Below are 288,358 nucleotides of genomic sequence, written 5' to 3' on the forward strand. Positions count from 1 at the left end.
CTCAACTCCTAACTGGACTTCAAGGGCCAAATTATTTCCTAGTGTAACTCTTTGGCTTAATTTGGCCCAGTTTCAGCCAAATTGGTGTAGGCAAACTTTCAAAATGGTAGTCCTAATTACAGGAGGTACCATATGTAATTTCATAGGTTCTATGCCTCCGTCCTGGTTAAGGGGAGAGCATCTGCTGCTCTTCCACCAGCACTTTGAAGGAGATGGCGCTCCGAAGCACAAGCAGGGAGAGGGTGGGGTGGAGTCACAGCTTCATGCATGCTCTGTGTGCGAAAGCACGATGCACCTCACAAGGCGATACGGTCATGTGCAAACCTTCTTGAGGGGCTTGTTTCAAGTCCCCGCTATACCCCATTCAGAGATGAAAGGCATACATATCATAGCATGAGTTATAAAGCTTTAACCCACCATATTTTTCCTTTTAAATTTGCCAGTCCCTGCTTTAATCTGTGGGATGTCAGCTAAGACGGCAATCATCAAACCTGCTGCCCCTGAACCTGAGGGACCCCCAAGAAAACCATCGATAACTCCGAGACAGATGGTTTCCTGACTCTCTGGAGATGTCAGTTCTGCTGTACTCTCTGCACAGGGCTGTGCCTAACTGAAAACCAAGTCACTGATGATTTAGGAAACCATTCGTATCCCCAGAGGAGGCATATCTTGCAGCAGAGACAGCGCAGCCGAAGTTGCTGAGTTCTAGTTAATGGCCTCGTTCTATCTAATGTGTCTGCTCTTGCAGATATCACTTACAGATGAACTGTGTGTTTTCTGTCTCCACATTTTTCTACATGGAAAATATTTGAATTAGCTTAGTACATAAACACACTGTCTAGGAAGAGGTTCGTGGGAGGCGGAGGAAACAGAGTGAGACAGATAGGGTAGCGGGTCGACTGTCTATTATTCTGCTTTTTAACCCTGCAAGCAAAGTGAGCAGTAAATTTCCTGGTGGACATTTTATAAGGGTCACTTTATAAAGATGAGATTGCAAAATCTCCCTCTTGGTTTTCTTTTTCCAATTATCAGAGTCACCTATTACCTAATCCTAGAGGAGCTATGACTTTAATTTATCATGCATTTTTGCCTTCAGAATATGCAGTCAAAACAGCTTTCAAAGAACAATTTACAGATAGTCACTTTAGATGGTGTGGACCTCCTTTTTTTTTAATCCAAGATTCATGGCACTACCTGACCTAACCCTACTGCACAGTCCCTGCTTGCTGTGGGAAGGCTGGTAACATCAAGAAATGCTGTTACCAGTAAATTAAAGGACACGTGCTAGCACATGGTTGTTAGGTCTAAGTTGCAAGTAATACCACATCATTTCCTCCTGTTATTGGCATGATACTTACTGATTGAAAATTTCATCTGTCCTCCTGGACAATTTTTGCCATGGAATTTGAGTAAAGCCCTTGAGATTTCAGTATTCTTTAGAAATTAGAACTGTGACAGAAAAGACTTCTGCTTGTTTTTTATGGATATCACCTGATAATTTGGGTTTCAGTGGATACAAATAATCTTGGATTTATTTGTGTTATTGTGATATCTAGAGTCCTATAAATATGGTCCAGGACAATGTGTGATACATACCAAATAGTCAAAAACAACTGAAAAGTAGCTAGGAATTAATCTGAAATTGAAAAAAAAATGAAAACAAAAAAAAAAAAAAAAAAAAGGAAGACATGAACAAACAGCCTATGGTGAGTAAGCTAGATGGTAATGCTCATAGTATGGTTGTGGTTAGGTTGAATAGTAGCAGAACTACTGTAATTCTCCTTCCATTCCAGTAATGTGGTTGCTAGTCACCATGATCCTGTTAAACCTGCAAAAATTGAACATGAAAAGGCCTCTACGTTGTCATTAAACACCTCCAGGATGCAGCTTTGCCACATATCCTCAATGTGCATGTGAGTGTTGGGAGGTTGAAGGAATGGTGGAAACGTGGCTAACATCTGTTTGGGGTAAAAAAGCATAAGCAACCCAAACACCTAGCATAGAATTGGTGTGATGAGTTTGCCAGCAGTACAGATCTGCTTTAAATGTCAGGTAGACCTTGTGCGAGCTAAAAGATATCTCAGGCATGTCCTTGGTGGTACCTAAAAGCAAGCCCTGGAAAAGTGTAACCTATTTGCGATATTGAAAATGTACACCACAGACAGAAATAAAGCCATAATTCAAATGGTCTCCATTCTAAGAATAATAAATGTTGTCACACTACTCAATAATTAAGCCCTGTTTGCCTGATCATGGTTTTATTCATTATTATAATCCATTATTTATACAGTGTTCTTGGTGGATGGTGCTTCTCAGGAAAATTCCCTGTAAAGTCAAAAACTCATCAGATAGGGGAATTTCAAATGGACACAACATGAAAACAATACAGTTGGTTATGGAACTTGTTTCTGAGATAAAAAAACCAACATCCTGTAGCACTGTAAACTTTGTTTTCACATTTGATGAATTTTTGATACTCTAGAAGATAGGGCAGTTTTGCACTGAGGTTAGCCACGTTAAGTAGCTTCAGCCTGAATGTGTGCATCTGTCTTAAGTGACCATGTGTAATCTTTGTTAGACTTAAGAACAAACTCTGGAAAAAATGTTATTGCCAAGCGTGTGCTCGTGCTGAAGGCTGAAAGAAGAGGTGAGGAACCAAATAGGAGAGTTCCAGGCTCCCTCTCGAGGACGTTTTTGTTAACTGCAAACCTTTCAGCTGTACTGCTCCTATGGTATTTGCATGTGTAAAGTAAGGAGCAAAATCGCAATGTTGCTGGCATAAGCCTAGGACAAAGGCTCCTCCCTATAAGAATTAGATATGAAATAAATATATGGAGGGAAGCTGGCAATTCTGGCAGTTTGTTAGGAAATACTGCCATACTTTCCTCTTGGCAAAAGTGTTTTGAACAGAAGAATGACATGCACAATGTGAGTTTTCCTTACTTCCTAGTAAAGGTGCAAGAAAATGTGTGCGTGGACAAAGAAAATAAGTCAAAGCAACATTTTGGGCATAAAAAGTGAGAAAGGGTAATTGTCACAGGGCAACTATGGCTCTGGTACCTGAGGATCTATTTGCACAGAGCCACTGACAGCTGAATTAGATGATGACGAAGACAAGCAATACTGAATTATAGCACCCTTTATTACATACAATAATAAAACGATACTGCAGCTCTTATTGTTAGTGCTAGTAATATTGCTACAATCACATGCAAGCAGCACTCAACTCAGAACAGCTGCAGACACAGACCACAGCAACTCCTTTGCACACTAAGAGAGCTGTTACTGCGGAGCCACCACCTTTCCAACCACCAGCGTCTGAGCACAGCAGCCCAGGGAAGTCAGGCTCCCGCGCAGCACCCCAGCAGTCACCGGAGCGCACCCATGCTGATGATGGTGGGAAACCGTCACTGATCCAGACCCAGGTCTGCACACACAACTTCTCCTCCTTCGGCATGTGGAGAAGGTAGGGTCCCTTCTCCTTTTCTGTAATCTGTGGTCAGATCCACTCCTCTGCAGTTTTTTGGTCCAGCTTCCTGAAACACGGTTGGCCGTGGCTCATTTGGATAATTACTGGCCTAGGTGCTCCATGGGTCACCTAGTCAGATAGTTCCTCAGTTAATTGGAGACACTCATCAGTCTCCAACATATCTTGCCTTTTTACTGTTAGTTTAGACCCATCACCTTCAAGCTCACAAGTTAGTTTACTTTTTTTGTTACACCAATTGCCTTAAAGCTATAGATTACACACTTGTCTCTGGTAGACTTCAGGTGTTAAGTGAAGGCCATGCAGATTTTCTGAGAAGTTCTTCTGCCCTTTAAAGACCATATTTATACATATTATTAGTATTTATAAAGCAACATGGTGGACTTTCTATAGGAGCATACTATTAAATGTTATATCTGGTTTTTAGATTTACACACTCCTGCTCATATATAATGCTGCAACAAAGTGCTTCTACCCTGACATGCCAAGTTCCTGCTTAGTTCTGTATACAGGTATGACTCTCATTATAATAGCTACTAAGCCACCAAATCAGACATTATATTCCTTGCTTGGAACCCCTTCAACTTGTGTTCTGAGCCCTACAATGGACATTTCCTTCCAACATCAGCAGAGGAAAAGATAGAAGCCACTCCATCCACTGTTGTGTGGTGGCTAAGTCTCTTTTATGGGAGATGACGTCTGTGGGTCTGAGCTGTCTCAGAAGGAAGAGGAGTTAAACTCAGGTCTCCTGTTTCCTGGGAAATGTTGTAACTACGAGATTATTATGAAAGCACCAAGCACTGACACTAGCTTTCCCTTAAAACCACTGAGCCATATTTCTTTCCATGGAGCATTTGTAAGTGCCTACAAGCAGGGCTCTGGGTCCCAAGTTAATAGAGGCACATAACTGCAGCCTTGAATTGGATACCTAAGCTCTGAAGAAGTAAAGGATTTTAAATATATGCCTGTAACAACTTTTCCTGTTCAATGCATCAAAAGTGTTAAATGAGCTGCTGGGTTGCCAAACTGTGTAAAAAACCCAGGAATTTAACTACAGATTTTGGGCTTCTTTCTGGGAACCTAGCAGTTTTCTGGAGGTATTATATTAGCCCTGCACGTGCCTACGTCTTTTACTGGACAGGCTTGAAATGACTATTATAGTAGGCCTGAAGCAGGGGAGGGAATGAATGGGAAAAGCCTAAACATATGCTGCTTCCTTCCATAGAGGGGGGCACAGAGAAAGAGAAATAATAGCTTCATTTTTAATAGCTTCCTTTAATAATTTCATTTTGAATAACTGCATTTAACCTAATCCATGTACACTATCTTTATCTTATTTACAATTTTGATTTCTTAATGTTGCAATATCAATATTCCAGGTAACATAGACCCATAAAAATAATGCTGACAGAGTAAGAAGATGCAAGTACATATGAAAATCTTGCAGTTCTTCAGAGGCAGAATGAAAGAGAGGTAACTGAGAAATAATGAATTACCACATGCTTTATCAGAACACTACCAATTACTTCACTACCCAGACAACCTGCTGGTCAAGAGTTAGCAACCACAGCATCTGAAGGGATTTGGATAGGGGGTTTTAATCAGTAAAGTAAATGAGCAGGTGACACAAATTATAGGTTTATAGTTAGGAGGTAAACAGCTGAAAATGGGTTTCATCAGTATAAAGGTGGCATCCTTTTCATTTATCTAGGACTCTGGGAGTACTGAAAGGCTTTCATTTTTGTGGAAATTTGATGACATGTTTTAGTTTGTGTGTGACAGTAACAGAAAAAGCACTGTAGCTAAAGGCTAAGTAAACAGATAATGGAGTTGGATCTAATGCTGAGGTGAGAGCTTCATTGCTGCTAGCAATGAACTATCCTATGTAAAGCATGTGATATGTTCACTTCTCTGATTTCCATTCCCTAACTTTCTAGTGCTAACTGCAGAAATCCTGTTTTGTAATTTCCAAGTATAGAACTGTAGCTGTAAATTTAAATATGCTCTAATGCCCAAACTGAAACTCTCTCTGAGCAAAAAATTCTGTTATCCAGCTATTGTTACAGTTGGAGTCGCTGTTAATCTCCCTGTCTTCTCTTATAGGTTATTACTAATAGGCGCACTAGTCTCTGGCATATGGACCAAAAATAAGCCAGGTAATGTTGCTGTAAATTGCCTTCCTATACTGATTTCTAGGCCTTTTTGTAGGTGATATTCTGCTGAATCAATGTCTTCCTCTGTGTGTGCTTCAGAGGAGTCTGAAGCTGTTGTAGGAGCCATAGCTGTATGTTTTTTCTGAGAAACTCCAAACACTAAAGAGGTATCTCTTGCTAATCACACATTGACACTGCCTAGGTTTATGTACCATTATAGAAAAAAAATGTTTCTATCTGTCTTCACTCTGGTAACAAGCACTGATAACTTAATATGGATTTTATTATTGCTTTTATTTCCTTAAGCAAAAAAATGCTATACTTTATAACACGTAAGATCTTTTAGGTACTACTGAGATATTAACGCTTTCTCTGGGAAGAGATAGCTTCACCAAAACTGCTGTCTTCACTAACTTTTGCCTTATGAAACAGTGCTAATCCTAGAACAGCAGATGTAGAGAGCTGGTGCTAGGACTTGCTGCCCTCTGCCCTCCTGGGTGCTCTAGAAACACATTAGCAACTACCGGAGATCAGGGTGAAAAGATGTATTTTAGGAGGTCTTGCCCAGCTTGAAGCAATTACAAAGCTTCTGCACTGAAGCTAAATCATACTGGTAGCTTGAAATATGGGCAGAAAGAGGTTGTACTCATCAGCATCTCTGCCTGATGCTGCCAAGTATGACTAGCTCTGATAACAGCCACAGCTCTGGTTAATTTAAGGGTATAGTGGTAACCTTTCTAGGGCAAGAGAACCTGTTGGCCCTTGAAATGCACCCTTGCTATTAAAGTTCTGACTGGAATTAGGTTGTGATACCATAAAAACATCTGTTTGAAACAACTAATCTCAGTTTAGTAGGGAAATGCAGTAAAAGGGATAGAAACCACTGGAGCCTTTTGTGCACATAGAACCGTTTGTACCTGCTTTCTGCCTTGTGAAAGATTTGGCAGCTGTAGGCAGCTTCATGCTGCTGCGATAGCCTGGGACTCTAGCTTCTCTTCCTGCAATCCTCAATGCTCCTGTGAGGCTCTGTCCTGGCATGAGCCCTCTGACTGTTGGTATTTGGGTGGGTGAGCAGGGGAGGCTGGCAGGTAGCTGATGTGGCTGCTCCTCACCTGGAACTGGGTTTGTGGTTCTCTTTGTGAGCAGGATTTTGTTTCATGGGGGCTTCTTTGTTCTGTCTGATTCCAAATAAGATGTTTAGCTTGAGGCAGCCAAGTAGTATGATGTTAATCCTGTTCCAAAATCCTCTTTCATTCACAGGCTGCTTTGGGTGGCATCGCCACCTGACAAGTTATTATTGGTATACTAATTTAGGCTGAACTTTCTTTTGAAAGTAATGCTAGATAAAAGAGGAACTTTAAGACTTTTTGAAGAGAGGTGCTGGAGTATAGCTGTCATGATATGTTGAGTTTATAAAACAATCTGGAAAGTAACAAGTTTCTATTTATATGGTACCCTTAATCCACTATTGACTAGTCTTTCAACAACTTCAATACAGGCTCCATGAGTTCAGAGTGCTTGGGGAACTTCTTGCGCATAACACTGAGTGCAGAATATTTTGAGGACAAATACTTGTCTTTTTCTGTTGTTGGTAAGTTGATAAAGAAGAACTTGGAGAGGAAATTACACAAGGTAAAGTGTTTAAAATCCTCTGAGGTTCTCTAATATTAGGATCCACTGGATTATATTAAGATCACAGAGTGAAAGTAGGTTGTACCTCATTATAAATAACCAAATACTACCTTTACTTTTGTACAACTTATTCTCTAGCCTTATAGAGATAACATAGCAACAAGTAATGCAGACTGTCTTTGAACTCAAATTGAAATGCATTGCACAGGAAAACATGGTGGCTGTTTGCCATGTCCATGCTGGTGGATTCTGCTCCTGGTAAAAATGATGCTTAATAACAGAGCATGTAATTCTGAAAATTCACAAGCTGAAGCTGGCCCTGGTTCTTATACTAGCTCTAAGAGACCTAGTATGAGCATAGTCTTACTGAAGATAAGAAAAACTAGTTGGGCTGTCTGGCTATGGGCTCAGTAGGCACAAAGTGGTGCATTCAAGTGAAGAGCATCACAAAGTGCCCTAGAAGAATGGAGTGAGATATCTTTTGGGCTAAATGCATTATCGGCTGTAAGGTACATAATGCAAACTCAGCCCTGAAATAGCTCTTTGTCTGAGATATTGTCTAACTACATGTAGGCCATAACACTACATCAGTCTTAACAGAACATTAATAAACTCTTTGTCTTCTCCTATTCAATTTGGGCTGTTGTCTTCAAGCATCTTCAGCTACACAGAGACTCTGCAAGTCGGATAGGTACAGCTTAAAAGAAAAAAGCAATTACTTTTGGCTTAAAAAAGGATCATTTGGTAGCTTATGAAGTCAAGCTAACCTTTGCCTGCCAGCCCTTGTAGGACTCCTGAAGAGTTTCTGTTGGCCAAGCAGGCATCAGTCAGGGGAAATGTTGGCCTGTATCATTCATGGCCAGAACAGATCCCTGGTGTTGCTAAATTGTTAACTCTGACAACATCGACTCTGATGACACAACTGCTGACTCTTCTATGCTTACTGTTTTCCTCACCACCACCCTGCCTTGAGGATTTCACACCTTTCTATTTTGAAGGGGTTTTTTTTCCTCCTGAATCCCTGAGCTGCTAATGAATGCTGTCTCAATCTATCCGTAATTCTACCTTTCTTATCTTTCTACAGGCTTTCTTGCAGATCTTTCTCACCACTTTGTAATTCTCTCTAAAGTCTGAGCTCAGGTTATGCTGCAGGGCCACATCAGAGCTGGGCTTTAGATCCTTGGAACAAGGCAGCAGAACCCAAGGGGCAAGAAAAGATTGAGGGATTTACAGAGAGCAGGCATTACACTCATTAATATTGTTCTTAACTAATTACCCATAGATCAGTTTGGCATAGCCTGGGAGATAGATGAGGACATGGCATCACAGTGTGGCTATACAGTAACTTACAGCTATTGGGGTAATACTGAATTTCGTGCCTCTGCACTAAGCTGCCATTCTGAGTTAGAGGTAAGTCTAATATGCTATTTTGACTACAGTGCAACGCTGCTGTATATTACTTTTATGCAAAAGACTATGACTCCTTTAGTTAATACCTGTGAATAACTTGGTAATGTGTTGAGCATCTATTAGCAGAAAGCCATTTAATTCTCAAATGTATCCGGGGGCTCGAGAACATTCCTTGGTATTGGCATTTGAGTCAAAGCGCAGCTGAGCATATGAATAAGCATATCACACACATGCCCTTGAAAGGCAACTGCTTTCTCGTGTGTAAGAACAGGGAATTATGACTGCGAGCTTTGGCTGTATTTAGTGTGTGAGAGACATTAGTTTATAAACTAAGATGCTTTGGCTGCTTTTGTTGCTTGCTTGCTGCTACCACATCACAAAGCACAAGATCAAAATGACCCCTAAAATATAGTTATTCTCTCTGGCTCTTGAGTTCTATGAAAGATTGAAGCAGCTCTCAAAGGTATTTGTGTTTCTATGTAGATACACATCTAGCTATATATAGCCTATGTAGTTAACCAAACAGAAACCAATGATGCTTCAATATGGATTGCTTTTCCATGTAGAGACTGGTAGGTGGGTGGATTTTGTAGATTACTTAGGTCATAAGGATAGGGAGTATCCACTTGAAGAAAGATCAGTCTAACAAACAAGTGTTCCCTGTGTCCATGCAGAAAGATGTTTTCACGGTAACTGTACAAATCAAAGCATCTCAAACTCCTGACATGAAAAATGCTGCAACACACCTGAAAAGTGCAAGTTGCCATTATGGCCCATGGAGTCCTAGAGAGTTAGTATGTGAAAAAAACTACATGGAGGTAAGTACTGGGAAAGCTTCTCTGGAAGGAAGTTAGGTGCTAGAAATGTCTGGGAGACAGAATTCAAAGCCACACTATGAACAACTCACTGGTGAATGTATAGCATGTATCATAAAGTCTGTGCTAGTGATGCATTCATAAAGCCTATTGAATAGTGCTAATAGCCAATGACATTGTGAGATACTAGTCAATAATTTACACTAATGGATTAAACTCAGTGTTGCCTCAGCTTTTCTTTGAGAGAAGAATGGAACTGGAAGCTTCCTTCAAAAATATAACCACTGAATTTGATGGGGAGAAATTCAGAGAGAAAGTTATTTTTGAAGAGGACATGGAAGTCTAGAACAAATTCCTGTCCTCAAATCAAAGTAGGACTGGGAAGATATGCTAGGAGTAAAAAAGCTGAGATCAAGCAGACCATAGATAATGCACCATGCATGTTGTCTTGACATGTTATGCCATAATTTTTGACTTGAATAAAAATGTTTTTAATCCTCTCTTTGGAAAGTGCTAGGATCTCCTCAATAATCTTATACTGTTACGAAAGTACTGAAAGACTTCTAACGTGTTGAAGACAAGTAAACAAGTGCCACCAACAAACTACTTATAGTGGCTTTTCCCATTCAGGTTTCTGTCAGGAGGGAGGTTCCACAAATAGCACAAGATTTCATTCAAGATGAACCTGAGGACTGGGCTCTTGCCTTCCCAGAGGTAAAACTACTGCTTTTCTTCTAGTAAAAGCTAGTGCTACTTTTGGTGCTACTGTCCTTCTATTCTAAGTCCATGCAGTGTATTTCAAAAAACACTTCAGTATGAAGAGAACTTCTGTACCAAGTGGTTTTAACACAGAAATTTTATACATTAGAAATCCAGACAGCCACATCTCCAAGGAAGAAATAGACTGATATCTCAAATATCTTCCAAGTGAAGTTTTCCTAGGACAAGATCCTGTGAGACAAGAACCGTCTCTAAAGTCCTCAGGACCCAGGGATGAACTATATATAAAGCTTTTTTTTTCCTTTGATCTTAACTGCACTGCTGTGTTGCAAATATAACTTCCTGACCATAATTAATTATCTACATAAAGAATGGGGTGTCTAAGTTTCTTCAGTGCCACATTAGTGTGGTACTCTTTCATGTGGAGAGGTTTTTTCCCTTGCAAGAGGGTCACCAGGTGAATGCTGAAGGGGTGTCACACTAGCTGTATTTAGAGTAATGCAATAAAACTACTCAGAACTTACAAGCTAATGAAATCATTCAATACAGTAAAGGAGGAGTTATTTTGAACAGTATATTTAAATTGTTGGTGAATTTCTGATTAGGCAAAAGCAGGAGAATCCTCAATATGGCAAATAGTTTTTCATCAACCAGAAGAAAAAAAGGCCCTGCTGGTGACTGATGCTTGGAATGCTGGCTACGGACTCAACACCACAGGCACCAGGATACTGCTGCGAATACCATACAGTGCTGCACAAATTCAGCTGTTCAAGGTTGGTACGGTCATTCAGACCTGGTAAGCTGTTGGGCTGTATGGGTCTAACCAGATCTATTCCTGCAGGCTCAGGGAATTACCTTTTCTGCAGTGAGATCAAGTACATTTTACAAACAGCGATGGATGATCCTGGTGGTGGACACTGCTGTAGCATGTCCTGTAGGTGAGAAATTTGGTAATCTAGTCCAATGCTGAAATGTACAAAGACAACTTTGAGCTATAGTCATGAACTTACAGCTTTTATATCTTGTCCTTAAGATGGTGTGGACTACACTAACAAAACAATCACCTGGACTGTTCCAAAATACATTCAACCCCTCTCTACTGGAGCAACTAGCTTTAAGGATGTGCTTGTTGAAGCTGGTGTGGATCTACGCAAACTCTCTGCGAAGGAAATGGTTTCCAGGAAATACTCATTATCTAATGACTTAGACACAATTACAATCAAGATACCAATAGGTGCAGAAGGTGGCTATTACAAGGTTAGTCACTTGAGTTAGACTGCAGGCCAAATATTCTGTTTCTCTCTGGGGAGGAAGAATTCTTCACCCTGTTCCTTTTAAATGAAAACTGAGGGAGAAGGGGAAAAGGAAAAGTTATATTAAAAATCCCAGAGGTCTGACCAAATAGAGTTCTTGGAAGCATCACTTTATGCAGAAATTCTTTTCTTACGAGCAGAGATGGACAGAACCAGATATACAGAATATACAGAACTGTTAACTTGTCTCCTTCCTCAAGTTAACTCAGTAAGAGCTACCAGCTTTTAGTCCTGATGTTACAGCCCTTGGAGACAGACCTAGACAAACTATAAAATGGGCATGGGTTCTGTTGTATGTTATACAACCATATAGGAGAATGAGAACAGCCTACTTGTACAATCTGTACCCATCCCAGTACCATGTGGCCTTGTGGACATCTAAATTTAGCCTCCTGGAGTAAACGAGATCCTGAACAAATGTTACAACTGAACTTTGAAGGAAACAGCAGAAGAAGCCCTTTTACGGATTAAACAACCCTCTGCTGCTTTGAAAGGCAAGGACAGGATGGGGTGGAGAGGCAGATTTTCAGAAGAAAGTCTCCTGGGTATCCTGAGATAATCTAAACTCAGAAAAGAGCTGATAATAGGGATACCGCAAGTGCTACTTAAGAGTTCAAGATTGCTCACAAGTGTTGCTTTTTGCAAATCTCTTTCCCAATATAAAAGCAGGGCCACAGAACTGAAGGAGACAATTGTTCTGAGCTGTAACTCTAGCTGACCTTGGGAAGCTACAATACAACTCGTACTTAATGTAAAATCATGGTATACTAAAGGGTGTTGATTTGAAATTCTAGACTTCTGTGAGCAGTGGACAGCATGGGGCAAAATACAGTATCAACCTGTTTTTGGAACATCAGTGGGAAGATAACAAATGGGGACTAACCAAACATACTATCGTCAAGGAAATGGAAACACCATTTGAACATGTGGAACTCACTGTAACCAACAGTAAGTATCTTAACACTGAACTTACTGAAGGTATTGGTAAGAGCTTAATGTTAATCTGTTTCTTTCCAGACACAAATCTGAGTGCAAGACTAATGAATGTGACTGTGGGAATGTTCCTTCCTGATGTGGAGCTTGTGAACTTAACCTTTGAGGGGGCAACTGTAACGGTACTAGAAGCTATTCGGCATGGATATCTAACACATGAAAATACATATGCTAATGGAAGCAAAACTTATGCAATAGAAGTCCCATTTGATGCAGCAAGCATTAAGAAAGAGGTGTGTACTAAGATACTGCGATATATAGTATAGAACTGACTATATCACTTGATGAGTTTATTTCTAAATGTGATCTCTCTAGTACACAAGAGAAGACATTAGAACATACACCCTGAATGTCACCCTTGAGTTCATAATCTATCCAACAAGTGAGACTTTTGCCATCCCAGTCATAACAGTGTCTGCCATTGAAGACGCAGGTAAGCAAGTAAAATTTGGACAAAACTATATACCAGTTTGGCTGCAATTAACCTGGTGGTGAACTCGGCCCTTACCTGGGCTAACTTCAGCCTGGAGTGCTCTCTGTCCTAAATAGCTGTTTTAAACTCTGATGGAGCTAGCACACTGGCTAACTCTTAACTCTATTACAGTACTGCCTAGTGCAAGAGGATTTTGTGATGAGAGGAATCTCTATCTAATAATCACTCGTGGGAATGTGGACCAAAACTGGCTGCCCTTCATCTCCAACCAGCACCTGACGCTAGAGGCTGCGCGAAAGTACAGCTATAGCCTGAGTGACAATGGCACTCACTTGGCAATCTGTGTCCCTTTCCTTTCTCCCCATGTGGACTATGAAGTAAGGATGCCAGTACATATTAAGCAATTAAAAGACATGCTCTAGCAATAAGATATGAACAAGCTTTCCTATGTCCTTGTAGTTGAAGTAAAACTTTCCTTTGGCATAGGCTTGAAAGTATTAATGGAGAACTATTTTCTGTCCTTCGAAAGAACACTTTAATTTCCCTTTGTTAATGCAGGTGAAAGCAGTCAAGAAAAAAACATTTCACAGGCACTTTAAGGTTGAGCTACCCTTAACTGCAATTGCACATGCAATGGAGTTTGTATTACAAAACCACTGGAAAAGGTTGATGAGGCTGTCTCTAGATTACAAAATCTCTCCTGTAGATTTGATTTTGATCGAGCATCTTTACTCTTCACTTGTGATAATTTGCCCTTACTTTTGAGCAGTTCTAGTTGAACACTGTGTCTTCATTCTCTCGTTTAACCTGTGATCACCTCTAGGATATTCATCCCTCTGGAATAATGGCTTCACTCCACTTAACCTTGAAGGATGGCATCACCCTGGCTAACAGGAGAAACTTCTCAATTTCCTGCAGATTTTCACCTTCAGAGCTAATGCGTAATAATGTTGACTGTCACTAATGTGTTTCTGGATTATTGTTTGTACTTTTCCTTGAACCTCATTACTAAGTCACACAGATAAGCACACTTTTAAGAGTCTGAATAATTAAATGTTCTTAGAATTTACACTGATATGTTACCATATCTGCTTGTCAACTTTCATATAAACTAATACAGTACAAGGCAAGTCAAACTACAGATGGAAGTAACTCGCTGCCATCATCTGCCACTCTGTTTTAGGAGGGATTTTTTGGGGGTGGAGGGGAGAAAGAGAGGAAGGGATCAGCTTATAAACATGTAATTCCAAAACTACTCATATGGATTGAATGTTTTGAATACTTTGGCTAGAAAAATCTCTTTAGGAAAAGGTGAGACTCAAAGTGAGGAAAAGGGTCATTGCTTTCATTCAGTGTAGTGCATGCTTTAGTGTCAGTTAGCTTGGGGAAGCTGGTATTCATAACTGTTAGTGCAGAAGAGTCCTGTTCAACTTCTAATACTCATAAGCTGGCAAAACTTTGCTAACAAATACAAGTAAAACCTTTTTAATTGTGCTGGGCTACAGATTCTAGGTATGAGTCCTGACTTGCATGGAAAAAGCATTTTTCTTTTTCAGAGTGCCTGCCCAATGGAACCGTGGTTATTACTGCAGTGAAATTTGTAGGGATTGCAGATGTGGACACCAGTCTGTTTGTCTTGAGAGACAGACAGTGCAAACCCATTCTAGTGACAGAGAAGACTGCAGCCTTCAAGTTCAATGTAAACACTTGTGGAACAAGTAGAAAGGTAAAGGCTCAGTGACATGAAGTTTGCTGTGTATTGGAGTAAGGTTGTTAGTGGAACTGGCAGTAGTTCAGAGCTGAGCGGAAGCTGCAAGAAGGTCATAGCTGCCCTTGTGAGAAGTGGCATATCTGCATCCCTTTTCCTTCTGTGGCTACTAAATTCAGCTGGGCAGAAGTTCTCATTTAGTGAAAGCAGTCTTCAAGGTCAGCAGTATTTGCTGAAATCAGCCTGCAGTTTGACATCTCTGAATTGTCTATTGCTAGACTTTAACATGAGTTTGTGCTGTTGGCATGTATCTATATGTCTTGTAGAAGCTGGTTAGGTGTCATTAATTAATACTTGACCCAAGACTGGAGTGTGTTTCCTGTTCCTGCCACCTACATATTACATGAATGAAAAACAGAGGCAAAATAACAAAGGATCAGATCATGCTCAAGTTCAGGTCACGCCAAATGCAGCTTGCTTTTGTGAGTGTTGCATCTTGTGGCAGACTCTGATCCTGTTAATAGACACAACTGCTCACTTTTCTCAGTTACAGTGCAATTCTTTCTGGGGTATTATTCAAGGTATCGTTAGTTGATAAGCTATTTCTTCTTACTACAATATAACTGTTAGCTGTAGTCAGCTTTAGTTCAGTAAAAATGGGGCTATTGGCCAATAATCTCTGGCTATTCCCAAGTGTGTTGTCCTCAATGTAATCTACCAATCAAGTGAAGGGTGTGGATATTGTCAAAACCAAGCTCAGTTCTGATGTAGTTGTCTTCTTCATAACAATATCTGTATCTTTCAGTTCAACAGCACAACCATGACATATGAAAATGATGTACTCTATTTCAGATCTGGCAATGATACGCCAGTATACCAGTAAGTATCATTCACTAGGAGGAGGTCATCCAAGGTATTTTAGGTCTAAAATCTACTGTTATGTCTTCTGCCCTTAGATTAAAGTGTGTATGCTGGTACACAATCAAGCAGACTGTTGATGTCCAGTATGAATCTAAAAACAACCCAGCACCCAGTATTAAGCCAGGATTTGGCTCTCTTGCTCTGTCATTGAAGCTTTTCAAAGGTAATACTTATGGTCAGATTTTAAGGACTCTAAGAAGGGTTTTTACTCCAAGATGCAATGCAAACTGTCTGCTGTCTACAAAAGGTCTACAGTTGATCAGATCTTTGTGCCACTGATACAAAAAAAGCCCCATAAAAGAGGAATGTTTGGTTGGTTCACCCCTCCCTGCTTAGACTAGACATGCTAAATGGTATGCACAGTGGATTTGAGGTCAGCCTTTCTCCCCCACCAGTCCCCAAAATCTTACTAAGCAGAGGAGTTAACACTGATGAAAATAACTATAGCCTGTGTCAGAAGGAAGCTATGTGCAATACTTCTGTAAAATGGAGCTGACACTGGCAGAAAGGGCTAACAAGCCTGAACCATACCTTCACCTTGAGGGAAGTGGTCCTGCTGCACTTTTTCAGTACCTTTCCAGAGACAGTTTTGAATGAACATCTCCTCCTCCTTCTGCAGAAGGAACAGATTCTCCTCTGGATCCTCCAAGCCTAAGAATATACTTTAAATTTTTGCTTTCCTTACCAGTTCTTATTCTTCCACCATCCTAACCCCATCAGTTGACATCCATATGCTCTACCAGATTTTGTATTACTGTATTTAAGTAAATGGTGGTGGAAAGAAGAGTGAAGCAAAGACTTGGTGAATGCTTACACTGGGTGAGGGGGGGGTGGAGGGGGGGAACAAACCAAAAAACAAACCTACCCTCTAATGTCAATACTCTCTCTTGTAGAGAAGTCCTTTTCTGATCCCTACAAGGAATCAGAATATCCTGTGGTAAAATACTTGAGGGAAGCACTGTATTTTCAAGTTGAATTGCTACAATCTGAAGATGTGAGACTAGAACTAAACTTAGAAGATTGTTGGGCTACAAATTCCCAAAGCAGTGACAGCCATCCCCAGTGGCCTATCCTTATAAATGGGTAAGGAGAACTCTCATCTTGTGTTTGGTAACTGTTCAGCACGAGGCCTATTTTCCTGGCTGGAAGGGGAAGAGGATATGAAAGGATTATTTTGTCCTGACTCTATAATTGCTCCTAAGTTGTAAAGCGCACTGATGGTATCTGCATGCTGGGTATGCCTTCTGGTGGCAGCAAGTCCCCAGTGTGGCCAGAAGTACTTCCAGCTAGAAAGAACAAGGAGCAGCAACAGCTGTGGCCAAAGACAGGGATCACAAATGGCGGGGAGGATCTATCCCTATCACTATAGTATTAGGAAACAAAGCTCCTGTACATTTCACTTCCTTGTGTTGTTTAAAGAACTTATTGAAATGATGAGCATCTAAAGTAAAACTTTCTCCCTCCCCAAAAGGTGTGAAAATAGTGAAGATTCTCACAGAACCATTTTCCACCAAGTTAGCTATAGCCCCAGAGTAAAATTTCCTCAGCACCTTAAGAGATTTGAAGTGAGGATGTTCACTTTTGTTCAAGGCACAACTCTGCTACAAGAGCAGGTGAGATGTCTCTGCAATTTGTCGTGTGCTTTCCGAAGTGGGATGTGCATCCCCAAAGTTGGACTGCTGCAGGCAGCAAATGCTGTCAAAAGCCTGTGCTGACCACTGACTTGGAGGTATTAGCCTTCTTCATGAAGGCATAGTGCTCTATGGGGAGCAAATACAGACTAGCTATTCAGTAGTGCTCAGTTCTTCTCCTCTGTGGTCAGTATGTGTATCAGAAGTTTGCCAGATATGACTGCCTTGCATTATAAAATAAATATTTTTGTTTTGTAGCTGTATTTCCACTGCAGTGTGGTGATCTGCAGCACTATGCAACAGTCTTCAGACTCTCTTTGTCCAAGGAGATGCAGTCCTGGGAAACACAGACTTGGTAAGAAAATGGGCACTTCTCAAGTCGCCCTTGAAGTTTTACTCAGCAGCATGGTATGTGCTGTCAGGAGCTTTGTCAGATGACAGACTCCTATTCAACGCAAATGAGGACATTAACTGCTGAAATGTCTCACTAGACCGCAGTGCAGAAGCTCATCTGTATGGGCAAGCATCGTCTGGAGCAGTACTTTTTAAGAAGGAAAAGGTGACTGGAAGAGGTTAGTGTCACTCTTAAGTTACATTGGTGAAGGACTGAGTGTACTGCTATTGTGACAACAGGCTCATGTAAATCTGTCTCTTCTCCCTGTAGGTTAATACGTGGACTTTGGACAAAGACTGAACAAGAACTGTTAGTTTTAAGAAACTGCGTTTAGGTGGTCTAAGCAAGTGCAGTCTGCCCAGAGAATGCTTACAACTAAGGACATCTTGAAAATATCTACTGGGGAAATAAATTGACAGTGTTTACCAAGAAAAGAGTCAGCTAACCAATATGGATATATCTCTGTCTTTATTTAATCAACTTACTGTGTTGCTTTGTGCTCCTCTAAAGTGTAGAAGTCTCAATCCATGACTCGTGTCTGAAACTATTGTGGCTAGTCATCTTGTAGTTAGAAATGTCTGTTTTAAGGTAGGGGCAGGAAGGCAATGGAAGGAGTGAAATCTGTTGTAAATCATTGGAACCAGATAAGTCTCATGCCTTCCCCCCCCCCCCCCCACCCTGTTTTCCCCAGCTTCAGTATGAATAAAGTGTTTCAGGGAGCTTAATGTCAGTAAGAGAAAGCACTTTTCAAAGCAAGACAGGGAAGAACATACTTAATCCTACAGCAGATACTGACAGAAAACCTGTAAGCTGTGGTTCTCACTGTGGTGTTGTGGATTTGGAAGGTAAAGCTGTTTCCCCTGGGGTGGGGGGTGGAAATCAGTCACAGGTAGCATCAGTGACTTTGCTTAGTTGACTAAGCTGTCAGCCTAAAGGAAAAAGGCTTTTAGTGGTGACTTGCTACACTAATAGACAGACCCTATCCATAAAGTGTTAAAGGATGCTTCCTTCCTCGTAAAAGTGATGCCTAGGAGTGCCTGTCATACTATTGGAGTGTTTCGGCTTTTATGGGAGGGAACGCTCTGGCTTTGGTTTCCTCTTTGCATCTGAACAGTGATGTGAAAACAGTTCAGATTCAATATTGTATTTTCCTGTTTTAAGGAAAGCTATTGCTTAGCATGAATCATTATCCCTTAGGGCTAAAGATATGATAATGGGTGTACAGTGCTGTCTGCTTTTTAACTTTATATTAAACAATTATACAACAGGGGATTTCTGTGAAGAATAAGTTGAGCAAAAATATTTCGTGGATCTAATTCCACTTTGAAAAACATGGTGTCTATAAGATTGTACCTCTGTTGCTATAATACATGTACAGAGATCCCACTAAATAGTTTGTGCTGTAATCACATGCTCATGTTTGTAAGTCTTGTCTTCCAGTTGCCTGCTAAACAGTAGATCTCCCTTATTGTCTTTTCTAGAAAAACTTGTTCAGTTTTGCATGGCCTGTAATATCTGTGCTTTAATCCCATAATTACTGCTTGAAAAAACACCTTTATCTTGCCTTTTCTTACTGAGGTAAGAATCTGTATCTGTTTAACTTTGTTTCCTTAAATCCAACCCTGTCCACCTCTTCAGTGTATCAGCATATGTCAGGACCTTCCCCACGTGTCCTGGGGCAATGAAGTGCATGTGTACGTGTGTGTGTGTGTGTGTGTGTGTGTGTGTGTGTGTGTAGTAGCATGGATGTAGTCAGACTGCCAACCAGCCTAGCTACAGGGCAAGAAAACGATCTCTCACCCTGTTTCCCTTAGCAGTATATGCCTAGCCTAAGGATAGGTGTGACCTTGTATGTGGGCCTCATGATGGAGGAAATATTAAGTCCACAGCTGTGCCTCCAGAATGAGTTTTCCAAAAGAGAAGGCTATTGTGCTAAGAGTCTTATTTTATTACTCCAGTAGCAGGTGTAGATTAAAGCCATGGAGCTATGGTATCAAGGGATGACATGCAAGTATGTCAACATGGGAATAAAAGAAAAGTGCAAAACACAAGCTCTGACAGGCCAATGTGCCTAGTGCTTTCTTCTATGTTAACCCCGATGGGTGAAATGCTAGGTATGCCTCTGTGCCCACAATCTATTGAGAATTCAAAGGGCACACCTATACTATGCTGCCATGGTTTTGCCCCTAACAGAACACAAGTGGAAGCACTTTAAGTGGTATGGTGATTTCCCCATATGCCTTACATTGTGCTGTGACTGTCTGCTAAGAAATGAAACCTATATGCAGCATTTTCCTCCAGGTAGGTGAGCTCCAACAGCACAGGCTACCTGGGGTAGACTGATCTGCCTTCTTCCCTCCTAAAGTTGGACAGAAAAAAATCCAGTAATCTAGAGGCTGGTGTGAGAATGGGAGCATGAGGTTAGACAACCTACTTGTTATTAACTCATCTTCTGTTGTAGGTGTTTTGTTCCTTTCTCCAAACAGACTCATAGACAGAGTAGCTTATGAACAGAAATGTGCTATTTACCATCTTGTATCTAAGGCATTTTCACTTCTTTCATGAGATTAGCCAATATTTTGAGATCCTTTGTTTGCTGACAGGGATTTAAGAGCTGTTGAAAGGAAGATGGTGCCCAAGTAAATTTTATTTGACTTACTCTTTTACTCTTCTGCTTTTCTAGAAGCTCTGTTCAGTGTCATTTTGCAAAGTGTGAAAGGGCCATCCTATCTACTAACACTTCTTTTTAATGTTTTGGAAAATTAAGGGAGATTCTGCTTCATGACTGGACTAGGATTTACATGAACCCTCTTGCCAGACTTTCCACCTACCAGCAAGACACACAAATCCCATTTAAATATCAGTAAAATATCAGTAAAATCTTTTAAAGGAGACATAACAGCAGTATTTCTCTCTCCACCTCAGAGGTGTCTGTTTATACTAAAATTCAGGAACTGCCTTCCTGGTTTTATATATAAAAAGGGGTAAAAATCCTCTTCAAGTGTTGATTCAACACCTCTCTGCCTTTTAAGTGGATATTTTATGACCACATGTTTTTACCCCTGGTATTTGGGATGTTATTTTTATACCCCTGTTAACACAAGTTGAAAGGAGATCAATCTTCTTTGTTTATGCTTAATGTCTTCTGCAACTTCAACAGGTGAATGATAAAACTCTAAGGGGAAAAAGGAAGTCTGGTGTGATTTGTTTTTATAGGAAAATAGAAACAATAATAGTGTACTGCAGACAGTTACCACCCTTTATTTCAAGTGGAAGTAAGTCAATGCTACAAATAGCCTCATTATTTCTGATCACTGATTGAAACAGTTAACTTTTGTTATAATCTACATTCAGCAACATGGCTAATACTTTAAAAGTGTATGCTACTTTGGTCTTTTAAAACAGCAAAAATTTTCTTTCAGCTGAACACTGAAAAACTAAGAACATGGGTGTTTATTTTCTGGCCTAAATTACTTTTTCATTTTGGCCTAGTGTTTTGCTTTTTGTTTTAAACCTTCACGTTTGTGGTAGGAGAGTAAGCACCATGCACCTACATGGTCCAGCAAGGGGAGATCTTCGTTCCTGGGAAGTCTAGGTTCAAGTTCTGGCTTCTATCACAAATCTATTTAATAGCCTTCAGCTAGTCATTTCCATCCAGATTTGGCTTTCCTTTAAGTATGTGAACCCAGAAAAACCTACAGAAAGCTAGGGTGATCAGATTCTGAAACTTTAAGAACTCATCTGTCTTAAAATCAATGCTTTTTAAAGCATGGCTGAATGAGTCTCCTTACTAAAGAGTAGCGTGATACAAGCAAACCTAGGCTGATGTTGCTGTGTAACAGAAGCAAAGTCAAAGGCTTAATGAAGGAGGGGGCCCGGATGGACCTAACTCCTCTAGCTTGCCAAAAACAAGCTGGCATATTGGGAGCTAGGACTCCTCCCCATGACTCACTCTCCATCTGTAAAATATAGCAGCATCATTTGTTGTTGGATGACAAATATGTTAAGGCATAAGAGGAAGTCAGATACTGGCCCCTCAGAAGTTGGGTCTATCCATACATACGTGTGTGTGTATATACATATAACATATCTCAAACTACTGCCCTGCAGAGTTGGAGGGAAGGCCTCTGACCTCTATAGGTAGCACAGCTCTGCAAACCTTCCTTCTCACGGGTAAGCAGCTCCCCCAAGGAATCCAGTGAGGCCTGTTAGTGGGAGGCTATCTTCCCCCCAAAGCACACCTACGTGCAGCCCAAATGTGTAACCATAAAACTTCTTGGCACCTACATGGTGCTTCTCAGTTTAGAATTTCAAAGCACTTTATGTGGGCTGGGCTCCCCCCTGCTTCATGAGGGGGTGAGTTCTGCAGCTCCATAGACATACAGCGAGGGGTGACCAGAAGAGCTTCTTCCAAGTATGATCTTTTAACCACTGAAGAATATTCCCTTGGAGGCAGAATAGAACAGAATTTGAATGGGGAATAGTACTTGGCCACTTCACTGTCTTCAGTGTGTCCATCTAGGCTCTTGTACCCATTTTACAGTGTGTACAGTGAAGCTGTCCCCTGCCTGAATTCAAATGGAAGGCCTGTCCTGGAGATGGGAATTGCACAGGTCTCCCAAATCCTGGGCTAATGCCCTAATTACTGGACTTCCTCTCTTCCAGAGAGTTGTTCTCCCCCAAAGAAAGTAGCATCGTGTATTTCCAGCTGCATCAGAACAGCCTTTGGCCTCTGTGAGGTATAAGAAGAAACTGAGTCTCTTCTACTACAAGAGCAGCAACAATTCCCTTCAGCAGCACCAGCTCACTGGCTTTCATCACCAAAGGAATTAACTTGTATAAAATCCATTACATGTAGCTGTCTGCTCTTCCCTGCCTAAATCTGTTGTAATAAAAAGGGTAGGATGGAAGCAGGGAAAAGTCACAGGTCAGAACCATGAGGGAAACTTTCCAAGGGCTCTGCAGCTCAGAGGTGCATCCTGTACCTGCTCGGTGATTTATCTAGAACGAAGACAGCACTGCTCTGAACCAGAAGAGCAACTCAGCAATGCAGCTACTGACTTCCAGGCTTCTGACTAACCTGGTGCCCCTCCTTTGTTTTTTCTGGGAAGGTTGTGTGTCGCCCTCCACCTTCTCTTATGCTGGAGGGCTGCTTTTGCCTTCAACCTGCAGGCGGTTTCACTACATTGCGCTTCTGTGTCTTTGGATAGGAACAGCATGTGCATAGTCTACACTGTTTCTCTCTGGCTTAATACAAAAGCATGCTTGTAATGTCTGGGAGCACTTGTTAAAAGGCAAAATACCTACACCTAGTGTGCAGCAACTGACTTTGGGAGCATAACATGGGATAATGGTCTGATCAGTAAACTGAAAATGAAGGAGCAGTAGCTCAACCAAATGGCCAGGCTTCTGCACAGCTTTTTTCCTGTAATTCTAAAACATTTCAGTGCATTTCTGCAGAAGATCTTGTAAAGTTCTGCTCTGTTCTCCCTACTGTCTTCCTCCCTCCTCAGTGTTGTATTTAAGCACTTACTTGCTGTACTTTCCATAACTATCAGCACTCCTAACATGTGATTTGAAGTATCAATTTCTTGCATGAGAAAATTATGAATGTAGTAGAAGACCACGCTTTGCTTCACTCACATTAAGAGAAAGCACAGATACTAAAGAAAGGAAAACAACCAATTTAACTGAGATGCTAACCTGGAAAAGGTAGTAATGTGATTTGGGAGAGGTCGTAGAGCCAAGAGAGTTCATGTCATTGCCTTGGACTGTCCCCGGTTCTCTCTCCTGAATCTCTCTCTTTGGGATAGTAAATAATTCCATCCCTTAGACAGAATAGAATTTAATTCTTTATTGCTGGGATTTCCATGATTGTTGGGCTACTCTTAGCTTTATCTATGTGGAATCTTCACGTGTTAAGAAAAGATACCTACCTATGAAAGATGTCCTATATTTCTGTGACTTATGCAACTGTTTTAGACTTTCTGTGAGGTTCCACTCTTCAGTCTTTGTTCTATTATAATGTTGCTATTGGACTTGAACATGGCTTTATGGACCTATACACTCAAAATAAATGCTCTGAATTCTGTTAGTAGAATTCAGTTAAATCTATTACTTGACCATTGTAGACTGCATTTTACCATGGGATATAAAATGGAAATATAAATATTAAATGTTTGATTATTTCTGATTTTGTTTGTCATGAATATGACAACAGTGATGGGGTTTGTTTGGCTCTTTTTTTGTTTCGATTTGCTTGGGGTTTGGGTTTTTTTGGTGTTTGTTTGTTTATTTTTGCTTTTGGTTTGTTTGGTTTGTTTTTGTTTTGCATTTCCAAGCACAGACAATAGCTGCTGCCTAAGTGCTGTACTTGTTATTGGAGATGGGCCTTCCTGAAGAATTCACATGCCTTTCTCAGTAGGCTAGAAATGGCACTAATGTAGGAAGAAGTTTTATTTCCACAGGAGTGGGGGGTGGGGGGGGAAGCATGTTTATAGATGTTTATAGTAAAAAGTGGATAAGAATAGTAATAAAGAAACAAAAGCAACCATCTAACCAATCAAAAACTATGAGCTCTCCAAGGATTGATCGATTGATCTATCTATATTATAATATGTGTGTGTGTGTGCATGTATACATATATGTATATATTTCAAGTTGCTAGCACCACAGCTTATAAGCAGCTGCTAGTAATGCTATTTAGAACAAACTAGCCCTTATATTCTTGCATATGCTCTTGTGGCTAGATCTTCTGCCATGGAGAAGGAGACTTGAAACCTCAGTCTTTTTCACAGCAAGTAAATATCTTAAAGTTCTGGGGATAAAGGAAAGGGAAAAGAGGGGACATCTTGATCATGTTCTATTGTGTTTAGATAAAACAGTATTTATCAGCAACAGGACTTGTACCAACACAATTCAGCCCATCTTATCCAGTGCTACACTGATGCCAAGGGGAAGAATTACACAGGGTGAGATTTAGAGAGATGCTGCATGTCTAGCAGAGTAATAACTTGTTTCTTTCAGGGATGGGAGGACTAAAGATGGCGAAAGTCTGGGTCACAGGCAGGAATGTGTCTTGTGCCTCAGTACTTCTCCCCCTTTCTCCCTGCAACATGCAGGTGCAAGGAGAGATCCCCTGAAAGGGTGAGGTGGTCACAGGACTCTTTCAATACCAATAAATTAAATGGTGCTAGTGAACAAAGTATTCAAGTAAACTAACCCTGTCTTAAATGCAGGTCTTGCTCCAGCTTCTCCCAAGCAATTCTACAGCCCAGGTAGGGATTTAGTAAGACTAAGGCCTGTTCCCTAAGGGCATCTTGGATGCAGGTACCTTGTGTTGGAGTTCAAAGATATAAAGCCGTACCAATGGCCACTGGGTTTTCAGGACTAGAGAGCAGGATCTGGCACAGTATAGTTTACTAGTACAGAAACAGTAAAGTGGTCCTTCTGAAACTCTAAGCCTTTGGAGTTAGTTAGAGGTGCTGCTCCACCTTGGACTCAAAGGGACAGGAAGAGTGAATCTGCAGGAAACCAACAAGCTTGTGAGGGCTTTGACTGCTGTTTTCTCTGTGGTGGTGGGAGAAGCTGAATCTGAGCCACTGCTCAGGTCTGCAAGGTACCTGCTGCTGGGGCATTTCTGCATACAGCCCTACTAAGCTCTAGGGTTACTCAGCTGGGTCCTGGACAACAGCCTCCTGAGGGCATTAGCTAATATGATCTTCATTTGTATATGGGTAAACTGAGGTAGCAATGCTAGATGACCAGCCAAGGCCATATATAAACTAACACTAGAAGGGGATCCTTCAGCCTCCCTGTTCCTCTGCTTGAATCACAAGCCTATGGGCTTCCTTACCTGAAGAACCAAAAAGTGAAGTCATTGCTTTCAGTTTCAGGTATGGAAGATGTAAAGAACAAGGTTAAAAGCCTTCCCAAGCATAGACAGTATCTATCAAACTAATATATTTGTGTATGATGATGCTCTGTAACCAACATCATCCAAGAATGATGGAATCATCTTCACATGCGTCTGGTGATTTGCCAGCCCTAGTGAGCAGGCGCTCCTTTATAGCTGTCAACTGCAGTGAAAGTCTTCCCTAAAAGAGCGTACACAGGATCAGATTTTCAGGTCTGATTCTGCAGCAAGGTCCCATGACCACATTATTATTTCAATTCCTTGAAATGCATGAGGACTGCATCCAAATCAATCCAGGCAGACTTTGGTATCTGTGAGGCTCTGCATCTGCTCAAATCCAGATCAGTTGTACAAGCTTATAGTAACAAATCTACACTCTTGCTGAAACACTAAAGATTGTGAGAAATCTAATATGGGTTAAAACAAAACAGAAGCATATGGGAATGTACTTAAATGTAGGTGCTTCTTGGACTGAGAGAACTACCTGCATAAATTTGAACTTAGCTGCTTTTTTCAGACACTGATGAATTTCACACTGATTGCTGCAATATGCACATATTGTGTGAGAAGAGCATTGAGTCAGCTTAGGCTGAGCCTTGGAGAAAAAAATTGTACAAAGACCATTACATTTCATTCCAAACAAACAAATAGAGCAAGTGAACAGAAAGAGGAAAAGGAAAAAGAGAAAGATGCAAAAAAGTTTTAGCTTTGCAGTGCTCTGCTACAGAATGTATCCGTAAACAAACCATCTGCCCAACACCAATGTGCTGATCTATCCATCCTGGTGAGAGACGCCTGTTACCTCCTGACTGCTGATCCCTGTGCCTTACAGCTCTCCGTGGAGGAAAGGTTACGCTACCTTAATCGGCTCCACACAACCCAGCCCTGCACTGCAGCAATGCACCACCGCCTCTCCGGGTTTTGCTCCCCTCCGTGCATTGCTGGCCTCAGCGAGCAGAGTCTTTCGGCAGAGAGCCAAGTCTTCCAAATCAATCTGCAGAAAGATTTACAAAGCAACCCATTTTTGTGTAGTGCAGTGAGACCTGTGTGACATCTATCACATGAAAGTCAAAGTAATTAAAGATTTGGATTATTTCCTGGTTTGTTGGGGTTTTAAGTATTTTCTTTTTCTTTTTTAAAGAACTGTTGTTCACTGTTACAAGCAGCTGATCTGACAGCTTTTAATAAGGAGACCTTATAGTTACTAGAGACCTTCTTGTTTTCAATACACTTTGAAGGTAAACTTTGCATCTTTCTGACACCTGACCATTTCAGGTCAACCAAAGAGAAGGAAGAGAAGAAACAGTACTAAGTCCAGTCTCATTTATTCTAGCAATCTGATGTGAAAATGTCTAAAATGTGAAAATTTGCATACATGGAAGGAAGGGGGGGTTATACATTAAATACAGAAATATGATGTTTCTGCATATATTAAGAAAGAAGATAGACTTTAGCAGCAAGTATCTATACAAAATGTCAGTCTGTTTATATTTAATTTCCAATACTCAGTGGTCATTAATTATTAGATTATACTTATCTATCAGATATATAAAGCAAGATACAGAGCATGTGAGTGATATTTATTTGATTATGAGTAAAAATGTTCTTAATATTACTTAGTTTCTTGATTTTTAGATACAGTAGAAATGTGGATAAATAGACAAAGCTTGGACTAACTATACGTGTTCTTCCTTGTCCTAATGTTAAAGTGCCTACAGATCAATACATTTAGTATTCCTATAGTGGTGGTGTTATATTTTTTTTTTAAATTCACTTTAAAATCTATGGGTTTACCATTGTCCTTATAAAACAGAATACCAGTCAGAACAGTGATACGTACATCCTAGTAGGATCGGTTGGCTTTTTTTGACTTTTGGTTCAGACTAGGTTTAATATTTCTTAGAAGCTCATTATTAAAAAGCAAGACATAAAAAAGCAGAAAGCAAGACTTCCAGCTCGGCAACCTGCAGCTCGGGTTTAGGCAGTCCTACATCACCTTCCAGCGCTCCATCCCTTGTACGACAGCCACCCTCGCGCTCCCTCCCTCGCGCTCCGTCCTCCTCCCCTACACCACACCATGGTCTTCTTGCGAGGGAGAAGTTTCGCTGGATTTTTTTGTAAAGGCAGAATCCCAGCTTTCCCAGGGCGGGTTCCTCAAGCTGGGGGCCTATGCCCGCTTCACGCTGTTGAGAAGATCAGTCAGTTCGCTGATGTACTTGATGGTGTATTTCAGGGTCTGTATTTTGGTGAGAGGCTGGCCTCTCTGGCTGTAGACAGGAGGCAGGTAGTTGCGCAGAGTGTGCAAAGCCTCCGCCAGGGTCCTCATCCTCAGCTTCTCCCTCTCGCTGGCTTTCCTCCTGCGCTGGGCTGACATGCGAACCTTGGTGCCCTTGGGGAGCCGGGCCTGCCCGGGGCTCGGCAGGTAGGCGGTGGGGAAGTCCTCCAGGCTGTATCCCACCAGGCTGCTGCTGCTGCTGCCGCTGCGGTAAGGGGTCTCGATCGCCGCCGGGCAAGGGGAAGGAGAGTAGGACTCGAAGGAAGGAGCTGGGGATAAGCTGTGAGGAGACGAGACCTGGTTCAGCTCAAAAGCCCCGGCATTGTTTTTCCAGTCCCAGGGAGATAAGCAGACGGGATGCTCCGAACCCAAACCATCTTCCATGTTTATCAAAGTCTCGTGCAATTTGTCCATTGCGGAGGAGCGCCTGGGAGACGCAATTCCCTCTGCCGGCCGGCAAAGGCTGAAGCCTCCGGCCGCAGGGACCTTTTTATGATGGCGGGAGGAAAGTGACAAAGTGGGAACGCGGCTTTGGTGAGAGGAGTTCAAAGGAGAGCCACAAGTGCGAGGATGGAAAATGAACTCCTGATGTGCTAGTTTCTCCTCAGCGATAATTATCAACCTTCAGCTAAAAAGCCTTTAAGCTAACAGGCAACAGTGAGAAAGGAGGAAAAAAAGATTATCTTCTTGTAACTAAACCAATTAAGGCTGCACATCTACATTTAACGCTGCGCTGGGGGGATAAGCAGGGGAGAGAAAAAAGAAAACTGTCAATTTTTAAAAAGAATTTACAGACATAGAATTTAAAGCTAACGTGCATTTACACAAATGCTGAGTTAAAACAAGAGCTCCCTTTTCTGTGTAACTCAAAGTAATGGCACTCCTGCAGTGATGAACTGATCTGCACTGGCTGCTGAGGAGGTATTCTCTCATTATCTGTGTCTTAAAAATGAAAATCAGAGGTGGTTTGCCTGCATTTCTGTGTGCTCTAGCTCAGGGGCTTTCCCTCCTCATTCGGTTATAACTTCTCTTTGGATCTCTTTGGTTTTCAACAGGAGAAAGGAAAAAACATCCATCCCCTGTGGTCTGTATGTTCATTTGCCATTTTAAATCATAAATTGAAAATCAGAAAATCAAAGTTGAAGTCCTATATGAGAAAGATGTAGAAAAAATACTAACATTTAAAAAAATTGGCTAAGAAATAACATAAACAGCATATAAACTTTGGGCCCAGACAAGTGTTTTACACCAAAATTGATTCAAAGTTGTAGTAAATAGATCAGACAAATGAGAGAGGACTAAAAGCTATTTATGTAAAATTCTATACCTCTAGGAATCCTCTCTTCTACCAAAAAGAAAAAGCCTTTTTCAGCACCTACTGAAAGCAACAGTGAAGTTATATCTTAGGCCATTCAAGTGAAAACATAGGTCCTATAAATTAATAGCATTAATAAGGAGCACTTCTCGTCTCTAGGTCTCAGCACGGTTTGCAGATGATTAATGATTCCTGTTCCTCTGGGGATATGGATGAGCAGAGGCAGAAGTAACTTGCCCAGAATCACAGCAGAGGTCATTAGGAAAGCCAGGAAAATTTTCCAGAGCTACCGAGCTCTGCAGCCATTGAGCAGCGCAGCTGCCAGCCCCGACTTCACATCAGTCTGTTAGGGAAGTAAAATACCAGAGATAATGAAAAGAGGGGGAGAGAGAGTGTTAATCTGGAGGAAAGGAATAAAATTAGGATTTGTTTCAGGGATTCCTTCTGTGTAACAATTTCTATGTGCACTATCACCCAATCTGAAAAAGACGGGGAGACACCTCTGAATGTCATATAGCCAAGGAGAGCTGAAACTTTCTGCAATGCACCACTTCTTTGTGCCTGTGAAATCCTAACTACAATCATTAAGGGGAAAAAAATGTGCATTCAAATTAGGGGCCAATCCAGTATTCCCTGAAGTCCTTAGGAAGACTCTCATGGATTTCTGAGTTTTAGATCAATATGTTGGGAAGCAGCTTGTGGGAGAATTACTGTCTTTATGCTGAGGTGAATAAGTGAGAACCACAAGGCAAAGGTGAAGGGTTTCAGCAGTCTAACCATGCCCAAGGCAGGTTGAACATATATATCTTCTGTAGAAATTCAGAGCACACCTTGCCACAGTCAGGATTTCTTTGGGTTTTATAGTTAGCTTATTGTATTCTGAACTCCCATTTACTCTTTCTTTAAGGAAAACGAGCTGAAATAATCATAAGAATCACAAATGCCTGCTACAAATTAAAATTAAGACAATGTGAACAAGTATTTTCTGTGACTTCCAGAGAATTGCATAAGCATCAAGCAATGATCACAAGGTCACGTTAGACACAAGGTCCAACTTAGCATAAATAGGTGACTCATTTTTGTCCCAGTTCAAATCTCTCTCCCACTCTTTTCTTCCTCTTTTTATCCGAATATGTGTGTTTCATAGCGTCTTTTCTGTTCACATCTGCCCCACTCTTATTTTATGTCTTTCCCTTTCTTCGTAAACACAACAATTAAAAGTCCACAAAAGGAGAAAAATCTGAAGGGGGAAGGGCAGGAACTGCTGCCAGGGCCTGCCAAGAGGAAGGAGCTTCTGAATATATATATCTTTTAGTTAAATACATATATAAACTGTTCTGCTCAATAGTTGTGATTTTGGAATCAAGTGTTAAACCCTTAAATATAGCCAAATTTAGAAGCAAAAATTTTATAAGTCACTTGTTCACTGACTATAAAAAATGCATATTGACAGTGAATTTGCTCTCAGTCTATGAGTAAATCGTAGAAAATACTGCTCGGAAACCGAAAGGGAAAAGGTTTTATGCATGTTCAAGATGCCATTACTGTAAATGGCAAGTGGACATTTTCAGCTTTTATCTCTGTATGCCTATATATAGGGATCGGGATGAGATTAGGCAGGAAAAAGTAATGCAAATCATAGTGATAGCTATTTACTGTTATTTTCTTATATCTTAAAGTCAAGCATTTAAAGCTACCAAAGCAGGATATTCGAGCATCTAGACAATTGATCTGATTGCATGAAAAATCTCTGCCTCGTATAAGCCTATGCTCTTATAAAGGGACCCGGGCAAGAAAAAATTACAGGCTTGTCTATATTAATAAATAATACAGGGCTAGTGCTTGTGCTTGAAAACTGACTTGCAGCTATGCAACCAATTTCACTGTTAACATGCTTCTTGGCAGTACTTTAGTTTGGATCAACTGGTTGCCTGACTGTGGTTCAGAGGACAGCATAGGCCACCCAGGCTTGGGGTGAGGAAAGGGCTTGCCCATAGGGAAGTCAGCTAGGCCATACCCTTCATCTTCAGAGACAGAGAATGGGCCACGGCCTTGTTTAGTCTGCAGGTAGAGATTTAGCCAGAGGTTCACTTCTGAGAAACAGCCTCCCATTTTTACCCACATCACCTAGGTTCTCAAAATTTACTCAAGTTGTGTGCCTCAGTTTTGGTCAAATCAGGAAGCTACATGAGGTCTCTCTCTGTGATTGCGGTATGATCCATAACCTCTTTAAGTCAATAGAGTCTCACAGAGCCAATAAAGTTATTTAGCTGGGGGGGGGGGGTTAGTTAGTTAATTTTGGATAGCTGTTAAATTTCTACTTGTGAACATGAGAATCCTCAGTTAGGAAAATATCTCCCAAAGTACAGAGAAATACAATAGGGAAGAATTACTGGAAATTGTACAGCAGCTCATATTGTCATTTTACAGTAGGGCGTTAAAAAGTACCATAGGGAGGAAGTCATGGCTGAAGTCTGGATCTTAGGTTTATTTTTTTATACACTACAACTATGTGATACTCTTTCACTAAAGAGCTAAACATGTCTAATATTTCCAGTAGCACCTTCCTAGAATGCAAATAAACACAAAAATGATTGCAATCTATATTTTATTCCATCTCTCACAAATTTTGGGGAGTCTCTTTTTGTCTGTCAGTAATATCAATGCATTGAAGAGTAGTGAGATACAAGGCTAACACCAATGAAATACTCACTGACACTTACAAAATGATAAGGCATTTTCTGCTTGACTGGTAATTTGGGTTTCCATTTCAGTAATACATTCTGCAATACAAAGGGTAACATCTTAATATTCATCTCCTTTAAAATGAAGGTTCCTTGTTCATATTTCTGAATTTATTGCAGAAAGGGAGAGAAGCAAAAATACGCATGGATGGAGCAAAAACTTTTTTATTTAAAAAAAAAAGAGGCATAAAATAGAAAATCTTTAGAGCTTTCATAGATGTCTGATGTAGGATTTAAATTTAAAATAAGTTGTCCAGGTAATCACTGTCATCCATGAATACAATATAGTTACTTATATATACCTATTTACATTTACATTTTTTTCTCTAAATATTCTAGAGCGTATTTTCAGCAAGGTTTGAGATTAGTAGGAGGAACAGACACGAAACAATAAAAAGATCAGATAGAAAAAATGGTATAAGCAAGCTGAGACTGAATAAACATGGACAAATGCATTTCTACAACACTAATTCCTTAATAGATCTCATTTAGAATGGGGACAAAAGTCCAGTCTTATTTTATTGACAAGAAGCAGATCGTACAAATATCCTTGTAGATCACTTAGAGGACAAGGTCTTGTTTTGTAATTTGTACCATGAAAAAGATATCTACATCCCAAAAGCTTTTAAAGTCACTCTACCTCTCATTTAGCAAGAGGTCTCCCAAGTGCTAGCTGCTCCACCTCACACCCGCTGCGGAGGTGGGTGTTGCAATACCTGCTTTATGGAGGAGCGGACAAGTGAGGCAGTCGCCCGTACGTACAAATGTCGAGCCAGCAGCTGCAGATCTTACTAACTTCAGAAGCCGCAGCAGGTGTTCAACACTTCCGAAAAGTAGTTTTGAACTCCTCGCTTTATGCCCAAACTAGCAATAAGGGAAGAAAAGCAGCTGCCACGGTTTGTTATCCAGAGTCACCTTAGCCACCAGGCTACACTTCTCTGCTTTGAAATGCTTCCCCCTCATTTGGGTAGATGCTTTTTCTTTTTTTTTTTTTATGAGTAGACTTTGTTGCTTTTTTCCCTACTTGTAGAAGAGGGTCTGATGTGGGTCCAATCTCAGTTGAAATAAATAAAACTTCTAGGTAAGCAAGCTGGGCTGTGTCAGCAAATATAGAATTTTTTTTCTTTTCTTTCCTTTTTTTTTTCTTTTGAGGTCAGTGTGTCAAAGAGTATGGATGAACAGCTAGTAAACTGTTTCAGATTCCCAGAGGAAAAGAAAGCAGTAAGAGAACCAGGACTCATCCTGAGTCCAGAGCTGTGAAGAAAAGCCGGCAACCCTTACTGCAATCAATGAAAACCATGTGTGAATTGGATCCCTAATTGTTATTACCACCTTTGGCCAGACAACACCAAATATTGTAACCAGGATGAGAGAAAAAGCTGTTATTCGTTTGTAGCGGGAACAGAAATAGGCCAATTCTAGTGCAGTTAAAAATCCTGCCTTAAACCTGTAAGGTTCTTAGGGCCAGAACTCCAAAATAACAAATTAAAACTCTGCTCACGGGAAAGAAGCTTCAAGCAAGTATCATTGATTTCACTGGGGCTTTACATAGTCACAAGCATCTCTCTAGATTTCCATTTACAGGATCAGGACCTATATATTTGCTTTACGTCCTCAAATGTAGTAGGTATTTGATCCTCCAAATAGTGGCAGTCGCTACTGACTCATAAGGGACATCACTCCGCAATTCATTTATAACATCTGATCTCCAAGCAACTGGCTCCCTAGATGAAAAGACCTATGTGTGGAATTTACACCTATCCACCTTTTAAGTAGGCAGTTTATTACCTAGTGTTCTTCAGCTGATATTTAGGAATGTCTTTTTAATACCCCTGTTAACAGAAGTTGAAAGGAGGGTAGCCTGTGTGGTTGGTCTTTAATGTCTACTGGCTACTTCAGCCAGAACGAAAGGGCAAAGTTGGAGGAGGGAGTCTAGTGTGGCTTATTTTGCTCAGAAAATGAAAAGTAGCAGATACTATCACAACAATATCAACTTTTTAGAAAGGAGAATTTCATTATCTGATAGTGAAGCTTCTTTATATCAGTTTTTAGATTTATTTTTGAAAATTTTGGTCTCCTGTAATTAAGCTGATATATTTTAATTTGGGGGGGGGGGGTAGGTGGAAGCCTGTTGCAAATATTTTATGATCATCAGAAATGACTCCTTTTCTAACCAAAGGCATAAGTTCAAGTTTAATAAATGGTAAAATACAATACAGTTTATTTCCAAGTCTTTCTTATACTCCCTTCATGAACACCTCAATGACTGCTTTTGCCATGCGTGATGGTGGTTTCACAGGGCATTCACACAGCACCTAAGCGTCCCAGACAAAGTTCAAGGTTGATACTGCTGTTTTCCTGCCATTACAGTGATCTTTTGTGCCCTGTGCAAAAAACGGTTCCTTTTGCAGCATGATGATTTTCAAAAACTGGCTAAATCTTACAAGAAACTCCAGTAGACAGGAAAATTGCATTAAAAGCTCAGTTGTGATTATTTTTAGTCACGCTGCACATCTGAAGCTGAATGTTTGCAAAGGGGGCTATTTTTCAATTGCTCTGATTACATTTCAGCTCAGTCTGTTCCTTTTCACTCAGCTAACTTCCTCAGCAGAGTCTGCTCATTTCTTCTTCCCTCCATGTCCCAGCACTGATGTGCAGAATTGCTGCATGCCACTAATAGAAGCTGTGTTTCATTCCAGTGTTAAATGAAGTTACCCTCTAGGCACAGCTTGCAGCTCAGTTTAATAATTATACAATGGATCAATATTCTAGAGTAAGAGACAATGTACAAATGTTAGATTGCAAATGTTATTTAGCTGTTACATATTTTACATTTTGAAATACAGTACTGTATGTCTGTCCCAAGCTATTTTTCACAAACGTGCTTAACTGGTGGGTGAGGACCATTAATTTTAAACAACAAGCACAAATTCTTCAGCAAGTTGCTAAATCTTAATTTTAATCATATTAAATTCCACAAAAAACAAGTCTATCCTTCAGTCTACTGAATGAGCAGCAGAAATGGCATATTAAGTATATTTTTCTGCATATGTCTGAATGCTTCCATGAATTTTGCCTAACAAATTAAACTCAATGTTATAACCATCCTGTGAATGTATCTTAATGAAATTGTTCCTCTTTGTATACAGCTAAACTTTGCACACTCAGCAGTTTTCACACTATATCAAATTGGAGGAAGTAATTAATACACCGGGGAGCAGCACTGCCATTCAGGGGCACCTGGACAGCCTGGAGAAATGAGGTGACAGGAAGCTCAACAAGAGCAAATGCAGACTCCTGCACTGGACGGGATAACCCTGTGCAACAGTGCAGGCTCATGGGGACAGGCGAGGAAGCAGCTTTGCAGAAAATGGCCAGAACTCTGGTGGCCAGCAAGTCGTGCATGAACCGTATGCCCTCATAGCAAAGCAGGCCAGTTGCGTCTTGGGCTGTGCTAGCAAGAGATTTGATCCATTAGATTTTTCATCCTCTCATTTTTTGCTTTGTGCTTCTTGATACTGAAAGTAGAATGTTATGTCTTTTTTAATATCCCCTGCCCATATAAATCATACATCTTTGTTCATCTGCTCAGTGCATGGGTAAAGTTACTGTAAGAAGCAGGAAGCAATTATCCACTTGAAATAGGCTTTGGGGGAAGTCCGAAGCACAAGTTATAGAATAAATAGTTATGGTAGTTACAGATAGGGCCTCGGTTAGTCCTAAAGTTGCAAGAAGCCATTTGCTTAAAGCCACTGTTGTTCAGAAAAGTCGTATAGAATCTTCATTTCTATTTTAAAAACACATGAGAAAATAAAAAAACTAAACTCTTACAAGAAAGCTTACATATAGGCCAGTGAATTAAGCTTAGTAATCTATTAGGTCAAATAAAGAAAAGATAAAATGAAGAGAAGGTAAAATGGAGAACTAGTGGGGAAAAAGGGATTACTAGATTAAATTCTTAGCTTGCCTTCACTCTGAGAGCCCATTTGACTGCCTGCTGCTTGTTTCCCCTTCACTATGATGAGACACAGACATCTGTTTTGCACCCTGCCTAAGTTCCTGCTTAGTTAATGGTAATTGGGATGTGTAAAATTGGTGCATGCATGAATAAGCAGGTAGATTTTACAAAAGCAGGTATGCAGATCTTGAGGGCAGCTGGTCCTGGCTAAAATTCTCCTCCCTTAGGGCCCAGTTTGCTGTAAACCAGAGAGGAAAATAAAGCACTGGCAGTACAAACAGACATGAAATTGGGACACAAAGGTTCTGTTCTCAGCCCTGCTACTGACCTGCACAGTTTTGAAAAGCCCCTGTCTTCTGCTCCTGCTCCTCCAAATCTCTCCCTGCCTCAGAGACTGACTGTGCCAGGGTAGGGATTATCTTTCTGCAGAGACCTGCTACAACTTAAAGTTGTGACAACTTAAGTGGACAGCATTAAGCTTGTGTCTACACTGTCCTATTACAAATTACTGTTTAAAATGGAGATGATATTAGGTAACAGATCTAGACTCTCCTGACAATATTGTTTTAAAATACTTGAGCCCCTAGAGAAGCAATTTTCTAAAGTAAATACTAACTGGCAAACGGACGTAATCAGGAAAAAGAAAAAAAAAGAATCTTTAATTTCCCTGACATTGACCTGACCTGTCAGGTGCTGATGCACATTCATCAGTCTCTTGCTGTTATCTGGTATCTGACATTCTGTGATGAGTTGAAAGCAGAGTAACACAGATGGATAGCGCTCTCTTTTGAAGAACAAAATGTACCAGTAACTGAATTTTCAAGTACATTCAACTTGAAGTTAACTCCTAGAATGTACCAGTGCCTTTTAAAGACGAGAGGGGAAGAAAAAGAGGTAAAAAGAGCTATTGGGGATTCCATCTTAATGTGTATATATATATGAAGTAAGCTAACATTTACATAGTCCCTGCTACTTTCAGTGTACTTCAGACGACGGCTAATCAGTACTCATCACACAGCTTTAAAAAGGCTGAGTATTCCTGGGGGCAGCAACATCCTTCCAGCTACAACAACGACAAGCCTCGTCTGCCTTCAGAGGAAAAGCTCAGTTCATAGAAGCAGCAGTTGCTTGTGGCACAGAAAGGAATTTCATGCAGGCAATTTTTTAATTAGTTAATCCAGTCCACCTATAGAGATGAGAACGAGACAAGGCACACGGACCTGGAATCACCCACTGCGATGCGGCAGAGAGTAGAGCTGGCTGCAGTAAGCTTTGGACAATCATGAAAGATCCAAGCTCCTGTTTCAAATATTCAGCTATGTTCCTTCTGAATCCTGACTTTCTACCTATTTTATAGTAAACATTAAGAGCCTCTTTTATATATCTTAGGTTATGTGCTTGGTTTTGCTCACATGTGCTCATGATGCTGGTAAAGGCCTAACTCTTTTCAAGGCTCCTCTTCCAGCTCAGAGATAGCTCGCTTGCCCATAAATTACCCTAATTGCTTTAAAGTAACAAAGCAAAAATGCAAATAATGTTTAAGAAACAACTCTATGGCTGTCACAGTCTTTTCCTGAGTTTGCTACATGCCAAAATTCTTGAAATGACCTATACTCAGAAGTGCCATTTTACCAGTAAATTCAAAACCATACAATAAGCCAATTGTTACAGTTCAGTGGACATCAGACTGCATTTCTTTAAAATCTTTCATGAGGACTTTCCCTAGCTTAGAAGAAAAATCTAAAAAAATCAGTTCAAACATGGAATGGTATTTTCTGGCCACAAAATATATAACTATTTTGCTAGAGTACCTCTTCAGAGTAACTCCCAGAGCTGTTAGTGCTCCTAGATATTCCACCTGGTAAAACGTGCATGTAGGTGTCTGGCCAGAGGTGCTAGCAGTGGAGGGAAAAGATCAAAGGCCTATAAATGTGTCAAACTTTCAAATGCAAATCACCTGCCACAATGCGGCTGAGAACAAATCCTTCATTATCACCATTCTGTGAAAGGCTTAAATTAGCCTGAATTGGCTGAAAAGAACAAGAAAAAGAAAGCCATTTATCTTCCTGTGAGTTTTATTACCTTTTAGATTTATTTGGCTAATGGTCCAATAGCCCACTCATCAGAATAGTTCCATAACAAATTCTTCAAATGATCCATAAATAAAATGTGATCACATAATGTTGCTATTAAAATTAAACCTAGATCTGTGACAATGGGTTATTACAAGTCAAAAAGTCCTCACAATAAGCCATTATTTAATTGTCAAACTATGAACTATTATGATTTATGTACTAGCAATTGTCAACTGGCTTCTTAGGTATGGAGTTGGATTACATTTAGGAAGACTTTTTAACGTGCACTTCCTAAACTGTATGTTTTCTAGATAGATGCAGCACCCATCCCTACTTTAGACTGTCATTATTCTGAACATATAAGAACATTCTTAATGGAGAGAAGTTAATATGTCTGAGCTTTTTTTTTGTAGGTGGTTTTAGTAATATGACTAAAAGCCAAGGGATGCTGTATAAATATTTGATTGATTTAATTAATTAGAAGAGAAGAGTTAAAAAATTATATATTGCCATGTGCCTAATCCTTATTTATACGGGGAAATTCTAGCACTCTGCTTTGTTGAACAAACAGCTTGTTAAGCACGCTTTATTGGGATCTTTCAAAGCGGATATGCCTTGATTGGAAAGCTCTTGGACAGGATGGCTGAGGGGTAGTCCAAAGAGAGCTGATGGAAGTCTCCTCAGCAAGCATCTTCAGGAAGTTATCTTTGGTGGAGGTCAAGCAAGACTCCTCGAAACACCTATGCTGGTAACTTTTATCCGCACCGGAGACGCTGTGTATCTGACTGGCTATTCAGCTGGGCAAAGGCTTTGATACATCCCCACACTGACACAGTCCTTCACCCATGCTCACCAGTTTGGGTTGTACTCTAAATTATATGATTGATTAAACACAATATATAAACTAGGGTCTTTCCTCAGGAAAGAAGTTACAAGGTTATAAGAGTTCACACAAGAAGGTTATGCAGATACCTACATACATGCCACACCAGGAGGAGTCCTCAGCTTTGAAAACTAGTCCCTGCTCACTGTCCCATGCTGAGCCACAAAGCACTTCTGATTCTTGAGTGTCTGTGGTAAGAATGGCCTCGCAGTTTGAGGAGGTTTGTGGTAGGGATTTATTGATAATCATTTACTCTGTATCTCCAGTTCATGGCCTTCCAGCACAAAAGTTTTTTTTTTCCTATCGTGCACTGGAAGAAAAAAAAAAACAACCTATCTTATTCATTACCTGACATTTTACAAGATACAGAGAAATTCTTGCAAAATACATGTCACTGTTGTTTGAAAGAATATAACTCTGTTGAAGGAATTTTTCAATTCTATTTACAAATTCAAATACCATCAATGCAAGACCCATTTTATATGGTTATCTTCTTCAGACTATCAGTATGGGAAGAGGAGTGTCATCTTTTTAAGAACTTAGTGGTGGGCTACAGATAATGGAACAAGCAAAGAAATAGCTTTCTTTTATGAAAGCTAATAGGTTGTTAAATGGAAATTAATCAATTATTATGGGATACCTTACAGCTCATAGTTCCAAACAACTAACACCAGAGATTGTAACACAACAGGTGCTGATAGAGTGGTGCTGGACAAGATTTTGTGGAAAATAAAGCCAATCTTGGCTTTTACAGCTGGGGGGGGGGGGGGGGGGAGGGAAGGAAGAAAGAAAATGTCATTGTGAATCCTGCTCTCTTTCTATAGTATATCTCAAAACCTGTTTTATGATTATCTTACTGTTTTTCTGTGGTATCGCTTAAAGGAACATTCATAAAACAGGACAGCCAAATAACATATACTACGAACTTTTATGATTAGTGTACTAACAACTACGACAGTTCAAATTTCTTGATAGTAATACTGGGAGAAAATATAAACATACTATTAACTGAAAAAAAGTACTTGCTTAGATATCATAGACAAAAGTTACATGGCTACAATTTTTCCCAAATATCTATCTTGCAAATTCTAAGCAGTGTGTGAGCAATAAGGATTGGGATTTTTAGGAAGATGGCCAAAGAAAACTCAAGAAAACAGAGTGATATCCTCTTCGACAAGCATGGTATATCAATAGACATGAAAACAAAGGTATACTTGTTCTTGGAGATGCACGAGTACAGTCCCATCACCTTCACTTGGACTTGAGGGTAGAAATATATAGTAATCGCATGCATCTCATGATGTTCAAAATAAATGGAGAGAGAATGCACACTACTATCTGAACATACGCTGTAAAAGCTAGTATTTTCACTTTAGAAAGGTAACAGGAAGGCAGGATAGACTTTAAAAATTATGGTAGAATTCAGACAGAGGGAGGACAGCAGTTTTGCATAGGTTTTTATAAACACAGATATCGTTGCTGAACTACACACATTGGAATATCTCAGGGACTTGTTTCAAAGCTTATAACACAAGTGCTTATGAATCCTCACGTGCCCTACACCATCCCATTACAGTGAACTTCTCTATAATATCAACAGCACCTTCTTCAGGTCTTTGATAACTCCTCATAGCAAAAGCACCTTTACATCCTTATATCTCATACATGCTCCATCTTTTTTGATCTGCCAGTTAGGCAAAAGATAGCACATGTTCAGCTTACAGATGTATGTGTAAACTGATGATAGCTGGCTGTCACCAAACAGAACTACTGGCAATTGACTCAGGAAGGTATTAACAAAGTCTCTCTCTCTCTCTTCCCTGGCCAATTGATTATGAGAAATTTATATCCTTCAAATCCACCAAATTTGGTTGAAATTGGCCAGCTGTTAAAAAATATCAATAAAGGAGAAAGTGAAGGAAGTTGCATAGCACAATCAAACAAAACATCTTCCCTAAGGATCCATGCTAATAACTGAGTGATGTCACTACTTTCCTAGAAGACAGATGATTTGAACCCACCCAGGCCAAGGAGGGCATTGAACCAGATCTCTCCTTTCCAACTGAAATTCTTCAGTTATTAGGAACTTCTGTGAAAAAAGACACCCCACCCTCATCATTCTGGTCTCTCTCCTTAACGGCATAAAAGAGGGCTGATTAATTCTACTAAATAATAGTTCTGGTTGCCCATCTCAGAAATCTCCCAGATTTCCATATACTCAGATAGATGTAGACACCCTGTAGCAGTGAGCCAGCTTGCTGGAGAAAGGTGGAAGTACTTATCTCCTAGACTGCAGAACTACAAATGCAACTTAGTTACAGAAAAATACAATTAATGAAACTGGCGTAGTGCTGGCTCTCTAGACAGTAGGTGTAGGTCATACCAGGACATCAGCCCTGTAACTATGTACAGTAAAACAGGTTGTCAAATCTTGCCTGGTAAGACACTCAACAATTACAAAAAATAGCAACAGGTTAGTTAGCCTTGATGAAAGCTCTTGTGAAGTCCACTTTAAGTAAGCATGCGTGTAGTTAAAATTACTGGAGTCTTTTGTTGCATTAAATTACATGCTTTGGGGAATCTGAACCTGAGCACAAGGATCTTTTCCTCCCAGTTGTGGGTCAGGCAGCACATTGAGCTCACCTGAACAAAAGATGCAAAAGGCATGTCTACCACATATCACAACAGGCTGAACTACAGAGGAACTAAAGGCTAAAGCTGTTCTGAGACCTGGCATTCGTATTGTCCTGGGCGGCAGCCTGGTTTCAATCTGAAGAGGCCACAAACCTCATTTATCTTTGCAGCAGACATGGACAACCCCTTGGCAGTCTGTAGGGTTTGGGCTATCTTGTCTGTCTGTTATTTGTTATGTAATATCACTTCCAGGGCAGCAGTGGGACATTGGAATGGATGAAGAGACAGCATGGAAAGGCTCATCTATTAAGTTTGCCTACAAATTCATTCAAATCTGATCACACTCACAGTTCCTCCCACCATCTCATAGAGCATATGAAGAGTTTGCCACAGAGCCAACCTTCAAGAATGTTCGTGGCAGGACAACTAATTTGGCTTCAAGCTTGGCCTGGGAGTTGCTCCTGCAGAGCGAATTGCATTTTAAAATAACATAAATGCTAATATACAGCTACTTCTACAAGAAATTGGCGTTAAAAATATCAAGCTAACTTTTTTTCATTCACTGCATTTTAGTCAAACATTTAATTCATTTTAAAATATCTATCAAATGGAGTTTTACTATATCTAACTACTGCTATGGAGCAAAATTTTCTAAAGGAAAAAGGTTGCTTTTTTCTTCCAACTGTTCTCATAGTCTTTGATATGATAAAATATTCCGAAGCCCTCCAAAGTGTCATCCCCTTACCCCAATCTGCCTTGGTTTCAGGAACTTTTAAAGTTTTATATGCAACTGATCTTATTAAGTAAAATTAAAAAGCTTGGTAGTGGCAGTAGCTACGGTGCAGGATGTGAGAGCAAGAGAACAACACGAACAGTGGTTCTATCACCCTTTTTAATTTTGTTTTCTTGGAACAGTTAAAGCATTTTGTTTCCTGAAGGAAAAAGCGTTAAATCTAGCACTGATTTTACTGTTTTGCCAGTAGCACTTAGGTTTGCAACAACTCCAGTAATATTCTCACTGCAATTCCCTTTTATCTACTGATGTAATATGGCAGGGTTTTACACCTTTTTAGACATGAAAAGACTTTATCTTGTCTCAAATAACAGCTGCCATTCGTCGCTTGCTCCACCACGTTTTCCAAGTTTCTTTCTCAATTTAATAGCACACCACCACCCTGAGCAAGTCCTCAAGGTTCCACTAAATAATCCCCTCCTCAAAGGGGGAAATTTTTCCTGTTATCTCTCAGAAAAGTTTTTGCCTAGCTCATCAGTTCTGTTAATAAAGTAAAAATGGAAAATGCAATAAAAATGAGTGTCACTCATAAATATTTCCATAACTTCCATTGGAAAAAGTAACGGAAAAGTACATGTAGCTTGATAGAGGAACAACTATAGGAATTGCTGAAGATTTTTGCACTACATTTTTTGTAGCAATTTATAGTAATTTATGTATATATTCCATGTAAACAATATTTGGCTGTCTGGTAGATTTCCCCATGGACTTAAAACAGGGAGTGAGCTGCAAGCACTATGTGATGAGTGGCAGATAAATATTTCCCTTTGTTAAGCTATGCTATTTAAATTACCTACATTAATTAGATGTGGCTCACATGTTTAAAATTGTTTGTTTTTATGTGTAACAATATTTATACCGGTAAAGACAGCCCACGCTTCTGGTCAGTATCTTTGCAGAAATCATTTAAGCTAGAGGGATGCTGTCATCAGGATGAGCAATAGATCAGTCAAAGTACTTGGGCTGGTAGAGTAGTTCAATTGAAAAAACTTTCAGAAAAAGTAGTCCAAGAGTGATAGGGTTTCAATGGCAGGACCTTCATGGTCAAGGATGCCTCTTTTACTTGTCTTGTCTCCCTAGCACGTACAGTTTCATTACTTCATCAATACAAAACATTTTGATATAGCTTGTTTGGGCTGACCAAGACAGACAACAAAGAGAAATATATTCAAAGCTCAGGCATCACATTCACTTATACTTACTATCAATTTAACATAATCTTGTAGGAATATTTCCTGCAGAGGAAAGTTTTATGTTATGCCTACTCAATTTATGTAAATGTTTTCTTAGTGAGCGCGAGTGGTTGCAAAGCAGTCAGCTTTAGCACTGTAAAAGAGATCCACAGAAGAAAAAGTGCCTCTAGTTGTTAGATGGAGTATATACATGCAAGATGAGAAATCAAAATTTTTAATGCTGTAATTTTCCTGCTGCAGTGAATCACAAGCATAACTGTCATCCCCAAAGATAAATGTTCTTGTGTTGATTTGCTGCAATGAGCAGCTAGACTGTAAATGAGAGAACAGCATACTATAATATATAGAAGCAGCAATAGATCTGAAAACAACTGAAGTACTGGCAAAAACTTACACAAAAAAAGATGCACTGCAAGTGAGAGAGCATTGACGTTTTTCTGATTTACATGCCTGAACTGTAGTTACGAAATCAGATGCCGTTTTTAGTGATAACAGAAACATACTGTTTTTTTTTCCCACAGAAGTTCTTAATATCGTATGGATACATTTCATATTTCTGCTTTCCATCATGCAGACTTGTCATAATTCTGATACAGTATTTTAGGAGAAATACCCATTCATGCAGTAATTCCAGGCAGACCTGGAAACCACCCGGCCCCCAAATCCTCCAAACTCTAAAATAAACCCTGTAACACAGAAACCTATGCACGATGGTTGACATCTCATGATCTGTCCAATAAAAAACTGATCCCCATACGCTGAGAGAGAACAAAAGTGAGAGCATTCACATGATGTTGGTATTTTTATTTGTGAAAATTCAAACTATTGACTTTCATATTCAAAATCAGAAGCAAGAAAATAAAAGAATCACATATAAAAAAACTCAGTGGCTTTTTACACAAAATAGTCTGACCTGTCTACTATTGACCATTACATACACCTTTACATCCATGCCTTTAGAGCTCCCAGGTGACTGTTACTCTCATTCTTAGTAATTCTAATCTTTTAAGTATCCTTTACATCAGTTGGATGGCTAGAGTCTAAACGCTCCAGGAAAGAGCAATCATCCCAGATTTTTTCTATTTAGTTGTTTTCCTACATTGAATATATTTATTCTCAAAATTGAAAACACATTTCCAATATTTTCCAATAAAGTACATCAAAATACTTTATAGGTATTACTTTCCTAATTTTCACAACATATTCCTTATTTGGAAGGCAATCATAAATCCTTTTTCTCCCTTTGAGGAATGTAAGAAACTACTATTTTGCCTGATTATAAATTAGATTATCTATAGATTAACATATTTCAGCAAGATTGGCTTTCTTCTTGGCTGCTGTACATAAAAGGTTATGAACACCTAATGCAGGCAAAGATGAATTTCCTAGTATGCAGTTGAAAACAATTTTTTTCTGTGAACAGAGATTGCTTCTGCATTAAAAAGGAAGAGCACCTTCAAAAATGTGACTGTGTTCGAGTTTCCCCTTTAAAAACAATCATTTACAATACATGATATTTTTCAAATATATATATATATTTTGCAATATCGTTACTAGGTTTCAATATGCTATAATTTTACCTTCATTCTATTATAGGTATAAGTGAGTGTTAGATGGGACTTTGTATCTTCTGTAAGTACAAAAATGCCAAGAACCATAAACATTTGGTTAAAATATTAATCAAATTTACTTAAGAACTAGAGATGACAGCTACCAAAACAAAATATCCTTAGATGGCATATTCCATTCTTTGTAAGATGCATGCACACAAACAGCAATTTATTACCGGGCATGACAGATATATAAAATTAGCTGGACTGTAAACATATCTGTCAAGTGTCTCTATCTGGCCATTTAGAGATAATCCACACAACGAGCATTCCAGGATTTTAAAACTAACAAAATTGTTAGTGGAACAGAATGGAAAAAATTCAACTGGTAAGAGCTGTATCACTTTGTCTTTTTAAGTCTGTTTTATAAGCAGAAGGACTAATAGCTGTACTCAAAATACACCTGGCTGGGAGAAAACAAGACTTTGTATTTCACAAATAACCCCTCTACTTCCTTGTGTACTACATCCTGATGCTTATGAATCAAGTCCAAAATGTATTTAAATCCAGAATAACTAGTACTTGCCTGTAATCAGCTATTTGGTACTTTTGCTAATATTTTAGTTTCAAACTTCAGTACCACTATGGAGTATTTCACACTTCATATAACTGTACCTACTTCAAATCATCACAGTATAGTACAGAAACTTTGAAAAAGAACTATATGAGTTGAAGGTTCAGAGTTAATTGTTACCATAATCTATTTTATGGAACACCTAACTGCTTTTGAGTCTTCCTTTTAGTCTTTCAGACAGGGGAAGGGGACTGTCTGCCAACACGTAAGTCAGAACATCACTTTTGGCTTGCTGCAGAGTACAGAAACCTGACTTCTCAAATGGTTGTTCTGGACTTGAGAAACAATTAACTTCCACGACAGGAGAAGGTTTTGGAGATACTTGCACTGACAAATTATTACCAGTTATTTTAAAATTGGTCTTTTTTTCCTCTCCTTTAATTGCAATTGCTGAGTCACTGTTCATTCTTTTGGTAGTGACAGTGTTACTCTTTTTCTTTGTAACTTTTTTTCTGAAGTGACCTGGATTCAGTTGCCTTTTCTGCTGCTCATAAATCAGATTTTTATTCATGTTCCCATCATCACTGTCTTCACTAGAAGAGCATTTGTTCTGGCACACACTCCTTTTAAACAAAGCTTTCCAAGTAGCCTGAGTACAGGTTTCTGTAACATGACAGCCAGTTACAACATTTGCTGGCAGTTGAGACAGTGGAAGTATTTCACACCCAGGTTGTAATGGCTTTACTGTTTGACTGCTTAGAGCTAGAAATGTTGAACTGTCTGCTTTATGGTGTGTTTGCACTATTTGAGGCAGGCTGTTGGCATTTTTGTACTGATCTTGATAAATGCGTACACTGGACTCCCTCACACAGTTTTCTGATAGCACATTTTTAGTTTCCTGCACTGTTCTGTTTAACTGACATGAGGAAGAAACATCATCTTTGTCAGGATTCAATACGCTTTTTGTTTTTTTTAAGCATTTCAAAGGCTTCAGTTCCATTATGTCTTCAGACAATGAAGGTTTTGATTGAACAGAAGTCTTCATAAGTATTCGCTCACTTAAAGACAACTTTTGAAGTTGTCCCATAGTATCATCTGAAAACAAGTCATCTGCACTATCTGAATGATCTTGATCAGACTGCATAGCACCAGAATGTTCTGAGCTATTTATTACTGTTTTATGGTGTAATGGATATGAATGTTGCATACACGTAGCCAGGTCAGCTACTGGGTCAAAGGTATTGCCACCACAGGCTGGTGAAGTGCTGAAGGAGGTTCCTTCCCAGTCAGTACTGCTCAATTGTAGATCAGTTGTTACAGAGGTAGTACAGGAGGAGGATGCCTCTGAAATTTTAGTAAGTTGTGCTGGCAATACAGAAGAGTCAGCTAATGTACTCTGTAAGAGCAAGTAAGTTGATGCAGTTGGAGAAAGGACAGATGCTGATACTGGCATTTGAACAGTTGTAATGCAGGGAGCTGCAGCTAACACTGGATCTTTTGATTCAACACTTCTCTGATATATCTGATCCTCAGGGAGAATTTTTATATCTGACATGGAGTCCTGCACTGGAAGAATTTCACGTGTAGATTTTACATTCATTTGAGACAGAAGATCAGTAACTTCACCATAAACATTTGATAATTCCTTTTCTTTTGGTCTGTTTTTCCTGCCTGAAAGGATAAAGAAGACATATCAAAGTAGGATGGGCTCTTCTCAAAGTGAAAAACAAGCATTAACCACGATTCAGATTTTCTAGTGCTAAAGTATAAAATGCTAAGATAAAAGCAACTGTGCTCAAAGAACAGCTGAGCCAACAGCAAAAGCAACTGTGCCATGCTGCAAGATAGCATATCCTGATCTTCACAGGACATGATATCACTCAACAGCAGGAGAGATGCTTGTTATTTTTGCTTCCGGTACTCTGGCAAGGCCCATATGTTCGTAAGATATAAGCTTTTGGACTTACTTTTCTGTTTCTTCTCCAAAATTTCTGACTTTTCCATCTGATAAAGGGCAACAACATCAGGATAAGCAGCCTGAAACAAAGACTCCTCCTCTACTGTGACTACAAATGACTCCACAGGCTGATCTTCTGCATCAACATAATGTTCTAAAAAATTAATGAAGATGCGTTAGACAAATACATATACAAACATTTCAACAGGAAAGAATAAAAAACAAAGAACAAAAGATTTACGTATCTTCCTATACCCAAATAAAAAGGCTAACAGTATAAGATTGGAGATATAGCTGCAGTAAAGGTTTTTTCTGTCAGTCTCCTGCACAAAGACAGACAAGCTGAAGGCAGCAAAAGCATATCAGCATGGAAAATTTCTAGCTGGTAAACAGCCACAGCATAGGGTACGTCCTAGAAAGAGATATGAAACATTTGGAATCCAGCGCTTCTATGCAATACCTGAGCAGTGCAGCATAGCTGTAACCATCTTAGGCTTATAAAGGTCTGTCAGGAACAGTACTTTAAAAATGAAGTACTTTGCTTTCTAAGTTTGTTTTGATTTTGAGCATTGCTTTTATTTTCAGGATATCTGAAATCTGATGCATGCTCTCCATGCTTTTTTTTTTTTTTTTTAAAAAGAACAGTTTCCAATGTCACCCACTGCTCATTCACTCATAAGGCGGCCTAACTTTTTCTTCTTTAAAGTGTATTTTTTTTCTTGTTCTATTAATTGGGTTTTTTCATAATGTACGTAGAAGCCAGACCAACCTGGTTTTTGCCATTGAATTTCAAAACAAGGAGTCCCATTTTTAACACGTGTCTTGACTATCCTGTAAGAACAAAAAGCAGACCATTAAATGATTTTGTTTGAACAGGAAATGAAAAATCTATTCTAATGTATTCTAATTTGTAACAGTCCATCAGAAGAAAAAATCCTATCCTTGTAACAGTGAATTCAGTGCACAATTTAAAAAACATACTACTACTTCGCATAAGTTATACAGCAAAGTTTTGGGTCTAGGTTTGGACTATTGAAACATTTTTGTTATACTGCTCAGAGCAGCACAGTTAGAAATCAACCAGCTATTCTCTAACAGCCAGCTGTAATGCAAATTCCCACAAGCATGTCTGATGTCTTCAGCTATATCACAGAGAAGGCTTCTGCCATAGACAGTAATCTTCCCAACGACCAGATAAGGTATTTCATTTCTTTGCCTGAGAGCATGAAGGAACATAAACATTGCTTGAAGAGGGACACAGTCTTCATGAAAGATTTTTCTAAAAAATTGTCTACACAAGATAATAGGTTCCTACATGGGATGAGGCTGCTGCTGAATCATTTTTAAATCCTTGTTAATAAAAGAACTCTTCTAGAGAATGATTAGTCTTTTAAACTCCTAAAACACTGAAGAAAGATAAAATGGAGGAGTTCCATTAATCCAGTCATCAAGGTAAATACTGGCAATTTATCTAGCCAAACCATTTAAACAGCTGCCCCTCAACAACTCTTTGTCCAGTCACCCTTTTGAAAGAGAATGCTAAATAGAACAACTTCCCTGCAAGGAATAATTTAACATGCTCTGATACACCAACCCAAGAGATTACCACATTGCCACTTTCTTCTTCTGTGTTCCCAAACAAAGGCCTATAAAATCTTGAATGGCATCAAGAGAGGAAGAGAGAACAATTATTAACCTTCCTGCAATACAAGGAATCAGGGAAAACAAATGAAATTTTCAGATACCAGATTCAAAATAATTTAAGAGTTTGCTTTCACATAGTAAAGCTGGGGAACCCATTGGCAGTGGACACCGTAGATAATAAAAGTTTACATACGTTTAAGAGGAGATTAGACCACTTCTGAACATACGTTGAGGGCTGTTAGAATAAAAAGGTACTAACTCTGGCTCAGGAGACACCCAAGTAACAGAAACCTGGATGCTGGAAAAATATTCAGGGGTAAGAAGTTACATGTTTGTCTTCCTGTTTTTGCTGGATGTCCATTCCTGGTGACAGCATACACAACTAGTTTGGTTATTTCTATATTCATAAATGCAGCAGTCTTGAATTAAAATGTTGTTCTGAGAAGAAGGGGGAGCAGAATACAACTGTAAACCAATGAGTTCGTTAGCCATAGTATGAAAAAGTCAGGTCTGATAAGAAATCTGAGTATTCTAGACCATGACTGTGAAGCTACAGATGCTCATTTCCAGGTGTGGGGGTCTTATCCTGAATCACTGAAGTCAACTAAACTTCCAATAACAACTTGAGAAATGCTAAGTCTTATGCGCAGTCCCAAGGAAGCATATGATAGAAAGGAAGCATATGATAGACAGGAAGTCCTATTAGGACTGAAGGAAACTATTAGCAGCAGAAGCCAGCGTACTAAGTTCAAGAACTCATACTACATTACCGTATTGCCTGTAGTTGTTTTGAATCAGTGTATCCAGATTTTCTCTGGATCATATCATAATGTGTCAATAGTGCCAACAGTTTCTTACAAGCATAATGTTTGGTCCATTCCATCTTCTCAGAAGCAAATCTCTGTTAATATTAAAAAAAACCCCCAACCTTTAATACTTTTTTACTGTGTTAGAAATCATATTTTGACAGCTATATATTAAGGACACAGTACTAAATACTTAAAATAGCTCAAACATTTTATACATTATCGTAATTCCTATTGATGTTTCACTGTCAAATGAGGGAACAATCATCTATAACAGAGCAGATTCATCAGCTCTCAATAGCAAGTGACAGGAGTAATTGTATGGCGGCAGCAGGTGAAATAAGGTTACTGAACAACTTATCAGATTCAGAGCTGCTACACAAGGAACAGTGAAAATTATGGACTTTGCACATGAAGGAAGGATGAACACAGATTTTCACTGCAGCTCACTATGTTGCGCATTAGTCCATTATGTTATACATAATCCTCTCCAACAATGTTACCAACCCCTGAAAATGAAACAATATAAAAGCTGCCTTTGCCAGTAAAAATATATGTCTTAGAAAGCAACTCTAATTTTGTTGCTCTGCATCTGTGATCTCACCAATCACTTTTGAAACCAAGGACCAATTTCAAACAGATTTCTATCTCAAAAGATTTTAAGAGCAAGATTTACAAAAACCAGCAATAGAAAAGAATACAGATCCTCATTAGTTCTCCCAGTGAGGAAGAGATGGGTTAACTGATAAATGAAACAACATATAAATGTTATTAACTGTATATGTTGACCAGCCAGTCTGCCCAGATCAGAACTGGTCACAAAATGTGCAGCTATTTGCACAGATGGTATTTGGGGGGTTTAGGATGAGCTACGGGTGGGTCAAGGAACATATAAGGCAACATGATATTTTTATGCTGAAAATCACAGGAAACATGAAAGACCAAGATTTTTGCAGTGGCATGTGATTAGACAAATGCGTAGCACCAGAGAATAGAAAACTGGTCTTCAATTTTTACGCTGCTCAGGAAACAATTTGTTGATAAATGACAAGCTTCAGTGAAGATCTACTGCATTTAATGACAAAATTTCTTTCCTGTAGAGTCCAGAAAAATACTATTATCTCCAAAACCATTAAGGTGCATCTGATCCATGTAAACAAAGAGTAACATGTATTTGACAAATGGAAATTGAAAGATGCAGTAATCTGTTCGAAAGGTTTCAGTTGTCTTATGATGACAATCATAAGGTGACAATGCAGAGACTGAGAGTTTTAAATGAGACGGGATGAAGGGGAGCCAGGTAGAAGGAAGTGATTTATCTGAAATACCATTGTGGGATAAAGCTGACAGTGATGCTAGCAACATCATGACACAGAGTTTTAATTCCTCTGGTCTTGTGGGGAAAATGGTAGAAATAAACTAAAAGGTAGCAAAAAAATCTAAGGGTTTGATGTTTAACAAATTCATAAACAATCATTTTTCAGCTTGGATGGTTCTAGCTTCTCTACATCAGCCATATATTGACTGAAAGCTCTCATAAGACTTGTGTCAGTATGTGAACACATGCACGTATGCACACAAAGGTGTGATATGGGTATGATACTCTTCTTTTATAGGTGGAGAAATAAGCTAGGCCAGTTTTGAGCTTTGTACCCTTTGAATCAAAGGGCTTCTGAACTTGGAAGCTGGCAGTGTTGTGTTCGTTATTGCAGGTCTGCTGCCTGTTGTTGGGAAAACAGGCAGTATTTAGGTTAAAAGACACTTCTGTTTGTTATATAAAGATGCCAGTTTTCTCAATGATACAAAAAAAAAAAAAAAAAAAAAAAAAAAAAAAACCAAACCAACACAAAACCAGTGGAAAGTAAAAAAAGTCTTCAATTTTGTCTTGCTACAATGAAAAATGCAACGATGGCAAGTGACCTCTTTTCTGAGGTCTTCTTTGCTTCCTCTTTTCTACGTATCTATTTACATCAACTAATTTTTCAAAGTCTTTAATTTCAGGCTTCCAAAAGACGAGGCACGTTAAAAAGTTCTGTTCTTTAATTCTTATTCTTATTTCCAGTAAAATTACCAGTGAAGATCAACATTATCACAGGTGCCTTCCTTACTAATAAACATTATATATATATATATTTTTATATCCTGATATATAATGATATAAAAATATATATTAAAAAAACAAAAAAACCAAACACCTTAGAGCTGAACATCCAATATTTTGTTCTATACCTGAAATGACAATAAATTAGGCCTTTGGCATTCCATTATCTTGTTCAATTTGTTCTTGTTTACAAGAAATTCTTGGATAACCTTGAGATAAAAACAGAAGAAGGAGAGGCAGTTTAGAAGAAACCTAAAAACTAAAATTTCAATTGATTTAAAAATTACTCTTTAGATAAGCTTGTTTGTTACCTCAGAGAACGGAAAGCCCTCACAACTGTTAGCTCTTCTGCAAGTAAAACAAATGGATTAAGGAACTGCATACAAACAGGAAAAGAATGCAAAATTTAAATGCTCACCCTGCATGTGAAAGCAGGGAAGAGCAATTCATTTTCAAGGCATTCCTACTTTCTGATATTGTCCTCCACTGCACTTGCTTGTTTCTCTCGCTCTAACTGATGCCATTCACAAGGGCAGCAGTATTTGGAGTCATGGGGTTTGCAGTACCTAATGCTTTCACAGAAATTACATCCATTGCGCTCATGTTCCTTATAAGATCCTATAGAAGAAGATGCACAAAGCGTGAGGAGAAAGGAGGTTTTCAACACCACACAAATATAAAGCTCAGAACACATTAATCTGGCATGAATGGTAGCTGTTAACAGATCTGAATGCATTAGCTGTATATACCAACAGTAAAAACAGACAAATACAAGCTTTCTCCTGCCCCCCTCCTTTATTTTTTAAGCTTTCTTCCAGCAGTTTCAGACATTATGCTGAAAAAGGTATTACCTGACAAGCTACAGCAGCAGTTTGTGACATCTTGGCAAACATATATAAGCAATGGATATTTGAAACAAGTTTTTCTGTTTAGGAGTGTTGGGTTTGAACGACTGCACTGCTTGAAAGTGATATCAAGATAAGCCTCCTTGAGATTAATTATTTTTTAAGAAACAGATACAGCAAAACCCAGCAATATAAAAGCACTTCTGCTAATGCATTCAGTCTTCTTGATGCAAAAGCCATTCAGGCAAATAAGTTGCTTCCGCTTTCTTTACTGATACTATTAAAAATATCTGAATCATACAACAGCATTTTGACAACATTCTATCTGCTATTAACAGGTTTCACATCTGGGAAAAAAAAAGCCCCATGCACCGGAAACCTCTGTATAAATTCACCCCCCCCCAAAATGTTGAAAATCTGAATACAATCCAGAAGCTGAATGTCAGAAAAACAGTTTTTAACGCCAGTCATAAAAACAAAACAGAACAAACAAACCACATCAGAATAAAAAGCAAACAAATGACTAGGCTAAAAATAAAATTTAGCCCTTTTCATACTGACCTGGATGATGGCATTCAGAACAGTGAGTTATCTTTTTAACTACCAAAGGTGGATTAATATTATTATACTGAAATTGTTCTCTCCATTGCTCAAACCTAAAATGAATATATATTAAAGTGATTAAAACATCCTTTCAACTTTTCTACTTAAAATAAAACATTGAAAAATATTCCCATTATACTCCTTAAGAATCTGCCTAAGAAGCAAGTTTTCTATTTTTTGAAAAAAAATTTTTTAAAGTACATTATATGATTGTTGGGGCTTTTAGTATTGACATAAACATTAGGATAACATAGTAAATATTTAGTATCTCTTGTTCTGATCCATAGCCCAATTAAATTGGCAAGCATTTTTCATCAGTCCTTTTAATTCCATTCCAGTATAACTGCATACAGTTGCTGACTCAGGAGCTTGGAGTTAGATAATGTTTAAAGCAATTAAGAGGCTTGTCTAGCAAACACAGTTCATCTAGCAAGAAAGTAGTAAGGAATCTGTCTCAAATGAAAAATAATAGAGGACAGTTGACTTAGAGTTGAAGCATGCAGCAACAACTTTTTGAATAAAATCAAAGTCCTTCAGCATACAAAGCAAACTAAATTTACCTTTGCAGTAAGTTTTGACCTTGCAAAGTCTCAATTAACTTTAAAGCTTGTTCTTTCCCAACTCCTGGAATACCCTTTTGAGACAGAAATATGAAACACAATGAGTCTTACTTATTTAATGAAAAACTGAATGCATACACTTTTTCATAAAACTGATTTTCATTAAAGAAAGATGATACAGATGTTGAGCTAAACTGAAAAAAAATTTGATCAAGTTCTAAAGTCAGAGAAGGTGACAGATTACAGCTATGCTACCAGTGTGACACATAAACTGCATAAAACAGTTTAACACCCAATGGCAAACCAAATAATGGAAAGAACAGACAAGGTAGCAGAAAGCAATAATAAAAGAGTGGGATTTTTTTTTAAATGATGCACTATCAAAGGAAGAGAGAGGGAAAAAATAAATAAAAATAAACCAGACTGCATTGTTATCTATTACAGTAAGTTTCTTATTACAAAACTGTATAAAGATTTTTGTAACAGAAGAAAGTGTTTCAGGGAAAAAAAAGAATTGGAGCTACTTGTTCTATCTTCCAGCATGCATCAGCTGTTTAAAAGGATAGTTTTGTCAAAACTGAAAAACCTAAATTTAAGAGTAACCAAATATCCACTGCTCCTATTAAGGCTTGCAACAGTTGCTCGAGGTCACAGTATGATGAACTGTATGGAAATCAAATTTAATTCAATTTCCCTTCCATTTCAAATAGCCATTGAAATAACTTCTGCTCAAAGTCTCGAAAAAAAAACCAACAAAAAACAAAAAACTACCCTCAGAGAGCTTTCAGAAAAAAAATTGAAAGAAATTGTTATTCTTGAGTAGTCAAATACTGATAACCTCTTTCAACTCCTTTAGTAGAAAGCAGATCATTTTATATTCTCACCGTCTTCCAAGGAAATACCAGAACGAACATCACCAGTTGCCCAATTACAGAAACCAATGAGCTTCCCTCTCACCTGATTCATTAGGAAAACTCTCCAGTAAGCAACTCTTTCTTCTTTACAAATCATGTGTTTACAAATGATAGAACTAAGAAGATGTATATCCAAACTGCACCAAGAACTGATGTTACGAATAACTACAGTTCAAAACAAATATATCCAGACTCCATCCAGAACTGTGCTACTAACAGCTACACTTCGAAATCATCACTGCTAACTATTCCAAACAGCATATAGATTTTTTTTTCTCCTTTTCCTTGGCAGCTCTGCCATGGAAGTACTATACATCCTAGTGAGTATGAAGTATCCCAGTAAACATCTAAGTTCTTCTCACATAGTTGCTCAATGTATTCAGCATCACCTAAGTATTTGTCTTCACCTCCAATATGTGAAGTCTAGAATACTACTTACACAGCTTAGTTTTAGAAAGATTAATGTCTGCAAACTATTTTGTTTATCATTTTGGCCTTTGCAAACAAAAATTACAGTGACTTATTAAGCAGCTTCTTCAATTGGACCTCAGTAATCAAGCATTGTGTATGGTTTTGTCAGCAAGCATACATCTCTCTCAATACACTGTCTTGAAAACAAGTATCTAATAAAAAATGTTGCTTACCTTCGGAAGATAATCACAACCCAGAAGAACTGCTAGCCCAATCAAAGACTCTCTGTCACAACCAAGCTTCTTCTTAATAGAGGACATTGTGTAACAGTCAAGCTGCGGTTCCTGCAACAGGTATGTATTACATATTGTTTTGTTTCTGTAACACTAGGGAAGGAACAGCCCAGCGAATCATAATCACCTTGCTCACCCACCACAATTCACCCTCCTCTGCAAGGAATGGGTCTGTCCTATAAAAGGAAGAAAGGTCTGATAGCAAAAAACAGAAAGCAACTAAAATTTATAATATCATGCATGGGTGAACAGAAGTGAAGCAATACCATATGGGTAACTACAGCTCTGGAATTTCAAGTTATTAGTATGGAGATCAACTATTGAAAAGTAATTAAACACTAAGCAAAGGGCTGTTTTGTTTATTCTTTAATATCTGTAGAAAAACTGTGGTAAAACTAACATTATTCACTATTAGTTACTGTATAAGTAATTTCAGGAACTGCAAATTTAAAAAAAACATATAATAATTTTAATATGTTACTTGAGTAAAAAGACTAAAATGTTACCAGGCATATTAGATTTATGAGCTGAAGGAACACCTTGAGCTTTTAAGGTAGAGGGACTCAAATCCAACGTGAAATCAAGATTAATATGAATTGAAAGATCTGAATCTGAAAAAAAAAAAAATCTAATTTTCTGGATAGGACACCCCTGACAGACACACTCGTGTTAGTGGGGTTTTTTTTTGTTTTTGTTTTTTTTTTTTTTTTTACATTGACTTAGGTACATAATAAAATTCACCTGAAAAATTGAGTCATTGAGTCCACCTTCATTCTTGGTAATAAGTGACAAGTATATTTAACGGAAACAAAAACCCAAAAAGAACAAAAAACAGACCAACATAAAATCCAAAGATGGTAGCATCAAAGCAAATGATCTTCCACTAACTTAAAAAAAAAAAAAAAACAACAACAAAAAAGACACACACACACACACCCCTAGCTGTTTGTAGCTCTTTTTTGTTCTAATAATCCCCTGTTACGGAAGTACTTTCTCAACAAGTTTTTCAGATTAACATTATTTAAAATGCCAAAGCTGATACCATTTTTCCCCCATTTTGTCAGATTCACTAGGGAGAACAAACAACCCTTTTAATTGCAGAGAAAGAACAAATTAAAGAGATTTGCTTTACCTTCTTCCACTTCTGGAAAGCTACATTCCTAACAAATGAACATTTTCAGCTCAAGGTCATGAACTGATCTGTTGTTTAAATGATCACAACAGTTGATTATTATGCAGATGTACAGTCCCTGCTCCATTCATGCTCAATTTGAGTACTAACTGTAAGCATATTCATAATAAGATAAACACGTAAGATGCAAGTATGTGACCAGCGGTATGAGAACCAAATGAAGTACACTACCTTAGCATTCATGGCAAAGTTCCTATAAACTGTTTGAGCTCCATATAAAAAGGCATCTCCATCATTAGTAATACACCCATCAACATGTCCATTTGCATTTAGGTAAGCACACATTGCTTCTGCTTCCCCAGCTGCTTGAACCCACGGGACACCTAAGCACTCCAACAGTTCAAGACACTGAAAGAAAGAATCCAATAGGAAATATAATATTCAATTAGACCCACTTATTAGCAAGCGTTTTTTCAGACACAAGTGTATACACTGACTCTGGAAAACAGCTACTGTTGTACCTATAGAACATTACATCAATATAAGTACTGCTTTATAAGAAAGTAATAGTCAGATATAGGAATAGGCAAAAGAAATCTGCAACTAGAAATCTTATGAGTAAGAGCAAAGTATTACGTACAGGAATTGAACACAGCATAATTAATGGTTATTCCTTCACAAAAATCTGTGCTTTAAATAGACTTTCGGGATGTTTTAAAAAGGAGAGTAACAAAAGAAAATATTTATCTTTGCAGAGCAACATTGTTTACTCAAGTACTAAAACCAGGCTAGCACAGAGATCTATCAACAGACTGCCAGACTCCCTAAGAACATCAAGCATTAAAGTACAGCATTTTAAGAATGGTGGGTGTAGTACAGCTAAATCTGATTATAAGACATACTGAGATCTCATACATACTTCTTGCAAATTGTTTCTCTAGTGCTAGATCCAAAATTGTCAGAAATAATAGAAGTCTCCTATTTTCTTTATCTGGCTACAGATCATACCTCTATAGAAGAATAAAGGGAAAAGATATTGAATTCAGAGCACTTAGTTAATTAGCAGCAGTTTTCTGGCACTCTTAGGGTTCACAGAGTTTCTGTATATTGCAAACAATGTTAGCACCAACTCTAACCTCCTCTTACCCTGTTATTTTTTTTTAAATGCTAACTTTGCCCCTTCAAATATTATGGCTTTAAATTTAATAATGAAACATGTTCAATCTGCTCAAGCAGATGTCTTAAGGCAGTTGATCATAATGAAGTACAGGGCCTTTTAATGCATAATCATTGGTCTTCATCCACCAGAGCTCAGTAAAGGCAGCAAGAGTAATTACACAGTGAAAACGTGTCTACTTTCAAATGACTTTCTGATGCGTTTACTTTCACAGATTGTCCCTGCCAAAAGTCAAAATAGATCACCACGTGACAGAAAGTGGAGACTGCATTTTAGCTTTGGTTATGCTGCATTCAATGCACAGTCAGAGGTATTACTGGAAAAGGCATGTGACTATACTTCTTCCATATTTAGCAATGCCATTACTGTCAGAGAAGTAAAATTAATTATCAGTGTATATATCATCTAGGAGAAAGTACAAATACTAATGTTATCAAAGAATGAGGAATCTGAATTTCTGTAACGAGCACTCATTTGCGACTGTGGCTCACTGCAGCATAACAGCACAGGAACACATCAAATGAGGCTTATATTAACAAGCACTGTCCCTCTACTGCAACAATAGTTAACTGATGATATAATGCCCAGTTTCAAAGGGGTGTAATAATTCCTCTAACTCAGGATACTGTTGAAATTTGTTGTGTAAAAAATTCGATTGGTGCTTTCAAATTCTTGTCTTTAATTTTGTTAAAATGTCTTCCTATCACCAAAAAAAAAAAAAAAAAGTACTGAAATGCCCCCCTTAGTCACTCACCTCTTTTAAAACGGATTTAAAATAAGACCTCCCTGTTCTTGCAGCCCTAGGTTGCTTGGAAGTTCCATAGCGCATCTCATTCCTCTTACTCATGGTGTCAGCTTTCAACTTGGGGGCCTCTCCTTCCATGACAAATACTAGTTTAATTCCCATTGATGTTAAGAAAGAGAACCGAAAAAACAGGTTTCTGCAATAAAGCAAGCATTTCCTTAAGCAGCAGAATTAAGAAAGCCCGATTTTCTTCAAATGTTTTCCTTACATCCCTCAAAACTACGCCAGAGACAATCTTAGCTTTCTCTCCACCTTTTACGATTCCCTCATCCCCAAACTAACTAACCTTTTATCTATTTCCCCATCCTCTCTTGGTGTTGATGTATTATGGATTTGTAATAGCTTTACAAAATTCACAAGAAAATACCATATTATGACAAAAAAAGATCTCTTTTAGAGTAGTAACATCAACAAATTTAAAAGGCTGAATAAAAACTTCTGCGTTCAGAGTTTGCTTCCGAACATATATCCATACTAATAGTGATTCTTTTATATTAAATTTTAATTCCAAGTCTATCAATAGGGGTACTTCAGATACCACAGCATTCACTTCAGTATAAGACAGGCTCACGGAAACCATTATCTTGATAATTTATTTCATATGCAAGGTTTGCAAGGGGAAATTTACAAGGAAACAATAATAACCATTTGGTCTATACTGGTAATACTGAAAGTAATTGGAAAACATGCTTTATCCAGTAGATCACTTATCAATCTTTCGAAAACAGTAGAATAAAGCATTTGGATCTGTTCGACTCACAAGGAAAGACTGTTTACTCCAGAATTAATTTTGTATATTTATTACTCATAATATATTACTCATGATACATTATTATATCATGATATCATGATATATCTTTATTACTCATAAAAGATAAGATAAATAAATTTAAATTGTATTGAACTCCTACTTCCTGAAAGCATTTCCTTTTCTGGTAGAAATCTGTTCATTCCTTTGTCTTGCTTTGGAAAGAATGAATAAGAGATCTGGACTGATGCTTCCATTCCACTGTACCCAGGACATCAGTAAAGCAAGGACTTCGGCCATGTTAAGCTTCAACTTTAAGATAAATATCCATTTGGAATCATTGGTATGACATCTTAAGAAATGATTCTCAGAAGATGCTGATATTCCATATAAACTGATATCAAAGCCACAGAAATATCTAGCAATAGCTAGTGTTCATTTTTGAAAACTTACTGTTTTTGTAAATTCACATGTAGTTTCATTTTTGTCAGCATCATTTGCAAAAACTAGTGCTTTGAAGTTACAGCTGCTTATATTTGCTCATTATGTAAGTATTTGATTCGTTTAAATTAGAAATACACACATGCAAGGCTGTATATTCTGTAATTCATAAACCTGAAGAATCATTTAAACACATTTACTTCAACATGGGGTCTAACTAGAATTTGGATCCAAAAGCCACAGGAGGCTAAAGCACAATATGACTATTGATGTGTTCTATATCACAGCAATTTGGATCCTAATAAATTAATTGCCAAAATTCCCACAGTATCTTTGAACATGCAGTCTCAGAACTTTGGCATGAACCTGCTGATTTGTGCTCCTGCTGCTCAATACAACAGCAAAGTGCCATGCAATATACAGATTAAGGTAAGCATGGTTCTGTTTATGTCCATCTCATTCTTATCTAGGGTTGAAGCCCCAAAGCAAAGGGTAGGCTGGGCCCAGGACCTATCCTTTTTTACATCTGAGCATTCACTTGAATCCAGCCAGCCTTCACTTGAAAGCCTTTTACGTAGGTGGCACAAGCAATATAACACAATCAAAACAAGTAGTCGTATGAATTTTGGAGTCTTAACTTATGTATTCTTAACTTTGGAAGAAGTGTTAAGGCTAAATTGCACAGCGTCAACATTTTTCGCTACAATAAATTATATAGATATTTTACCTGAGATGAGGCTTGGTAACTACTCCAATCATCTTTTTAACAGTCTGTGCTTCACACACCCACAGGCTTAAATCAACAGCAAGTGTTTTTCCCCTGAGACTGCTCAAGTTGACAGGTTGTTTCACAGGCTCAAGGATCTGCCACAGATTAGTCACTCCCATTGTTCTAGCTTCTTTGCTGTCAACATGAAGGTTTCAGCTGTAAGGATCAAGTAAAATAAAATATTTTCAGAATATAAAGTATGGCATTTATTTATGAATGTTAATGTGAAAATAAACGGTCACTATTGTTTTTACTTTTAAGAGCCAAAAACACTTGCAATCAAACCTTATAAGCGTCTACCGACTCTAGTTCACAAATGCTTTTTACTGAATACCTACTCCTTTGGAGGGTACATTTTATAGCAGTTAGTCTGAACAGAAATAATAAAAACAAACCCATTAAAAAGCAGTCTTTAAGTCTCATGTGTTCCATACATATCCCCAATCCAAGTCTTGCATTTAAAAAAAAAAAAAAAAAAAAAAGCCCTCAAGAGAATTATAGAGAATTATTCCTCCATCTGAAGCTATAGGACAGACATTAAAAATATTTCTGTTCAAATGATAGTAGCCTACAGCTACTTGAAGGATATTTTATACAGATGACAGAATCAAACTCTCCTTGGTAGTCCAAGATAATGCAACAAGGGACAATGGCCATAGATTACGCCTTGGGAAATTCAAGTTGGACATTAGGAAAAAATGACACAGGGTATTGCAGCACTGTTTGCTCACAGAGGTTGTGGAATCTCCATTTTTGGAGGTTTTCGAGATTCAGCCATGATGTTATTTTGCTAGTTTGATCCACTCTGAGCAGGAAATTCCAATAGATGACCTCTGGAGGATCCTTCTAAGAAACATTTCTGTATTCATAACAAAGTGATTCCAGAAACAAGCTAGTGCATCTGATTTCACCGTTTTTAATTTTTTGTATTGCATGACTTGCGCTATAAAGCCTATTATAGATGCCAGCTAACAATGTACACCTATTAGATGGTATATCTCTTTGTCTCTTAGGTAGCTTTACTTGTGCAGCTCTGTTCACCATGCCTACCCTGTTATCAGATTTTCTTCCTTTTCTTCTCTTTCCGTTTCCATTATTCTTCTTGCTTTCACACCTCACACTTCTATAAGGCCTCTAACACATATCCTACTTTCTTTTTGAAGTTCTGTCCTGCCCCCCTGCCAATCTATTTCTACATTGAGTGTATTCTGCAAGTTATTTAAATCTGGATCCTGCTCACAGACGGACCCATTACTTTTAAGAGGAGCAGTCCGTTCATTCAGATTTTATTGAGGCTGTTTGTTCATCCCAACTCTGCAATGTTCTTAGAGAGAAGTTAACTTCCAAACCAGGGAGAGCAGACCGGATTTTTTTTCACATGCTTGCAAGTCACCGAAGACAACAGTTCTGCTATAAGAGCACTTACAAGAAATAAAAGCTAACCCTCCCCCTCCCAAACTCTCAATTTCTCCTTGGACTACAGGCTATAACCCACGCTCATTGAGCAAACAGGCCATAACCTAACTGTATTTGATAGCTCATTCTTTAATACCAGACATTTTAACTTACAAACTTTTTTACACAGCTAGCATAAGCCAGTTACTTGAAAACAACTGCCGCAGACATTCAAAGCTAGAATTTAATTCATGCAGATACCTTGGCAGTCAGTGAAAGCATAACCTGCAGAGACTGCCAAGCACATCCTTTATTTCCGACACAGACCCCTTTTAAAAGAAAGCCCATGACGCTTTTTAAACAACTCTCCCAAACATCACTATTGCAGTACCCGAGCACCTCGTGCAGCCTTGCCAAGAACCATGACCACCTGCAGCACTGCAGTCACAGCCGAGACATTTGAAAATTTCTCCACGGTTTCCTAGACAAAGCTGCTGCTGTTGTTTTTTCCTCAAAGTTTTTTTTTTCCCTCCTAGATGAAAACAAAAGTGAAAAGTTTCATGAAAGCAAAACAGGAGAACGCATGAGCGTTTTGAATTTAAGCATCTAAAATTCTCGCCTCGATCCGAACTAGAGATCCAAAACGCTGCGTATGGGGAGAAACAGCCGTTCTCCCGACCTGCCTTCCGGCAGTGAGACGAGCCCCCTCCTGGCGGTCTCCACCCGACCCCGCTAAGAGGATACCCAGAACAACTACCGCACACCTCCAAGCCTAACACCCCGACTCCGGGTTTCGGACAGGGACCCCCCGCACGCCATAACGATCACTCCTTCCCGCCCACGAGTCCGATGCTCTCTAGCCCCATATTAACAAGAATTTGCCTTCCCGCTATGAATCCCGAAATCCCCAGGACGCGGCCAGCGTTAGTCGCAAGTTTCTAGAGCCCCTACAGCACAGGAGAGAGAGGAAAAAAATCAAACAAACGCCGTACCCAGACCGCGCGCCTCAGTCCCAACGGTCGGACTTGCCGCGCACACCGCCCCAACCCGAGCTCCGCCCTCCCGCCTCTAAAATGGCGGGGGCAGAGAAGCGGCTCCCCCGGGGAAGGGGCGGGAGCGCGCAGGCGCAGTGCCGCGCGGCGGCGGGCTCTTCCGTTCCCGCCCGGCTGCGTACCGCCGGGCGCGGGGCTGCCGGGCGCCGCGCTCGGAACCTTCGGGGAGGTTTGAATCGCCGGTGGTTGTAACGGCCCCGGCTGGCGGGCGGCGCTAAGGAGGGGCAGGGCGGCGGCGCGCCCTGCTCTCTGTGCCGGGCGGGGGCGGCGCGGGCGCTGGCGCCCGGCGCTACGGTGAGTGGTGCATGCCCGTGCCTCCTGGGAGCAAGGGGTGGGCGGCTGGGAGCGAGCGAGCGTGTGGCGGCGGCAGACCTGCGCGCTTCGCGCCGGTGCTGAGGGAGCGAGGTGCCTGTCGGGGTGAGGGCAGGGCGCCCTGCTGAAGCTCTTCCTGCCCGCTTCGAGCTTGTGCCTTTGGGGGTCAGAGTGGGGGGCTGGGACAGTTTGGTAGGAGCAAATGCGGGGCGCAGTGGCAGCCCGAGCCCCGCCGAGCGTGTCCCTCGCTGCTGGGCATGGCTGCCGCGCCTGCTGTTACGGTTTGGTCGCTGGGTGTCAGTGCGCTGAAACAAAACGGCTCGGGCTTCGCCCGGTGGCAGCCGGCGTTGTGCAGGCAGAGGGAGAAGCGGCTGATCGGGAGTGCCTTCCTCCCTGGTCTTGCAGCCGTGAGGGAAGCACAGAATTGGTGTCACTTTTCTGCAGTCTGGTGTGTCAGCCGGCAAAAGCCTAGAAACCGGGAGGAGAAAAGAAAGCCTTCCTTCAGGTCGGCTGGAGAAAGCTTTGGGCTGAGCAACAAGTACGTGTAGGACTGGAGGTGTGGGTGGAGGAAACTTCTCTTTACTCCTTTCCTTAGGCAAGGTAGAGCTATGTTCTCTGTTGCTTCTTATCAAGTACCTGCTCTTTCAGCGTACAGATGGCATAGCATAGACTTTTATGCATAATCTGAGTATGTTTCAGGATCAGTGTGAATGCTGGAGATTTATATAGTTCAACTTGGACATCTGACTTGGATATCCCTTAAAAATGTGACTCTGTACTGCTGCGTAAGAAACTAGACTTCTAACTTCAGCCCTTTAAAACACATATGTTTTAAATGAAATAAATTTTGTATGCTTACTTTCTTCATTATTATAAGCTGCAAGGGGTAATTTGTAATTTATTCATTAGGATCTTTGTGTAAACAAATGTGGTGTGCTGTGATTCCCTTCCTCCAAAACAGAGGAGGAGAATCATCAATCCATTTTGTTCACAAATAGGCACGAGCTATTAAAGATTTAAGATTATAAACTGAAAAGCACAACTCTTACTTTTTTCTCCTTCCCCCACCCGATACCCTCAGTTCCTCCCATAGTTTGTCATTCATCCTGCCCTAGGTCAGCAGTTTTGTCTTCTATGTATCTGTGTTTATTTTGCTAATTGAACAAAAGCCACAGACCATGGTTGGTCTGGGTGCAGAGTGGTTAAAGTGAGTTGCAGTGGGATTTGAGCAGTCATAGCGTATAGGAGTGCTAGGTCCAACAGAAGGCTGCTAGAAAGCCAATGAAGTGATTTTTATTGTAGTAGGTTGGTTGTGTCTGCTCTGGATGAGGCTACCTGTGACCTGCCTGGGAAAGGAAGTTGTAGAACAACATTGCAATCAAAACTCCGGAAATAGATGCCATTAGTTAAGTTGGAACATCAGTGGACAACAGTGCATAAAGTATCCCTCCAGTGGATTCAGCCTCTGTTTTCCCGTACTTTGATCTTACACACTATAGTAGAAAAGTATTTATAGTAGGAATACGTCTAATATTTGTATGCTGTATTACGTGATACATATTGGGATTGCTTTTTTTTCTTTTGTGCCCTCACAACATGCATAACAACTACTCGTAATATCTTGTAGTAATCTTGTGGTTTTTTTCATCACTGGATTGGTTTTCTCCTTATTTGTTCCCAAATTTATAGCTGCAGTCTTTATTCCTAATTACATATTCTTTCATTCTATGCTAATAAAGTTCACTTTTCTGTTAAATCAGGACTTCTTTTTGTCTTGCTGAATGACAATCAAATTCTTATTTATATTATGTTCCTGACTTTGTCATGACAAGTCGCCATTAACATGATCCTACTTTATGTTGCAGTATAAACTTCAGATATTAAATACGAAGTCTGATCCTTTAAACAAAGTTCTATTAAAAGTTTCAATAGTAACTGTTGTAGACTTTCCATTAGTCCATTACATATCTTAAAATACTTTAATCTTTATCTTTGCTAGTTTGATGAATAATTTCATGTATGATACTTCCACATTTTAATGAGATTCAAATAGTTCAGACCTGCTGCTTTTTCTCTGTCTGCAATAGTAATTCCCAAACTGTTATTAAAGTCATGATAAGTGGTGCTGAAACTGTGAAATTTATTACTTCAGTTAAAATCTTTGTGAATAAATTTTTTGAGGATATATTGATGCAAAAGTTTTGGTAGTGATTAATGTAGAAAATATCATCTTGATATTTTTGAGAGGAAGTTCTAAAGCTAAAACTCAGATTCTGGATAGCTCGTTTCTTGTTTGGTTTTTTCCTCTCCTCCTTTGCATCTTTAAGTATTTCTTTTTTGCTTTAGCTTTTAAAGTTGTGTTTATTGTGAGGTCTGATTAAAAGGCTCTTTATTGCTGAAGTCAATTTCTACTACCCCCGTGTTTTTTGACAGTCAGTGTAGGTACTACCTATGCTGATGCTTGTCATAAGGACTTCTGATGATATTTCAATAAAGTTTGTTTGAACTTTCATGTACAAGTTACTCAAGAATTCTGCAGGGAAGACTCTTTTCTTATTTGACTTCAGTATAGCGCAAGAGTTTTCTTCTGAATTTTTTTTTTTTTTGTTGCATTTTCCATTTCATTACTCTCTTTGTCTTAGATGTCCAGGTGATATAACAGTGAAAGTCGTAACCCTGATCTTTAGTTTGGACCTTAGTAATTATAGGATTTAAATCTTGCCTTTTTCCTTCCTTTTAGAGAGAGAATTCAATTGTAACAGCCTGAATGGATGCCCGTCTTCATGCTTGTGTGATGAATAAATTCCAAGAGCATACAAGCAGCTCTTTCCCGATCAAAGTAATTTAAACATAAAACCGTGTTTATGTAGGAAACTGAAAGTAGCATAACAAAAAGGTATGTAACTAAATGGTGAAATGCATCTGCTCATTCCTTTGTGTTTATCATGTTAAATTGCACATTACAGGAAATTTGATATTTCCATTTTAATATTTAGTGGACATAACAGTAACTTATTTTGAAATCCCTGCTATACAAAATTATTTCAAGAAGGTCAGATGAAAATTTATTACATTTCTAACTTTGCTTTGAAGTTTCTTCATTACATTTAGTGGAAAGAAGTTTTTTTAATCTTTCTCATGTGTCAAAGAATTAATGAGGGAAGTATTTGATGCTATTTTTCATAATGCAGTCAACATCTAGAATAGAAATTAACTACCATTTGCAGTTATGTAACGCATTTTAATATTTACTGTGTCTGATATAATAAATGCTTTTGTCTGTGATGCTTGATAGTATAAGCTTTCTGACTTTTTGTCTGCTGAAATCAAATTAGTTTGAAAAAAACACATTCAGCTGGCAAAAGTGAAAGTGAAATGCTGCTCAAACTCTTTCTGCAGGTTGGCCCAAACATGCAGATCTGCAGGGTGAACTGAATTGGGGAACTGATCTCATTGAAGAAAACAGAAAAGTTGGGGGGGGAGGGGAGAATGTTTGTTTTCTGTATCAGTTTTCAGTGGAATCAGTGCCTTGAGTCAGCTTATTTTGCTACATAAAGAATTATTTGAGCTCAAGGGGATGAGACTGGAACAGAAGAGGCAGAGACAGGAGACGATGCTTCTCTCTGTTGCATTGCTAGTTTAAAGTGGCTTTTATTACTAAGGCTGTAACTTGACAATCTTTATTTCATTGAGATTCTTTAAATTAATAATCTTAAAAACTTACTGGAAATATCTGACTTTCACTTGTTGATATGTTCCATAAGGCTGTGATGTGTTAGTCTGGCATTGGTTGGCCCAGGTTAAATTTTGCATGCCCTCGGATTGCTCCCCTATAACCAACCTGTTAATGACTGCTGCTGCCACCAAGGTGCGCAGAGCCTTGTGGAGGGGCAGGTTGTCACCCTGTGCTGGGGTGACCCATCCAATTGTCAGGTCAGTGCTGTGGGAATCTGAGCCAATCAGAGTTGGGCATTGTGCACCCAGTCCCCCAGCTGACCGGGGTCTGGAAGCTCTGGCAGGGAGAGACCCATCCAAGGCCTTGTGGGAGCTGGGGCCTGGACAAGCCCTCACCTGGAGGAAGATCTAGAGGGGCTCCAGGAGTGCCTGAGGGCAGTAATGGAGAGGACCCCACAGCCCTGCCCCAGGACTGTGCACTGCACAGCTGGAACAGCTATGCTGACCCCCTGCAACTCTTCTGGTCCGATTCTCTCCTGGACCTCATCACCTCCCCTGCAGGACAGGGAGGTTGTGTAAGGAACTGTTACGTTGACCCAACTGGCTTCTCTCTTGGACTGTGCTGTCTCTCCCACAGGACAGGGAAGTCAAGTCGCTTGTTAGTGTTAAATATGTCTGTGATTAGAAGTGCTTTAGTATCCAAGCTTGTTTAGTTTTTACACTGTCAATGCAGTCTCAAACTGTGGCATGTGTTAACAACTCTGGATGTGCAAAATTGTTAATACTGTTGTTATCCCTTATTAGTAAAATAAAAGCATCTTGTTTACCTTGATCAAGTTACATGGCTTCGCAGAAGCAGGTTGGTGGTGTGCAGAAACAGCACAGGAACATGGTGAACCTAAATTTTCCTTTATTCTACTTTAATTGATTCTGCATATTCATTTTCTAGGCATTTCCTAAATACATATAATTAATATTTTCTTTTTTTCCGTACAAATCACTGATTAAAACTGCATCAGTGCTTATACGAGAGGATGGAGCCAGACTCTTCTTTTTTTCAGTGATGCCCAGTGACAAGACAAGAGTCAACAGGCACAAACCGAAACACAGGAAGTTCTATCTGAATCTAAGGAAAAGTTTCTTTACTGTGAGGGTGACTGAGCACTGGAACAGGTTGCCCAGAGAGGTTGTGAAGTCTCCATCTTTGGAGATACTCAAAAGCCGTCTGGACATGGTCCTGGGCAACGTGCTGTAGGTGACCCTGCTTGAGCAGGGTGGCTGGATGAGATGATCTCCAGAGGTCCCTTCTAACCTCAGCCATTCAATGATTCTGTTGTTTTTACAACTTCAAGCTTGAACTCCAATACTAACCAAAGGCAAGTCTAGCAAATATCATGAAGTCTAATGTTAAAAGGCAAATAGAATCACATTTAATTTCCTTGTTAATCAACAAACAATTTCATCTTGATAGAGTAATGAAGTTGTCTTTCTTTTGCTGTAATTTTAAACTTAGGCTTATATTCACTCAGATTTCAATTCTGAAAAATAAAGTGTTTGTTGCAACATTTGCTATGATCCTTAATATTTCTTTTGCAGTATTAAATAAATGTGCATCTATGTCTACCATACTTTTTTTTTTTTTTCTTCAGTACTCATGGGCAAGAGGAAAGAAGAAAGTGTTTCACAGCCTGGGTCCCACAAAAGACGGAGACAAGAATACACGGGTGAACCTAGTGATGAGTGTAGTGAAGAAGAAAAATCACAGCTGTTGGCTGATAGTAATTTTTCTTCACCATCGGTAAGCTGTTTAAAAAGTCTGTAAGAAATTAAGATACCAGAAAAAGTTGGTATAAAAACAATGGTCTCTGATTTTGGTTGACATTGCAATAAATGTTTTGCATGTAGGATTCAATGAGAACAATACAAAAAAAAAGCTAGTGGTAATGTGTCTGTGATGCAGACTTTTGTAGGAGTTCCTTCTTACCTTTGAAACAAAGAAATTTATTTCTTTTGGATTGTATAACTATAGCAGTTGATCATAGAACAACAGCATTCTGATTTTACAGAATGTATACTACTGAAGTTAAAGTGAACAAAATAAGTAATCAACCAAATAAAGGAAAAAGATTTTTTTGATAGAATTTTAACGTTTGGTTTAGAGTTGTGGTAAAAGCAGAGAAAATATTTGGAAAAGCAGTAAATTACTAAAAGAAGCACTAGCTCCTCGCTTGTTTTGTGTAGGTAATGTTTTCAAATGACTGTAATAAATTTTAATGTTTGAAACCTGTATTTTGATATAAATGAAACTTTAAAACAAAACAGAAGAATATTATTTCTTCTGCTTTTCTGTAACAGTTGAATTCTAGCTTGATGAGTAGAATTATTAAAATAGTTTTTGAGCATGCAATTACTATACTTCCTGTTGTAAGACACTGTAGCTGATCTTTGATACTTGGAGGCATTATCCCTCATTTTCTTTTTCTTGGACAGCAGATGTGCTGTGTCATTGGTTCCTCCTGAGCACAGCTTTCCTAAAAAACACTGCTTTTCTAAAGCTCTGGAGATGGAACTAAAACTTTCTGTCAAAACAATACCTCACTGGTTTTCTGGTGGGCTGTACCTTCAACTTCTAGTTTCATTTCATGTTTCTAACCTGTCCTAGAAACTGTCACAAATAGATCAATAAATAAAGAGCATCTTGAAAAGACTTCTTTGTTACTTGAGTGATATAAATAACAGTGTAGAATCTATGATCTTAATCATGCATACTTATTAATGATAAGCTAGTTATTGGGAGAACAGAAAGTTACCATTGATGAGTGATCAGCCTTGGTAACTGATTTGATCTTGTTTTATTACATAACCGTGTATCTAAAATAAACTGTATTTAATTAAAATGTGCACATAAGAACCAAATTTAATAGTTAATTCTTTAGACCGTAGGGGAAGTTGGGATAATTGAAAGTATTCAACTGAAGAACTTTATGTGCCATTCAATGTTGGGGCCTTTTCAGTTTGGATCAAATCTCAATTTTGTGGCTGGAAACAATGGAAGTAAGTATTAATTGCATCATTTCTCTCCAAGAACACTTCTGTTAATAACTTAAAGCATCTAATTTTTCTTCAAAATGAATAGCTATCTCATCTCTGTATCTTTTAGGAATGGGGATTGATTTGGACTCAGGGAGCACAGGTCTATCTCAGTAGTTCCAAGCTGTTCAGGAAGTTAGGTCTTAAATACAGAGACTTGCAAAACACAATATACATTTTTTTCATAGCTAAATCATGCATAGATTTATATTTTATTAAATGTAAAAATTGAGAGCTTAAAAACTTTCAGATATTTATTTAAATGATAATGTGAATTCGATTTCTTTTATTGTAAGAGTGTCTTCTGTATGGTCTAGGCAGGGAGAGGGAAATCTTTCCTCCTGAGTTAGAACATCTTGTTGAACCCAAATTGCTGAGGAGAAATAACAAAAGTTTGAATGTTGCTTTTGGCTCAGTGTGGTTTTTTTTTGGGGGGGGTGGGGGGAAGAACCTTGGAAATGCTTGTTTTTCCTAGAACTGGAATCATTGCTACTTTATGCATCTGTCCAGTAAAGACAGAAATTAGAATTTAAGTGCTGAATACATAAGCAATCAAACTTCTGAAAATGTGTGATTGAAACATGAGTGAACTGGATAAAGAGCTATAAGAATTTCTTTTTTAAATAACTTCAGCACTTCTCATTACAGGTGGAAAGAGTTCTGTATTGACTGCTCTTATTGTTGGACTTGGTGGAAAAGCCACTACAACTAATAGAGGTTCCTCTTTAAAAGTGTTTGTAAAAGATGGAGAGTCGTAAGTAAAACTTTTTCAGTCTTAAATTTGACTATATTTTTCAGGTTAACCGATCAATTTTTTGGTTAATTCAGAATTCAAACCACATTCCATCTTTTCTATCAGAATGTCTTAACCAGTGGGCTATAGATTACCCTGGTTAGGGATGCCTGTAGAAGGTAAGCAGCTGTTTACTGAAGAAACCAAAGGCTGGAGACGAAACAAGCAAGAGGGAACTAGATTCTACAATCTAAAGATGAGAGCAGTCAGATGGGAGGGGAAGGAGGGAGATCTGTGTTCTGCTTCCTGCTTTCACAACTATTTGCTTTCAGCTAATGATCTGTCTGGAGCATAAAAGGAGCAAACAGCCCAGTGTACAGCAGTTTGTCTGGTCATGCGTATTTGCTGATTTGATTCCAGCAACATCAGTATATCTTGATTTGACTTTTATCATGACTGACTTACATTTGTGACCTAAACAAGACTTGGAAAATTTTTGTGGAAAGTTGGAATTTCTGGTTTTGGAATTAATATCAGTTGTCTGAATTTTTCAGTTCTGCAGATATTTCAATAACATTGCAAAACCAAGGTAGAGATGCGTTTAAGCCTGAAGTGTATGGTGACTCTATTATTGTGAATCAGCACATTAATCTTGATGGAAGCAGAAATTACAGACTGAAAAGCAAATCGGGTTAGTGATAGTTTTGTTTTGCTCTCAGTTTTAAAAGCTCTTAGAATGTTTTTATTGCTTTAATTGCTTTGAAGTTAGTAAAGGATGATGTTTCTCTTATTAAGGTCAGCATTTTTGCATTTACCTTAAATTGTGACATGCTAACATATTCTTAAGCAGTTGTGTCCAGTTCTGCATGATGTGAGATCATACAGTATTTTACTTTATGTATATCCGTGTGATGAGGCTGAACATAGTTACTAGTTTTTGAATTTCTAATGAATTTCCTGATTTACCTACATTCTGACAGAAAAGGTTTTAAGAGGCAAGTAGTAATTTTTAATTAATAAATCTTTCTAAACAAGTGCAAATACAATACTGGAGATAAAAGAAATGGTGTTTCTAGCTTAACATGGAAACAGTGCCTAAAAAATTTCATTTTTACTTTAAGAGGCACTAAGTTGAATGGAAGGCTGGGATTTTGTATGTGCTTTTACTATAGACCTATTGGTATTTTTTTTTTTCTTTCTCTTTTGTGCTGTTAGGCACCTTAATTTCTTCAAAGAAAGAGGAACTCGTAGCAATACTGGATCATTTCAATATACAGGTAACTGTTGCGGTGATTGAATTCTGTGAAATTTAAGACGTTAGCTTATAACGTTACAATTTTTTAAATAAAAAGCAGTGCTTCATTTTTTTTAAATGAGAGAAGTTCAGGTCTTTCTTATTAATTCTTTCATGATCACATCCAATGGCAAAAGAAAACTTTAATTTAATTCAGCTCACTTAGTGCAGAATATGGCTCTGTCCCAATATATGTGTTAGATTTAATCTGCGAGCTTAAAGTCATATTCCTTGTTAATGAAAGTCTTAGCTTACTTGGTTTCTTTCATACCTGGTGTTTATTTTGCTTTATTTTTTTCCTGCTCATTCTCAACTTGCCAGTTTTTGATGTTGGAGAAATTTAAGGATTTTTTTGCTGCTGAACTGATTTAGGAACAATCAGGTAGTGCACATAAAGCTATGGAATCTTCAATATGTTCAGCATATCAAATAATATCAGCTTCTATTAGTAAATTCTGAATTTTATTTTGTGCAAATTTCCATAAGAATATATTGGGCAATTAATTGAATTGAATGTAATACTTTGATCAATTGTATAGAGAGAAATTAAACAACATTGGGCAAAACTGCTAATCCCAGTCTTATTAAAAGTAAACGAACAAAGCAGGCCCTGTCTTTCTAGAAGTCAATTCTCCTCCTGAAAATAGTTTCTTAGTTTGTCCTTGTGTGGTTCAAGTTTGTACTTGGTAGAGTTTAAAAAATAAGTGGAATACTTAATTTCTAGATCTTTCTCTCCTTATTACTTAAATTGCTGGGCAAGGAACAGGGAGGTGGTTTTCTTACTTTCATGGATTAAGTGAAAACACTTTTTTTTTCTTAAAATGGAAAGCAAGTATTTTACTCTTATAGGTAGATAATCCTGTGTCTGTTTTAACCCAAGAGATGAGTAAACACTTCTTACAATCTAAAAATGAAGGTGACAAGTATAAGGTAAGAAAAATCATTTGATGTTTTGATTAAGTATGGCAATATAATTTTTAAAACTAGTCATTTTTTTCAGTTTTTTTTTTTTTTTTTTAAGAAACATAACAATCAAAAAAAGTAATTGAAGTCAAAATACTTGGTTTCAAATTTTAGGAAGAGGCATTTAGAGAGAGAAAAAAAAATCCAGAATCCTTATGTTTAATTACCTGATTACAATAGCCATCCAGCTACTTCTAAAAATATTTTTTTTAAAAGTTCCTCTTCTCTAAAGAGATTGCTAAGTTAGTTCATCATTCAGAGATATTCCACCAGTTTATTGTATTTTGGATATCATTTAGTATGCATAGAGGTTGAGATGGGTGGTCTTTCTATTATTATTGTAGTTCATTTAGATAAGCTACAGAATCTGACATCTGTATCTCTGCTCCTTTTCAGTTTTTTATGAAGGCAACTCAGCTGGAACAAATGAAAGACGATTATTCATATATTATGAAAACAAAAGAAAATACATGTATTCACATAGAGCAAGGAGTAGAGGTATGTTTCAGTTTCAATAAGTATTAGTGCAGGACTGAGCACTGAATGAATAATAGTTAACATGCATAGTTTTGTTTTGGTTGGATTTCTGTGACATTAGTCTTCAAAGAATAAAGCTTCCCAAAGTTTTGTATTGCATCACAACTTTACACACTCACTCACAGTTGAACCTTTTTTTGTTGTTGTCGCTTTTTTCCTTAGCGTCTACGAGAGCTTAAGCTTCATTATTGCGAAAAAAAGGAACGTTACAAAAGCATTGGGTTTGTGAATGAAATGCGAAATCATCTTGAAGATTTGAAACACAAAATGGCATGGGCAGTGGTAAACTTGTTTCCTAATATGTTTCCTAATACAAAACCCATTTAAATTGTTATTTATCTTTTGTGAATGTTCTGATGTATGCTCATAAATGCTTATGCTTAGGTGAGTGAAATGGAAAGAGAAATACAACCAATCAAAGAGTGCATCAGAGCTGAAGAAGAACGTACAGAAAAGTTTCTTCAGAAGCTAGAGGAATGTCAGGTACGTATATATTTTAAACCATGTTTTAATTTAGTTCTGGTTCCTTGACTCAAGAATACAATATTTAAAACTGTGATTCTCCTTTTGTGTGTAAGCTGTTGATACTGGCCTTCTCAGCTTTTTCACAAGCTGCTGCAACCTAAAGAACATTGTAAATATTAGTGGTTAGCTTTTATACACTACTTTAGTCATTTAAAACTTAATAGTAACATTTGCATTCTACGCTTCCTTGGAGAATAATGTTAGGGCATTTTGTTTTGTATTGTTTAGGAGGAGTGTGTGTCTGAGTGTGGTTATTGTGTTGATACTTCTGACTCATGTAAGGGTTATTTTGTATTGACTAGGAGTTTGAGATGGCTAGTATTTCATATACCAGTGAATGGACATTTAAAACATTTCTTTTAGTTTTATTGTTGAGAGTACTTATCCAACACCTATTTCTGTAACATAGTGCATTTTTTTGAAATCTGCTACGTAGGCTTCTTTAGATATCATTGCCCATAGAAAAGATCAGTATCTGATTCCAGGAAACGTCTGGAAATTGACTCTTCTGATGGTACTAAGATTTCTGGATGCAGTAAGAAAGATTAATTTTGCTAAGCATTCAGATTCACATAAATCTGCTTTTTGCAGAGAAATACTAATTTTTTTGGTCTATTAGAACTCCCTTTCCAAAGGAAGGTATTCATTTCTCACTGAAGTGTGTGTGCATACATACATATATAAAAATAAATATATAGTTATTTGTGCTATAATTGAAGTGATTTTACTTTATTGCAAAAACATGTCTATTAAAGGACATTAAAGAACATTGTCTAGATAATGGTTTCTCATCAAAAGTGAGAGATGTCAGCAGATAGAAGAAAGCTATTATTCAAAATTATCTATAGCGTTAAGAAGTTTGGAGAAAATTTTACTTCATTGCTGCTTGTAATTCATTATCTTTTTGCTATAAAGGTAAAAGTAAATGAAGCAGAAGATAAGTACAAAGCAATACAAGACAAGTTAGTAAAGATAAGTGAAGAAGCACAAGCCCTACATCCTCAGTGTATTTCTTCAAAAGCTGATGTGCAGGCAGGGAGAAAAGCATTCAATGAGGCTGAGGTAAGCAGAAGAACTGTTGAAGATTATATTGATTTAAAGCCTTAATCCTGTTCTAATCCTTCTCTATTCATATGCATTTTTTGCATCTGTGTCTAGGATTCCTGAATGCATCATGCAGTTCAGTGCAGTTCAAAGCAGATGCAGCTTTCTGCTTGAGTTGCAAGTAGCTTCTGTTTGGGGCCATAGAGTTTATATCTTTACACAGGTATTAAGCAATGGACTGCTTAGGCCAGCATAAATGATTCAAGAATTGGAAAAGGAGCAAGTAATACAGTTAATTAAAGTTCTGTTTTTCTTAAATATAGGAAATTATTGTTCAGATACAGTTCAGTAACTATTTCCTCAAAATTGCAGTTATGTCAGTTCTTTTCTGAAATAATTCTTGTTTCTGTTGATTAAACTAATATGTCTGACTTCCTTCTTAGGCCCTTTATAATCGTTTCAGAACTGAGTTAAAACGTCTGGGAAAAGATGATGAACAGCTACGTAAACGAATTCAAGAACTGAAAAATAGGTAAATACAGATACAGTGATTCTTGTGTATATTTATTTAGGTATAGGTATTCAGGAAGTGAGCTCTTCTGGTTAATGAGGAAATTTGACAATACTTGTGCAGTAACAGAAAATACTTACTTAATCTGTAGCAGGGTCTAGTCAAATATTTAAATATCTGTGGCCCTGTTTCTTTGTCTGCCAAGACTTTGACCAGAAGGCAATGAGGTAATGGGGCAGGGAAAAAAAGCTTTTCTTTAATTTGGTGATAGTATACCTTTTTTAACTTCAGTGGTGTTATAGAACAAGTATTCCTCAACCCCAAATGTAATAGGAATGCTAAACTGGGAGAACCGTATGTGATTACAAATGAAAAAAGGGCACAGTAGGATGCAGTAGGGTTTATGTTGTGTAGATCTTGTAAATGTACTGAATCTTAAATATAGTTTTCTGATGCATAGATCTTTTTATATGATAAAATTTCTAAAACAAAGTTCTCATAAATCATCAGTTTGATTTTAAAACACTGAAGTGTGATCTGTTCTAGTGCTAATCAGGTTTCAGAGCCTGAGAAATTGGAAAGACAAAGGAAAATTGCACAGTTAAAAGAGCATTTAAAGGCATTCCATGATCAAGAAATAATGATTGCTCAACAGATGGATCAGTTTCAGCAGGCCATATACAAGTATAAGGAAGAACAAGCTACACTGAGGTAGGTAATGTTTTTGAATATATATGCATTTCCTTGCATTCCCTGAGGTATTAGGCTTCAGTGTGGGTGGTTGTTTTTTTTTTTTTTTTTTTTTTTTTTTTTTTTTTTTTTTTTTTTTTTTTTTTTTTTTTTTAGCATATTTTAGGACTTGCTAAACCTTTGGCAGGGCATGGCTGAATTTAGAAACATCTAGAAAATAAAACTCGTTTCATTAACTAATTTAAAGCTTGATATAAATCCAGACTGTCAGGTTTAATGTCCTTCTCTTTTTCTTCTTATTGCCTGTCCCTTCTCTTATCCCACAAAGAGACTATCATTTAGGTGTTTTCCGTCTTATTTAATACACTAGTATATCTGGATACAACATCACAAAATATGTAACGTGGAATAAGGAATTACGTGCGCTTAGGGATAACAATTCTGTCTGTAGCCAAATTCAAATTTAGAGACTTCAAACTGCTTACTTCAAGTGTTTAATTAGTCCCTACCTGAACTAGAAAAGCAAAGCATTCTTATGCTTTGATTTGGAAGCCTGAATTTAAAGAATGGTTCCTGGCAGTGGTTGTGGTGATATTGTCGTTATTGTCTTATGAGATTTGAGAATAGCTGCTTATTGCACTTAATTAAAAGATGTTTGAACTAATGCATCATCAGAACCAACATAGTTTCTTTTTATGTTCTGTTGAAGACCTTCCTGGAAGACATTGAAATTGAAGTATGTAAATAGGAACAAATACAACTTCTGTTTGCATAACCTGAACTTTATCTTGTGTATTTCTGTCATTTTATGTCTATATAGTATGTTGTATACACAGTGATATTCATCTCATAAATTTTTAATGTGTTTAAGTGTCTTTATCTGTAAAACTTAATTCATGTTAGAACAGTCTGTCTTGCTGTTGGGCTTTTTGGCTTAATTGGGTTTTTCACTGAATACTGTTAATATTTTGTATTTTCTGATATTTTTGGAAACCTTTCTTTTTATCTTCTTTGGCGTTCTCATCTCTGTTGCACTGTTTCCCTTTGTACTTTTCACCATGGTGAAGAAGCAAAATCTTGTAAAACCTTTGCGGAGTAGTCAGTTTCTTCTTGCTTTCCTTTGTCTCATGTTTCCTGAAGCTCTAAAATATTGTTGCAGGTCTATAGCTAGCTGTATATTGAAGTGTTGAGAAGGTCTTGACACACTGTCTTTTTAGTATTTGAAAACAGACTTTATCATAATTATTTCTATTAAATTAAGGCATCATAAGCTGTTGATACTGAAAAAAATTCTTTTCTCTTAGGAAAGAAGAACATGATGTGAAGCAAGCACTGGATGCCAAACTGAAACAGCTGAGAGAGCTGAAAGATAGTAAAACAAATACCTTGAAAAGATTTGGACCACATGTGCCGTCATTTCTTGAAGCAGTCGAAGCAGCCTACAGGCAAGGGCACTTTAAATACAAACCTGTTGGACCTTTAGGTAAGAAAGATATCTGAAAACGTTTTTTTGGAATACTTCCTCATGGGTTTTATTGCAGTGAACAGTGAACTTACAGGAAAAAAAAATTGTCATTTAAAGAGCCTGAGAGATATTTTTCTTTTCTCCTTTATTTCCTGGACTAAAGGCTTTCTCTTGGTAAGCTATCTGTTAGTTCTGTTCTTTTTATTCACATGAACTAGCTAACATCTACTGATCTTCTTCACTTTTGCAGCTGTTTGTGTTAAGGTATTTTAAGTAGTTACAATAGTAGACTTCCTGTCTGCACCTCTCTCCCTCTTCAATTGCTTTGATTTGATTTCATGGCTCATTACAGTTCTTGTTTTCTTTCAGCCCTTCAGGCTTTTCTTTATTTAGGAAAATTGGGTTTGAGGGATTTAAAATGTTCTCTGTTCCTAAATTTAGGTGACATAAAAGGCACTTTTATAGTAGTGGAAGGGCATGTAGCTAAATTGTGTATGATATCATATGGCTTCTGGGAGGAGGAGGCTGTGGGACTTGGAGCAGTTGGCATAATCTTCAAAAAATTATTCCACTTTGAGTCTGAGGAATTTTCTTTTGAGGAGATATCCAATAATTGTATGGCTGTCAAGGCCACCCCTCTAGTGGTTTATTTTGCAAAGATAATATAAAATATATTTTTAAATGGTCTGACATAAAGAGTGCTTTGAATTGAATTGTGATGTTTGAAGGAGTTTGTAAAGTCTCTCAAGGAAAAACTACATAGCTGAAGATCTTGCTGTTTGATTAGACCGTGTTAATGTTTGATTAGACCATGAGGAGACGACTAGCATGTCAAATCTGTTGTAAGCTCTTGATGCAGCCTGGTGGTTGAGACGTGATGCAGAAAGATTTTCAGGAAAGAGGCCTTTCCCCTTACCAGTAGGGAAACAGTTTATGAAGAGGATGTATGAGGTCTTCCAGTGATGCATTGTAATGCAGAGAGCATTTAAAAGATTTAAGAGACTGAGAAATAGAGTTACTAGAAAGGCAGTGTTCCTGGTGGACAAAAAGTTAACTATGAGCCAGCAATGTGTCCTTGTGGCCAAGAAGGCCAGTGGTATCCTGGGTTGCATTAGGAAGAGCACTTCCAGTTCAAGAGAGATGAAGAGCTACTGGAGAGAGTCCAGCAAAGGACTTCTATGATGATGAAGGGACTGGAGCATCTCTCATATGAAGAAAGGCTGAGAGAGCTGGGACTGTTCAGCCTGGAGAAGAAGTCTTCCCCCCTCAATCTTCTCTTCAGGAGATCTTATCAATGTGTATAAGTATCTGAAGGGAGGGTGTAGAGAGGATGGGGCCAGACTCTTCAGTGGTGCCCAGTGATAGGATAAGAGGCAACAGGCACAAACTGAAACACAGGAAGTTCTGTCTGAACATGAGGAAAAACTTCTTTATTGTGCAGGTGACTGAGCACTGGAACAGGTTGCTTAAAAAGGTTGTCGTGTCTCCTTCCTTGGAGATGCTCAAAAGCTGTCTGGACATGGTCCTGGGCAGCCTGCTCTAGGTGAGCCTGCTTGAGCAGGGGGATTGAACTAGATGATCTCCAGAGGTCCCTTGCAACCTCAACCATTCTGTGATTCTGTGACCTAAGGTGGATTCTTTTATCATTTTAGTGCACAACAGTTTAGATTCATTCTGTGATGGAAGTGTCCTGTGCATGTCATAATAGAGCTCTGTTTGTACATAGACCATTACTTACATGTAATAAGTTATATTGGGCATCAGACTACTGTGCTGTGGCTGATCATTGCTGGGTGGGATAGCACTGTCCTGCATTTTGACAGACTTTCATTCAAAGTGTCCACTGGCTGTCTTGTGGGCTTGTCAACCTTGAGATGCTTTACATGGAGCAACCTAGGCTGAACAAATCGAAATTTTCTTGCAAAACTTGGTTTCATTACTGCTATGACCAGCTCTGAAAGTGAATGCTATTTTCAGATGGTGATGGGAATAGGAGCTTCAGCATAATCTGGATGTGAATGTAAAGGGCAAAGAACTGTACATTTACTGTGGAGTGAGAATGTGCTAACATACACTACCAAAGAGAGCTGATGCAATGGAAAGCCTCGTATTTGTTTACCTCACAGCAAAGTTGTTCCTCTGCCTTCACCCTTAGAGCATTAAATTGTTAATAAGCAATCTTTGTTTTGATATGCTGCTGCTGAGCTACCATGAAATTAGTACCTTAGCCGAGTTGGTTACTGACCTCTCAAATAAAACTTGAAAGTAAGTATAGGTCTCTGAGTAAATATAGGTCTTTCTATAGGAAAAAGAAATTATATGTCTGCATTCTCAGGGCATCTTGTCTGTTGTGGGGTTGTTCTGTCTGCCCCCCCCCCCCCCCCCACACACACACACACAAATTTTAGATTTGGTTTTCTCTCTATGTAAGAAAGGACTACTTCAGGTTTTTTTGAGTGGTAAAATGACTATTGGACTTATGGAACATAGCTCCTTAAGTTTTGTCTTTTATGTTTATTTAGGTGCTTTCATTCATCTGAAAGATGCTGAACTTACTTTGGCTGTTGAATCTTGTTTAAAGGGCCTGGTTCAGGCATTTTGCTGTGATAATCATAATGATGAAAGAAATCTTCAGATACTGATGTCAAAATATTATCCACCTGGGTTTCGACCTCAAATAATTGTAAATAAATTTCAGGATAAAGTTTATGATGTTAGACACAGGTAAGTTTTTTATGTTTTGAATTTTATTGCTTAGGCACAATGGTTCAAATTATTATCAATTGGAATCTTATTTTAAAGACTCTCATGTGGACTTTATAAATGGTTGCTTTTTCTCCTTTCTTCAGAGGAGTTCATCATCCAGAATTCCCATCGGTTCTCACAGCATTGGAAATAGATGATGCAGTGGTTGCCAATTGTTTGATTGATATGAGGAGTATAGAAATGGTCCTGCTGATTAAAGTAAGACTCCCCACTCCCTACTGGCCTTTGAAGAAAGTCATTGTTTTTGTGGATGAGGCATATAAAATACCTTCTTTGATAGTCTGTAATTGACAAAAGAAGTAGGCAAGGGTTTTTGCCCCAGGAGAATAACAGTTACAGACACTATGGTGATGCAAGACCTACACTGGCTCGATTAAACCCTGATGGTAACAGTATTATAATGCGGCACGCAGCCTTAAGGCTAGTGGGAGCGTATGTGGCTATGGTCTTGAGGTTCAGTAAACTGTCAGTATCCTATTTTTGACACTGCTTTCTGCTACAGTTAAGACGGAGTAAAACGACAACCTGTAGTGGATCTGAGGTTTATTTAAGAACCAACAAGTTTAGAGATTTTATCCTGCTTTGATTATTTCACACATGCACTTGGTCCCTCCCCACAGCATTGCATTCACTAGGTCTCGACTTTGCAGCAGGAGATTGCTACTGTTCCAGCATGATCAAGTGAAAAACAGTATTGGTTCTTGCTATGCGGATGCTTGCCACTACCTGTTTCAAGCCTTATTGTCCAAGGTCACTGGGTGTCCCCCAACATTTGTCTTTGTGGAACCCTGTTTCCAGGATCTTTCCCCATATCCAGGATATTCACCTTCTTTCTCAGTCTCCAAGGACCCTGGTTTCCTAGTCTTAAATAGTCTAGATGCAGAGTACATGTGATCAGCCTCCTAACTGGTGGTTCTGTCTCTTATCTCTTTATTCTTTTGTGAATTCAGAATGTGTCAAGCTTGTTTTAGTCCAAGTGTTAGCGAAACTTAGAACCAGCCTGTAGTAGCTGTAGCTAGCAAATAGTGAGCTTGTGCTTGAGAGTTCAGAAGTTCAGTTTTGGACATTGACCCACTCATACTTGCACAAAATAAACTGAATGCTGACAGGAGGCAGATAATTTTTCACTAACCACAACAACCAAAGCCACTTTGGACACTGCAGTGTTAAAGCAGTTGAGATGAGAGAATGCAAAGAAGCATGTTTGAGAATACAGTCTGGTAAAACCAGGAATAACAATAATCAGCTATTAAGAAACATTTTAATGAGGTGATTGGAAACTGGCAGTGAGTTGAGCTTACGTATAGTTTTAGTAACCTAATTTTTTGATCACCATAAAATCCATGTTAACAGACTGTTTTCTGTCAGTATGATATTTTTATCTTGTTTTTTGATTTTCTATTACTACTGAAGATATGAGCTGCAGCAGACATGACTGGATGAACTGTTCAAAAATAAAGATAGGAAGTATATACTTTCATTTAAAGAAAACAAGGAATTCTACAAGCAGCAGAAGTAATGGTGCTTGCTTTCTTGTGGATTATCTTTTCCTCCAAAACTGCTTGTGCTAGTTTATCCTCTCTCATTCCTACTAGAAAAGAGGACTTGTGCTCTGTTTAGTCCAGAGCTAACTGACTATTTAGAAAATGTTGCTGTTACACATCCCATTCAGTTACAGCTGAGTTCTCTGTGCTTTTCTCATAGTAGCAATGCTAGTTTTGTTCTTACTCTCTCTTCAGTCTAATCTATTATCTCTACTTATTATATTTATTATATACTATATACATTCATTCTGAATGGATGACATGATTGCATAAAGATTAATTTCCTCAGACAGTGATACTTGTGACCACTTGGTCCAGCACTGGCAGTGGTTTTTAGCAGCTGATTTCCCCAAACTTTGGTTGAATGTTGTGTGATATAATCTCTAAAAGAAAATTGTGCAGTATTTCCTGTATGTGTATTCCATTTTTGATAGTTAAATATACTTAGTGCTTAGTGACCCCTTTGGCTGGTAACTTTTCCCATGACAAGTTATGAAAGACTGATCAGACTATGGAATTTACAATTTAGAGAAGTTTGTAACAGAAGAAAAGAAAACAGCAGTGTCTTGTTTGTTTGTTTTTGAGAACGTAAATATTTTCTGGGTGAGAACTTTTAGATAGTTTTCAATTGGAATCTTTAATTATGGTTGTTTTTCTATAGGTAAGATAAGGTCATTATATTTTTCAGAGTAGCTGTAAAGCTCGTGAAGTAATGCAGAGTAACCGGCCCCCAAAAAACTGCAGAGAAGCTTTCACTGCTGAAGGCGATCAAGTATTTGAAAGACGATATTACTCATCTGATTACCTCCGACCCAAGTACCTGAGCAAAGATGTTGAAGCAGAAATAAGGTTAGCATTTGTAATGCTGTATTTGTGTGTTGTTTCTTTAAAAAAAAAAAATTTTTTTTTTTTTTTTTTTGAAATAAATATTAGAAGAGAACATATGCCTGTCTGGATATACATGCATGAGAAGCACAGACCCACTCAGCCTACAGTCTTGTGTGTTGACAGGAATTTTCTGTCTCCATTTTCTTTAAGATTTACTTTTTTTTTCCCCCCCCGTTTTTTGGTGGGGTTTTTTTTTTTTTTGAGACTTTTGGAAAACTTCTTTATTTCAATGTCTTTCTGTGATAGTATAAACTTGAGTTTTTCATAGATGTTTTTCAGCTTGTGGCCTGTAAATGTTGTCCAGAGATCTGGGATTTGCTGGGCTGAATACTCCAGGAAGTCTACATATTTTACACCTACTATGAGTGCGCTATGGAAGCAAAGCTATTTCTTTAAAAATCTGAGACCTGAACAGTGGTACTGTAATTTACTGCAAAGGAAGCATATTTATTCCAACCAAATTACCCTGGCACTAATGGTAGATGTCTTTTTTTTTTACTTTTAAAAAGGAAGTTTGAAAAAACAAACAAATTGCAAAGATAGAAACCTGAGCCTTCACCAAACAAATTAATGCCATTAGAATAGCTTTATTTTGAGTCCCAGTTTGTATTACAAACACAATAAGAAAGTATTTTATTTCCATATTAATAGCTGATGGTGTAGACTGAGTGTTAAAACCTTACTTCTGTAAACCTGAAAGCTTTAAATGTCAGGCGGCTGGACTTTGTTCATGTCAGTATGTAATGAACTTCATTTGAAGATTATTTTGGTAACTTTTAAAGTGTCACAGTCATTTCATTACCAGTATTGGAATGGGAGAATGATAACGGCCAGTTTAAAGGGGAAAAAAATGTTTTTTCAGAACTTAGGCCAAAGCAATGACTTATTTGTTTGAAGCGATATATGCAATTTACAGAACAATGATTTTTGGGGATCAGACTTAATCAGTCCATTCCATTTATTTGTAACAGTTTACATTTAACACTTACCTAAAGACTTTTACTGTAATATTAGTTAAGCCTCCTTTTCCCCCCCAGCAATGAAAGACTTTATCCAAGTTTTGCTGTCTATAAATAATAATAATAAATACCTTTATTGTGCCTTTAAATTAGATTTATTGCAAAATGAAGGAATTAAATATGGACATTTCTAGGACTGAACTCCTTTTTTTTGAAGGAGAAATATAAGCTATAAAATAAATTTTTTTTCTATATATCTGATGTATTTTATCTCTGATTGGAAGTATTTTGTCCTAGTTAAAGTATGTATTTTTTTCCTCAGTGTGCAGTACTGTCTTTAGAAGTAATGGTACTAGTTTAAATGTTTGGCCTATTTGCTAAATTGCTAGTGAAAGTTACAGATGGCTAAAATATTATGAATGCTTTGCATGCTAGGACCTGAACTGAGTCCATCAAACAACTGTCTGCTGGTTATCAACTATGAGTGCTGCTATACACTTCTGGTATTTTTCTTGGTCATTAAAACCATCCAGTGTACCTGATTTTTTTTTTTTATTTTTTTTTTATTTTTATTTTTTAGACATGTCTTGGTCCTTTTGTACCTTTTAGTTTTGTCATGTGTTTCATTTTTTTATTTGTGTATATCTCTGTGCATGTATATAATATGTATATAAAAATAACACTTTTTTAAGTCACTTGGAAAAAGAACTTGAAAACAAAAAGGCACAGCTGACAACATCTCAACAACGTTTGCATTCCATTGAAAAAGAGATTAGGCAGAATGAAGATCATCTTCATCATCACCGACGACACCAAAAAGAATTGCAGGTAAAAACAGATATAGTGTTAATTCACAGAAACTGGTCAGTTGTTCCCTATTTCATTGGACTTCTGCGATATATTTTGAGTGAATGATAGTTTCTTTTATTTTTCTTTTATTTTGCTTCTGTTCTGTATGTTTTGGGGGATCTGGGGGTGGGAGGTTGTTACGTGGGGTTTTGTTTTTTCTCTGAATACCACTTTTCTTGTGCTAAGTTTTTTACAAGTAAAACTTCTACTTCTTTCTTTCTGAAATATTTGAAACGTTGCAATATTTGATATACGTTTCTTTTCCCTGCTTTTCTTCCCCTCGCCATTTCTTTCCATTGAGCCTTGCCTGTTTGTTCCTAGAATCTTGTTTCTGTTCACGATTTTTCATTTATATTCTTTATCTATTGCTAAATATTTCTCCTGTAAGTTTTGCTAACTTGAATTTCTTCATAAACCATTTTACAACTACTTAGTCTTTTTCTGCATGATTTCTAATAATAGTAAGTAGGATATATATTTATGGTGGTTAACATTCCAATTGCATGGTATAAGATGACATAGACCATATAAGGTTATATTCAGTGAATTGTAAGTTAGGACCAGCAAACAACTGGACCACTATTAAATTGCTGAAGAGTATTTGAAGAAAAAATAAACTATAGAAATGCTTTGATGTTGAATGGAAATGCAGTAACAGTTTAATGAGTTAAAGTGCATATTGCTTTCGGAACAAGTTCTGTCTTACAGAACTGGACTCCATGGTTAAGTGTGTTTTGGGAAGGATGGAAAGAAACCTCTTACGCAGGCACTAATGGAACTAAAAAGCCAAACATATTTGGTTTCTGTTATCAGTTGTTCATTGAAGTTAACTTTTCTTTTTAGATAAACTTAGTATTTGCTTTTTTCAGATAAAAATAAGAACAACAAATGCAGAAATATCAGATCTCGAGAATACAGAAGAACACCAGTCAGTGGACATCCGTACATTAGTAAGACTGGATCATCAAATTCTTTCTAATAACGATATGAAATTATTACTTTTCATGCTGACAGTATTTTTAAATAGGAAGTAAGCAAATACTATATGTACAGTAACACCTAGGAAACAAGTTACACAAATAGTGAAAAATGTTATACTTTATGAAGTGTCTACAATTATGGTAATGGTGTTTATTAGTATCTTTGGTGGGTCTTTTAGCTGCTTTTTTTCCCTCCTATCTATGCCTCATTAGCTTCCCCTCACTTCCTGGACATGCAATGTTACTTTTGCCCTTCAAACTGATAGCGCTACAGGTTGTTGCAAAAAAGCGATAATATTCCATGCATTTTCTTTCCTCATGCCAGACTTGCTGCAGACCTCTGAATGAGGAGAAGCAGTGGTGTAGGTGTGGAGGACAGAAGTAGCACTATTGCAGCATAGGCAAAGGCCCGTATGGAGCATAAGTTAGATCACATAGTGCCTCTCTGCCCTGAATCCATACTTTCTTGCCTTGTCACTTCACTATGTTCATTTATCACCCTGTGAGGATCATTACAGTATGAGCGTTCCTTCAGTGTTCTTATTTAGTGAGTTCTTAGAATGTATGGATACATAATTTAAGAACAGAAAAGCCTTTTTGATCATCTAATTTGACTTGTATGTTGGTAGCCATAGATTTTCAAGTCTTACTCTGTAGTAGGTTAAAGACTGGATGGCAAAAATCTAAATCTTCTGAGAATCATGCTGACACGTATCAACAATAACTGAAACAACTGTAGTCAGGATTAATTTCCATGCCACTTTTTCCATTATCTAATCTGGGATCAGTGAGAGATTAAGTTGCCTAGAATTCTCTAGGTATTTTTTTTTTTTGTCATTTTTGGTGTTGGCACAACCTCAAAGCCTCACTAGTTTGTATTCCTGTGTGTGTGGACACACTTATTCCAAAATTTATTTAAAAATAAAGGATCAGTAGGTTCAGATTCAGTAAGCTCTTCTAGGATTCTGTGTTCCAAATAGTCTACTTCTGTTGACTTTAAAAAATGTATATTTTCTTTGTCCATTTAGTGGAATTGAAAATGTTCTACTTCCTTGTTATTGGGGAATATCTTGGGTTTTTTTTGTTGTTCTACAAAGTTATTGGACGCTTGCTTTTTCAACATAAAAACTTTTACCATTGCTGTCTGATAATGGTCTTGTGCAACTGTTAGGTTTATATATTTACCTCTCCTTGTTCCTATCTTGGATTTTTGTTGATGTCTTTCTCAATTTTCTGCACTTTCTGACCACTACTCTGTATTAATTGCTCTTCTTGGCCACCTTTCATTGCTACTTTGATTTCACCATTGTCTTTTCTTGATTGTGAAAAAGCATCTTAGCAATACAAGTTTTCACGCCTGTCTTTTTCTCAGTTTTTTGGATGTTTCTTTTTTAGCAGAAATTATGTATGACGGTAATTGCTTAGAATTGGTGTATTTGTCTAGCGAACAGAGATGGCCCACTTACATTCAGTATGAAGATAATATAGGAAGAGTATATATTGTCACAGATCCAAAAGTTACCTTGTTCTTTGCTTAGAAAATCACTGTAGTAAAACATCATAATAGCTAAGTCCAAGCAAAATCTTCATCACTGAAGTCTTTCATCAGAACTCCCAAATTAAATCCAGTTAATTTTCAGGCAAGTAATTAGGAAATTACTCTTTTTGTTTTGTGATTTGATTTAGTGGTCTCCAGCAGGCTCTGTCAAGCTCTCCTCTTGGGCTTTATGAATAATTGTGTTGAACTATTTGTATTCTTATTAGAGAACTTAGTGTAATGTGTGTAATCTTGTACTCTTGGAAGTGATACTAAATAATAAAAATTTTGCACAATGATATGCAAATGTTCCTTTATCACTTTTATATATTTTGACAGGAAGATGAAGCTGAAGAAAACAAGAATAAGATGGAATCTGTAAAGCAGGACATGCTGCGACAAAGTAGTGAAATGGAAGAGCTGAAAAATATTCTACAGGCAGCTGAAAAAAGATTTGAAGAAATGAAGGAAAAAATTCACCAAGTAGAAGAAATTGCTGGTCCAGTTAAGGTAGCAATGACTTTATATTGTATTTTTCCTTTGTTCCCTTTGTGTGGTGAGGGAGATGGTGTTAGGAGTCAGGAGAAAAGAATGTGCTCCTCCCTGATGCCTTTAAGGCCTACGTATGAAAATGGAAATAGGCCATTCTGTCCAGGGCATGTCAATAAGCAAGACTGGAAATAAGTGGAAGGTGATGTTGATTGTAATAGCTGCTACTATTAGGTTTGAAGAGAGTTTAATTTCTTGTGTCAGGAATTGGAAGGGACTTTTTTTTTTTCCTTCTGCTAAGGCCTAACTAAAAATATGAATAAGTGGTCATCTTCAAAATGGCATTTGGAGTTATATATGGAATGCCTATTCTGTAAAACTGCATAATCACAGAAGGTAATAAGACATGGTTTTGATCATTCAAAACTATGGAAGACACCTGGGAACCCCACGGAATTAACAAGACTTAAGATAAAGGGCAGAGTGGTGATATGCAAAATTTAGTATTGGGAAGTGGAAGGTTGTCTCACGTTGCCACAAATAACTAGTGTGTTTGAAAGTGGAAGTAACGGAGTTGAGCAGACAAACAGTATTCTAAAATAGTGGAAGTAAGAAATAAAAAATTCGAACTATCACTCATTATTACTCAGCATCTCTTGTATGACTCATTCACACTGTAGATTGATATGTAGTCAGCCCAGTTTAAAAAAGCAAACAAAGAGGAAGGAAACAGGTAAGGAAAATAACTGATAAATATATCCATTTTGATACTAAAGATATGTTCTCTTTCCTTATAGAATTCTTTTTAAATAGAATAGATGTATTCAGACTATTAGAACGCTATTGCTAGGTAGTAAGGGGACTAAACACCATGAAAGGTGACTCTTAAATTCCTGAAAGGGTATTTTAGACTAGATGTACTTCTATACAGTTTTTTTAATAAGCTGTTCACACACATCAAGCTGTGGCTTAAAGGTGAGATTAGAAAAAAAAGAGATCATCCATTGCTGATGAATTTAAAAAAAAAAAATTGTCATGTAATATGAAACTTTTTTTTGTGAGAAAGCTACTAGTTGACAGGGATGAAGAAAATTATCTTCTAGCTAATTCATACCATTGTACCTCTTTACTGTCTTGAAAATAGTAAATCTCTGCAGAGTTAGGATGTGACTTTCACTGCACTGACACACTATTACAGTATAGAAGTTGCTATAGTCTATATCCTGTTATGATTGTAGTAGGGCACTCGGTTTTCTTATGGAAACGTTCTGACTGGAACATAATGTATAAAATAAATGCAGTTTTCAGAGTTTTAGGAGAAAGGATCTCTTTTCGAAGATTAAAACATAATACTCTCCTCAAGATACCATATCTAATCGTTATCAATTTAATGTTGTGAAGCAATATGAACACTTATTATGTTCTTGTTAGGAATGAATGAGACTTTTTGATCCATCGCTGTTAAAGCATCTGGACTTTAGAAGGAATGATCATGCTGAACATGAACAATTAGATGGTATTAAAAACAACATAACTACCTGTGGTAGAGAGATGCTTTGGAATCTACCACAAACAGTTTACTCTTCATATCCTGATTTATTCCAAACAGGATGAATTAAACCAAGCTGACTCAGAAGTAGAAAACAGCAAACGGTGTTTGCAGCACTATGAAGACAAACAGAAAGAACACTTGGCTTGTGTAAAAAGACATAAAGAATTACTAACTGCCAAAGAAAAAGAATTAGAGGTAGTATCTCTTTTTCTCTCTCTCTTTTTTTTTTTCCTTGTTTGTTTTTCATCAGTTGAAATCAGATAATCAGGATCCTTTTAGTATTTAGATATTTGGTTGTTCTGCTTATATGACATACAGACCATATTAATACTCTGGTTTTTTAGCTTGGTCTAAGCTATATGTAAATCAAATCAAAGTTACTTTGTATATATACCTCAAGACTTCTCATTGTCTGGCCTAGCACCTTGACAGACAACTTCAGTCTTCAGGGTTTCAGCTATGATAGCTAGATAACTAGACTCTTCTGGATTTATGCGGTGAGAAGATTAGAATGACTTAATCCTAAAACTTGTATTTTAGGTTAAATTGCAAAAATTTAATATTGCTTTGGTTTTTAGACAGTAAGGTTCTTTTTCTTCTCTTGTACAGATCTCATACCTGTTCTTTCAGAGATTTATCTAATCAAGCTTTAGTCTCTCAAAAGTCTCTGTGAGTGTGATTTCAGAGTTAGTTAATAAGTCCCAGTGAAATATGGTGAATTTCGTCCTTTGTTTATCTATATTAGATAAATGTGAATACATTAGAGTTCTCAGATGGATACTGTTCTTATCACTGAAATGATTACCTGCTTCTAACTATTGTTAGTAAAATTGTTGATACCAATAATTTTGCTGTAAGGAGTGATACACAAAGAACAAAACAAAGACTTTGTTCTTGCTTGGAGAGCTTGATTTTTGCATAGCACAGAATATTCATTGCAAGGACTAACATTTTTGAAAATAAAACAATTTATTGAATTTTAAACTTTAGGAGAAAATTGCACAGGCTAGGCAAATATACTCGGAGCGCATCGAAGTCAGCAGAACTGTTAAGAGTCTTGATGCAGAAATGAATCGCTTGAGAGAGAGGATAAACTCAGAGAAAGATCGCCACGGAAACAGAGAAGAAATTATACAGTGAGTAATTTTTCTCTGCATAGTTCAAGTATGACAGAAGTAGGCAAGGAATAGTTTTCTTACTGGCTCATAATGCTGATATGTGATTTTAATACTTCAACTGTATGACAGTGTAGAAACAACTATATGACAGTGTAGAAACATGCTTTGCTGATTGCTCGGTCAACCAATACTGAAGAGTCTTGCAGGTGTTGAACTGCCCTCTAGTGATTTTTAGATGGGCTCTATACTCTGAAGTTATCAGTGATCAACTCCTCTTAATGTTTGGAGGTACCCCAATGGTGACCAGGTGGTGTGAATGGACCCCAGATGTTCTGGGATCCATTGAGCATTAGGTGCACTTCTAGTGTGAAAAACTAATGTGAAAGTTAGGCAGTTATTTGATGTTTTGACTGCAATGCATTATAAAAAGTCACACACCTTCAATACTCTTAAACGTGAGCAGCTTAATCATTAGTTCTCCTTGGTGTCAGTTTTCTTTTATAAGAAGGAAAAATAGAACTAAAGTTAGTTTTTTGACCTCTTTTCATTTGTAACCAGTGGTCTACCTTACTTGTCAAAATGCTTTTAGCTTCAAAATAAAGCTTTCATCTGAATGAAGAGTTTTGGCCATGAAAATGGTTTTCAGTAGTTAAAACAATTGCTTGCTTTTATGCGTGTTGATGGTAGACTTTCTGTTGATAAAACAGGCAGTTTTTTGATGCAAAGGAAAAATATGAGGATGCAAACAGTAAAGTAAAGAATCTAAAGAAATTTATTAAGCTGCTGGAAGAAATAATGACACAAAGATTCAAAATATATCGGCAGTTCTTAAGGTACGTCAATTTTACTGTAACTTCAGTTGTCAGATAACTTATATGTAGAAATAAGTATTTTCTAAAGAATATAAAAACACAGTTGTTTCTAGGACCTCTTGTGACCAATACCAGCAAATTAGGTTGTTAGGTCTCCATATTGTATGTGCTAAATTCAGTTCATATGATATGAATGTGCTGAATAACAGCATATTATTTTGCCTTTTCTAAAGCAACTAAATGGATTTGTTTTAATAGTAGATACTAGCACACCTTTCTCATTAAGTAGAAGCCATATAGAAACCTTATCATCACTTAAGTCTGACAGTTTTTGAAGTCTTCAGTAGAACTTCATAAAATAAGATACAGCTGTTCTACACATTCTGTGATTATAACCTAAATAAACTGTTGAATTTTGGCAGCTCTTTAGGTTTACTCGCAGAGGTACGTGGTTCTTTGCTGGTTTACTGATGTGTGAGATTGCTTTCTTTGGCCAAAAAAGTATACTGGGGTGATGTGTGAATTGTGCCCATACTTCATGATATAAATTATAGAGCAGACACAAGAGAATGATATTTTGATGGTGGTATTCACAGCAATGCCTCCCTCAACTGAGGGTTTAAAACAGGGTTCAAAACTGAGGGGGTTAGCATTGTAACAGGCCCTGAAATAGGTTAAATTTACAGATCCTTACCTTTGGAATTTCTTAAAAATGTGATAGACAGATGTTTGTCAGGCATGGTCTAAGTATATTTGAGATTCACTTTGACAGTATGTTCATGTGAATTTTTCATTAAAGAGTTTCCAAAGTAGATAATTTGCCATGAACTAAATCAGCAGGTATGAGAGAATTTGGATAAGGTCTAGTGAGTGCCCTGTTGCACTTGACTTTCCTTCATCTTTTGGATTACCTGATATTGAACAAAGCTTGGACAAAACTGAGATATGTTTCTATTGAGTCCCATGATACTTCTGAAGTGAGACAGTGCGTGATTAATTATTTTAGTTCCATATAGTTCTTGTGATTAGTTTCTCAACACAGCTTCCAGTCCTTGTCTCACTTTTCCCTTGCATAGCTGTCTAACCTTATCTTGCTCCCAGATCCAATACCATGATGTCTGATGATTTAGCATAGCCTGGACTGACAGTTGCAAAAAGAATGTGATCAGTTGAAGCTCCAGACTTCCACACCAGGAAGGTCTCAACTATCCTGACTTAATGGAGGACAGTTCTGTTTCAGTACTTGTTTTGGACAGCAAAATGTCACCACTATACTAGTGTTGAAATAATCTGGACTTCCACTGATGCTCATTAAGTCTAATTAGCTGCAGTATCGTCACGTAATTTCATGGTGGGCCAAACATTTTTCCTCTGCCTTATGCAGAAACAGTTTTAAGGTCTTTATTCAGATTCTGCAATTTGGCAGCTTCCTCTTTCGTGGAGCCTCTATTTTATTAGGAATGCACCCCTTCTTCACTCAATGAAGACTGCTTTTGGTGGCCTCCCTTCAACAGATAGGGCAGACTACCATGTAGAGTGTTTCATAAAGGTGAGCTCATTCCCTGGCCTCTGCCAAGTTCTTCTCAAAGGTCTAAAGGTGGCTTTGTTCTGAATGTTCAGTGCTTAAACCTTGAGAATGAAGCTATGGCACTTGTAACAAACTTCTCTGCAATTGTCTTAGAATATAATAGTTGGATTATATCCAACAAGTCATGAAGCCATTACTCAGAAGATTCTGTGAGATCTCATCTGCCTGTTTGGAAGGTGTCTGTGATGGATCTCACTTGAAGTACTCAAATCCTTATTGTTGGTTGGAGGCAGTCTTATTTTCCCTCTTACCTAACTTTTCTAAGTATCTATCTGCTTTAAGTTAAATATCTTGGTTCCTTTTATAGCTAGTGAAGTTCTGTAGTCACCCTGAGATTTTAATAGGTTAATTTTCTATTTTAGAATGAGATTAATTTCTTTCTCTTTACTGGCTGCTGAGGGAATATAGGTGGTGATCTTGGATTTGGACATTTAACTTGCTGTAAAGCTAGCGTTAGGAGGAATAACAGAATAATTACTGTGCTGCATCTGCAGTGCTAGTTGTGCTGCCTTTTGAGCACTGCACTAAGTTGTGACTGATCTGCTCTTCTCCAGTGCAGTCTTTCCCCTTTATCATTCTCCTCAGGAAAAATTGAGGACAGTAGTGTTGGCTCTGCTTTTTATACTTCTCAGTCTAGGGTTTTAAGGAGATGTAGATAGCTTCGCCTGACCATTATTTTCTGTTAGGGTCATATTCTGTGCAGTGGAGATGCAGAAATACTAGTGGGTAAAATTTACTTACGGAATCAGATGCTTGCCTTTTGGTGCCTATATGTACATGTCTGTGGGCACAGTAGGTTGTTTAGCTCCCATTAGTTTTAGGTTGACATAATCAGTAATGATTATAATGGATGTGCTGATTTCCTGTCTGTTGGTTCTTCTTTTGTAGATCTCCATTGACTGTAATAGATACTTAGACAGTTGTCTTGTCTCTGGACATCTAATATGGATCTTTTGATCTCAAACTGAAACTTGTTTCTAGGGCGTGAGTTTGAGTTTGAATCCCACTCTAATGACTTAAAGAACTATAGTTCCTTCTTGAAAGAGCTATTGGGGAATTATATACTAGAATGAGGGATGGGGAGACGAAGGGGTGAGAAAGGAGTATTCAACACTGTTTAATTCCTGGAGTCGAACAGAGTCCACAAATTCTTCCCTATCCTTACTGTGCAGTATGAATACTAAGGAGGAAGTAGAATCTGGTCATTTTCTGTTCAAGCTGTGGAAAAAGAGTGTAAAAAAACTTCCAGATGATTGGAGCAGAGGCTTCTAGAAACTTGTCTTGATTGAGAAATAGCAAACGTACTTCTGGGTTTCTTATTTTGTTACTTCTGTGATTCTCTTGAGTATGTTGGGTTTCTAATGTTAACTCCTCCAGAGTTTAATTGATTTTGGGGTAAGTGTTGTTAATGGTGTAGTGCTTAATAGTGGAGATCGTAATGTGGAACTGCTGATAAAAATCTGCTGTCACTTATTTGCATGTTTTAAAATTCACTGACCTAATATTTATTTGCATAATTTAACTGATTTAAGGCTCCTTTCTTTACGATGCAAGCTCTACTTTGACCATTTATTACGTATTCGAGCTTACAGTGGAAAAATACTTTTTGATCACAAGAATGAGACACTTTCAATAACAGTAAGTTGCTTTATATTTCTTTAATAATCATAGTATTTAATGAAAATAGATATTTCTTGATATCGATTGCTAGAATATGCATTGCAAAGGGTAATGAATCACTCCCCTCCCCAAAATGTGATGTGCTAGATTGTAGTGCATCATCTGAAAACAAAGAAAAACAAAATCAAACCATATCACCATCTTATGGTCAGGCTGCTAGAAAACATGGAATAAATTTGGGTTGTTGTCTTATGCAGAGGACAAAAGTTCACTAACCAGTTAGCCTAGTCAGTCTTTGACAATTATTTCAGTTCTTATTTCGGTGATAGTAGGCTTTCCTTTATTTGTGTGATTATGTAATGGGTATCGCTATTATTTTGTTAGCTATTTCCTTTTGAAGGCTGATAACTTAAGTATTGTGTATTTTCTGTGCATTTTGTAGGTTTGTATCTTATGTGCCTCCCAAAAAATTTTAGCAGGTACTTTTAGAAACACTGCAACATTTTTTTTTCTGCTCAGTTGCAGTTCTGATGCTTTATATTTTTCACCTTTGTTATGATATATTCCCAATAGGCTTTGTTTTTTGTTTTAAACTTTCCTCCTCTTTAACTAGCCAAATATTATAGTCTTCTGTCAATTCACAGTAAAACATGACTAGTCTACTAAAAGCTTAGGGCTTCAAGTTGTTAACTTTGAGATAAGCTAAATCTCATTAAGTAATACTTTGAGATTTCTTCAGATATTCAGATAAATGAATTCTATTTATGTTAACACCAGTGATGTAGTACTTTACCAAAAAGAAAGGGCCTAAAGAAATCCAAGCATAAATCTGAACCCTGCAAGATTCTTGGCCTATATTTCCTTGATAAGTTTCACATTTGGTGTTTGTGGGTTTTTATCTTAATATTCTACATCTCCTTGAATCATACTCTGGAATTTCAAGAATTCCAGAGATAGCTAGGCTGTTAATGCTAACATTTCTCTTCATTCATGGGGTATTTGCTTTTGTGTTTTGGGAATTTAGGGGAAAAATATGTAGCGACAACATAAACATTGTTTGATATGATGCTAAATAAACAGGCAAAGTATATATAACTTTAAAAAAAGAAAATGCCAGGTAATGACCAGACTTATGGGTTGAGCTGGAGTTATCAGTTTAACATAGCTAGTAGTAGTAGTCTTTGCTGTGCAAGAGTTAGTATCACACAAGAGATCTAAATTTTTTCAAGGAAGGTAAATTGAAAAAAGAAGGGAAAGTTTACAAAATAATTTAGTTTTCTTGCTTAGTTTAGATATAATGTAATTGACAGGTCAAAATGCTTAAATTTAATCTTAGGGAGTGCCACAAGGTGTCGTTATAATCCTTGGAACAAAGGACTGTTTACAGCACCTCATTTATTTTTCCAAAGAAACTGTTCCTTTGAAAATACCAGTGTGATTCAGTTACCTGCTATTCTCTAAGTGGTAGCAATTGGGATTTTACAGTAATATAACAATACTGGTTGACAGTTATTAAACAGTGTTTATAACTGTTAAAAATACTGGCTGAATCATTTGTTTAATCTGTTCTATTTGTTTTTTAGTGAGGAAGAAAGTTGCAATGCTTCTGGAAATGTTTTAAAACGGTTAGGAGACATTCTGTTTCAGTTTCATTTCAGATTCATTGCACTGAAATACATAAGTTTGTTCTCAAGTGATCTGTATCTGTAGCTGCATAATGTGTTTTTAGTTAAAATTATGACTCTGTTAATATGTCTTAAGTGGTTTTAAAAATTGCTCTATTTTACTTCAAGGTCCAGCCTGGAGAGGGAGACAAAGCTTCCCTTAATGACGTGAGATCTTTATCGGGAGGTGAACGTTCCTTCTCAACAGTTTGTTTCATTCTTTCTCTGTGGTCCATTACTGAATCTCCTTTCAGATGCTTAGATGAATTTGATGTCTACATGGTATAGTTTAAACTTACACTACACTTCCCATTCTGATTTGTATAAATTAGTGAAGTAGTTATTATTAGAATTTAAAACATTATGATAACTGTAAATAATTAATACTTATTAGGGAGCTTGTTCACTTAGTTTAGTGGATTTTTGAAGCTTGCTGTGTTTTCAAAGTTGGTACCAAGAGCTATGAGTATCTTTTAAGCTGCATGCTTTTAAACCTTAGTTAAGCACAAAATTCATGAAATACGGCTTTCTGTTACTTCATCAAGCAGTTGCTATTCTGTTTATTACATGTTGCCTATATGTATTACTGTGATAATCTTGGGCTTGGCCCATGTGTTGACTTCTACCACCTTTAGGATTGATATTTCTTTTTTTTAGTTTTATTTTTTTTCCTCCTCCCAGAGGTAGTGTAGCAGTTGAGTTCAGTGTTGCTACTCAGAAACTTGAAGGTAGACTAAGCCTTATACTTTCACTTGGTACCTTCTTTCAAAGAGAGTGAAATGCAGAATAATGACAATACCAGTGTCAGCTAAAACTGACAAACCTTATCTTTGTACACAGCTTCCCTGGATAGGCAACTAACCACTCCAATCATCTTTTTTGCTTTCCTACTTACTACTAACCAGGGTGGTATAGTTTGGGAGAAGAATTAACTCCAAGAGACAAAAATAATAGCTTAGATTCTAGATTTTTTTAAAAAAATATTGCCTTCAGTGTCTTTCCATTATCAATGATCTATTGACTGGGAATCACAGACCTAGAAAGAAAAAAGACAGTATGTATATAAGGAATTTCAAAGAGGAAAGAATGCACCTAACCTGGTCAAGCAGCCATTTTTCGCTGTTTGTTAAAAGATTGTTTTTCTGTCTATGACAATCATAGAATCTACAGAACAAACTTCCAAATCTTTAAGCCTTTTCTTATTTTTCAGTTATTTTTAAAAAAAGTTTATTCATCTGTTTAGAGAAAAGGTGGATACTCAGAGTTGTAGGTCCTGCAGAGATTTTAGCTTTCAAACTCTTTCAGGCTAGTAGATGATTATTTTGTGATGTTCCAAATGTATTGAGCTATGTGGGCAGAAGAGGAGGAATTATCAGCAGTTTATAAGTATAGATTAGAAAATGAAGGAACCACTGTTCATAAATTGAAAAATATTAGCATGTTCAGTCAAGTGTCCTAGTCCATAAATTATCAATACAGTTTGTCTTTCCAGTCATGTGCCAGGAAGTACACCCATGCTATTTCTAAGTTCTGTAGCTACTTTGGCTGTAATCCTGGAGGCGCGCCACAAGAGGACTCTCTCCGCATATTTCCAAGAGATGCACGGTTTCATGCATAGCAGTGTATGGAAGCAGAGCTTTGTTTAACCTCTGCTAATAATAGTATCCCATTCTACATGTTTTAATACAATCTTACACATTTATCTTTCAAAAAAAAAAAAAATCACTACATAATGTATTAGGTGTTATGCAACCCTTCAATGCTTTCATGTAAAATTGAGGCAGGATTTTATAGGAAACATCATTTTACTAAAATATAGTTCATTTCAGCATACTAAGTAAAAGATACTACATGGGAATATTCAAGTTGGCTGAAAGAAAAGACTGGAGTAAGTGTGTGTGATTGTTCAGATAGCAGCTTTCCATAGTGCATATATACTGAAAGGAATTTATTCCTAAACTTTTAGTCTGAATATTTCCTAGACTGTAGTTTGTAGCTTTTAGAATTTAACCCTAATATTCCCCTGGCATAGTTCTTACAAGACTTCTCTTTAGCAAAGTTTTATTGTATATGAATTAATTTTGGCAGGTTTTTCTGTTAAGATATTTTTTAATTAATTTTTTCTCAGGTAATTGTCTGACCATACAACAGTAAGTAGTGAAGTACACTGTCAGTATCACTACCTGATAAATCTTCTGTCTTTAGGACATGGTTAACAGAAGAATTGCAATGGATATGATGCTCAAGGTGGCTGACTCTCAGCGTCATCGACAGTTCATTTTGCTCACCCCACAAAGTATGAGGTAATGATGTATTATATTTCCTAGTACAAGAAGTACAAGGAAGCGGTATTGCAAGGAACATAACCTGAAAAAAGTAAATGTGAGAGGAAAGAAATTTTGCTATTTGTAGTGGTAGAATAGCAAAAAATAAGCAGTTCTATCACTGTGATTCTGGAATTTAATAGCAGGCTTTTTCACTCTTCCTTAGGAAATATCTCTTAGTATGGTAATTCAGTGGGACATGAATCAGATTATCATCTTTAGTGCATCAGCTTTTCGAGATTTTTTTTTTTTTTAACTGCTTAAAGCTGGCTCCAGAAGCTTTTAGTCTGGTAGTTACTAGAGTCATCTTCCTCACCCTCCTCCCAAAATTAACAAAAGATACTGCATTTTTTCCCCCCCTTCTCTCCCCCTCCCTTTAATACTACTGAACTTTTAAATGGCTTATGTTGTTTGAGTAGAGTTTCTTTTTAACTCACCAATCTAGAAGCTGGTAGTTTACTTCTTGTTTCCTTGTTTTGATCCAAGTAGTCCACAGTTCTTAAACTTCCATATGATTCCCTGGTAAAACCATGCCTGGCTAAGGGGACAGTCACTGTCAAACTGTGTGCATCCAGCTGTGCTCTCTAGCCAAATCTGTGGACGATAATTCACATCACCCAAGACCTTTTTTTCCTCTCAGCTGACTACACAGGAAGTTTAAGCAGTCTTTAAAATGAAGTTCACTTTATATAACTGTCTTGCATTGCTAAAATCTAAAAAAGTAGAGGAGTATTCTGTTATGTAAGTGAAAATGCTTTTGGATAAATTTCTGAAACTCTGTTCAGTAGAGATGTAGGAATTTCCTGAATGGTAACTGTTTACAAGTTTAAATATTAAAGTGTAATTTCATTTTGTTACATCCTGTTACCATGTTCCCTGATCAGTAATAATATGCAAACAATGTAACAGAAACAAAAGCACAAAGGCAGTCTCAGTGAAAGTACTGTTAGGGCAATCAATGGAAAAGCTCTAACCTAAGACCCCAGTATGTTTAGTAACTATGTTAATATGTATGATATGAGTGGTTGTGTGTATAAAGTGTGTTCCAGTTCAGGGTCTGTAAGGCAGATATGAACCATATTTGATAAATATTTCATCTGCAGTTTCACTTGAAAGCATCCTTTCCATAATTTTTGTAGTCTAATTTTTAGAAGTCACGTGATTGAAATCAGTTAGTCTTTACCTCAAGCTTTGGCTTAAGTCTTGCTCTGGTATAGTTCAGTGAGTGAAGCCAGAACTTCACCCCATATTACTGTTTAAAACTGTTTAAGAGAAAAGATGCAGTTATGTAAAGGCAAATAGGTAATGGAAAGAAATACTGAAATTTGTGCAAAGGAAACGCTATTTAAATGATGTATACTTTACTTTTAGTTCTCTACCTACAAGTACCCTTATTCGAATCCTTCGACTGCAAGATCCTGAAAGAGGCCAAACAACATTGAATTTCCGAAATAGGAATGAAGAGGAGGAAAATCAATAAGTATATCTGTGTATGAATGTAACACAGTTTTGAGGATTGTTACAGTATAAATGTGTAATGATGTATACAAGGTTATTACTTCTTGTTGCTGGATAGGAGGACCTTTCGTTAGATAACTTCAGGAAAAGAAGAGGTTCTTATTTTTTAAAACTACTGTATGTGTTTGTACAGACCAAGGATTTTAAGCACAGTGTGTAAATTTAATACACAGTTTTGATGAAAAAATCCTAAGTGTTCAACTGATTGATATTTTTAACTACCAATTATTAGATCTTTTAATCAATTGTTCTGTTTTTTCCTGAAAATATATAATGTATTTTGTATAACTCTGAAGTAATATTTTAATAAAATCTGAGAACTGACACTTGTAGTAATCCTGTAGTATCTCTACACACTTAAAAATTGGTCTTAAGATAATTTTGTCTTCCTAACTCTTGCTTTTTGTTGAACATATGTTAATTAATACATGCAGTAAATGTTTTCATTTTTCCAGTGGAACCACAGCTGCTGAACATAAATTATTACTTACAGTGTATATTTTTGTAACTAAAAAAGTGAAGAATTCATTTGCAGTATGTTCTCTCGGTAGGGAGGAAATGTCTTCCTTTCTAAAGAGTTTATAGAAAGAGTGTGAGTGTCTTTGGATGTGAGCTTACGAAAACTAGCAAATTTTGATTTTATAAACTTAGATTCTTAACTTCAATTAAACCAAGCTCTTACACAATTTGAGTTTGCAGGCATAGGTTAGATCTGTAGATATTCATCACTTTATAACCAACTAAAGTGACAAAAGTCACTTATTGAAGTAGAGATGTTCAGTATATAGGAATGGAGTAGAATAGAATTTTGAGAAATGATACAGTAAGTTTTTTACAGCATTGAAGGCTTTCTGGTTTTTATCTGAGACTAAACTACAGTAAAGGCATTAAAATTAAGTGACCTCTGCTTTATTAAAAAAAAAGAAATGCAAACATTTATTGGGGATGGAGGGAGAAAGAAAAAGTACATCTTTCAAATTGCTCCATATTAACTTTCTTCTCTCCTGTTCTTCTCCCTCCAGGAACTTGAAATTGTTGGGAGCTCTTCAAAAACAATCAATTTAAAGTTCAGCCATTAGGCATACATTTTCTTGACATTACAGGGTAACAAGAACAATTAAGATTTTTCAGAGGACAATTCTGCAATTTCTACAGTTATTTACCAGATAGCAATTCCTCAATAAAATTTCTTTACAGTTTAAGTCCTAAATTGACTTGACAGCTATTTTTTGAAAGCTTTTTTGTTTTTGTTTTAGCCACTACATGATGATATGTATTAATGTTGTTTAGCTTTTACACAAGCATGTATTAAGTTTATAGGTGTTCCTAAGATATGGAAGCTAGTGAAGAATTGAAAGAAATACACTAGCACTGCCATTAGATTTCCTACTGTACTCTATCTTTAGGAGTTGCATCTAGTGACCTTTTAAAGACATCAGATGTTTACTTCCGAAAGGCTAGAGTAACAGCCTGACAAACTCATAGCAACCTTCCTGTGTCTAAGAGGAGGTTACTGAGAAAACAGGCTTTTTACTGAAATGCATGGCAGGAGAACAAGAGACAGTGGTCGTAAACTGAAGTGGGACTCAGTTTTTTGGTGAAACTAGAATATATTTCAGAACCTTTTACAATATGAATTTATAGAATGACCTAGTATTCGTTCCTCCTAATTTTGTTCAGTATCCGAGAAAATAAAGCAAGAGTGCAGGGGCAGGGGAGAGAAGTTTTTATCTTCACTGGTGCTTTTATAGTTGTGTGGAGAAAAGAGTTTAAGCAAAAATATCGCTTTCCTATTGGAATAACACTTCAACTTTCTCCCAGGCTTTCTACAGACTGCTGTAATAAATCTTTCTTGAAATATTGGAGCAGTTAGCAGTGCTTCTTCTGATCTTTAGTTTAAATCGTATGATGTATTTATTCTAATCTATCACTGTACTTAATGAAAATGTGTGCCTGTGATTATTATAAGCAACTGTTTTCATGGTAGAGGATTATTTCTGAATAAACAATTATTGAAGCAGTTGCTTGGATACATTTATTTTTGCAGTGATTCTACTAAGGTCTCAAAGCTGTCTTGTTCTTGGTACTTTAGATAAGGAGTTTGTTTATGCGAGCTACCTAGACAGAAACAGTTGTGATCATGATGTTACATTTGTGACCATTTGAGCTGTTGGCCATTTTGGATGGCAGTGGATTGCCTAATGCTGCATTAAAGTAAATGGAGCCTATCCAGATACATAAATTTGAGGCGCAGGGAAATGTAGAATGATGTACTGCTTCTCTAATAAGCATATATAAGTGGAAGGGGCATAAAATCCCAGGAATATCCAACATCTTGCCTACAACTAGTAATTTAAGCCTGAATTGAAACTATGGACATAGTTGCACCTATGCATCTAAAGCATAGATACTCAGAAGTATATTGCTTTTTCAGAATATGTCTTTATCTTTAATTTACAGCTGAACTTGATAAATTAAGAAAGAAATATATGTCCTAAGAATGTTACCTGTCTAGTGTAAGTAAAAATCTGGTAAAAAGAGGGATTGAAATCTTTTTTTTTTTTTTTTTTTTCTTTCCCCTCCCCCCTCTATTACTATGCTGAAGACATGAAATAAGAATTAGGGGAAAAATATAAATGTTATAAATTTGTATTTTTAAAATTCTTCTTTCACCCCCAGTTGGAAGTGTCTGGCAAAATGTGTAAAACTGAGCTTCACTTTTAGATTTGAGAATACAGAGAATGACTTGTGTCATATTTTATTGTCTTATTTTTAGCTAGTAGAAATATCTAATTTCTTCATCAGGCAAAGAAGAAATATCAAACATGCAACTGTAAGATATTCTCGGACATTTTTTTTTCTTTTTTATAATCCTGCTAGCAACTGACTTTGTTTAAAGCAACTGGGAAATCTGCTATAGGAAAGATTTGTATCCACGCTTTCTGCAGTCTGCTAGCTCTCAATATTTTCCCAAGGCTGCACAAAACTTATACTTGCCACGCAATAGAGTGGAACTTGATGGATGCGCTGCATAGAGTTGAGGAGGAGGACGATGGTTCTCTCGACTGTCCTTTCTCAGTGAATTATACTTTATGGTTAGTTTATCAATAACTTTTTTTTACAACCTGCCTGTTCATATTAAACATGTGGTAGTTTAATATCACATGGTGAGAGGAAAGACCCTCATTTAAGGAGGGAAAAACATTAAAAGACCAGGCTTAGGCCAAGCAAATATATTGTATTTGACTTACAGCTAGCTTAAAAAGTTATGTAAGCACAGGTAGTAGGTATACTGTCAAACCTTAGCATCAAAATCTTAGAGGATAAACAGCTGCTCTGTTGGCAAATACAAGAACTACAACTTTTGGTTTTGTATAATATGACTCTTCTAATGAGTGAATGCAAAGAAATTTCTTCATGCTTTCATAAAAAAAAAATACATATTTCCTAGTAGTACAGTGACAGATAACTGCAAGAGATTGAAATCTTCCCCCCCCCCCCCCCCCCCCGCTATTACTGAAGACATGAAATAAGAATTAGGGGAAAAGGTCAAATATTATAAATTTATTTTGGGACATATATATATTGCAACCTCTGTGGAAGCTTTTGAAAATTCAGGCAAAGATCAATACACTTTCAATAAAACCTTTAAACTTCCAATAAAACAAGATTTTGAACATTATATATATATTTATATATACTTTTAATTAAAGGGTGCATTTTAGCAGGATTTGCTTGTTTATACTGCATTCCTCTGACATAGCTCTTTCCAGATCGAAGGGATGCAAATGAGGTAAGAATTAAGGCAAACCTAAAAGGCATGCAAATGAAGTACATTTATATCCACTGACAATACAAGCACATGTGTGGTCAGACTTAAGAACTGAGGACATCTTCCCCTCTGTCTGTCCAGTACTACTTTACAGCAGAATGGTGACATGATTTATAATAAACAGTTAACATTACTATGGGAATTCAGTGTCACTAACATTACTCAGTCTAGGAGACACAGAGCTAGCATCAGTAAAACATGAACAATAAATAATATAATTCACTGCAGCACAGGCTTCAGAGGAATAGGGTTATGAAATGACATTGCACACATCACGTTGTGGCAGTTTATTTTTGTAATATATACTTTTAAAATTCTTTAGCAAATGACATTCTCATGCACACAAGTGTTTCAAACACAAGAAGCAAGTCCATTTATAGGTAGTCCAAGCAAATTTGTGTGTGTGTGTGGAAATAGCTGCAAACTGAATGGAACATTTAAACTTCTGTGCAGTCTGTGATGCATTGTACACAAGCTCATTTTTGAATGTCACACTGCAGGAGTAATACAATGGAAGGATCACTCTTTGCAGCTTCTTTGAATTCATCCAGTGTGATCTGGTCGTCTTTGTTCTTATCCATCTTACTGAAAATCTTGTCTACTCGTTGCTCAGGCGTCAGACCATCCTCGTTCATTTTCATCATTATCACAGTGCCCACCATTTTGTAGATGGCCTTTGGAAAGAAACCAAAAAGAAAATTCAAAAAATTAAGTCATAGATTTAATCTGTGCATTGATGTGATCAAATTCTGGAATCAAATTTCAACAATCAAGTGATTGCCAGTTTCCCTGCGGATTTTTTCCTTTGGAATCTGATACCTGTTTACTTAAAATACGGAAGAACAAGGGTTTCAATTCTTCCTTCAAATACAGGCTTTTAAAATCAATTGCACTTTGCCTACTGCAATGAATTTCTGTGTTCTTCTGTTTCATACTGCAAATCTATTGTAACATGTTCTCTGGATCAACTGTTTATTTGGATTTAAGTTACCCCATTGAAATATTTTACATCAATTCTGAATAATCAACTTTAAAAGGCATCTCATTTCAGCAGCTTTCTGTGGGTACGTATGCACAAAATCTGGTATTAACCACTGTGGCTAGTATCCAACAGATGACTGAGGTAAACTTTACCCTTTAACTATACTATGGTTATCTTATTTCTTAGTGCCCATCTGTAAGAGCTAACTTAAAAGGCAGGAGGTTGTTTGTCCATGTAAATTTCTGCAGTCATTTGAAGTTAATCTCCAACAAGGTTTTCAGCCACTTGAGCTACAAAACAGTAATTTCATGGCTGGCAAAGTGATTTTCAAATGGGCTTTGTAAAGCCGTTGCTGTACAGTTCTTACAGTTAATCTGTTCATCAGAAAACATTTACCTCTTGGTATTTGAAAGCTTACATGGCCACGTGATCTTTGCAATTCTCAGATTACATATCTACTGCAATGTTAGTTTGCTTGTATTGCTTAGACATGAGTCAGTGAGATGAGTCTCTAGGTCATACCTTTTTAATGATACAATGCACTTCAAAGATACAGTGCTTCAAATCTTTAAGTGTACGTGAACAAGCAATCTATTTTTTCTAAAGAAAATGCTAATACATGTTGGTTTTGAGTGTCGTATTGACCTCACCTCTATAATTTCCAGCATTTCCACTCTTGTAATTTTACCGTCGCCATCCAAGTCGTACATGTTGAAGGCCCAGTTTAGTTTTTGCTCAAAACTGCCTCTTGAGGTGATGGACAGTGCGCAAATGAACTCTCTGAAGTCGATGGTTCCATCTCCGTTCTTGTCGAAGGTTCGGAAGGCGTGCTGGGCAAACTTCGAAGCATCGCCATACGGAAAGAACTGCAAAACAAAATAATAAATAGAACCGTGGGCAGTGTAAGGAAGCAAGCTATGTATCTGCCTGCAAAATACTGAAGTGAGGCATTTATGAAGAGCTGCTGGTGGTCTTTGTGTAAACTGAAAATACGCAATTTAATCTTTGGCAACAATTAAAGTGTAGTAACTGTATTAAACCTATTATTTCTATAAAAACTCTTTTAACAGCAAGCAATATTATGCTTATATTAAAGTATGTTATCTCCAAAAGTAACTGAACTAGATGAACCTTAAAATGAAGTTGAGTACAAATGAGAGATTGTACCTACTAACAGTGGTATATAACAACAGTGGTATAAAACATGGTTGCATTTCATGTTTTCACAGCAATTTTCCAAGGAAATTTGTTTTGTTGAAAAAGTTCTGTGTTTCAGTATTGAAAATTCAATTCAGTGATATAAATTCAACCCCATCATTAGATTATGACATCTTAAAAGATGAGCAAAGCTCCCCCTAGCTCAGGCATCACCCTGGGCATTCTTTGGCACACCGTTTCGTGGCCCATGCTCCTTGGAGCAAGCAATTCCTGACATACAGCAAATTGGGATGACCAAATTCTGCTCAGTGCTATATACAACGTTACGGAGACAGTGCTCTGGGAGCCACAGCCAAACTTCGGATCGTTCTTGTCTGCTCTACCCTGCATTTTGAACTACTTCGAGGTGGGTGCCTGAAATAAGAAATTCATTCTGAGCAGCGGTTAAATTTACAACTGTTTTTATGTGCTGCCTTCTATTCTCCAACTATGAAACACAGCAACCAAGGTAAATTTTAACAGTATTTTTTCTGCTTGGGAGTAACCAGCCCTTGGCTTAACTGCAGCCAAGCAGCTGTGTGGGTTGGGCTTTGTGTTACATAACTATTTATTAAAAAAAAAAAATCCACACATACCATGAAAAATCAGGAACATATGTTCTCTGCTGCCAATGTACATAATACAAGTACGTAAGATGAAAACTGAGATTCAGCTAAACAATACAGGGCTGTGCTGTTCGTGTTTAATGCTCATTATCAGAGAATACTGCAACGGATTGTAGCATAATAAAATATTTTCAATGATGATAACGTGTAGGTGCTGTTTTTCTTTTTTCCTCTCTAGAAATTTGTAATCTAAAGTATCTTTGAGATAGCAGTTGCTCTTTCTGTGGCCCAGATTCAAGAAAATATACTTCTTTAAAAAGGGAGTTTTAAGTTAATGCTGAAGTTTCATTACAGTAAAGGACATTTAAATGCAATTCATAATTACGTTTCCATATTTCCAGAACAATTTAATGGAGATATGGATGCTCCCAAAGTATAATGTGCACTACTGCCAATCTGAGAGACATCTGTCTTTTTTTACCCCCCCAAGTCTTGTTAAGTATTGCATTTAGTAACACATAAGTTTGAAGCAAAGACTTAAGAAGCAGCCTAAGAAATGCATCTACATTTTACACTTCCCTGTTTTCCAGTCCAGAGCTTTAACTACAAGCTCGCTCTTGCTGTAGTCAACTATGAAAGCAGTTGAACAACGTATTGAAAGATTTCATAAGGGATATTACAGCGCATGCAGAAATGAGCTGCGCTAATAGTCCGATTAAATATAGATGTAAAACATGGCAAGCCAGGGAGGGCATTTTGATCTGCCATCTCTGCTTTTCCGCTGAGGAGGCCAAATGACCATTTGGATACTGTGCTGCCTAAAAAAGTGCACAACAACTTGCAACAAATTCATGGCCAATAAAGTCATTGCCACAAAGGTCATATCAGGAGCAACTGTTGCATTGACGAAGGGTTCCCAACCTGAAAGTTTCCTTTAAACTTCTTCCTTGCTCTAATAGTGACTTCTCAGACACAATTCTGGGTAACCTTTATGTTGCTGTACAGGTATAATTGCTACACCATCTTTTCCCTGGCTCAGTAGAATTATAGCTGCTATAAAATCTTCCTCTTCCCCCTCTAAAGAAAGCAACTAAAATTAAATTTTGTCCACCTCCATCAATCACCAGCCCTGGTGTGTACTGACCCTCCAGAGGAGTACCAATCCCTGTATTATCACAGGTCTGCAGAATCCAAAACCAGAAGGGGGTCAGATATGCTCCTCTTACTTCCCAAGTATCTTTTCAGGAAAAGATGGATCATGGTCAAGAGACAGATATACCCCTTTCAGGGGTATTTTGTTCAGGTTAATACCACTATTAAAATTGCTGTGTGTTTTCCCATTTGAATTTTTATGGGTCAGCATCCAACCTCAAGTTCTACACTCTTTCTGCAATAGCTGAAGAGTCCTTTAGTATTGCCTCCTTCAGAAAATGTACTTTATATGCCTGCATTCAAGTCAACTTACATTTCTTTTTTGATAATCTGAACTGATGGCGCTGTAAGTACCTCCAGGTACTGATGTGGCTCTTTTCTGTACTTTCTACTTTTTGACCTTTTAAAGTTTCTGGACTCTGGAATACTAAGTATGATTGGGCTCAAGAACATGTACAAAGACACATGGATTCTCTGATACAATTCATGACTGAATTAACTGCAGCTACCAGATCTTGCTGAGTTGCTTTTCTAGTGAAAAATCTTAATCTTTTGTAAAATCAAACTGCCCCATAAAAGGGAAGGCTCTTTGGGCTTAGAATTCTACATTTGGCTGTATTAGAACAAAAGGATTTGAATGATATCCAAACTTTGAACATCATTTGAGGGTTATCAAAAGCCTGCTCACTGCTTTCTCTCATTTATCATCTACCTTACCCCTCCAACTGTTGTATCAACTGCAGATGTTAGTACAGATGTTATTTAGTGTGTGTGTGCATGTGTAGATATATATAAAAACATATATATATACACACACACACACACACTTCTCCAGATCACTGATGGAAAGTTAAGAAGCATCTCTTGTACTTTGTAACTCTTCAGGGATTCTACTAGCTCCTCTTTGTTATTTCTTGAGAACTTAATGGTGGCTCAAAGCCAAAAAGACAATTAGGACGGTCACCTGCATTTTAAATCTGAACTGATCACTGCCCTGTGGTGTATATGTTATGAAACAACATATTTCAAAATTGTATTGTCTTCCAAATGGTTCAGTTAAGAGCCCTCATTATTGCTGAGGATGCTGCCCAATGTTGCAGATCACTGTCACTTCGCAGCCTCTACAACAGAAAGCCAAGCAGCTAGAGGGAAATGGGCTCTTCCTTTTTGCTGTCCAGAGAACCAAAACTCATTCAGATGTTATTCCCCTATGGTCCAGACTGTGAAGTGGTGGAAACGTAGTAGGGGAGCCAAAGAATGAAAATGCAAGGAAGAAGTTCACCTACAAAAATGTCTTGGAAGTGGCAGTCATTCAGAAATATTCAAGAGCCCAAGAACCAAGGGAGGGTTTAGGAGGAGTCAGAATCTGGAGGTACCAAAGACCATTTCCAAATTATTCTTGGGTAAGCATGAACATATCATTACCTCTCTCATTACGATAACATAAGCAAGCTGTGTCTCTCTCCTGCACCAATCTTATAGCAGTAACCTCATATAAGAGAGGGAAGAAAAACATTCTCCTAATTTTTTCATCACACAAACTAATGATTTTTTTTCCCCTTTTGAGCTGAGAAAGGTAGTATCACTGTTCAGAGCTGAGCTTTGGCATTAGCAGCCTAGTCAGGTGAATGAATAGAATTGGTGTCTTTTTTTATTTTTTCCATTTGCCTCCCTCTAGGGAGCAAATACAGTAAAAGGTCCTTCAGAGACTGAAGGTGCTCTTCTCTAGACGATGCTCTCCTCTGCTCTGTGCCTCCTGATTCCTATTATTTTTATCTCAGAACAACTAAAAAAAACATTGTCAAAACTTCTTTAAAAATCTACTTGAAGGCTTCCATTGTCTGGTTTTGAAATGATTCATAAATAAGAAATGGAGTAAAAATAAAACCAATTACAGAGCAGAAGAGGTCAGCTCTGGTAAAACATTATTTTACCATTAAAATACAGAAGGCCTTAGGAAGGTGTTTTCCATAAAGGCACAGGCTGTTTCCTGATTCAAAACTAGTCTGAGCCAAGTGAACACGGAAGATGGTTATCACCGGAAGACGAACACCCGTTTCGGTGGATGGAACATGATGGTGGTTTAATCCACCTCATCTGGTGCTCTGGCATGGGCTGAGTGGGTGCTTTAAAAACAAGCAGAGAAACACTACTGGGATTTTAAGAGGCCTGAAGAAGCTGGGCAATTCAGCATGTTCTTCAGCCTCCTCTGGAAATCCTAGCCCAGGTGATTAACTTACATATCAAAGCAACCAATTCCCTTCTGCTGCACTGGTACTACTGAAAAATGCACACTTGCTGTACACATCAGCACTGTATCCTGCCTTTCCTCTCATCAAAACAATCAAGGCAAACTATACGTGTCGGGCTTTTTTGCAGCAGTTGGTTCCAAGGGTGACCAAACACTGGTCATTTCATTGTTTCTGCCTGTCTACTCTCATCTCTTTCCTAGGCCGTGCTTTTTCTGAACAGCTAGATCAAGAAATCACTTACCAGCCAAATTGCTGGTGTGAAGAAGGTGTTATCTCTACAAGTAACTAGCAACTAGAGGAAAAAAAAAAGAAAAAGGAAAAAGAAAAAGAAAAAACGAAAAGACTTCTTATTTTGTGACCAAATGCTGGAAAAGAAAATGTCTTGAAGGGTCTTACCACCCAGAATGTTTCTTGCAGGTCTTTCTGGCTATCTTGGTTTTTTTTCAAAAGGCAGTGGAATAAGGCTATTCAGTGAATAACTCTAACAAGCTGTACCTAACAAGTCTTAGGGAAAAATGACCAAACATCTGGAGCACTTGGCTGCAGAGCCATGAGGCTTCTGTTACTGTCAAAGAGATGCTGGTCACAGACAATTTTATATAACTAGTCAGATCATCTTTGGGAGGCGGTTATTAAAAAGCCCACATAAACCTGATGACTAAAGTATTAACATAAAGCAATACCAAAAATAACACTCCTCCCCAAATTCCCTGGGAACAGCAGTATAAAAAAGCAGCTCTCCCTGACACTCAGTGGAGTGGAGTGGAGAGGCCCTACGGACAGGCCTGAAAGATGTTTTCTTTTCCAGGCATTGTTTCATCATGTCTGAAATGCATTTCTATTAAAAGGGAATCTCTATTATAAAATGGAGAAAACTGGAATTATGATAGTATACAGAAAGCTGAACATGCTGCCTAAATATACCCAGGTGGCCCTTTGGTCACACTGATCTGAGGTAACAGCTTCCAGCATGGGGGTGCAGAGTTACTGCATAGAAAGGGAGAAGGCAGAATTGGAGGTTATATATGGATATTGTCCCAGGCTTGGAGAAGACAGAGGAAGCAGCTTCAGATTGCCCCATGAACTGAAACGATGTGTTCAGTTCTCATCACTGCACACACTCTTCCAAGGGCTGAAATCCCTTGGTATTTGGCCCGCAGTGCAAGGTGAGGGCAGGTGCTGGTGAGCGCAGGCAGCAGTGCGAGGAGCAGCACCATGCGTGGTGGAGTGAGGACTGGACCTGGGAACCGCTGTCAGAGTGGCAGGAGCAACAAGTGCTCTGAAGTGTGGTCGGTGGGGCCAGCAAGCAGAAATAAGTCCTGCCACCACGTGAGATGAGCTTAAATAAGACCTTGCTAGCTGGTAAGACTTGAACACCTCAAACAGAGAGTAAAAGTAAGTGTGGGGGATAGCAACGGAGAAAAATCTTTTACAGTTACACTTTAGGCAGTATTGATCTACTTTATTAGGGATTTATTTTCTCCCTTTAGTAAGTTTGCTAGCCACTCAGTTCATTTTTGTAAGTAGAGAAAATTAGTGCTTTGAGACCCAGAAAGTTTGGCTTCTGGAAGAAGCTCAGACCAAGATTTTTTTTTGTAACAACTGTCTTAAATTTGAACCCTGCCATGGCAGCGGTGGTCAAGCCCCATATTAGAGCTCACCAGAAATGAGAAGCCCTTTGAAGTGTAATTGGTCAGCAGCTACAACAGCTGCTATCCGCAGCCTCTATTGCAGAGGGACAGAATTTCAGAGTTCAGGTTTTACCACTAGCTTTGTATGTCAGTGTTACCATGTAAAGCTCAATCAGATAAACAGTCTCCCACTCTGCAGAACCACAGCTTTAACTCTGTTTGAAACTACAGTACGTGAATGCTATGGATATTTCCATCATGAGATAAAGCTGTGGTGGTATTTTGGTCCCTGAGGGGGATGTTTGTAATATTGGAGCTTGTTGCTGCTCTTCAAGAGGACAAAGCTCTGGGTTCCTGCCAACCCTTTCAGGTGGAAACACAGAGTCCATGAAACAAGAAGAAAGATAACTTTTTAATTCCCTCCTCTGGAGAAAACCATTGTAACAACAGATTTGTACTCTCCTATTTCATGCATTAAGGCAGGACACCTGGAAGAGATTTACGAGCTCAGATCATTCAGATCCTTAGGGGAAGGTCATGCCTGCTGTGGCCCCGGGGTGAATGAGGGTGTTGTAGCCTCCGACTGCCAGCACCATTTTGTGCAAAATTGAAAACTAATGTAACAAGAGCATAACCAGAGCAACACAAGAAGGTGCAACAGAAAAAGGAATGTTCCCTTTCATAAACTGTACAGTCCAGTACGTTTGTCCTTCTTTCAGAAAAGATTTAACTACCTTGAGAATACACAGCTCGAGGGCAGGCATCAGGACAGATACAGCTTTAAAGCAGGTAAAGACTCATTTTAAAGACTTCTGGAGAACACATGAACCAAGAATTGAGAAGGCACAGTGTGCCTTTCTTATTCATGTTGCGTCTCACCTTATTCTCCGGAGTAATGTAAGTGAAGTGAATGGCTGTGACCTCCTCCATGCCCACTGCTGGAGCAGAGGGGCCTGGCACACAGCATCCCTTCGAGGGCAAGGACGACGAGGGAGGGAGACCGGCAGGACTGGGCTGTGCAGCAGGAATGAGTGTGGAGTGGGAAAACCACAGTACTGCCATGATATTGGTACGGGGCATCACCTGTCAGCCCATGGAGAGAGAGGGAGAGACTTCTCCAAAGAGCAATCTGAAGCAGTCAAATTAGGTATCTGCTCTAAAGCATGCTCCAGAGAAACTTCTCTCCTGACTGAGTGTAGAGGCAGCAGAGGGATCATTAAGTTTAAATTATTTTCATGGAAAAAGTCTTCCCAGTCCTTCCAAGTAGGAAGGCTTCTAGGCCTTATCGTAATTCTCAGACTAGGCCTTTTCCTAGCTATCTTCCCTAAATGTTTGGTTGAACAAGTGTTTTCACTGCCTACCTACAAAACAAGTTTTCCAGAATCACAGCAGAGGGATAATACAATATACTTCTCCTGCTTAAAGGTCTCAGCTTGTATGTGCAAACTCTGGGCTCACTTCCCTCCACTGTCCCAGATTAACTGAACCAGCAGTTCAGGAGAATGCTGTGGCTATGACACATTATGGATCACAGATTTAGGAGTTTCTAGATGGGGAATAGCTTACATGAACTAATATTAAAGGTATCAGAAAGTAAGCAAACCTTTTTTTAACAAGTTAGTGGCTGAGAAACTCATTTAAGAGACAGAAGATTTGAATTTTAGCCTTTCCCCAGTAAATATATTTTAAAATCTTTAAATCAGATAGCTTTCACAAGTCCCTGTCCTCCCATCTGCATCTTAAATACAATGATACTAAACACAATACTTATTATTAACAAGGTGGGCAAATGCAAATACTCTTATTACTTTAGTTGGCTTTGAATTGGATCTATGGTAGTGCTAGATTTGAAAGCATTTCCTTACTATTTTTCAGTTCTGTCAAAGGTTTTCCTCAGTTACTATTCACTGCATGAGATCATTAATGAATTGGAACATACCCAGAGGCTGTTTCTCAACTGCTGACTCTCAAAGGCATTTAGACAATCAAGGCAAAATCCACAAGGGACATGGGTGACGATGGGTACTGAGCAATCTCCTACGATGGGTACTGAGCAATCTCCTACGTAGCCAGTGCTCAGGTCCTCCAGCACCTTAAGGCACTTGCATGTTTTCTAAGGATTTCCAAAGGAAGACCTTTGTCTTCCTCACTCAACTCTGCTGTCTAGACTTTGGGGTTCTGTTCCCAGAGGCAATTCCCCAAACCTTGCTACTCCTAAGTCCTTCTGAGGATGCTATCACTAACTGCCTTTTAAATGAAAGACATTTAGATGCCTAATAACCACTGAGGATTTGAGTCTCAGCACTTTCTGAAGCAGAACTTGATTGCAAAGACTTAACAGGCATTGCATAAGCACTCAAGAATTTGGCTCCATGGAAGCAGAAGTAATCCCAGAAGCCATGCAGGCTTCCATTAACATTTTAATCAACTGTTAAGCGATTTTGATCCCAGAGATGTAGATTTTCCTGTCCTGTTGTCTGCTCTCAGCCACAGAATAGCACACCAGCACAGAGGCACACATGTACATTTGGATCTCCTGCTCTCATGTGACTGACAGCACCAGAAACAGATCCAGGCACAATGTTCAGATCTGTGGTCCAGACACAACCCCCTTCACCTTTCTCCTACCCTCCGTCTCTCCCCACGTTGCAGCATCATTCTATTTGGCAGAGAAATCCTAGTGAGAGGTCTACAAGCTCTTGCAATAACCATCCCGTTAGGGCTCTGATCTTAACGGGGGGAAGCTACCCGGCTCCCCCTTCACATGAGCTGAGGCAAGTCCTGTGATGGGGCTGATGGGGGATCTGGGTCCCTGCCATGCTGCAGGCAAAGACAGAAGAAAATATGCAGGTTGGGTTGGTTCTGTGGGTTAATGATGCTTGTAGTAAGTGCCCAGAACAGCAGCAGGGTTTTGTGGAAAACATTTCAAACCAGAGAGTCTTGCCCACCTAAGAGCAATATTTCCTTGTGTGTATTAAAAAGACAGCTTAAAATTTTCTTTTGCTAAGCTATTTCTACTCAGCAAACAAAGTAGAAAGGAGCAATCATAGCAAGCTCTGTTAATGATTAGAGAATTGTATTCCCTCTGCCTTCCCAAATACAAATAAATGGATAAAAAGGGGGCTACTGCGTTTGTCACCTTTTGAAATCCCAGATCAATGTATTATATTTAGGCACTGATGTAACCCAAGAAACAGGAAGATTATCAAAGCAGCCAGTGATATTTGTTTTGGTTCATACGTAAGGTTGCAGCTTCTGTTGATGGAATACTCAATAAGGCAACTGCTTTTCTGAAGATGCATTTTTTTCTTGCATGTTAACATTAGCTGCACTGCCAGAAAACGCCAGTTCAGAATTCAGATTCATTTTTGTGTTCCTCTTATTTCTGTCTTTACTGGGAGCAAAACAGGGTCTGATTTCTTCTCCCTGTTCTCCCATTCAACCTTTGAATGGTTATTAACTTCTCCAGCTTATCATATATGTATCAGAGCATTTCACGCTCCAAATATATGAGTCCCTGCTATGTATCTGGGAGAAAGAAGGACTTCTCTGGCTTGACTCTACCCTTTTTATAGTACTTCACATACATAAAATGCCCAGTGCTGACCCAGCAGACAACTGCAGGGTCTGAGCGTGCAATACCACAGTCTGGTACCACGGGTCTGCATGGGTGTTACTGACCAGATTCCTTCTGAGGCTTACAGTCATGCTCTTCTCCCCAGTCAGCCAAAAATAAGAGTCTGATTATATTTTGCTGAGTATCATGGAAGAGATTACCCCACAGGATTACAAGGGATCAGTACACATGAATCTGGGTTTCAGGCTGACAGGATATGGACCTGAACCTTTCAACGCTGGCACAATTCATTTCTATTGCTGCACAGCAGAAAGCAGCAAGGTATTTTCTGCAGCAAAGCAAATAAAAAGAGACATCAGAGATAAAATACCAGTTTCGGGGTAGGAAAGATTAAAAAAAAAAGGGTCTCAGAAAAGGACATGAGGAGAACAAAATACTGTTAAAAAGACTCTTTTTGAGATGAAATTTTAGGAAAGGCTGAAAAAAAATTCTTGGGACTGGCTTCAGCGGTGTCCTTATACCCAAATGTAATTTTTCCTATCGCAGAGCTAATCCTCAGGGTATAAGCCCACAGGCCTTTGGCCCCAGTGGATGTTCAGTCTAGTACAGCTGTTATCTAAGCACACTTGTAGTATAAGATTTTGCTACTAGAAATGTCCAGGCTAGAAACCTGCCTCCAGGTTTCCGTTAGACGGAGGGTCTCAAGGCAGCATCCACAACTGTGGGTCTCCAAAGCCTATAGGTTTCAGCAGCAGCTGAGGGTTGGCGTTGAAAAAGTCACTGAACCTCTGTAAAGTATGATCCCAAGTACCACAAAAGACCAGAGTCTAAATGACTTCTCAGATCGAGGCCTCAGTTCTCCCTGTGCAAATTGGTGATACGTCCCCACCTGAGAGGCACACTGTGAAGATAAACGTAGTAAGAGATTGCCGCTATTTCAGATACTGTAGCAGTGGGAGTCATACAACTAGCAAGAACTGGTGAGAACTGCCAAATCTCATGGATGTTTACCGCTTATGTCTCTTTTCAGTAGCTTTAATGTTGTGAATGTCTATGTACGCATAGACACATGGGGAGGCTTATAAACAGCTGTTAGTCCTTCACAGAGAGAAGAAATACATAGAAGAGCCAAGAAATCTAATTTCTCCCTTTCAGTGGGAAAATTCACAACTTGTACAGGTGGAAGCAATATCAGAGACATGTCTGTGTCTTTCCCAAACCTCCAAAGACAAGGACAGACTCTTACATTATTATTTTAATTGGCTTAAGTCACCCTGTTTTGAAGAAGTTTTGAGCCACTGCAGAAATACTTGGTCAAAGCTTTTGGAGAAGACATGTATGAGAATTCAGGAGCTGACCTTGGATCATCAGTACCAGTTCCTTGCAAAATGTGAGATGAGGTTAGGCTAAGGGATCAGAGAACAGGCACACAGACTCCAGCACCAAAGGACTTGACAAAGCAAGGCACACACTAAAAAACCCACAAGCTATAGCCAGCACACACTAATGGGTTAGAAGAAGAGGGATGAGAAAAGACAAATCATGCTTCCTCTTCTCAAATATCCACCTGGCAGGGTCTACTTCTAAAAAAAACTTTCAACCTGAAGAGTTAATCTCTATATTCACATTTGTGGAGAATTAGTCATTAACTAGCAGGAAATGAATCGATTTTCAATCTCAGCTTTTCTCTGATTAGATTTGGGCAACGAGAAACTTAATTGAGCTGTGGTAACACTATAGGTCAGTACACTAGCAGATCAGTTATTACCAAGTGCTAACAAAAAATCTTGAGAGAGAATCATCGTCAAAACAATTAGTATTACTAGTGCATTACGCCAGGACTAAGGCTGATTAAATGTTATTTCTCTTTGATCTTCCCTAAGTGGCAACAGCACTGGAACACTTTATTTATTTTAAGTTTGTCACAGTCTTCCTCTACTCCAAGGTCAGTGATAGCGCAGGCCTATAACAACGTCAGGATCCTGCTGGGCTGTAGCTATGCCCCAGCCTAATTACAACATCCTTTTTCGTGACACCATATTATCTCTTTAGGAATCTGGGAACATACCAGATGGAGGATACACTGATCTGGGACACGTTTTTTTTTTTTTTTTTTTTGCCTTTAAAGATCATCTGAACCCTTTTTAATTCTGAAAAAGGCTTTACCTTCCCAGTGAGTTTTGGCCCTCAAGGTTCAGAGTGTTAACCTGACTGCTGCGCCTGCTGTGTTGTCAGAGTCCTCAGTGCAAATTTCCCAAAGAAACAGGACTATAGAAGCATCAATAAATGTTATTTCTAGCCAAAAGGGGATTTGAAACACAAGTCACTGAAGTCTGAGATAACCATCTTATGAATATATAGATGAAACTACAAAAAAGGTTCTTGTGTCTAAAATATCTGACTGCCTCAAGAACTTTAAGTAATATATCCTCCTAAAATTCTTACACAGCATGGAGTTATTATTGCCCAGTACTGCAGAAGGGGAACTATAGTGAAAAGGAAAATAGCTGGGAAGCCTGTAGCTGAGAGGACTGGAGAGCTGAGCATCTGAATCTTGAGATCCCAGGGCTTGAGTAATGCTCACACAACAAGACTGTTTCCAAGTGTCATTCAGTGAGCGCTAAACTACAAAATCAGTGACCAATGTCCTTTGCTTGATCCTGAATGCAAAACCTGCTAATTCAGGAGTTACTAACAAAGAGCGTTACCTTCTAGGGAGAACAACCAATTCTCTTATAAGCACAGCTCGCTACAGTGAGCTGGGAATTGGTGGACTCGAATATCTTCTCCAGCTCATATAACCTTTGACAGGACAGCAGTCTGTAAACCTTTCAATCCAGGGAAGGAAAATAAAACCTGAAGTCAGGAAAGACCAAAGGAGTGGGGAAAGATGAAAGCAGTATGATACTATGAGCACCAGGCAGGAGCCTGGCCTGTTGAGAAAGGCATCAGGCAGTCAAAGACAGAAAATGGAAAGGGCCTCCTGCCAGCAAACCAGTGCGCCCTGCTGCTAGTTTGCCATCACAGGCTACAAAAAGCAAAGCCCAGCCTGGACCACCATACACACACACCTAGCATAGGCCCCAACACAGGTAGGTCCCCAAAGCACCACAGGCTTAATAACTGGACTATAGCCACAGTCCCTAGGTCAGTTGGTGTGCGGCTGTTATGTGCACACATAACCCCCATCTTTGTTCCTCCAATCCTAGGAGATGGATTGGGAATGGTTATTTTTTCTTTTATACCCCAAATCTTTGACAATGCCTAAGGACTACTTAGAGTTAACCACACAGGAGAACCCACATGGGAACCCACACAGGCAAATCCTGATGCCTCTTTGCTTGGAGAACCTAGAACACTTGTCCTTCCTTAAGCTCTTGTGGCCCTGGCACACAAACTCATACTTCATGGGAGCTGATAATAGGATATAATAAGGAGTAAGGTTTCAATGAAGAATAAAAGGGAGAAGGGGGAAAGCAAAGGAAAAGACCCCAAAGAGGTCCTGAGAGGCAAAAAGGCTGGTAGCAATATTTAGTATAACAGATAAGGGGCCGGTGTCCAATGACGTGGCAGCATCCTTTTTTTCCCTTAGCCTGAGGCATATCCTATTGACTTTTACTTTCAGTACTGAGTTTGAAAGCAATCCAACAACCCACAGAGGGACTGTCCTAAAATGAAGTTGCCAGTCACTTCAAATTGGAAATTTCTAACTGCTGCAAGACCTATCTCAAAGCCTTTCTTTTGCAATGACACTGCAGGCAGCTATGTTTCCAGGTTTCCTTCTGAACATTTTGTACAGTCCTACTTAGGAGATTCAGCCATCTGTAACCCTTCCAGTTCTGTTCTATGGGGGCCAGTAACAAAAAAGGACTTTTAATATAGTTTTAAAATTTCAACTTTTCAAGATAATGCAGTTTTTCCACATCTAGGCCATCTCTTAAAAAACACAAACCTTTTAAAAGGGCACTGTCAAGACTTACAAGCCCAATTTTATACAAAATCTTTGAAATACCAGCATTCTTTTGCAAAGAATCATCTATGTCATGTGAAGGAGTGCAGCAATGGAGTGGACTAAATAATTTCTTGCTTAGGAAAAGTATCTTGGAAGACACCAATGTTAAGCTCATTGATGTTAAAAAAAAAGATTTTATTTGTTGTGTGAAGTGTTGTGCACACTTGTGGTTCCATGTGAATAACAATACTATTACTGTTGTTATTTGTAGTCATGATATCTAGGAATATTGCCTGAGCAGCATTTGAATAATAACTAGGACATGACACAAAAAAAGAGAGAAGGAAGAGGAAAAGGCAGTGCAAGGAGCCTGGAAGACTTTTCTTTCCAGCCTGAATCCAATGGACTTTCCTAAGGATGGGAAAGGAGAAGGGAATGACACAGACCATTGTGTCAGCTTTGGGGAATTAAGCAGACATATGGGCAGGTCTACAATGAACAACAGGTCTCCAAATAGTGACAGCTCTTGGGTACACTACTCCCTGGTCTATTAGCTCTACAGATCAACCCCCCAAGGTCAAAGGACCTTGAACAAAGGCTTTCAAAAGGATGAATGTAAGGTTATAAAGGAACATTGTATTCTTTTTCCCTGTGTAAAAGGTGCAAGAAGGAGAAAATTCTCACTGGACATATATTTTTTTCCAGTCTACTATGTACTTTGACATCTATAGAAAGAAAGAAGAAAGAAAACTCCTTGTGGGCCAAATGGATCTCTGCCTTCGTACAGAGATGCCATCCCCCTGGGTATGTTGTTGCTGTGCTAGCGCTGAATGTACTCACCAGCCAGTGGAGGCAAACTGTGGATATTAATACTAGTGATTCTCAGTACTAGGCATTTCCAAAAGGCTTCTGCTTTTTAGGCAACTGGCCAGCTAAAGAAGATAACATCATCCTGCAAAGTGCAGCTTCTCCACAGTTTCATCCCTCCAATTCCAGTAAGTTCTTGGGGGGTGCAGACTTCTATGAGATTAACTTAAATGAACCAGATGTACAGGGGGAAAAATTACCCCACAGTTTCTGTTTCCTTAGTACTATAACTTTGTAGTATCGCACTCCACATGTTTTCTATGGTTTTATCCACTCTTCCAGGTATCAGACAGGACCACAAGGGCCCACTTTAGAGAAATCTGTAACGTATTAGTAAAACCGGAGCACGCTGCTTGTTGATTAAAAGCATTGGAAGCGAGAGGCAGGGTTGCCCTTCTCTCCTGCATCTGCCTGCTGGATGCCAGAGCAATGAACTGATGTCCTTAAGTAACTCAAATCCTTCAGCACATGGCACCTGAGAATTTCAGCTCCTTTTTGCCATCAGAAAGTGACCATCACACACATAGTGCATGGAGGCAGAAAGCTACCATGAACAGCCTCTTCTGTTACAGATAAATTAGCCAGCTGAGTTTACTGTCTGCTTGGTCCCTTTAAGATCTTATAATTATTCATATACTCAGTCTACAAATGACTTAATTCTAGAATGCAATTAAGACCTGCCTTAAACTGCCATACAAAAGGATAGTACACAGTAAATTCTGAAAACTGTAGAGAAAGATGAACTTTAAGTAAAAATGATCTTAAAAGGGTGAACAAAATATACTCCAAAAACAAATCAATATGCATCTTTAAGAAAGTTGCTATCCATGGCTGTTCTTCCATCACCAGGATATCTCATTGCATCCACTGTTTGACTGCACTATAATGATTGAAGCTTCAATAACATAATTTAGGATTCAACTGAAAAGGAGACACAGTAAAAGGCACTTAAGCAACACACTTCTCTGATGTTGATTCCTTGCTGCTCCATTTATCACACAGACTTAGTGTAGTTACGTGTTCTCCTTCTGATTAAATTACTCTCTGTGCACCAGAACAGCTGAAGATATCCATATCACTCTAGCTGCACACAAAATTCTGGGAATGATAACTGTAATACTAATTTCTTCAGTATAGCAGTGAATACAATTTTGTTTCAAAATCAGATCCACATGAATTTTTCCCCTCAGCTACAAGAATTCTGTAAGAACTGGGAACCCCAACTAAATCCACTTGCAAGGAGCAAAATACAACACAATTTATAGACAAGGCAAAGCATATCTAGAAGGATGTTTCAAAATCAAAGTTTCTCATTAATAAACATTACCTCAAAAATATGCTTGAAAACAGACTGATGCAATTTGAACTGCCCAGCAGTATAATTATGGTAACTAGTTCACACTGGGGAAAAAACTGTTGCTTTTCCACACTGAGTAATGGATATGAGTAATAGAGTTGACTTTTTCCCCCAAGTATTCTGGTAAACATGTTTAAAAAAAAATCAGGTTGTAGGCTTTCTTGAATAAACAACAACAGCTACTCAATCTTTAGCAAACATACAATAACACGGTAACAATAAGAATAGCAAAAAAGAGTTCAGTATTGGGGTGGGAACTGGAAGTAGGATACATGGCTTTGGATAAGTTAACTCTTTTATCTAATGAGAGCAGCAGATCCCAGAGTCAATAGAGATGAATTAAAAAAACCCTATAGAAATTAATGGTAGAACAATAACACGACCAAACTGTTATGCTGCGAACTGCTTGCCAGAGGATGCTAGTTCATGCTTGCCAAGAGTGATCTGCCCAGGATCATTGTTCCTGGTGATGCCAATACTCCAAATGCCCTTTTACAATTTACAGCTGGGAGATATGGCCCAATTCCTGACATCCTCAAGTCCTTTCAAATCTCCTCTATGAATTGACTGGTCATAATGCTCTGCAGGGATTAGTTACTTCTGGGGGAACAGTAATCCCATGTATTTCACACATATTTGATAGACTCACATTTTATACCAGATATAATTAGGGATGAAAAATAATTCTAGTAAAGTGTTAAATTCTCAAATAAAAATTCAAAGCCAGAAAGAGGAGAGCAACACAACAAAGCTTCGTCTTGATTGGCTGCTGTTAACACAGAAGTAAGAAGTAGACATCTTCTCCAGCATGTGGGCTTTTCCAAATGTGTCCTCCTACTGCGTTCCTTTTTCCACACACTCCTGGCTTAGAGAGTATTTGTGATGGCCAAAGGTTTGTCAAGTCTCTAAAGACTTTGGAAATAATCTATTGGAGCCATTCAATGAACAACCCCTATGTTAAGGGACCTGTCTCTAGAATGCAATTGGCTTTCACAGAGACTGCACATGGCATCTTTTTAATACGTATGACAGAGCTGGCATTTTGTCAGTTTTAGAGTTCATGTTCTCATAAAATAAGACAAAAAAGTCCTTCTCATAGCTTGAGATTTTTATAGATAGGTGGCAGCATCTTCCTAAACAAGGATGCAATCAGCCTTCCTTGTAAAGGTGTCTCAGATTTCTTTGCAGATTTTCTCAGTCACAGCCAAATACCTAAGGGTGATAATACTATCCAGGCAAAGACCTTCAGCAAACCAGTCAGCGAGTTCAGTTTCTGAAGATGTTAACAAGTACATGCTGATGAAGAAACACAAGAGAACTGTACATAGCCCCTGTAAAGCAGTAGGAGAGAAGAAACTTGAAATATGCCTCAGATAAGATACGCCTAAAGAAAAAAAAAAAAAAAAAAAAGCCTACCAGGCTAGTGAGCTCCAGTGCTTTTTACTGCCATCAAACCATGGAGAAGCTGAGAGTCCTAGGCTAGGATCTAGGGTCAGCTAGCAAATACGAGCCTGGCATTTCAGCCTGCAGCTGGGATGGAGCCCACAGGATCTCAAGTCCACCTGCCAGGACAGATTTGGCAGCATCGTCTGACATGACCCTGGGCAGAGGCCAGCACCATGAGACAACTCACGAGAGGGAAGCAAGCACACACCATTAGCAGTAGCATTTTTGTTTGTCTGAATATGATGGGAGAGACTTCTGAGGGTGCCAAAATATGTAAAGAAACGGCTCAGAAATGGCTTTCTGAGCTAGCTCTGTTATTCCTTTCTTACACATGCATCAGAAAGAGTCTGTCCACCTGAAAGAGCTCAGCCTGTTCTGCTAGAGTTTAAGCAGACAAGCAACTCTGAGGAAGTTACCAGAGCTCAAGGGCATTTTCATAGAAGTCTGCCAGTTGAAGACTCCCTGTATCAGGGTTTTGGCTCTTTTCATTTGGGGAACGGTGAGAGTATACTCAAAGTAAGCACAGAAGATGGTAGATTTTCCCAGCTATCTAGGTTATTGATGAAGAAAACCATCAAATTCAATTCAGCTAAAATCTTGCTGGTAGAAAAAGAAGGTCTGGAAGTTAATAATTTCTATCTGCTGTTTGGGGAACTAAACATCAGTACTTCTTCCTTCACTCCACCCTCCTCCTCCCCCCCCGAAAAAGAAAACAGTATGTCCTGTTTCTCTTATTCAATAGATTTCTGACTGCCACTCAGCAGCGGACAGTCCTGATACCTAAGCTGAACAAAAGTACTTATGTCTGTCATCTGTGAATATATGAACTCTACAGCTCTGATAGCACTGTTTGCTGGGGGAAAAAAAATAAAAAGTTAAAAAGCATTTTTGCAAGGCAATGCATTTAAATTGCCTGTCACATTTTGTTTAACAGACAGCCTGACAAACACCAAGTCAGAGTTCACTGTTTCCTTCTCCTTTATCAGTGGAAATAGATGCTGTGTCTTGATGGGATGATATACCCCAAGATAGGTATATAATAGCAGGCGGAGGTGCCTGGCTCTCTCCAGTGGCTACAGGGAAAGCCTAGATGATCAGCTGAACTGACACAGCCACCTCTCAATTCAGTGGCATGACTCCCATTATTTCTCTGGCTGTGAAGGATTGCATGACTATATACTGAATACACGAATAGCTCAGATGATTTTAATTCTCATGTGAAATATGAAGCGTTATTTCCTCATGCTCTCTTTAACTGATGACATACCTAAAACCTTTTGAGATTTACTAATGAACTGGACAGCCCCACTGAATTTCCGGTAAAATTCATAAATATCTGTTAGGCATAACATGCTGTTCTAACCACTCATATAAAATGACAGTGAGAGAAAGTGATGGTGTGGCACTGAAAACTTGAACGTGGTGCAAGTCTGAGGTCACGATATCATGTGTTTGAGATTTGTCACGAAGCTGAAATATGAGTTAGGTTATCACAGCGATATTCTGACAGTACAGTTTAGCATGTTGATGAAGTGACTGAAATCCAGAATGACTGCAGAGCCAAGGGAAAGAAGCTGTATTTTTTTTTCCCTATCCTGAGTACATAAATAGGAAAAGATTTCATGCTGTTGTCCTAGGAGCACACTCTCTCTGAGATGTCAGTCTGAAGCAACAACTGACCTATGTTATATTTATACAGAGTGGCAGAACATGTTGACTTTTGAACTGAAATGTACGCTTGGATATTCCTATTGCTGCACTGGAGCTGACTGTGTTTTCACAAGAGGGCAATGTACATTTTCTAGTTACAGCAAAATATTTTGTGCTTTTCCCTTCACAGCTATCAAAGTGTACACTGCCTCAGGAGAGGCAACAATTTGTAGATTTAGCAAGCTATACCAATTTATAAAATATATAGTTAATAACAGGTTTGCAATTTTAATAAGAGCTGCTTTCACACTTGCAGAGATCTGAGTGATCCCAAAGTGCTTTGCTAGCATCAGTCTAATCCCACAAACTGCCCACGTTGGTGGACACTAGAGTACCAGCAAAGCAAGGGAATAAAACAAATGAACTTGAACAATCATACATAAATAACCCACATACAACTCTACCAATTTTGTACCTCACCTATCACTTCATTATTTTTGGGCCAATTTTTTGGGTGGAAAGCAGCCTAGAATAATTGCTGTAAGCAGCCTTCTGGAAAACTCGAGTTCCCAGATAAACGGCTACCACACATGTACAACATGTCCTGTGTGGACACCAAAAGGTGCAAAGCTCATTGCTTCATTAATTATACAGCACGTAGGCACTAGGATGTGGCAACCTAACTGTGTGTGCGCTGTGTGGTGTGTGAGCACGTAACTCTCCCCCAGAAATCCAGACACAACTATGAGAGCCAGCAGTTTTTGAATTTCAGATACTGCAAAGGGTTAGCTTGGCCGAACTCATCTACAGCCATGGAGCTGCGACAGCAACCAGTGCGCTCCCGTGGGAGGGCAGGACAATTTCTGGCTGCTCTGAAAAGCCCAGGAATTACAGTTTCCATGTAAAGCAGGTGAGATCTTGGTTTCTAAATTCTTTGGATCATGAATCAAATCTTCTTCCAAATTCTCCATGGAAAGGTTGGTTTTTGTTCTTAAGCATTAGGAACAAATGCCAAGGCCAACCAATGAGCTAAGATGAGGCTTTTATGTCTGTGTTATGTTTCCAAACAAGTCCCAACTATTTCCTTTGAGTTAGTCATCCACATTTTAATACTGCATCATTCATTGCCTTGCATTGTCCTTTTAAAGCCAGGTTTTCAGCTTTACTTAATAAAGATCATCCAGAGCTGAGGGAGAATATGCAGCATCAAGCACCTATTAGGAGCTTCCACAGTTTGGTGCTGGTTTCACACTGCCCCTGTATCTAACACAGTCTGAGGTGTCTGGCCTGCTAAAAGCTAGGCAGGTTCCAAATGAGCTCCAGTAAATTGGCAGAGCTCAGTAGCACTGAATATAGTGACCATTTTCATGGAGATGGATACTGGAAAGATTGATGACATCAGAAGGAAGATTCCCCCATGTTTCCCAGCTTGTACAAAGATCCTGTAGCCTGGGGTCCCCTTGGCTGGGGAGCACATACAGAGAGGTTATGGCACAGACCTTTTCACCTGCAGAATACCCCTTTCACCAATGTCTCTTTTCAGTTTAACTTGAAAAGACAAGGGCAGTTTAATCTTTCCTGCCTTCCACTTGAAGGTTTTGTTCTGAGTTTGACAGCAGAAATAAAGACAAAGTTTTAACAGAACTAACTGAACCACAAACTGAATTATGTATTTCCATTTCAGGAGAGAATCTCACTGCTAATAACATCACTCTCCTTCCCAAAGCAAGCATGACAGAATTCAAAGCATTTCTCTGTCCCTTCATGGCATTTTATAAATGGCAAAACCTATGCAGCACCCAGAGCACAGCAATTTATCTCTCTTACACGTGTATGTGTCATGTGTCTCATTTGTTTTGTCCAGGAGCTGGGGTGGGACCATGTGAATCGCTGAACCAGTCTGTCTGGAAAATTTGTATGCTAGTGGATTAAAATGCAGACTGAACTCTGGCAATATCCCTGCTTTGGATCTTTGCCTAGAACCTTTATTTCTTCATATTCAGTTTTCTCTGAAAACATACAGCAGCTGTAGGCTTTCCGCAGGACCCTCACATCAACAATCCTCCCCCAAGGTAGGGGTGAAAACAAGGGGCAAGGTAGGGTCTAAACTGTATAGATAGCTTGGAACATCTCAATTTTCCAACACCTGGTCTTTATTTGGTTCACATCTCACAGAAATGACTGCAGTCACCAAGCAGCTTACTAAACTGGGGTATCTTGAATAGAAGCTGTGCTCTTAATCAGACAAATACCCACTGAAGTAAGTGAAAGTGCCAAAAAAAGTGAAGGCAAATTTTATTTTGTGACCACAAGGAATGGGACTGAAAGAATTTACATCAGTTGCTGAACATATGCTCTAATGACCACCACTGGATTATTAGTAGTGACCTAGATGTAAAAGGCTTTGAGCTTCTTACTCCTGGGTTATTATCCAGTTTCCAGATCTCCTAAGGTCAATCGGAGTGAAAAATAAAATGAGGATGGGTAAAATCTGTGCAATGCAAGAGAGGACCATAGAATATTGGCCCTCAGACACTTCATTTAATATTCAAAATTAGGCAGACATCAGCAAACATCATCAATAAATACAAGACAGAAAACAGTATTACGTTTCAAAGAAATCTAGGGGTGAATAGCTAAAGATAATGAGATACAAAGTCTTTCACATGTAGGTCACCAGTTTTAATCCAGCTCTGGTCATAGCAAACTTTGGTCATCAATATCTGACAGCTGTCTGGCAGCTGACATAGAAAGAGGTGGTGGTCCTGGTCTTGGTCTAATTGTTAGTGATATCTGCAAAATAAAACATATCAACAGAACCAGTAATGCTGTTATAAAGTCTAAGCAGGAAGGTCAAAGACTGATTGAGCACTGAGAAAGGACCTCCATTCCCTTACAGAAAAGCTTCATTTTCTATTAGTGTCAACTTGAGACATCTCAAGAGTAATAAATCTTTGTGAGGGAACAGAGGATAAAGAACAGGAAAAAAAAGGCAGTTCAAAGCTGTGGAAATCCTGCTGCTTTGAACGATGGGCTAGATCCCCAGCTGGATCCCCAGCTGGTGCTTCCACAAAAGCATCGGGGCAACACCAGTTTACCATGGCCCAGTGTTTCTCTTGGATATTTTCAACAAGAGCAGTACAGCAGTCAGGGCCAGTAGAAGAGGAGACAGACAGATGAAAGCACGCAGCAGCATAAGGAAGGCAGAGTGCAGATCAAAACAGTGAAAAAGAGACTGAGATGGAAGAAGGAGCACTGTAATCTGAATAATCTTATATGAGATAGTAGGAAAACAGCACAGAAGGCCTTAGCATGGTGCTTTCCCCACATGGAGCTCCCTGGTTTTCACAACTTGGTCCATAGAGGAATCTACTACATACACTAAGAGGCCAACTACAGCCCTGGGGTGGGTCGCAGCAGATCCCATGGACAGGCAGAAGAGTTGACATGGCCATGTCTCCCTAACCCACGCACACACCATGCACTTCAGACCTGGGCTGCTCCCAAGAGCACAGCAGTACCCCACCAAGAGGCAAAGTGCAGGGAGAGGAGAGGCGAGAATGAAGTTCTTATTCACGCAAGCTGAATAAACAGTCTGCCCAGACACAATGAAGAAACAGAGTTCCTTACTGCTGCCTTTCCAAACCTTTTACTTAGAATAAGAGAAAGGCATGAATTTCTGAAGCCCATGTAAAACATCCAACATTCACATCAGGAAGTGAGAGAAGACATTAATCTATAGCCTGGAAGACAGATCACTCCAGCTACAGCTCAGAGTAGAGAGCTACCGGCTTTCATGTTTAAAGAAATAATCGTTAATAAAAAAAAATGTTTTTAATGAAGGCTTGCTTACTTTACAAATTCAACTTGGACTCTGAGAAGCAAACAGTGATATTTCTTCTCTGATAACTATACCTTTATTATTTTGGATAAGACTCATTTCACTTACCTGTCCTCAAACCAGGTATCTCATCTAAGCTACTTATCAAAGTTCCCTGGACAACAACTGAAAACAGACAGTCATGTCCAACAGGAGACTCAACTATCTTAAAACAGGATGCTCAGAAGACGTAAGATGAACTGTCGTTTCAATAGGTCATTGGTGGAGGTGCCTGCTATATAATTCGCATCATAGACTCCAACATGGCAAAAGTTAAGTAAGTTGAATTCCATCTTTTGTAACCAGAGTGACCTCAAAGACATTCTGCATGGATTTGTCGGATTAAGCCTTGAACAATGCACTCCTGATGCTATTATATAAAGCACAGGATTTTTACATGCAATAGGTAGTTTATTTGAAGATATTTGTTTGAAAAATGACAGACCAAATATGTACCTGAACAGGATAGCTTTAAAGATGATGACTTTAAGTCTTTCTTCCTCAAATCTATCAGTGTTATTTTATCTGCTCAGTAACCATAAAATGAAAAGCACAAGAAACATGCCAAAAAAGGATACACACTTTATTTTGGGGGTTTTTTTGGCTGGTTTTTTTTTTTTTTTTTTCAATGATGTTCTCCATTTCCAGGCTAATTCTGCTTAATAGCAGAATAGTAGCTATCCTTCAAGTTAAAACATAACCACTAGATGGTGGTGGTGTATACCACACAGAGTACCAGGCACATTTTGCTCGTCTCTTTCAGGAACACTAAGATAGGAGGAACATTTTGGCCCACTGTACAGACCTCCGCTGTGTTGTAAGTCAAACCACATTCTTGATTTTTCCCAGCAGGAAACAGCCAAGGACTTTAACTTGCTACAGACTGTTATGTCACAAAAGTTTCATACCAGAAAGTCTTAATACTGTGGAAAAATGGCATGCCCAGTGTGATATAACTGAGCTCTGCAGGACAGTTACGAAAACAAAAATGAGGAATTTAGGAGTTCCTTTAGACTTCATTTAAAACAGTCACATTCTGCTGCATCATGCTATAGCTGCCTTTTCTGTATTGAGCTCCATAACTGGTGGTAGAAATTTTTGCTTTATATCTCATGGAATTTGTATGTTCTGCTGCTTTTCCTTAAAGCAATGTAATTAAAGGAACCTGCTTAGCATAATTAATTTGCGAACAGGTTGGATGAAATGGGATTGCATCCCAAAGGCTTTTTCAAAGTTAAGTGAAACTCTTTTTTCAACCGTACTCTAATCTAAAGTCTCTGGTATTTTGATTTCTTGCATTTTACATTTTAAAAGCCCTTCATTTTGAAGGATGGTACAATTGGTAGCTCAGTTCTGAGCTGTGCTGCTGATGCATACCTAAATCATACGGCTCAGCCTGCAAACCATATTGCCCCAGAGCAGCCAGTCTTCAAACAGAGTGAGGCTGCATAGTCCAGTGCTCTTCCATGTTGATGGCTTTTTGCTGAAATAAACTTATTTTCCTCAAAAATGCTCAATCCAGCCTGACTGGAAACAACAACTAACAACAAGAAATCTTAGACACTAAAGACAATATTGTGGCAGTCCTGCAGAGCGAGATGAAGGTGTGGTCAGGACCCAGGGAGGAAGGAACATGTTCCCCCTGGAAGCAGCTGGGATCTCCGCTCTTGCATGACCACATTGGGCCAGCTGAGGTAGTCCCCCAGCAAGAGCAGTTCTCCCCCACTAAACCAAGCAAGATTTCCCATTCTTCTTCCCTCATGTTTACACTGTCCATAAGAACGAAACACGCACAGAGGGTCCTTCAGCGCATCACCGTCAGTGGCACCCGCAGCATCCTGCAGCGTCCTGGCACAAAGCGCACCCACAGCTGCATCCTGCTCCCATTGCTGCCCCAGGGCGGCTGGGCTGCAAGGGCATGGGGAGGGCCCTGGCCCTTCTCAACGCTCCTTACAGTTAAAAAATGAACAAGTCTACTAACTGCAATATCCACGCAGACTCTTTTCTTTGTTTATTTTCTAACTGAGAAACTGTCCCCTTAGGTCTGTAACGGGGAGACTTCTAGAGCTCCCTTCCATGACAAACTCATTTCCATAGATTGATAATAAATCATTAATTTATGGCATTAACAGCTTAGTTCTAGAGACTTTTAATTTCAATACAATCACCACTAGCAGACAACAGCAGGCAAATGGAAAGCCCTACCCCCAAACCTCATTTAAAGCTGATCATCCCAGATTAGAAAGAAAAGAAGATTATTTTAATGAACTAACCTGAGAAAAGATCATTTTGGCAGTTTTACAAAGAGCGGAGTACATTTAGGACATTACAGTGATGGACAAGTGATGAACAAAACACAGCCCAGTCTCCTTCAGTGAATCTTTCAACAACTTGAATTTACACCGGGACTAACGGACTTGATGTTTGACAGGACAAGTGATCTCTCTTCTAAAAGCTTGATGTGTTATAGCGAAGCACATATTAAATTCAGCCATAATGCAAACAAAAGTCATTTAGCAATGTCATGGTTTCTAATGACTGTAAGATATTGCCTGCCAATATTATTTCTAGTTATTATGTGCTAGCTATATTGCTTTTATAAGCAATTATTTTCTAATACAAGCCACGTAGTTCATGAGGTAGAGAACTGGGTGATGCTGCTCAAGGTAACATTAATAGGGATTACTTGGGAGCGAGGTCACTAGATTTCATCTGTTGATTCATGATTGGATGAAATGAACTTATTGTATGATGCTGTCTGAGGCATTGACTTGTTCATTCTCCCCAAACCACATATGAACCACAGACAAATGTATATCTAAAAATGCTTCTAAAATGAGGGGACATTTCAGCAAACTTAGTAATTAAAAAGAAGTATTACTTCTATTGATGCAGTCTTCTTCACACAATCCCTCTATCACGGGAGTGTTGAAAGATACACATCGCAGGTAAAAAGGCATGAAAACAGTCTGCAGGGCCTACTGGAAGCCTTGGCTTACAAACTGACAATAGGCAGGCAGGGTTTATCAGGATCCGAATATTAACTATAATCTACTAGATTTTAAGCAATGAATTTAAAATCAGAACGATAAGACAAAAACTAATTTAATGTATTTTTGCTCAATTCATTTTAAATTATTTTTAATAGAATGGGAGAGTAATAAGAACGTGATTGCTTCTATAGGCTTTTTAATGTTAATGATTTAATAATAAATACATTAGTAAACTTATTTAATAATTGAGTTTCATTATTAAAGATAATACTGAATGAGCTACTAAACTGTTCTTAAACAGGGGACAGATAACCTCATGAGCAGCAAACTCAGAGAAACTCAGTTCCCTTTTGCATCTTGAAAATAGGTGCCATGTAAATTCTCTGATATTTAATAAGATTTCAGTGCATGTTGGAGTCTTCTTCTCAATGAGGGTACTAGTAGGGGTGCCTGGCCTCACCTGGATGCCTGTTGTCATAAAACTTGGAGTTTTTTGTTTTTTGTTTTTTTTACTTTGAGACTTTCCTCTGTCCAATTTGGATGAATCATGGATATAGATTTGAAATTCATCCAGGGAAGTCAAAAAAACAGATGCAAACACGCACACCACACAGCTCAATCGCATCATCTTTATTTCCTTAAAAAAGGAGACAGTAAATATTGTCCAGATAGGTACTAAATGACAGACTAACTCTGGGACCAAGCAGTGGTTCCAGAAGCAGCCAGAAACTCTGACACAGGACAGACAAGTACTATTCCTTTCATTCAACATAACGTGGAAGAGCCTGAGAGAGCCTGAGAAGGACCTGTTAATACCACGTATCAAGGCACCCTAGTGGGAGTTAGGAAAACTAAATGTAAATCCCCTCAAATAGGGGCAAGATTATATGCAAGCCCCAGGTATGGCACTACACGGTGGGCAATAAAGGAGGAAGAAAAATTACTTTTGTGGAAAAGCTTGAATTTGCATTGGTGCCTAGCTCCAGGAAGGTCTCTCACCTCTGGGAAGCCAGAATGGAGGGACACAACTGACTTCAGTCCAGAAGAGGGCATTTAAGGTTTTCTGAGGAGCAGGGCTTAACATTTCCTCACCCCCATGAGAGAAGCAGCTCTCAACCCAGAATACTGGCCCAAGTGTCTCCACTTGCTCTATCCCTTGACCAGGCACACAGTCTCGTGCCATGGTGTCCACCAGGTAGCAGAAATTACGAGAAAGGTTTTGCTCAAGTCCTAATTTTTATATATACATACATTGTTTATATACATATTCATATAAAAATAATGCTCAAATGTTAAGAGCTTAAGTTGCTCTTGAAACCCTAGCTATAATACAAGCTTCCCTTTGTAGGCACTGAAATCCACAGTCGAGACATTGAGTAAAAAAGGTTTTCTCTTCAAGATTCACATACAATAGTTTCTAGAAGAGGTCAGTCCCCTAAATACGATCTTAATAAAGAAAGAAAAAAAATATATTTCCTTTTGAGTCTGTCTGGATAGGCCAACTACACATTTTTTCTTTAACACTTTTACTATACTGGTACACCCAGGTCCTAGAAAAGCTTGTGCCAGTCATTTGCCCAAACTCTCTCCGAAAGTAATTTCCTTCTCTGCAGGCTGTTTGTGCCACGTTTTCCAAATCAGTCCACTTGCAACCAGTTGGCAATTCCGGCTTGGGAAGTGCTTCATGTACTTAATGTAAATCATTAGTATCTGGGTTTTACTTGTGACACCAGAGTATAAAACAGGGATGTTTAAGACATTGATCTCAGTGTTGAATCATCCATCCCAGGTCCTTCTTTCTTGGCTAAGACAAATAAAATATGATTTTCTCACAGTAACTTTCAAGTTGGCATAGAGAAAGAGAGATCAAAACCAAGCAAACACACTGTAACAAATTGTGCCCTGACTTGTAAAAACTGTGGTTTGCAATGCAGAACAGTCACTGCTCACACATAATTTATTGATTACACACATCACATGTTGAGTCCTGAACTAGTAATACAAACAAAATAACAACCACATGTTCTTGGTTGTGCAACAGCGCAGAAGGATAGCTCATCGATATCAATAAGCTTTCTTACTGGAAAAGTGCTTTTATATACAAAAGGAAGATTTATTTAAAGATTAAAGCAAGCCAGTGAGAGAAAGACATGTTCTTAATGAGTTAAGATGCTGCCTCACAAGACCAATGATTTATTTCTTCTTAATTTAGTGATGGATCTCCAGAAGAATTAAAGCCTGTTTTGACAGCTGAGAAACCACCACAGTTTTTGGACCCTGTGACTTTTTTGCCTTCTATCTGCCCATTATCAGAATTTTCCACCTGACTATGTTCCTCTTTCACCCATAAGTGAAAGGGAACAACACTGACAACTTCGTTGTGTTGTTTCTTACTCCTTCAACACAGAATAGAAATTTTCACAGGTATTTTGGGGATAAGGTCTGAAGAGAGCACAAGTAAGTACTAACTGCTTTTTTCTGGATTTGCCCTACTTCCCACTAAACTCCACAGGAAACTCTGCCCTGCCCTCCAGAGGTGCCACTGAAAAGAATGATAAATGATTGCCTTGATGGCTGCCATCATTGTGTGGTTTTTCTTGGCCGTTTTGTTTTTGTTTTACTTCAGAGCCTTTTATTTGTGAGCCATAATGCTATTTAGTCTTAATCTTATCTTGCATTTCAAGTTCTCCCTGGATACATTAGCCCAAATTGTCTCAGTTAAGTTAAAACACGTGAGCCCAGGTGAGAGCTTTTTAAGTGCTGGCATGAGCAGTAATCAAATTCTCTGGAGATTTATTTTTCTTCCCATAGCTTTTCTCCACTGGTGCCAAAGACAGAAGCTCTTTATTCCAAGCACTTCAGGTTGGTGCCTTGAGGCACTGCTATTCAAGAAGTAGTAAGACCCCCCCTTTACAAACCATAATACATAGGAGAAAGGAAAAAAAGTAGCTAATCTCCTTCAGATATCAATTACTTTTCAGTGAATAGCACTGAGATTTTTAAATGAGATAACCATTGCTTCTCATTACAGCTTTAGACATATCCCTGGAAGAAAAGACAGTTAAGGCTGAGAAGACACTGCCCTTTAAAAAAGCGTTAATATATTATATTCAACAAAATAATAAAGCACCATAAGACACAGGAATCCAGAAAATTCACAATAAAAGGTCCAGCACTGATATTAAAGGAAGCAGTTACAAAGACTGATGTTGTCCAAAGGAGACTTGTCTTGCTAAAGTCTTTGGCAGCAAACAGAGAGTGACAGGCTTCACAAGGGGTCAGATCAGAGAACTTAAGTGAGATCCTTGTTCTAAGTTACTCTGTGGAGAAGCCCAGCTCTTCTCTGTAACTGTAAAGAAATCCAGGAGACACTCATTTCTCCAAGCTACAGTTAGAAGACACATTTAAACCTATGCTTTAGCACTACCTGAATCTGGTCCCTTTTATTAAGTATATTAAACTCAAGCAGCCTAATTTTTAGTTACATAAAGAAGTGGGACACAAACAACACACCTTCCAGATGCAGAGATACTTAAGAGAGGAGAAAGTACTTCTTGTACACACGTGTGTGTGCGGGTGTGTGCATGTGTGTATCTGACCAGCTGATCCTCAGCAGGACCTGTCTCTCGGTGGAGTTTTTCCTCCTCTGAACCTTCCTCAGTTCTGAGAGATCCTTTTTGGGATGAGGGAACCAAGCTGCATACAACACTCACCACTTTTAGCTGAGTGATCTGCTCAGACTAGTTCAGAAACTATTATTTTATATTCTAAGATTGTTTTTCTCCATGTGCATCACTTAATACTTATCTATGCTGAGTTTCATCTACCATTTTACTGCCCACTCATCCAGTTTCATAACTGAACTTTCAGCAATTCTTCACAGTCTGTCCTCATTCTTACTGCTCTGAATAACTTCATATCGTTAGCAAACTCTGTCCGCTCCTCGCTCACTCCTTTTGCCATTTGTTAGTGTGCTGAACAGGACACAGGAACTCCAGCGGTACTCACTCTCCACTTCCAGAACTGACCACCTACTCCTATTTGCCATTTCCTGTTTCTTTAATCAATTCTTTATTTATCCAAGGATTTTCCCTGTTACTCCACAACTGCTACATTTTCTTAAAAGACCATGGTGAGGGACTTTGTAAAAGTCTTGGGAAAGTCAAGTATCAACTACATTATGTTCATGCACGTGCCCACCTACCCCTTGAAAGAACCCCAAGAGCACATAAGGAATACACAGTAGTGACTCTTCCCAAGCAGATTCTAAATACACAAATCTCAATGGAAGAACTACAGACTTGACAAGGGAAATATACCTAAACTGGACATAGCTACCTGGCAGCTGAAGAAAAAATCTGCGTTCGGTTAGACTGAACCACTGATTTAATCTGATTTCTTATATGTCACTTTTTCCACATTAGTTGTCAAATTTCTTTCAAAGAAATACAGTGCACAAGGTTTATTTCAGAAAGACAAATTAGTCCTAAATCTTCTAAATTTTGTTGCAAATTCAGTTGTTCTGTTCTTGTTTTGCACAGTCATAAATACGTTTAGTACCCATTTTTTTCCGCAGTCATAGTATTTTGTTTCAGTGAAAGCTCAGAGAGTAAAGTCATGTGCACATAACTGGAGTGTTTTATTATATTAAGTTTTTCACAACTTAAATGTTTTGCTCCAAACATCACAATCCTCATACCAACAATTGTTAGTAAACCAATGTGTACCCAAGTGCAGGCAACATGTGTCAATCTGTTTTGTTTCTTGTAACTCCAGTGTTAAGGGATTACATGCATTCACATCATTTCCAAGCAAAGCAAAGAAATTCATTACATAGACTGCCTGTCTAGAATGATCTTTTCGGATGTTATATTCTCATGGTTCTGGGTCTTGAAGTGCAGGAAATAGTAGCCATTTTCTAGGAAGCTTCTCTTATATGTTCTAACAGAGACCTGAATTTCTTACCTGGCTTATAGCCATTTACTAAAGGAGGGAACACCTTGAGGAATTACAAAATGCCTTCGAAAGCACGGAGAAATATGAACATGTTCCAGAGGAGAAAAAAAGAACTTCTGCTTCTCTTGTACAGGACTAAAATCTGACCTTTTCTCTGTCCAAATAATTTGAGCTTGTTGCTTGATAAAGTTCTCTGTCCTACACAGCTTTTCTTTTCCCTCCATGAACACCATCCAGCACTGCAGCAAAACTCATCTACCTGTTCTGTCACTTCAGCTGGCAGCCTTCCTGCATCCTCCTCCCAGTACCTCTTTCTTCATGGTACCAAACAGAAATTACTTGTCTCTGAAGTCATTCCGCCCTGCCCTGCCCACCATTTCCTGTCAGAGACACAACTGCAGACCAGCACTTCTTTTCAAGCAATGATGCTGCTCTTAACTACCTACAGTTTTGGAGCAAGCGGCATTTTCTTCCAGCACGCACCCACAGCAGAGTATTTCCTCTACCTCAAAATGTCTTCTTAAAGTCGGTCTGCGGCTACTGTATTGCTCTCTTATACTTCCACAATCCTACATAGTTTAAAAAACACATTCTTCACTCATTATCTTAAGTGTATTACACATCTATATGTCTATCCATCCTTTTTTCAGACCTGAGATTTAAGTTCCAGCTTTGGCAGGTAACTCAGCCCTGTTGCTTAGCAGCAGCTAAGACACATGTAAATGCAATAATGGAAATTCTCGCGGTTACAAAAGTGGAAAGCTCTTGTCTGCTAGAAGCCGATGTTTATAAATTGGCTGGAAGCAGTGTAAGTGGCAATATTAGATTAGAAAAATTCTTTCCAACAAAAATACAATCTTGAGTAGAAGGCCAACCAGCCTGACACTCTAATACCTAAACAACAGAGAGACTGAGGTTAAAAAGACAAGAGTCAATATTTAATTATGATAGTTTTTATGTATTGATCACTCTAGTATTTTAACCATCATATGATTATCAGTAAAAGAGATTTCACTCCACTTCATTTAATGGGTGAAATAATGGATTCATGAAAGTCAAGTGCAAAACTTTCACTGCCTTTTTAGGACTGGGATTTCATATTAACTCATTTTTTTTTCATTAAAAACTTATTTTTAAAAGCACTGATACATGTGTCCTTATGAATCCAAAGCCAACTACTTAGCACTTCATCTCTGCTTACAGAGATAGTTTTAATGTGTGTTTGATAGGTGCAGATGCTTGCAGAAACATACGGATTACAACAAAGCTTATTAATTCTATGGCATCAGCAACCAGAATGAACTTAAAGTGGTCTCTGAATTGAAACAAATGGACTTGCAAAAGATCCAGGTTAAATATGAAGGACGTGCCTTCACATGTGTGCTTAAGTAACTTCTGCATTGCTTGTGGCATCCTGGAGGCCATACAGGCATAAGGCCCAATTCTTTGCACATGTAGGATGCAACTTAATTTAGGGATTTAAAAGTTAGACATCTAACTGTAAAAGATGGTTAAGAAACTCAAGAATCCCTTCACAGAGAACAGCATTTCCATAATATCATTCATTTCTTCCTAAAATAAAAGTCTACAGTATCAGATGAATTTCTTTGAAAACTTTTTCAGTCCATTCGCTACTAAGGAAACTAGGGTGGCTTTGTATAAAGTAGAGGAAATGCACAGTTCTTTGGAAATGTCTCTCTCTTTCCATTGACATTAGTGAAGCCTAGGAGATAAACTATCCTTTAGATGGCAAAATTAATCCTAACCCTTATATCTGTTCACAGATGTCCCTGGTAGGGATAAGTGTGACCAGATAAGCAAAGGTTTAGTGGAGAATATACTGGATTTGAACTCACAGGATCTAGGTACTATCCCCAAAGGTGCTAATAATCTTCTGAAAATTACCTTGAGTCCATTTTCACCCCTAACTCAAGTGATTCCTACTGTGTGCAGAGCAGCTATTTCAGCGACACCCAGATTCTGGTTGGGACTCCATCAACCTAGAGATAATTTTAAAAATCATACTTAAGTCTACAGTGCCACATCCCCTGAGCTCTAACTCCATTTGCTGTTTACACATTGCACATTGCACAGGTTTTTTTTACTTAATTCTGTTCAGCGGAAAGGAAATAGAAACAGATTTTCCTGTTCTGAACACCTGACAAAGGTTTTATTTATTCCAACTGAGCACAATCTATTTGTGATTTTTTCCCCTTCTAAATATGATGGTTCATCGGCTTATGTTATTCATTCTCTATTCATTTCCATCAGCTGTGTCACTGGCTCCCAGGAGAACACTTCAATTTCATTGCAAGGCTTGGCAATATGATAATCAACAAATATTCTAGGTCAAATCCATTGTCACAGTGTCAGCGTATTCATGAGAAGCAATGATACAATTAAACCATGACTTGCCACTCCAAATACCAGCAAGAGAGATATAAAATACAGTTTGGTTTATACAAATGTTTTTGAATTGTCTCCCTTTAAGAATCTCATCAAAGATCCTCAGTTATGCTGTAGAACTAAGCTAGGAAAAATATGCTTAATACTTATATGGTGTTTTGCATTTTACTGCTGTACAAACATTAACTAATTAAGCCTCGCAATACCCAAATGAGGAATGGAAGGAAGCACTATTATCATTATATATTATAATTACACTGTCTCATTTAGAATTTCCTGGCTTGTGACTTTTAAAGCAATTATTACAATTATCATAATACCAATAAAAAGTCAAAAAGAACCATTTTTTGTGGTATGAATCTCTACTAAGCTAAGCAAAGTAAGAGTTTACAAATTCCTAAAAGAACACTTTTTCTTTATGTATCTCAGTTTCTATTTTCCCATTGTCTATTAGAGTCCATCCAGGACTTATCTTGCTTCCACTGAAGGGAAAGAAAACCTTGCTAATAATCTCGGCGGCAGCAAAATTGTGTCCTTCAGTTTTAATAGCAACAAAAAAGAGTACGTAAAGTGAGTTCATCTCTGTGTTTTTTACTGTTTGCTAAGAGGACATTATGAGATCCTCATAAGAATAATGTCTTATACATTTGTCCACTGGAGATGTTTATCTTTTTCCAGTAATAACATGCTCCCATGTTTTTCCTGTAATACTGGGTTGAGTACTATGGGAACAAATTCAATTTTAGTAACTACGCAAAAGTGCCCTACAACATTCGAACTTTCAGCCGGCTGCATCATAACAGCCAGTCACTGCAAATTCTTAGGAGGAGGGAGTTAATGACAGCTTGATCAGCCTCTGGGAGGAGCTTCCTTATACAACTGTAGTCAACGAATTCAGAAAAGGATCTCAGCTAGTTTCTTTTAGCTGAAAGGCCAGCAGTTGTGATATCTTCTTTCTTCCTTTTTTTGATTTTAACTATAAAATGTATTACAGGACCAAGAGTACTAATGTGCATACAGTGAATCCAGCAAAGAAGAGAGAGATGTTTTCTGGTCTCATTCTTCTCTCATGTGCACATATTTCTCACATTGATAAAGGGAGATAAAGCTGGATTTCAGTTATAAGGACAGATTGCCCAAGGTGGGATTAGAGAAGCTGGTAGTTTTTTAAGAATGTGTTACAGGAAAGTTTTTGAGCAAAATCCATCCAATTCTGGGATCAGGCGATGGATTGGGTGACCTATTTTCTATGACTTGGAAAGAGAAGGGTATGTTGCCATAATGAGGGAGCGGAACACGAGGCACTATATTTGGAAATACTGAGATGTGTGAACTATTGGTTTATCTTAACAATACTCATGAGTAATCCAGTGTACCCAAAATATATACAATACTTGTGTTGACAGCTGCTGGAAAAAGAAACAAAAAAGTGAAAACATCACACAGGTCAGGCCAAACCTACGAAGATTAATGCTCCTAACTGGCAATCCAGAGACTTACCAGAGCACTGTTCAGCCTCTTAGAGTGTCACCTACTACCTGTACCCCACAACCATGGTTGGACATGGTGCTTAATCCATTTGCCTGTTAGAAAAGGAAGCCATCATCAAATGACATTAACAGTGGTTTTCCATAATACAACTTATTTTTCTCCAGCAAGCTGCTGATAGAAGCATGGTGCTAGTTGTAGACCGTATTTTAACCATATTTGCCTGGTGACACTAGAAGGACCATATGGCTAAACAGATGTGGTAATACAATTTGTTTGGCCAATGAACTAAAAAAACCCACAATGGCTTGAGAGACCAAAATACCCTGCAGTGCCTGGACCAGCTTCTTCTCTTGTGCATTTCTAGATGTTATGTTCCTCATTAGAGGATGAGCTTGGTTACAGATTATTTGTGTGTGAAAGTTATCAAGAGAGAAGTAATTTTGACACAAAAGAACAAAAGAGGTGAACATATTCTAATCACAACAAATCAGTTGCAACACCATCTGTCATTCTTTTGCAGAATATATCACAGGTTATGAAACAAGCAACTGGTAAAATGCAAGCCAAGTCTTGGTCCCACAGAAGATGTCAAATCACCCATGGATTTGAATGGTACCAGTAGCTATTCAATCTGTTAATTTATAATATAAGGAATACTTATTTAAAGACTGCAGTACAGTTCTTTTCAGAACTGTATGTTTTACCACAGATGTATAACATTAAACACAGAATGGGTTCACCAGACAATGTTCCCCTGACAGTGTTCTCGTCATCTATCTTAAGGTTTAAAAGCCTTAAGTTTATAAAAACATATGTCATTTTAAATATCCCAAGGTCTGCAGCAAGTTTACATTTATATACATATCCAGCCTGTATTTCTTCTCTTTTTTATTTCCTTTCAGTACTCAAACCTTTACTGTTTTAAACCACCATCATTCATTTGACTAGAATTACTGCTGAAAGAAAAAAAAAAGAAAAAAAGATGAAAAAGAGAAAAAAATCCAAACCTTTGAAAATAAAGTAAATTAGAAATGTACATTTTCAAAGATTAAAAAAGATATTTCAAAAAATGAGTTCACGTAAGAGATTCTGGATAGCGCCATTAATTAAAGTGTTTCTCAAAAAGCTTCATTAACACAGAATATGGATGTCCAGCTATGCCCACCCATTTTGCTCTGCTGTGCAGAATCTTGCCAGAGCTAACAGATTCGTATTTTATGAATGTTTTCAGCTATAAAGTTAAAGGGCTGGGTTGGCTTTCTGACATTGGACTGCCCTTTTCTTAAGGTAAAGAGAGATAAATTAAAATAAAATGACAAAGCCCATACCACAGGCTGAATGACCACAACCAACAGCATGTTTCTCATTGTGCTTGAAGTTGCAGTGTCCCCTGCCCAACCAGCTAGAGTTGCAGACATTCAAAAGCTGGGGAAGTACAGGTTAAAGGCACACACATCACTTCAGGTTTCACCACTCCTCTAGCCGATGCCCTAGGAGAGCAGGAGAGGAGCTGGCTGAGAAGAAAAAAAAAACACGTTATGGCTAAGAAAAAGATGGGGATCTAGTGCAGTGCTCTGCATGCCTGACAGCCAGGACTGCTCAGGACCTTGGAGATGGCAGGGCTGCATCTACCGACCCACTCCAGGAAGGACACTTCACTCCCTGGGGGACAACACATACTAAAACTTTTACTTTCTCATCACATTGTCTCCTGTGGCCTTACCCAGACATGACAAGAATTGAAGCTGAAATACAAATACATAAGCCACTTTTACTTTGGTCAAACTCTCGCCCTACATAATAATGCCTCCACTCTGTTGTACCTGTGGTTTGTGCACTACTACCACTCCTTTTTGCTGTATGGAGAGAAGATCTGCGCTGTAACTAGGGATTGCTCCTCCCACAGCTAGTTGTTTTTTTCCTTGCTTGCTGTTCTTTTGGCTCCAAAAGAGGCATTCTTGTCTGCACAGCAACACAACTTCAGCTCTCCCCTCACCCAGCTATCATGCCAATGCGCTGCGATAAAAACTGGGAGACTGAATTCTTCTCGTCTTCTGCATCATGTGCGCCAAACAGTGGGTGTTATTAACTTGCTCACACCACACAAATAGAGGCCTTTCACAGAACTTTTATACCATCCAATTTTTACTATACGCAAAAGGGCAAGAGGAAAGGTAAAAAGTTTTTTTTCGCTCTTGCATACTTGACAGTGACATGAGTCATTACATGGAAATCAGCAGTCATTTTAGGACTAAGTACTGGATTTTGTAGCACTCTAAGTAGAACATATTTCTATGAATCTGGAAACTTAAATATAGCCCACAGTACTCTGGCAAAGTATGTAAAAAGCGTGTGCATGAGCCCAAAATACATGAAAGCAAAGAAAATGATTGAGATGAACAATCATGTGGAAACAAAGACAGGCTTCATGTATAGAAAATGGAAACATATAACTGAAAACTGCCTGAAGGCAAGTACTATTGGCGATAACGCAGACAATGTTTCCATAGGGATTAACTGTTCTTGAGCTTTTCCCATGTGTAAAGCACAACATACTTTTGTTCAGACAGGCCAACTTGGCAGCCTCTTTATTTCTAGAAAAAAAACACTTATTGTGCCTGTGCAGGAAAAAATTCCACTCTTAAATAGAATCAGAACACAGTTCTTCTACCTGACACTGACAATCCCCCGCTGGAGGGAGTTCAAGAGGTAATTTCCCACTGATAGTCCACCTCCATAGGATGTCTACAAGAAGTCTGCACACAAAACTAATCATTTTCAATTTTTTTTATATTGAAAATTTTCAATATATTTGATTACCTGTAAATGTCATTATTATTCAATGTGTTTAATTCTGTCTCTGTAAACTAATTTGAAGAAAAAAACACTTTTTTTTTTTCCTTGAAGAAATGTCATTATTCCTACATAGAGGTGACAAAAAGATATATGACTTTAGGAGAAACTGTTGAATATAAAGACTTATTTCCACCATTTACCTTTTTGGATTTTTTATTCAGTTTTATTGTCTTAGATCTACTGGTGATCTATAGAAGCAGCTTAATCTTCTGAGAGTGAAAACAGGCTTTCCTTACATATTCTTTTAGAGCCAGTGAGCTCTTTCATGACTTTTTTTTTTTTTTTAATTCAAGAACATCTAGGACAGAAGACTGAGGAAACAGAAACTGTCCTTATTTTCCCTACTCTTGGGCGGTACAGTAGAATAACACCAGAATTTATGTCTCTGTGAAAATAAAATCAGGTCCATTAAACACCAATTGCAGAGAGCTTTTCCTACCACACAGAAAAACTCCTGGGAAAAAGATTCTTAACAATAAATGAACAGACAGACTGATACATCACAGGGGCTAATTTGCAGCACAGAGTATGCAGTTCTAACACAAGGACACTAATTTGTTGGGCTTTCCTTGTTATATACTTTATTTATCTATAGCAAGAACTAATTGATAGATAAATGGTTGCTTCATTAAGCTAATATTAACATAACATCCTTACCATTAAAGAATATAATTATTTCCATTATAAACTCCCATTTTCAGAATGATATGTCATCTACTAGCATTTCTTCCAGCTCAAAAATGTAAAAGACATTAAATAATCTTTAAAGAGCTGTTCTAGATTTTAATCACAGATTTCTCTGACTGAAGAACCAGCATATATTGGAACTCAGAAATTCACCCCTCTTAGACCAATAGTTATTTGAAGCATTACTTTTCCTAACAAAAATATAGAGGAAGACTTTATATTTAACAAAGTCAACTACTGGGAACTGTGATTATTTAAAGCAAAAGAAATGGAGTATCAAGGAGCCCTTTGTTCTGAAAAAATGAGCAACAGAAGAGATGAGAGGAAAACTGCATGTGTAGTACTGTTACTGTGAAGCAGATGCTCAGCGAAACCTTTCTGTGGCATTAGATGTGCAAGAAATAGTATGACTCTCTTCCTCCAGGACAGCTTTGTGATTTGGTCACCACAAAGCAACTGTGAACTCAAGGCACTCAACTGCTGTCATGTCTTGCCTCAGTTAAGAAACACGAAATAGCTTAATGTGTGTTTATAATGTTTGTACCAAGATTATCAATCCACACATAATACGAGATTCAGCAGGCGGAAGATGATATACACAGAAATGTAGAAATTGGACCCTGAGAAAAGGGGTTTTACACCTGTCCTGCCAAAGTGACACCAGCATCTGTGAGAGGGAAAGCGGCAAGCACTGGGTTAGTGAGAGAACAACTGCATCCCCCCTGCTTGCGTGGGGGTAGGGAGAGTCTGAAAGGACTGAGGACATCCACATTGCACTGGGACCACAGCCAAAGAGCATCACCTTCCAGACAGCCATGTTTAGCAGCTGGCAGGTTAGCGGCTGGCTGGAGTTTATTCTGATGAAGAAAACCACCCTAGGAAGGAAGAAGACTTCTGAAGTCGTCTGCAGGCTTTATCTATGGTGCCTTGAAAGGTTTTTACTGCACAATTTGCTGTTTTAACTGTTCTGTTCTTAGATAACTGCATCATTTCATTTACATGGTTTAATTACACAATTATCTGCACTGGCACATATTATAAAATTAGGCACTGTAATTGCTACATTAATAAACATCAACATAATTTAAAGTGCTGCCAGTACACCAAAAAGGTGTTAGAAGAGGGACACAGGCCTAGTCAACATGGAAATAAGTAGTAGTAGTATCTGGACCCTCCAAACATGAAAACAAACTCAAGGATTGCTCCTTATCTTTAATTTTTTTTAGGTATTTGCTATTAGCACAAGACAATAATCATGTAGCTAAAACTCATGATCCTTGGGATCTTTTTTGTATCTCAAATTATCTCTCCCTAAGTTGAGTCTCAGCAAACTAATTGTCTTGGCTTAAGGTAGCAAGACATCCAGTTGTTTGATGTTCATAAGGATTTGCTATGAGATGTGCAGTGTGATGAAGAGGCATCTAAGCTGGATATGTGAAAGTGTAGCCATGTTTGTATGGCACTTTGGTCAGGCAAATACGCCCTGCATGGGCAAGGCTGCAGTGGTTTACACCAGTCACACATAGCCAACTTCCTTCACTTCATGAAGCACTTTAAAACAGATATTAGCATAAGTATGAATTACACCTTGATTTTTGTCTTAATTATACAAGATTTGATGGTATTCGGACCTTCAGTTTCAGACCTTAGGGCAGTAGAGTATCCCCTGAAACTCCAAAAACAGAAAACAGATGTTTCTTTATAATCTCTCTTGATAAATTCACCTTATTCAAGAAAAAAAAAGTAATACTAAAGTAATTAAAGTTTACTAAAAGTAAAAAACTTAAAACTAGCCCAGTTTAGGTAGGCTGAAGAGTTCTTCAGCTGCAAAGAACAGGCTGAGAAATAAGGCACAAGTGATAGCCACGAAGAGAAGGGTTTCAACTCTCCTAGCCGGATCAGTTTGAAAGAGAGGAGCAACTTAGTAAGTATCATTCAAAGAAAGCTCTAAAGAGTCATGAATATGCATACAGGTGTGTGATTTCCTAATAAGGAATAACAGTAATGTTGGGATATATTCTTATGAAAGAAAGGGGATACAGGCATCTAGAAATAACTTTGTAATTGAATACATTTCTGTTGAAAACTGCTGACAAGGTCCATATAAAATCTTATTGCAATTAATGAGTTAAGAATGTTTTTCTTTGTTTACTAGCTTTGTTAGCATTGAACTAATCCCAAATGGACTTTGATGCTCTCTTTGAGGTGAACTGTGATGTTGATTTACACTTTTGCTTATACTACTGCGTTTCTGGACCTACAGGGAGGTTTTATTTAAAGCTATACCTTCATTTCTGCACTATTAGTACAACCAGACAGCCAGACTTCACAACTTCATAGAGAGGTGGCTTTCACACCAACCTCTTTCTGAAAATGTTTCATATGTATTTCAGAAATATGGCAAAAATTTCCTGTAGTCTGAATTTCCTTGCACTGATTGCTTTATCTTACAAACCGTGTTATTCTTGTTTTGTTTTATTTTTGATTGAATATACAATTAAGACAGCTAAATCTTATGCCAAGTAGTGGTAAGTCATCTCAATTCAGCAATCAATAGGTTTGTCAGTGAAAAAAGGCAATTCCCATGAGCTTTAATTGAAAAGGAAAATACAGAAATTTACTCTCATTGAAGACAAATAAGGTTGATATCTGGTACTGGAAACATTCAGACTATGATTAGTAGAAACCTGACTAGAATCTCAACTAGCATCTACATGATAATAAAGAGCATTTAAACTGATAACTCAGCAAGCTCCCAGATGTCTCTGCATATCACAGACCCCTGTAAACATAGCTAACATTTCCTTACCTGCATACCTATAGGTACACACAGCAGCGTGTTACAGTGGTAATAGTAATTTGCCATGTCAAAGTGCCACAAACAAGACACAAAGTTTTGCATATTTGTTCCCTACTTCCACCCTCCCACAGATACACTTTCAGGCTTTTGGTCCTCTCTCCTGCCCATCCTGACTACTCATGTACTGCTGGTTGTCTTTTACACGGGGGTAAGCAAAACAGAGGAACTGACTTTCACACCTCGCACTGTGAAGCGTGTGGAGCAGTTCAGGATGCAATGAATGGGTGTAAAATCCAGACTAACTGGGCTCCTTTAATTTTGGAGTATTTGTACCCAGCTACAGCGAGTCACAGCTGTCCATCCAGGAAGCTCTGCTGTACATATCACTAAGATAATTTAATTTGCTACAGGATTGCTGAGTTCCCTGGGGGGGAAGGGGGAGAACGGGTGGTAAGTTAAGCCACAGAGTCAGAGATGCTGTTTTGGGGTAAAGAGGGCCCAGTGGAACTCCAAGTTCCCATTTACATCTTACGAAACAAGAAAGCTGTTTTCAGCCCCAGGTCTTGTGTACAAATGAGATATTGGAAACAGACTTTGATACTAGAGAAAAACACTTCTATGTTTTGAAATGAAATACTTTGCATTTCGCAGTATTTGTTTACTCCCGTACTGAAACAAAATGCCCTGGTTTTAAAGGCTCCTTCAGGAACTGCGTAATACCAAACAGTTTCTGTTATATTTTAAACAAACAGAAATGTTGATACTTTAAGAAATGTGACAGGCTAAAGGCCCCCAAAGACCTCAGTTCACTTTGTCTCAAATAAAAAGGTGCACTCTTACTAGCCTTTAGAACAACTTTAGCATGATCCAGTTTTCCTAATCAAAGGTATTGAAGATCTAAAACACAAGTTTCCACTAGGAAGCCATCACAGTTTAACTGCAGGTTGCAGATCGACAGTGTAGATCACATTTGATTAAAGCCTGGCCATGACTGCTATACTGTAATGTGTGTGTATGACCCCAGCAATTTAAAGAAACCCCCTCCCAAACCATTCTGCAGGAAAAAAATAATCTCACTCCAAAGAAATAAAATGACATGCACTTATATTTTAGCCTGTGAAATATAGTGTCAACTCTCACCTTGCCAAAGCCATTAATGGTAACCTCAAGTGATTTAATCTTTCTGTACCTCAACTATCCGCATATACTATGGAGACTTAATATGTCCCATTCATGGTCAGTTTTATTTAGAGATTGCAAGAGAAGGGAATATCTCTCAGAAAAGTGCAGTCAATAACCATGCACCCTCTTTCCACCACGCCACCCGGTTTTCGGTGGTTTTGAGGGCACCCTTCCTTGTATTGAGAAGGATGTAAGAATACGTGGAATGCGAGAGCACTTGCATTACAAAGGTTATTTGATCAGGACCTTTTCAGTGCCAAGGGAGCAATAAGTAAAGGCGGGAACCACAAACAAAACACATAGACACAAACATGACTGACAAGGGAGACAAGGACAAAGAGCAAATCCTTCAGTCACTTATTGATGGGCCAGTAAGAAACCACAGACATGGTCAACCTGGACTTTGTAAAGGAGGAAGAAACAGGAGGAACACGAGGATTTTTAGAGAAGAGAAGGACCTCTGGGACTATGCAGAACTTCCTGAGCAATATTTGGGAGAATGGGATTGAGGGGTAACGAAGAGGAGAACAGAGAGGAGGGGTATAGGAGGGGCCAGTTGCCTGTGAGCAGTTCGGGTCAGTATGCTTGTCCAACTGAGCCCTGCACCTGGTCACCGCCATTTCTCCTACCTTCTTAATAAATCCCCTCTTCACTCTCTTTCTTTGAGCTCTCACCCTTCAGCCCCTGTGTGAGTGCCGCCAGGTCCAGGCAGCAGCACTGCGGAGACAGGAGCGAGCACCTGGGCCAGACGCGGGTGAAGGGGATCTTGTGTCTGTGGTGCCGGGCGAGAGAGGGTCCCAGCATCAGCTGCGGGACTGGAGTCATGGAGACGCATGTCCCACGTGCCAGCAATGGGGGCTGCAGCAACAGTGATGTTAAGGTCCTGTGCCACAGCTGGAGCTGGACCACGGGTTGTGGTGCCCACATGCCTGGACAGCAGCTGCTGGGGGTGAGTGTCGGTGTCTTCCCCCATTCTGGGGTGTGTGTGATACACACTCAGCCTCGCTCCTGGCTGACCCTGCAAACAGGAGAGCAGCAGTTGTGTCCATCGGCCCAGGAGAGGGCAACCTCTGGGTCCCGGGAGCGCCAGGCTGGCTCCAGTGGCCAGGCAGGAGGGATCCTGGGTCCCGGGGTTCGCGGGAGGCAGCGGCCCATGGAACATCTCTAAGAAAGCAAACTTCCGATGTGACAGGAAGCAAGCTAGTAGATAAGGAGTTTCAGGAAGAAAGAAGTCCAAAACACTTGACTTTTGCAACAGGTTGGGAAGAGACAGATTGTGAGACAAGCCTTGATGACTGCTGTAAGGACTACTGTGACAGTGGTAAAAAAATATCGTAACAAGAGAAGTAGCAGACCGGAACAGCATAACAGCTATGGGACTCTGACAGTGCTTCCCCGAGCTCCCTGACACCATGCGTCAATGTCTTTCTCCTTCCAGGCTGCACCACTCCTTCTGTATTATCCTTCATGGAAATCATAACTGTATTTATGAATTCAGTGTTTCACTGTAGAAATAACTACAGCATCCCAAATTCATCATTGTGATTTCTCTGAGGGACCTAACACAGAGCAAAGGTGAGCTGTAAAGTAACGAGATCCCTTATAAAAATGCGTAACAGTTTTTGGAACTGGCAAACTTCCTGTTAAAATAAAAACAAAAAAACAACAGAACTAACTTGCATGTTTTTGTTGGAGAATTTACCCAGCCTGGCTTCTTTAATCAGCGTAAGCTGAAAACTAGGACATGCACACACATGATGAGATTTTAAGCATTCCAGGCTGGATCATCTTGCGTTGACCAGACATACTCTTTTCAATGCTTTGGTCTTGATAGTTTAGAGGAACCACACATAAGCACTGTATTACAGAACAATTCAATACTTAGTAGGAATCAGAAAGCTTGACTAAACCTTCACATCCTTACATATTTGCTGACTCTCAAAGCCCTGGAGTGGCCTTTGGACAGTCAGACTGATGGGTTCATGCGACCATCACTCCTTCCTCTCATGGAAAGGGTGCCAGCATATATGACTGACCTGTTTGAGCAGCAGGAAGAGTCATCCCACAAGTCTGGATGCTCCATAAGCCACTATTATTTAGATTTCATCTCTCAGAATTGTACAAGTTCTTCATTTGCTAGATCCAGATTCTCCAGAGATCCTCTGGAGGATATGGGCCATATCCACCACAGAAGCAAAGAAAAGTATGCTTTACCCTTTAAAGTTAGCCACTAGCTATAACTACTGCAAAAAAAGAAGAGGATTTGTCCTTCTTTTCCTCTGAAACTTCTTGTCTTGTAACTTTGGGACCATTATTCTCACCACTCTCTAGCCATAAAAATTCAGGTTCCAAATAGCTACTATCATTAAGTGATAGTTAGCCATGTGTATATTCTTTACAGTTCACGAGAGGAGCTCTCCAGATTCTAAATCCAGTTTGCAGGATTTTAATGGAGTTTACACCAGATTTCTCAGTAGTTGGGTCTCGTGACGATAAACAATTTCAAGAACTCAGTGCAGTTCTAAGTTCTTAAATAAGGATCAGGAATGAAAACTCCTACGGGTTTCAATGAGACCAGGATTTCAATCTAAACCAACTTCATTCTACGTTGTTAAAGGCTTTTATAATCCAGTGTTGAGATTTATGCCATATTTTCAGAAAAGCTCACTACTCAGTATGCTGGTCCTCTTCTGAAAATTATTATTTTCAAATTACTTTGCAGTTTAAATGAGAATTTATGCTAATTTGCTGGTTGCTGATCTTTAAAGCTCTGGATACTATCAACAAATTTTAAATGTTTCATAAAATGATAAATCCAGCTATAATTTTTTGTGGGCTCAGTGTACAGAAAGAAATGCAGCAGAAGGGGTTGTTACAAGTATCACCCTCTTTCCTGAAGCATTTAAAATCAACTTCAAAGTTAACACTGCCTTCAGGGTTTGTTTTATGCTGTTTTTATATGTAAAGAGCATTCGGGCCTTTTGTTTCAAAGTTCATACTGCCTAATTCTGGCTTCTGTTTGAAATATATAATGAGCTTCTTATGTGGTTTTCTAGTAGGCCTGGATTTTGGCACAGCACCTGCCTATTCTTGTGTCCAAGTTGGAGGAGGAGGAATAATGGCAAAAGCAGTTTGCCTGAAAGACATAGAGGCAACAAGACCACGCCATTTTTTTAACCACGTTCTGTATGAAAAGCAATTGTAATCTCTTTTGTTTCTGGAGTTTATCAGAACGCAATTTTAATACGGGTCTGCAGCACTAAATGCATACTTCAGCCTGAAAAGCACTCCCCTGTAATAATGGTGGAGCACAAACATATTTGCTTTTCAACAGTACTTTACACTCTCCCCTTCAGATTCTCTTATATTAAATTTCCTTTTGCAGGAATTTTCACTTCTGGTGAAAGGCTTTTTCTCTTTATGAGAATTTATTTCTGATGATTTTACTGTAATTGCATCAAATGTGTAGATTTTGATTTCAGAGCTTGGGAAATACATTAGGAAACTTCACCCAGCAGATGGTTCTACAAATTCCCTCAAAGCAAAACTCTCACTGATGCCAATAATGTTACTGTTATTTCATTCTAGACCCTATTGTCTATTTATTTACATGCTACCTCTCACAGAGCTATACTGCAATATCTCTGAGTCACAGCTGTTCTTTGCTTTACTTTTTTGCATCCAATGCCATTTCTAGTTGGCTCTAATGTAACAATAATAGTTTTATTATTCCACATCAATTCAAAAAGTTCAAAACCACAGCAGTACTATAACCTGTTCAAGGATTTTTAGAGTCATATTTACAAATAAAGAAATAAATTTGATGTTTTCTGTGTTGCGGTTAATGTCAGGGGTATATCCATCAAACATACTGCCCTGTTGTCTGGGAGGACCGCCCAGATGTGATCTTCTGGAAGGTAGCAACAGCACGGGTTAAAATCCATTGTGTGAATAGGTATACAAGTATTTTTGATAATCTGCCTGATTTCTAAACAGGCCATAGTTCTTTAGCAACACAGGAGTATTGCTTTAATACACCTAAAAAGTACTCCTAATACAGGGAGAACTTAAGTGGCTGAAGTGCACTTGTTAGGCCAGCTTAGCTCTTCCAGCTCATCCAGTGAAAAGAAACGAACCCAGAAAAAGCACAGTTTTACCACAGTAACTGCATCTACGTTAGGGCTGTCTGTAAACACAGCTGTGCAGTTCTGGAATCCCACTTCTTCACATCCATGGAAAGCTTGTCTAATCTAACATTTCGAGGAGCTCCGTGTCGTCTTTAAAAGGATGCTAGTCTGTCTTGAAATTCCGGATAGAGGAAAAGACGCCACAAATATACCCACTTAAATTTCAACAGATTTTTGAGATTCTTTTGTTCTACACTCATTAAAATGAGGGACTAGAAATCAATTCCCTTCAAGACAGGAAACGTGAGATAGAAGCCAAAAATATGACAAATCATTTGACTGCAATTAATCAAATGACATTACTATAATTTTTCAGTTCAATTTTATCTTTAAAAAACAACAACATAGCTAAATAATAGATGTACAACAAATTCACAAAGCAACTCACTTTACTTAATACTAGCATTATATCATGATGAATCCCAACCCTACCCTTCCAGTTAAATGACCATCGGTGCTTGCTTCTATTATTAATCCAGAGGATATGCTTCTCGTGTTCAGTGACCCAGTTCCAAGAAGTATCACATTATAGAAGTCTATTTTCTGCTTAATAAACACACATAATTCCTGTGAACATTAGTACTGATTATGCATGCTTACATACTCTAGGGCATATTCATCTAAACCCAGTGAATTCAAAAATGCTAAAGCAAAATGTATTTCGCCCTCTAGACTGAAATAAACCCTAAAGAATGACAGAAAGCATCCAGAATGTTTTACTGGCATATTTTATTTTAATGTCACTTTTTAAAATTATTTTTCTTCAGCTCTCTACCCACAATGCTAATGCTGTTTTACTTTATCTAAAATAATTAAAGACTTAGGAAAGAAAGAAGGGAAATGCAGAAAAAAAAGCATGGTTGTAGCTTGACAGGTAGGACATTCTCTTTGGAGATGGAAACTGCAGTTTCCAGACTAATCACTATTTCTCATAGATAGAGAGGTTAATTGGGATATCGCCATCAGCCCAGAACAGCCTGTCTTACCGCAGGTAGGGCGCTCTGGCAGAAGGTGAGCAGTGCAGAGTTAGCCTTTACACAGACATGGTAATTGAGTCCCAGTTTCCTACAGCTTGAGGGGTGCTTAAATCATTGTGGTAAAAATTAGGCATTTACCTTATCCTCATTCCTTTTTTACTTATGAGAGAAAGAAAAGGGATTCTGGTCACTTGATTTTGCTTTTACTTCCAATGTCCTAGATAGTTCTCTGTAGGACAGATTTCCAGGATGTAACTCCCATGTGAATACAGATGCTCATGCCCTGAAGAAAGGTAGAATTTAATAAAAAATTCCTGTCTTGAGCATTACCTTGGAGGTTTGCATTGGCAGATTTGTGTACAATGTGCTGGCTTGATTATTAGCTTTCTCAGAATGGTATCCATAAATTTCTGCCTCTCCCATGCTCTGTACAGACTGTTGGGGCAGCTAACTTGGCATTGCAGCATTTGTAGATCTGGACTTATAATATATAAACAATTTTCCAATAAAGTACTTCAAAAACTGTTCAAGTGTTCACCTCATTCAGCACTGTGGAATCAAACACAAACCTTAACAGCTGGCCACAGATCCTGGATCCCCCCCCCCCCCCCCCCCAAAATGTATACACCCCCAAAAAGTAGCAATATTTTTTATCAAACTCATCAGATTGCAAACAATGCTAAATATGCTACAGTATAAGGTCCTATTTGCTGTCTACTTAAAAGAAGTATTCTTGCTTAAATATTTTTATAGACACTTTCATAAGAAGTGCTGCAAGCAATTCTTCTGTAGAGTCCATTTTTATAACCGCTATTTATTTTAAGCACTGCATAGCTGTGTTCATAATGGGAACTTCAACAGCAAAGGCTTCCAAGCCAAGCTAGAGTAATTCCCCCCTCTATTCAATACACTCTACATGTACATCAGTAAATACATCAGTACAATTAGAGCAAATAGGTAGAGCAGAAGGGTTAGTGCCGAGGACCTGACATCCAGATTATCTATGTTCTGGATATTTTACTTCAGACCTGCTCTAGTTTGGTCCCATAGACTAAGAGTCCCTTAGGAAGCATTTTATACAGTAATACGTAAGATGTGATCCCAGAACACATCTTTTAGTTAAGTTTCCTCAAAAAAATGCAGTTTGTGTGCAGCAAGATCACACCACAATGATGAGGGAAGAGCAGTGGAGATAACTGGACAATTCACCTCAAAATAACACTCCTGATCTGACCTAAAATGTTAATGTAGATGCATTCATATAGACAAACACTTGAGTCCTGCCCATTAAACTACTGCTACCTCTGTCAACGAAATATCAACTAAAAAATAAAAATGACTGACAATGATGAAACCATAATTCATTCAGTAAATATTTTTGTCATCAGGTTTTCAGAGTTCTACAAAATTTGAATGAAGTAAATTCTGCAAATCTGAAAGCCCAGTAAAACTGGTAGGCCATTTTGTTAAAACTAAAAAATATATGTTTTTGCTCTTAAAGCTGAAGGTATTTTCTACTGGATAGGAGTAAAAGATGATCTTTTTTTATAACTTAGTCAGACCACCTACACCCTTTCATCATTCCATGTGAAAGTGCACCACACAACTCTCATGAGCAAAGACATAATATCATCTAAAGAAAATGTAACTCAGAACTGAAAATAAGTCCCATAATTTCTTTTCCAAATATATTTATTTCTGCGATTATTCTTGGATAAAATCCAATCCAGACACCAGATAAAATGTCATCTCTCTCAACTATAAGACCACACAGAGAAATTATTAATCAATACATGCTTTAATTTTTACCCTGAATATGCATTAAAAGGACCAAAATGCTTTAAATCTAACAATAACGATTTGGGGCTCCTACTGTTGGCTTCTCCTACAAAGATCACATTTTGCAGCTGGGACTTTGCCTCCAGGCAGCAGCTGGTGCAAGCAGAATGTCCTACATAGCAGAGCTTGCCACCACCACCGACACTCCGACTGTTTGTTTCTCAGCGAGCTAAGGGCCATCATTTTACAAGTATTTCTTTCTACAAGTAAGGCTCTGGACTTGCTAAAGCTAATAGTATTTCACATCCGCAAAATTAGCATTTCGCCCTGTATAGAGACGCTATATATATACAAATACAATAGACTAGACTAAATATATAACAGCAACATTTTAAAGAGCAGATCCTTAAAAGCTTAACTACCGAAGCAAAGGAGAGAATCTTATTTGATGTGCATTTCTAAAAAAAAAAAAAAAAAAAAAAAAAGGAATATGAGACTGTAAAACTAAAAGCCAGATATTCTACCTCAGTAAGACTACAGAGCTGTCTCCATATTTCAAGACTAAAATACGGCTATGCTCTTTGTTTTAGATTTTGCTCCACTATTTTGTAAACATGGTACTGAATCTCTTCTGTGGGTAAAGTATCTTACGAATTATCTGTGAATACTTCAAACACCCTTTTGAAGGAGAAAGTTCTGAAAATAGCTCAGAGCTGCAAGAAGATATCTTTCCTCACAACACAAAAAATCATTTAAAACATTTTAATTCCTTTACTGTAATGTGCCAAAAAGAAATAATGATTTCTAAAGAGTTAAACATTTAATGCACTTTGCTAGAAATCCATATTTTGTAAAACCTATTTACTTTCCTCAGGAACACATAAGAGAAACAATTAGACGTCTAATCTTGGTGGATGTGCACCAAGTATTATTTCAAATGGAAGCAATAAATTATCAGTCGATCAAAAGCACAATACTTGAAGGGAGAAAAAATTCTTTCATCTTAAAACAACAGTTATTACAAAGTCAGTCTTCTTTAAGAACAGAATTGTGAGGCAACGTCTTGAGCTATAAATATTAAAATATGAAGATAGAAGTTTATTTATGTAAGCTGCAGTTAGCAGATTTTGTTAGACTATCCAGTCGAAGAAAAATGGGACTGCATAATAATTTACAGAGTGATCTGGTTCAAGGCTGAAAAAAATCAGGAAAGGACTGTATTATTCATCTAAGGGAAGAGACAGATAGTTCCACTTGTCTGCAGAAATTGTCAGTGTGCTCAATATTAACTACTTACATTTTAAAGGCTTTTTATTTTTATTCAGCCTCACGTATTTATGAACTGTTCTGATCCTACTATTCATCATTGACATCCAATATTTTTCCTAATTAAAATTACTTTGAAGTCTCTGACCTTTAGGCAGACACTCCATTCTGAATTAAAATATAATTATCTTGTAACATGAATATACTTCTCATGCTGCCCCTATGCTCTTCTTTTTACAGAATAAATACATACTAAATGTAAGGAAAAGACTTCATTGCATTTGATAATGAAAACCAGGCTGCTTGGTTTATTTTCTTTTTATTTTTCCTTTTGCATATAACAAGGGCAAAGAGGCAGTAGAGAAAGGGAAAAGCAACACTTAAAATTTATAGAGGAATTCCTTTGTACACAATGCAAAATTTGTCTGCAGGACATATTGCCACGAAAACTCACCAACCCAAGAGCTTCGCTGAAATCAAAAGAAGACTTTTATATGAGTAGATCCAACAGTCACACGGTTTATAATCCTGGGGTATTACATGGAATACAATGCAGTTTACTAAACAGGACTGGAGCCTCTTTTTGAAGGCAAAAGATACCCATACGTTACAGAGTGAAGAAAGTAAATTTCCTGCGAGTAATTTACCGCTTTCTTCCCAAACATTTGGTTCAATGTCCCTGCAGGTATACGAATCACTGGTCTGACTAGTGTGGCACTTCTCATTTATATCCTTGTATTCACCACTGCTTTCCCTACTGAAAGTATCATTTAATCTGAATGAACGATAGCTCTTAACTATATTTTTGCTTTATGTTACTTTGTTATGTTTTCTATGGCCAAAGAATAAGAACTTAATAAATAACCTACCTTTACGTAGAGCTGCTGAAATTCCTCAAGGTTCAGTCTACCACTTGGACAGTCCTTTAGAAATCCTTTGTACCACTGTTTTAGCTCATGTTCATTGAACTCCGTGCTCTTCACCAGATCTTCCATCACTTCAGGGGCCAGCTTGCTATTTTGTTTCCCCATTCTGCCTAAAGAAGAAATAAATTAATACAATTAGCCAAGTTGCTGTGATCATTTTAAACTTGATTAGTGGAAAAGCTGGAACGCATCACTTGCTTTGTGCACACTGCTGCTTTCAGTCAAACTGAACTTCAGGGACTCCCTAGTGACTAGGAAACTAAGCTAGATTTGAATATTTGAGGCTGAAATAGAGAACAGTGAAACCTTCTTCTTTCATTTTAGAAATCTTAAGCCCTGGAGACAGACTGCTTGTTTGCCTTCAAATCAATGATAAAAATTAAAGTAATCTTTTTTATGTTTACTAATGTTCTCATCTAAGTGAAAGATTTATTTTCTTTTGGGTTTGGTGGGGCTTATTGTCCTTCCTTTGGAAAGTACTACCACAGTTCTCTTATTTCAGACATATCATCATCTTGAGAAGTGACCTCTCTTTTTTAGCTATTTCTGTAAGGTAATTTCTAGCTTGTCACTACTCTAAGGCTGAAAAATACGGCTTCATTTTTTCTTTTAATTTAGCCAAAACTTTTCACAGATTCAAGGAGATCTGCAGAATTCCTCTTTATCTTTGTCTTGGATGTCTCTCCAGACACAACACTCACGTTAACAGCAATTCTTCACAGGTACAAGGCTGTGGACAAGACAGGCCTATAATGTGAAGCACTACATATTCCACTGTGAGGACGCAAAGCCAGAGTTGTACACTTGGCCTTAAAAATGATGAAATCAAACTCAAAAGACAGATGTAATTTTTATTTATATATATAGATATATAAGTATACTTACTGTAGAGTTAATACACAGTAGATGATTTATACCCCATCACTGTTAACACTGGAGATACACACTGCATTTGTTATATACATCTTACACACCTATTTATAAATGTTTAATATTTATAAATATAAAATATACAAAAGCACAAAACATGGACATGTCTATAGAGTATAAAGTACATTAATTTCAGTACTCCCTGGTCTGCCCTTACCCCACTCCACAGCATCCCCACACAAATCTCAGCCCCAGCACGGACAACCGGAGCTGTCGGCAATCCCTTTGCTAATGCAGCTCACAGTTCAGCCCCACAAGCACCCTGGACACTAAGAAGAAGGTGGTCTATCTTTTCCAAGGATTCAGCTGGCACAAAATGAGCTCTGGAAGTTCAGTCACCTGCAAGCACGAAATGCTACAAGTCACTGGGCTAGGACATCATCAGCCACGAACGTCCCAAAGCCACAGGGACCAAGGCTGTCAGAGGACTACCCTGCGCTGCTGCACAGACGCAGCTGAAGGTGGAAATGGGCCATCATTTCTTGGGGGTGCTTCCAGCACCTAGCAAGCAAATCCTCCATACGCACACTCCGCACTTCCTCCCTCTATGAGCCTTGCAAGATTCCACCGTGCTTTCTTGCGAATAATGATTTGCTCTGTATTCTCTCCGAATTATAAGAACACCCTACAGGAACTCACACAGCAAATTGTTATTTGCCAGTAGTAAACTACTACTTGGGGGCAGCACACTGCTCACTCACAGCTCAGTCTGGAGGTGTGCTGAACTCCCATCCACACATTTTAGTAAACTTAGCTCAAGTACTGGTGAGTATGCAGATGTCTAGAAATTAGCTGTATTTAGAACAACTGCCCTAGCCTTATCTTTGAATTTCCTTTCTCCTCAACATCAGCTTTCAGAATGAATATTAATTATGTATAATATCGACTTAATTTGCCATAGTCTGAAATTAAATGCTATAGAGACTCATGTACACTAATACAGATCTTTCTCTAGTTCCAACTCAGATGACCTTTAAATAAAATGATCGAATGTTTTGTTTTAATCTTTGTGGTGCCTGCTTATTTCCTTTTTCCTTTTTTTATTTTTTTCCTTCTAATTGTGCTATCCTTTACAGGGATAAAGTGCTTTGCTTAGGACCCGCAGGACCCAGAAAGATTCTCAGTAATTACAGTAACTACCTTAGGGAGGTTCTTAGGGCATCTTCTGTCTCTCTTAATTCATCCAAGTCAACTTTTATTTGACTCTCTTCATCTGGATTCTCATCTCCATTAATATTTACCTCAGTGACACTAATACACACAAAAAAAGTGATCTTTAACAGGGAAATATCAGGCATTTTTGACTGGCAGGTTTTCTATTATTGGTAATGTAATTATAACTTTTCTGTATTGATCATGTTAGTTTTACAGCCCTGTGGCCTGGCACTACACAGATAGGGAAACACAGAGAACCTGTGAACCTCAGCACAGTTTTCCAGTTAGTTACAGTATTTTCAGCAACATGGACATAAAACACTGTAGAAAATGGAGTAGGTCTGCACTTACACAGGTTTACATGACTAAAGAGCTGGACAACGATATCCATCCATAACCTTCTCTATCCTCATATCCAGAGAGATAAGATGGCAGTTTTCTGTCTCTGCGATGCAGGTCCCTAGTTTTGGTGAGCTACTTATTCCCCTGCAGGTTGTCCAGTTGGTCCCAAACACCCTTCAGCCGTCTCTGACACATCCCAACAGATAGCACAAATGGCAGCTAACATCTCGAGAAAACAAGAGTTTGGTTGCAGAGAGCCAAACCAGCGTTTGGGGAAGGTATAATTTGGGGCTGGTGGGTTCTGCACTCTTGCTCGCTGCTCCAGTACGAGACGGCATATCGTCTGCCTTGCTCTGTGTGACGAGGGACTGAACGAGCTGACCAGCTCTGCCACAATGCCTTCCTGTAATTACAGGCCTTCATTCTTCCCTCTCCTTTTAAAGGTCTTTTCTTACAGAATTGAATTACAATCTGCAAGAAGGCTTAAGAGTCTCATATAATTATCAAATATAAACTCACACTTCTGGCTCTGGGAGATACAGCTTGTTTGAGAATAAAAACTCAAATACATAGATTATCTAGTTAATGACATTCTAACATCTTCTAGGGTTTCATTGAGTCTCTTATTATTATTGAAAAAGTACAATCGCCCATTAGCAATGAGTACACCACCGCCAACACAGTTAATTTTCTAAAATTAACACTATTTTAATTAAGTTATAATCATGGTTTCCCAAACATGTTCCCCTCCCCCCTTGTGAAAATCCATGAATATGCATTAGACAAAAGCAGGAGAGAACAGCTGTACTATCACTAAGTTTTCAAGTAGACGAAAGGTCATTCTGCAAGCATTTCTTTGTTTAGTAAATTTAATTTTTTCAAACTGCAAATCTGCTTCCAACTCCCATGCTTCCAACCATGCAATGTGACAATCCAAGTGCTGTTATTCATCTCCTGTTGCATCTTCTGATTGGCAAAAATCATGAAAAGAAAGAAATAATAATAATAATAATAAAGCAACACACTGATTCCAAACCAGTGTGGGGTAGAGATTCATGATAAACAAGAAACCAGCTAAGTGGGTGGCACTTTGCATGAGGAAAGGTGTCAAGTCTGTTCCCAATGCGAATACTCTGGCAGAAGAATGCTTATTAATATTAGCAAGAGCAACAGAGTCCAGATTAGAGAGCCTGGAAAATGCTAAAACTCTACTGTGGTGCCACAAGCAGTAACAGCAATAAAGGCTGAGCTTAAAACAAACATCCTTTCGGACAAAATGCTCCAAAAAGGCCGTCGGCTACCTACAGAAACGAGCTTTTCAGGAGTGCTTCGTGCAGTAGCACCTCAGCTGCCACAGAGCGGCCTCCCCCTTGCTGGCCCATAGGCCATCTTGGCCCCAGCATAGGGGGGTCAGTTTTAAAAGCTGGAGCGTTATGAAACAACAGATCCAAAATCTAAAGCACTCAGGGCTGTGCTGGAGGACAGCAGGCAGGGGAGAATACGAGGAACATTTGAGGATGTATTTGTCTGCTTTCTGTCCCCCCTGGACTGGACACGGAAGAGAGCAAGAGCTGCAGCAGGATCAGTTTGAAGTTACTCTAAAATGACTCAGCAGCATGGCTTAGCAAATTGGTTTTATATTGATTTTCTGGGGGCTTTGGAGGTAAAAGGAGTTAAATCACGTGCACGAAGAGGAAAACAGTTACTCTGGTTTTAAAACCAGACCCAGTCTTCCAGTTTTTCCCTGTTTAAATCTTCAGTTTGATATCTTTCCTGCAATTCCACCAGGAGTCCCACACGTGCTTCAGCCACATTAAAAGGTCTCCTACCACCACACTGCCACCATCCCAATCGCCTGGCCCCTGGCAGGGCTTTTCCCCAGAATACTTCACAGCAGCTCCTCCACAGGTTTAACAGCTCTGCCTCTCCTCTTGGCTCGCCAGTACTACACCATAAGCGTGAGCACAGTTTTAAAAATCAGGATTTTATTAAAGACTTAAAAGAATTAAACTTTAAGAGCAAAACATGGCTTACAGAAACTCCTTTGCTGATTAATGATTTCAGGACATCCCCAAACTGTTGTAAACGCAGCTCTGTTCCCACCTGTTTCCTCATTCCCCTCCTCTAGTCCCCTTTAGCCTTCTCAGCAGGTTTTCAATTTTTAAAGGGGCCAGGTACAAGCAAATATAACTCTGGCCATTCCTAGTGAAGAATAAACCCAGTGTTTTTCAAGATCTCATACTTCTGCTGGTTCTGCAAAGGACCTAAATGCCCGCAGAAACCATATCCCTGCAAACCCAGTCCTGTGCCTTTTGCTTGCTTTGCTTATATCCAGTTACACAGTACCATTTTCTTCTCATGTTGTGTTAAGCAGAGTGCTGCCAGCAGGCTGAGGGAGCAGATCCTTCCCCCTCTGCTCAGCCCTGATGAGACAGACCTGGAGTGCTGTGTCCAGTGCTGGGCTCCCCAGTACAAGAAAGACATGGACATACTGGATTAAGTCCAGTAGAGGGACACCAAGATGATAAAGGGACTGGTGCATTCTGCATACAAGAAGGGGCTGAGGGAGCTGGGACTACTCAGCCTGGAGAAGAGAAGGTTCATGGGAATATTAGCGATGTGTGTAAATACCTGATTGAGGGAGTAAAGAAGATGGAGCCAGACTCTTCTCAGTGGTATCTACTGAAAGGAGAAGAGTCATTAAAAAAAAAAAACAAAAAACCTTCCTTACTGTGATGGTCGTCAAGCACTGGAACAGGTTGCCCAGGGAGGCTGTGGAGTCTCGATCCTTGGAGACAGCCAAAAGCTAACTGGACATAGTCCTGGGCAGCCTGCTCTAGCTGACCTTGCTTGAGCAGGGGGGCTGGACTAGATCTTCAGAGGTCCCTCCAAACCCCAACTGTTCTGTGATTCTATGAAACAATTTGGGGAAAATGGGTCACTTATACCACCTCACTTTTGGTACCCACTATAGCTAGCTAGTTTCATTAAATTCCCTCCAGATGTAACTGAGAGAAAAGGGTTCATCCTAAGGACCATTTGGAGAAGATGCTCTAGTGATTCCAGTCAGCTCCCTCCCTTTGCTGACTCCAGAAGGAACATAGGCAGATCACCCTAGGCCCCTAGGTACAGGCACCTAGGTGATGTTAATGAACAGGACTACCTCAACTTATCTCACTATATTTTGGCTGCTTTGACTCCTACCCATGTTCAAGTTCTTGTTTTCCCAGCAATCCTGCATGAGCTGAATGGAGTAGTCAACCAACATCTCCACAGCAGCAGCCTCAAGAGGCATTAAAGAGTCCTCTTGTAAGGCACATGTTTTTCTTGCTTTTCCCTGGCTCTGGGAAAGGGGAATGAGCCATGTGGACCATGCCAGAAGCAAATTACAACACTCAGTTTGCCAGCTCAGCTGTGCTGGCAGGCAATCATTAGGTTGGAAGGAAAGCTGTGCTTAATCCCCACCCCTCTGCCTGCTCCCAGCCCACAAACTCCCACAGGAACGTGCTGACTCCCATGGACTACATGTGAGATCCAGGCATTAGGCAGGTAAGTGTGGTGGGTGTCTTTGCAATCTTTGACACAATCGAAATCTATAAGCACTAAGTAGATTAAACACTGTATAGACACCAACATATGTGCATGTATAGGAGGAACAAAACCCCAAAACAATTAAATGCTGGGGAAAACACAGAACTATGCGCATAATCTACAATAACAGAACAATTTTCTTGTTATTTTTGATCAGGCTGTTTAACAAATTTCCAGCTGTGTGCTGATAATAACTATAACTCCTGACAACTCCCAGCATTGTTCCTTTCTCCTCAGGCTCCTTATGACATTGCCTTTCCTCTACTAATATCAGCATGAAGGATAGATAGGAGCAGACTGTCAAACCACACAGATGCTTCATTTCTTTGAATATACTTATTGTTCCACAGAAAAAGAAATCTGGAACCTTTCAAACAAAAATGGCCAAAAATCTCATACCCAAAGCCTCATAGGAATACGTATCCAAGAAACAGTATGTGCAGAGGAAAGGAGGAATTTTCCCATCCAAACCATGAAGAACAATGGCTGCAACTGGAACACCTTTGTCCAATTGCAGTGCTTCCTATGCAAATTGGGAAGCATCTACTCACAACAGCTGCCAATGTGATTTCTAAGACAGCTTGCACAAAACATGCAGAGCTCAGGGCCATCTCTATCTCTTGCATAGCAGAATCACACTGGAGGGGAAAGTCCTTTTTTCCCAATAAGGGCAGGAAAGGAAGATCTGTTAGAGAAGAGAATGATATAGTACTTATGTATGATACCATTTGAATCTTTTAGTATACTGATGCCAAAGAAGTATTACAGTACTATTAAACCTTTAGAAAAGGGGTCAGTCGGCTTACCAGGAACTACTGGTAGCAGCAGTTGTCTTTCTCCCCTCACTGTCCCCCTGTAAGCCAGCCAATTTGATCCTCTTCAGTGACTAGGAGTAAAGACTTCATGATGGATGCTGCATTGCAACATGGCCCTCCAAAACTCCCATGGGTAGAAGACTCCCTCACTCTGCTCAATCCCCTGTTCCCGTTCCTCTTCCCCAAGCCCCTAGATCCTAACACTCAGCAGCTTCACACCTGCACTTTGCCAGCAAGAGGAAAGAGCAGCAGCAACCTGTAGGAGTGGAAGCCGAATGCAATCCACTTCTCAGCATTTCCCATTTCTACTCTTGGAGCAGAAAAGCCAGGCAAGTAGCACCACCCCTCATACAGGCAGAGGGACCAAGGACAGAGAGTACCAGACACAGTGAAGCCTAACGGGGACAGGCGATGTGGAGTACTGTGGACCTGCTCTAGCTGACCCTGCTTTGAGCAGGTCGTTGGACTAGATGACCCCCAGTTGTCCCTGCCGATCTCAGCAATTCTGTGACTCGAGAACTGCAGACACCACTTCAGTAGTAATTCTGGGATAATCTGATTATCAGGTACAGGTAGATTCGTTATACTCTTACGGTATTAGTATTTTGCCTGTCAGTGATCTGTAACGTTCAGGAACATGTTGTGTTCTTCCTGCTGAGAAGCAAAAAGCACCCTGAACTGCCAGCTTTCCCCTTCACACAGTGCTTTCAGCCTCTTCTGAGATTTTAATCAAACTTTATACTGTGCTTTGCACCATACAAATCGATGGAAAGTTCATCAGTGAAAAACAAGTAGATTCCTTTGTGCATGTGTAGCACCATATTGAAGTTACGGACAGTCTTAATTTACTGCTGACAATGTAAACTTCAAATTAAGGGTGAGGCAAACAGGCCAGGTTCTGATCTATGTTACATTACAGTAAAACTGGAATAAATCTAATGATTTCACATTACTCTACTGGATTTACCAAAGATCAGATTCAGGCCTGTAATCTTTCTGCCTAAAAGAAATGGGGAAAAATAGAGAGTAATGACATTATGGAATACAATTATCCAACTGAATTGAATAATAAATGGAGAGAAGAGGTTTAAGCAAAAGAAGATATATTTTAAAATGTTAGTTGAAATGAGATGGATATTCAATTAGATTTGAGCAATAAAAAAAAAGAGTAAAATCTGTACAGGAGAATGTTCTAACATAACAGTGACTGGCATGTAGTTTTTTTTTTTTCTTCAGGTGAAGTGTGGAAACACCTGAATTTGTTTTCTTCTGAGTATGGAATAAAACAAAAACGGAGTTAGTTACATTTTCAACATCAAAATCAAGGTTAATACTAGCCAGACCTGCCAGTTGTTGATGCAATTGTTGATGCATGCCTGTGGGACACAGCAGAGCTTTATTCAAAGTGGGACTCTGAAGCAGGCAGCTATACAAACTGCTCTGCAGATACGTGGTCTGAAGTATGTTTCAGGGTCCTGTTTCTGCTCCCTCTCCTCATTCAGATTGGGAAGCTGCTTAGAGCAGGACAGAGCTTTCTCTCTTCCTTTGCAAGTGGCATAAGGGAAAGTATGCACATAAAGCAGAGACTTATCTGGGTTGTTTAACACAACCTGGGTGCTCAGAAGAGCTTCTAGGTTCTACCACTTAGATTTAGCCTTCAAGAGACAGGGACAAAATTGCTCTTTTGCTTGCTCTTTCAGTCTTTCATTTTGAATGGCAATGAGGAGGATATCCATATTTCTACAGAAAATTTTGCCTCTGAATAATCAGTGTTCCTTAAAAAATTTTTTACCGAAGATCTCATATTTAACTGTATTGTTTGGCCTCGTTGCATGCCATAACACAAATAATAGTATTTTTTTTCTTTTTGTCATGTCCACTTCTTCTCTTCCTGTATTTAGACAGTTTGGTGATCTAGTCTAGATCTTCCAAACAATTTAGTGATTAATTTCTGAAGAGAACAATATGCTTGTTAATGCTGCATGTCAGACAAACATGTAAGTATATCTGTTGCCACAGTTTCATTTTGCTATTAAGCCAGTCTCTGTCAGCAGTGGTGATCAGTAAGTAACATGAAGGTGTGAATTGAGGAAGAAGCTTCATTTATTAGCAGCAAGATTAATATTTTCTTAGATGTCCTATTCTGATTTTTTCCTTGTAATAATATGTCTCAAAATGCATGCAGAACATCTACTGTATCTTTTTGTAATAATTCATATGACAAATAACATTCCAATGAATCTGAGTAATGATTAGTCTGACTATCCAGAATGTTCCACCCTCAGAGCCCTGATTGCAGTGACAAGTTTGCTGTATGCCTTATACCAAATATAACAGCTTTTGGCTGATTTCTCTGAGGGTTTCATTCTAGAATCTATGGCTTCCAAGAGGCTAACTTTCCCAAGTGAGATGCCCTGATTCATGGTTGGAGAAATCATAATCTTCTGGACATCACTAGTTCAGAGTAGCCACTAGAAGAAGTTAAGTGTCAGCACTGATGACCATTTTCTAAGCCGTCCATTTCAGAAGAGTGGCCTGTATGATTTTTAGATATTTCAAAGATCTATCCGCTGTTCAGTATGCCACTTCTTCTGGGATGTTTGCTGCAAACTTCTCTTTTTGGGGACTATTGACAAGACATGCTTGAACATTACTGTCTCCCTGAGCGGGATCCAGCCTTCTTCTGAATCACGTGACCACATTTATGTGGCACAGTAAGCATCTATCTAATTTTGTCATGCCAAAATTTCCTCCACCTGAGAAAGATTTTTTTTTTTTCAACTTGTAGAGACCATGGTTATTAAAACACTGTTTTTCTTCAGGATCAACATTATTGATGGTTCATGCTTGGGGATAAGCGCTTTTAGACTCTAGCCATTCACTTTGATCACATTTACATACATGCATCAATATTTTTTCTTAGTTTCTTAGTTTTTGTTTGCTTGTTTTTAAATTAATGGTCATTTATTCTGTGGTAATTACCCTGAGAAAGAATACACACTTTCTCTACACTCAGATTTCAGCAGATCTTCTGAACTGCTAGCAGTTTGTTTTATTGTTAGTTGAATGGTCGGTGTACCCTTGATAAGCATGAAGTAGCCAAATTCTGTAAGCTAGCATGCTTACTAACAGTTTTTTCACTGGTCATCTTCCAGCCTTGTTTTAATTGGTGTTTGAATCAATCATATGCCTTTTTAAGACCACATCTCTCACCCTTCAGTCATTAGGCTCTACTTTTGACACAAGGCTCATACTTCCTTTATATCCATATTCCCCACTACAGCTTTTAAGCAATACTGCCCTACTTTTCTGCAAAGGTGGATTAATCTCATCTAATGTTAGCTGTTTTAAAAAGTTAGTTTTCTTTGGTCCCTCAGTCATTAGAGACAGCCAGAAATCTTCAGAGTGATTCACCCCACATAGAAATAGATGCCTGAAAGAGGCAGCATGAATATATGTATGCCTATTTTAAGATAGGATGAATCACCCTCTACAAGGGTCTCTTTCTTTCTGCTGATTGTAGAGGCAGCCTTGTAACTTGCTTAGATTTGAAACTGAATTTCTAAATGCTTAAAGTGAAATGAGAAAGATCCCACCCTCCTTGACAAGAGTGGATTACCTAGAATCAAGCACATACATTTGCTGAGGCTGATTGTTATCCCTCTATATTACAAACTTTATTCAGGTGTGACTAATGCCATTAAAGGCCCAACACACTGGTATACCAAACACAGGCAGGTATTGCTAGTTATTTCCATCAAAACAGTGGAAAATTAACTCTTTTCCACCCTTCTCCAGGTGCCCCCAGAACATAACAATTTTAAACAGCTGAACTGTGGAAATCAGTCTGCTCAAGACTGTCTCCGTATGTCCTTGTGATTTCCCATTTTTTCTCATCTGTTGTCCTATACTCAGTATAGTTCTTAGCCCAGTAAAGTCCTGGCCTCAAAGAGCAAGAACAGTATTGATTATTAAATATATTATTATCCTATAAAAATTTTCACTCTGGGCATCTTACTGCTATATAAAAGGTTGGTCTTCTACAACTCATTACTAATGTCCAGCGCTCTCTTCATCCACAGCAGTCTCTTTAGCAGCTGTGCCCAATGGTGCAAGACACTGTCTCATGGCAATGCCTGGATAGGCAGGGAGAAGCAGGTACTGTAAGCTGGCTCTTCTCCACTCTTCGCTGGGCACAACTGCAACAAGATTAGTGCATAGATTCTTTCCTATCTCTTCCCAGCTCACAAAATAGTGATAGTGTCTCTTTTCTTCTTGCTCCTGTGTCCTGTGATGACAACTGTGACCAATAAAGGATGGAGTACAAATCTGAAAAAGGATATCAGCACGTGGTCTATAAATAGTGTTGCAAAAAATAGAATAAATACAGGCAGATACATATAGACATATTTTAAATCTTTTGTTTCCATTCAATTTCCACATGTAAAAAGTAACACTGAAGATTTTGGAGTTAGCTCCCTTTTGCACACATCTACAGACCACTGTAAATGCGCTGATTTCAACTGATAATTTTGACCTGTGTGCGAAACAACTACATTATTAAAAACCACATGACTGTGTATTATGAGAGATATTAATAGAAGTGGTTATCATAAAAGTATATTACAGCTTTTTATTTTACCAAAAACCTTTCAAAGTCAAAACAAAGTGTTTGCATCACTGTGGCTAGTGATCCTTTGGTGCAATGCTCACCCCAAATTCATTATAAACCATTCGTCAGAACCTTCCCTTGTGACTGCTTCAGATGGAGCATGATTAAATGCAGAGGAAATACATTACTGAGAAGATGAATCATAATTCTGCAGATTGAAATCAATGGCTTTACACTTTTAAGTTGGACATTGAGGGGTGGTCAAAAATGTTACTCATACAAACAAGTGAGCAAATGAATCACAAACAGCTTGAACAGGAAAAACATACTTAAAATTTGACTGGCAGTAACATCAATTATAGAAGAAACATTAAAAAAAATGTTTTCTTCAGGAAGAACTTTCAATTAAAAAACGCTTCAGAGCTCTAGTATGAAATACAAAGGCTTTCCATCCTTTTTTGATTCTTATAGTTTGGAAGAAATCTAATAATTTAATTAACGGATGTTTGATGGCTCATTTGAAATAAGATTTTAGTTTCTCCAGTCTCATTCTAAATAGGCAGGTTTGTAATCATCCCGCAACAAAGAGAGGATGAACTCATGACTTGGAGAGTATCAGTATGACCTATGCCACTTTGAGTTCAATTCAGCAACCTAAAAACAGGGTGTCCCAGTTGATCCAGGAGGGCACCAGTTTCCCCTAAGTCCTGTGTTAATAGCTGCTAGCTCCATGTGGATGTCTCAAACACCTTAAGGCCTTCCAGATGGCACTAGACACCCATGCTTCAGCAACTGAACCAAGCCATTCTTTGAAGGAGATCTTGCCTACCTAATTTAGACAGCTAACTTGAGCCTACTGAACCAGTGAATGCCAAAGTACCCTGTTTTGTCAACAGAGAAATGCCATTGCAGAAAATCCCTGCTCATCTAAATGTATTCATCTAAGTTTGTATCTATAGGCCCTCTCTCTGGAGTCCTTCAAAAATGCCTGCCTTCCCTCACTCTGCATATATGCTAGGAGGATGGCTTTGTTATGCACCTGAAGTTTAGGTGGGAAATTAGGTGTTTTTGATCTAGTCTAACAAGCTGAGGTTTCCATGCTAAACAAAAAGCTGTCAACCTTCCTATTGGTTCATGCTAACACATGCAAGAGGCAAAGAGTGCACACAGTCAGATGTCATTTCAGCTATGCCAAAAGGTGAGTTGTTAAGCGCCGATAACCGTCGTTTGTGCCTGTCCATATTCACTGTCCCATCCGCTACTTAATAATGTAATATGTCTACAATGCTCAGCACAAGAGGTCCAAATCTTAGTTGAGATTTCCAAGTGACCTTTTAGTTTTAACTAGTATCCTTCGTGTAAACTAGAGCAAAAAGGTCAAGGATGCAAAGGCATGGAACTGAACTGGTCCCTCCAGGACTGAATTTAGAAGTATTCGTTGCTTGTGCTTCTTCCTTTATGAATTTCATTTTCCAAAGTTGTCAATCCAATCTCTGTCACACTGTACACAATTGATTCAAAATGTAAAAATAGCTTCTATGCAGACTAAAAAAAAAAAAAAAGAAAAAGGTCCTTCAGCATGCAAAACCTATGCTACATGGATTAATCCAGCACCAAAGTAATAATGCAAAGCATCAAAAAGTAATAATGCACATAATCATCACCATTCCCTAGTATTTCCTCATTTCCATATTTTAAAAAAGCTCTTAGCAAGGTTATATAGTGAGGGAAATATAGAATGCATTCTGAGATTAATATTGATAGAAACTGCAAAATGAGCCAGAAGAGCAAAGCACAAAGAAAGCTGTCTCTCTGTGAGGAGACTTTGTGTCCCCCAAACAGGAACTTCATTATTATTTCATGACCTTAATGGCAAGTCTTTAAGTCTTTTGTATGTCCTTCATCACATAAAATTCATTATAAACACAAAACAAAAATTCTAGGATATGCAATAACTGAAAGCTCCTAGATATTTCTTTTATTTTTGATCCATGATTTTTATAGTACCGTAGTTGTTCTGAAAGACAGCAAGGTAAAAAAATATATATTAAAAAAAAAACTCTTCATAAATCCAAAGTATGAATCACAGCATATGGTCTTTTGGTTAAAAGATAAGCCAGAGGGGAAGAGAGAGAGAGAGACAGAGAAAGAGAGGCTCTTATGCTAAAGGACTGCACAATTTTCTAATTTCATACATTAAAAGTAATTGAAACAATTTCTTCCAACTGCTTTCAGTGAGAGCTCTATTGGAATAAATTTTTATAACAACTGGTTACTGTGGCTGTGCTAATAAAAACACTGATATATTTGCCCAGCTGAATTCGTGTGTGTGTGTGCAGTGTGTGCACACACACTACACGCTTTTTTTGGCGAAAGAACCATAGACAGACAGAAACGAGACATAGAAACTAGATTTTACTAGTATTTACCGTGGCCAAGAATAATAAAATCTATATGGCGGAAAGAGGAGGAAACAGAAGAAAACTTTACAAAGCATCTCAAGTCTGTAGTACTAGCATATCAAAGAGAACTTCTGTACCTCAACCTGCAAAGAACAAGAAGCAAGGAACAGTCTATTTTCTTACTTTAAAGAGATGCTTGCTTTTCAGATGGCTTTCTGAACACTGTTTTTCTAGGACACGCAGTTTAGTAGTTATCTTTTTGGAGATGACTGAAAAAGGTGGGCAGAAAATGTTAGCAACATTTTTGATTTGGACATCAATGCACTTACAATTCCACCACTTAAACATACGGGAAGCTGCTATAAAAGAACAGCTCTGAGCACAGGTGGTAGCAATGTATCTACAAAAACAGAAGAAAGCAACCATGACGCAGATAAAAATATGATGGAAAATAAGTGAAAGCTATATAAATATTTAAATTATGGGATTATGGAATTAACCCAAAATACTGTCTGATTTCCTTGTGTTTATTTTCCACCAGGATAAAGCATTTGATAGATGCTGCTACACACATACAAGCTGATTCAGAAATCTTTTGGATATTCTCAAAATTCAAAATATAAAATGCTAGCGTGCAGTTCCCTTAAAATTTAGTTCTGATTCATTGCCCACCGAAACCTGTGGCAGATAGAGATCCCCTGGGAAAACTACTTTAGAAGATCAGAAGAAGCAACAGAAAGACTGTAGTCCAGGCTATGCATCCTGGAGAGCATGAGAAACAACTCTAATTCTCAAGCAGCATGATGTTTCTTCTAATTTAGGGATGACTCTTGCTAAATTATCCATGAGAATAGTTGAAGCCCATGGACCTGGACTGCAAAGATGACAGACAAAAAAAAAAGACCCAGGAAGATGGTTTCATTTTGAAGCAAAGTTCATAGTTGTTGAGACAACCTTAAGGTCTTGCTGAAGCAGACCAAGGAGTAACTTTCCAAGTCAAACAGGAACGTTGGAGATAACAGGCAAGGAAGAGGACTGGACAGCACTCACATAGCTGTGCCTTCCACAATAACTGCTGCTCCTAGATGACAGCAGACAGCAATGGGTGAAAAATTTACCCCAACTGTGACACGAAGCAGCTGCAACTACATTGACAGCTACTATTTAAAAGTCTGCAGAATTTGGAAAGCTAGAGAATATCAGCCATTACCCTCCTTCTTCAAATGAAGGCTTGGCATTACCTCACACATTACTGGAGAATGCAGAGGTGAAAAGGTTTATGATAGAAAAATATCGTTGCTCTCTCTAATGATTCCAGAGGTTGGGAGTGATTTTGGTGATAATCCAATAGTCTATTTCACATTGTTTATGCTTCTGCAATCAAAGTACATGAATTATACTGCTGCTAAGAAAGAATAAAAATACCCTGGATGGCAAACAGAAAGGAGAATTTCCTTTCCTTATAGTCAATTCCATCTTTACCATTTAATTTCACCCATAGCTTTTTTATTTGCAAAAATGTCCCACAACTTTTGTATATGAATATAACATCTAGAGTCACCCATATCATCTAGCTTTAGCCTTCTCAAATTTTGGTGTCTACACTAAGTTAGTCAATGAGGCCAAAGGAGAGACAGTCATCCCCAGACAGCGATTTAGCCAACTGATCGAAGACACTTCTCCTAGGATAGGATGAGTCATACTTTGGAGATGCTGTTCTCTCTCCATTGACTCTCCAGACTATCATGTCTAATAATCACTGATTAAATTAGCTTTTCTGAATCTGTCTGATCCCTTTTTGACCACATTTATATCTTGGTCTCCACAACATCCTGTGGAACTCAGTTTCAAAATTTGATTAGATGTTGTACAATAATTTCATTGGTGACCCTATTTCTTGTACTGTGAGAAATAGTGACTGTTGCTTATTCACCTGCTCCCTCAGCAGTCATGAAACAGCCAGGCTGTCTCATCTGTGCTCCATATTCTGAACCAACTTTACCTTTACCATATCTTTTATAATTTTACTATCTCCTTATCATATAAGTGACTATAATTACACGTAGGATATTTTATATATTTATACAGTGGCATATTTTTTCCACTTTTCTCCTAATATTTTCTAGCCCTTTTAACTATTTGAACTTAGATGGTATTTTCACAGAGCTATCCTCAGTAAGTCCCAGCTTCTCTTCTGACTTCTAATAGTTACAGTCCATCAATATATTTTGCATTACCTTCTTGTTATTGCAAATGAACTCACCTGCCATTTTATCTTCCCAATCTTAAGTATTAATGTCATGCTGCAGCATTTTATAGTTGGATTTAAATTTGACTGTCATGGATAATTTCAAATCATATGCAAACTTTCCCACTTCACTTGTCAATTCCACAAGTCACTTATGAATACATTTCATTTTTTTCCAACTTTCCATAAATTGTAAAGATGTGTGATAACCATTTTTATGCCTACAATGTTTCACCATATTATGAGTATTAAAGTACTACAAATGACACAAAATTCTCAACTTGATAGAAGATGGCTTTAATACATGTTGCTATCATTAAAAGCTAAAAATTTGATAAAATGGTTGACAGATTCATGTACTTTAACAACGTGAGAAGGAGTGTTGTGATCATTTAGGAGGGAAATAGTAGAATTTCACTCTCAAATTCCTGGTTCACCTTCAATCTTTACCACTGAACAAGAGCACAGTTTTTAAATAGGCACCTGGTCTTGATCTAAAGCTTTAAAATAATAGATTATCTATGAGGTCTATAGTTGGATTAGGCCCTAGTAAAGCTGTTAACTCTCTGGCATGACAGTACGGGAGAAGAGTTAAAGGCAATGAAGGATACAGCTTAGAAATAGGGTAAACAGTGGAATACAAAAAACAGCAATAAAAAAAAACAGAGTAATCTTAAAAGCTATTGTGGCACTTGCCAGGAGCTTGGAACAGCTAGTAAATCAAATCAGAGGATGCAATATAAAAAACTGTTGGATGCCAGAAGGCAAAGAATTGTCGGAGCTGGTTATACTTGTAGTACTCCCCCTTCTTCTTCTTCTTCTTCTTTTTTTTTTAAATTACTCCAAGAAGACTTAGTATAAAGAGAACTTGTTACAGAATCCCCTCTGGAACTGAACAAGAAAGGACTCCAAATGATGGGCTTCGGGTAGTGATATTTTTCAGTCTCCAAGACAAAAGGGAACACAAAACAAATGATATTCAGGAAACCTGAATGCTTTTTTCATGGTGGAAAAAATTCCCTCATCTTTCCTGACCACAACAGCCCTGTTACTTAAGCCAGGCAAAGGGGGAGGGGAAAAAGCTACGTGAAGACATAGATTCAGGGAAAAGGATCCAATATCTCTTTCTTCACTTATAATCACCTCTGTATTATGTTCTGTGGAAAAATGTGTGTATCTTGGAAAATACAGACTTCAGGGCAAGTGGTATAAGGAGCCAGATTCATGGAGACATGTAAGCCTCTGAAAATATACTAAGTATTTAGAAAAAGGCCTAAATGGACCTAAATGGCTGAGTTCCTCAAATCAAAGGGAACTAAGAACAATTTAGTGAGTAGTCCATGCTGCGACCACAGCTCGAGTAGACCTCCCTGAACTGGCTTTCAGCTAGGTGGTTTGGGCAGCAGGTAGCTTGCCTCCGCATTAGTGCTCTGGTTCGGATCAGGAGTGCACTTCAGAAGGAAACCTCCCAAACAGCCCCACTTGCTGTGCCATGGTTTGCCCCACACATGGTATTGAACCACATTACCTGGATTCCTTTCAGGTGAACCTGATCTGGCCGATGTACTCCAGGAGGGCATCTAACGTAAGCCAGCCACAAACGGGTATTCAGTCAGTGGGACCAGACTAGAGCTATTCCAAAATAAACATATATGTAGTGTGGACACAGGACTTCAAGACCAACTGTTTTGATCTACAGATCAACTTCTACCGGCCTGTACTTCTTGCTCATGTAGATACTGTGATCTAATTACCATGGCTAGTTTATATTCAAGCAAGTCAAGGTGATCTTCAATCTATCTACCAGCTCTTCAGCAGCTTGAGTGCTCTTGAAATCTCACAAAGTACCTAAAGAGCTATGCAAATCTCATCTGAAGCATTTAGCTTCTGCATTCCCTGCTCAAAATGTGACTTAAACTCTGTTACCTCTTTCTAAGAATATGACACCAGCATACAAAGCAGGTCTAACTCTGCACTTCATAATAACAGCATGTGTGTTCATTCCTTGTTTTATGTGGTATCACTTCTTATCATTTTGAAGGTCCCAACTTCTCACACACTGTAACTGCAAGACATTTAGATTGGTATTTGATTCTCCAGGAAAATAGCCAGGCACATGAATATATTGTATTAACAATGTCCTGGGGAGCTGCGAGTGCCAAGCTGCGACCACACATTAATAGACTACGTTAAGTAACGTGCCTGACTAGCCTAACAAAAGCATGGGCTGTAATGTTGCTGAAGAACATGTATTTTTATGTACATGTACATACACAACAATAACAGGCTAAGCTGGTTTTATTTTCCAGATGTGCTGTGGGCTGAGTGTCCACTCAGTATTTCCATGGCTCTGCCCTCAGGCAGAAAGATCACGGTAAACTGTGAATCTCAACCCCTAGTTCTCCCTCTCTGTGCCTCCTTGCCCAATCTTCTTTCTGTGCTTTTGGCTTCCTCCTCTATCAGCACACTTGCCAGGCCAATCCCAGTAAACCTATACCAGCTCATCCTGATTCTTTCTTCCAGTTCCCTTCCCTCCCTCCTTCCTATCTGGCTCTTGTTCCCTACTCAATGCCAATTCTCATCAGCCCTGGCTTTTTATCAACACTTTTTCTTTTCCTTTTTTGGACTGTCATCAGCAAAAGCAGTGGGAGGATCTATGTCCAAGGCTTGCAAGGTGTATGCATAAGGGGTGGAAAAAAAAAAAAAAGAAAAGAAAAAAGTAGGCTTGCTTAAGCTGCAGAAAAGTTCACCTGTGCAACATCTTATTGACATTTAAACAAGCTTGGCATCTTCAGGCACAAAGGGGAACGGCAACCCCTCCCAAAGAGCTGAGAGGGCTGGAGGCACCAGCCTTTGGAAAGGCTCTGTCAGCATCTCCGAGAGGCACGACTGAGCGGGAAGGGCTGGGGGGCAGGCCTCAGCCCGTTTAAATGATATTACATGTTATACCATTTTTGGGAGCATTTCTGTTAAAAAGAAGGTTGTAAAACTGAGTGGATTGTTCAGGTTATAATTATGTTGTGTAAAGCTTAAAGAACCCAAGGCAGTCATGTGAAAAATGTTGTGATTTACAGCCCCGAGATGCAGAAGTCCTAGATCAAGGGAGAAAGACAAGACTGTTTAAAGTCTCTTCCTCTCCCTCCTGTGGGTGAGCATGGGAGGCTTGTGTATGTATGTGCACGTGTACCACCCTGACCACCTGAAACCACGGAGGACCGGCTCGAGGAGAAACAGCTCAGAGAAGAGCAGTCCAGAAGAAGCAGCAGAACCAGCCACATTCATCACCAGAAACAGCTAGTGAGGTGGGAGCTCAGCTCAGCTCCTCTGGTCCCTACCGGGTCTGGGCACACCTCATCAGCTAAACCGGAAGAGGAGGAAGAGCTGTGGGAGCAGCTGCACATCCCTAAAGGAAGGGACAACTGTGAGGTCCTCAAATAGAAAGGGAAATTTAAACTATAGGGGGAGAGGTAGTTACTTATTTTTTCGAGATGTTACTCCACGCCCCTCCTTCTCTCCTCACCTCTAACAAAGCAGTGCTTAGCAAACCCATTTCTGTCACCTGCAAGAAGCAGGGAGCACCATCCACCTATCTCATGCCCCTACGTTTCTAGGTAGAGGTTTGAACTGGTTTTGTTTGCTTTTCCCAGATCAAATGGAGAAGTGAACCTGGCCCTCGCTGCTGCCAGTTTATCCCGGCAAAAGGACAAAATGCAACGGAAAAGGTATGTGAGTAAGAAATTTCACTTGCATTTGTACTTTCTCTATTAAAAGCTAGCTACACTTCTGGCGGGGGGAACACTTTTCTGAACACCGACAAAAACCCTTTTCAAGAGCATGAATTCAATTTGTTCCTCTACTCTGCTTGTCACATAGATCTGCTGCCATAGCAATAAAAAAACTTAAATCTGACAGGTATGGAAAAGTCCTGAGGAACTGAAATCCCCCAAACAACTAAACAATTACCGGTTTGAAGTTTCCATCAAATTAGTTCCTGCCAGCAAAGAAAGCCATTTGACACTCTGTTCACTGTTTGCTGATGCCATACTTTCGGCCTATTCTAATATATACTTCAAACTTTTTTAGAAACATTATTTTTCCCTAACTTAAAATGAACTAAGTTGATTTATGCCTCTGAGAATCAGGCCAGAATCCAGAAAGATATCAAACTGTCAGTCTGTAACTTAATCTACTCCCTCAAGAAACTGAATGAAAATGGTTTGTATTATTAATAATGACAGTTAGTAACAAAAATCTGTTACAATTTTTAAAACTTTCATATGATAAGGGACAATGAAAAACTGAGCAATTATACTACTAATGCTTAACTATTTGAAATGATTGCAAAGGAAACCAAGAAAAGACATCTTCTCTAACACAGCATCCACAAATCATGCACAGAATAATAACTGTGGCAGGTCACTTAATTAATCCAGGTTATTTCTACCTGGGTGGTAGCCATTAGAAGTTAGATTTCTAATCTAAACTAGCCATCAAGATGCCTTCAATGCCCAAGGGAGAGAGATAGGCACCCACTCACCAAGAGGAAAATCATCCCATCCTAAAAATTATATATACACGAGATAAGTGGGATTAATTATTTTCCGGAGGTGCCTATTCTCCTTTGACTAGCAAGAAAACCTAGATGATTAGTTTAGACTACACACCTAATTCTTAGACAGCTAAAATGGCATGAAATGAATTCCATCCCTTGACCTCAGATTCAGACTGAGGTGACTTCCCAGTTAGGGGACAACTGCAGAACCTATAACCACCTTGTCCTTCAGTCGTTGTGATTTAAATCGAGGTACTTCCCAGCTAGTGAAGTCCAGTGATCTAGTGAAGAGACAGTGGATCTCTACTAAATTCATGGGAACAAAATAGCAGTCTGACATTACAGCAGCCCCTGTGTAGCCTCTGTCCAAGAAATAGTCTTTCTGACAATACAGCCAACTACCAATCTGTTTCAAATAGTTCCTTTGGGTGTGGGGGGCAGATTTACCAACAAAAACCACGCTAAGGCAACTCAGTTTTCTGTGCTCTGATTTCTCTAAGTCTATCCAGTTTTATACTCAGCAAGCTTCTATTGAATAAAAAATGCAAACAATGTTAATTCAGCTATTTTTAAAAGGTATTTTAGCAGTAGTACCTTGCAGGACACGCTTAAGGTTCCATGGGGAATGTCTGAGTCACTACTAACTGGCTCCAGTCTTGGTATTTTACACAAGGGAAAGAATACATGCATTTCTATAATGAAGTCATTTTATATGAGTGTATCAATAAAAGGTAATATCAGAAAATAATATCTGTATGGTGTTACTTAACAGATTAGTTGTGGCATTTCCACTGCATTTACAATGCCTGGTTTTAAGCATCTAAAGATGGGTAGACATACCCATGCGAACTCCTACCTCTCCAAACACTACAGGTCATTTAGACGCTTATTTTAAGAGGGATATGTTACTAGGCTTCTAAACATAGGGCAAATTAATTACCTAAGTTAGGTAGACTGAAGCCCATTCAATCACACTCAACGGTCCCAGTTCAGGTGCCATGTAACTCCCTTCGCTTCAAGCCTCATGATATATTTCTTTAGATTCTTGCTTTTCTTAAAGAATTGTCTTCTGAAAATAGAAATGGCATGCAATTGCTGTTAACCTCAGCCTTAGTTAAGTTTCTTTGATTTGCTTTCAGCCATGGCATATGCTCACTTTGTCCTTGCTTTTGCTCTCTAAAGCAGTTTATAAAGCCTGAAAAAAGGACCGCTTTGTATTGTATGGAAAATAACCATGCTGAAAGGGACAATACCAAGGCTGAAATGCCTAAAATTAGACCTGCAAGCTTTGCTTTCATTGGCAGCAATGTGTGTGCACTTGTATTGTCCCAATCCTAAATTCTACCTCTTCTATTCTTAGGAAATAAACTATTTCTTTCTGAAAAATACTGCAGTTTAGAATTAGTTTAAAATTATATGGCTCTGTTGGTCTTGGTGAATGGTTATTTTGATCATATTCACCTTTAGGCTTTAACAGTGCTTAGGAAAATCAGTTTACTTTCATAAGCAGTAAAAAAGGAAAAGTATTTGCAGAACAAAAAAATGAACTTCTCTGAAATGGTGCCTGGAATAATCCTGTAATTTCCATGTTGCTTTTCTTTCTCCCAAGAAAACTCAAACACAGATCTAATGTTTATATTTTTCTGTCTTAAAAGTAAGCTAGTGAGGAGACATGCACCATATACAGTAAGTGGCTGGCACTGGTAACATGGAGCTAACAGGGATAATTTAGTCATAATGGGTTAGCATCTACGTTATACTCATTCTTTTCTCAGCCACATCCATTCAATTCCCACTGTATTCGACAGACAGAACAAATAAAAGCAAAATATATCCAAAAGGTCAGATTTCATGGATTTTGAAATGAAGAAAGCCACATAGAGGTCTAAAGTGAAACTGATGCCAGCTACTGCCTTAAAGATAACTTAAGCTGCTGCTTGTGTAGTGTTTATTTTGAGTGTCTCCTCATGGAATTTCAGGATAAAATATGAGACTGGCTGTGATCCTCAAGAGGGTATAGTCAGAGCAGTCCAATTTCAACAGACTATCACGCTGAACTGCTGGGAGTTGTTTCACAGGTTTATGGGTATATTTCCCTCAGCAGCACACTCTTATTAATATTTCTAGAACACTAGGATGTAAATAGCAAAATTACATCTACCATCTAGATACCACACCGACAGAGCACACTTTAGACAACTAAACACCTAAGATTAGATGAGCCACAAATGCTACACCTGAGTTAGGTTACTAAATGGAGATATAAGTAATGCAACAGTTATTTATCCATCTACAAATGCTGATGTGGATCTCTAATGTACTACTAGCCCTGCATTAATGGCGTTAGGCACTGAATCAGGTAGTGATTTTCGGTCAGAAAACAGAATTTAATTCTAGTATTATTACAGTGAACAAGGAGCCAAATAGTTTTTAGGAGTTAGGACCAGTGGAAGTCTAGACAAAGCTAGTCCTGAACCACATTCAGTGTTTCCCACTGGAAAATCTGTAACCATAGAAAGAGCCACTTCCAAAGTAAGAAAAGAGCAGTTTGAGAACACTCGTTCACAACACATGATGAAATCATCACCATTTGATTTTGTCAGTATTTCCTAATGTTTCCTACACCCTGGAAACTACACACTCTCTCCTCGAAGCTTCGCTTACCCACACAGCCCGTTCCACGGGTCACACGGTTACATCTCAGACAACGTTCAGCTTTTGGAAAAAGTGTTCAGGCTCGTTGCATCACTGAGCCAAGGCATTAACCACCAACTACTTCATGGAAAGGCTATTACAACATGGAAACCCTGAGAAAGGTAAATACGCCTTTCTCAGGCCCAGGAATTTTTGTCCTTGTTCCAGCCTCAGGATGAGGTAATTTTTTCCTGGGACAGCCTTTCATTTGTGCCTGATTAAGCCAGGTAATTACCTCCCAGATTTTGTGGGTAGGATCGCCGTGTGCAAGTAAGCCTATTTATGAAGCCACAGTTTCAGTCTCAGGCTTAGCTTTCTATTCTTCCACGTAAAGTCAGCCTGAACTTTTATTGCTTTAATAACTGCAATCTTTCAAGTTTGTGTAATTTTTTCAAATTCTTCTAACAATTCAATCACTACAGACATGTCTATACTAGAATATTAGTTCAGACTAGAACAGGTAGTGGATATGAACTATGTAAGCTATTCCTGAGAAATTCAAGGCATGAGCACTCTCATCCCTTTCTTATTCTTCAGAAAAGCATCTTACTAACACAGCCATTTTTCCAGGGGATAACAATTTTCTAGACAAAGAGTATACATAAAATTATTTCTGAATAGCTTTTCCCAAAGAACATCAGGGACAGGAGTGATCTCCTTTGTTATTCACTTTGCTACTTAAAAGGGACCTCTCATTTATATAGAAGGTTTAGGATTTATGGACCTAGATACTTAATGAAAGAAATTTTATTTCATTTTTGAGTATAGTAAATTCCACAGGTTCTACTAAGGGATTTTATCAGAATTGTACTGAAAGGACAATAACTCAAAAATTTCAAAGATGCTACAGTGTGTAAAAGCATCCTCACACGAGCTATGCACAGTGGTTTCAAGTACTTTATGAGGGACCATATATAGAGGTACTGGGCAGAGGTAGTAAGCAGAGGGCAGCCTTGAGCATTTCTTTTTGATTCATACAGAGAAAAGTCCATTCGAACAGGCTCCCTGTAGGCAATGGACAGAGCAAGGGTAACGGGTGTTATATCCTGGGTCTATGTACGAAACTGCTGACTGAGAAACTTCTCCTCAAAGCTGCACACAGACCTTGAGGAAACAGGAGGTTAAACTCATGATCTGGATATAAATTATGCAAGACGTTTATATCTTAGGAAAAATGGATTATCATTTAAGCTGTCTTTGGTGTCTTTAGGTCTTTATGCACTTTGAGTATCTCTGTGGTAGGACCCGGCTACCACTAAGCCTGTGGGTGCCAAGGAGCGCCCCACAGCTTCCCGGTGGTGCTTGGGATGGGTCGCATCCCTACCACTGAAAGCAGAGCACCACGAGAACAGGCTGCGTCAGGACCCTAGCAGCACATGCTGTGCTTTAGTCCATGCCCTTGATTCCCCAACCAAGGAAGCACTTATTTCATCCCAAAGCAGAGCACAGACATGAACTAATACATATACAATGACAACGACCTGACAAAACTAGAAGGAACCATCTTAACGAACTTAATGAATAATTGTGACAAGTTGAGTAAGCTTCATACTAGTGAATATATTCCCACAATAATCTTCTTTCTGGACTGCTAGTTCACCTGCTCGCTGCAGACGAAAGGGCTGCTTGCTACCTTCCACCTGGCACATTCTGCCTTTCCACTAACTGAGGCTTGGTTTTCTTTTGACTGAGCGGAAGGGAGATTCAGGGAATACCTTGCAGGAATGGCACACTGCAGGGAGCTGTATTGTTTGTTATCGACGCGGGCTGCCCAAAAACAGATGTAGAATGAGCACTGTTTCCTCCCTGCTCATTCATCTTCCCCACGGGGCACAAGCGAGGCTGCTGGGGCACTATAGGGCACATGCTGCCCAGGTGCCTCTGGAGGAAAAAGAAGCCAAGAATCAAGCAAGTCAGCCCCTCCAGCTAGCCAAGGGATGTAGCACTGTTCCAGCCAAAGTCAAGCCCCGCTACAGCTAAAACAGCTAAAACATAACTTTAAAATTTGTATTTAGAGTGATAAAAAGTCCAGCTGGATGCTCTAAGGCTATAGGAACAGAATAAAACTTACAAGATCTTTTGCAGAGGAAAGATCAGAGCTTGGAGTTCCAGTTTCAGAATACGCAGCTAAGCTGAAAAGTTCATTGAATGAGCTCTAGATTCTTGCTATGCTGAAGAAATTAGATTACCAACTCTTAAGCACATTTTCATCTTTTGTCTTCCATAAGCCAAAGCAGGCTAACAGCACTCCTAACCACCTCATGGAGTCCGGTGGAGCTGTACTGGCTTATACGCCATGTGACTGGGGCTCAAATGACTATATTTTAAAATATTTCTGCCATAATAATAGATGAATGGTAATGATCACCTACACAGCTGGCCAAACTGAGATTTTTCAAAGGAAAAACAAGGAGCACACAGCTTCCGGATCACTCCATGTAAAACATGTCCCTTGCCTTTTTCTGTGCTTTGATACTTTTTTTTTTTTTTTAATATTTTTACCTTGTTTCACAATCTTACAGTGTCACACCCATTTTCCTCTGAAATGGCTGTTTCTGCCAACCCTTAGCATGATGACAAATTTGAGGCACAACCCGTGGGTTAGCAGAATGTAACTGGTTATGCCTGTTTATTGCACCGTACTGAGAAATGTTCATGTCCCAGTTTATTCACAAGTGAATTGATCTCTAGGTAACTCTTCACAATTCAATGGGGAAAATTGTTTATAATGAGTACACAGCCATAAAGTCGGTCTAAAATGGAATTCAGCTATAAATTATAGGAGAACTCTACCATGTTATAGTCAGTCATAAAGCACACAGCTGAGAGGAGGTCAGCTGCTGGCTTCTAGGTAGAGGATAACTGTTCAAAGCCAAGTCAGAAGCTCATCTGAGATGCCATTTTTTCATAGGACTTTGACAACCATGCGTGCACGGGCAATTTTTCACACGTGTACTAGTGTGCTGATCCCCTGTATTTTATTATGCAAAAGCCTAACAAGAAAAAAAATATGCCAAGGACTATAGCTGAACTGATCATTAAACCTGATGTAATAACTACATGTAAATGTAATAACGTGATGTAATTAATCCAGTGTAATTAAAACTCACAGATAACAGAGACATGCATCTCCTCACTATCTAGTGTAAGAGCCCAGCTGGAATCCACCTCCTCATCAGCTCTAGTCCAAGCGGATTGTTGTTATCACAGCACCACCCAACTGTGACATCTCAGTGGCAACAGCACAGAAGCACATCTCAGTGGCAACAGCACAGAAGCATAGGGGAGATTAAATACCAGCTGATTTCCACTTTTTAGATATGCCGAAATTAGACTGGTGGTAGCCTAATAACTTAAAGTTAAGGTATAAAGTAATCATTACTTTCAATATCTTTTTATTCAGGAACTACGCACAAAAACTCAAGAAACTGCTCGTCTGTGTAAAAATATATAGTGAGACTAGACAATATTTCTAAACTGAGCTGAATACCAAGACTTCATACCAAGTACTTCAGAGAGCTGAGAGGAAAGGGAAGTCGCAGGTGTGGGTAACAGACAGACACTGATAACATGGTGATTTTAATCTGCTCCGGTGATGGTATCAACCCCAGCCTCAGGGATGGTCGGTCAGGCTGGAGCACTCAGCCAGGCCCGTGCCGGTGTTCCTCCTCCAGCTGCAGGGATGTGGACCACCTGGTGCCGGGTAATCAGATCTCGCCTCATACCTAGACACCCCAGCGTCATGACAAAAGCCCTTTGGGATGCTGCTTTGAGCCAGCTGTCTGGGTGATACACAGGATTTTCTTCCCCCCGCCCCCATCCCTCTATCAAGCTGCAGCCTTGGAAAGGACCTAGTTCCAGCCTGCTGCTTGCTCCACATAGGACCTCCTGCAGGATGGAGGGCTGGTATGCCTGCTGCACCCTTGTTCTCTTCATACCCCAAATCTGGCCACCCCACCCAGCAGCTCCTGTATTATGCTCAGCTCACTGCCAGACACCAAAGACAGTCATCAAAGCAGGAACTGCACTTGAACTGTACAGACAACTCATTTTGAAAAAGGGATTGGCCTTTATTGATGAACAGAATTGAAACACTTGTAGCTTAGCAGTGAAAAACTTACGCAAATAGCAAATATTTTTCACCTTGACTTGTAACAATTAGAAGTAGGGTTTTTGAGGTTTGGTCCAACCTCTTTCAAGCATCATAAAGCATAAGCAGCAGCATAAATTGAGGTCCTCCCATGAAGAGAACTGTACTACTGCACTGTGCTGGAGCAGGCAGGTAAGACTGTGTCTATAATTCACTATAAGAATCAGGGTCTTGGCCTGCATTCCTTGCCTTGCCACTAATTTGCAGAATCACAGAATGGTTGAGGTGGGAAGGGACCTCTGGAGATCATCTAGTCCAACCCGCCTGCTCAAGCAGGGTCACCTAGAGCACGTTGCCCAGAACTATGTCCAGACAGCTTTTGAGTATCTCCAAGGATGGAGACTCCACAACCTCTCTGGGCAACCTGTTCCAGTGCTCTGTCACCCTCACAGTATTCTTTTTTTTCCTTAGATTCAGAGGCAACTTCCTGTGTTTGTGCCTGTTACCTCTTGTCCTGTCACTGGTCACCACCGAAAAGAGCCCAGCTCCATCTTCTTTATACCCTCCCTTTAGATATTTATATATAATTTGTTACAAGTTCTTGGAGAAATCACATTTCTGCCTGTTGCTTCATGAAATAGCATGATGTGAATGGAATCATGCCAAATTCTCTGAATTTGCCAACACTGTAGGTGTCTTATCCCATTCAAAACTAACACCAGCAAAGAAAAACTACATGGCATGTACATACAAAAGCACGACCATGAGCAACTTGTCATTTAAATACTTCAAAATCAGGGCCTCAAACTAACAGGTTTTTTACTGCAAAAAAGCAGAATTTTAAAAAGTGACAGTTCAGTCATAAGATCAATGAATCATATGATGAGAGGACTTACAAAGTCTTATGCAAAAGCTTCATATTTTTTCAATCCTTCTCCCTATTTAGTTTCATGCCCCAGATGCCTGAGAGTAGGCTAGAGCCTCCAGATGAACAAATTCCCCTACAGCTCGCAGAGCTCGCTGCCAGCGGGAGCCTGCACTGGGGGGTGTTTCTCCACTCAGTTTCAAGACTTACTTGTATGTGACTTAAAAACAACTCAGTTCTCCCCAGCAGCTACATCCATCACACATCCCACTTGCACATGGACATAAAACAAAGCTCATAATTTAGCTAGCCAGCTATTTGCATCTCAGTGGGGCATTCTCTAAGCACCTAAATCAGTGAATGCTTTTGCTGCAATACAGTTCTGACATAGATTGGCTACCATTATGTACAAAGCAGCAGTTTGGAGAAAAGTGGCAAAAAAACAGTTGGATTTTCACGAAGTTCATTTTTTCCTAGTACCAATTTTTAGGGACTTTACATTTTAGATTTCCCTCCAACCCCAAAAAGTTTCGTCACATCATCTAAAAAATTGTGAAAAGTGGTGAAATTGTTAGTAATTTTACATTCCAAATTAATCAGCTCTTTCGTGAAAGGTTCTCCAACTCCTCAGTCTTTCCGACCTTTTTAGATGCTGACAACTTTATCGTCTGCTATCTTTAAATGCGCGCCTATTCCTTTTCCTATATATCTGTGCTGATTTCCCTTCTCTTTATTGATTCACTTAAAACTTCTAACTTTAAAATCCTCACAGATCTGATCCTGCCTACATCTTTGACATGATTCATGATCACACATTCTCCTTTTCTCCAAGTTCCATCTCCTTCAGGCTATGAGCTTGCTGAACATTTACACCCACATTTCTAATCAACTCAATGAGTTTAAGCCAACGGATTTTTCCATGTATTTAAACCTCATCCCTCATGCAAGTGCTTTGGTGATTCAGGATATACTTTACCCTATTCGAGTCTACTCCTTTATCCACTTTTCCAGTAGGGATCTGGTAGATCAGCTCTCAGAATATGTCCTTGTACTGATAATAGTGTTGGGCTTTGGTCCAGCTACTTCAGGGTAGGAAAGACAGATATGAAATTTTTGGTTCACATTCATCTCTTTGGGATTTTTTCATAATGAAGCACCATCAAGCCATCCTGCCACTTGTTCCAAAATATTTCCTCGAGCCTGAGCTTGTCAACATCCCTGCTCAGTGCCATTGCCCATAGAAGACATATATTTTCTTTCACTGTACAACATCCAAGTCACATTTATTCTAGCCTGAAATTTTGTACCACGGCCAGTTACCATAGCAGAGTTGACATGTGGTGAGTTTTGTATGCCCCTATAACATGTGTAAATTTGAGCCCTTATTTCTTGGGCTATTCTGGTAGATTCAGCATCTATAAAAGAATACCTCACCCCTCAAGCATCCAGACTGATATCATCAACTTTGATCATCAGAAGGAAAGAAAACCCACTCGTTTCTGCAAATTTCCTAAAGACATTGTCAATAGAAAATGAAAGTACAAGACTGAAATGGCTACTAGGTGCTATGGAGGACTTCTTAGAATCAGTTATCTCATAAATTAATACTGACTGACAAAATGTAGAGTTGCAGAAATATGGAATCTGCAGTTTCCTGAATCCGTGACTGGTAGTTGCCTTGTGTAGCTTTGGATGTTGAACTCCTTCTGAATACATCAATGCTTACAACAGTGAACTGCTGGTTGCATTGGACAACGCTGAGAATTACAATCTCCAAGTATTGCTGTTACATAGATTCCTAGAACAACCCTTTCATGAACCACTTCTTACATCTGTAGATGGGTTGACATTGATATATTGTTAATGGCGATCACTAATATATTCCTGCCAGCAATATGGAGTTGCAAACAGCTGGAATGAGTCACACGTATTACAACCCTGAACACCTTGCGATTTAAAGGAAGAAGGTAATTTTCTAAATATCTTATTATCCCAACCTCAGCCAACTTAAGGAGCACAAGGCACCCACTCAAACTCAAGCCATAGTTAGCTATAGTTATTTTTCACATATTTTTCAGTTATTTTTCACTTCACATGAAGCAGATGAAGTTGCAGTTATCTGTATTATTTATTTTAAATTGACTATGGGTTTCACCAAGACTAAAACTACAGCAACATAAAACAATGACAAGACTGTCTGACAGTGAAATACAAATTACTTCATTATTTTATATTTATTGTGGATTTTTCACACAACAATTTAGAACCCATTAAATTGTTTCTTATTTGTTTTAGTCGCATACTATAAGTAATCTACATTCAGTGAAAAATATTTAAAGGAGATACTAATCTAAATAATGTATTTCATAAGTAATATCAATTAACTAGCAAACAGAGTTCTCCAGCTCATTCTTGTCTAAAGAAAGCAAACCGATTTGTGACTGAAGAATTTGCATTAATAGGTTTTGTTAAGCCAGATAAGGTTAAGATGTTACGCATTAAGATATATGTAAATACTGATAGAAAGACTGTTGATAACAGTGCACAGGAACAAAAAACACAGAATATGCTATGCTAAATTCTTAGAACATTTTCAGTCTTCTGCATCCTGCCTTTCCACTCTGTCATTCAAGAAACCCAGGAAAAATTAAAAGTATCGGCTCTGATCCTGTAGCTGGAACTACACAGATCTCAGAAGACCTACATACTGGGCCTTGCACTAAGATTCGGGGAGCCAGGGCACTGAAGGGAGTGATTATACAGGCAAAGCAGACAGGCACACAGGCAGGACAGAGTTGTATTCAACATCTATTCACACTGTACTAGGACTTCTTACAGACCTCTCTTTGAAAATATCACTCTAGAACTATTTGAAAAAAAAAAAAACATGTTTTTAGATGTTCAGAACGTGTTCTCGGGTACATCTATACTGCAGCCGCTGTAACTGCAGCAGTGTGTGCACCTCACCTAGCTTTAAACTCGCTAGCTTTGACCCCAGAAACAGTGCAGTCAGGGCAAAGCAGACTGCAGTGGTCTGCAAAAGCTATTCAAGAGCAGGACAAACACCCAAATCCATACCCCACACCAAGCTCTGTGCCATGTCCGAACGCTGCAACACTCGGTTTAAGGCTGGTTTGAGTGTGTCAGCATACTGCATTCACAGCTAGTGACTGCAGAATAAACGTATCCTAATCAGCTTTACAGAAGCTGGACTCAGCCACTGCTGCGAGACATGGATTGGTCCAGAGTCACTCCATGAAATCCCTGAATATGCATCTTATCTTTCTGCTCAGGTTGTAGTTACTGCATCTCCTGTGTCATTAAAATTTTAGTATGAATATTTACCTGCATAGCAATGTAAATATATATATATATAGCTGCACTTCCTAGAACATATAAAGACCAGATCCTTGTTTTATAAAGTTTACGGTTTAAAAAAACCAACCAACCAACCAAAAAAGCACACAGTTGAAATGCGAGAAGCTGAAGGGGGCATCCACCAAGGTGAAATGAGCACAGCCAGGTATCTTTATGGAGCAGAAAGATTCTTAGGAAACACGAGACTGTTGGAGCAGCATCAAAGAAGGGAGGAAGCAGAGCCAGAGAAGGAGGGAAAAAAGGATCAGGAGGAGGTGAAGGTCGAGCTAAGACACAAGGCAGAGTTAGCACCTGCTGACACTTCAGGATTACACTCTCATGCAACAGAGTGGGAAGCCTCCACGAGCAATGTTCACCTCTTAACCATGTAGAAACTAGTATTGCTTATTGATCTGTGTTCCAGCAGCACCTCTTTGTGGTAGGTACTTGACAAAAATAGGGTCATAGCCTCTCTCAAACCTTTGATTTCCCCAAATCAGAAATAAAATATAGACAGACATTGAACTAAATAGCTAAATGCTTCCCTGTGGTGTACCATGGAGAGACAAAGCTCTTGTAAAAGAAACTTCTTAAATGAAGAATGATAAAGGTTACTTTATGATCTACTTACCATACCCATGGAGGTAAATGTGCCTTAGTACCTACTTCTCTTAGACATTTAGGTATTTCAGTTCTACAGTTACATCATTAGAAATTCATAGATAGGAGAAGGTATATTTTATGTACTTACTTGGGAAAAACAGTTTGTGACCATTTGGCATTTAAGAATGAATAATATAAAAGTTTAAACAAGAGGAAACATCTAACATTCTTATTTCAAAGCCAAAAAGCGTACTAATATTATGTATTTTCTTATTCCACGTGGATGCTAAGGACCAGATTCCAGCCCAGCAGTGCACTCCACAACATCCTCTGACCTTGACGATTAAGGGATCAGATCCAAGACTACTAGCATATCCAAGCCAGACAGGTGCAAAAAATATAGGTGAAAAAATACAGGTGAAACTTAGTTAGAATGCATTTGAAGATACAGCCATTCTGTATAAATGATGCTGTTTTGCAGAAATCATCAATATGATCCAATATTTCACTTATCAAACTAAAATTCCTTCTCAGGCTACCATACTTTCAAATTGAAAGCATTTTATTCAGTTGAAGACAGTTATTTTCAAGACCATGCCTGAACGTCTTTACTCGTTTGTACCATTTGATGAATGTACATTTAAAATGAAAAATGACTGCTTTACAAAAGTACAGAATATGTTCTGTTGCAATAAAACAGCATTAACCATAGTGATGTCAATCAGATATGTGCTGGATATTAGTAACTCTTAAACAAAACAAATTATTGGAGCGTAACACGTTACATAAGCAGGTTTTATTTCCAGTGGCAAGGCCTTATAATAATGTTAATTTTTATTAACTTTACAAAACCACATTTCTTCCAGTATTTATCAACTTCTATTAAAAAACACAAGCATTTTCATTCAAACTACTAATTCTTATCCCCAATTTCATCCTCTATGAATTTTTCAGTTATTTTATAATTCTAAATATAGCAGATAACAATACACAGAAATACGCTGTATTCTAAGAGCTTTTACAAACAAGTTGTTCTAATTTTAGATGACTCTATTCTGAATAAAGTCTTCATTAAATATACAGATATTCTCAAATGCAGTTGACAGAAACATTATTCAGCTCTCTTCCACGCCATTTAATTCCATTTTTATACGGAATGATTTATCATTAATGGCTCCTTTGCAGTAAAAATGTTTTTTTACTAAGTAGAGCACTAATCTTTTATTAAAAAAAATCATTTCTAGTGACATGCTGTCTTTGTGAAATTATTTTTAAATACTAAAATCAAGCTACAGATGCTTTACAGACACTTGGCTCAACAGCTGACCTATTTAAGATTAATATTTTTTCAATTACTTCAGGGACTGATTGTCTCAAGAACTGGTAATGAAGTCCACAATGAAGAAGTAAAGTGTAAGTTTTTAACACTGATGGTAATTAACTATTAGTAAAGAATGAGGAGAAATGTCATAGATTTTCCATTACTTGTGGTCTTTAAATCAAATTGACTTTTTTTTTTTTTTTTTTCAAAAAAAAGCATATGTTGTTCATTAACAGGAAATGTGATAGAGCTATTGCTCAGTCCAATGTTATGGACTGTGCTAGGTATCTGGTTAAAATACTCATGATGATCCCTTACAAACATTTATAAATCTGACACCTTTCATCTCTAGGACACAACTTCATATTTAGCTATAAGTCAAAACTGATTTAAAGTTATCTTCATCAAACAGTTTAGTGCCTCATATATATTAGTTTAAAAGCTATGAGAATTACCATCACAGCTCACTTTCTTCCTGCATATACATTTTGACTAAGAGCGTAGATATTCCTCATCCAAGTTTGAACAATCAAGGCAATTCCATTGACTGATATCATACTAGCTGATTTAACTCAACATGAGTTAAACAAAATTCCACTATTTTCTTAGGCCTAACTATGGTATGAAAATATGCTGGTATGACCAAAACAAACAAACAAAAAGAGTTAATATGCCATTTACAAGCCATGGATCTCAGTTTCTAGGTCCTTTCAATCACCTTTGAGAAGCTCTAAGTTAGTGGACAAGAAATATTTACAGCGATTCTCTCCCTAATGGAATATAATCTGAACACCTGAATGGAACGCAATTTGAATATAATTTTTAATGTGAATTGGAATGTATGTGAAGCACAACTCTGTTCCTATTAAAATAAATGGGGAAATTCCAGTTCACTCAAATGGGAATGAAAGGAAGAGAATTAAGGGTTTACCAGTGACCTTTTCATATGATTTTCTGGTATTCAGTAAGCTATACAGTGGAGCTGCAAAAAAAACCCAGTGATGTTATTTTAAAATTGTCAACTGCTTAAATCAGCTGCAAGTCAAAAGTGATTAAAAGTCATTTTCATCAAAAGGTTTAGTGTCTTATATATATTAACCTAAAAGCTATGAAAATCACCATTACCCTGCATATCAATTTAGATTTGTGCACTGCTCCTAGGTAGGTATTCATTATCAAATGGCTCTATGATGAAAAAGCAAGATGTTTTAAAATGCTTTATTTTCCTGCAGGAAATTATTAGATTATCATTACCTTGAAAGATCCATTTAATTACCTCAAATTATTCATAACTGTTACCTCAAAAATCATAAACAAGCCCAGGAACGTATCAAACTCTGGCTCTTTCAAAATACTGAAACTGGTGAAGCTATAGTCATATTTTCTGTTACGTTTGTACAGTATGGGATCCAAAATCTGACTTAAATAGGGATTGTTCCAGGCAGAAAACCTTCAATAAGATCCAAAACACTTCTTCTTTTGTCCTTGATATTAGAGTTTCAGAATACATCATTTTTTAGGTCAACAAACTATGCATTTCTCATCTCACTTTCAATGAACACCACGTATTTTTAATTGATAGTGGTTTTACAGTTTATTTTAGAAAATACACTTTGTTCTTTACCCTCCTCGGAGGAACAGTCATGAAGAAAAACAGCTAGATATTTTTATAAATACATCAGTGAAGCCGAGCGTCAAGTCACTCCTATCTTTTCCTTCTCCTTCAACTGTCTCCTTAAAACTAATTGCTTCTACAACATCCAGTTGTGAGATCACCTCTAATAATGTGCCTCAATTTCCTACATGGGGATTATTGTTCTTTGGGTCATATTTGTATATAAATGTGGAAAAGCTCCTGAGAGCTGAAACTCTGTTGCTAATGTCCCCATAAAGTTTGAAAGATAAATTAAAATATATATATATTTCTAGCAACTTGCAACATAACTTAAAAAGCAATATGGATAAATCACTATCTTTTTGATCATCTGTTTCATTATATTGGAAAAGGATTGTAGCTATTACTCTCAAAGCAATAGTGTAAGATTTGAAAAGATAAGATACCCTCTTTCTTTGAATACAGAGCTGGAACTAAGCTGCGAAGGCACCTCCCCGCGACGGGAGCCCATCTGGAGCCTCTCGCCCCACAGCTCACGCGCTTGCAGCACTCCTTGTTCGTGCTGTACTTCTGTATCAGGCAATACTCTCAGTGATGCCACATATAGAAGCTGCAGAATAAGTCACGATCTTTCCCAAGGATTAAGGGAAATAAACAGTGGAGAAGAAAAAAAGAGAAAAGGTAAAGAGATCTGCAGCTAGAACTAAGACACACAAAAAAATCAGAGACGGAACATTACACTCTGCAGGAAATGAGAAAAAGGCAGAGGATGTACAGGATGGCAAGGGGCACACCAAACACAGGTAATGGGGACCCGCAAGCGAATGGGGACAGGTGACATGGTCTAGGCTCATTACAACAAAGTCTGAGCCAAAATTAGGCATGGGAAGTCTGCACAGTTGCTCTTCTCTGTTAGGGTATAACAAAACTAAAGGAAAGGGCAGAATGCATTGGCAATAAAAAAGCTCTGAAACAAGTATCTGTTTAGACAGTTCTAACGACAAAGGACACTTATCCCCACTCCACACAGGCAAAACAACTTGCACTAAAAAAAAAGAAGAAAAAAGAATGAAGACTAGTGCTGAAAATGTTTTACATCACAGGCAAGAAGCACAATCTTTCCTGGTCAGTGTTAAGTGTTTCAATTCTGACTACTTTAAAAAACAATGTACCCATCATATTTTATGTTTTATAACTCTGATTTTGGTTAGTGTACATTGCTGTTTAATTCACAGTTAGAGTTATCCTGCATAGAGTAGCCTGCATTATTTGCCCCACTGGCACAAACTTCTGAAAATCCACAGGAATCTGGGCAATGTACAGGACTGAATCCCTGAAATACAAATGTGAGATGCAGATGTAACACAGAAAAAGCACGCACATACACCGCAGCCAGGCACAGAATTAGAATCCCAACACTGAAAAACCAAACCAGAACAGCTTCAAAAGTAAACAAATTGGGGAGCTCCCATAGTAAAGTTCACTATATTCAATGCGTTTGTTAAGAGCAATCTGTATTCTTAGATTTAGACTCTGCCTGCAGCCGTATTGAGAGCGCAGACAGAAGGAAGAGCCTCGAGGGCTGCACCACCCCAGCACGCTGGAAAGGGCGAGGCGAAGGGGCACACGTGCGGCTCCCTCTCCAAGCAGCACCAGAGTCAGCCTCGCCGCAGCACCTCCGCCCCCACCAGCGGCGTTCCCGGGAGCCGAAGCTGCAGCTTCTACTCCATCCCACTCTATTCCAATTATTCCTATTACTCCTCTTCCACCCTTCCCCATAGTTACGCTTTGCTTTATCATTCTGCCCAGGGCTGGATTTTTTTTTCTTGTTGGTACTATATAAATAGCACAGTATCAACTGTGATTCTTTTGGTAGGTCGCACTAGTGGACTGTAGGCAGGGTAGAGTAAGAGGGGACTGAAAGCAATGGGGACATTACTGACATTTGTTATGCAGTTGTGAGGTTACATAATGTCGCAATAGTCTGAAGTATATGTCGTTCGTTGACACAGCTCATGTGAGCTGAAAAGATGTACTTTCCAGCACATGAGTGATTTCCCAAAAAGGTGAAGAGTCAGTGGTGCAACTCTTTGCATAGGTATTAAAGAAGATAGGACAACCTAGGAAAACAATTAAATATCGCAGTGCTACATCACACAAGTTTATGGCAAAACTCCTTTCGAGTCCAAGAGGATTCAGCCTTTAATTAAAAGGCAGGAATAATATATAATGAAAATTAAGAACATGTTTTCTTATTTTTCCTTGACAGTAACATTAGCCCAGACTATTTTATGCTTTGTTTGAATGGAGAGGCAAAATGTAATTAAAGTTTTAATTAAAATTGATCACAGTCCACAAACCTGAAATGGAGAGTGCTGCTCTAACACTGTCCTGGAGGACTTCTCAAGTAAACTAATGTTACATGAACTGTGCTCTTTAAAAAAGCTTTCTATCAAAAGAAAGGGTAATAGTGAAAACTACTGAATCTATAATGTGCCATAGAAGTGAACTACCAGTAGGCAGGTATTCCAAAAGGGCCACCAAATATACATTTTACAAAGACAGAGATTTCTCAGATATTTTCCTCTGAATGTGAAGATTTTGTTCCTTGCCATACTCTGGTTAATACATGCCTATGTTTTTATCTTCTCTCTGAAGAGGCAGTGGGATCTCTGAGAGCTCAGCTTTTTAATAAATGACGGAACAGAACTCCTATCCCCAGAAATACTTGCCATAAAATACTGCTAAAAACAATTTGCCCATGAAGTTGCTGGGAAAAGTACCTCTACCTTTTAGCTACATCAGTCAGGTTAGCACCTCCTTTACAACGACGCAGGATTTGTCCACACATTCAGCCTTCCGCTAACCGGGAAAGGCTCTGGCGTGCAAGTAACCGCATTTCAGTCTTAATGAAAAGGGCAGGTTTTTTAATCACCCTCTTATCTGCACGGCTTCTTGCTCATCGGGCCAGCGTGGTGCTTGAAGCAACCCCCCCCCACACACACTGCCCCACGGCAGAGCTGGACTGTGCCCGGTGTCGGCGCCGGGGGTCGATGCCCGGACGGCGCCTCCGCAGCGGGGCGCGCAGCCGGGCCCGGCGGGGGGGCAAAGCCAACCATTTGGGGGGACTGGGGGCTGGGGGAGTCCGGGCGCGGCGGAGGGGAATCGGGGGCGGGGGGCCTTCGGCAGCACCGCGCCGCGCCCCGGCCCCGACCCACTGCGCGCGGGCGGCAGCGGCTCCCCTCGCGGCTCATCGCAGCAGCGGGGCGGCCGCGGAGCAGCAGGGCGGCAAAGCGTCCCCGCGGGAGGCCGCGCACATGCTCCGCGCGCCCCGGCGGCGCAACGCGTTTTGCAGCGGCGCCTGCGCGCAAAGTTGCGCCGGGCAGCGCCGCCCGCGCGCGCGGCTCGGCGGGACGGGTCGGGATGGGACAAGCACGGCACCCCGCCCGCTCCGCGCACCCTGCGGAGCGGCGGACCGCGCACCTGGCTCCCGGCGCGGGCGGGCGCGCAGAACGGCGCGGCTCCGCGCACGGCGGCTCGGCACCTGCCTCCGCCCGCGCTGCGACCCCTCGGGCTGAGCCTCCCCCCGCCTCGGCTCCCTGCCCCGCTGCTCCCGCCCGCATGCGGGGCACGGCCGCGCGGCACGGCGGCCCCGGCGATCTCCTCCCACCCCCATGTTCACTCCGTCTCATTCCCGAGCGATCCGCGGCAGCGCGGCGAGGCCGCCGGGCACCGGCCACGGCGCAGGAGCGAGGCGGGCGCAGCCCCCGACGGACGAGCAGCTCACCGCTTGAACCGCCGAAACCTCCTGCACCCCGCGAGAGTATCGGCCAAGCGCCCGCACGGCGCCGTGCACTCCTGCTCTCGCAGCGGGTGTGATGACCTTGCTCCTGCTCTTCCTCCTCGCGGGGTCTTTTCTCTACTGGGAAGAAACAACGACCTTCTCGCTCTCTCTTTGCGAATGAATAAGAAACGCCAAAGACTTCCACATCCAGCAAAACACTTCCAAGCACAAACTGTTAAGCGACAGCTCAATGCTTCCTTTCGATGCTGTCGGTATTTATATCCGGATCGATACGGCACCCGCTCCCTCACAACAGTTCAAGGCAGAGCGCTGTGGGCACAATTTCCCTCCATCTCGCCAGGGAAAAAACAACTCGTGTGCACAAAGTATTAAAGAAAAAACACCGTACACCAACTTTCGCGGCTAGGACGATTTGCAACCGCTAAAAAGCGACAGAAATGACCCGCTTGAAGCGCCTAAGTACCGGCACAGGGCGCCCGAGCCAGCACCGCGGCCGGTCCTCCGCGGCGCACGCACTTCACTCCCACCCGCACGCACCGTGGCCGCTGCGCCCGCGAGGGAAACCCCGCGCCGGCACCGCGGGCACCGCCGCTCCCGGGACCGACCCGCGCGCCAGAGGCGCCCCCTGCCCCCCGCGGTCGCCCCCCGCGGGGACTCGCACCGCCACAGGCGCGCGCCAGGGCTCCGCTCGCACCCGCGGAAAAACGCGCTGCCTCCCCCAGCGCGGCGGCACTTACGCTGGGCGCCGCTGGCGGTCGGCGGGTGCGAGGGGAGCGCGCTGGGGCCGCGCCTGCCGCGGGGCTGCGGTGCCGGGGCCGGAGAGACGCGGCTCGGTGCGCGCCTGCCGCTCCCGCCGCAGCTCACTCGCCGCCGCCGCGCGCGCCCCCGCTCCGCCCCACGCCGCCCCGCACTGCAGACCGCCGCCCCGCGCTGCCGCGCGCACGCGCGCGCGCGCCGCCCGCCCCGAGCATGCGCGTGCCGCCCGCCGCGGCGGGAGGGCGGCGATGGCCTGGAGGCAGGCGAGGCCTCGTCGGGGAGAGGCACTCGCCTGCGCTGAGTGCCGTGCCGTGCCGTGCCGTGCCGTGCCTCGCCGTGCCTCGCCTCGGGGGTCCCGCGCGCCCTCCCCTCCGGGGTACAGTGGCCTCTGGGGAGACTCCCCTGAGCTCACTCCCGGCCCAAAATGCACCCTGATTCCAGCAATATGGGGTTGTTCATGGTGCTCCCAGTGCTGGGAGCCATCCGTGACCATCACACGTGTGGGGACATCACCTCACGTCGCAGGTGGGACATCCCCCACATCGCAGGCAGCACTTTTACTGATGGCATCTCTCCGCAGTGCTGGGAGCCATCTGTGACCATCACACATAGGTGGGGACATCTCCTTACATCCCAGATGGGACATCCCCCACATCACAGGCAGCACTTTCACTGATGGCTTCTTTTCCCCAGTGCTAGGAGCCATCCGTGACCATTACGCGTGTGTGGGGACATCACCTTACGTCACAGGTGGGACATCCCCTACATCGCAGGCTGTGCTTTTACTGATGGCTTCTTTCCCTGGTGCTCAGAGCCATCTGTGACCACCACGCATGTGGGGACATCACCTCACATCACAGGCTGCACTTTCACTGATGGCTTCTTTCCGCAGTGCTGGGAGCCATCCGTGACCATCACGCATGTGTGCAGACATTACCTCACGTCCCAGGTGGGACATCATGTCACGTTGCAGGCTGCTCTTTCACTGGTGGCTTCTGCCTCCCCCCCCCCCAGTGCTTGAAGGAGTCTGTGACCACAACATATGTGGAAGGACATCACCTTGTGTTACAAGCTGCACTTTAATTGATGGTGTTTTTCCACATACTTCCTACAATACTACGGATGTTCCCATTGGATATTTTAACTTACATGACACTGTTCACCCCTTTGACATAAAAGCCAAGTGATCTTGCCCTTCATTCCTTGTTGTCATCGTTAGTTGTAGTAGCAGTTGGTGGTTTGATAGTAGTAAAGCTCAGGGCTCTTTTATACTAGATGTTATACAACATGTAATTAATTGCTAGGCCCAGGCATGGGTACAACTTTATATGGCAAAGATTTACATAAGTGTTTACTTTCATGCATAGTGAGTTGCATTATTGACACACTTCAATGTACAAATGAAGCATATTTAGTATATCCTAAGTGTAACAGTAGAGGAAGCAGATGAATACAGCAGGGCGATGAACAGAGGGCAAAAAAAAAGGTATATATAAGAAAGAGTAGTTAAAGCAATCCATGCCATTGTTTTAATCTACTACTCATTATTTCAGGGGAAAAAAAACCATGAAAATTATATAACACATAATAGATTGTAATAGTTTTTTAGAATACTTGTATTATTGACATGCCCAAAGATTTCAATCATAACCAGAATGAATGTGTTAGGTATTGTACAAATACATATGGAGATACAGTATTTTGATTTTGCTAATATAGACAACTGAAATAATGTTATCCTTGTGTGATAAGCCAAAAACACTCCTACATCCAGGTGTATTTTTTGTGCAATAAATAAGACAATAATTTTAAGATTTTATGCTTTTTGGAATTTCTCAGAACATTCCTCTTCTCCAGTTCATACTTTGATTTTCTGCATGTGCAAAAGTGCAGCCTGAAAATGTTAAGAATTTAGATTAACTGCAGACTTAACACAAACAAACAATTAGGAGGTGATTCACCTCACTGAGTATCTCTGAAAGTCCTGTTATATTTGGTCTTGATTAATTTGAATTATTTTGTGTCATCTTCATATTTTGCCACTTGTCTGCTTGCCCTCTCTGTCAGATCATTAATAATCTTTAACATAACCACATATAGGGTGTTGTGGCATTTGCTTGATAAGTTTTAACAACTTCGTTCCCTCATATTTTCTCTCTCTTACTCAATTCTGTATAAGTTTGTCTCTTATCATCACTCTGCAACATTAATTCTCTGTGACCTGTTTTGATTGTGTCCATATTGCGGTTACTGCATGACTTCACCCCATCTAGGTAACTCATCTAGTGACAGCAGTGTAGCTATGGCAGTGCAGAGCTCTGTCTGGGTTGGCTACAAGACGAGGTAGTTGCTCAGTTTCTTAGGTGGGTTTTGCTGCTATTTTGTTATTCCATATCTACAGAGGTAGCAATATCTCAGCTAGGTGAAAGCTACTAGTTTAGGGTTGTCTGATGAGTGACTGTCACTTATAGGTGACATACTCTTCCATATCATTGAGGGCATGCTTTTCAAAAAGGTACTGGGCATTTGTTTGTCCCAAGAAACTCAAAAGTGTAGGCTGAGTTTTAAAACATTTTGGCTAATGCACATTTAAATAGTACTTTTCACATGTGGCAAAATTTTCTTTTCATTGAATTTAGTGGCAGAATTCCCGTGTATAAGGAAGCGTAGATGAAGCAGAAGAGACTAGGTAGTGCGTTTTCATGTCTGTCTTTCCTTGGCTGAATTTGGAGAATTCTGTATGAAATTAGGTCACTTAGATCATGTTTGCAAATGCATTTGAAAACATGATGCTTATTCAAAACCAGAAGCACTCTAAGCTATTAATCATCTTAGAAAACTTTGGCCTATTCTTTTATATACTGTATCACAATAACAATGCAATACAAAATCCTATTTTACAAGTACATACGTGTAAAAACACCCTGTTGACAGTATTACTGCTCAGCCTAAAATGCCTGTGAAGAAGCTTCATTTTGCCAAAGTCAACAATTTAATAAATATTGTGTAATAAACCATGTATACAGTTATTAGTCGAAAGGTAACAATGACATCATCAACAATTTTGCTATCATCACATCTTAGACCTACACCTTATGCAATTACTGAAGGCTTTTGTAAGCTGGATGTAAAATTTTACCAGTTCCGAATGCTGGCATTTTCAGCCACTTTGCATTCACTTTTATTCTATGTAAACGCTAATATTGTATTTTAGCCTGTAGAGAATTAGATCCAGTGTGCTTGTTTATTATATAGATAATTGTAGGATTTTTCATTTTCTTGCTATTCAGTTCTTTGGATTTTGCTAATGAAACTAATTGTTGTCATTTAGCAACTTTAAATGGTTTTTGAAACTAAAGAATAGATTGCTGATAATGGAGCTACAGCAATTTAAACAGAGTCAGGATCTGACCGAAAGTTTTCTATTTAGTGTATATTGGATTTTATTTTACCGTAAGAATGAGTGGTGTAAGCATAAGAATTCTTAGCTTAGAATGGATGGCCTGTAAGTCTGGGTACATACTCGTTTTACAGTCTTACACGGCTCTCCTTTAGGCTTTGAACATAGAATCCAAAACGTCTTTGAAAGAAGCCGAGTGATGCACCTAATATGGTAGCTTAGTTGCCCTAAGCTTTTGATCTTGTCAACAGAGATAAATAAGCATCTCCAGAGGGAAAATCAAAATCTAATGAAATCAAGGACCTTCCTCTCCTTTCTTCTGCCCCTCCTTTGTGCCAGAGTAGAGAATTCAATATTCAAAGACAAAATAGTCTCTGAGAGGAGGCACTATCTCAGCAGGTGACTTATTGGTAAGGGGGAGGGTATTTTTTTTTTGCATGACGTCCTGCTTTACACACACCAATTTAATTGCAGAATCCCAGTTCAGTGGTTGCATTTCCCCACATCCCTTTTATGTTGAAGATTTGCTAAGAACATCTGTGCTTATGGATTGTATAAGAATCAGCAGTAGAGTAAATATAATGAGAAGAAATTTGAGTATGTATCTACATCTATAACTACATATTTTATGTTCTCACAGGCCTTTTTGAAGATATAATTTAGCTTTGTCCCTTCTTCTCTGTCCCCTTCATGCAGTTTCTGCACACTGAAATTTACTTTCCTCTTACATAGGGAACTGAAAGCAGCAATGCGGCTGCAAGGATTGGCAGAAGGGAGCTGCTTCAAGGCTTTATGATTAAATGAAGCTGCTGCAACACGCTGCAGTTGTAAAAGGGTGAGATCCTTGATACTCAACAGAAAACAATAAGTGTGACCAAGATTATCAGTTTCAAAATGACTGTATATTATCTTGCTTCTTTAGCATGTTATATATAATTATGGGAAAATCACAGTTTTACGTATTTGTATTATACTATCTTCACGTTCATATCTCTCCCACAGATTCAGTTTTTAAATAATGCCCCTAAGAACATAGATAAAACAAAATGTAATTCCAGTTTTTCTTCCTTATGAAGTGTAATGATTTTATGTCTACAGATCACTTTTGTATGTATCAAATCGAATAATTTATCTTTTTTATTAATGAGATTATTTATTAGCCTTCGATTTCTCAGGCTTATGAAATGGAATGTAAAGAAAATATCGTTTATGTAACATTGTTCCTGATGTTATGTAATACAGTCACAGCCGGAGAGTACTTGAAATGCCTAACTTTAGGTACCTAAATTCAATAGCTAAGTGTCTTGTCTATTTTCTTGCATTGCCTCTGGTGTCAGTGAAAAGCAAAAGAAGCCCTGATAGGGGGCTTCATTCAGAACAAGAAGCTGGCCAAAGAGTCATGAAAAGGTACATTTTAAGTTAGGCACCTAAATGAAGAGTCTAAAGCTAAATGGCGTGAGCCCAGGTTTTACACCAGTGAGCTGTTTCCCACAAAGCAGTCCACTTATTCTTACTTATGTGAGGCATTTGCTCAAGTGGAAGTAAAAAGTTCACATTCTGGACGTGAGAAATGTAAGCTTCAAGTAAATAAAAGTTCCTTTGAAGGATAGGAATGACAAAACTTAGAAGCATTTTATTTTCTACAAATGTCCTAAACTTAGCGTCATGTTTTCCTCTGCCATTTAGCTCTGGGCAGAACTATTACACATACAAAATAATTCCTGTGAATGATCATGCAGTCCTGAGATATTCCAAGAGGGCTTTGTTTGCATATTTGATTCACCAATGATTTTCCTTAGCTAAAATATTATAATTATCACATGTAAAAAAATTGGAGTGCAGTTACAGAATTATTGCAAGTAGTAAAACAAAAGGCCAAAAATTTCAAATAGGTTAACAGCTTTTATTTATAAGGAAATACTCAGATTTATCAACACACATGAAAACAAAAAAAGTGCCACCTAGCCTTTTTCTTGACACCAGGTTATATCAATCAGTTTGCTTGCATTTTTATTTTAATTTTTATTATTACTGTTTGCCAAACAGTCCTTCTAACTGACATGAATATAATATATTTTCGGTTGAAGATGGCAGGGAGGCTATACAGAGAATAAAGGTTTCGGCAGGACTGTTTACTTGCTTATGGACAAAATGTACTTGGATCTTGATGGTCATTTTGGTAGTTATCTTTTTATAATTAAACTGCACTGTGAGACACGATGACTTCTCATAATAGTCTTTATTTCAGAACTAATACTTTTTAATATAATTTGGTTCTAGACAACAGCAGTGAATCAGTGCTCTTGGACTGTAATCATAAGAGCAAGATGTACTGCTAAGAGTGGAGATGCATTTCAGGAAGTAGGCTACCGGACATAAAATACATTCAAAAATGAGGGACAGAGGTGCTGATCAGAGAAAAGAGAAGCTGAACAAAATGTTGAAAAATTATTTCAGATTTCATTCACAATGATTTTTTTCTAACTGTAATACAAAACCATTTTTCTGTAGCTATATACTCCTTCACATAAATCCCAGACCTCTACACTTGCCTTTCCAATTGTCCAAATCATTCTGCTTCTCCTCTCCCCAAAATACGTCATGCAGCAAATTCAGCAGTGAAAAATCTAGTGCCCCACTGAAAATAAGGTATGCAATATCAGTGGATAAATTCTAAATAACTTTTAAAATACAAATTTATAAATATTTATTAAAACGTATAATATAAAAATAGACATAAAGTTTAAAATAACTAATACCAAGCAAACTACTAATTTTCATTCCTCTATATCTGATGAGAATGAAAAATCCTATTAAAAACTTGTAGCCAAATATTCTGTAGAATATCCCATCATCATGTGTGTTTCCTGCATGATTCAAGGTCCTTCCCCTAAAGTTGGATCTCAAGGAGAAACTAGGGTATGCATGTGCCAATAGACTATTGTATGTGATGGGGGAGGATGAAGAGGGGTAGTGGTCTCAACAGCTGCCAACTAAGATGCTCCTAAAGAGTCCTGGGATCTAAAACTCGCTGCTGCTTCCCTGAGCCTTCCTGATGAACTTCCACTAGCTCTTGATGCCCTGTATTAGCTCTTTTTATTATATTTCCATTCATTCCATCTTCCCTCTCAGATGCCTGTTTGACCATCCCGCATCCCCTGCTTACTACTCCATCTCTGCCATTGAATCTGCCACGTTCTTGGTGACACTGAATAGCCTGTTACCTGGTGCACAAGCCCTCCTCAAGAATGGCTCGTTGCTCTCCAGAATGTTGTACCAAAAAGTAGAATAACTGTGTACATACTCAATTTTAAAGTTCAAAAGTAGCTTATGTAAGAGAAAGAGAATTTTACCATTTTTACTTGCTCTTGTGTTTTGTTTAGTACTGATAGAAAAATAAACTAAGCAAAACGGGGAACAGTCTGGTGTGGCTGTCATTAATAAGTGATACTGTAGCAATATAGTTTATCTTGAAGCCAGAACAATTCGAACAAATGTGGCAGATACTTAGCAAAATTGCCATCTTATATAACCATTTTCAGCTTTTCTAGTTATGTTTATTATTCAGTGCTTGCCTGAGTTATCTGTGTATCTGGAGTTTAGCTAAAAATAGTTAAGTTGCTATTGCATACATATGTTAAGCGTATTTAAATTACATATAATACAGCAATAATGAGTATTTATTATGTTTATAGACTCTTTTTCATCTTTAATAGTTTTAAAATTATTTCCAACAATTTAATAAATTTATTTCGTATTATACAGTATAGTACAAAGGAGAGTCCACCAAACAATTGGTTTTCCTCCAATTTTCAGATTCTTTACTGATCACCATTTTTGCACCCATAAGTATTTTCTACATGATGTCTAAACTCCTGGTCAGCATATTTCAAGTCATTCCCAGCTCCTGTTTTGTTCAATAATGAGGCCATCAGTGTCTATAATCTGGGAAGTGAAACAAAAATCAAGGACATCGTTGAAATGAATTTAAAAACAACTCATTGCAAAGAAAAGCATGCCCCTCACTCATTATTACATAATTGCATTATTATATGACTTATGTAACACTGGACCTCAGCATGAACAGTGAAGAAATCAAAGCAATATTGAGTTGGATGAGTTTTAATAAACCCCAGAAACTAATATAGGCCTTAGACTGGATATTTTAACTTACTATTATTTATAATATCTTTTCATCAGCTTTAACAAGGTTTAGGGAAATGCTGACTATATTATACTTTATGTAATGTTATTAGACCCAACAATCTTCGAGTTTTTGAGCAGTAATTTATGTCTCTCCAAATCAAAAGTGTTAGATGAGTAGCTAAAATATGTCTCTGTAATATGCCTGTCATCCATTCCCTTTGATACAGTATTAATTTTAAGAAGAACTTTATAAGGAAAATGGTTCATTCTAAAAACTGTTCTGAAGTCTAAAGAGTATCTTCTTAGTTTAAATTTGTGACTATAAATAATTTTCAAATTATTAAACCAAAACTGAGTATGTCTATGAACACACCTATTCAGATATGGTCACTTTATTGTATTGTACTTCGTCATATATTGCCAAAGATTCTGTGTACCCTCTACACATAGAAAGCTAGCTAAGGTAGTTAGCTAAGATAACTCCTTTCTTCAAATTTCTTCAGCCCCTTAACCATGAACTTTCCAGAAGCTGATTACAAAGTATGTTTCCTGTGTTCTTATAAAGGGGGAAGACTGAGGAGGAGGGTGTTTCCTCATTTCTTTGGAATACTGAAGAGCTGTCTGCTAATAAAAGCAAAGTATGTTGACATGCTCTCTTTTCTGAGTAGAGCAACTACTCTGGCACACACAATCTAGAAACTTGGGAGGAAGTCCAGACAACTCAGCCTACATGTCTCTTCCAAGTATCAGTCTTAGTGAGGATAACATTTCCCTTCTCTGATCCCACAGAGCTTCCCTAGTGGAAAAGATAGCTTAACTGTTAGTCATTGATTAACAGTGAATAGAAGAACAGCGTTGGTCAGAAGATGTGTCTGTGCTTCATACTGCTATGCCAGATAGAGACACCTAATTCTGAATGAACTCGCTTAGGTTTCAACAATAGAAGAGTCATGCTAATGCATCACTGAGTCCAGATTTATTTACTCCATGGTTCAACTGTTCGTGACATTGCATTCTGCTGTGTAGACACATTCTAAATCTTTTGTCACATTATTTTCTCTCCAGCCTTTTCTGAGGCCATGCTTTACTAACTTCTCAGATGATTGGCATCTAGTTGCAAACATGTGGGCTAAGATTCACTTGACCAAATTTAGACTTCTTCAGAGTAGCCCTCTACATCTGAGTTAGTCAAACTGTGCTGCCACTAGAGTCAGTTAAAAAAAAATAGGCATTTTTATGGTTTGATTTTTCTCTTTCTAAACATCTAAATTACTTGACATTTAATGTCAGCCCAAAAGTGCCTATTTTTTCCACTGACCGTAAAGAGACTTTTGAGCGGGTAGCTGAGATGCAGATATCCTAAATTAGGTTACATGAAATGCACCCTGTAGTTTTCAGACTGATGAGAAATATTGCTAAGTGCAGAAATGGCAGTCCTGGTATTCAAATCTGCAGGCTCTACACCACTAACCCAGTTGCTTCACTGTTAAATTTGCATTGATTTAGATTACATTTCTTCTTCTGCAGGTATATTTTCTAAAACATAAGGAGATCAAGTCCATGCACCATCATTTGAGTCTAATACTCTGTTGATCAGTACTCTATTTTTAATCTGCAGCAAGAAACGGGCAATAGGTTAATTATAGACTTACCACTTGGACCTAAAGCATGTTGCTTTAACAGTTTGGAAGGAAATAATCGTACCTAATTTCAACTTTATTATAAAGAAGTCATCATTCCTGTAAGTCATTTTATGCTCCCTACGTAGATGGGATATCCTTTGTGTCTTAGAGACTTACATGAATCAACATCTGGATGAGTCTCTCACAATGGGCATCTAACTTTCGGATGTAAAGTTAGGTGATAATCAGCTACACAGGACCCAGAGTTTAGAGCTGGTTTGTTTATTACCAAGAAAATCCCTTTTAGGCATAATTTCTTAAGGCAGCACTGTTTTAGGTTTTATAGTTATATTTTGTTCTAGATTCTTTGTCTTTGTAAAACAGCTAGTAAATCATGATCCTTCACTCTCATGCTGTTTCATATTCTGTGATAAAATGCTAATAAGTGTTTTGTCCTATTTAATTTAATTTTGAATCGTAGCATAACTAAGATTCTATTGTTTCTTTTAAGAAATTTATCTTATGCTCTATCAAAGTTGTTTAAATGCAGGTGTATGTGTACAGAATTTGTATGTGTGTGTACAGCAGCATACATAACACACAATGCACAAATACACACAATGCTAAATCTACATTATTTACTGCCCAATCTCATTTATTACTGCTCTTGCTTATAAGTTTATTTAAATGATTTGTTGTCTTCTTTACAAAATTTGGTTTACAGTATATTTAGGCTGTTACTGTCCTGCCTCTTAGCTGGTTTTCAGGGAGGCTGATTTTTTTTTAGCCTTTCTACAAGGTGGTCCCTTTTACCAATTTGTTGATGTTTAACAGGACATCTGATGTTTAACAGAACATCTGAGCTATTTCATAGATGTTTAATCAGTTTTCTTTCCTCATCTTGAGTCTATTCCACTTTCCTATCCATAGCTGAAAATAAACACAAAAATGTAGGGGTTTTGTAAAATCTACATAACTGTAATTTTTTATATGTGATATATATATACTTATAAACTTATATAAATGTACATAATTATAATATATAATAATGTATTTAATATTTTTATATGGGTAAAAAACCCTATAAGCAAACAGTTGGTATATCTTTTATGTGAGAAGGATGTTGATCAGCTTACGAGATACTTTATAAGAAATAAATGCCTGCCGTCTTTCCCATGTCCTGTACTGATAATTGACCGTGTTTAGGTTTGGGCCAAGCAGGATCTGGAAACTGGCTAATTTTGCAATTGTTGAGCATGAACCTTAAGAAAAAGCTCCATGGACTTAAAGACTTTTTTTTTCCCTAGGGCTTTTATTGAACATGAATGTCTGATTCATATTCTTGAAAAGAGAACATTAAATTCTTCCTGGATTTATGGACCCAATAGACCTTTTTCAATTTCTTTTTCCTCCCCCATAATTTCCATTTTTTCTAAGACTGTGTGAAAAACATTTGAAAGGGAGGTTTTGATCAAAATGATTAACTGATTTCTATTCATACCATGAGTATCACTGAAATTCCATATCTCTCTCCAACTAGCAATACCTGAATATATGAAAATAGATTATGAAGAGTAATTGCTTAATTTAAAAGCAAACTGCTTATTAAATCAACATAGTCTAGCAGTTGTTTCAGGAAGCAGTCAGTCTGGAAACCATTTACCAGTTGCTAGGATGTCTCATTTATAGTGTTGACCTTCAGCTATATCAAATCCCTACATGCTGTGCAGTAGTGGAGAGAAATAGCCTACCTACCTGTATGCTCTGCTTGGTTCCTGGGACTTGCTGAGGACACACACAATGCTCTTGCAACTTGCAGCAGTGTCAGGAAAGCCTGGGATCACCGGAAAATAGACTCCCATCCAGCCCATTCAACAGGATGGGCAGAACTGAATGCTGATGAATGGACGTTCTAGCTCTGTGATTGCCTGCGTTAGGTCTTTTTCCTACTTCAGGTATTTTTCTGTGTCTGCGGAGAGGATTTTTGTAAATAAATGTATGTGTATAAATTAACACTGTAGCTACACTGTGGGTTCATGGTGTGCATTGGAAAGGAGCTTATATATGAAACTGCACAAACAAAAGGCTACTACTTTTGCAAAAGGATGAGAGAAAAAGCCAGTGATTTTTATTATAATAACCTGTTGTCTGATTGTTAAAATTTTAAAGAAATAAAAAGGCAGAATGCTTTATTGTTTTTATGTTGTGGAATCACTGCCTAACAGAGACATTTCACATTATTCCTTTCCCCAAAATAACATATTTTTATTTCTATTTATTTTGTATTTATTTTTAACAGGTAGATGATTGCTGTATTAATGGCAACATAAAATTTTTCTTCAACATTTTATTGTACTATCTTATTTATTTTTCCTATTCTTTGCAGTCTTACACGCTAGTAATTTATAATATGACTTTTTTATATATGTTCTTATAAGTAGAAAATCTCTTTCAGAATAAGGTAACTTTAAAGGATATTGAGAGGAAAGTGTCAGCCATTATGTTCAAAATTAACTTGGATGAATCATTTTAGGTTCACTTGGTTTCACCTTACCAATACTGCACAAGATGTCTAAATGTTATTATTGATTCCTCCAAATTCAGCAGATAATTGTGAGTTGTGCTTACACAGGGAAAACCATTTGTAGTTTGACGACAAGCCATTGAGAGCATTTCAATCTACAATCTACCTTTTCCTCAAATACTAGCAATGTATTCCTGGTTTTGTTTTTGTTTTACATCATTCATCTTAGTCATCATTTTATATATGGCAGATAATTTTTTCACAGTAAGCCAAAATCAATTCCTAGGTTCATACACACGTGATCGTTATATTGTAAAAATGTTTTCACTTTGGTATGATGACTGAAAATTACGTTTTGGGATGAGACCCAGAAGAACAGTTTTCTTCTGTAGTTCAGTAGTTCTGTAGTTCAGAAGCTCAATCTTTTCCAGTTTGTTGTAAACCAGGAATCAGCTTCCACCCACAATATTTTTAATAACAGCCACAACATCTGGAAACCTTGCATATTAGCAGGGAACACCTCAGCTGCCCACACACTTGTGACACACTTCAGCTACTTCTCATCAGTTCTCTGCGCCTGTCAAAAGTGACCCCCATACAATCACAATTTGCTTGCTGACTGAACAAGTGTGCTTTACCACCACATTTAGGAAGTTCAAAATTAATACTATTTATTAGATCCAGAGGAGGGAAACAAAAAAATAAAATTTATGAATTTATCAATTAAAATGTGATGATTCTCCTACAATGTAAGAAATGCATTTGATTTCTTGTTATTTAACTCTTGCTTCATGATTGGCAGATGTGTCATGATCACACTAAAGGAAATAATTCAGAAAATAATTATTTACTGTGGCTGATATATGGAAACGGGAGAATATGTATGGAGGAGACCTTTAGAGTCATGGACTCCATGTATGAATAACTGGGAGGTAGCTTTTTTGCCAAGAGATATGATAGGTCTTCTATTGTGATACTACTACAGCAAAGTTTCTGATGTCCAAATTAGAAATTTTAGTCCAGAAGAACATACAGAATTTTAATGCTCAGAGCACTCTCTGAAACATTTGCTACTTCTGAGCAACGTAGTCTTCAAATTCCAGTCAATTGCTCTCAAAGTCAAAACCTTCTGTCCTTAGAACAAAACAAACTGTTACACTGTTGTGCCTGCTGAAAGATCAACATATCTTCTTTTTATCAGTGGACAGATATACTTTTTGGATTCAAATTAGAGTAATCTAAAGAGAGAATAAGAACTCCTGCAAAAACCTTTAATAGGTTTAAAGAAGGATGGATATTCAACCTGCATAACTGGCATGAAGTGCATGAGGCAAGTCACTTCTTATTTCATGAGTAACTTGGTTTGATCTTTTTTCATTGGCACATTTCAAAATACAGTATCTTCTTGTAAGTTTGCTAAAAATTCAGCACATTTTTAAAGCATTAATAATCTGAAATAGAAATCTAATAATGTAAAACCAGCCATATTGGCTAAGACATGTACATCTGAACTGTATACAGATAGCCCAGTATGTTGTCTTCAACAATGACCAGGAGCCAGTGCTCAGTGAATGTGTATAAGAAACAGTGCAAATATAAAATGATCCTTCACCTAGTGTCCTCTAGCTTCTAGCAACCAATATTTTGCAGCTTTCTGAATCTCAGTTTGCAACCAAGTCATTGTGCTTAATAGTTTATGGATGTATCTTCCACAAATTTATCTAATTAATTTCAAAATCTCTTATACTTTCGAACTTAATAATAATGTTACCATGACTTCCACAATTTAATTATATATGAAAAGGTACTATGCATTGTTGTGTTAAATTTTCTAAGCAATAATTTTAGTGATACTTCCCAGTTCTTGTCCTGCAAGGAATTTCTCGTAATCTATTTGGCATATCCAAAAACTCTCTAGAGAAGGGTATGCATAGCAAGATGACAATGTTTACTGATGATACTGACTTATTTAGAGTAGTATAAATGAGAATCAAATGTGAACAAGTATAGAAGGACCTTATGAGATGAGGCAGTAAACTGGCAGGTGAAATTCAATTTAGAGGAGTGTAAACTGATGCACATGGGTAAAAAATAGTCCTAGCTCCACATTTAAAATGATGGTATCTGAAAGTACCAGTATGGCACAGGAGCAAGTTCTTCAAGTTATGACAAACAGTTCAATGAAAACGTCAATGTTAAATAACAGTCAAAAAACCAACCTGACCAATAAGAATTATTACAAAAGAAATGGAAGACAAATGAGAGAATATTAGTATACCACTACATAAATAAGTAAAGCACCTGCAACTTGAACCCCATTTTATGAAGGATACTGTAGAACTAAAAAAGGCTCAGAGAAGGGCAGCAAGGATGATCAAAGGTTTGAAACTGCTTCTGTACTAGGACTCTTCTTCAGTCTGAGGCATAGATCTCTGAGCAGGATGTTAAAGAGGTCTGAAAAATATGAGTAGCACGTCCAGGGTAGATAGCAATTGACTGTTCACTGTGTCTTCCAACACAAGAAAGGGAGGCATCAAATGAAGCTAGCACAACACTGATTCAAAATAAACAGAAAGGGATTGTTCTTAATATCATGTATTGTTAAGCTGTGAAATTCTTTGTTCAAGAATTTTGTGGGTGCTAAAAGTTTTCATGGTTTAAAGGAGGACTGGAGAAAATATATTAATTTTGGAAAAGAAATCCATGGAAATTCTGAATATGTGGAAAGTGGCCAGACTAGAAATGGTTGGAGAATGGGACAGTTCTATGCATCATACATGTTTTATCCCATTTTTATTCTGTTTACAAAGTGTCTGGACTCTTGGTTGCTGCCAGATAGGATGCTAGGCTAGATTGACCTGGGTCTGACCCAGTATGGCCACTCTTAAGTTTCTATGAATAGTCATCTCCTTTTGCCTGTTTTATACTACTCATGACTTTATAGACCTTTATCTTGTTCCCCATTAAGCATCCCCTTTCTTCAGCTAAAAGTCCCAGTGTATTTTTTTCTCTCATACGAAAGCTGTTTCATGTCATTGATCATCTTTGTTGCTTTTTTTCTATACTTTTCCATTTTATTGTATCATTTCTTCAGATGGGATGACCAGAATAGCTCTCATTATTCAACATTTGGACATACTATGGATTTATAGGATTGCATGGTAGTGTTTTCCCAATAATTTCTTACTTTGTTTTCTTTTTTGACTTCTGGTTAATGTTGAATTACTGTTTTCTGAGGTTGGTTACAATCTGGAAACAGGTAGGGTAGTAGCAACTATTATCCTAAATGTACATGTACAGTTAGAGTTATTTTTCTCCTATACATTAGTTCTCCTTTATTAGTATCTCCTTTATCCTTTATTAGTATCTCCTTTATCTCCTTATTAGTATCTCCTTTATCATGAAACTTATCTATGGTTTTATTATGCAGTCACTTAATATTGTAGGATGATTCTGGAATTCCTCACAATCAACTGTAATGTTGACTACCCTGAATAACTGTTAAATGACTTATGTACTTTTCCAGACCATTTATGAATGTGTTGAACAGCATAGTTCCCAGCACAGACTGTTCAGAAATAAAGCAAAAATAAATAAAGCCCTTGTCAAGCCCATAAGTTTGTTTTCATATGAGGTTTGATGATCCTTAGGAAGAGGCTAAATCCACAATTCTCAAAGGTGCACATCACTTTTTGATGTTCCACTTTGAAAGGCACTTTAATCTTGCACGCTTAATTGTCATCTGCTCTTGCCAATGAAAAAGGCATTTTAATCCAAGTAGATTTAAAAAGCTAGAGGAGAAGTGGCTGCGCAGGGCTGCAGAATCTTCATAAATTTGTTAGTGGGAGAACTGGAAGAGTTTATTATTTTTATGTCTCTGAAACATCCTTAAATTATTAAGAAGTTATATATCAGTAATCTGCACTACTTGTACTGCCTTAATGCAGTAGAATACCTGTTCTAATTGTCTTTTTTTCTTTTTTAGACAGGAACTGAGGTCCAATCAATATAGAGAAAACTAACTTCTGAAACTTCTCATTTGTCCCATGAATATTTTGTACTTTGATTATATGCTTTTGCAGAATGTTACATATATACAGCTCAAACTTAGCTTCTACACTGTGGACTAACCAACATGAACTGTTCTTTCCATGAGGTTTTGAAATACTTTACAACCTCTCAGGTGTCTCCACCTCTCTGAGGAGCTGCCTGAGCAACTAAGCCCAGTAACTTGTACAACACACCCATGTAGTAAGGGCAGGAGTGGTGCTGTGTTGGTGGTTAGCCAGGCTCATTACTGAGGACATAGCAAACTGCTGACATGCAGTTATGGTTAAAACTTAGCTTGACCACATGGCTGTGAAACATAACTTCTTAACTGCAAACAGAATTCGGGGGCAAGCAAGAAGCATAGTTTCTTTGTATCTTCACTATGTATTTAGAGAAGAAATGTTAAAGAGTTATTTATTTAAATGTAATTATTATGCTTAGCTAGCTTTTTATCAGAAACTGATACGACTGTGAGAATAAGTGAATCACTATGTGTTGCACACATATTGCACATGGTTTAGGTTGTACATGATAAGCATAGAGATTAAAAACAAGACATCAACACTGAAAAAAGGAAGATGAATGCCTTAAAATGTAGGGCTATAACTAATTTTTCATAGCAAGCACACAGGAGGTGGAGGTGTTAGGGACAATTCTGTTGAATGTATTCAACAGCTGAGGAAATGACTCAAAGACATACATATTTTTTTCTAGTGAACACATATAGTGTTTTGTACTGTTGTAATACATGTGAAAATGTCCCACTAGAAAAGAATAGGATAAGGGAACATGAGTTTCAACAAAGGAAATTCCAATTTGGTATTAGAGGGGAAAAAAATCACAGTGAGAGTAGTCAAATACCAGAACAGGTTACCCACAGGCGCTATGGAATCTCCACCCATGGAGATATTCAGAGCTTGACTGGACAAAGCCCTGAGCAGCCAGATCTAAGACTTAGGTGCAGCTTGAAAGTTGTTAGTCCAGATGATCTTCAGAGGTCCCTTCCAACCTAAATTTTTCTATGTTTCTATGAACAGTAACATATGTTCCATAGCCTGTCTTGAGCAAAAGTCAGGTTTACAGATCCTATGGACTGAGTTAATTGCCTTGTTACCATGAAAAGAATAAAACTGCATTCTGAGTGCCTTTGGATGTGTATGACCTGAATTCAGCAGCACTGCAGACTTACAACAAAGAGGTTTTGAACTGTCTGGCAGGCAGAACTATTTTCATCGCTCTTTATGAAAAAGATGGATAGTGGCAGATAAAATTGGATGAAGAGCCTTTATATCTTTGTGTTCAGTGCTCTGTATACAAAATACCTTTCTTGCTACTTCTGTTTTGGAATCAAGCCCCAAACAAGGTACTTCAGCAGGAAAATGAGAAGGTCTTTGGAGCTCACAAGGAGTTAATATAATAGAGAATGATATGATCGCAGCAGCAGGGCAGTATGATCAAACAGTGTATCAGGTGATAGGAACAGAATGTGTCAAAAATATCAAGTCCAATAAACAACAGTTTTTATTAAAAGTGACAGCTGTCAAATGCATAGGACATGAGGCAGTGGAACAGTGACTTCATCACAGTGGACAAAAGAACGGTCATAGAGGAGTATGATTCACCCTGAAGTTAAATAGGGCTGGCTTAAGTTCTTAAACGTGTCTTAAACATGTTCAGTATGTGTCTTTTTTATATGCCTAAAGATGTAAAAGAACTCGCTTGGAAAGCAACAGAAGACTGTCTATTATCAGTGGACATGAGAGCACCAAACCATCTTCAAAGAATTCAAGTCATCATTGTGGCAGTCAGGTAAAAGTGATGGACTAGTGCAGGGAGAAGATGATCTGTGTCAGATCTATACAATACCTTTTCAGAGGGTGAAACAGGAGGCCCTTTGTCCTGCACTTCCCTATTACTCTCAGCTTTATAGAAGGCAAAGATGCAATGCCTACTGGATCTCTCCCTGTGGATCTTTGCATGCTTTGTTCCCCTTGCTTTACATCAATATTTTTCTTTCAATTTAACTGTGTAGGAGGCTACAAGAGAAAACAATTTGTTTTTGCAACAGCTTCATTTTTTTATGAGGGCTACTTTGTGCTGGTCTTCAAAGAGTTGCCATCATTTGTAAGGGCAGAAACAAAAATGAAAATCAAAAGTGCAGTACAAAAAAGTGGGAGGGAATATAAAAATAATGGTATTTCAAGAAATGCAACTAAACATTTAGTAACCACTTACTAAATAACTTCTCAGGGAACCTGTGATTTTGGGGACACTTTTATTCTAGGTTCAGCTTTGAGGGAATAACAGATTTCTGAATCACTGTGTCTACGGCTGTTGCTTGCATACTTATGGAAGTGTACCTCTTACATGATACTTTTTATTTATTAGTGAAGTATGGGCACTCTGCTGAGAATATGAACTTAAGATATGTAAATCATACAGAGAGATGTCACTTTTCTTATGATTTAAAGTACATTGGGTAAAATCAAAATTCTATCTTTATTCTACTAGAAAAACCTTTAGTTTAAAGGCTTAAAAGCAAAGGACTGAAGCTATTCTTTAAACTCATTCACAATGACATGTATAGTTAGGAACTATGTGAGTTAGAGGTGCCGATACAACAGTTGTGATAGAAAGTGCTATGTAGTATTTTCATACACCAACTTTTTTTTATTGACACTTACTTCTAATGATGAAATGATTGTGTTATATGTGTGACAGTGAAACACTGACAAAAAAGAAAAAAGGTAATTTGTAAAATCCAGTTCTAACAATGTTAAATACCAAGACCCTGTTCATAAGACCAGTATCAATATGCACCTTTATAATGATGAAAAAGCTGGATACTTTTATATGCAAAGTTGTTATTCAGGAGATTGTCTCCTGAATAAAAGAATTTCCTCATAAAGCAGTTCAATTTGAAAATTACCTTTAGAATCTTAATTATTACCATTGATGATTCACTGTGAGAAAGTGAGCTACTTTCAGAGTGGAAATTTATAGCATTATAGTTCAAAAAAGAAACATGATGGTCTTCAACAGTCCTTCAGTCTTGAAATCTCAAATTTTAAAAAAGGCAGTTTTTACTTAAATTGATAATTTAAAAAAAAATCAAAGTTGCATTGAGGACAAGATTTTGACTGAAATCATTATACTAGCACAGCTAAGCTGAAATAAAGGACGTGAGCAAAATTACAGTTTCACCTAGCAACTCCAGACTGACAAATCTGAGGGTCTTACTGATCATGGAGAGTAACCATAGAGATGTAACCAGTTGACAGGAAGTAAAAGTTTCAAATCATGAAAGTTCTAGAACAAAAATGTAAAATGGTGACGATATCCGACTGAAATGGGACTGAGCAGTGGGAAAACCCTTCCACTCCATCATTAGAAATGTGCTATATTAAATCTGTAATATCAGTAAACACGTAGTATGAATAAAGATTTTTCATGAGTTGCAAATTGGAAATACTGAACATAATTCAGTGGAAGTCTGCCAGTTTATGCTCGGTATCTCAGTTATATACAACAAAAGAAGTCATAGATGTGAAACAACTGGAAGAGATTTAATAAACTATCTTGCTTTTACCTGTGCAGATGCAAGAAAAAGTGGTCTTCTTTATTTTTCATATAATTCCATTTTTTTCACTGCTCCTGATTCCTGTTTACTTGCTACCCACTACGCGTGTTAAGGGATTGTAAGGTGATGGGCAAGTGAGAAAATACTCTATTCAGCAGATGTGAGAAACCATTGTAAACAGGACAGCATTTCTCCTTCAGAAACTAAAATAATAAAATACTTTATCTTACAGGAATACCATCTAGATGCTTTTGCAATACAAAGGAGTAACAAATACAAGTGCCATGGTGAATCTGCTGCTCTCTTACATGACTTAAAATCCTATTTCTAGTTTATATTATGGGCCTCATTCCATACAGTATTTTAAATATTCTAAAATGTGAATGTGTTCTAATTGATTCAGTGAGATTATTGTTTGCTTAAAAACACAAAGGAACTAAGTATCTTGCTAACTAAAGGCTGATTCAGTTAGTATTATCTATTAAGCACTAGAGAGCAGATATCAGCTGGATTTATTTATAAATGTAGAAATAGTCAAGAGAAAGCTATTTTAAGGCTCAATTCTACATTACTGAGTGTAGTGTTTACTGCCAGGAACAATGGATCTGCTGGGCTTCAACAGATCTGTTCACTGCAGTATGCACTATAAACCTTTAAAAAAGTATTTGCAACAACAGGCCCTATGGATATATCTATTTTTATTGCCAGTCCTTAATGAACTTGAAGCAGCCAGCTGGTTTAGAGCAAACTTTAAAAAGTAACCTTTTTGAAATGAAATTTCAGCGGTGGAATAGGAAACACCTATTTCTAAAGAACGAAGCGGTATGAATACTTGTTATTTTTGGAATAACGTCCTTGGCTGAATCAATGCTTGCTACTGTGAAAAAAAGATAAGGGAAGAATGTCTTTTCTGCTGTGGATGAATCAAGAAAAGAATTGTGAGAAAAGGCCGTGAACATGACCATTTATGTATATAAGTTCTCATACTTTTCTTTTGGAATTATACAATTTAGAAAAATACATCTAGCTTATAAAAATAATTGTCTGCAGGTTGCTTAGCTTTGGTCAGCAACATTTCATTATTCAGGCTTTTTACTTATTACTCAAAACCTTTTACTTATGATCATCCTTTCTCACAGTGACTGTCACTTTGGGACTTTCTGGTGTTAGATATAATGAACTGATCTCCTCTTGGGTGGCACATATATAATTCCAGACGAAACCGGAAAGAGCTGTGGGTAACTCTGCGTTGTCTCAAGCTGAAAATTTATATAGTGAGATCCACAAAAATTGGTGGAGATTTTTAAGTATATGTGGGTCTTAAGCAAAATAATCATTATATTCTTGCCTCCTGGCTGATATTTTGGCCCTTTTTAATAATTAGCTCTGATTTTTACAGCTTAAAAATGATCTTCAAGTGTTTTTTTATATGTACTTGGTTTTCTTATTTAAAAGTAAAATTGTTTCATAACTTGGTCTTTATTTGACAAAATTAAGTTTCTAAATCTACTAAAAATAAAACCGTAATGGCCATAATGAGTCAGACCGAAGGCCCACGTAGCGCGGTGCCACGGCTCCTGCGACGGGCAGCAGCACATCTCATGGGGAAGGACGGAGGGGCAGCAATCCTTCCTCCAAAATCTCTTAAATCGTTCAGCCAAAATTTCTTAGAATTGGAAACTGTCGTGAGACAGAGCTGATGCCTTTGTAAGAACAAAGTAGCAAATGACAGTTTTTAACCTCTTAGTTATGGACAGCAGGTGCTTCAGCAGCACAACATCACTTGTGCGAAGAACCTAGTCATAATTTTAATGTTTCAGAAATAGGAATATTAGCTGTTGACAAAGAATAGGAGACTGGTTAGGAACCGCCTGGTAATTTTTAGCTTTTGTCAGTGTATGACCCCTCATGATATCCCAGGGGAGGGGCAGTTTTTATGTCCCTGAAGCTCCTCTGCAAATTCTGCCTGCAGAGATTTGTTGATGGGCTCCACAAAAACCACTGTGTTTTGAAACCCAGCCTTTGCGTCTTGGCACACATTTGCACATGAATTGCGACTTTTCTTTTCTCTCTGCGTGCCAAGAGGGTGGGTGCTTCGAAGGTCTCTCGCCCCGGCAGGGCACAAGCGCCCACGGACTACTTCCCCTTCGGGCGGAGGGACACATGGCGCAGCGCCATGCTCCCAGCGGCGCAGGTGGGGAGCGACTGCGAAGGGGCGAAGCGGCTCTGAGGGGGCGGAGAGATCCTTCCCGCCTCCAGCAGCGCGGAGATCCCTCTCCGCCTCAGACGCCGGTGGCGCGGCTGCGAGGGGGGGGTCGCACGAGGTCAGCGTGAGCAGCAGGCTCCATTTCGCCAGCCTCCCGCCTCAACCTGACCTTTTCCTGCGTGCCCGGGTGCCGGCGGGGCGCGGGGGGCGGCCCCAGCGCGGGGAGCAAGCGGGCGGCCGCCTCAGGGAGATACCGGACCCGCGGGCGGGCGGGCGGGCGAGCGTCGTCGCTGACAGGGATCCGCCATCCCGGGTTGGGTCCGCCGGGTACCCCCTCCCCACCCCCTCGGAGAGGGGAGATTTCTGAATCGTGCAGTCCTGGTTAAAAGCTAATTCCCTGAATTACACTTTACAAAGCATGTTTTAAGCTCAGTTCCCATTGTTTCTCCGAGACCAAACCTTCACATGGATTCTTCTGAGATACTGGAGATCCAGTCTGTTGCGAGTGTTTACCGCTCGCTTACATGGTGGCACTGAAAAGTCACTGGCATGTGAAGAACAGGTCCTTTATGTGCAACAATAGATCGTTTGCATTTAACGAAATAGTAAAATTCCCTCCATGAGTATATAAAACTTCATTTTGCTCAAACAATGTTTCACGCATTCGGTAGGTCAGTTGTTAAATGAAGATGCTGAGTCCTTTCTTCTGGTGGAGTCATGCAAGTTAAACGCTATGTGCACTAATCTGTTTGTTACTCTAGATTTCTACCTTCTACGGACGTTTGTTTCTTTGTAGTTAAAGATATAATCGGATACAGTGTTTTGTAATATCGTATTTTTTTCTGATGAACTTGCTTACAGTTCCATGATACAAATTTTTACCTAATGAAGACATGACTAGCTGGCTTTTTTTTAGCTTTAACAGCTTTAAAGGGCCCACTCCGCGGATTGTGATGACTTCTAATGATCAGTGGGCATTATTTTCTTGATATTTGTTCTCAGTACTCATTCTTGGCAAAAATACCGTGCGACAAGTGCATTAATATAGTTAATCTCTTTAACTTGCCTCCTGTTGACACACTGAAATTATCATCAACCATGTTAATTTTACATACATCTACAACTTCAGTAAGTAGCTTCCATCTTAAATTTTAGATCTTGGTTTTAAATGTTGCTCAATGATCCTGTCTTCATCTTAGGCCTGTTGTATTTACAGAACACATACCAATATGGTAGCATGTATATATGATAGAATTACTAATTTTGTGTTCTGAAACATTTTAGAAATCATTAAAAGGCCATTTATGTCTAATACTTTAATGTTTCTTTAATTTTCAGGACTGTTGCAGCAAGTATAGAATTTGTGAGCATGGAAAGTATGTTTTCTGAAATATTTTTATCTGCATCATCAGATGAAACTGAATGCTACCCAAATCCAAAGCGAGTTAAAATAGAAAGTAATCATAAAAACATAGAGAAAGAGCAGCAGCAAAAGTTAGAACGAAGCACACACTCCATGAACAGATATAAAACATCAGCAAATGAGCCTATATGTTTGGCAGAAAGACAAAATGATTGGACATTAGACAAGGAAATTTGTGACAGAAAAAGAAAAAATTGTGTGAGAGAATTTTTTGATTCTCAAACTTGGAATAATGAAAAATTACAGTGTAAGGTATTAGAAAAAAAATTGTCCTCCAAAAAATGGAATCCTGAAAATGAAGATCAAAATACTATAAAAGGTGACACTTCATTGAATGTACATGGGCAGTCTTTTGAAACGGAACTACACAATGTGTGGAATGTTACTAAAACATGTAAAAATTTCCATGCAATAAACCCACCCCAAATGCAGCAGAACAGCAATATAGAACAAAACAATCAAAGAAATGATGATAATGAACTTAAACACTTTTCTTCAGTTATGCCCTTAAACACAGATTTGTTTGAAATGGAAATGTTAAGTCATAAGTCTGTCTCTGATAAAAAGTGGAGACAGTACCAGCTTTTGCAAGTTCCCTTTTTATGTGGCACTAGTTCTATATTTTCACACACAGAAAATGAGAAAAATAATTTTCTGAAAAAAGTATGCACTACGGAAGATAAAGATTGTTCCAGTAATGACAGTGAAACTACTACAAAACAAGATAATAAAGAAAAAAATACTTCATCATATATAATCCCTACATTAAAACCCTTTAAAAGTATACAACCCCTAGAAATTCCTAGTTTTTTAATGAAAGAGAACACATTTCAATTTCCTAGTGTTTCACATAAATCGAATAATAAAATGCCATCAACTAGCTTGAAGGAGATGCAATGGAAGAATTTTAAAAGTCAGCCGTCTTTGATGCAATCTAAACAGATAAACTGTGTACACAAAGTATCTGGGATAGAGGAACAACAACTGAAAAGTGATAAAAATACTGTAAAAGCCTCATCTGTTAGTTCTGAATTTAAAGAAAAGAGCTACCAACCAATTAGTAAACAGGAGTGCATTGCTTTGGCAGAAAGAGCACAAGTATCTCTAACTTATTTCAGAGGCAACAGCACTCATACTGAATGTAGTCAAACATTTGCTGAAAATGATTTCAAAGATAAAATGCTGGAAAATTCAGATGGTGATGATGACCACAAGTCAAGGGTTCCCATTTACATTAGTGCTGAAAAACTTCAGAATGAGAAACATATAAGTTGTACTGATATTCTGAAAAGGACAGGGAGGAGCAGGAGTAATGAGACTGTGGCAGTATTTCCTATACAGAAGAGTATTCCAGTAATAACAGAAGCATTAGAGAAAAATAATTTAAACATATACTATGGTGTTTATAATTCTAACACTAGTATTTGTTTGCATGAAGCAGAATCAAAACTCTCAGCAACAGAAATACTTGATTTCAAAAGGTTTTTAACTAAAAACATTACATTTGAAAGTAATTGTCCTCACATTATTGTACAGAGTTTTCCAGCTACAAAAGTGAGTTTCACTATGTTGAGGAGAAAGGAATGGTTTAAATTAAAGTTCTCACTTCAGAACATGTTATTTGGAAGGTTCAGGTCATGGATTGAATCTTTCTGTAAAGATATGCCCATATATCAGGAAGATGGTATTTTACGTTGTCTTCATTTTTGTGAAATATTAAAAGAGCAATATGATACTCAAGAGTTAGTAAAAAGCAATAGTAGTAAGAGTCACAACAATAATATATGCATTTGTTTGCTAGCCATTATTTCAAAGCATCAGAACATGAAAATACTGAAGACAGTTTTTACTTCCTTTTTTAACAGCAAGAATACTTTATTACCAACTGAAGGAAAGTATATGCAAGTGGAGAAACATCCTTTATGCGGCAGAAGGCCAATTCAGATAAACTCATGCGTAGATAATAGTTTGAGGCAAAACATAGAATTTCATAAAAAATACGAAATTTACCCATGCATCATAAGTCCTAAACTACTAGAAAATACTTGTTTTGAATTACATAATGAATGCCAGAAAACAGATTTTTCTAGATTATTAGGCAAAGAGAAGAAATCCTCTTTCTTAAACAAAGAAACCCTCTTTTGTAACCAAAAAAGTGGATTATCTTTGGGAAGATGTGTCAGAAAGCACCGCCTCTTATGCAGAGGGAGTAAAGGATTTCTTAGCATGTTTTCTGCATCTGTCAGTGACAAACAGGATATGAAAAAGCAACTTTTAGTGGCTAAATGCCTAATTTTGCCAGAGGGCAGTTCTGGTTATTCTTCTTTAGAGATGTATTACAGCAATATCAGAAAAATAAAGCATCTGACAGGAGCAACTCTTAGATTTTTTAATTATTTGCCTGCCAGTTCACAAATGAAATTTGAAAAGTTAAATAGTAAATGTTCAAGTCAGCAAATATTGCTAACCACAATAAAACACGAGAAGAAGCCAAGTAAAATGTGCAGTAGTTTTTTGCATGGAGAAAGACTTAAAACTTTCTCTTTCATTTTAAATGAAAAAAAAAGGCACAAAACTACTGGATGTAGAAATTGTATAAAGTCTACAAATGATGTTACATATACCATGAAAGAATGTTTGAGTTCTTCTAATTACATAAATCCTGATAAAAAAGAGTATGTTAAATCTAGAGACTTGCAAATAAATTCTCATAATTTTCTTTCTAAAAATTCCTTTTCTATTTTTGACACACACAAAAAAATTCCCCTTAGTACTGATTCTGAAGACTTGGACCAGATCCCACTTGTAAAACAAGATAGTTCTGTCAAAGAAGAATACAGTGAAGAAAACACAGTCACTACTTCAGAAAATGTTCATAATTTGCCTGCTAAATCAAATGGTGTTTTAATTCTATTTGAACAGTCAAAAACAACTATGGAAAAATGTCATTCTCTCCTATTACACAATAGCCAAACAAACCAAACTGAACATTGCAAAAAAATGGATGGATATAGCCCACATTTAGCAAATGAAAAAAAATGTGTTGACTATCCAGATACTTATTTAAATTCTGGAAATATATTTCCAAGCCTCTTGACTGGTTTTCAGTATATCATTTCGCCTTTAGATAGTAGTCCTTTTGTCAATAAAGATGCAATAATAAGTGAAGATGGACACTGCAGGAGTTCATTAAGTGCAGAGAAACAAAAACAATATGAACCAATTCACACCACTTTACAATATCCAGCCACAGGAAGTCCTACCCTGACAGATACATATTTGCAAAGACAGGCTGAAGAAACAGTGCATTTTTCATTACACAGACATACTCAGACAACTAACACATTCAGTTTAGAGCCAGCAACTTCGAAACAAAATTTTGAATATGTAAAAGAAGAGGAAGAGATAAGTGGTGAACAAATGCATGTAACTAATGAAAGTCAATGTGAGCCTGTAATGAATGACTTGATTATGTCATATTCAGAAGATGAGTCTAAAACATTCATTGCTGTAGAAGAGAAATTAAAAATGCATTTATCCATAATGAACAATGGATGCCTTGAAGATGTAAAAGATGAGTATTTACCTTCAGAAAGTAAAATCAAATACAAATTTGAACTGAAGAGAAAATTTGATTTAGTATTAGAAGAGCTACATATGTTTCATGAAATTAGCAAGGGAAATGAAAACAATTTGTCTAGTGTAGAAACAAACTCACACAACAGTTACTGTGAATTAAATTCTGAGGGGATAGATGAAAATGTGAAAAATGCTTCTCAAAAGAAAATATGTATTTCCTTTCCAATCTGTGATACTACAGAAGGGCAAAACATAACTGCCATTAACCAAAGTTCATCAAAAGAAAAAATATCAAGTGGAAATGAAGAGCAGAAAGTATCTAATGAATACTGTATTTCAAGACAGTCAAGTGAAGAATTTCTCCATTCCTCTACTGCAGAAGGTAAGCACATGGAGTTATTACCTCATATGTTAATAAACAAATATAAAATTTTGGGCAAATCTTTGGTTTGCTTTAAAGTTGCACTTCTGAACTGAGATAATTGCAGAACAGTAGCTGAGTTTAGAAAGACTTTTTGTCTGTTTGGAACAGTTCAAGTGTTGTAGATTGTTTTTTTCCATTGAATTGTGCAAGGTCTGTGGGACAAAAGCTGCTTCCCTATGAGCAGCTAAATGCAAAACAGCTGTGCTACTGCTGCTACTGCTACTGCTACTACTGCTTCTAGTATCAATACTCTAGGAAAGTAGCAGTTGTAGCTTGGAATTCAGTCAGTCTCAGGATTGCTCAAAATGATCTCAGTGCATATTCCATTAGAGATTATTTCTTTTGTCTTGGACCTCACTGTAACAAGCCCTGAAATCCCTAAAATAGTTACAAACTCAGTCAGATATGAACATTTACAAAGAGAACAGATTCAGTTAATACAGGATAGAAGTAAACAATGTTCACAAAGGATATCACTATTTCCTTACAGCCAATGTGTTCTAGAGAACAGTATTACAAAAATCAACATTGCTATTCTAAAAGCAATTTTGCATAGTAAGCAGAAGGCAGTTTTTTCTGGGTTTCTGCTGATTGATCATAGAAGTGAGGGGTAGAGTACTCACAAAAACTTCTTTTGGAGTTAGGTGATCAATGGTAGCAGTCACCTATTAAATCTCTTTGTTTGCTCTAAAACCTGGAAATAAACACAAGAGCTAATCTTGCAACCTTTATTTACATGTGCTTGCCTCTGACACTGATACTACTATGTTCTATTTAAAGAACATTGCATTGAGAAAATAGGCAGTTTAACACAAGTTCAAGTAATGGCTTAACAAAGATACATAGGTGTATGTGCATAAATAGTAGGCACTACTAACTTGTCATGTGTGATTCTTGCTTATTTCTGTAAAACACGTACTAGTTATCTGTCCTCAGAAGTTAATTCTGGGACATAGATCCCAAATGGATGAAGTCAGTTTGCTGCACTAAGGATCTCAAGCTCAGAAAGAGGCAGTAGGTTTTTAAACATATTCTAGACTTAATCTTTCCCATGGCGTAGCTCTGAGCAGTTCCTTGCCTAGTTCATTGCTTGAGTAGTATCCTATTTTGAAGAGCCTAACTCTTTCCATCCAATGAAAAGGGAGCATGCACAGCTCACTTAAGATTCTCGCTTCCAGGCCATGAACCAGGTGCCCACAAAAGCTGAGCAGTACTATAACTATATCTGTTTAAATTTTAAATACTGTTAAAAAAAGAAATGAAAAAGAAAATCCCCTCTTGAAGCAATATGTGAGAAATCTGCTTTGTAATCTCTAGATCCTCTACTTAATTTGTCCCAGAAGTAAGAGCTATATAATTAGTAAGGAAAGGGCACCAAGAAGAAAACCAGTTGAATGCTGTACCGTCACTTACCAATAGTTCCTCTGCTAGGTAGATTATTCAGACACTTTTCAAACTGTGTTTTCAGATTTTGTATCTGAAATCCAGTTTGCAAAAGTGATGAGTTCTCACAGCTGCAAATGAGATCAATAAGAGATATGCTTTACATATTTGGTACATTCTTGAGAAAAGAAATGCAGCTATCTCAAATTTGGCATCTGCAATTAATTTCTCAGGGATTTGGCTCTAACTCTATAAAATAAATATTGCAGGGATTTTATGAAGGTAATTAGTATTTGTGAAGCAATTAGAAAAGTGTCACGGAAAAGCCCACAAGGGAATTCTGTTCATAGAATTTTAACTGTATAACGTGCTCCAAGTTACACCTGAGTGCTGTGCACTGAAGAATGAAAACCTGATTAGATACTGGATAAACTGTTCACTAGGTGATCACTTTTCTGCCTAAGTCTGGAATAAGAAGGTCCAAATGGAGAAAACAATATATCATCAGATGTTAAAAGATGACATCATCATATCTACAAAAAAAGAACTTCATGACATGTATAGATAGCTTTTGACAAGTCTCTCTGAGAGTGAGACTTTGTATCTTCATTACTATTCACTGTAACATGCTGGTACATATTTTACCCAGATCAACAAGAACCACAAATTAATAAATAGATTAATCAAACCTAATCATTAGTTTATACAAATTAGTTAAGAACATAAACGTTGTATTTATGCTTCTCTTTTAAGGCTATTTGGACTCACTTGGTAAGAAGTCATACACATGGGTCCCTGCTTTTTTATCCTGCACACTTAAGAAGGAACAAAGTTGTAATTTACAGAAAGAGGGAGGTAAGAATAATATTTCTCTGTTATACACAAATACCATGACTAATAAACTAATTTTTGAAACATTTGTATTTGTTTCTTCCCTATTTAGTTTTCCCTACTATAGCAATTGCATTTTAAATAAAAGTTGCTAGAAAGCTGTCCTATCTTTATCTTTGTCACAGAACAAGTCATGCCAATGAGTCTTTTTTATTCTATAGGTAGAGGGTAAGAACTTTAACAATATGGCTTTTCCTTTTCTGCTTGTTTTGGAGCCTTTTGGAACAAACTTCTTTGGGCCTCCAATGATTTTGATATAGCCAAAATATACTGCAAGGAAACCATGATGTGACATACTTTTCTTTGAAGAGCTACCTTGGAAACATTAAAAAGAAAATTGAGAAGGATATAGCCAATAGATTTGTTAGAATTTCAAAAGCATGCTTCTGTGCTTTTGTGACTTTTCCAACACTTGGAAACATGTTGTAAAAGAAGTCTATTACTTTATTCTGAAGTGAAATGCTAAAATATTGTATGGAAAAGGTTATGGATAACTTGTGTCTCAGTAAGTCCAATCATGTACAGCTATTTTCACTTTTATTCCTCATTGCACCCCTTAAACTGATGCACACCCTGCTAATCTCAGAATTCAGAAAGTTGTTTCCTTCATTCAGGCCATTCAGTGAAATAAGAATGAAAATCTTCAACATATACAGATGACCTCTGGAGTTCTTCTTTTGATCGAAAACAGGTCACCTTCTGATAATATTTCATATATCAAATATAAATATATTACAGAAAATACTGTTCTACAACTATGCCAAAAAAACTTATTATAAAGTAAGAACAGTATGATGCTTACTGCTGTTCTCTCTCTACTCCCATAGCCATCAGTAAATCCTCCTTCCAGCATCATTTCCTACTGTTGTTTTAATGAGTATTATGTTTCCTCACAGATTTGATTTATTTTCTTCCAGTGTCGAGGAAACAATTGCAGAATTTTTTTCTGTGTCATTGTAACTCATTAGGAATGCTGTAGGGTCTATTACCTGAAGTTTTACACCAATAAAATTCTTACTAAACTAACACACAACTTTCATTTCAGAAAAAGCACAGAAATTATATTTCTGAATGAGTTTCTGAATTCAGATCAAACAATTATGGCATCTCCAAAAGTGATGTTCCATACCTGTCTTTTTTGTGGCAGGTTGATTCTAGTCTCTGACTTTTGCAGTAGGTGTTATTGCTTAGTGAAAATTCAAATTCCAAAATGCTGTATTGTGCATAAAAACATACAGTGGTTGGTATCACCATCTTCTTTCAAGTTTTGTTCAGATAGTGTTAAAGCTTTCTAGATAGGTTATTTTAGGTCCTGTAGAGGATCAGAAAATGACTGAACTTGGGTTGTCTTCCCTTTCTTCTTCCCCTGTTTTGGGCCACAAGACCAAAGGCAAAGGAAGATATTCAGCTTCTCCATTCCCATTAGCAGCAACTATTTCCTTCACACTGCTTCCTGGTCTCTTTCAAATTCCCATCTGAGCTTCTGCAGAAATGTTTGGAAGCAAACTTCAGCAATAATCCACTTCCTTCTCGCCATGATCCTTTGACTGCTGAGGAACATCTCATTTTTCCTGTCACAGAGATTTCTAGGGCAAGGGTCTGTACCTTATTTCCAGGTCTTTGTCAGAATCAACAGGTGACTGATACACTACCAGTGGAAGAAGCAAAAAAAATTAATATTCCCCATGTCATCAGTCACAGTTGGATCATTCGTTAGTAGTAAATACGGAACTGCTGGGTGTCTTCTTTCCCTGAGGAGATACTTCACTTCTATCCTGTCCACTCCTATCCGTGGTTGGCAGAGAGAATTCTTCTCCATTTATATTGAACATTGCCTTAGAGATCATTCTGAAGGAAAGATTTATCTGTTTTTTGTCAGAGGGAGGACTATATTTACTACGCTGATAGAAGCTAATATCAAAAATTCTGCTGAGTGTGGCTATCTTCTTCCTCTATTTTTCAATAGGATTCTGAGCCATCACACCTGCTTTTACATAATTTGGGTTGATTACTTTGGATATGATTACTCTGTTTCCACTATGGTCCAACCTGTTAATTTAGCCAATTTAACTGCTACCAGAACTCTGTGGCATAATCTGGCATATTACTCCCGTATCTGGAAAAAAGATTAGGCAGTACCTGGTTGATACCTGTTTACATCCCACTGTTTCATTACTTCAGGTGACTGCAGCCTCAAAAACCTGTGGCTGTGTTGGAAAAGAGATACTATGAGCACCTAGGTGGTGCAAGATTTGTTCTTCAGCAGTTTTACAATTCAGCATGGCTAACTACCATGCTAGATAAAAGCCCATACTACTTGATGGACTTCTAGGACACGCAGTTCCTCTTCCAACTGACCTTTGGGAGTCTTATGAAAGACATAGTAGCAGTATTATCATTCACTGATGGATGGAGTTTTGAGTTTTTCCTTACCCCATCATTAAAAATTTTGGTGAAAGGTTTAGAGAAATTATTTCTCCCTTTAGTAGGGTCCTAGCTGAGTGTCTGAGGCTCTCATGGACTCACTATTTAATATCCTAGCTAATTGCTGAGTGCTTCATCATTTTATAGAAGCACGGAAAGTAGAGCTGGAAAGGGTCTTGAGAAATTTAAAGCCTTCCTTCTTGTATGCTTATTAGTTTTTCCACATGACTCATTGTCCTAATCTTTAGTTTACGAGGTCATGGTCTTTCAGTCTTCCCCAGTGAGTTATTGTTTTATGCAAAACAGAACGGCTTCTAAAGGATGACTGAAACATGCTCCAGTTTCCTACATGGTGTATACTTTAGTGAATAGACTATGGAACAGAAAATGAATGCTACCACATCCTCCTGTAATACTTTCTGAAAAATGAATGGCACTAGGAAGGATATCATGATTATTATCACCAGTGAAGAGATGCCCAACTCTGATATGGAGTTACACATTTAAATCCCTCAGAATAGTGGTAAGTATTACAACATGCTGTTCTCTTCAGTATGTCCCTTCTTTCACAGAATGCTAATTTCACAGGCCTACAGAATAGTTGGTGTTGGAAGAGACCTCTAGAGATTAAAGAGGGATCAAACCCCCCTGTTCAAGCAGGGGCAGCTAGAGCAGGTTGCCCAGGACCATGTCTGGTCAGATTTTGAACAGCTTCAACCTCTCTGGGCAACCTGGTCCAAAGTTCAGCCATGCTCACAGTGAAGGAGTGTATCCTTATGTTCAACTGGAATTCACATGAGAGAGATTTTGTATGGATTTAGCTACCTTTCCTAGTCTATTAGGAAATCTACACAATGTTAGGTTGAGGATCCTTTCTAACTAGACGGAATCTGAAGTGTGACACAATTGTTAGTATTACAGCTTCAACTAAAAATAATGTGATAGACATTCTACAGTTGGAAAAAATGGAGATAGGACTGGATGTTGTCAAGGACTGAGAAGTTGCAGTTTCATCTAATTGGCATGTCTTGTCAATATTAGTTCTGGTGTATATCATACAGAATTCTAGTTTTACTTTCATTTTTTATTTCTTTTACATACAGGATACTTTTTGTCACATGAAGTTATACGAGTACAGCCTCTTAAAACATGCAGAGGACCAATCAGGATTGGGCTATCAAGAAAAGCTAGGCCCAAACAACTTCATCCATATCTGAAATGACTTACTGGATTCTTTTACAAGTCTTCAGAAAGAAGCATTCTGCCTGAAAACTGTTGAAATATTTTTATGTTAAGTTTTTATGTTGATAGTTTGATGTTTGTGGTTCATGTTTTTTAGATATTAATATTGCAGTACTTGCTAGTGATTTATTTAGGGATACTTTTGTGAATATTTGATAGCAAAGAAATTTATAATGTATGTTCATTAGTAGAAGTTTAATGGAAAAAATAGGTCCTTTTAAAGTTTATGTAATATTAATAAAATCTGATGTGTGTATTTCTCATATTAAAATATACAGTTGAAATTTTCTGAATTACACATTATTAAAATCGTCTGCATGTTTATATAGTATTTAAAACTCAATTAGTGTTTTTTAAAGTGAGTTCTTACAAATTTTTAGGGAGGTATAGGAGAAAATTTCAAGAAGCTAAGTTTAGATTGCTAAATAGGAATATTATGTTTTAGTCCTCAGAGGTAGTTTCCTCTAACATGCTTCCAGTTCCATGCACTTGTCCGGTTAGACAAAGAAGACTTCTGAATTTCAATGCAGAGAAAAAAGTATAAATGTGCAAGTATTTTATTCTGAGAGGACTGATTCCATTGCATGCAAAATGGAGGCACAACACTAGTACATAAATTCTGGAGACTGTTTATCTCAAACATTGGGGGAAACAGGCTGAACTGAGGCATACAAATATGGGATAGGGATATCTGTTAGTACTTGATAAGAATACACTATCTGTGTTTCTAATAAAGAATAGTGACAGTTTCAACTGGATTAGAGCACAAGAGAAATACATGGGTGAAGCCAGAAAAATCACTAAAATGTCAGAACAAGACTTCTGTATGCAATTGCATGAATTTTTATGAAGGACCATGTTTTACATTGCAATGGCGGAGAATTTCGATATAACAAGCATTACAGAATAGTGATGGAATAATGATAAACCCCAGGATATAATAATACTTAGTTGTGACTGACACAAGAAGAGCTGAGTAAACTGAATTGATAGGGAAATGCTTCTATAAATAAAGTATTCTATAAAATCTAGCAACAGTTCAGAGATTAAATCACTACACAGTTGAATCTATTTAGATGCAACTCTCAGAATATAATATATATAATAGCAGCTATTTCAGCATATTAGAGTACCTATCCTATAGCAACCTAAATAAGAAAAGGAAATTGAGTATAAAATCTTGAGAAAATTAATGATAAAATCTAAGAAAATCTAAGAAAATTATAATAATGTGGAATTCCTATTACGCATAAATGAACTAACAAAAATGTCTGATGGACATTTTCTTCCTGAAGAGACAGTTCCAAAACAAGGGTTCCTAAGCTATTATTTGCAGGTCTTAAGTGATATGTGTCTGGTCTACAAAGCATTTTATACAGTAAAACTTACTAACTTGCGCATAAAGAGTTTGATGACACAGATGTGAGACTGTGCTACTCGAAAGCATACTTCTGGAGCCCACAAGATGAGAAATTATTCTGGATTTAGCTATAGTCTTATTCCACATAAATGTCTAAAGAATTAAATGTCTAAGAGAGTAAATGGGCAGCTAAGCAATCAATTACATATAAGACTGACAAATCCAAATTAATGTTCTGTGAAGGAGATATATCAAGAGTACAATCCTGGTGCCTTCCAGAATTTCCCAGCAAGAGCTGAGTGTTCATAAACCTGGTTCTAGGTCTCTCAGTCTTTGAAGGAAGAAAGGCCAACATGGGGATGATCACTGGAGTGAATTTAGGACTATTCCAGGCTCTGCCTAAACTAGGAGAGACATGCATGGGAAAATCCTTAGGACTGGCCTAGGCCCAACTTTATTTTCATACCCCAATGAATCACACAGGCTTAGAAATAAACACGCTTGTATGCTGTGACCAGCCACACTGCATTTTTTGACCGCTTGTAGCCACTGAACTGTATAGGCAAAACGTATATTCAGCCCAGCACATGCCTACAGCCAATGATGACCTATCATCCACCTTCATAAACACATGACTTTGTCTTCTACTTATTCTACAAAATCCATTCCAAATGAAGAATCTAGGTGATCCTTACTGTTTCTCATTGCTAGCAATAGGATCAGGTAACAGCACATTGTTTATGAACATACAGAATTTCTCAGAACCTGCTGAAAGGACTATGATGGTTTAAATAGAATGAAAGGTAATCTGGCAGCAGCACCACCTCCATAAGAACACCAAGCAGTAAGTCACAGGGAGTTGCCAGTGTCAGACAAAACCCTGCATTCCTTGCAGTGGAGAGCACATGGCTGGAGCTCAGCTATCAGCATGAGGAAGAGCTTGGGTTTTCCCTTTGTGGATATTTTGTCCTTGCCATGGTTGTCTCCACACCTACTCCAAGAAATTTAGAAGCAGCTCCTAAGTCAGGACCATTAATAAACTCCTTTGGGGAATAGGCAAGTGAGGATGACTAGTCCAGTCAGGCAGCTGAACATGCAGCTAGACTAGATTTTGTAATACCTTCAACAACAGCAGCAGGCATCTCTGTGTCAGTAAGGTTAATTTGGCACTATAGATGAGGGTGATAGTGTGGAGGAGCTTGTGGACTTGTGGTTGGTGGCAGCCCCTAAAAGACAACCAAAGTTTGCTACTTCATTTGTCTTCCTCTTTGTTAATTTTAGCCCTTATAGATGTGAGGTCTCTGTGCATTCCTTTGTAGATCGTGAATAGACAGTAAAAGGAGGCTAATTTCTCATTGCTCAGTAAGAAGTCTCAGCCCAAGTTTCACTATACTCAGTAAGTATCAGCTGATTGATTAAAACTATTTAGCTAAACACTCCGTTTTGTGTAGCTGACTCAGAGCAAGGGGTGCCAGCCTGTCACAGAACGGTTGAGATCAGAAAGGACCTCTGGAGATCATCTAGTCCAATCCCTCTGCTCAAACAGGGTCACCTGGAGCACGTTGCCCAGTATGTGAATGTTCTGCTTCGTTTTTTTGTCCTCACAGCGGGGCAAACAGTTCCTGCCCAATGTGAATTAGCTTTCAGGAATGACTTCTTCCCAATAGCTTCTCTACCTGAGATTCATAATGATTGGTGCTGACAACATGGTGGTTTCTTACAATTTGCAAGTGATCCTTTTTTATTTTACAACACATTCTGTGGCCTCAGTGCTCTTTGGGAAGGCCTCTATCCTTGTCATTCCCCTTTCAACACCTTCAGAGAGAGGTGTTTTTACTTCATAGAGCCATTTTTCCGTATCGTTGTCTGGTGTGAACCTGTGATTATTAATGAAACTTGGAATACAATGGAAATGTTGCAGTTTTGATAATTGTGGCACCTCTGATGGACATGGTTTAGAAATATGCATACCATCTCTGGTGCTAGCACAACTGGGCACTGCCAGTGTTCAGAGCATGGTGATACTAGATGTCAGCCATCTGAAAAAGACCACTAATCATACAACTTCACAGATCTCTGCAAGGATGACAACCATGGTGTTTTTGTCTATATCAGCTTCTATACCACAGATTTATCAGGGTGTGTGATGTCCAGAGGTTGAGCCCCAGAATTTCTAGAATTGAATGGAGGCCTCATAACGCTGTCTCTTTGGTGCCAGTCTCTAGAGTGGAGTCATGAAAATGGCCTTCTTCATCCTCAGATTAATGCAAATGCATCAATAAATGTTCATAAGTCATATCTGGAAATGATATGATCCCAGCAAAGGGTAGTACTTGTGATGGATGTTCACATAGCTAATACTGAAACAAAAGAACACTGTGTTCCTTGAAATTCCTAGTTGTTCATGTTTTGTCTTATGTTAACCTTGTGGATGTCTGGAAACTCAGACTGGGCTTAAATCTTCAAGAACTAATGTCAAGGTGGGGATATGGAGGATTCCATTAAATTCCCTCATCATTTCAGTAAAGAGCTTTGTTGTCTGGTAAAAAGTGAAGATACAAGAAGTCCGATACAAGTTAAGAACTATCTTTAAAATATTGTTAAAATATCCAAGAGTTAAATTGTAACTGCCCACATTATATACAGTTTTAGAAGTCAGAAATACATTTATTTTTAAATCAACACACTTTTTTCTTTTTTACAAAATATCTCTTTACCTGTTTTTATATGAAAATTCTAGAATGCTCTTGTATGTAGAATACCGAGGTAAACAGGCCATTTGCTTCAGAGCAAGAGACAAAGTCCTAATCTGCTGAATTTATATTCAGTGTCAAACTTCCTTCTGTTTAACAGTGCCAAGCTTTAGCATGAATATCCCAGGAAAATATGCTGGAAATCCAAAAATGAATTCTCAGACTTAAACAAAAACAGGCAATCGACCAACGAAGGAGACAAAAATCAGATCATGCAGACAACAGCTAGAAAGGCTAGCCCAGCTGAGATGTTATGTAAACTTCATGCTTCACTGGTTGTTCAGCGGGAGATAGCTGCTAACAACATGCCCTTATCTTAAATATCAGAAGAAGGGTTGGCATTGGGAATGCTAGACTAGCCTTTTGCCAGCTTTAGTTCCCTCATCCACTGTCAACTGGAAAGCCTCAGGTAGCTTGCTACACTGGAGAGAAGCATGCGAATGTTCAGCTGGGTAAATCATCTATATAAACTGGCATTGTTCCATTCACTTCACTGGAGCTATGCTGATATATGCCAACCAAAGATGCTGCCATATGTCTTTGCATATTTTATTCATGTGTTTAGTTTTTGAATTTTTTCGTTATAGGTAGGGTATCCAATGATATTTTTTAAATTAACTAATAACACTGACTTTAATGGAAATGCAGATGTTGAAGTGCGATTATATTTTAATTATTATACTGAAAAGCTTAAATATAATTTCTGAATCATTTTTATCAGCTGCTATAACAATGGATATAGCTATGGCTTATTTAATTCAAAAGGATGCAATTATAGCCTAATGAAAGCCTTGCATTCTATTATATATACCAATACATGTGATTTTTTAATAGACAGTAATTGAATACATCTTTTTTGTCTGCCTTTGAATGACTGGATACAAAGCTAACCCTACTTTTCTCCATGTATTTTGGGTAAGTGTGGGCAATTAATAAGTGAATGAATGCAAGACTGTTAAAATCCAGCTTAGTAACAGCATCTCTGTAGTAGAACTATTGTCTTTTTCAGGGAATTGAATTGGAACAGGTGATAAAGTCTTATTATTGTTTCTTCTGTTGGCAAGACAGATTTCCAGCAAGAATATGTGATGGACTTTTGAGGGAAGTGATCAGAGGAAGGACTGGAATGACTGTATGTAATAGATTCTTCATCAAGCAAGGTGATGGCAGGACATTTTGTGAATATACATTACCAAATAGCTTCATATGTTTAAGGATAAGCTCTCTTCTGATCTTAAAATTCACTTTGAGTTTTGATCCTACACTTTGCTCCCAACATGGACATCCTAACATGTCATTCTGCCTCCCACCATTAGAAAACTCACCTGGCATTGTCTGCTAGCACAGCAATTGATGTCTCTCTATCTGCTATGTTTCTACTGAGCCATCAGCAGAGTCTTTTTAGACAGTGTTAGGTAAACTCAGAATACAATTTAAAAATGCCTGGGAAAAGTAAAAATTATTTCGTTCAAAATGATTTCTATTAAATACAATTCAGGTGAAAACAGGCATAAGGACACTGGTTTAAACATTTGTCCAGGTGGTAGATAGAAGGCTGACAGTTCTACATCTGAAATGCAGCAATTTAAGTAATATTTACAAGCTATGATTAATTTTATAAGCACAATTAGTTCATCATCATGTGATAAGGTAAGCAAAGAAAATAGTCATTTATATCATTTTATAAATCACTATCAAAATACCATTTGATACTTGGTCTAGGTCAACGTTTCAAGAAGCACTGAGAAGATCCTACGGGTTGGCAGTTAAAAAGAAGCATTCCATTTTGCTATTTAACATCTTCTGCTTGAAAGGTGCCTAGAATTATCAAAATATTCTTAGCCAGGAGTCATAATGTAAATTCAATACAAATGATTATTCAGTACATGCACTAAGAAAGATGTGTAGACTAATTCTCTGTTAAAATTCTTTCTGTTAAAGCTTAAATATGATCTGCTTACCAAAGAATTGCTTCAGCATGGATATATATATAACCTAGCATGTTTTAAAGTATAGCAAAGAGTGCATTCTTCTAACAATGACATTTTAGACCATCTAGTGCAATATACTGGTAATAATATAATAATTTTGAATATCATTTATGGCTACAGTGTTTAGTATATACACAATATACTATAGTGATTTCATTTTCATTCCACTGTAGATGGTTTTCATTTAAATATATTATTATTAATCTCCATAATGCTTTTTATCCTTATTTATTTTTAGCGTAGAACTTACTATAGCTATCAGGAGATTTTTTTTTTAATTAAATGAGATATCTGGCATTTTACTATCTTTATAATAATGTAAATCAAAAAATTCCCATCAGGTCGATATGGAGGTGAGCTCTCCTTTCCTGGAGGTCAGCCCAAGCCAATACATTTCCAATACATGTGTTCATGTGTTCAAGATCTGGATATATCTTTATAGTGTTCTTTTTACATATATTGACTACATTTTTCCACATTTTTCAAATATATGTCTTCTTATCCTATAACTCATATGTATATGTACTGAGAGAGAGGTAGAGAGAAAGGCAGATGTTGAATGCTATGGAAACACAGCATAAATTTACGAGAAAATGAAGTTCTCACTCAGCTGTTAGTATTTGATTAAAGTAGATACGAACGAAAGTCATTGAGGCAGCCAAAATCAATTTAACAACATTAAAGCCTGGTTTACAAGTAAACAATTCAAAAACATCTTAGTGACATCAAAACCCAAGTTTCGTTTAGAATCTTTTCCAGTGTCATTTGGAGATGTGTTACAAGTGACTTTTCCTGAGAGCCTATGTTTTTTTTTTTTTTTTTAAACTCTGTGGATTTAGGTACTGCCAGATTACTTAGGTAATCCCACATAGTGGGACATCTTTCATGACTGGAGAGCTGCCATGGACAGGCTTCTTTGGAAGGACAGGCTAGGGCGGCAAGGAGAGGGAATTGCCCTTTATGTAAGAGCAGGGGGAATGCATGGAGCTCTGCCTGGGGAGGGGTGAGGGGTTAGCTGAGAGCTTGTGGGTCAGGATTATTGGGCAGACCAGCATGGGTGACATCACAGTGGGTGTCTGCTGTAGACTACCTGAGCAGGATGGAAAAGTAAATGAGACCTTTCTCAGAAAATTAGAAGCAGCCTCACATTTGCAGGCCCTGGTCCTCATGAGAGACTTTAACCACCTTGATATCTGCTAAAGGAACAACACAGCAGGGCACAGGCAATCCAGGAGATTTCTGGATTGCATTGACAACAACTTTCTAAAACAGGCAATGGAAGACCTGATGAGGAGAGGTACTATAGTGGATCTCATCCTTGCAAACAAGGCAGAACTTGTCAGAGATGTGAAAGCTGGGGGCAGCCTTGGCTGCAGTGACTGTGAGATGGTTGAGTTCAGGATCCTGCAAGGATGGAGAAGGCAAAGAGCAGGATCACAACTCTGGGCTTCAGGAGAGCAGACTTTGGCTTCTTCGGAGATATCCCTGGAAGAATCCTATGGGATAGAGCCCTCAAGGGAAGAGGGCTCCAGGATAGCTGGTTGATATTCAGGGATTACATCTTCCAAGCCCAACAACGGTCCATCCCAACAAACAGATAATCAAGCAAATGCAGCAGGAGGCCTGCATGGATGAACAGGGACCTCCTGGCAAAAAACGGGTAAAAAGAAGTGCACAAGAAGTGGCAACAGGGACAGGTGACCCAGGAGGAATATAGAAACACTTTCAGAGCATGCAGGATCAGGAGAGCTAATGTCCACCTGGTAAGGAATGTGAAGGGCAACAAGAAAGGCTTTCGCAAGTACATAAGTAGCAAAAAGAAGGCTAGGGAAAATGTGGGCTCGCTGCTAAATGGGGCAGGGGCCCTGGACAAAGGACAACAAAAAGGCAGAGGTACTGAATGCCTTCTTTGCCTCAGTCTTTTCTGGTAGGACCAGCCTTCAGTAATCCCAAGTGCCTGAGACCAGAAGGGAAGTCTGGAGAAATGAAGACTTACCCTCGGTAGAGGAGGATCAGGTTAGGGAACACTTATACTGGACATACGGAAGTCAATGGGCCCTGATGGGATGCACTCACGAGTACTGAGGGAGCTGGCTGATGTCATTGCAAGACCACTCGTGAGTTTCTGTGAAAGGTCATGGTGATTGGGAGAGGTTCTTGAGGACTGGAAGAGAGAAAATGTCACCCCTATCTTCAAGAAGAGCAAGAAGGAGGATCTGAGGAACTATAGACTGGTCAGCCTCAGCTCAATGCCTGGGAGGGTGATGGAACAACTAATCCTGGAAATGATTTCCAGGCACACGGAGGACAGGAAGATGATTGGGAGTAGTCAACTTGGATTTACAAAGAGAAATCATGCTTAGCCAACCTGTTATCCTTCTACAATGAAATAACTGTCTCAGTGGATTAGGGGAGAGCAGTGGACATTGTTTGCCTTGACTTTAGTAAGGCTTTTAACACGGTCTTCCATAACATTCTCATAGACAAGCTGATGAAGTACAGGCTAGCTAAGTGGTCAGTGAGGTGGGTTGAAAACTGGCTAAACTGCTGGGCTCAGAATGATGTGATCAGTGGCACAAAGTCCAGCTGGAGGCCACTCACTAGTGGTGCCCCCCCAGGAGCTGATAGTGGGGCCAGTATTGTTTAAGGTCTTCAATAATGACCTGGATGATGGGACTGAACCCTCAGCAAGTTTTCAGATGATACAAAACTGGGAGGAGTGACTGATATACGAGATTGTTGTGCTGCCATTCAGAGGGATCTGGAGAGGGTGAAGAAACAGGCAGGCAACAATGTCATGAAGTTCAACAAAGGGAAATGTAGAGTCCTGCACCTGGGGATGATAGTGCCATGCACTGGGAGAGGCTGGGGACTGACCAGCTGGAAAGGAGATTTGCTGAGAAGGAACTGGAGGTCCTTCTGCAGAGAAATGTGCCCTTGCAGCAAAGAAGGCCAAAGGTATCCTGGGTTGCATTAGGAAGCATTACCAGCAGGTCGAGGGAGGTGGTCTTTTCCAGCCCATTTCTGTCTTGGACTCAGCATTTGTGAGGCCAGGTCTGGAGAGCTGTGCCCAGTTCCGGGCTCACCAGTACAAGACAGACATGGACATACTGGAGCTAGTCCAGAAAAGGCCCACAAAGATGAAGGTTGTGGAGCATCTCTCGCGTGAGGTGCTGGAGCTGGGACTGTTCATTCTGGAGAAAAGAAGGCTTGGGGGGATCTTAGCAATGTGCATAAATACCCGGAGGGAGGGTGGAAAGAAGCAGAGCCAAACTCCCCTTAGTGGTGCCCAGTGACAGGACAAGACGCAATGGGCACAAACTGACATAGAAAATTCAACTTGAATGTAAGAAAACACTTTACTGTGAGGGTGGCTGAACACTCGAACAGGTTGCTGAGTCTTTATCCTTAAAGCTATTCAAAATCCAACTAGACATAGTCCTAGGCAGCCGGCTTCAGCTGACCCTGCTTGAGCTGGGGAAGGTTGGACCAGATGATCACAAGAAGTTTCTTCCAACCCAAATTATTCTGTACTTCTGTTCCTATCGCTCATTGAATAAGATTATTTTTATTATTAATATTAATAATAATTTTATTTTTCAAAAATATTATTTTTATATTATTTTTCAAAGATTTCCTCTATCTACATATTTCTCAAGGAATGTAATTTAACTTTAAAAGTCTCTAAACACCTGCACAAACATGCCATTAAAAAAGAGAAAAAAAGACAAAATGCAATGGAAATACTAAATTTCTTTTGAGATGCAGGAATCTCGATGCATGCACTGTGAAATTTCAGATCCAGTAATTGACAGTCTTGAAACCTTAGAAACAGGAAATTCAGTGCTTCAAACCAGTTGCACAGCATTTACATCAACTGTATACAATGTTAAGGGAAAATGTGTTTGAAACCACTGTATGGAAAAATCACTCTCTAAGTCATTTTTTGAATTATTAATAGACAGGTTTGTCATTCATATATCAGCATTTAATATTTTGACTAATGATTTTAAAGGCAACTACCTTGACTTTGCATGTGAATAGATGAAAAACAGGTTGAATTGACTTGGGACACCCCAGTCAATACAGTGAGATAGGCTCTAAGAGGACCGGAACTGCTTTTTGGACATGACTGTCTCTCCATTGATTCGTGAGGAAAGTTAGGCAGAGCATGTTCCAGAGGTGTTTCTTTTGACTGTGAAAAATAAATTATCTTTATTATTTGTAGCTATGGTCAAAAAAGATAGCCTTTTAAAATCTCCTCTAGCATTGAAATTCTATTATTTGATGATTTGTATTCCAACAGCAGGAGCTCCAGTCACAAACTCATAAATTGTTTACTGTCAAATAATGAAATAAAGATATGGTTCCTGTCCTGAAGATCTCACAATTCATATTTTCAGTCTCTCAGTGTACCCTTAATTTATTTATTGTTTTTCACAATGATGTTTAATTAAAGCAAAATGATGAAAACCAAGCTGTTCAAAGAAAGAAATATTCAGTTTACTTCTACACTATAGATAAATGAATTTTTTCAGTTTTAAAAGTATTTAATGTATTTGTAGGTATATGTTCATGAATGCATAAGTGGAGAGATGGGTGGCAAGTACGCGCAGGCAGGAAGCTCACTGTAAGAAAGGTAATGTCATATAGATTAGTCTGAAGACATACCTTGAGTTTTGTTCTCATCCATTCCAAACGTTCCCAGCCTTTCTGTAGTGGACTTTTACTTGAGAAAACCAATAATGTTTTGTGTGTCATTAGAACCAGCTACTTGTGCCTCTTAGTGTAGGTACCAACTGATTCTTTCTTGCCTTACTTTCTTCCTTTTCCATAGCTGCTTTTTTCCTTGAATTTGTCAATGGTCCTGGCAGCATGATGCAAAACAACTAGAGCTGGCCTTACCTATGGTCAGCCTAGCTCCTGCAGGACTTACGTGCTTGGGCTGTTGCCAAAACTCACCTGCTATATGCTTGTGCCTCACAAGGATGGCATAACTTGCCAGTTGGGGGTGAACTACCGGTTTTGTCCACTATCTCCCTAGGAGAAGTTCTAGGAATGGACAGGTGCTGAATTTCCACTTTTCTGTAAGCCCGTGTTAATTTTGGCAGTTCTGAGAGGCCCAGCTTTCTAGTAGGAATGGTTGTCGGAAAAGTAGTGCTAGAAATCTTCAGTTTCCAGTCACTTATGGAGTGTGAGAGTCAAGAGGAACTAGAACGTGACATTGATTTTGGAGCCAGGGCCATAAAGAAAGGGCCGTGAGAGTACACATACAACTCTGCCTTTGCTCCCTGAGACGTAAATATTTGTGGATAGTCCTGTACTCATATTTTGTGTATCTTTCTATTTTACATGTACATTTTATTATTTGTTTTAAAAAAAGTCATTAGCAATATATCTGTGAAAAATTTTTTTGCATGGGGAAAAGCAGTAAAAAAAAATGTTTTGACATATTTTCAGAAGAGGATCTTTTTAAAAATATGATGAAGACTTGAATTATGATTCACTATACTACACTATACTATTGTTCTTTTATCCCATGAATTTACTAAGTTATTGCTAGAAACTAATTATATGGTACAACGAATAGAGGTATGAGGAATAAGTATAGTTAAAACTGAAAAAAAATTCATGACTGTTCACAAAATTGAAGACACAGCGTAGGATGTGTTCATCCTTGTGAAAATTCTTCTTTTGTAAGTGCTGCCAAGGTCAATGTCAGCTTGAATTCTTTAATGCATACTGTAAGTGCTAGCTGTGCAGATTAGATCTGCCCAGAGCTATTCTTATTTGTTCATCCAGCTTTTAAAAATACATGTTTGTGCTCTTCTATTAAAAAAATTTCCATTAAAAAAATCAGCTGTCCAAGCTTGTATCAAGTATTTCATTATACTCCTTTTCCACCTACTTCTCCTTCTGCCCTAGGAATATGTACAAACAAGTTTCCAGCTGCACAATACTGAACATATTTTCACATGCAATAACAAAGAAATAATTGCATTTTCTGGATAAGTTAATGAAATTAGAACTTATAGAGAATACAAATGGTTCAATGTTAGGACTCATTATGGGAATCTTAATGTTTTCTAAAATACTGAACTATTAATACTGAACATGGAATTGTAATTTAAATTATTTTTATTTATAAAATAAATCTTTACCTGCATGAACGATATAATTAATCATAATATAATCCAAATCATTAATCACAGTATAATTCATTATCACAATAAAATCCAAACTACAGCAATATTTCATGCAATCTTACTTATCTTGTTAAGGCTGCTGTTTTTCTGAAGCTTCTAGGGAACGAGAGGGGAAAAAAAGAGAGAAAAGTCCTTCTTTCGCTGTCCTTTCTTTATTGTTAGATCAAATGTGACCTTTTTGGCTGTTGCTAAATTTTCTTAGGGCCAGATTTCATAGTATATTTTTCCATCAAACTATTTTCTCTTGCAGAGAAAAATCTGGAAACATTTCCATTTCAGCCTGATTCCTAGGTATGGGCATTAAAGATTCTTTGGGGTCATGGTCTGTATGGCAGCTCAGAAGACAGGGAGGCATGTAGTATTTCCTGGACAACCAAATGCAGGAATAGCAGGAGTCTGTCAGTTTTTGCACCTAGTATATATCTGTACAACCATTTGCAGCTTTGCTCTTGCCCGTCTTTTCAGATGAGCCCGGGAAGATCTCTAGAACAGCACACAGACCATTTTGACAACACTGTGAGAAACCTGTCAGAACAACTAACACTTCTTTGGGATAGTTTGAAGATGTGATATCAGAGATTTCCTATCATCGTCAATTCTTTTGGACTACCAAATTCGCTTCCTGTTTGATATTGTTATGTTTCAAGGAGGTGATGCTGAGCTGGCCACTCTGACATCAATTGATACTGTTTTGTTTCTTGTTGCTGGCCCTGAGCCACCTGTAATTTTGGGGGGATGATGAACTTCCTCTTGATGCCCATGACATGCAACTGCTCGGCCTCCTGGCATTGCTGTTGAGAAAACTGCTATTTTAAAAGTTTAAACTGCTATTATTTTCTGCCTATTGCTCACTCATCTGTCATCGCGGTGCTCCCTGCTGTTGATGCTGGGCTGCCAATGGCTTTTCAAGCTGACCCTGCCCCAGCCTGTTGACATTGCTAGGCTGTCTAGTGTGGACACTAACTTTGTATCCACAGCAAAACAGCAGGGGCTGGTTTTTGCCATCCAGTCCCACACTATACTATGGCAGTTCTCACTGTGCTCCTGTAAACTACTGATGATTTATGTTGTGCTGAGAAGGAGGAGCTCTCTTAAGGCTGTGCAATAGCTGATTTTTTGTTTGGTGGCTGATCCAAACATTAAAAAAAAAAGACTAGATCAGAGTAGATTTTTTTAAAGTTTTTCTTATAGGAAGCAAAGACTGAAAAATGTTCATTCTGGATCAAAGGGAATATATAGTTCAATCTCAGACATAACACTTTGTTTCCAGTGTAGATATTTCTAACAGGAGTAAACAGTAGAAATGCAGCACTAAACTTCAGACACCGGTTACAACACTAGCCAGGAGCATTGCCCTCAGCCAGTAATTAGGACACTGATATAGTATGTGGGAGACTTATGTTCAAATCCCCCAAGAAACATTGCCCCTTCACCTTCTACCTGCCTGGTGTATGTTCTAGGTATCATGCTGTAGGGCTGCAGCTTTACTCAGTCGTTCGATTGCAGATGTTCTAGTCTGTATAAAATTCTTTAAAAAAAATTGATAGCTGCTTATCCTGCCTTCTCAATATGTACATGAACATTTAACCTACTGTATCATTGTGATATTCTCTTCTATGAATATTTAAGTATTTATGCAAAATGGAAGAGCTTCAGGAGAAAAATTGAAACAGTTTATCCTAGGATGCCTTATAATCACTGCAGGAGTCATATATTCTGTTCTGACATATAGTGCTCTAAGATCCCAGTTCTTAAATGCATGGAGTAATACTCTTGTTATCTCCATGTAGCATTGTTGAACATAATTACAAATGGTTTTATTTGTATATAAACACATTTTCATATTCATATGTCACTCTGGACTCTGCAGAGCAGGTAGTTATTCTTGAAGTAGCTATGCATGTAGCAAGACAGTTTGTTCTCTATCTCAGGAGCTTCAGTTAGTATCAGTTCTTGAGGGAGGATTAATCTCTGAGATGATGACATTAGTAGTGAGCTATGATTACTGAAGAAGTTGAATTCTTATTGACCGATTCGTCACTGCAGTTCCTAGATGAGTATCAAAGTTTAAGTATTTGAAATTATACTTGGAAAACACGCCACCTCAATTTCACTGAAATCCACTCCACTGGGAAATCTAATCCAAGTACATTTGCATGGTAAAGAGATGATTTTGATGTCAGAATGGTAAATTACTTTTGGAAAAAAAAATGGTGGTTTTCTTACCTAGCAGACAATCTTCAAAACTGTCTCCCTGTTTCAGTCTGATAGTACAAAAATAAATAAAAGCTTAGGTATAATTAAGCTGAATACGGTCTTCTGAGCCATCCCATTTCTGCTAGCTGTCATGATGCTAAAATCTTTGTTGCTTTGCAGTCATATGGGCAGACTGCTTCTCTCATCAGCCTCGTCCGTAAGATACATCTGGGTCTCTTCTTCTCCTGACCCACTGGCAGGAGCAATATTTGTTCAGTGCTCAAACCACAGTTTTCCTCTGGGCATGTCTGGACTAGCTAGTCAATTCAGAGCAAGTAAGATGATTAACGATCAGTTGAATAGATCTGAGATCCCATTATGAAAAATTATTATTCTTTTCCAGTGGGACACAGACGCACAGAAAAAGAGTTGAATGGTGAGTCCTCTAGTCAATGACTGTTTGGAAACTCTCCTTTTTGCTGACCTTCTCATGACCTGAGATGTCTCGAGTAGTAAAGGTCTTCTATATGAAAATATTTACTCCAGCAACATCAGGTGAGAGACTGCAGCATTTGGGATTACCTCTGTCTATGGAACCGTACAAACTGAGTCTATTAGAAGCCCTATACCTCACACTTAATTCATATTTAATTAATTTAGAAAAATGGCTTCAACTTCTTTTCTCCCATCATATTTTCTGCTTCACATTATCATCTTTGTCCATAGGGATATTATTTTTTTCATTCCACTCTTATAACAAGATGTTGACTTTTTTATTCCCCTCACTATACCAATTGCTTTTGTATCCACAGTTACTTCAGTGAATGCTGTGCTGAATTTGTATTGGTCCTGTGGAAACTGCTGACAGTGTTACAGCTTGTTTGTTATCACCCAGACCATCAGGCCTCAGACCGTTCTCTGTATTATGAAGACTGTGATTAAACCAGTTTGATTATCAAGCTCCCTATGGTCAGTCATATCAACCACTAGCAGCTGTCTTTGCTATCACTTTGTCTGTTTAGCAATCCAGTTCTAGGAGAGCTGCTGGTTTACAATCCAGCTGGAAGGGGCACCAACTGCAGTTTCTCTGCAGCACTTTCTTGGTACTCAAGTTCTCTTATACAAGCAATTTAAGAATCTGGATCTTTTTGAAACTTCCTTGGAAAGTGAGCAAGGTGGACTGCCTTGTTTTATTTATTTTGTCAGCCATTTCTCATGTAGAGCATACACTGGTGCTAATTTTCCTGATTATCTCAGTAGAATCTAAGACACTTCAGCAGTGATGTATATATAAAATGTGAAAGACAAGAACCTCATGAAAGTCCATTTAATGATCCTCAAATGACTGACAGCACATATCTGTACTTAGGTCCTCATAAACTTTTTTTTTCATTAAAATAGGCATGAAATTAGGCAGACTAAAACAAGATGAACATGTCTTCCCTCCCCACCCTCCCACCCCAAAGGTTGAATTCAATACATGATTCCAAAAGCAAATAGAGAACAAAATAATTTACAAGATACTAGTGCTGTCTCTTCTCAGAATTTCCCCTGAAGCATTAAATTTTGCAGGTTCAGCAACATATGTATACTTCAAGAAGAATATCATATCATAGCTATCTCAGTTATCTCTGGTAATTAATCTTTGTTTTCTTGGGGTTCAGGTTACTGACCCATACAATCATAGACATGCTTCAGAGGATCTATATACCTATAGTCTATATCTACACTAACAGCAAAGTCCTTTCCAAGTTGTCCATTATTTTTTCACCCAAACAATGCAAAATTGAAAACAAGGACATCTTAGTGTTATGACACCTTGACGTGTTGACTAAAATGCACTTTTGAAAACAGCGTTTAACATTTTGTATTCTGAACATAGCCATTCTTGACAAAATGCAGTATAGAGACTCTTCCCAAAGTGCCAGGACAAGAGTTCACAGACTATAAATTTGCTCAAGACTCTCTCTTTGAAGAAGGCTGAGGCAGAGAATACTCCTGCTCCTGCACTGGCAGTACTTGGCAGCTTCTGAGGTGCCGTTCTGGATGAATACCATCTTTCTTTGGGGAGAAACATAAGCAAATATGATCTGAAACCTTACTTTTCATTGATAACCTTTACTTAGCATTATCTCAGGAACCCACATCAAAATGCACTTGCAGAAAGAGCACTCTAAAATGTATTTTCTGAGGCTGCTAAATTCCTTGTTTTATTATCTTTTGCCTTATGTCAGCTACAGAATTAGCACCATGAATAATGACACTGTGTAAAATTTATGAGTAAAGAAATCATAGGATTATAAAAAGGAGATCTAGGACTCATACAGACAATCTGAAAAGAAGGAAAGGGGTCCAAATAAATATGAAGCAAATAAGATGTTAAAGGACTGGTGCATATTACTGTTTCATGAAGAGTAAAACTCAATACAATTGCATAAACTTCTGAAAAATACTTCTCATGAATGTACTATTGGGACAAAGAACAGTGAAACATTTTGGTTATGCTTTCTAACTGGAAGGCTATATATTCCAAGTGTGGACAGATGTGAATGGTTTTGTGTTTGGAGCCTTTTTTACATAATACTGAAACCCAAGAATACAGAGTAGTAGTCGGTAATTGTTCATCAGTCCATAAATCTCCAAGAAATTCTTTTGTAAACATGAACCCACATCTTTATAATAGAAAATAAACAGTCTTTAGCAAATGAAGGTAACTGGTACCATCAGAAATTTATCTTATTAAGTTTCACCTGAGAGGTATCACTTGTCGCCTGTAATAAACCATTCTTGAATTTAAGATAGAAGTAACGTATCTTTTTTTAATTTCATATAAATTCATGGATACTTATAGTCTTTTACAGTAGATTAAAAAGCCTGCTTCTATCTTTCAATTATACTACTCTAATACAATTTTACTTGATATGAATAAATTTATTTTTGTTCCTCTAAAGTGATATGAAGGTTGAGAATCTAAAATTGTTATGAGAGAAGAGAATATGGAAACAAAGAAAGGCCATGGAAAAGGTTGTTACCTACCATCATAAGGACCAGGATGACTCCATATAAAATCATTGTTTTCTCTATCGATCAACCATCTGTGACTCCAATAATTCCACTACTTGTAAACCCAGAGCAACTTCAACACATTTTTTTGTAAGAAGACTTTAAAACCTACACTTTCTCTATATGGCAGAAACAAGTTAATTCTCTCTTTTTTTTTTAATTAAGAAAATAAAACAATCAGAACTGATTTGTCAGCACAGGAATGTGACTCATCAAAATGTTAATTTACTAGATTCCTTGGCGTTGTTCAACTTCGTGTAACCATCTGAATTTTTGAAATGCTGTGCTTGATTAATTTGTTTAACCAGCTGATTTGGCTTTTCATTCCCAATGTCTTTGACACTACTGCTTAGTTCTTAAAGGTGACTTCTCAAACGGTCTGGTTCAAAGCCTGCTGAAGTCAGCAGGACATCAGACATTTCCGTCTGTGTACTTTGGATCTGGCCCTAGTTGTTGTAACTGATGCTTTTGTGTAGACAGCTCTTCACTGCCTCTGATTTTATAGCAGAGTGAAACCAGCATTAGCTGAGATTAAAGTATAAACTCTTAGCTCTTCTTGAAATCAAAAGATAAACAATAACAAAAATAACAAAAATATTGATGATATTTCATACTTAAATAACAGTAATACCTAAAAAATCTGATAATAAGAGTAAAATGTACTGTATTTTTTTTTACAGGTGAAAAACTGTAGTGAGAGAAGGAAAACTAACAGATGCACAGAGGAAACAATTGAAGTTGGTTACTTGTGAGTCACATTTACAAGTCTGCCATTGCTTTCAGCGGAAACTGCTATCCCTCAGCTCCTTGGGAAGTCAGGTTCTTGAATAGCAATTCCTACCTAAGCATGTACAATTTTACTTTCAAAAAATTAGACTCAGTGACTTGCTTTTATGAGACATTAATGCTTTGGTGTGCTGGCAATTAGAAAAAAAAAAGAAACTAATACTAGAAACTGCAAACATTTCAGGAAATGATATAAAACAAATGAAGACTAACTGTGGTTTAAATAAAATATTTTGAACACCTCTGAAACTTTTAAAATGTGGAAATAAAAATGAAAAGTCTTTCAATGTAATAAATCATTTTGAAATCCCTGATTTTTTCAGACTTTTCTTAAACAATTTGATGACATTAAAATGTTTGTGGTTGTTTTCACTGAGAATTCCACCCAGATCTACATTTCAAAGCTGAGATTCAGCCAGTAGCAAAGTTATAATAACTTCAAATTAGCTTTCAGCTATTTGTCCTAGCTATAGGGCAGCTTCTTCTTTCTTATAAAAGGCATGTTTCAGCTTGAAGCTCCCAATTTAGGATTAACTATAACAAAACCCCCATTATAGTATGTTAACATTAAATTTACACAACTGTTTTTATCTTAAGATTTAGCAAGTAGTTTTATTAGGATATTGGGAAATAGCCAAAAGCCTGTGTTAAGTTTTTTTTTCATTAAATTGCTTTTCTGCTGGAGATTCATTAATATTAATTTACTAAAATCTAGCAAAGGTCAACTAAAAGGTAATTTTGTAAGGAGGACTGGATACCTTTCTTTGGAACTTTCTGTACATTTTAGAACAGTGTTTTTTTTTTTCCTTCTACTTTGGCAAACTAATTTGAAAGAGAGTTATTGGCTTTCCCTTTCAGATCTCTCCTGCTCCATGGCAACCTTTTAGATTTTGTGTCCAACATGGAAACACACACACACACATTTTGTGCAGTCCCCAACAATATGAATTTACGCTAATATGGAGGATTATCAGAATCACTGAAGAGCAGTGAGCTTGGAAGGGCAGCAGAGAGCTGTACAGCAGTTTAAGACAGCAAGTGAATAACATCATATCAAGCAAAAACTTTAGTTTAGCTAGGCAAAATTTTATAAGCACCAAGTTGGTGTTTGGCCAGGACACTGCAGTAAACCCCCTATTTTTAAGGAAGCAGTATTTGAGCATTAAGGAATTAAAGAATGAACATTAGGGAATAGAAGAGCATTAAGGAACAGCAGTGTGCTGACTTAACATTTCAGTCAGAAACCAGAACCCCAAACATAAAGAGCATATCAGCATTATATAACAAGGAATGGCCTCAACCTGGGCTCAGTAGAATAATAAATTATAATTTATTATAAACAGCTAGCCAGTTTGAAACTTCCCTTAATGGCTCAAGTTTAAGCCTAGGGGACAACTACAGATTAAATTTATGCTGCTCATGCAAGCTGGTATATCATCACCATGTCAACCCAAGAGCAATAGCTAGTATTTCAGTTATTGTTCACATTTTATTATGGATACAGTTTATGATCTGGTTTGGTCTCATGGCAGTCGCTGGGCAGCAGGGAAGGCAACAGCTTACCTTCCTGTGGCTATTGCACTCCGGTCAGGAGGAACTCCCTAAAAGGAGGTGAAGCTGCTCTTTCCTGGAGAGAAACAGTATAATTAGGAGGGAGAAATTTCTGGAGCTCAGGGAGAGAGAGGCTGGGACAACATGGGCGATTCTGCAGCCAGAGGAGAAACCCGGGAGATTCCTTAGAAGAGCAGGCACATGATCAAGCTTCAAGGTGATGGCAAGGAGACCTGCCTAGGAAAGCTGAGGGGACTGCACAGAGCTTTTGTACACCAAACGTGCTGAGAACAAGGGTAAGAAAGACATAGAAAGCAGGAAAAAAAAATCTCTTTTAAAATATTTTTATTTTGATCTGTCTCACTGAGCAGAGCTGTGCCCTAAAAGCAATTTTGTGCTAGTTTTCATACAGATAAAACAGCATCTGAGATTCAGACCTCTCTGGTCATTTTGGTGCTCACTTCAAGAAAAATGTAAGGCCACCCCAGAAGTCCGGCTGACCTGAAGCTCACTTGCACAAACATATTTCATGAACATGTAGACTTAGCTACCCCAAGTTCAGAATTATCCTTTTTCTCTTACTGTTGTCAAAATGTTAGCATTTTTCTGCCAGGAACCAACCTGGTCAAACTTTCTTAAATTCCTGAAATCTCCCTGTGTCACAATGACATTGGATGCAGCTACTCTTCCTCTATAAATTATGATGAAAGAAATTTAAGCCACACAAACTTTTTACAGCTTTGCAGTTACAGAGCACTGTCACATTTTATCGTTAAAACTGATTCGAGGATTGCCAAGTGACCCCCAAAAGAGTGATATCATCTTTCCTTCAGAGAAAGTTCCTTTCTAATTTCCTGTACAAAGGTACTTCAGAACAGACCCAAAGCAGTAATCATGTTGAGGAAAATCACTTCCCATTAGTGAGAAAACGCTGACAACAAGGGGCACGTCTTAGATCGTGGTCTTCGTTTTTAGTCTTATCTCCTTTGGGTCTTTTTGGAAGAAACTGTACAGAGAATATTTTGTGTACAAGAAGATAGTCAGCGGGGCTGGAATGGAGAATGGCACAATTCATGACCGCTAACATGATGCGTTAATAGGATCACAGATACCAAACTTACCTTCCTCCCAATCCAAAAAATGTATACCTGAATGTAGTGATCTGTACCTTTGTATACATGCACTTACATAAATCCAAACCCAAATAATGAGAACTTTCCAGTTCCTTCCTTTGCCTTATATTTAAAGCAAGTTTTCCTACCTCACTAGGAAGTACCTTAACAGTAAAGTAAGTGCTGTTCAGCACTTGAGGAGGCCATTTTTATATGTTGGAAGACATGTCCCTAACAGAATTCAATGGGCCGTGAAAGAAGGTTTTATAAAGAAATATTCCTTTATGATATGTCTATGAGTAGACACTCAGCTAAAAGGGACAGATGGTTTTGGGTCTAGTTCCTGTCCTAGAGAGTTGGGTTTGTATTTAATGAGACTATCGTGTAGCAAAATGCGTAAACAGTATTCTGGAACTGGACTAGGTCACAACTCTCTGCTCAGAAGTGAGTCTCCCAACCATCATTTTACTGAACATTGCTGACACTGTAGTCCAAGGAATTTGAACTGGTTTCTCACAGTGAGACAGTTTCAGTGGGGAGGAGAAGGACATCCATCCTCCATCCTCATTCTGCCTTCAAGAATCGCTATACCCTTGTGATTAGGAGATGGAGATTTGACCTTGTAAGTCTGAGAAAGGAATTCATCCCACTTTCTACAAAAAATGGCAGGGTAAAAGGCGGATAATGCTGTCACAAATGTGTTCTGCAAGGAATCCTCCTCTGTCAGCATTAGATATGGTCTGAGAAGCTGTGTAGAGCAAATCTCACAGGGCCTTCTGGGGCCTTGGGCCTGAGCTAGATATCCACCTAGAGCTAGATATCACATTGGGGTGGCTTGATCTACATAGAGGAACTTTTTTTAGCACTTTAAGCTAAAAAAAAAAAAAGAGAGAGAGAGAGAGAGAGAGAGAAGCAGTTAGGTGTAGCTAGCCACTTAAAGGGGGGTTTGGGTACCTACATTGTACCCCATATATCTGACATAAGTTAAGTACTACTCACATTGTGTGCAGTAGAGGTTTTACAATCTCTGAAGGGTTATAGGTATCTGAGGAAAAATAATGCATTTTACATGGTCTACTGGAAAAGAAAATTAAAATGTATGTGTCTGCTCTTAAGGAAGGAAATATAAAATTAGGCTGATAGGTCAGATATGGTCTTGCATATTGAGAGTTTTCACCTTTCCCATGTTGCTCATTTCTTTAAGGATAAACAGCATCTAAAATGAACACTGTGAATAAATGAACCTGTTCTTTCCAAGCTTAGTTCAAGGTAAAGCAAATGTCCAGCACAGGTATACATAATACCTTTAACACATAAAAGAATTTCCCTAAGTTTTGAAAGCATACTTGGTTATAGCTGCTACTAATGTGTTACCTAATAGACGATACGACCAGTTTCAGAAGACCTTAAGGAAATCATTAAAACTAGCCCAATCGATCCAGAAAGCTGACGATATTAACATTCTGAGCAACAAATCCATTAAAATGGTGTCTCTTTTATCACGAGACATGGCTTATCATTCAATTATATTTTCCTAGTAGTATATTAAAGAACTGATTAATGTGAAACCAGGTGAGAAGAATGCTGAAAACCTAGGCAGCTAGAATAAATACAATGGACAATAAAATGGACGATAAAATGAAGAAAGATGTATTTTCTTATATTGGCACTAATATAAAAGCTGTTCTTCCTGTGTTCTGTGTATGGAGAGGTGTTATGCCGCACATTTTACAGAGCATGGATGACATTTCTATAATTTCTACTGTAAACTAAGAAAAACAAATCCAAAAGCATCAGCTAAAATCAATACAATCCACAGCAAGTATCTGCAGTGCAGAGGATTCAGGGCAGACACTTGAAGACAGTCAAAAAAAAACAGAAGCATGTGAATAAACTGGCAGTAAAGAATATCTTACCCTGATTTGTAAAAGACACACACACACGCACATACACACACAGGCTAAAGCTATCCTCAGAGGCTAAGCATTTTGTAACTTGTAGCAGATAGCAGTGACCTAAGTGTCATTACAGAAGCAATGGTGACATAAGAATGAACTGTTATTAGACAAGCTTTGGACACTAACAGGTAATTTTACATGAACTCATCAAGTTATCTTGTTTCTGCACAAGTTCACATGTTAAGGGGTCATTTAAAATGACGATCACACCCTGCCAGTCATAATGGAGTTTTATTTTGTGTGTTTCACATTCTTACTAGGCAGAATTAAAAATGAAACACGTACTAAACTTGCATTTGTCTTAGGGCCTATCACTGTGGTGAGAAGGAATACCTTCCCCGGTGAACTGAAATCCAACAATTTAGTGTCATATGTCATGCTGACAGAGACAGGCTCTTTTGCCTCGAGGACACTAATGATACACTCTCTGTAGTTAAAGTTGCAAATTATTTCTCTTTGAGCCTGTTTTTTTTTTTAATCTTTCCGTTTAAAATGGCCAAAACTAAATTGATCTAGCTGATATTTTTGTTTGTTCTGAAAAATTAAAAGCTAACTGAAAAGCTGGTAGGCAAATTACATTAGTAAGATAATGACAGCTTCCATAAACCAAAGACTTCCTTTTTTAATGAACACTATGTCTCAAAAGTTTCTGGGCTGTAGTGACACCAGACATAATTAATTTTTATTGATCTCAGAATTCAAATGGATGCTCTGAAAATGGTAATGTGGTTAGTATTTAAATCATCCTAAATGAATTCATTTGGAGGACACGAACAAATGTTATGATATATGAAATTTAAGGCTTACATCATTTGTATGGAATCTACAGACTTATGTAACATATTTCTCCTGACATGAAAAAAGAGAGACTGAACTAACATGCTCCGGACTTCTGATATAGTTACAGCACTTAATAGTGCTGTTATCAAGAATCTATGTTGTGTCTAGGAATCCACAGGCATTAAATTCTCAGGAATTGTGGCAGAGAGGTGGAGTCCTGGTCCCAGGAAGCTTCTAAGTAAGGTAACAACGGTGACAAGGGCAAGGAAATGGTAAAGTAACAGTGGTCAGGAAAATCGGTTTGGGATATGCTGGAGTGGGTGGCTTGCCTAGGTATTAGAGAACTCTGATAAAAGTTTCTTACCTATATTCATTCAGATAAGGTCACTGCTAAAAAGTCAATGCAGACAATTAAAAATCAGGCTGTTGCCTTGGTCTACTGTTCCTGACTTAGTTATGAGCCATGGATGATAGCTCTCACCTTCTCCCAGCAAAATTTTTATTTTCTTGTATATTATTAAGATTTCTAGTGATTACTTATGAATTGGAGACCTCCAGGTGAAGCTAAGAACTACCCAGATTCAGAATGCTTCATCAGAAATCTAACATTGTTTCTGGTGTGATTAAGAATTGTTATCTAATTCCAAAATCTAAATTTTGTTCATTATCTGAAAATTAGCCAGCAACTTCACTCCTTGATTCTGACTCCAAATCAAAAACAAATGCAAGGGCCTTTATGGCAATATAAGGCAGTTCAGACATACCCATTTGGTGAGTATAGACAAGCATACAGAAATTCTTCTGCCCACATGTGAATTGAAGATAAAAGTTGAAAAGGAAACTATTTCCATTGTGCTAAGTGGTTGTTTCTGTAGATCCACAAGTTCAGTACTTCTGCCCTGTAAAACTTCAGATTGATTTCGTAATTAATATTCTGACTGAGGTGGCCACTTTAGAGCTGTTGCTTTCAGCTACATTTAGGGAAAGTGATACCATGCCCAAAAGCAACTGTATTGCGCTAATATTGAAGAGCAAAAATCATTGGGATCCTGCTTAAATTCAGTGACATATTTCAGGCACGTTACGTTACTTAACTGTTGGACTTGAAATGTTTGGCATTAGACTTCAAGACTGCTGTAAATAATACCACAGGCAGGCATCTCCAGTTTGGCTTTGCTTAATAAGTGATCCAGATGGCCTTTTAAAAAGATATTCTAAGTCCATTTTAAATCAATAGATGGAATGGCTGCTAGGATCACTGCTGGCTTCATTGAAATCAGTCTTTGTATCACTGCTGTCTTGGTTCCAAAAAGATCAGTTGAATTACATTATTCCTGTTTGGTGTGGGTCTGAAAGCTGAATCATGTTAGGAGTACCTCACTTTCCTCAGCTGAGCACAGGAAAGACCCATTAATTTAGTTAATATAACTGAAATACCTCTGCCCCTTTGAAAATACAAAAGATTAGATAAATAATGACAGCTGCTCCTTTACTTCAGTTTGAAGGATTTCTACAGGTGAATCTGAAAAATTACTCTCAGAGAGATAGACACGCCTTTCATTCAGTTGCAGGCTGTGCGATCCAGGACAGAGTTATTACAACTCTATGGCCAGGCTGAGCATGCAGAGTTTCTAATTCAGTTCTCCGGAGAGCTACACAGCTCACTGCGTGATTCAAGAAGAAGCTGTTAGCACACGTCAAAGTCCAACCAAATGTAAGTCACTAAAGAGAGACTTAAGCAATTAGAGATGGAAATTCATTAGAGGCATAAACTGGACATCTCAGAAGAAAAAAGCTGTTCCTTCTAAAGCAGAGAGCAGCTGGACCCAAAGCTCACTGCAACATCTGGCATTTAACAGGGACTTTGTCCCATTGGCACTGTGTGTTGTGTTCCTTTCGTTAAGGCGAGGAGCGAAGAACAAAATCTAGCTGTTAAAGAAGTGTGTCTTCTTCCTGTGAGCTTAGATGTCCTGCCTATAGCAAGCATAGAGGAAGCTGTTTGAGGAAGTATTGCAAGCATGCCTATCTCTGCAGGAGGGCAATGTTATATCTCATCAAGAAGAGCGGACATAAAGGCTTCACCTCAAGCTTACTAAAACCAAAGTGTAATGTATCAATGTCAGTGATCTTTAATCTGGAGCTGTTTTGTGAAGTGGAGCATAATACTTTATATATAACAATGTGCTATGGATGATAGTTTCCCACCATCCAAGAAGATACATATTCCCTCTCATACAGCAAGTTCCAACAACTGAAGATTAATGAAGATGTGGGGAGGGAGAATAAGCTGTCAGTTGCTCTTTTTCTTGCTTTGATAGCAAGAGAAAAGCTTGATTTTTCTCCCTTTGTTTTTATAGATGGCTCATAAGGAGACAGTAAGGAATTCTTATGCCTTATAGTGATGCATATCACAGGTAGATTCAGTTTTTTAGCTGACCCAGTCAACTTCCTCAAAGTATTTAGAATCATTAAACCTCATTTTATGATGCCTGGAAATGCTATCTTACCATCTGGGACCTGTTATAAGTGTTGGCATAGTAAATATCAGGGTATGCATCTATTCTGACATTAAATTAAAGTAGACTCTGAAGGATTAATTGCTCTCAAGTGTGCTCAGTTCTTCCACATTAGGGAAGCTATAGTTTCAAACTGTGACTTTATCCATTAAACTTTCTGGCCAGAATTCAGCCTTGTCATCACCCTCCATCAGATTTTAAAAGTGCCTTTACAATAGGTAATGTTGTTTAGGATAGAGCCAACACAAACTTTTATTGCCTCAGGACAATTTCTATTTCTACTGACATATAAAAATTATACATATGTTTTTCTGAGCAGATAGCACAGCCTTCTAGTTGCTAGCCATCAGGCTAGAGTCTCAAGGTACACTTACACTGCACATATCCCTGGGTTCAAGTACTGTGCCCTAATTTATCATGCACTCATGCAGATAACATCCTAAGCTTGTAAGATGGTGTCTCTAGGTAGGCAGGGCATTGAGATCTTAACCGAGACCTTTCTGGTTGGAACCAGTGCTGGATTTCTGTTTTTTGTTTTTTTTTTTTTTGGTATGATGTCGCATAAGTACTTTCTACTAATTAGCTTAACTCAAGCTGGAGCAGAGGAAGAAGTGTTCATGCTGCCGGAGACCAGTCTCAGCTGGGAGGTGGCAACAGAGGTGAGTTCTCTTGCTGCTCAGTAGAGACCTGCCCATGGCTGCGTTTCTCCTCTCCTGCAGCTGAAACCTGTTTGACTTTCCACTACTGCAATAAAGACATGTTTGCTGTGCAGACTGTGTTGGGAAGGACAACTATTGGTGCTGCTTCTCTGCTGAAACCACGGTGATTTTAAATTAAACTGATTACACTTTAACAGAGCAGAAAAAGAACTCATTAGTGTCAGCTGGGAAATTAGGAGCTCATTTGAGAAATGTATCCTAATTTGGGCTCTGGTCTAAGTTACATTCTGTGTTATGAGTGCTGTTGTGCTGCTGCTTATGTGCTCTCTTTTTGGTCCAAGCTCTTGTGCACTATGGTGTGGCCCAAAAGCGAAACATAACAGCTGTGATACCTTGATAGTACAAGGGTGTGAAATGAATAATATAGATACTCTATCAGAACTAAATGCCTTTATGTAATGACCAAGTATAATTTAGGAAATGTTTGAAAAACAAGTAGATAAGGCACATAAAATGAGGAAAAAAAGTGTTTGCAAGATATAGTTCTGGGGAAGTGTGTTCTGAATCATGTCTGTTTATATATTGCTGTCTTGTTCTATAAGGCTAGGTTGAAAGGATGATGAAAATTGTATATGTGAACATTACTAAGAAGTAGCAGCTAGTCTTTTCTTGTAACATTATGTTCTGTGTATTGATGGAATATAATTGCTCTGAATTTATTAACAAAATATCAATTGATAGTTACGACATATTTAAAAGTTATATAATGTATGTACACTCTTAGACTTAAAGTTTCTGCTTATCGAGCCTAAGACATTTCTACGTTAATTTCAGACTATCAAGAGAAAAACCTTGAAATAGCTATGAAGGTTTAATTATCCTATTAAATTTGAAAGTTAACAAGTTAATAGCACAATTTGGTCCCAAGTAAATGTAAAATGATAAAAACAGAGATGATATTTTGTCAAGTATAAATTATTTGGATGGTGTTTTCCTTGCTTATAAAATGTTTATGAATGCAATGTACACACATACTGATGTAGAACTTGAAAAGCAATTGATAAAACATTTTAATTAAATATAATTTACTTTGAAGACAAAATCTGCTAGAAATAGTACTCCGCCACTAAATTATCTAGGCATAAAGACTATTTCTATGTGTGGAATTAGCACTCCTATGTATTTTACTTGTAATTCCTTTAACGTAATAAACTACAACTGAAATCATATAGCTCTATTACTTATAGAAATACTTCAACATTTGCCGCGTCCTTCCAGATTATTTGTCACAACAGTTAGCTGCTAATTTATGTTAACCTTTTTTAATTGTGTCTCTTGCATAGGTAGTCAGAAGAGTTTCTGCTGAGGCGCTGGGACTGACTCACACGGTTTGCTCATCCAGTTCAGAAACAGTGAGGAGGTTCAAGAATTAAGATACATGGACTCTAATCTCTGATTTAGTTATTTCACCAGCAAATTAGACAGTTAGGATATCAATCAATCTCATAAATCCAGATTCATCCTACCTTAATAAGGCATTAAATTGGAAATATAGTCACCTACGTTTATAAATAAAGATCTCCATTTCTTATGAGGATAAGGAGATAATGAAGGTAATTTCTTATGAGCATTTCCACTTCTTAAAATAAAGGTCACCAGATTAACCTTAAGTAGCTGGGTTGATTTGCTGCTAGTGATGTCCGCCTTTCTCCATTGACTTGAGGAGATACACAAGGCAACTACACTCCTCTCAGACTGAGAGAACATTTAAAGGATTTAACTGTAAACTTTGTAAGTCATGAGGTGATATTTATACGAATTAGGGTTTGCAAGCTTTGCAACAGAAAAGATTTTATTGCTAGGGTTGGAATGGGGAGCCTGTTTCACTCCCTCTGATCATTTCTTCCAGGGACAGAGCACGGCACAGACAAAGTCACGGGAAAAGAGGAAACAAGAAAACAAAAGCTACAGGGGTACTTCCATTAGCAAAGGAGCAAAAAAGGCTGGAGAGAAAAGAGCAAGAGAGAGTTTCTGTAGATAGCAGTGTTGTGCAGTACCTTGAAAAGGCAGTGGATGCGAAGGGATGTGAAACCACTTTGAAGTTATTAGAGAGAAGGATCATAGGAAATAGGTCAAAGGATTATTTTTAAGGCTGGGTAATGTCTGAATGCTGAGAGGAACAGTGATTCATTCTCTAATCATGAATTTTGTTCTTTACACTACGCACTTTCACTAAGTTGCAACAATTAAGACCTCTGTTTTTTCATAATCCCCTCAATGTCCCTATATAAACTTTTATCTTGAATTTGGTACCAAACAAGATATCACAGATAGTAAAGGAATTTCTTCAGGAGCAGATTCTTGGCTTGATCATTAATTATTTTTCCTTTAGAGAAATAAATAATCTTTCAGTGGTTTCAGCTGTGGTTTCAGCCACACAAACTTGTTCGTGTTTCTAAAATAATCTTCTACAAAGTTAAATTAAACCGTTCTGAAAACATCTAAACCATAGCCAAAGAAAATACAGCATGGCAATCATGACTACTTAGAAAGGCCCTGGTGCCTCAGAGCACAAAAAGGAGAAAGATGTCAAGTCAGGGAATTTGGGGACGGCATTTCCCGGCTGGACAGGATTCAAAGTTGCATTTCCTTAACAGGGCTGTAGAAGTAGCTGAGGATATCACTTTAAACCTCCTTCGAAGGGAAGAAGCCCCTGCTTTTGCTTTTGTCCTTGGAGGTACAGGAAAGTGGCAATGTCCTCTTCTTGTCTTTGTGGGTGAATGAAGTTCAAATGTTTGAAACAAAAGGAAAATTCCTCAGCATGCACTGCTGTCTTTTTTCATATTACATTAGTTGTGATTCATGCTGCTATCCTTCATTTTCTTGTACTGTACTCTTATGACTGAGGAAAATTGCAAAGGGATAAATGAGCATTACTTTACTTTGTTTCTGACAAAAAGATGACAGGCGTATCGATCATTCTATTTTTTCGATCAGCTAATTTGTGGAAAGGTGAAAAGTAGTAAATATTCTAACTAGACAAGCTTTTTTTTTTTTTTTTTTTTCTCTTGAGGCTGAGAACAGGATTTTTTCTATGTAATTCGGTGTAAATGGCAAAAATACCCATTCATTTGAAAGAAAGGACACATCATGCTAATGCGTAGTGCAATACAATCAGGTGAGTGTTGAATGATGCCCTTAAGGGACAGACACAAAATCCAGTGGTTCTATTGAACCTCCATTTCCAAAAACTTCTTTGACATGCACTTCCATTCTAAAGAGAAATCCTAGAATATAAGAAAAGACACCTCAAATGCCAGTGAGTCAGGCAACAACAGTGTTAGGTTTAATGTGTGCATAAGTGGCAGAATCTGACTGTCAAAGAGCAGCCACTGGCATGGAATCATCACCTTCTGGGATTTTATTTGCACCATCAACGCCAAGATTGATTTGTACCCACAGGTTATATCTATACTAGCAAACAAAACACAGCCTGGATGTGGGCATTGGCATTGCAAATCTGTTGTCTATACGTCCAAATTGTTAGAACAATTCCTGTGTCTTTTAGCCTCCAGGCTAAGGAACAGGTCCTAGCAATGTTTACCAGTAAAGATGCCCCTTTAGTACCTATGAGGATAAGAATCAAGGAAAGAGACTTTCCATCACTAGATACTTTTTTTAGTTGAAATTTAATTTCAAAGATCTCAGAAAAGGTTGAAAAGTGAGCTGAAATTTAAATTTTTTTTTGGTCTTTCTTGGGCTCCAGGACTCAGCCTATGAAATTCAGTACTATACTTCAGAATTTTGGAGAAGCAGTAATGTTAATCATATTTTTAGTCTGAATTGCTCCTGGCAGGTTGCAGAGCACACACACAGATGTCCATTGATGTCCATTGACGTATAACCTCATTAATGGAATGTTGACCTCGGATATTAAAAATAAAAATTGGCTCAAAGAAACATCAGTCATTTATCAGTTCTATTAAACTTCCTTTGCAGCGTCTCTGTCATTGTCTATCTCACCTTAACTAGATAACCATTACATGGAATTGTTCATCCAATTCAGTACCTAAATAGCCAACACAAAATGCATGCAGATGATGTATACTTATGCTGATAGGATGAAAACTGAGGCCAAAATAAACCCATATTGCCCTATTTGGTTTTATCTATACATATAATTTGTATAGTGACACAGCACAATTACATAAAAAGTCAGTCAAATAATTATTCAGTTGTCTTTCTGCTCTATTCACTATTTGATCTTCAGAAATTAAATATAGAAAGTAAAAATATTTGATTGAAGATCATTTGCAAACATTTCTAAAAATGTAATGGGTAGTGAAATTTTGAAACTACAGTCCTAATGCTAGCAAATTCCATGCTGTATGGGTGGAAATCTCTGTCACAAAGCTATAGGAAATATCTGTTCATCAGTTGTTTGTCTCATTCTGAAAATAAACAATGTTATCTATTTTACTGTGATTATATGTAAAACATGGAGCCCAAATCTAAAGATTTTGTTCCCACAATACATTTTAAACCCTCACTAATGAGGAGAAATATCTGTGGAGTCAGCAAGAGTGATAAGCTCCCAAGTAGCTTACTATCCTGCATGGACAATAAATACATATTGCATGCCTGAGAGGAAGGAGCAATTTATCCTCCCCAAATATACATATTCCCCATATAGATATAAGTATGCCCGTAGTTCCATTTACATCCTCTTAAACACTTTTCACACTGTTTTACTGGGCTCAGAGGAAAGTAATCTTGGAAAACCCTGGCATTTCACAAACAAAGCCTGTTCTGAACTGTGATGGAATCAAGGTTATTTTCATTTTTGTGTATAGGAAAGAAGAGGCACAGAGAGCCAAAATCCCCTTTCACACAAGAGTAGCATCACTTGACTCTAGGGGCTTTAGGTGGATTTTTTACACCTCCAAAAAGTGTTCCAAAAATAAAACTATAAGTGATGGATAGGTTTTTAATATTGTGAGCTGTCATTCAAATTTTTATTTGTACCTGGGAAAACCATCACAATGAAAGATCAGGAAAAAGGGCCATACACTGGCAAAAAGTTCCAGTTCCAATGAACCGTTATTTTCTGAAGAAAACTTTCAAAATTGATTGGTAATCCAGTGTATCTGAAAATGCAAGATTAACTACACAATTTATTTATAATATATGATATATATTTTTTCCATGAGGTGAGTCCATGTAATCACCCCAATCCTTTCCAGCAGTTGAAGATCAAAAGCAAATTGAACTTTTGTGCCATTTCTGTGAAAGCAGAGCAGAATTTAATTTGATCCTTTATATCTATTACAAATGAATACTCCACACAAAAATAAAATGCTACATGTGGCATTTAAAATTTGTCTTATAATAATAGAAAGGTCTGTGTATGAGAAATGATTCACTCGGTTTACAGGAATTAATGAGTCTAGTTTTCCTCTAAGTCCACTGCAAGTCAGAAATCTCTTTCTGGACACCAGGGGACTAATATTAGAATAAAACCAGTGAGAGTGGAAAAGAAAACCATGGTGATCCTCTAGAAAGAGAAGATGGAAGGAAATAACAATAGAGCTGTGTGGTCAGACACTGTTATTCCTTGTTTTGTAAAATTACCTTGGAGACCCAGTTATAAATGAAGAACTGCAAACCACAGCCTCTGTCCCCAGGAGTCTGCAGCCTAGTAGGAGTGAATAGGAAAAGACCGATCTGGACAAATAGGTGCTGCTGATACATTCTGGCTGGCTATATAATGGGACCCAGAAATAAATGCTTGCTTTTATGGCTTTGTCAAGTTATATGTAAATATTAATTACCTCCCATATCTTTTTTTATTAACAAGGTAAAGAGGTAAAGTGAGCTAAAAGTTGAAAAGATGTATTTTAATAATTAGGAATATTTTTTTTTCCTGAAAGATTGCTATCTTCAGCTCTGCTAATGCGTACAATTCTTGGTCCTTCAAATTTACATGAAAAGATGCCAAACCAGTCAGACTTAGTAACTGTTATGTTTTATATACGTTGTTATCTTCTGTTATCTTTTATGTTATCAGCATTATCTTTTGACCCTTGTGAAATACATTGCTCCATAGGAATGGGCTGCCAATTTTGCAGGGAGTAATAGATTCCTTCTCTGAAACCTCAGTCCATAATCACTATATGTGCATTTACATTAAACTTCATCCAGAAATGATGTGTTGATCATTCTACTGGTAAAAAGTAACAAGCAAAATCAGGTGTTTATTCTTCTTCTTTCCATGCTGTAAACCCAAAAGAGAACACGTCCTTCCTGTCTCATCAAATGCATCATTTGCAAATAGTTATCCAGCTTTCAAGTGGGGAAAACACTGAGAATGTCAGAAGTCCTCAGCTTAGATCTCCTTGGGTCCTCCTTCCTTGAAAGAAGAATATTATTACACAGGGTTTCTGTTTGTTTCTAAGGTTTCGCTAACGGCTGTTTACAAAGCCTGTAAAAGAGCCAAGATGTTGCTTAGTTTCATTCTCAGAGTATCAGAAACCCAAGGGCTCAGCATTTGTAAATTCCTTTAGTCCCTTTTGTTCCTTTTTTGCAACTCTTTTGTATCCCCTGCCCACTCCCACTGCCCCTTCCCATTTCACTGCACTGTAACACAGTGAACAGGGCACATCAGGTTAACCTTCCTGCTTTGCCTCTAATTCTAATTATTTCTTGGAAAATGCATTGGCCTCTTTATGCTAGCAGAATATGAGATTCTCAGTTTTTACCAGTCAGTTTCTTCAACTATTTTTTTTCCATTAGGTTTACAAAAACTTACCAAACAAGATTGGCATAGAAATGCAAAAGATACCATGACAACCTTCCTTTTTTTTTACATATTTAAAGTGGTCATAATTTGTAGTGAGTTTTTACACACTTTTTACTGGAATAGATCATTGCAAGAAGCTCTTTACTTTGCATTTATAGATTATTTAAATTTTTTAAAAGCCTGAACCAGGAAAGAAACAGACATCTGGATCTGGGTTATAGACATAGCTAACAAAAATCCATGCCTATCACTTTCCATTTCAGAGATGCAATCAACAGCAAGATTTCTCTCTCTCCCAGGGTCATACTCTAGTTACAACCTTATCATCCTAGGATTCAAGTAATTTTTATTTCTAGCAACAGAGTATGCAAAAAAATCCACATTTTCTGTAAGAATTCTTTAGTCTTCTGGATTGATTTCTGACATTCTTAGCACAAGAGAATGCCTGAGGAATCTCTTTGCAGCTGGTGTGCTCTCACTTCTTTCTCAGCTCACCTGGAAAATCTGTAATTGCAGAATGAACTTCATAAAGAATTAACAGAGGCAGTACTGGTGATGGCAAGCTAGCTGCCAGTTATCTCCTGTAAACATAATATATTTAAATTAAACTATTATTGATAAGCAATTAATGTGTGCGGCTGGCAGCCAGCTTCCTAAATTTAAATAATTCAGTGTTTTTATCCTTAAAAGCAATTTCTGTGTTTGTGACAGGTTTGAGATTGACAGGCACCAGAAACTGAAATCCCATGTTTGTCCACTGAACGTGCCCTGCATGCTTGGGAACGCACTTCACTGCCTCTTCCATGCCGCGGCTCTCACGGTGCCTCACGCCTTTCCTCGAAGGCCTCCTGAACCTCATAAAACCCTTACACTTTTGCATATGGTTGTTGGTGAAAATGCCGATAAGTAGTTACTGTGATGTTCTTGCAAGGTGTCTGAGCTGAGTCAAAACTTTCTTCTTCTTCTTTCATTTTCTCCCTCTCTTTCCTTCTTTCTCTTTCTTTCTCTTTTTTCTTTCTTTCTTTGTCTCTCTTTCTCTCTGTCTCTTTCTCTCTTTCTTCTCTCTTTCTTTCTCTTTCTTTCTCTCCCTTCCTCCCTTTCTTCCTTTCTTTCCCCATATAGTTATTTATTATTATTCTCTATTTCCTGAGTGATTCAGTGGCCTGGCTCAGACATATTTGATTAATGTGAAGGTAGTCTGAGTCAATATTGCAGGGTATCATTGCAGCACATCTACGAAATAATACATTTTGGATTACCTTAATCACTGTATTAAAGCTGCTTTGCACCACACACAGACAAAGATAAACCAGGCCCTGCTTTGCTTGTTCTTCCCCTTGTATGCTGTGAGCAAAAAGTTATGGATGAGAAATCAGAAATATGATGAACAACTGACTGCCTTACAACCAGATACATGGCAGGAGTACAGTGTGCAGACTACACTCTGCCCCTAGGGGTGCAGGAATTTAGTTCAGATATAAGTGAAGTTTCTTTCTTGTCATCACAACAAAGTGTCATTTCAACACCAGATTGCAGGTATAGTTCCTGTTAGCATCAATGGGTATCCACACAACTGGATTTTTAGTCTCTGGATTTACATCTCAGAGACTGCACAAGTATGTTTTATTTTAATCACTAATAAATTTTAAATAAATTGTGTGGAATATACACAAAATAAGAAGAACAAGCTTCCATCATTGGCGTTTTAGGTGGAAAAATTCAAACTTGACCTAATATGTGCATTTTAACAGAAATTGTCTGTAAATCAGCACAAGAACCATCTGCTAAGTCTTAGATTATCCCTCACAAACAATTTAGAAGGTTTTTCTAAAGGATTTAAAAGTATATTAGATTAATTCACTTAAGTGCTATTGCTTCTTTTATTATCTTTTTATTTATTAGTTCATTGTTTATTATGAAACTCCCTAGTACAGCCATATAAGCAGTTACAGAATTGGACAACAGGACCTTCTGTAGCATGGGATGCCCCATATCTGTGCTATTCGATACCTTTATCCTTGAAAACAGGGTGCCTGCATGCAGACTGCATATTTGAAATGCTTCGTGGCCTGTGCTAACTTCTGAATGGTGCCCAGGAACTGTTCAGGTCAAGTACTAGTTGGCCTGGGCCAAAATTGTCAGCGGAGAGTCTAAAAATTTAACAGCAGAGATGATCAAATTCCTGCATTTCTGCCTGCGCCCCAGCCCTGTTCAGTCTAGTATCGATTAGTCCGTGGTTCTGTAAGAGGTGTTACTGCTCTATCAAAGGCAAAATAACTTTGTGCCTTATCAGCGTGGTGTTATCTGCTGAGATTTAACACAGCAAAACACTGGAGAAGCTGTGGGATGGGGATATTCATGATTTAACTAGTATGGACCAAATCGCTTTAGCTTTTCAGCAAAAGTTAAAGCTATTACATCAAACGAAATAGTAAGAAGTTGTGACTACCAGAAGTTAGAGTTTCCTTTACATAATCTAACATCAACAAATGGTGGGGTTTTTCACACTAGTTGTTAAGTAACAACTGCCAGCGGTCACTAATCCAGTGCTACTGCTCTGTGCTGGAGCTGACATCCCAAAGTGACCCGACCTCCTGTTAGACGTGACCGCCTTTTCACGCCCAATTACACTCAAAGTTTATATCTGCGTTTCCTAGTATGAGGTTGAGGATAGCTGGACTACCAGATTTTTCTGGTGAGTTGAAAGGGAGGTTTCTTTCTGTGATTTGTTAACACCAATTGGAAATGTGGGTACACCTAGGTCTGGCCGAATTCAGGAATAGATACAATATTCATCCAGACAATTCTGGTCATACCAGTTCTGATTCTCTTGTTCTTTCCCCTTCTCCTCTTCAATGCTACTTATTTTTAAAAAGTATCTAAGATTAGGCTGCTGAGATGAGGTAATTCCCATATATATAGGAATAGTATTTGGATCAATATAAAAAATGAACAATGTCTCTTACATTGATAGGAATAAATGCCCATCAATAAATCAATACAACAGAAAAAAAAAGACAATAACTAAAGCTAAGGTGAGATTTCCCTCTTTCAAACTGAAAGAAATAAAATCAATCAGCAGAAAATCTAGGTATGCTTTGAAAGCTTTCATTTTAATTTAATTCAAAGGGGAAAAGAAATAATCTTTAATGTGAACATCTGTGAACATTACCTGAGTAAAGGTCCTATTTTTCAGTTCTGGTTTGGAAAAGAGTGAAATTTCACCAAATAGAAGATCTCATGAAACTTCACGCATTCAAGGCTCAAACTCCATGTGAGCCTCTCCTGAAGTTTCAGTCCGATTGGTAACCCAACTCTCATCCGACTTTGATCTTATGCCATAGATTGATGTAATCTAGAAGCAAAAACTATTTTTATGCCTCATCTCTATTCTCCATGAACATAAATAATGGAAAACATTTTAACCATGGAAGCTTCTGGGGCTAATGTGTCTGTTGTATTAATTTTGGTGAACAAGGTATTACCTGCATTACATAATATTTGTAGAGAAAGGAGCAAGAGTGTCAGCATTCAGAAGACTGCCAGGAGCAGTGTTCATCTCCTTACATATCTCCTTGAGAAACAAGATTAGTGTTGGTCTTGTGAATGAACAAATGACTGAAAGAGTCGGTCGACACAGAAGAAGCTTCCAGGGAGATGTAACACTAGAGAAAACAATTCGGTTATCAGCTACTCCAGGGCACCAAAGAAATTTTAGGTTTGGATTTCAAAAGAGTATTCTTGTGCTATATACACAAATCTGTAATTATAAAACCAGAAGAAGAACATGAGAAAGGATTCAAGAACATATAATTCAATTATTTTAGTGAAGACCCTTGTTCCAAGTAACCATAAAATAAAATAAAATATGAAAGCATATCTTTACAAAACAATACAAAATACTATCTGAGATTTTTGGCATTTTGTTAATCTAGTTTCTTAGACTGCTCTGAAACCCAAGGGAAAATAAAATGTTTTTTAGCTACTGCAGCACAATATTCTTTCTTACTGAATATTCCTGTAGGACTTTTTTGAGAATTAAAAAATAGAACTTTAGAAACTGATTTTAGCACTAGGTCTGTAAATTTCTTGTAGCATGAAGGGCTTATCTTTGATGTTACCTTTTGTTGTAGCATTAGTGATACTTACATAAAATGAACTTAATTGTCAAGAAAATTATTCTGAAAGTAGCTCTTCTTGAAGATTTATTAATTTCCTGGAAACCAAGAGAAAATTAACTCTTAGTACCATAAAAGAATGTAATAAGCGTGAAACATTTTTAGTGAGCTCAACTGTGACTCATCTCTTAATAGTATCATCAAAACAACATAGTGTCCAAATATGGTTCCCCTGGTTAGCACTTATCATTGAACTCTTTGAATATGCATTTTTCATCTGTAGTGCTATTATTTTAATGACAACCCCTCATTAGAGTTGACATTTCACTAGCCTTATTTTATAGTTCAGCTCAATCTGACCTCAGTCAAGTTATTTAAAGTATGTGGAAGGTGTTGAGGTTCAATTTTTGTCATAAATTGTGTACGTATGTTTACTTTTCCATGGTGACTAACCCATTTGAAGTCTGTATTCACTGATTTACAGTATTAGTGACCTATCGAACTCTGTATGTTAGGGCAGAATCTAGCAGAAAAGCTTCCATAATAATAATAATATTGAAGAATCTTTGCAGCTAACCACCTTAGGAAAAGGAACTTGTAACATCAATAAATGGACCATGACAGACTTTGACCAGCCTGTAGCCCATGGTGATGTTTATTAAAGCAAAACAAGTGAGCTGGGGAGTGTCACTGCTTGGTCCTGGAAAGCATGTCTACCTCCTATTCTCTAACAATACAGAAAATTATTAAAGATAAAAAAATTACAACTCTTGCTTCTCAGAAGTATTCTATTTTACTTGTTGAAATACACACAGATGAACATCTTTGATTTCAAAAAACCCCCACCATTTTTGCTTAAAACATTCCAGTTTGCTGGAGTTATTTTTTTATTTAATATTTATAGTAGCTTTAAACATTTTTGAGATATATCACTTTTATCTTTTGTTCTTATTTTAATAGCATTTATAAAAATTATATGGGGATGCATTTTTTGACAAATCTTACAGAGTTCAAAATCTTAAAGATACCAGCTGCCCGCTCTTAGAGCTTGACTCTTTCTTGCTCACTAATCCAGGCTCACAGCCTGAAGCTACGACTTCCCTTACGCTCTGTACTGTTGAGGTTAGCAAAACTAAACTCTCCGAATAAAAGGAAATGAAAACCATTAAGCAGAAGACTGGGGGAAGTGATTATCCCCCCCCCCCCAACTTGCACTCATGAGGCTGCGTGTGAGATACCGTGTCCCATATTGCAACTCCTCTCCCATCGAGAAGTTGACATAGTGTGGGGGGTCCAGCGGACGGCCACCAGGATGATCTGAGCACTTGCCCTGTGAGGAGAGGCTGAACGGGCTTGGTTTGCTCAGCCTGGAGAAGGGAAAGCCAAAGGGGGATCTGTCCTCCCTGTCCACTGTGGCTGGTGCCCAAGATACACTTCTGTGTTACCTGGGTTTGTGAGGAGCAGGGCTGGGAGGGGAACAGGTGCCAACAGAATTGCTCGTATTTCAGCTTTATACACTAGAGCCCATATTAAAACCTAAGGAAAGTATGGGGAAATGTCCCACACACTTTGTTGTAGGACTGAAGCATGGAAGTTCCTTCTTGCATGGGACATGTAGCAGACCATGCAGTTAAGTAAAAGACAGGATACCCCTTCCATTTAACTCCAGCATAATAGGTCAACCAGGGCCAAAAATAAAATGGGAATTTTCCCAAATATCTAGCTACCCAGCTCTACTGTGTTTTTATAGGGGGCATGTACTCTGATTCTTACAGAGAAGTCCTGTCTTCATCTACATGAGGCAAAGAATGGCACAAATATAAAGAGTGCTCAGACTGGCATTTTGGCACCAGAATTTGTAGATCTGGAATGATGAAAATGTTGCAATTCAAACAAAAACATCAAAATAATCAAAATCAATAAATATGCCTGTCTTTTTTATTACATGGCTTTTCTTATATGAAATAGTATAGTTCTAAAAGCACTAAATCTTTGTCATTCACATGGATGGACAATAAAAAACCCTAAAGGATTTTTTGAGCAGAAATGCTGGTGATAGACTTGTTTGTGGTTCTACCTTCCAGTGTTGCACTGTATTGTAGCAGCTTAAACAGCTTATGGACAAATATGCACAAAACAACTGCAAAAGTTAATTTAAACAGTTTAATGCTCTGAAAGGTATAAAACTTATCTACAGTAAAAACATGGTGCCTACAATATGTTCCTCAGGTCAGGGGTAATGCTTTTCCTTTTCTGTCAGTGTGGCATAGCGCCTCATCCCACCTGGCGATAATATGAAAAAGAATAGTGGTGAAAATCTGTATTAAAATGAAAATGTTCCTATTTATATCTTACGAGATTTGGCTGGAACATTTTTCTTTATGTTTCAATGCTTGTATGCAGTTCATATTTCTAAGCTTTATGCCAAATCAAAGGGCTAGCTTCAGAAATGTAAATATTGTGGCTACTCTTGGTAGTAAATAGCTACATTCTGTGGCAGAATGAAGTTATATGAACATAAAAAAGACCAAGTGATGTACCTTTCTGAAAAGATTTTACATAGATCTGTTTGTGAGTCATAAATCCTCAGCCACAGCCTTCTTTCTAACAAAATCACAGCTTCTCTATGGCTCTTCTTGAGCACAAATGCATTTTACTTTACCTTCTTTCCCTGTCTGTCTGTTTTTTTTCCCCGTAATTTCTTTATGATACCATCTGTGTTTCTTATGTCCTCTGCAGCACACTCATATTTGAAAGAACAGAGAGTAAGTGTCCTCACTCATCTGGACAATAGCAGAGATGTTAATGTGAAAGCAATCAGTTGCAACATGCCTACTGCTAAAAAATGAATATGGAAGGGATGAGGTTAGGATGGGAGCACTTCAGGAAACTTTTATCCTCTGATTCTCCTTCCATTTGCTTAAAGCATCAATCTTTTTACCTCCATATTTTCTGCTGGCTTTGGAGGCAGCCACACTGACCATCTGCCCCCTAGAGCATCACTATCTGTTTGCAAGCTCCAAAAACTGTCTTGAATCTATGTTTTAGCAGGCAACGCTTGTAGAAAGAGTCAGTGCGTCATTAGAGTAATGCAGGCAGACTTCAGTCTACTTGTTTCACACCAAAAGGGCTTGTGTGCCTGAGAGCTTTCCTGCTTTTTCTGATCACATCTGTTGGTCTAATATATCATGAGGAGAACGAAAGAACGTCTATAACATAAGCCACAAAGACCGGTGTGCACACTCACCAATATATTATTTCCTCATTACTTCTGATGCATATTTTTTCCTTTTCTTTTTTAATTTCTGAAATATACTATTCTTTCATAATTTATTTCCACCTTTAGAATTATTTCAGGAGTATGAGAAGTTGGAGAATGACATAATTTATTAGTAAGATTGCTTAATCATTCTCAGTTTTTTCTATGTGGCTCCATCACATAAAAGCTGCATAATATAAGCTAAATGTAGCACATTTTATAATCAATATTACCCAAATACTGGATTTTATATAAAAGAAATATATAGAGAACTATATGACCATTTTATCTCTCTACAAAGATAAAAAGACATCCTCTATGTATTGCAAAACTGACAACTAAAAAGACAAAAGAAATCAAGAGTATTAGAAGGTCCTTTTCACACTGTTTAACTTTTTAGTCAGATCTAAATTGTATAATCCTTCAGTCTCATAGACTATTTTGAATTCCTTTTGGAATTAAGCATATAAAGAGGAATAACCACAGACTGATAATAGAATCCAAGTGCCTGTCTTCTGTTACACAACTGGAGAGGGAACGTAAAGGCACCAAGTAAAGGACCTCGTACTTCTCCCTTGGGAGAACAGGAGTCAGCATGTTGGATTTGCTCTCAAATCAGAACTGAAGCTTTGCTGGAGCTGCTGAGGCTCAGATAGGCATCTTTAGTCCCTTCCAGGTAAAAAGGGGGATTTACAGACTCAGAGAATTTTGCAAAGCCTATGAAGAGCTTCTCACACTGGAATTGAAGAGATGCTGATAAACTGAAGCGGGTCCAGTGGAGAACACCAGATGGTCACATCTACCCCCTGACATATGAGGAGAAGCTGAAGGAACAGAGTTTGCTTAGCCTGGAGAGGAGAAAGCTAAAGGGGCATCTAATTGCTATTTCAGGGCGTTACAGAGAAAACAGAGCTAGACTCTTCCCAGAAGTGCACAGCAAAAGGACAAAAGGCAACAAGAGATACAAGCTGCAGCAAGGCAGGTCTGATTAGATGTAAGCAAAAAAATTCTTTACAATGCAAGTGGCTAAGCACTGGAACAGGTTGTTCAGAGAGGTTGTGGAGACCCCATCCCTAGAGATTTTCAAAGCTTGGTTAGAATAAAGCCTTGGGCAACCAGCTCTGACTGTGTGGTTGTCCCTGCTTTGAACTGGAGGTTGGACACTTCCCGAAGCCCCTTAAAAACTAGACATTTCTGATTCTACCGTCTACATTCTAGACTGGCTGCTCCTATAGTGTAGGAGCTGGAGCGGTACAGCTTACCAAAACTAGATGTCAGGGCCTAGGGTCTACTTTGTATTTAGCCCTGCTTCAGCTCTAGGTTCAGCCTCCCACCACTGCTGCCTAAAACTGCTGAGAAATGTGAATTCTTTTTTCAGCCTTCATGTCTAGAAAATGGCATACCTCAGAAATGTATGAATCCAAAGTCAGGAAGAATTTAAAGCATAGTACACTATGATCAGCCCACTTATTTACTATATCCCTTGCCCCTTGTTCCTCTCATGTCTTCCTTTTATTCCTTTTCTAGCTCTGTCTCCTCTCCTTTATTTAATGATCAAGACTGTGACTGCACTGAACTCAGCACTGAATCACTAGATGATAAGGTATTCTCAGTTCTAGGGTCACAGAAAGATACAGCTGGAAAGATATCAGAAGACAACCAGTTCTTGCCTGTCCTTCCCCTCTAGCCTCTCCTCCCTCCCCTTTCTCCACTGTAAAACAGTATCAAATAAGACCATACCTGATAGATATTTTTTTCTCTAACCTGTTATTAAAGAGCTTCAACAAACTCTCTGTTCATTACTTAGCTCTCTAGAGCTTTTAAGATTTCCTGATTGGCTAATTTTAATCTGTCATCATTGAAATCAAAAGGATGGTTTCTTGTCATGCCCTTGGTGTCCAAGGAGAGTGGTTACTGGCATTTAAAACAAATACATGCATATTTGAAGACTACTGTCATGTATTCCTTCTTTCTTCTGCTTTTAGATTAAAAAATCATAACTGTTTCTACCTTTCCCTATAGTTCTTAAATTTTCATCTTTTTACCGTTCCAGTTGTTTTCCTCTGTTTTCCAATTTTACAAAAGAATAAAGCAGTGACCATACTGGTTCATACCAAGGGAACATCTGCACCATTACTGTCTCTCCACTCACAGCCGTAAATTGACATCTAGAGAAGAGCAATTGTATGTCAATCTCATATGGTATTTTCTCCTGGTACTTTCTAGTTTCCAAGTATTTTCAGCTCAGGTGATTTCCTGAACCAATTGCAGTATGTCTTTTAATTTATATAATAATTTAGTAGTAGATCCCAGTGGAGTTTACTGAATATTCTTTCAAGTACGCAATCCTATTATGCAAAATTCTTACATCTACATCATGTTCCCTTGAGGAGGTCCACAGATCCATAGATCTACTACCCATTTCATGAAAAAAAACCCCTTCCTTTTGTTTGTTTTGAATCTGTCTTTGCTAGCTTCTTTTGATAATCCTTAGAATTTTTTTATTGGAAGAGATAGTGAACTTCATAGACTTCATATGTCTCTAGGCCATGTATGATTTGTACATCTCTGTCATATTCTCCTAGATCATCTCATTTTTAGGTCTGAAGAGCCCCAACATACTCAATCATTCCACATATGGAAACTGTTCCATACTGTTGATCATCATTTTCTCCTTTTTCTAAACCTTTTCTCATTTGAATATGCCTTTTCTTAGATAAACAGACCAGAACTGCACACAATGTTCCTGGCATGAGTGAATGATGGATTTATACAGTGGCATAATGGTATTTTTCTGTCCTGTTTTTTATTCTTCTACTAATAATTCCTAACATTTTATTTGTTTTTCTTTTCTTTTTCTTTTTTTTTTTTTTTAAACTGTTACTGAGTACTGAGCTGACATTTTCATGGAACTATCTATCATAATCCCCAGGTCTCACTCCTGAGTGGTAACACTCAGCTCAGAGCCCATCAATTTTATGGAAATTAGGATTGTTTTTCCCCATGTGAATTGCTTTACATTTATTTGCACTGAATTTCATCTGTTATTTTATTGCATAGCCACTGAATCTTCTGAAGCCCTATGTAATTCTTCACAATCAGCCCCTGTCCTTCCTAGCTTGAATAACTTTGTAACACACTTTGTCACGGCATGACTCGCTTGCTTTTCCAGACTTTTTATAACACTATTACAAAGCACAGACCTCTACACAAACTCCATGGAATTTACTGTTGACCTCCCTCCAGTATTAGGAAACCTTAACTGTTTCCTATCTTTTAGCCAATTATTTAGCCATGCTGAATAACTAGCACATTTTCTCTTCGTCTAGCACCTTTTCACTTCTACTATGACTACTTAAAAGCTTTTGATGAGAGATTTATCAAAGGGCTTTTAGAAATTGCATAGTTCACCTTTAGCCATGTGTCAGCTGACTCATTCAAAGAACTATGAGAGGTTTGCAAAGCAGGTCTCGCCTTTACAGGTGAGTCTTCTCAGATGGAGCTTATTTTTCACATCCATTCTTTCTCATAGCTTCTACGCATTTGTCTTGCACAGCTCTCAGTCTTACATGCCTGTAGTTCTCCAGATCTTTCCAGGGATCTCTGTTAAAGATTGGCTTCGCGATGGCTTGCCTCCATCCTTCAGTTATGAAGTGAGAGGCTGCATGCTGCTGCTAGTGGTTCAGCTATCCCATCCATCAGATCTTTTGGAATACTTTGACAAATTCTGTCTGGTCCTGGTGATTTACTGAAGTTCAGTTATTTCTACCATAATGACTTCCTCTGTTTCTTCAATTTCAGAGGAATTCTCTGCTCAATCCCTCCATTCCCTACGAGGGTTCTGGTATGGGAATCTACCAAGTTTCTTCTGAGGCAAAAATTGATGCAGATAATTCATTTATGTGCTTTGCAATGCTCTTGTCACCGTTGAGTACTCTTTTTATGCCTTGGTTGTCAATTGGCCCTACAAGCTATCTGGTAGGATTGTTGCTCATAATATATTAGAATAAAGATTTAGTCTGATCTTTAACTCCTTGAGTGAGTTGCTCCTCACTCTCTTTTTCAACTGATCCAATGATAGCTTTACATTTGATCTGCCAGAGTCTATAATCCCTTCCATTATCTTTGTTTAGATACATCATCAGCCTTCTTATTACTAAAAAATTCTTTTACTTTGTTGGGTAGTCATACTATTTTCCTTTCACTGTTTTCCAAGCCTATCCTGATGGGTGGTATGCAGTAGTGGAGGGCTTCCAGAATGATGTCCTTCAGTAGTCTTCATGCTACCTGTAATGATATTGTTTTCTCAGCTGTGACTCTTAGTTTCTTTTGAATAAGATTAATTTTTATGTTGTTGCTGATTTTGAAGTTCAGCAAAATTGGGATAGTTTTTTGGAATTTGTCTTCTTAAAATACAGTGAAAACTGGGCATCATCAAATGGTAGCTTTATAGTCTATAAACAGCTTTATCATCAGAGAATGGAGAGAAATAATCACTTATGTCTTATATACCACTTCTGCTAACATAACCTACAGGAAGATATGGTTCTTTTGGAAGAGCAAGTTTCATTTATATTTCTGTTAAATTAAATTTCTACTGCTAAATTAAATGCTATTCCATTTAACAAAGGAATCTGATCGTGTATAAACTGTTAGAACAGTGTCTGATTGTTTTTGACCTGGACAAATAGCAATTTCCAAATCTTCAGGCACAATTTGGAAATTAGCACAGGACAGGAAATATTCTCAATAGTTTGAATGGAGCTACCCTGCTATAAATGGTGAGATAATGTATGGATATGATCAGGTTATGCTGGTAAGCTGAAAGACTAGAAAATGTGTCCTGGTGCAGTTTTGTTTATCGGAAGAGATGTAGGCTGATTCTGTGCTCCATGGTCCTGTGTTAGTTAGAACAGATCTCCCCAGAGCTTGCATTTGATCTCTAACATTAAGCTTTTCTCCTTCATCTTCCTTTGAATAATTTATACAAAGCAACTGGCAGTAGAATGGTATCATCTAGGTTTTATCCTGGCAGGACATTTTCTTCCTGCCCCTTCCATCAGCTCTTGACATTGCTAAAATGAAGAGCTTCTTAGTTTCAAGATTTGTAAAACAGAAATTAAGTTAGGATAACAGAGATACACTGTTTTTTTGCTAAGAGTAAACAGTAAGGAAGGCTGCAGCATGATAATAAATATGGCCCTGAAGAACATATTTCACTGTAAAATAGACACCTAGTGCAGGACTCTTGCCTAGATATTGGCATCTAGTGCTATCTGACATGCCCTGTGGTATCCTACCTGGTCTCCATCTGCTGCCTGGGATGAAAGAGGTGCCCTGCAGATACTTTGTCATATCTGATGGTCTAATGATAATGTCTCAGATACCTTAGAGCATCTAAAAAAACACTCACTACCTATGTCTTGGCAATTGAATTAGGCTTCTTGTCAGCTGAATTTCTCTCTAGGCTCCACTGACTGTACTAATTCAATCTTCACTGTCTGTAATGGAAACTTAGACAGCTACCTCACACCTAACCTCAGAAACCGATATTTAGGCAGCTTCTATTGACAAGAATAATTTGATTTGAGTGTTATTGAAATAAGATGAATGGGGGAGACATTAGGATGAAACTGAAAAAAAGGCTCCAGGCAGTAGGTATATATAGTGCATTTAGAAAGCTTACAGGTGAAAAGGAGAAGGAAGATGAGGGTGTATTTGGAGAGGAAGGCATAAGTAAGTGCATGACAGTTATCTTAAATATGTCGGTTTTGTAAGAAGGAATGCATTTATTGAAAATAAAGGCTAAAAATAAAAGCATTTACTCTATGTTGCCTTTAATATCTCTGATTGTATAAAGTGACCTTAAAGCGCATATGGTACCCCAACTTATCGCAGCAATACAAAAAGACCTTACTGTAAATAAGAATTCAAGCCCAGCTAAGTAACTGACACTACTCTTTCCAGAGTACTCAGCTGGGAAAGAAAAAAAACCCCTCAAGGTCTTCCTAGCAGACATTAATAAAAGCTTCATCTAGGATATGAGATTTGCCATGTATATGTATGAGTTCAATGTCATTGGTAATGAACAATTTGCAGAATGATTTCTTCATGTCCTCCCTATCCTCTGTAGCAGAGGATATCATGGAGATCCCAATTAATGTCTCTTCACAACCCATTCCTACATCATCATCTCAGTTGATATCTAAAGGTCAGCTTCCACCTGTGATCAAAGGTGGGATTTGATTTCACGTATGTATGATGCAGTAAACCTGAAGAAATGGACTTTTATTTAAAAAAAAAAATTGGCAGCTTAAAAATTGGAAATACATAAGAATAATTCTTGCATTGAGTTGTTTTATTGAAGCTGAGCTCATGAGAATAATACAGTTCATTTTGTTCCAAAGAGTTTCAACACCAGCTATGTTCCTTTGGCTTTATGGTTGAGCTGTAAAGAGCTGCATTTTCTCATCGGACTTGATTACCATCGCACTCCACTTAAAGCACAGAGTTTGGCCCCAGAGTGTACAGTGCATAATTGTATCTATTTGACTACAAAGTGTGTTGTGATCAGAAGGACACTTCTGTGATTGGAGAAGCAATTTGTCCAGAAATAGAGGCTAAATAAAGACTGACACTTTAAAAGCATATGACACAGACTTCTGATAGCTTCTCCGTTACAGACAATCTGCAGTCATTACAAGCCTTTCTGCTATAACAACCTGGATCCACTGAACATTTTCTGCTAGCTACATTAAGCACCAATATATTCATTTCAGATCTTCTGATTCTAACCTTTTCTATGCTGGCTTTATTACAGTGTAACTCCATTCCTATACAGTTATTCCTGGATCACATCAAAGGAAATGGGAGGAGAAGCAAACACTTGAATTCTCACTTTTAATCCTCCATTTTAGTTCAAAATATTTTCTTCTAGGTCTTAAAGTGTAGTCTGTGATTCTCAGTGCATAAAAAAGTGAGGTATAGCTTGAATGAAGGATCATTCTTGATGTACTTCTTTCAAAAATGCAAAAATCTGTGTTCTGAGAAACTGGAGGGAGGTTAGAGGCAAGCAATCTGGAAAGATTTTCATTTGATTCTTTCTTGTGTGGTAAACATTATTGACAGAACCCAGTTCTCTACAGGGATAAATAAATGCAGAGGCAGGGTAGAGGGAAGCCTGCAGAGCATAACCCCTCTTTCTTCCTTTCAGGAATATCTCGGATAAAGTGCATTCTCAATGAGGTATCATGTAGATAAAAATTAAGTGGGATCAGAGAAACTTCTGCGTAGAACCATGGCCATGCAGAAGTCAAACATTTTGAAAAATCAGACTGATTTTCTCAGAGTTTTGGCTGTCTTTTGGCTACTGCTTGTACATTGTCTGTCACGATGGAATCTGAGGCCATAACTTTAGCCTGTAGTGCTAATAAAATATTATTGCTATTAATAAGCAATAATACTTTAGTAATAAGATGCTACATCTGTCTGGGATAAATAAAATCACAGTGTAGGAAAGCTGTACAGCCCCATCAGTATTATCACATCAGATGTTCAGCAGCATCCCTCTTGTTAATAGGGGACTAACAAACCTACCTATGTTTCTAGCTCTCCCAGTAAGTTTTACCTCACAACGGATACTCCAAACAATATTTTACCATTAAGTTACTTGTGGAAGAGAAAGCAAAGCAAGTATTTGTTTGGCTAATAATTTAAAGAGGTAAAACATGTTGTTTTAGCAACCATATCCTGCAGGAGAAAATCCAAGAATAATTCACCAGACATGCCCAGTGTCATCTGAAACTGAAACGTATTGCTGCTTTGTTCAGAAGAGGCAAGCAAGGAAATACTCAGAATTTTGGGAATGTCTTTTGGAATATCACCAAATGGTGTGCAAAGAGATTTTTAGGACCTGCTTACTAATGACTGTTTTGTTTTGAAATGATAGCAGCTGGGATTTCTTCTGAGGAAAGAACATTTCCTTGCTTCCACCTGGAAGCCATATCAGCAAAGCTGCGCGGCAGCATGGCATGGACTCCTGGCTTAGAGAAAGCAGGGAGCAGAGCTTTTTGTGTAGCATCAGCTAAAATCATTATGCAGCCCCATCTGTTATATCTCATCATGGAGATTACAGGAAATTTTATTTTGTTTGTTGTTATCTCTAAAGAATCATTAAAGGTGGCATATTTAAAGGCACCTCAGTATACACTAGAGCACCAATATATATGTTTTTAGCTCATTAAAGATCAATATTTTATATTTCTCCCAGAGATGTTATTTATAAAAGACCACGATTGACAGAATAACACTTTCAGAGCTTTTAAAAATGAGCTTTATGTGTGTTAAGAGAATGTATAAACATCAAAGAATTGTTTGTTATTTGTCTTAGGTTTATTTTTAATGGTATTCCCAAAGGCTCACATTTCAACATGGCTCAGATTTTAGTACACAGCTCTCCATGTTTATCAGAATCTCACAAACTGCATTTTCTTTATAACCTTTTATAAAAGCTGGTTTGTGGAAGCTATAGGGGACTGAAATTCACAGTATGCCTAAAGATAAACCTGCAAAGGAACTTCAGCATTACAAAGCTCAGTGCTGAAATGCATAACTCTTAGGTGTTCTCCTGCTCTGTGGAAACCTTGATGTACAGCATCCAATATCCAATACATGCAAAGAGAAGTCTAAGCAAATAACCCACAGAAAGCATTAAAAAATGGAATGAAAATTTACCAGGATTAGCCCGTGCTGCTGTTTAAAATTCTTCTAGAGTTTAATATTCAAAGCAGGAAAAAAAAGAAACAAAGAAACAAATCTCCTTCTCAAGAAAAATCTGTGTACAGATAGCAGGTAAGGGTTAGAGAACTCAGAGGGGAAGTCAAGAGACCGACGCATATTCTGACTGGACATTCTGGATAGCAGAGAAGTAGAATATTAACCAACATCTTTCACAAATGAAAGGAAAGGTTGTTAAGTGCAGGTATTCTGGGTTGCATTGCTCTCAGTAACTCCTTTTGAAATTGTTGTGTTTTGTGTAATTAATCAATCCCTGGAACAGGAACTTGAGTCTGAGTCTTTTGCCCCAGTACCCTAACCAAGAGCCTAGAAAGTCAACCTGTCTTTCTGGCTCCATCAGCAATTAATGAGATGAAGAGGAAGAACTTCAGTATGAAAGATTTGGAATAATTCTGTCAGGGGAAAAAAAAAAAAGTTGGGTAATTAGACACCTGTCCTGCATGCTTGGTGAACTCTCTGCTTTGAAACCAGCAGGGAGAGTAGGAAGAAAATCCCGCATACCAGGTCAGTGCTCTGTCAGCTAGGTAAAATGGACACGGATGTCCTCCTGGAAGGTCAGTCATGGTGATTTTTAGCAAGTTTAATCTGAGGAATGTTTTAAAACCTAATTAACCAGGCCTCACATGAGAATAAGGCAGGAGTAAGCCTTCTTTAAGAGCCCAGATAAAGATTAATCATTTCCATGTAGAAACACAGGCCCACAGCATGGCTTGGGAGAAGTTGCATTTGGAGGATTACACTGGGGCATAAATGTTGGAAGTAAATGTTTTCTGTGTTAGGTGTATTTCTAAAAGTGTTTTTTTGTACTTAACCTTTTGAGATGAATCCTGATTATTCTACAGGTGAATTCTACTAACTTAAAAAAGCAGACCCTACTGGAGAATCCTCTAATAACATTAGATTAGTGTAAAAGACATGTTGTTCTTGAAGGAAAGTGAATTTAAGTAGTGAGGTATGTACATTCTAGCTGGCCACATTTTTATCACCAACAGTAATTACCAGACCAAAGTAAATACTGATATTTCTGATGATGTTATAATATTATCTGCACAGTGAGTCTTCGTTCAGTGGTATTTCTGCATGGTCTGAGTACTAACTCTTGTAGCATGGGTCAAAGGAAAAGTGACAGGTGCCAACACTGTTTGCTATTCTGGCATATGTAGCCTTAAATTATCATACTCCTCACACTTCAGCAGTCAAGCTTAGATAGGATTTCTCAAAGATACGTGTAAGAAGGTTTGCAAATCATAGCCATATGCTGCAAAAAAGAACAGATATGTTATGTCATGTCTGTACTTAAACCTCTGAGAGGATAAATAGTATCCAGAAGACCAGTCTCCCCAACTCTGAAAATGTTTGGCTAAAGAACAGGTAGCTGATGTGGTACAGAATGTAACTAATGTTCATGCTGCAACATCTTTATAGAATATTTAAGCAATAGGGCCCCAACTCATCTCATCTAATGTTAGGCACAGCACTGCAGTACTTAGGCTAAAAAGCGTAGTTATCTGTGTCTATAGTCAGTGGGAAGGAAAAGGCAACTCCAGAAGATGTTTCATGCCACATAAGATGTGAAGATGTCTTTGGAAACCTCTCTCTGCTGAGTGTGCATTTTGATTAGATGGGAAGAATCTGGGCATCTGCTTGGAAAATCTTTTAGAGCATGAGGTGAGGAGGCAGACAACCTGAGAAAAACAGGGAACAGATTGCCAGCCTTTGCAGAGTCAGGGGTATCGTTGCTGAACAAGGGTTTGGATCTCTGCCCTGCAGAGGGAACAAATAACTTCTGGTGTTCAGCATGGGTCAGGGGGGTGGGGTGGACCACAGAATAAATAGACTGAAGCACAAGCAGAGCCCAGGGAATGCTGCAAAGAGCTGGGAGTGACCATCGTTACACCTCAGGGGTTTACCAGAGGGCACAAAGGGACTGTGTAGAATTTGTTGCAGCTCAGGAAGCCTCCAAAAAATGCTGGACTGAAAGTAAGACTGGAAAAATAGACACATCTTTCAAGGACATATCAGGCAGGGGAGAGATTTATTTTCAAACTTTTTTATTTTAGTTTGTCCCGCTTTGGTTTTCTCTCTTTAAAAAGTCATAAATCATGACCTAGCAATTCAAAGCTCTCTTGGTATTTTTGGTGTGTTCATTTAAAGAGAACAGCAAATCCCTCAAAGCTCTGGCTGAGTTGGATGTGCTGTCTCCCCATGCTAGAGCTTTGTGGAATGCTCTCTCCTTGTTACAGAGATTTGAACTTCTGAAGAAGCCAGATGTTACCTTCCTTATTTGCCTCTGGGCTTCTAAATTTCACTCCACTGAACAAAGAATAAGGTTCTTGTTATCCACTCATTTTACAGCAACTAATTCTCTTCCCTTATGATCTTTTGTAGCAGAACTGAGAGCCAGTTTGTGGAAACATGTTCTACTTGCTCCCCTCCTCTCTGTCCACCCCCAGACTTTATTCTGAAGCAGATGGAGGCAGAGGATCTCTCATATACCCAGCATCTGCATGGCAGAGAAATGTGTGTCCCTGAGTCTGGATGGTTATACATGGCCTTTGAACCTAGCAATATTTCACTGCAGCCTTTGGGGCGCTAACGTTTATGTTATAAGCTATGCCAGCAGGTGATGATAATCTCGAAAGAAATCTACTGGCTCAGAACAACAGGAATTCAGTGTGGCAGAGAATTGGAATAGCCAAGTGGGGTCAAGACTTGTGTACTAGGCTTAGCCTTAGACAGAGTATTCCAGGCAGCTTTTATCCCTTTGCTCTTACATATGGCCTTGATCATGAGAGAGAATCCAATGATAATTCAGAAAGGCTTTAAAATCAACTGCAGTTTCCATAAGCAGAATTTATGCCCCCCCACCCAAGGCAGAAATTATTATTCATTTAAAAATTCCGCAGGAACTTATTTGCAGAGACTGTTTCATGCCTAGTGATAATTAATGGCTGGGCCTTCTGGAAGCAATCTACAAGTGGCAAGTGGGCTAGATTAACTGCATTTTTCATGTTTACTTTCATTATCTGTTCTGTGCTTAATTTTTAGAATGATTTCTAACACCACATTTGTCGCTAATGTAACAAATGTTCTTGATTTTGCCATATAGCAATAAACTTTTAAGTCTTTTTATAAACCTCTTTTGGAGAGAGGTTTATTTATTTATATTTTTCCTGTGCAGAGAAAAAGTTATTTCCTTTCCCTAGGTTTGCTATGACCTGCAGGTTGTACAAGTAGATCTATTTTCCAAGTAAATTTAAGTCGCATACTTACAAATGAATGCAGCTCTGAATTGCAAATTAAAGCTCAGTTCAAGACTTCTTTGAAAATATCTTTCTAGACTTTAAGGCTGGATCACGTTCACTTAATTTTAGGCTGTTTGGACCCCTGTCTGTAGTCATCTTCTCACCCGTTACAGTCAATGGGAGAAATTGGTTCCTGGAATGCACGAGAGGTTTTAGGTCGGCTGGCTTGGCCTCCTGGGGCGCATTTGCCTGCAGTGTGCAAAAGACTACAGGTTCCCTCTGAGCTCTACAGAACTGAGACACCTCAGTTGGGTTTCCATGCAGACGAGTAAAAATGTGGCATGCAGGAGGGCTGAGAAGAGGCTGCTTAATTTTTTGTTTTATCAGTCACATGAGCTGGCTAAAATCTGAGGAGGTGATAATCCTGTTGCACACCTTCCCTGGCTGCTTTTATGCAGTCCAGTAAACGAGATCTATCTCAGGATGTGCCCTAAAAGCTGTGCTTAAAAACCGACATCTATGTTCTCTACTCTGCACTAGTTAGTACCAAACTCCCAAATTATTTTCAATGAAATTCACAGAAATGTTTGTGGAATAAGTAGTTACTGACTAGACATACCAGGAGCCCAGACAGGAGTCCTAGGTGAAAAATCATTTGTGATATGGTAAAAAGCACTTCAGGCTCCCTAAGTGCTTATATCTGTGCTTATCTTGAGAAAAAAAAAAAAAAAACTTTAGTAGTTCTGATATTTAAGGAATGACCTTTTGTGTTGGGACAGAGATCAAAGCAAATAAAAATCAAAGGGGATCTCAGCCAGAGTTGGCCAAAATATGTCCCCTTTTTTCCACTGGAATATTAAAAAAAAGAAAACAAACAAATGTCAACCAGTTCTCAGATGAGAGTTTTATCACATTGCAGTCTCTTTTATTCTTCTTCTCCAAGTCTGAGGTAGATAGTAAAAAGGGTCAGAGGAAGACCACCATAGAAGCATCACTCACTGAACAGTTGCACTGTCTTACAGTTACTACTTCAGTTTTGTTCAGCTTGCACTTCACAGAGCTGTAGGATACACAGTACCGAATATGAACAATTAGTCAAAGCAGAAACTGCAGTGTAGGAGACATAAGAGGAAATTAGATCAAGTAATATCTGCATAGCTTTAAAAGTGCAGGTTATAGCTTTGTAGGGCTGAGCCAAAAGAGTAAAAAGAGGACTCAAAACATGTATGCCATAGGAAAAAAAATCAGCATTATGCTGATCCAAAAAGACTATCACTGAACAGCATGAGAAGTAAGATTTAAACCATGACAAAATTTCAGAGGGCACCTTCAGCAGCATGGTGCTTGTTAAGAGCATGCTGGAGCAGATTGGCTTAGCACAGCGGGAAGACTATCCTCTCCCTGAATCTGTGACAAGTCTTCTGCAGAAAGTAGGCCTCTCTCTCTTCCACTGAAGTGGTTGATTATGCCTCAATTTGCTTAGGTGTAGCGAGGTTTTGCTTTGGTAGAGTATCTCTCTTGAACAAAACAGGAGTGGAGAGACGATCTAGCCATCTTGAGGGCTTATATCACCATGTTAGAATAGTGCAGAATGGCTGAGATTCTCACTGTCTTTAAAGTAGGCCTCTCTCTCTTCCACTGAAGTGGTTGATTATGCCTCAATTTGCTTAGGTGTAGCGAGGTTTTGCTTTGGTAGAGTATCTCTCTTGAACAAAACAGGAGTGGAGAGACGATCTAGCCATCTTGAGGGCTTATATCACCATGTTAGAATAGTGCAGAATGGCTGAGATTCTCACTGTCTTTAATGTAGTTATCCTCCCTGACATGGACTTAACATTATTCTGCTGTTTTAGAGGGCAAGTTAGGCCAACAGAGTCCAAGTGCTATATTCAAAAAGAGATGCAGACATTACTGCCATGAACTCTACAACTTGACAGCTAAGAGCTCTGGGAGCAGAATTCATGAGGCTGAGGTAGGTCCTGAAACTAGAACAGCCAGCAGGCAATACGGGAGAGAGGATGGTGGCCAGACACCTGGCTGTCTGCCAGGCTTGGACACAGACCAGCAGCTTGCATCAGATGTGAAAGTGGGATTCACAGTTGGAACTTCCACAGATACCTGTAAGGTGGCGGTAGCCACTTAGGTGTTGTGTAACTTGCTATTTAAAGCATTTACCAAAATGCGAGACCTTCATTCTAGGCCAGTCTGAGGCAGGGGACTTGCAGGATTTAAAAGCAAAGTGCTTATTTCACAGAGGAGTACACTAACCACCAGGATAAGGATGGGTTGTTCTCTCTCCATCTGTTGAAAGCAGGTCAATGGCAACCAAAATGCAAGCTAATGTAAGCAACGGGAACCGGCTTCTGTATTCCAGTGAGACAGACAGAAGCAGTGGATGAACTGATGGAGAGGGAGAGAGAAAAGAGAGAAGAGCATATCTTAAGGTTCAGAGAATGTTGTACTCTGAAGATTAGTTTATGTCTAGCAATGCCATTGAAGATATGCATCAATAGATTGCTAAACAGTAATATGTGTAAGTTCCTCTAGTAAAAACACAAACCCTGCTTTTTTAGCCTGTAATTCAACTTAGCTTCTCAACATAAAAATACATTTATTAGTAATTAGATATCTATCCTAACCGTAACAGTAATACTTACAACATATCACACAGTACTCTCTGCCACCCACGAGTACCATGGACATTAACTCATCTAACACAGTCTGATGGAAAAACTATATAAAAGATTCAATGGGCAGTATTGAGAATTTCTGTAATGTTTATGCTTTAGCTGTTTTTCTCCATAAATACTTGAAATAAGTGTTCACTATTTAAAAGAAAGAAATCTTTAAAGTCTTAAAGAAATTAAAAGCCTTCAAGAATATTTCTGTCTGGAATGTTTTCTGTGAGCTGCTCAGGAAATTGTTTATCCACATGCAGAAGAGATATCATTTTTATTTTGAGACACAAACCATTCATCACAGCCTGAACAATATTTTCCTGCAAGAAAGCAAGGAGCAGCTTTTTTAATCTTATCAATCAAGATGCAGGGCAGTGCATATCCAAAAGGCAGTTTAAGTGTGGACTAGACTGTATCTCAAAGGAGTAACTCTGTTTTATATATGTAAATTGAAATTAACAGATCTTGCAGTATTAAGAAATATTCTTCACTAAATCCTCTTGAAAACTCATTATCAAGATTTGATGTTGGAAACAGCAGGAAATGGTAAACTTTGCAGGACAGTTCATTTTCATTTAGGATTAGAATCTGCCAGGTACAGAAACAGTGAGGCTGGGATGATGCTACCGTCCTCTCGCAACTTATATAAGACAGAGAAGACAGTGCAGATCCTGCAATTTAGAAAACAGAATTACATCATCTTCTGCCTCATGATCTTTGGTGCCCTGAACAATACAGGGAAGTACACGAAGTACATAGGTTTGTGATCCTACAAAGTGCCATGTGAGCCTGTTCTGTTTCTAAAGCTCTAGGATAAATAGTGCCTCAGACATATGTGGGGCACAGCAGGCAAAGAAGGAAAAAAACAAAAAAACAAAAATGATTCAGGCTCTGCTTTGCACATATGCTCAGCGGAGCTGTTCAGCTTTTCAAGCGGGCATAACATAAGAAATGTCCTATAATGTCAGTCCGGTATCCCAGATGTCATCCTGTTTCCAAGAGTGGCAGTTGGAGATGCTGTTTAGGAAGAGAACATGAACCTGGCCAGTACCTGCAAGCCCTGGCCCTTGCGCTCTCCTAGCACCCACAATGTTTAGACTAGGAATTTTAGAGGGTCCATCTCTGCATATTTCTTCCAGAGTCTGACTGTGGACCTGTTGTGCATGAATTGGCTAATAGCTTTTTGCACGTGCTGAAATTATCAACCTCCAAAACCAATTCAACAGATTTCAGAAGTTCACTAATCTCTGTGTAAAAAGTACTCTCTTTAATCTATTTTAGACTTATTTCCAATCTGTTTCAGTGCTCCCTATTTGTAATATTACTGAATTTTGTGAATGACAGCTCCATGTTCACCTTATCTGCAGCTTTCTTACTTTGAAGTTGGCCCTGCTTTGAGCAGGTGGTTGGGCTAGATGGCCTCCAGAGGTCATTTTCCATATAGTTGATTTTCAAATCTAAATTATTCTATAATTTATGATTATGTAAATTGTGACCATATCCCTCTCCAGCACTCCCCTCACCAAACTGAAGTCTTGGAGTTTTTAGTGTCTCCTCAAAGGCAGCTGCTCCATTCCCTTAATCATTTTAGGTGCTCTTCTCTGTAATTTCTCTTACTCCACTGTATCTTTCTTGAGATACAGAATCCAGAATTGCATGCCATACTCAGGATATGGGTGCATCAGTTTTATACAGCAGCAAAATGATGCTGTTTTGTTCTCAGTATCCTTCCTTATGGTGCTCTTCATTTTGTTACCACATTCACCTGCTGCTGCATGCAGAACCAATGATGTCTGAGAACCACCACTGGTGACTTTAATATCTCTTTTCCATCACTGTAAATGTTACACTCCTTAAAGCTATATAACATGTCTTTCTATGGTTTGGGCCTAAATGACAATCCAATTTTTAAATCTTGGCTTTGACTAGTGCCCTTGATAAACTTCACATTTCCTGTTTGACATAGTACGCTTGTGATATAGTACTGAGACAGGAGTTTGAGGTAGACAATAAAGAGAAAAAAAATGGATAAAGACAACACCAGCTCCAGGTCTTCAAAATGATCAATATGAAGTGATATCTTTGCTATGTTCCAATGATTGTAATGCTGTTGGACTGTAAAACTTGCATTTGTTTGATCAAATGTCATGCAGTCTTTATGGTGCCTTTGTTATTATGGTGATTTTGACTGCTTCTGCATATATACAATTACTCTGAATTTTGTTCCTAGAGCAGGATTCAATGTCTTTGCTCTGCATGTAGAATGCAGTAACATCTTCCAAATCACTGCACTATTCTTTGAACACACAATATATTTTCAGAGATTGCATAAATATGTTTGATAATTAGTCCATGAATCATATTTAATTAAAAATACCTTCTTAAAAGAATTAGGTGCATACAGGTCTCCTTTTATCTTGAATGATCTTGATAAACAGAGAACATAGGTTCTTCAAAAATTCCTGAGTTTAAGTAATTATTTTCAATTAAGATACTCATGACTGTCATATACAATTGTTGTTACTGGAGAATAATAGACAAAACAAGGTCAGTAGCTCACATCTTCAGAGGTGTGACCTGACTCCCAGGTATGACCCTTTACATCATTCTGACATCAGACCTGACTCAACCAGCTCATTTGTATTCTGCAGCTCTCTTTTTGAAATTAGTGCTTAATGAAAATTACAGCTGGAGTCAAGAATTCTTGTCAGTAGATTTATTTCAATGAAGTTGCATCAATTTTTTTTACCAACAGAAGGTTTATCTTTCCTGAATGAAAATACCTCTAGTATATTTTCATCTCAAGAGAACTAAAAGAA

At 38.4% G+C, this 288,358-nt stretch overlaps 5 protein-coding genes across 14 annotated transcripts; 2 read left to right on the forward strand and 3 right to left on the reverse strand.

The window, feature by feature from the left end:
• The first annotated feature begins 5,311 nt into the window (after nt 1-5,311).
• LOC112981491 (uncharacterized) lies at nt 5,312-17,885 on the forward strand. Its single transcript, XM_064508089.1, has 22 exons — nt 5,312-5,334; nt 5,591-5,643; nt 7,139-7,231; nt 8,555-8,682; nt 9,357-9,500; nt 10,128-10,211; nt 10,823-10,990; nt 11,059-11,155; nt 11,251-11,474; nt 12,325-12,478; nt 12,548-12,756; nt 12,839-12,956; nt 13,128-13,333; nt 13,780-13,897; nt 14,513-14,682; nt 15,470-15,543; nt 15,621-15,748; nt 16,479-16,668; nt 17,057-17,198; nt 17,475-17,571; nt 17,708-17,788; nt 17,881-17,885. The coding sequence occupies exons 1-22, from the start codon at nt 5,312-5,314 to the stop codon at nt 17,883-17,885; spliced, it is 2,706 nt and encodes a 901-aa protein (XP_064364159.1).
• Nucleotides 17,886-27,230: 9,345 nt separating this feature from the next.
• MSGN1 (mesogenin 1) lies at nt 27,231-28,214 on the reverse strand. The gene has a single exon (XM_026097233.2). The coding sequence runs from the start codon at nt 28,212-28,214 to the stop codon at nt 27,693-27,695; it is 522 nt and encodes a 173-aa protein (XP_025953018.1). The 3' UTR covers nt 27,231-27,692.
• A 15,970-nt stretch (nt 28,215-44,184) lies between these two features.
• Nucleotides 44,185-63,217, reverse strand: GEN1 (GEN1 Holliday junction 5' flap endonuclease). 6 transcript variants are annotated; one of them, XM_026097206.2, is made up of 15 exons: nt 63,113-63,217; nt 62,551-62,652; nt 60,684-60,881; nt 58,717-58,903; nt 57,017-57,193; nt 55,594-55,704; nt 54,036-54,109; nt 53,434-53,528; nt 52,495-52,645; nt 52,339-52,375; nt 52,156-52,236; nt 49,891-50,021; nt 48,246-48,307; nt 47,487-47,630; nt 44,185-47,190 (listed from the first exon to the last, which is right to left on the reverse strand). In XM_026097206.2, exons 3-15 carry the CDS (start codon nt 60,842-60,844, stop codon nt 45,722-45,724), a joined length of 2,880 nt encoding a protein of 959 aa, XP_025952991.2. In that variant the 5' UTR covers nt 60,845-60,881; nt 62,551-62,652; nt 63,113-63,217; the 3' UTR covers nt 44,185-45,721. The 6 variants fall into 6 exon arrangements, with proteins under 6 accessions (XP_025952991.2, XP_025952990.2, XP_025952988.2 ...); XM_026097205.2 differs by having other exon boundaries at nt 62,520-62,652; XM_026097203.2 differs by having other exon boundaries at nt 62,512-62,652.
• Nucleotides 63,218-63,220: 3 nt separating this feature from the next.
• SMC6 (structural maintenance of chromosomes 6) lies at nt 63,221-102,239 on the forward strand. Of its 5 annotated transcripts, none has more exons than XM_064508439.1 (29): nt 63,221-63,466; nt 66,225-66,380; nt 68,221-68,535; nt 68,809-68,957; nt 70,096-70,213; nt 70,898-71,003; nt 71,537-71,673; nt 72,198-72,259; nt 73,126-73,206; nt 73,636-73,737; nt 73,939-74,058; nt 74,161-74,259; nt 75,217-75,363; nt 75,789-75,877; nt 76,403-76,567; nt 77,851-78,029; nt 80,534-80,735; nt 80,861-80,975; nt 83,010-83,170; nt 84,861-84,996; nt 85,887-85,967; nt 87,874-88,044; nt 89,633-89,770; nt 90,566-90,711; nt 91,401-91,526; nt 94,626-94,731; nt 96,507-96,659; nt 98,583-98,680; nt 100,073-102,239. In XM_064508439.1, exons 4-29 carry the CDS (start codon nt 68,814-68,816, stop codon nt 100,179-100,181), a joined length of 3,291 nt encoding a protein of 1,096 aa, XP_064364509.1. In that variant the 5' UTR covers nt 63,221-63,466; nt 66,225-66,380; nt 68,221-68,535; nt 68,809-68,813; the 3' UTR covers nt 100,182-102,239. The 5 variants fall into 5 exon arrangements, 4 of the variants coding, with proteins under 4 accessions (XP_064364509.1, XP_025952928.2, XP_025952927.2 ...); XM_026097143.2 differs by lacking the exon at nt 68,221-68,535 and having other exon boundaries at nt 100,073-100,191; nt 101,242-102,239; XR_010388177.1 differs by lacking the exon at nt 68,221-68,535 and having other exon boundaries at nt 96,507-96,564; nt 100,073-100,125.
• Nucleotides 102,240-103,768: 1,529 nt separating this feature from the next.
• On the reverse strand, nt 103,769-196,951 carry VSNL1 (visinin like 1). Its single transcript, XM_026097146.2, has 4 exons — nt 196,801-196,951; nt 157,010-157,176; nt 105,684-105,899; nt 103,769-104,725 (listed from the first exon to the last, which is right to left on the reverse strand). The coding sequence occupies exons 2-4, from the start codon at nt 157,169-157,171 to the stop codon at nt 104,528-104,530; spliced, it is 576 nt and encodes a 191-aa protein (XP_025952931.1). The 5' UTR covers nt 157,172-157,176; nt 196,801-196,951; the 3' UTR covers nt 103,769-104,527.
• Between the last annotated feature and the right edge of the window lie 91,407 nt (nt 196,952-288,358).

This window comes from Dromaius novaehollandiae, chromosome 3 (assembly GCF_036370855.1).
Source record: "Dromaius novaehollandiae isolate bDroNov1 chromosome 3, bDroNov1.hap1, whole genome shotgun sequence".
NCBI classification, from domain to species: Eukaryota; Metazoa; Chordata; class Aves; order Casuariiformes; family Dromaiidae; genus Dromaius; species Dromaius novaehollandiae.

Excerpts from the sequence above, each read along its gene's own strand:
- LOC112981491 (XM_064508089.1), top strand. The coding sequence starts at position 5,312 with ATGGAGTTGGATCTAATGCTGAG. Across the intron at positions 7,232-8,554 it reads CTTGTCTTTTTCTGTTGTTG|ATCAGTTTGGCATAGCCTGG; the intron begins GTAAGTTGATAA and ends AATTACCCATAG. Across the intron at positions 9,501-10,127 it reads GTGAAAAAAACTACATGGAG|GTTTCTGTCAGGAGGGAGGT; the intron begins GTAAGTACTGGG and ends TTTCCCATTCAG.
- MSGN1 (XM_026097233.2), bottom strand. The coding sequence starts at position 28,214 with ATGGACAAATTGCACGAGACTTTGATAAACATGGAAGATGGTTTGGGT.
- GEN1 (XM_026097206.2), bottom strand. The coding sequence starts at position 60,844 with ATGGGAGTGACTAATCTGTGGCAGATCCTTGAGCCTGTGAAACAACCT. Across the intron at positions 50,022-52,155 it reads CTAATTTATTGTCATTTCAG|AGATTTGCTTCTGAGAAGAT; the intron begins GTATAGAACAAA and ends TAATATTAACAG. Across the intron at positions 47,191-47,486 it reads TTTGGAGAAGAAACAGAAAA|GCAGGAAAAACAGACCAAAA; the intron begins GTAAGTCCAAAA and ends TTATCCTTTCAG.
- SMC6 (XM_064508439.1), top strand. The coding sequence starts at position 68,814 with ATGGGCAAGAGGAAAGAAGAAAGTGTTTCACAGCCTGGGTCCCACAAA. Across the intron at positions 70,214-70,897 it reads TGTGGCTGGAAACAATGGAA|GTGGAAAGAGTTCTGTATTG; the intron begins GTAAGTATTAAT and ends TTCTCATTACAG. Across the intron at positions 90,712-91,400 it reads AACAGAGAAGAAATTATACA|GCAGTTTTTTGATGCAAAGG; the intron begins GTGAGTAATTTT and ends TTGATAAAACAG.
- VSNL1 (XM_026097146.2), bottom strand. The coding sequence starts at position 157,171 with ATGGGGAAACAAAATAGCAAGCTGGCCCCTGAAGTGATGGAAGATCTG. Across the intron at positions 105,900-157,009 it reads TTCAGCAGCTCTACGTAAAG|TTCTTTCCGTATGGCGATGC; the intron begins GTAGGTTATTTA and ends TTTGTTTTGCAG. Across the intron at positions 104,726-105,683 it reads AAATGCTGGAAATTATAGAG|GCCATCTACAAAATGGTGGG; the intron begins GTGAGGTCAATA and ends TTCTTTCCAAAG.